Source organism: Chlorocebus sabaeus, chromosome X (assembly GCF_047675955.1).
Source record: "Chlorocebus sabaeus isolate Y175 chromosome X, mChlSab1.0.hap1, whole genome shotgun sequence".
NCBI lineage: Eukaryota > Metazoa > Chordata > Mammalia > Primates > Cercopithecidae > Chlorocebus > Chlorocebus sabaeus.
This window is the reverse complement of record NC_132933.1, coordinates 100807981-101065631: the sequence shown is the minus strand read 5'-3', so window position 1 is coordinate 101065631 and position 257651 is coordinate 100807981. Positions and strand designations below refer to the sequence as shown.

Sequence of the window (257651 nt, the reverse complement as noted above, 5' to 3'; positions counted from 1 at the left end):
GAGACGATCTGCAGTGGGTGAACCGCTGGCCTGGTTGGACTCTAGGGATGGATAGGACAATTCATAGTTTATATTTATAGCAGTGTGAGTACAGTGGACTCCACATGCTCCTTTTATATGAGGCCCCTCGTTATATCATTTGACCTGCATAGTAGAGTCACAAATTCAGGCTTGTATAGCTCCAAAGCCTGTTATTTATTTTTCTTTTCTGTTCTTTCCTTTATCACAGATTAAGAAATGGAATAGGTGATATATGCACACCTGATGTAAAATTCCAAAGTTTCTAAACTATGTGCAGGCAACGGGTCTTCTCACCTCCATTGCTGAACCATCCAGAGCTATTTCTTAAAGGTCCCTCCTCTTTTGGACCAGGCTTTTAGATGCCCTTCTGGAGGAACATCACTGGGATTCAGGCATACACATCATGCAAACTCCTCTTTCTATATACTAAGGCAAGTACCAAATGGTGTGTGGACCTGGCGTTTGTTTCCATCTCAGAATGGATCCTGGGACAGAGCACGGTGGCTCACGCCTGTAACCCCAGCACTTTGGGAGGCCGAGGTGGGTGGATCACCTGAGGTCGGGAGTTCGAGAGCAGCCTTTAGTAGAGTGGAGAAACCTCATCTCTACTAAAAATACAAAATTAGCCGGGTGTGGTGGCACACACCTGTAATCCCACCTTCTCGGGAGACTGAGGCAGGAGAATCGCTTGAACCCGGGAGGGGGAGGTTGCAGTGACCTGAGATCCCGCCACTGCACTCCAGCCCGGGCAACAAGAGCAAAAATCCGTCTAAATAATGATAATAATGTATCCTGGAGTACATTCTGTGCTTAATACAGCCAAAAGTTATTGCATGCTTGCTATGCCATTGTTGTAAATGCTTCAAATCAATTAAGCTCATCCTCACCATAACCTAGGGAAGTAGGTGCTTTCCTCATTTTGTGCATGAGGAGTGAAGAACACGTGCAATTGACATAACTTGCCATAGGTAATACTTCTAAACGAGGGAAGAACCAGGATTTGCACTCATGCAGTGTAGCTCCAGACAGGTGAAAGCATTCTGCTCTTTGTCATGCCTGCATGGTATCCTTTGACGCGGATATATCCTTTGCTTTATTTAGCCGGTGCCCTGTTGACACAGGGGTTTGCCCGGGCTTAGGCTATTACAGACAACACCGCATTGAGTAAACTAACATGTAATGTCATTCCATACAAGTGCAAGTACATCCAAAGGACCAATTCATAGCAACAGGATTTCTGGAGGAGGGGGGTAAAGCACACGCCATGTGGACAGATATTGCTAAATTGCCTTCTCTAGGTGTTACATCAAGTTACACTCATACTAACAATGCAGGATGTGACTCTTCCCATATCCTCGCCAAATCAATCTGTTTCAAACATTTGCATATCTGTCCATAGGATGATAGATCATGGACAGTATTTTACTGTGCTTCAGATACCCGTTTCTCTCATCAGGAGTGAGGCTAGGAAGTTTTACATTCATTTGGGAGCTTTTTGTGTTTTTCTTTTTGTGGACTGTTCAGGCCCACATATACAGAGATGACTAGCTGTCCTCCAGATCTGTTTCCTTTTCCTCCTGGGGTTTCCCAGCATCCTGGCTGGTAACTGTGGCTGGTGGACTGAGGCCTGGGCAATGGGTGGTGGGCCCGAGTGGCAACTCTCCCAAGCATGATTCATAAAAACCTCCTATAGGATCCTCCTACTCTTTCTTCCCCATCTGCTAGAAAGATGTTGACACCCAGAGCGACCCATGAAGCCAGGTGTTGAGGATAGCAGAGCTTCTGTCAACTGGTCCTAGATTATTTTCAAAAAGAAGAGCCAACCCTCTCCAGTTCTGTTTCCTTTTGGAAAAATGTAGGCAAGAAAAATGTTCATAGTGTTAGGCCACTAAGAAGTTGGAGTTCATCTGTTACAGCAGCTAGCGTTATCAATGACAATAGAGTAAGCTTAGTTCTTTTTTTCAAAAAATGAATCCACTGAGGGTATCTACTTATTAGGGAAATCAACCCTTTGCGATATGGTTGGTAAGCACTTTTAAACTTTGCTTCTTGAATTTTAACTTTACTTTAGGTGAATTTTGCTTGCAGAATCTTCTTTTAGTCTTCATGCACTTAAACTTATTACCTTTTCCTAGTAGGAATTCTGGTGCTGTGACATATCTCCAAAGACTGTCAACTCCAAAATTGCATCTGAAACTCTCTTGGAGAGGCTCATAGATTCCGACTTTTCCACAGGTTGTTTCATCATGAATGAATGATGACTTTTACCAAATTATTTTCCTGTATCTATTGAGGTGATCACATTTAGTTTTCTTCTTCCCTTTAATCTGTTCAAGTGGTGAATTATATTGATTTCTTTTCTGATGTTAAACCAACCTTGCTTTGCTGGAATAAATACAACTTGGTCATAGTATAGCGTATTAGTCTGTTCTCACACTGCTATAAAGAAATATCTGAGACCGGGTAATTTATAAAAGAAAGAGGTTTAATTGGCTCATGGTTTTACAGGCTGTGCAAGAAGCGTAGGGGCTTCTTCTTCTGGGGATGTCTCAGAGAACTTACAACCATCCCTGAAGGCCAAGAGGAAGCAGGCACCTCTTACATGGCCAGAGCAGGAGGAAGACAGATTGGGGGAGGTGCTGCACACTTAAAGGACCAGGTCTCCCGATAACTCACTATCAGGAGAAAAGCACTACGGGGATGGTGCTACACCATTTATGAGAACTCTGTCCCCATGATCCAGTCACCTCCCACCAGGCCCCACCTTCACATTGTCAATTACAATTGAACATGAGATTTGGATGGGGACATACATCCAAACCATATCATATACTATCTTTTTAAAAATGTATATATTTTTAGCTTTTATAGTATCTTTTTAAAAGATATTGCTAGCCTTTTTAACAAGTATGTTGCATGTGATATATTCATGTATTTTTATGAGACAAATTGCTTTGAAATTTGCCATTCTCAAATTATCTTTGTCTAGTTTCCATGTCAAGGTTCGCTTAGTAAAACACAAGGGCTAGTGTACTCGCTACCTATGTTCTCTGAAAAAGTTGTGCAGTACTGGAGTGATCTCTCACATAAACATTGACAGAACTCATTTATGATCTATCTGGGACTAGAGATTTTTTGTCAAAATTATTTAATTACTGATTGCATGTATTTTACATTTACAGATCAAATCATGTTTTTACATCTTCTCTCAGGTTTCAGTATTTTAAGTATTTTACCATTTGTCCAATTCCTCTAAATTTTCAATTTATTGGCATGATGGTCTCTAATAGTGTGCCTCCCAGTTTTGATTCCTGATATTACCAATTTGTGTGTTTACTTCTTTTATCTTCACAAGTCTCACCCGTGGTTTATGAGTTTTACAGACTTTTTGTTTTTTGCGTTTTGCTTTTGAGACAGAGTCTTGCTCTGTTGTCCAGGCTGGAGAGCAGTGGCATGATCTCAGCTCGCTGCAACATTCGCTTCTGGAGTACAAGCGATTTTCCTGTCTTACCCTCCCATGTAGCTGGGACAACAGGCAGGTACCACCATACCTGGCTAATTTTTGTATTTTTGGTAGAGATGGGGTTTCACCAGGTTGACCAGAGACGGGGTTTCACCATGTTGAACTGTGCTCAAGTGATCCGCCTGCCTCAGCCTCCCAAAGAACTGGGATTACAGGAGTGAGCCACTGCACCCAGCCGAGGTTTTACAGACTTTTAAGAACTGGTGAAGCCCTTTGTTAAAACTCTCTATTGAGTATTTGGTTTCTTTCTCATTTATTTCTTTTTTCAATGATTCTTTGTATTTATTTGTGTTTATTTTGTTGTTATTTTGTAATTTCTCTAGATGGATGCGTAAGTAATGTTCAGCTGTTCTTCCTTTTCAATTATATGCCTTTAAGGATATACGTTTCCACCTAGGTTAGCTGTATTCCCTAGCTTTCTCTGTGATATTTGCATCGCCATCCAGTTTAATGTATTTTATAATTTGCACCCAGGTGATGCAAAGTCAGGCTACAAGTGACAGCTGATTTACTTATGGTTTCTTCCTCCTGACTCAGAAAGTGATGGCCATTGGGGTCTCACCTAAAAGTGAGGAGGTGATTTACCAACATCACCACCTTTGGTCAGCTCTGAGATATGGCTTTCATATCTCAGAGTGTGTGTCACCAAAGAGTGTGTGACATCTCTAGCGGTGTCACCAAAGCATAGCTTAGTTTTACAGCTGTTTCTTTTCAGGTAGCCATTCTGAGTAAAAGCAGTTTGAAGTCCTAGGTTTAATCTGCAGGTCCTGCCTTCCCTTAAGAGATCCTCACTGTCCTCTGAGTACTGTATTTGTTTTTTAATTTTTTTTTTTTTTTTTTTGAGCCTGTTGCCCAGGCTGGAGTGCAGTGGCACAATCTCAGCTCACTGTAACCTCCACCTCCCGGGTTCAAGCAATTCTCTGCCTCAGCCTCCTGAGTAGCTGGGATTATAGGTGCCTGCCACCACGCTCAGCTAATTTTCCTATTTTTAGTAGAGATGGGTTTCACCATCTTGGCTAGGCTGGTCTTGAACTCCTGACCTCGTGATCCACCGCCTGGGCCTCCCAAAGTGCTGGGATTACAGGTGTGAGCCACTGCGCCCTGCCTGTTTTTGAATTTTTAAACATGATTTCACCCAGGCTTTGTTCGGTTACTATTGCAGGAACATTGGCCCTTATGACCTACTTCCCATTTATGAGAGTTAAAGCCTGAGATCTTGGTGCAGGTGCAGATTACAATATGGAGCAGTCAGAACTATCTTATTTGTTATTTATGTAGTTCTATGTTCTTATTAATTGCGTCCCTTTGATCTGAGAGAGCCTATTTAAAATCCTGTATTGCTAATTTGTGTCTGTTTTTCCTTGAGTCTTCTGTATCTTTTTCTTTAGGAATGTTGGTGACATATTGCTGGTGCACAATAATCATAAGTGTTATATCTCCCTTGGAAATTGCACTCTTTTGCAATAATATGTGCCCTTTTTTGTCTGTTTTATTGCATTCTAATCGTAATTCATTCTGGTTAGATTTTAAGACTGTGAATCGCTTTTAAAAAATGATCTGCACTTGGCCGGGCGCGGTGGCTCCTGCCTGTAATCCCAGCACTTTGGGAGGCCGAGGCAGGTGGATCACGAGGTCAGGAGTTCAAGACAAGCCTGGCCAAGATGGTGAAACCCCATCTCTACTAAAAAAAAAAAAAAAAAAAAAAAAAAAAATTAGCCGGGTGTGGTGGTGGGCGCCTGTAGTTCCAGCTACTCAGGAGGCTGAGGCAGGAGAATGGCATGAACCCGGGAGGCAGAGCTTGCAGTGAGCTGGGATCGCGCCACTGCCCTCCAGCCTGGGCGATGGAGCGAGAGTCTCAAAAAAAAAAAAAAAAAAAAAAAAACAAACAAAAAACTTCTGCACTTGTCTGGAATACCAGCCAGGCGAGGCTAGGTTTCCTATGGTAAGAAACTAGCCCAATATAATTTTCCTTCATGGTTGTCTGTGGCTATGCTCCGCCCCAGTTTCATTCGAGGATCATGCTTTCTTTTAGCTTGATCTTAAAGCTAGGCTTTAAGATCTTATATGGCTAGCTCTTAAAGCCTTTGCTTGGACACAGAAGAAAGAATAGCATAATGTTATTTGAAAGACCTAGGAGCAAATGTGTCTGATGTATCAGTAAATGTGAATGGCACAATGTGACCTACTTTTAAAAACTTTTATTTTGGATTACATGTGCTATAGACTAAGGTACGTCATAGGGACATGCTTGAGTTCAATATATAAATGCAATTCTCCCGCTGCTGAGAGTCACTCCGGAGATTGGCACTTAATATTTTGAAAATAATGCAATCTATAATATTTAGTATACTTTGTCTTTTTAAATTAACATTTTTGACTCATTTGCTATAGGTAGGCTTTGGGAATTCAGTCTACAGTTGTTTTGCTTTCTAATCCAATCAGAAAATAGTACAATCAATTGCGGAGAAGTGGAGTGTTGAAATCTTACTCCTGTCAGCTCTAGCAGTTTTTGTTTCATGTAGTGTGAGGCTTTGCTTTTTGCTGCAAGCACGTTTAGTGTTGCTATGACTTCCAGGTGGATTTATCCCTATACCGTTATGTAACATCCTACCTGTGTCTATTAATTTTATTGCTCCAGAGAATACATTCTCTAATACTGATATAACCAATCCTGCTTTTAAAAAGTTAATTTTAGCATGATACAATTTTTCCATCAACCTACTTATAATCTACCAATGCAATTGTGTTTGATGTGCATTTTCTTGTAGATGGCATATATTTGGGTTACTTTTTAAAATTAATTCTGCCAAACTTATGGAAGCAAAGAGTAGAATGGTGGTTACCAGAGGCTGGGTATTGGGAGGATTGGCAGATGTTGGTCAAAGAGTAGACAGTTTCCGCTACACAGGAGAAATCAATGTTTTGATATCTATTGCGGAGCATGGTGACTGCAGTTAACAATAGTGTATTGTATATTTCAAATTTGCTAAGACAGTAACCTTCAAACGTTTTCACCACGGAAAAAGATTAATATTTGAAGTGATGGAGATGTTAATTTGCTTGATTTGAACTTTCCACATGGTATGTGTAGCCTATAATATCATTGTATACCCCATAAATATATACGATTATGATTTTTCAATTTACAATTTTAAAAACTAAAAAGTTACAAAAATTAGCAAAAACCTCTGTCAATCTCTATCATTAATTGGTGTATTTAGACAATTTACATTTATTTTATTCATTTATTATTTTAGACTGTGATTAATGTTTTATTAATGATAACCTACATTCACACTGTGCATTTCTAAAATTTACATTCAAAGAGTATATTGCATTTACATGCAACGGACACTCCAAGATAACAAATTCAAACCATGACTGCATTAAGAGTATGGTTTGTTTTAAATTAAAATGAATACATAATACTATTACTACGCCCTTTCATCATGTACAGTAAGAATCTACTCTTCCTCCTTTTAAGAAATATAAAATTGCATTAACAACTGCACTGATTAGCAACACTTACATTTGAAACATATAAAACCTGAGAGATAAACCCAAATATATTTAAGCGCTAACATGTCTACATTTGAATTCACATGTGAACGCTATAGTAGTACAGATTACTCCGTGGTCAATAATGACCTGATCAATAGTGCATGATCTCGCTGGCTCTGCTCTAGACTGACACAGGCTGCTGGCTTTTGATGGGAAGCTACACTTGCCCTGGGCAGAGGGAATTATGTTTCCCCAGTCTGCTTGACTCATACACCACAGAAGATCAAGGGGTTTTGTTGTTGTCATTGTTGTTTGCTTTTTTTTTTGTCTTTTGTTTTCATGTATTCTTGTTTTAAGGAGGAAAAAAAATCTTTGATTCATTTAGATGAGGTTTTTACATTACAAAATATACATACATAACACATGCATGTGCTCTTTAGCAAGCATCTTCCTTCTACTCCAATAGTTCCACCCTCCCTTTCGTACTATGGGAGTGCAGAACACTGAAGGAGGAAAGCCCAACTAGAACAAAGTAGTCACAAAAATAAATACATGATTTTTAAAAACGAACAGCTAAGCTTGTCATGACAGCCCAGAGGCAGTGGGAATTTCATTCCATGATACTTCATTTTTACATTAAATACTGAAGATGACTGAGTGTATGAATGCTTTGTGGTCAATCAGATGCTTTCAACAAAGGCACTCCTATCTGAAGGATAGGCTGTGTTGACATAGCACCGCACTTACGACACTTCGGCTGGTCACCAAGATGTCCCAGCATACTGTCTCCGTTACCGCCCAGCTCCTCTGGGCAGGACAGTGAGTCTTCTCCCTCACCAGGTAGGACAAAAAGACAATCACACCGGTATTATGGAGCTGCACTCTCCTTACCATGGTGGGGTTGCCCTTCCCTTTCTCAAGTGCCCTTTCTTGTTCAGTGGCTAACGTTCTGCTCCCCTTGTTCTCAGTTTGGGCAAGGAGTAATCCTGAGTCACATATTATATGTCATTCCACGTTGTATACATATATCGTAATATCACTTTGTACCCCCTAAATATATACAATTATAGTTAGTGAATTTACAATTTTAAAACTAAGAAAAGTCCAGGCACCATGGCTTGTGCCTGTAATCCCAGCACTTTGGGAGGCCAAGGTGCACAGATACTTGAGCTCAGGTGTTTGAGACCAGCCTGGGCAACACAACGAAACCCTGTCTCCACTAAAACATACAAAAAATTAGCCAGGCATGGTGGCACACGCCTGTGGTCCCAGCTACTTAGGAAGCTGAGGTGGGAGGATCGCTTAAGCCCAGGAGGCAGAGGTTGCAGTGAGCTGAGATAATGCCACTGCACTCCAGTCTGGGAGACAGAGGGAGACCCTGTCTCAAAAAATTAATTAATTGACCAGCAGTGGTGGTTCATGACTGTAATCCCAGCACTTTGGGAGGCTGAGGTGGGTGGATCATGAGGTTAGGAGAGCGAGACCATCCTGGCCAACATGGTGAAACCCCGGCTCTACCAAGAAATACTAAAATTATGGCTGGGCATGGTGGCTCATGCCTGTAATCCCAGCACTTTGGGAGGCCAAGGCGGGCAGATCACCTGAGGTCAGGAGTTCGAGACCAGCCTGACCAACATGGAGAAACCCTGTCTCTACTAAAAATACAAAATTAGTCAGGCATGGTGCTGCATGCCTGTAATCCCAACTACTAGGGAGGCTGAGGCAGGAGAATCGCTTGAACCCGGGGACAGAGTTTGCAGTGAGCCTAGATTGCACCATTGCACTCCAGCCTGGTCAAGAAGAGCGAAACTCCATCTCAATAAATAAATAAAGAAATAAATAAGCCAGGTGTAGTGGCGTGCACCTGTAGTCCCAGCTACTCAGAAGGCTGAGGCAGGAGAATCACTTGAGGCCAGGAGGTGGAGGTTGCAGTGAGCCAAGATCACACCACTGCACTCCAGCTTGGGCAACAGGGTGAGACTCCATCTCCAAAAAAAAAAAAAGTAATCAATTAATTAATTAACTCTGCCAATCTCTGCCTTTAATTGGTGTATTTAGGCAATTTACATTTAAAGTAAATATTGATACGGTACAGCCTCAGTCTGCCATTTTATTATTTGTTTTCTATTTCCTGTGTTTCTCATTCCTGTGTTTGTTTGTTTGCATTTGTTTGGTCTAGTTGAATATGTTTTAAAATTCAATTTCCACTCTTCTGCAATACTTTTGAGCATATCGACTTGAGTATATTTTTTTGAACACACTTGTTCTTACATTTTTGTGGATACATAGTAGGTGTATTTATTTATGGGTTACATGAGATATTTTGATTCAGGCATGCAAAACATAGTAATCACATCAAGGTTAATGGGATATCCATCACATCAAGCATTTATCCTTTATGTTACAAGCAATTCAATTATACTGTTTTACTGATTTTTAAATGTACAATTAAATTGTTTTTGGCTGTGTCACCCTGTTATGCTCACCTTGTACCTTTTTTTAGTGATTGCTCTAGGTATTACAATATACATATGTAACCACCATCTTTGTTATTTAATGGTTTGGCATGAAGTGTTTGCATAACCTTACTTATGAAGCTTGCATAATCTTACTTACGTTAATATGGTTAGGAGTTAGGCTTTGTTTAAAGTTTGCTGTAGCACTAGGATTCAAAGTCTACAATTTCCTCCATTGTAGTTTTTGTATCCTGTTTTCACTATGGGCTTCTCTAAGTATTCCTTCTCTGAGAAAGTTTTCTATGTTGCAGTTCTTTCAGCTACGATTTAATATTATTTTACTGATGCCTTGTGTTGGAAGGATGTGGGGGAAAGAAGGCATTCTGTAATAACCCATTTAAATCTCAGTGGCTTTAGTGAGCCTATTTCTCTGACTTCTGACCTTCACAAACATGTGTTTTTCTGTTTCCTTTTCTTTTCTTTTCTTTTCTTTTCTTTTCTTTTCTTTTCTTTTCTTTTCTTTTCTTCTTTTTTGAGATAGTGTCTCATTCTGTCATCCAGGCTGGAGTGCAGTGGCGCAATCACAGTTCACTGCAGCCTCAACCTCCCGGACCGAAGTGATCCTCCCACCTCAGCTTCCCAAGGAGAGTAGCTGAGACTACAGGTGTGTGCCATCATGCCCAGCTAATTCTTTTGTATTTTTTGTAGAGACAGGCTTTTGCTATGTTGCCCAGGCTGGTCTCAAACTCCTGGCCTTAAGTGATCCTCTTGCCTCAGCCTCCCAAAGTGCTAGGATTACAGGCATGAGCCACCACACCTGGCCCACAAGTGTCTTCTGGTATATCTTCATTCACTCCTTAGGTGAGAATGTAAAACTAGAGGCCGTTTAAGTAAGAATATCCTCCCCCATTGCTCTGGACAAGGCTCTGTAAAGTGTCCCCCATGAACACTTGGTCTTTATTATGGAGAAGGTGTTACTGGAAAGGGATCCCAATCAAGACCACAAGAGAGGGTTCTTGTATCTGATGCAAGAAAGAATTAGGGAACAGTCCATATAGTAAAGTGAAAGCAAGTTTATTTAAAAAGTAAAGAAGTCTGGGCACAGTGGCTCACACCTGTAATCTCAGCACTTTGGAAGGCTGAGGTGGGCAGATCACCTGAGGTCGGGAGTTCAAGACCAGCCTGGCCAACATGGTGAAACCCCATCTCCATTAAAAATACAAAAAAAAATTAGCCAGGCATGGTGGCAGGCGCTTGTAATCCCAGCTATTTGAGAGGCTGACACAGGAGAATCGCTTGAACTCGGGAGGCAAGGGTTGCAGTGAGCTGAGATCATGCCATTGCACTGCAGTGTGGGCGACAGAATTAGACTCTCTCTCAAAACAAACAAACAAACCAACCGTAAAGAAATAAAAGAATTGCTACTCCAAAGAGAGCAGCCCCAAGGGCAGCAGGTTGCCACATTTTATGGTTATTTCTTGATTACATGCTAAACAAGGGGTGGATTATTCATGACTCCCCCTTTTAGACCATATAGGGTAACTTCCTGACATTGTAAACTGTTACGGCACTGGTGGGAGTGTAGCAGTGAGGACGACCAGAGGTCACTGTCATCACTATCTTGGTTTTGGTGATGGCTGGCTTCTTTACTGCAACCTGTTTTATCAGCAAGGTCTTTATGACCTGTATCTTGTGCCAACCTCTATCTCATCCTGTGACTAAGAATGCCTTAACTTACTGGGAATGCAGCCCAGTAGGTCTCAGCCTTTTTTTACCCAGCCCTTATTCAACCAAAATTGCTTTGTTTCAAATGCCTAGGATAAAGGCTCTGGGCATATTCCAGAATGACTATACTTTCCTGTCAAAACCATAAAGGAATCATTCTGAAACCACTGTCAGAACCTGGTGGAATTCCCAGTGGTAAGACCATGAAAGTGTGGATCCTGCATCTCCAAGAATGCAGTTCTCCAAAGTTATTCACTCTCATACTAATCCATACTGAACTTCAAGCTATTTGTCAAAATTACAGTTTAAATTTTCTACCAGCTATGGTTCAACCAGTTTCTGTCCCTATTAAGTAGATCTTAGCTGTGATCTACTTAGCTGAGATCTACTTAGCTGTGACTCTGGATTCACTTGCTTCTCAAATTTCAGGATGGTGGTTTGTCCTGATAACTCAGTTGTCTGCTGGGACCTAGAAAAGTTATTGATTTTTAATTTTGTCCAATTTTATTCTGTTTGAAGGATGAGTGTGACAAATTCCTAGCACATTACTTGTCAGAACAGCTCCCTGGTTCCTCAGCAGTACTTGAGTATTGTCTTTAGCTCCCAAATACTTATTCTTTCTTTCTGAAGCTCTGGTGATTCAAATGTTATAACTTTTGTTTTAATCCCTCAGTTCTGTTCATTTTTGTTTACTTGTTTTTCCCTGTTTTCAAATTGAGTATATCCTATTAATCTGTACTAATGTACAAATTAATGTACAGATTAATATACATGAGTACAGTATGCTACATTACTGTACATGAGTACAGTACTTATATACAGATTAATAGGATATACTCAGTCTAAAAATAGGGAAAAACAAGATATAATCAGGTTCACTGATTATACAAAATATAAAACAGGGAAATATAGATATAATCAGGTTCACTGATTATATCTTCCATCATTTCCATGCTACTGCAGAGCCTACCCAGCAAGTTTTTAATTTTGTTTATCATATTTTTTAGTTTTATCATTTCTATTTGGTCTTTTTGTATAATTTCAATAACTTGCCAGGGATTTTCTTGTTTTCATTTACTTCACAGTAATCCATAATTACTTCTTCAAGTAATTTTACATGGGCTACTTTAAAAATCTTTGCGTGATACTCCCAAAATCTGACTCATTTCTGTTGGTGTCAGTTGACTGACTTTTCTCATTTGAGTTGTGATTTCCCAGTTCTAGGTATGATGAACGATTTTTTTTATTGTGTCCTGCATGTTGCAAAGAGACCCTTAATCCTTTCATAGCTTCTACTTTTGCATGAAGTTGCTCTATTAAGGTTTGACCTGTTGGTTCTGGCATATTTTCATGGACTGTAGTTCCAATGGCATTTAGTTTAATGAGCCTTTTCAATGCATTTCTGGACTGCATTGTTTTAATAGCCCCACTTGAGTTTCCGATGAATTGCTGTGGGAGCTGCCTATAGGGGCAGAAGGTGCTTTCCTGGACCATCCAGTGTCATTACGTAGGAGGTGTGGGATTCAGGATCCATAGAATATAGAATATTTCCCTGGTCTCTTTTTCAGTCATCTAGTACCACTGGCCTTCCTAATCAATATCGACCAGTTTCCCCAGGAGAGGGAAGTATGTACCTGGGTCATCTGCTGCTGGTGGTTGGAGGGCCAGGAGCTACAGACCTGGCTCTCTTCTACTGGGGGAAGCATCAGATATCTCTCTTCCACTGGGGGAAACGTCGGAAGATTCTGCAACGGGTTAACCTTCTGTTGCAGAATAGATGTCTGGAAAATGCCAGGCCTAGTTGCTTTCTGCTACTGGGTGGAAGGACCACAGATACCTGGCCTGGATCTTCTGCTGCTAAGTGGGATGCCATGAGCCACTATTGATACAGATAGGAGGCAGAGAAATACTGGGTAGAAGATGGTGGTTCCCCAGCATAGGCCCCACCCTCAAGCCTGGAAACCGCAGACCTAAATGAGAACAGTTATCCCTGCTTTCCCGCCCAAAAGTTGCTTTTTCCAAAACCACCCTTGCTCGCCATGCCCCCCATCCTGTACCCATTAAAACCCAAACTCCACTGGTAGAAGAGCAGAGCAGTGCAGCAGAGAAGGAGAGAAGAGAACAAGCGGCCGAATGTCTAGAGGAGAAGAAGCAACTGAGCATCAGAGACTACAACAGATGTGGCTTGACTTCAGATGGCAGGACTTTGAGGAGGAGCCTGGCCAGAGATGACCAGGCTTCAGGGAAGATCACCTCCTTCCTGCACCATCCCCCTTCCAGCTCCCTTTCAGGTGAGAGTCACTTCCACTGCTTAATAAAGTCTCCATGTTCACCTTCCTTGAAGTCCTTGTGACCTAATTCTTCCTGGACACTGTAGAAAAACCCGGGTACCAAGAGGGCAGGGTGTAACAGGCTGTCACCCTGACTCTCCACTGAGCTGGTTAACATTTAGCTATCCACAGACGGCAACTGCTAAAAGAGCATTAATTGTAACACACCCCTAGTCACTGCCATGGGGCCAGAGTTCAAAAGTGCTCACCCCAGCCTGGCACCCACTTGCCTCTGTGCTCTCCTCCTACCACAAGGGGTTTGAGCTTGGAGGCAGAGCAAAATGAGCCACCCCACCCCCACACTCCATCACAAGGCTCAGAAGGAGGTCAGGAGGGAACTGTCCAGACTCACTATGTCTAGATGGTTCTTTTCCCTTGGATGAAGAATAGGGAGACAATGGCCTTGGATTACTTTCTGCCACTGAATGGAGGGCCCAGAGGAAATGAGGCCTGTTGGCACCACCTGTGCATGTGGAACCACCCACCTGTAATCAGCCTGTGAAGGTCACTGGGTGTGTTGGCCCTCTGGGGATTAGCTGTAGCTGCAGGGAAATAAGACGTGCTGTTTCCTTCATGTTGGGATGCAGAATAGGTTATCCTACCCACCAGGCCATGAATACCTGTTGCAACTGCTGCTGTTTGGTTGATTGACTGAATATTTATTTTTTTGAAAAAGAAAAATTTATGTGTGGGCCATTTTCACATCTAACCACGACTGTGATGAAATAACTTGCTACAATCCTACTCACCACAGGGAAAAAGTAAAAAAGCTGGATGAAAGAAAAAAACGGGCCAGGTGTGGTGGCTCACGCCTGTAATCCCAGCACTTTGGGAGGCCAAGGCGAGAGATCATTTGAGGTCAGGAGTTCGAGACCAGCCTGGCCAACATGGTGAAACCCTGTCTCTACTAAAAATACAAAAAATTAGCCGGGCATGGTGGCAGGCACGTGTAATCCCAGCTACTCTGGAGACTGAGACAGGAGAATCACTTGAACCCAGGAGGTGGAATTTGCAGTGAGCTTAGATGGCACCACTGCACTCCAGCCTGGATGGCAGAACGAGGCTCTGTCTCTAAAAAAATAAAAAGAAAAGAAAAGAAAATGCTACTTGAAGGCATCAGAGAACTTATTTTGTGTACAGGACATCAGAGTAGAAGAATCTGGAGGTTAGGGAAACTTGCAGAGGGGAATTCAACAATCTTGTGCTGCTTTTTCCCTCAGATAATTTGCTGAATCCCAAACTGCCTGTGTGAGAGGACATCATTCTATACGCAAAACATTCGCAAAGAGGTAGAGAAGACATCAGCTCTTCAGGAAACTCACGGGGTTATGGAAACAAAACTTAGAGTTCAGACAACCAAACTTGTGAATATTTGAGAAGTCAAGATCTCAGGAAAAAGAAAAGCAGACAAAAGTGAGACCAATATGGGGTGGTTTTCTTCCTAGAAGCATTTGTCCACACTTAAGCTACAGAAAATATGTGACTAAGAAGTTCAGCAGACGGCACTTAAAAGTCTCAACAGATTTCTCAGAAGTCCCCAGGCATCAGAGAACTTATTTTGTGTCCAGGACATCCCCTTTGACCTTCCCCATGATATGACACAGTATAAAAGCCCTCACCAGAAGCCAAGCAGATTCCAGCACCATGCCCCTTGAGCTTCCCAGCCTGCAGAACCATGAGCTAAGTAAGCCTCTTTTCTTTATAAATTACCCAGTCTCAGATATTCTGCTATACAGAATGGAATAAGACATTAATCAAATGGATACACTGAAAAATAGAGAAATGAAAATTTTAAACCTGAAACTAAGAACTCAATATTTGAGTTTAACTGAGTATTGGAAACAGAAGAATAGAAGGAGAGGGAAAGGCCAAACAAATCACACATGTGTGTAAAGTCTGTTCCTGAGACATCATAGATACGCCACCGGCATAGAAGGGGCAAGGACAAATAATGGTGAACATGGTAGCTAATACCTATGGCAACTAATACCAATACCAGCACTGTGTGATGGACACTGTCTGGACTCTACAATCCTTATCCAGAGACAGAATATAGGTGTCGCATATGTTCAAATCATTACATGAAATATGCTTTACACTGTGCTGAGCAAACAATAGACCTCTTTCCCTTTCTCTGTTGATGTGTCCCGTGGTGATTTGGGGAACCTTCGGAAGTGGTTATGACCAGTGGCACAGGGTAAAAGTAATGCCCCATGAAGTCACCAATCAGAATGCTGGGTAAACCACATGGCCCCTCCTATTTGAGCTGCTAGTCCCTCATACATAACATGGATATAATGCTAAATTCTTGCTTTGCAGAACTGTTGTGAATACAGAACAATACAGCAGGTTAAAAAAGAAAAGTTGCCTGAACACAGTATGTGGCTCAATTACTGTGAGTTTATTCCTTTCAGTCCATATTCAATCCTTGCCCCGACTGTGTTTTTGATTCTAGAGTTCTACTCCACTCTCACTGGCTTTGTTGATTGCTGACCCAATAGCCTTTCCCACCAATATCAGGTGGTAAAACACTGATTTTGTTAAAGGAAGCAATGTGTTCAATCCTGGGGGGGCCCCCTCAAGATTCTTCTAATCATGGATATCACAGTCCCCTTTGTCCAATGATGGTTTTCAACCTGCCTTGCAGCTAGTAGTGGACATGGGACCCAGTTCTACCCAGTGAGGTGTACAGGGAATGTCTGGGAGGCTTCTGTAGAAAAAGACTGTTTCTTAAAAAGGACAGGTGTGAAAGAAGAGAATGGTGATACTTGGAATGTAACAGAGATGTCTGGAGCCATGCTATGACAAGGATGAAATCATAGAGTCAACTTGTTGAAAACAGTGAAGCAGTATGGAAGCCTTGATGTTTTTGTGGGTCTCTGAGCAGCTGTATCAGGACCCGTGTACTTTCAGCCTTCTTATCATAGAAATTAAAAGAATGAGGTCCTGTTGATCACTGGTTTTCAACTTTAGTTTAAACTCATTTGAAGGTAGTTTTAGAGATACTAATGCTCTGGCCCCATATCCAGAAACTCCGATTTCAGCAGTCTATATTGTGATGGCTTTGGACATTTAAAAAAACACATTCTGTTTTAAACACTGTCAAGCAGATACATGACAAGCTATTATGTGATAAAGAACCTACATGTAGATCACACTCCACTTCAACAGTCATAAACTCTTGGTCAATCTTCTTCATCTATACCCAGAAACTTCCCCCACCCCTCCAGCTTAGCTTCAGGGAAATTCCAGACATCATATCAGTTAACCCATATATACTGCTGAATATGTCTGTCAGAGAAAAAGACAACTTAAAAACACTACTTAAAAATATAATGTATGCCATTATCATGCCTAAACAATAATGAAGAAGTGCCAAACATCTTCAATATTCATTCACAGATATTTCCCTTATTGTATCATAAATGCTCATTTTCCCCTTTGAGTTTTTCAACTCCAGACCCCACTTAGTCTCACGCGTTGTAATTGGTTGTTATTTCTGTAAAATCCACTCCCTCCGTCTCTTTCTTTTGAGAAATGAGTCCTTTATACTATAATGTCTCCTACATGCTGGATTTTGCTGATGTCTTTTCATTGACATTGTTTAATACATTCCTGTTTCCTGCCTTTCCAGTAAATTCAGAGTTAGACCTAGAGTCTCCATCATATTTGGCTTGATATTTTACCAAAAGTACCTCAGAGGCAGAGTTGCATAAATCCATCAGGGGACACATACTGAATGGTTGTCTGTCCTTTGCAATGGGAGCAAATACTGGTGGTCATTGCCTAGATCACTTGTGTCATTTGAGGCTTACTATGAAGATTCTTTTCCTCTGTCTATCCTTCTTCATTGTTAGACAGAAATCTTCTCTGATAAGAAACTTCTCTCCTCCCCTACTTGGTAATCAAGTATTATATGCCAAACACAGTTAATTGTTCCATTTTTGCCTCCGTTTACCCACTTTCAAAATAATGAATTTATCCCCAGCGTCTAATATTTTTTAGATATTTTTCTTTATTTTTAATTGCCTAATAAAAATTGCATTGTGTACAACATATTGTTTTAATTATGTATTCATTGTGGAATGGTTAATTGGGCTAATTAACATATTAATTACCTCACTACTTACCATTTTTTTGTGGTGAGAATACTTACAATCTATCGTCTCTTATTTATTTATTTATTTATTTTGAGATGGAGTCTTGCTCTGTCACCCAGGCTGGAGTGCAGTGGCACGATCTCGGCTCACTGCAACCTCTGCCTCCTGGGTTCAAGTGTTTCTCCTACCTCAGCCTCCTGAGTAGCTGGGATTACAGGCGCACGCTGCCACGCCACTTAATGTTTGTATTTTTAGTAGACACGGGGTTTCAGTATGTTAGCCAGGCTTGTCTTGAACTCCTGACCTCGTCATCCGCCCACCTCGACTTCCCAAAGTGTTGGGATTACAGTCATGAGCCACCACGCCCAGCCATAATCTATTCTCTTAGCGATTTTCAAGACCTAGAATTTTATGATGGAGGAAATGATATTTTTCTTTAGAGTTAACTATGCATTCAAAATGTAATTGTATTTGAATGCATGTCAGTTATTATTTTTATTGACACTAAAATTTTCCCCACATGATGCAAACTTCCCATCTGAATCTGCCTATTAGAACACAGGGGCAGTCACAAAGCAGGTGCTTAGTAAATGTGTGCTCAAGGTACATCAAATGACTTAGTGAGGTATGTTGACGTCATACCTGATTGTTTTATTATAACATTACTGTTCTGGTCCTTCCACCAGATGTTTAAAACTGACATTACCACTTTGCTGTCTTTGGCATTATTCAAATATTACTGCATTTGGAGACAGAAAAACTAAGACTCACTCTCCTTTACTGGATCTTCTTACTTATTAGGGAACAAGTGACCTCCACTAGGTTCATAGATTTGATTATCTTTTGGCTTGCAAAATTCATTTCTTCACATTACCATTAATTATCCTTCACGCTGTTTGCTCTATGCTAGCCTATGCAGTCATATGCTATTACTCTACTTCCCAGAGACCTGTACAGCTCAAATTAGCTTGTTCCCTAACATACTTCCTCTTTACTGTAGTACCAGAGCTCCTATGGTTGTAGCTTGTCAATAAGTCACCAAGTTCCTCTTCTTTGCTTCTTAATCTCTACGTTTTTTATTTTCCATTATGGGTGTGCATTTTGAGGACTAATGAGTGTTTGGACCTTGGCCACGTCAAAGAATGTTTTGTGACCAGCCTTTTTTTCCCTCAAACTTCAATTTTCTGATTCCTAACATGGATCTAGGAGCTTGTTCTCCTGTGTTATTGTATGCAAATGCAGGGATGTATAAGACATATATGCACATGTTTACTTGGTGACTTAATCCATTAGTACTACTATAACAAAATACCTGAGACCACATAATTTATAAAGAACAAAAATTTGTTTTTCACAGTTCTGGAAGCTGGAAGTCCAAGATCAAGGTGTGGGCATTGCAAGAATTGGGGACTGCCTCAGAATGGATAATATGGTTTGACTCTCTGTCCCCACCCAAATCGCATCTTGAATTGTAATAATCCCCATGTGTCATGGGAGGGACCCAGTAGGAGGTAATTGAATCATGGCAGTGGGATTTTCCCATGCTGTTCTCGTGACGGTGAATAAATCTCACGAGATCTGGTGGTTTTTTAAAGGGCGAATGCTGTTTCTCTTGCCTGCCACCATGTAAGACGTATCTTGCTTTCCCTTCACCTTCTGCCATAATTGTGAGGCCTCCCTAGCCATGTAGAACTGAGAGTCAGTTAAACTTCTTTCCTTTATAAATTACCCAGTTTTGGGCTTGTCTTTATTAGCAGCGTGAGAACAGAGTAATACGAGGGAGATACATTTTTCCATTTTAACCTCAAACTTTTTTTTTTTTTTTTTTTGAGACGAAGTCTCGCTGTGTCGCCCAGGCTGGAGTGCAGTGGCGCGATCTCGGCTCGTGCAAGCTCCGCCTCCAGGGTTCACGCCATTCTCCTGCCTCAGCCTCCCGAGTAGCTGGGACTACAGGCGCCCGCCGCCACGCCCAGCTAATTTTTTTTTTTTTTGCATTTTTAGTAGAGACGGGGTTTCACTGTGTTAGCCAGGATGGTCTCGATCGCCTGACCTTGTGATCCACCCGCCTCGGCCTCCCAAAGTGCTGGGATTACAGGCGTGAGCCACCGCGCCCGGCCGTTAACCTCAAACTTGAGCTGTATTTGGGTAAGGTAGTCTCATGCTTGGATATCAGACATTTCAGCCCTAGCTAAGATTTCTGTCCCATACTTTCCTGTGGTAGTGGTAGGTACTGGTATTTGAAAATGATAAAGTTTCTTAAGTGACATAAAACTCCCATCTCTGTGGTTCTTTGTAGCCTCCACACATCCTTGCATCTAGCACCCCAGGGCCACACCTATGAATGTGGGTTCACCTCGTAGACCAGAAAGTTGAGGCAGATAGTGGTTAAGAAAATTAAACAAAAGACAAGATTAGACATGGTAAGTCTTGCATTTGAACCCCAGTCATGTGACACTTGTACAAGTCAGTGTTTGGTTGATGTTAACAGGATGTACTCTGTTAATTAGCACAGGGACTAACATGGGGAGTTAGGGGTTTATAAACACTGTACTTCTAGGGCTTGGAGAAACAGGTTTTTTTCCCCCCCGCCTCTCAGAATAATTAGCAGAATCATACAGCACAATTGACTGCCAAGGAGGGCTGCCGCCTCTTTCACAGTTGGAGAGTTGGGGAATCAGGAGGCTTCCACTGCAACTGCAGGTTCTTGGCATAGAGTACCTTAGTTGATGTCCTGGAAACAGGAAACTCCACCAGAACTGTTGGCCCAATGGAGATATTTTTCCCAGCTAGGTCTATATCTCCAAGTTATGCTTGCCTTAACCCACATTTCTCTACACTTAGATTGGCTTTAAGTGGAATCCGTCTAGGGTGCATCAGATTGACAGAAGGTAAAACACATTTGGAATCCCAGCAGCAAAACTCTAGGAAATGGAGGCTTAAGCTTTCTAGCCTTTTCAGTACAGAGAAGCTTATTTGTGAATGGGGCTGGAACATACGCCAAGAGAACCAATATAAGGCACAGTGTTCTTAACTCTATGTTCACTAGCTCCTCAATATTTTTCTGTTCTCCTCCTTTCAGCCTACCATACACCACTGTTACCTAAACCTGGATGAAACTTAAGACTCTGCTTGTGCCCCAAGTTGCCCAATGATGCTAGATATAACATGAGGAAAGAGAGGAATCACAAAACCTAAAGATATTATGTTCTCCAGTCTAGTGCTGTTTTTGTTTACCTAAATTCTTTAAAAAGCAATTTTATTACTCCCAAATCAGCCACATCCCCCATACCATAAAGGTCCATTGTAAATCTTCCCCTATTCATCATTTTTCTTATTTCAGTCTTCCTTCACAATTTCCAATCTCCTACTTCAGGAAAGAAACACAAATCCTCATGAAAGAACTACACTGAATTATCCTTTCTCTCTTAAATTTATTTTATTTCCATTCTTTCCAGATAATCTAAGATTTTACCTTCTTCCTCTATTTGTGATTTAACCCTGACAAATTTCCCTATTCCTTTCTTTATATATATGTAGTAGATGATACAAGCCAGTGTGGTCGTAGAATCATATTGTCTGTGTTTAAACTCCAAGTCCACTATTTACTAGCTATGTGATGTTGAGTAATCCCTGGCCTCTCTGAATGTTATTTTCTTATCTGTAAAACAGAGTGATAAGATTACCTTCTTCAAAGGATGATAGGGAAAATTAAATGAGAGAATCCATATAAAATAATTGAAATATGATCTATGCTTAGGAAGCACTCAATAAAAGTGACTATCAGATAGATGCAATTCAACTATGAAATACAGGCTGAGAATAAAGCAAGCATTTATGCAAAGAAAAAATTGTTTATTTTAAATCATATTGATGGTGGTAGTACTGAGACTACTATATGTGTAGGTGGGATAAAGCAAATGACTAATTATTTTATTTTCTGAATTCTATCTATCTTTCCACGTTATCATTGAGAACCAGTATTCCTGGTTTGGCAAACATTTGTATAATTAGACTGGTACATCTTGTCAAACCATATAATAAATAAACCATCAAGGACTACTAGCATAGTCTCAAAAGTGTTCAGAACTCAACCTGAAGAGGCACTGGCAAATGATCATTAATAAATATAGTAAGTAAAATTTATCAAAATGCCTCAAATATATGTAAATCCAGTAATTCACAATTATCCCTTTTAAAATCTTTATTTGTCACGAGTGTAGGATTCTAGGGAACTAACTCATTATTTTTGAAAACTGCTAAATAACACGAAAGAATCAAGCACTTTTCCTGCATTTCCTTTACACTCTGTATCTCAAAGTAACAAAATTGTTGAAGGTAAATTTTTTGGAACAGCACTGTAGTTAATAAAAAAAAGAAATGACAGAAGTACAATATCACAATTTTGCAACCTCTAATGATATGTTTCTATACAAGTATCAATAATTGTGGCTAACTGTAAAAAGAGTCACAACCCGACCTCATGTGCCTCTTGATGGAAATAATCAAAATTCCCTCGAAGTATTCTTGTTAAAAAATTGCACCTGAATCTGATCAAGCTCATAGATTTAATTATTGATAAACAGGAAATACAGAGAACAAAGGAATATTCCAAACTCTGTCATATACAGTCAGCAAAGCTGAGAATGTAAAAAACAAACAAACAAACAAAACAAAAAACAAACAAAAAAACCCTCTACCAGTCACATCATCCACTTTCCTCAATAAATAAATGACATGAAAAAGGGGAAGATAGGTTGGGTAGCAATAGATTAAAAAAGACTTAAAAGAAATGTCAAAAAAGCAGGCCAAATTGAACTGTAGTGTCTGAGTGTACATATTTGTGTAATAAAACTATACAGAAAATCGTATAGGTTATTACCATAAATGTCACAATAGGAGTTACATTGAGAGGTAGAGGAAGTCGTTTGTGATTGCACAGGGCATAAGGAAGCCTTCTGGGTTGGCTAGCAAATTTCTCTTGACTTGGATGGTTGTTACAAGTGTGCTTCCTTTCTCATAAGTCAAAAACCTATAATTTTTAATGTGACTTTCTGTGTTTGTGCTATATTTTACAATAAAAAAGATTTTTAAAGGAGGAAAAAGATTGAATTAAGCAATGGTTGGATATCACCTACACTCTTTTTAAATTTTCCTCTTTGGTGAGGCAAATTCTCTCATTTACTGATGAACTCTTAGGCAGAAAGACTAGAGACAAGCATCCGATCACACAAATCAAAAGATTTTTGTCCAAGGCCTAGCTCTCTGGATACAATCTAGTCAGTGCTTCTCTCTTTTGCATTGACCTGCCTCCCCTTGAACCTCAGGAATGGTGGATTATGAGGACATTCACAGACGATTTCTGATTTCTCCTTTATGGTTCTAACAGTGAAGTATCCGATTTTCTCTGAGATATCACTAAGTAGTAGTCATGCCAATATGCTCATGACCAATGCATTTGACCCAGGTGAAGGAAAAATCCCAGACGTCTTCTGCTTCCTTGGATGAATTACCTCATGTGAACACGGCTGCCAAAACTTTGACAAGTTCTCCCAGAAATGCCCATTCTAGGTTCACACAATGTCCAAGAAGGCTCCAGCACTTGTGTGGAGGGTCTCTCTGCACATTCTGCCTCTCAGTTCTTCCTGTTTATTGTGAATAGGTGTGCACACTCTCTTTATGTCACTGTAAATAATTAATCCATAACCGAGGCAAAAAGAATGAAGGTGTTTGATATCTAAAGGTTTGGAAACAGTACAGAGCTAGTATAACTGTGGCAACCCCAGAGTGAAAACATCAAGGGTCCATGTCTGTCTTTTTTTCCTACCCCTAAAGTCTGGAGAACACAATTCTCAAGTTATAAATCAGGTACTTGGTTTTACAATATTTTGCTTTATTGTTGGATTTATTTAATATCCAACTCTGAGGCCGGATGTGGTGGCTCATGCCTGTAATCCCAGCACTTTGGGAGGCCGAGGCAGGTGGATCACCTGAGGTCAGGAGTTCAAGACCAGCTTGGCCAACACGGTGAAACCCTGTCTCTACTATATATATATAAAAATTAGCTGGGCGTGGTGGCGGACGCCTGTAATCCCGGCTACTCGGGAGGCTGAGGCAGGAGAATTGCTTGAACCCGGGAGGTGGAGGTTGCAGTGAGCTGAGATCATGCCACTGCACTCCAGCCTGGGCAACAAAAGTGAAACTTTGTCTCAGAAAAAAAAAAAATTCCAACTATGTGACACCATCTTGTACTAAGCAGGTTGTTTGGACTGAGTAGTCTTTCTAGGTATGTCACAAAACCTGAATTCATAAAAGGAAAAGGTGACAGATTTGAGTACATGAAGACTGAAAACAGATTCAGAGGAATAAGTTTGTATTTTCTATGTCAGTTTGCACTAAATTAACTTACAAACAAGGTCGCTGAGGCTTTGGCTCAACTGTTAACACTTTCTGAGAGTGAGATTCTTTTGATTAGGGTCTTAAGGTCTTTGTTCATCTCAGAAGTCCTAATTGGTTTAATTAGGCTGACACCTACAGTCTTGTCTCATTACCATAAACTGTAGAGGAGTTCAGCATGACACTGATTGTTTCTTAGAGCAAAGCCAGTGCAGTGAGTAGGATTCCAGGCCCCCCGGAATAAGGCAGGAAAACTCGAGGCCTGTGGACACAGGATGTACTAGGGAGGTGCTGGTGAGTAGTGCAGATAAACCCAGAATACAGTTGGTTGGTAAAACAAGAGTGATCTGAGTCCCGTGCTTGTCTACGTGATCCACCATTGAATGGCAGGCCAGCCATTGTGCAGGCATCTGCATATGAAGTGACTAGAAGCTTCACTGGAACAAGGATCTCCTTGGAAATTCTCTCCCCTCAGACAGCCAGGGTGCTTAACATGAAAATAAGTTGAAACCCTATCTTTAAACTATAGAAGCCATCAGCAGAAGTTACAGGCTTATGGGGGCCCACTGGAAAGGGAAAATCAAAAGACCTCTGAATTTCAAATTAATGAGTGATCTTAAGTTTCATTTCCTAAGTTCGGCTACAGACTCATATATTTCATTAGTCCCTCCCTACTCATTCCTTGCCTCTCCCTTCAGTTTCTGTGTTTCTGAATTTCTGTATAGTTAACCCTTACCCTGCCTCCCATTTGTTCAATAGGAATGTTCACTTTTACTTGAATCTTTTAGTAGAATTGTATATCATGTGTTCCTGTCTAGATTTAATCATCAGATTGTGGTCAAATCGCTCTCCCATATCGTGTGAACAAAAAAGTGAATGGAAATTTTCGTTTTAAAAAACAGTACTTTTGGACTTAGTCCTGGCTTGAGAAGTAAGGAAGCCAAGCGTACGGATGGCAGCGAGGGGTCAATCCACGCCCGGCGTTGGGTCGGGGGTGGAGGAGTCGGAAGTGGTTGGGGTTTGGGGGAGGAGATCCGCTCACACACAAGAGGAGAGTGTTGAGCCGCCATATCTGCTGCTGCCGCCGCAGTTGCGAATGCAGCATCGGCGCTTAGCTGCCTCCGCGGTGCCGCTAAGGTTCGTGTCGCTACCCCTTGGCTCTTCGCTCTTGCTGCCTTAACCCCGCCGGCGGAGCCCGCTCTTTCTGGTCTGTTGAGCCCGCTCCCTCACTGCCACACAGCAAGTTCTGAGACCATGGATTCAGGCAGCAGCAGCAGCGACTCGGCGCCCGATTGCTGGGACCAGGTGGACATGGAAGCCCCGGGGTCGGCCCCGAGCGGGGATGGAGTCTCCTCTGCGGTGGCCGAGGCCCAGCGCGAGCCCCTCAGCTCGGCCTTCAGCCGTCAGCTCAACGTCAACGCCAAGCCCTTCGTGCCTAACGTACATGCCGCGGAGTTCGTGCCGTCCTTCCTGCGGGGCCCGACTCAGCCGCCCACCCTCCCGGCCGGCTCCGGCAGCAACGATGAAACCTGCACCGGCGCGGGATATCCTCAAGGTAAAAGGATGGGACGGGGGGCACCTGTGGAACCTTCCCGAGAGGAACCGTTAGTGTCGCTTGAAGGTTCCAATTCAGCCGTTACCATGGAACTTTCAGAACCTGTTGTAGAAAATGGAGAGGTGGAAATGGCCCTAGAAGAATCATGGGAGCACAGTAAAGAAGTAAGTGAAGCTGAGCCTGGGGGTGGTTCCTCGGGAGATTCGGGGCCCCCAGAAGAAAGTGGCCAGGAAATGATGGAGGAAAAAGAGGAAATAAGAAAATCCAAATATATGATTGTACCCTCAGGTGCTCCTAAGAAAGAACACGTAAATGTAGTATTCATTGGCCATGTAGACGCTGGCAAGTCAACCATCGGAGGACAGATAATGTTTTTGACTGGAATGGTTGACAAAAGAACACTGGAGAAATATGAAAGAGAAGCTAAGGAGAAAAACAGAGAAACATGGTATTTGTCCTGGGCCTTAGATACAAATCAGGAAGAACGAGACAAGGGTAAAACAGTCGAAGTGGGTCGTGCTTATTTTGAAACAGAAAGGAAACATTTCACAATTTTAGATGCCCCTGGCCACAAGAGTTTTGTCCCAAATATGATTGGTGGTGCTTCTCAAGCTGATTTGGCTGTGCTGGTCATCTCTGCCAGGAAAGGAGAGTTTGAAACTGGATTTGAAAAAGGTGGACAGACAAGAGAACATGCGATGTTGGCAAAAACGGCAGGGGTAAAACATTTAATAGTGCTTATTAATAAGATGGATGATCCCACAGTAAATTGGAGCATCGAGAGATATGAAGAATGTAAAGAAAAACTGGTACCCTTTTTGAAAAAAGTCGGCTTCAGTCCAAAAAAGGACATTCACTTTATGCCCTGCTCAGGACTGACCGGAGCAAATATTAAAGAGCAATCAGATTTCTGCCCTTGGTACACTGGATTACCATTTATTCCGTATTTGGATAACTTGCCAAACTTCAACAGATCAATTGATGGACCCATAAGACTGCCAATTGTGGATAAGTACAAGGATATGGGCACTGTGGTCCTGGGAAAGCTGGAATCTGGGTCCATTTTTAAAGGCCAGCAGCTTGTGATGATGCCAAACAAGCACAATGTAGAAGTTCTTGGAATACTTTCTGATGATACTGAAACTGATTTTGTAGCCCCAGGTGAAAACCTCAAAATCAGACTGAAGGGAATTGAAGAAGAAGAGATTCTTCCAGGATTCATACTTTGTGATCCTAGTAACCTCTGCCATTCTGGACGCACGTTTGATGTTCAGATAGTGATTATTGAGCACAAATCCATCATCTGCCCAGGTTATAATGCGGTGCTGCACATTCATACTTGCATTGAGGAAGTTGAGATAACAGCCTTAATCTCCTTGGTAGACAAAAAATCAGGAGAAAAAAGTAAGACACGACCCCGCTTCGTGAAACAAGATCAAGTATGCATTGCTCGTTTAAGGACAGCAGGAACCATCTGCCTCGAGACGTTCAAAGATTTTCCTCAGATGGGTCGTTTTACTTTAAGAGATGAGGGTAAGACCATTGCAATTGGAAAAGTTCTGAAACTGGTCCCAGAGAAGGACTAAGCAATTTTCTTGATGCCTCTGCAAGATACTGTGAGAAGAATTGACAGCAGAAGTTCACCACCTACTCTTATTTACTGCCCATTGACTGACTTTTCTTCATATTTTGCAAAGAGAAATTTCACAGCAAAAATTCATGTTTTGTCAGCTTTCTCATGTTGAGATCTCAGTTATGTCACTGATGAATTTACCCTGAAGTTTCCTTCCTCTGTACCACTCTGCTTCCTTGGACAATATCAGTAATAGCTTTGTAAGTGATGTGGACGTAATTGCCTATAATAATGAAAAATTAATGTACTTTAATTTTTCATTTTCTTTTAGGATATTTAGACCACCCTTGTTCCACGCAGACCAGAGTGTGTCAGTGTTTGTGTATATGTTAAAATGATAACTAACATATGAATAAAATACTCCATTTGAAACTCTTCGGTTATTTGAAATGCTTTTGAATGATGTTTAAATTTCATTATATAATGCTATTCAATTAGCTTTATTACTTTCTCAAATAGTTGAATATGTTCTATCACTCTTAAAAACTTAAAAACTCTTCACCACTTACTGTTTTAAGTGAGGAATTTACAAGCAATGCATAAGTGTGTATTAAAGAAATAATTTTAATTATGAGAAAAAAACTTATGTCAAGGCTCTTCCCAGTGGGCTTTGTTTTCTCTGTCCCAGTCCAGTCAATAAAGGAGCTCTTCTGCTTCCCCACTTGTGATTTGAAAATGAAAGGCTCAGGCCGTCTTTATTTGTATAGCAATAGTTCACTTAACATTATCCATAGGTTCTTGAAGACTACAACATTAAGTAAAACAATGTACAGCAGGTGTACATTGTACAACAATGTACAAACAATGTACAACATTGTTCAATGTTGTTTAGTTACGACATTGTTTCATGTTGTTTGGTTACATTGTTCAATGTTGTTTAGTTACAACACTGATAAGGGGAAAAATTCATTTTGTTAGATGTTATTTCACTTGAAGTCACAATTTCCAAGAACCAGTGGACAATGTTGAGTGAGGACTTACTGTATTCCATCAGGTCCCATCATGTTAAGTATGGCCACATTATAAATACACCTGGGGATTCAGACCATAGGTTGACAAGACTATTTATTTGTTTATTTTTAAGACAGAGCCTCCCTCTGTCACCCAGGCTGGAGTGCAGTGGTGCAGTCATGGCTCACTGCAGCCTCAACCTCCCAGGCTCAAGCATTCCTCCCATATCAGCCTCCCAGGGTGGTGGGATTACAGACGTGAGCCACTGTGCCCAGCCTTGGCTAGACTCTTTTCTGTACTCCATCATCTTAACAAACACAGCTCTTGGTTTTGTTCACCATGAAACTTGTGATATGGGACACAACCCAATAAGGGGTATGGCTATTGAGAAGATAAATGCTTACAATAGGGTCATTGGTCATTGAGTAAAAACTAAGAATTAGTGACTCCTGGGCTGGGAAATGAGATGATGTCACCTTTGTCTGTTTCATGCTTGGTTTGATAGGAAAGATGGGAAGTAATTTTTATATTCAGATCATGACCTACACTTGGGATCAGAGGCACTGGATATTTCTCTGAACAACTTGAGGAAAACACCAATTATGGATTCTGAGGAGGCTACATTTATTGGCAAGAGAGTGGCCTTATAACCTGCATATGACTGTCAATAACTAAAGAACCTTCTGTCTTGTTAAGTGGGTAGTGCCTTAGGCACAGCAGTATACCTGGAGTGAGAGACAGTTTTGAGCTTTGCTGTCAAACATACTCATGATCTAGTTGAATAGGTGTGGATACTGCTGGCACAACACCCTGGGCTCATTCATGCTCAGGTAAAGGCAATGTATCCTTCTACATTGTCCCTTTGTGTGCACATGTACCTCCAGGGTGTCTAACCTGTCAGAGATAGCCACACTGGTCTTGCTGGAGCATCAATATCTTGGCTGTACTGTGAATCATCCATCATAGGTCTTCAGGGCACCCATTTGGGAAATGAGGATTTTTATTTTGTCATACATAAGCTAACCTAATCCACACGGATATGCTTCATACGTCTTGGACTCAGTTTTTTAATCATTAGAATGTCAATGGCAAGAGTTTTATTTTTATCATAAGAGCTCTATGCACTGAACGTCATACAAAATACAAACCAATCCAGTATTTGGTAAGTTTTGTCCTGGAAACCACTTTATAAACAATTATTTTTGCTGCTGCATCAATCTCATTGTTTTGTAATTGTAGTGATTTACCAATAGTATTTTGTGGCTGTCTTCCACTGATAGGCCAAAACCACAAGCCAGGACAGAACTCTTTTGTCTCCATCCAATTTGGATGATTTCCCATCAAAAACTGGCTCCTAAATGTCTTTCTCATTAGCCAATTGTTTAGCAATTTCCCTACCAGACATTCTCAACTGTTTATATATAAATATAAAAACCTTCAGAGAAAAAGACAATTTTTGGAAATAGATTTTTAGAAACCAATTCTTTGCATTTCAGTGAGAAGCAGATCATCCAGGTGCTTGGAGATACTGGACTGTCTCTTTAACAAAGTAGATACAAACTCATGGTAACATTTCTTTCTAACTTCCTGGATACATTTCTTTATAGTTGTTAATATCTGATGGTGTTCTCCAATACTCCAAATTGGGGCCATTTACAGAGTACTAGTTTCCCTAGGGCATCCAACTATTTATAAAAACCATGTTCAGGGCAGTTTCCCTTCAGAGATCCCCTACTTCCTCTAATTCAGGTCAGTTTGATTTAACTGTCCTTAGAGTTTCATCTCCAATTCCTAGCAGCCAAGATAATATGGAATCTTCTCAAATCTGGTTGCATACTGTAAGTACTTTATGAGCTTCCTACTTCAGGCTTTCTCAGTGTCTACCCATTTGTTCTTGGCAATTTTTCTCCCAATTTTCCTTCTTTATTCCTCTGGTCATTATGGGACAAGTCTGAGGAGATTTAAGGAAAGGGGCCAACTTATTCTGTACTTCAGCAAAGACCTGAAAAGGGAAAAAAGGGGGAATGTTTGGGCTGGATAGAAGGTAGTAGACCTCCACATTGCTCACTTTGAGCATCTTTCCCTAGTACCTAGGAAAACCAGCCAGTGCTTTTACTATCCACTAAGGCCTCTGTTCCTGTCCTCAAAAGACAAATCCTCTCTCAAAATAGACCCTCCTTTCACAATATCATGATTTCAATTCATTGCAGTGCAAGAACTTGCCTTTTTTATCATTTACTTATAAACATTTTGCAGTATACATACTCATTTTAGCAAAATGGGACCGTAAACAAACTATCCAACAACCACAGAAATTCTGTCAAAACGTGAGCATTTGAGTTGCTCCAGTGCCTGTTTTCATTTCCACTATTACTCTTTCTATATTTTCTGTTAAGATAATTGCCATGTTTTTTTTATTTTTCTAGTTTTCAGTTACAGTATCTACTCATTGGCCATTGAGGGGAAGGAGAATTTGAACCAAGGCTTCTCCCCAAGGACACCACTGGTTACTTCCACAGAATGGGGAAAGTGAACTTACCTTAGAATTTGGGAGAAGCTTTTTCAAAGCACCTCTGTGTGTGTGTGTGTGTGTTCAGCAAATAACCAAAATCAGCAAGGGAAAGGGAAAAGAAAAGACGAATCTGCTGAATGAACATGCCATGTATCAGAACAAACAGAAGGGAACATGTATCTTACATACAGAAGACACAGCTTACAACTCTACACTACAGATCCTGTAAAATATTGAATATTGACCCCCCCACACAGTTCAATCCTGCACTAGACTATGCCAGATTGTTTTAGAGAAACTTTATCTAAATTCTAGAGAGATTCTCTTTTCCCACACTTAGCCTTTAAAAATTATAGTATTTCTTTTTATAAATCAGTGTTGATAAAAGCTTCAGGCTGTTAAGACTCAGACATCAAACAAAAGGGATTTCTGCAAAGCCCCTTGTTTTCTACTTAGATTAATATTAAACACTAATATTAAATTTGCATAAACATAAGTTGCAGACATTTCTCAGCCCTCTGAAGACGATGCTTCTCTCTTTGATTGCTGAACTTTTTCCAAAGTCCATGCAGATAATATTGAAACTTGGCCTTGGTTTTGGCATACAAGTACAGGAAAAGATTTGTTCATAGGCTGCTGTACACAATCATGTCGTTACGTCTCTCACCTGGTAGGATATATATACAAAATATATGCAATTATAGCCCTTCTTTCACATTTGGGTCATTGAGTAAAGGGCCTCTTCAATTCTCTAACAGAAACTTAGATGAATTATCTCCTCCTGAGACTGCTTTTACTTGTTCTATGGCAGTGTAACAGTGACCTTTTGCCAAACCAATAAATACACAAAAGAAGGACACTTTGTCTCATGGCAAGTGACCAAAAAAATATCCCAAATAGCTTCTGCAGGTTTAGCTGGCAGTTCCTCAATTCAATATTAGTGTTTGATCTCCACCCTTGAATCCCTTTTTTCTCTCTTCTTTAATTGATGCTTCTATCACTTTCTAAACTGTCTTAATTTATTTTGCCAGTTTGGTAGTGTATAAACGAATGGTGAAATCAAACGTATCAGTACTTTTTTTTTTTTTTTTTTGGAGACAGAGTTTGGCTCTTGTTACCCAGGCTGGAGTGCAATGGCACAATCTCAGCTCACTGCAACCTCCACCTTCCAGATTCAAGCGATTCTCATGCCTCAGCCCCGCAAGTAGCTGGGATTACAGGCGTGTGCCACCATGCTAGGCTAATTTTGTATTTCGAGTAGAGATGGGTTTTCGCCATGTTGATCAGGCTGGTCTCGAACACCTACCTCAGCCTCCCAATCACTACTTTTTTTAAACATCCAAAGACTTAGATCCTGAGTGATGTTGATGACAGAATGCTCCATCCCCAACCACATTCTTCAGTGCATGCTAAATTAAAAAGAACTCTTGTCTGAGAGGGTAGGTGATCCACAAGCATAAATTTGATACATTTAAGAAGTGAGTGAGAGTTTGAAGGTCAGGAGATGTATTTGAGGAAGCCCTAACCTTAAAGGATGATGATTGCGGCCAGACGAAATGTGGCTTCACAAGATCTTCGTGGTGAGTAAAACGTCATAGTGACCAAATGTTATGAAGAACTGTTTGCCTCCATGGATGGCACACTATTCAAGGCCTGGAGGAAAACTAAGGGCATGAGAAAAATAATACTGATTTTCTAGCAGAATCTGAGCTGAACTTGGAGGTGGCTAGGGAATGAATGTATATCAGATTCATTCCATAAGACAAAGAAGTCAAAGCTGCTGGCAATACAGACAGCATGGCAGCCAACTCCGAGGGTGATGAGATTGCCAAGCCTCACAGACTTCCAAGGATGAGTGTTAGACCCCACATATCTATCAACGCCTGACTAAGTTAGTGGCACGCAAGATACCACATATGACCTGTATGCAGCCTGTCAGTAGCTACAATGAAGGGCAAGGTCTTCTCTGGGCCACCCTTGGGCCCTCAACTCTGCCAACAGTTCCCACCATCAGACTGGGGGACTGGGGGCCAAAATCAAAATACATTCTCCTCCCAACATGAAATATGCCTAGCATTGTGCTGAGCAAACAATTGACCCTTTCCCTTTCCCTGCTGATATTTCTCATGGTGAACTTGGTATCCACAAAAGTGGCTATGATCCATGGCAGAGAGAAAAAGTAATGAATGCCCCGTGGAACCACCAATTAGAATTCTGAGCAAAGCATCTGGCCCCTCTCCTATGAGCCTCTTGTCCCTCCTGCATAACAGGGAGATAATGCCAGTTACTTGATTTATAGAACTGTTGTGAGGACCGAACAAGGTAACAAATACAAAAATTGCCTGGATGCAGTATGTGGCTCAATTGCTTTGAGTTTATTCCCTTCAGTCCATATTCAGTCCTTACTCATGACTGTATTTTTGACTCTCAGAACTCTGCTTCTCCTTTCTCACTAGATTTGCTAATTGCTTACCCAACAGCCTTTCCTACCAATGCCCAGTGATAACAAAAACTGATTTTGTTCAAAGAAGGAATATGTTCAGTTGCAGGGCAAGGGTGGGGAGGCTCGGAAATTCTCCAATCCAAGCATGGCTATTCTATTCTCCTTGGTTATATGATGGTTTTTCCAGCCTCCCCTACAGCTAGGGGTGAACTGGTGACCCAGTTCTGCCCAATGAGGTGTACAGGGAATACTCTGGGACTTCTGTAAAAGAAGCTGTTTCTTAATAAGAAGGACAGATGTGAGAGAATGGTGGTACATGGAATGTGATAGAGATGCCTGGAGCTGTTGCAGCCACATTGTAACAAACATGAGGTCCCAGAGTAAACTTTATGAAAATAGTCAAGCTGAAATATGGAAGCTGTGGTGTCCTTCAGGCATATTTGAGCAACTGAACCAATGCAAGCATACTTCCAGACTTCTTATGGGGAGGGGAAAAAATTAAGGTCCTGTTTGTTTATACCATTTGCTCTAAACTTTAGCTGCACAGTAAATTTATTTGAAGATAACATTTAGAAGTGCTAATGCCTTAGCCCCTTATCTAGAAATTCTGATTTCATTAGTCTATATTGTGACTCTGTACACTTTTTAAAACTTTCTGTTATAAATAGTGTGAGATACATGACAAGATATAATATTACAAAGAATGCATGTAGATCTTACACAACTTCATTAGTTAATAACTCTTGGTCAATATGATTTTATCTAAACCCTCACCAACTTCTCTCCACCCAAAGATTAGTTTGAAGCTAATCTTAAACATCATATCACTTAATAAAAGATTATTTCAGTATGTATCTGTAAAAGATGTAGACACTTTTAAAAATATAAACAGAATAATATTATCACATGTAAAAACTTAATTACAGGTTGGGTGTGGTGTCTCATGCCTGTAATCCCAGCACTTGGGGAGGATGAGGCAGGTGGATCACTTGAGCTCAGGAGTTCAAGACCAGCCTGGCCAACATGATGGAACCTCGTGTCTACAAAAAATACAAAAAGTAGCTGGGTATGGTGGCATGTGCCTGTAGTCCCAGCAACTTGGGAAGCTGAGTGGGGAGGACGGCTTGAGCCCAGAAGGTGGAGGTTGCAGTGAGCTGAGATTGTACCACTGCACTCCAGCCTGGGCAATAGAGCCAGACCCTGTCTAAAAAATATTAATTATAATTCCTAAATATTTTCACATACTCATTCCTAGTTCAAATTGTCCAATTGCTTATAAATATTTAATTTTTGAAATTTGATTTTCAACTCAGGATTCAATTTGCTCTCATGCATTATAATTTGTTGATATGCTTGTTGAATCTCTTTTAATCTATAAGTTGTGCTTTCTCTTTTTTTTTTCCTTGCAATTTATTTGTTGAAGAATTTGGGTCATTTATTCTCTAGAGTTTCTTACAGTCTGGCTTTTGCTGACATCCTTCCTTTGTTAATATTTAACATGTCCCTCTGTGTCCTGTCTTCTCTATAAATTGGTTGCTAGAGCTAGAGACTTCACTAGATTCAAGTTTGCTTTTCTTCTTTTTTCTTTTTTTTTTTTTTTTTAGCAAGAATATGTACTTCCATCTGTCCATCTGGAAAGAGATAGAAATACATAACACTACCTGGGAAGTGTCTGGTTATCTCCTTTTTTAGCAGTCATTGATGATTATTGGCTAGATCCAATATTTCATTACAGATTGTAGAATGAAGATGTTCCATTTATCTTTCTACATTCATTAGCTAAGATATTTCTTTAAGAAGAATCTTCCCCATTTACTATTTGGTGACACAGTAAATAGTATATATGCAAATAGAAAGCTAATTATTTCTTTCCTTTTATTTACTAGTTTTCAAATAATGAATTTATTCCCTAGCACTTTTAGAGATGACCACAAAGTATATTTTAGAGTCATTATGAACCCAATATTTAAGCACACTTAATGTGTTTAAATCTATTTAACTGTTATTCTTATATATGCTCAAACTATTCCATTTTTAGGCATTCAGGCTCGTCAGGTTGGCTCTTGAATTCTTTTTACATGACCCCAGTAGTCTTTGATAGTTTCCTGTTTTCTTGTACATCAGGTTGTTCAAGTCTCACCTTATACATTTCCCAAAATCAGTTCATTCATTATGCACTGATTTTTTTTTTTTTTTTTTTTTGGTGAGAAATGCTTTTTTAGAGAGTAAAATCATGGTGCTTAACTGCATGCCATTGGGTTCATCATGGTTTCTGGTGCCTTGTAGAGTACTGAACTAAGAAATACATATTTAAACAAAATACATCATGAGTTTATACTCATACTTCCCATTCAAATTTAGGGCTCCAGCATATGTACTTTATGTCATTAATTTTACTTTGGTATATCCTTTCTATGAAGCCACACGTACTGACTCCCAATGATGCCAACAAATTTACTCATTAGTATTATCCCCCAATTTACACCTGACAGTATCCGAAAAACATGCCAACACTACCATTAAAAATGCTAATTCTGAAAACAGTTTAAATATTTTGTGTGGTTCTTTTGGTCCTCAGGTTGTATCTCACTAGGAATAGAATGTACAGAACAAATGACTATGTTTATAAATCATTCGAAATAGTTTCTCTCTGTATGATAATGCCACCAACTAAATGTACAATAAAATCAATTTTTCTTTTCATTGATAGGAATTATTTATATTATTTAATTAGTTTTTATAAATATGTGGAACGTTTACGTAGTACCAAAGTCAAACCTACAAAACAACATATTTGAGCAAAGTCCTCCTTGTATTCTTGTCCCTCTCACTCTGAACCTTCTTTCCCCCAGGTACGTTTTTTTCTAGTTTGTTGATTATAATTCAGTATATGGATTTACTCATCATTTTTGCTAAATAATAATACACTATGCAGTTTTCTCCAACTTGATTTTTTTTTGTGTACCAATATATCCTGGAGAGTGTTCCAAATCAACATATAGAAATAGTTTTTTTTATAGTTGCATAATATTCAATCATTTTATTTTTCAAGTCTTCTGTTAATGGTTATTTAATCATCCCAATTTTCTCCATAACACATATTTCCATAATCAGCAACATTTTCATATTTCCCCAGTGTTTCTTTGATTTTGAGAATTGGGATTTATAGGCCAACATGTATTCATATATGCTAGATCTTGCCAAATTCACCTCCATAAGAATTTTGCCATTTTGTAGAGAATTAGTCTTTTTAAAGAGTTTCTCAGGTGATTTTGTGGTTCTTTAAAGGGTTGGGAACCACTGCTTTAAGTCATTGTTGCTGGGTTTTTGTCATTTGTTTTGTTGTTGATGCTAAACACATAATAACCTAATGTAAACTACATAATTGGAATCTTCCTACTAGATCCAATACTAGTAGAGATCAGGGACTGTGCTGTGTTCTTCTCAATACCTACGGTGGCTAGCACAGAGACTAGAACAAAGCTTATTAAATGTATGTTTAGTGTTAAATGAGGCAGTGAAGTGTAGTGACATCACCGTTAATCTATTTCTTGTAAAAAATACATTACTGTGCCTGCCCTTACATCAGATGTTTCATTCTCTGAAGGCAGGAAGTGGGTATTATTGATACATTAATGTAGCAAACATTTATTTAGAGTATACCATGTGACAGTAGTATTCTAGATGATGTACATAGAATAAAAACAAAACAGGCAAAAATCTATGCCCCTGTGGAGTATTACATTTTAGCAGAATTTGAAGAACTTAAGAATTGAATATAAGCAGAATAGTATGTAGTATGTAGTGTTAATAAGAAAATTATAACAGTGTGACCATGAGACTGACAGAGATTCTAAGCTGTGGCTAGACCTGCCCATACCTTTTAAGCAGAAACCTGAATTAAGTGAAAGATGGCTTGGCATAGAGGGCATCTTTGAATATTCATTGAATAAATGAATATGATTGCCAAGAGAATCTTCTGCCTCTGGCTATGTACCAGTCACCAGATTAGGGCATCTCTTCCTATTCCTGTATGCTAAGTTCCTCCCTTTCCATCCCCTAAAATGTCCTATAAGAAATCCACCTGGGACAAACTGGACCTCTGGATCCTGAGTGATAAGCTGGGATTACGGGCATGAGCCACCGTGCCTGGCCGTAATTGACTTAGATTTAAATTAAATATTTTTACTTCCACTTATTAACTATGCAACAGATAATTTTTTTCTTGCTCTCCTTTTCCCGGTTCCTTTTTCTTCTCCTTTAATTCTCTCTCTCTCTTTCAAAATCTATAACGTTTTCATATTCTTTTACCCTAGTCCCCAAACTTTGTTTTAGTCTTTGTAAATGCTGAAAGCCACAATTCCCAATGAAGACGAAACAGTTATGAATATTAATGCACAAGATAACACATACATATTTTCGTAAAGCACAAATTATAGGAGATGCAGGGAGGAATATACAGGAACACGTCAATAACAGATTATAACACAACTGTCCAAGACAGGCCAAATGGACAAAAAATAAGCAAAGCTATAGAAGACCTATTTCACATAATCAATAAGGTAGATCTTCTGGATATATATCAAACTTCACAACTAGATAATTGAAAAACACTTTCTCAAGCACCCAAGGAATATTGATAAAACTTTACCATATTTCAGGTCACAAAGAATACTGTATCGTTAAAAAAATAAAAGTCTTTCCCAGGGTGAATTTTAAAACTCTCTACTTAAAGCAAAATAAAATAAAAACTCCTGAGTGAAAGGGGAAATACAAACCAAAATTGCAGTATTAAAAAACAAAACAATCATAATTGAAAGTCTACATAGCATAATATGTGTGATACATATTTCAACCCTAAAGTTAAGCAAAGATCAACAAAGTAAACCAAAAGAAAACACAAGGAAGCAATAATAAAGATAAAAGGAAGCACTAATGTGACAAGAAATGGAAGAGCAATAGAACTAAATTAATCAAAATTCTCTTTCCTTAAAATAAATTGACATCATGCTTAATACCTAATATATTACTTAATATAATAAACCACTATTACTACTTAATATAATAAAAAACCACTACTTAATATAATAAAAAAGAGAAAACAGAGATACACAAAATAAGAAATGAAAAGGAATAACCATTGAAACAGAAAAATATTTTTAAAATAATAATAAAAGACTGTTTTTTCACAATAAATTGAAAACCCAAAGGATAAGTACAGTTTCCTAGGAAAAAAATAACTCATCAAAATTGACACCAATAGTGATGAAACTCTTAAGGACCAATTTTAATGGAAGAATTCGAGAGATTTATTAAAGTACTTCCTCAAAAACAAGCATCAGGCTTTAGTATTTCCACAGGGTGATTTTACCAAAATTTAAGCACCAACTAATCATAACGCTACATATGTTATTACTCTCAATGCTACACAATATTTTCCAAAGCATAGAAAATAAAGAAAAATTCAAATTACTATTATAAAACAAATATAACATTGATACCAAAATCATTGATACCTGATGAAGACAGTATAATAAAAGGAGTTACAGATCAATTTCAATTTTGAATATTGATACAAATCTTCTAAATTAAATATCAGTGGACAGAATCTAACACCACATTAAGAAAATAATATATCATGAACAAGTAGGATTTATTCCAGGTAATCAGGGGTGATTCAATACTTAAGAAATCAATTAATATAATTCGTTTTGTGATAGGTCTAAGGAGCAAAAGCATATGAAAATTTCCAGAAATCCTTATAAAGCATTCAGTGAAATTAAATGTTCATTCCAACAAACCAGACCAATGCAAAACAAAATGAAAAAATACTCAATAAAATGATGTATGCTTCATATATGTGTGTATGTATATAACAAGTATATGATATATACACACATGCACATAAAGAAGTACCCACCATATATCTGAATCACTACAAATGTAAATACTAAAATTTCTAATGGAAAACACAAGAGGCATTCCTGCTAAGGTTAAAAGCAGGGAAAGAGTTGCCCAGTCTCTCAGCTATTCAAATTCGTTGTGGCGATATTAGCCAACACAATTAAAAAACAAACCCTACAAAAACAATTATAGGCATAAGAATTACAAATATATTGTAATTCTATTTGTAGATTATGTGGTATTTTACTTGGTCATCTTCAGAAGTGTAAAGATTAAACTAACACAAACAATAAAAGATTCGATAAATTTAGGAGGATATAAATTAATATACAAATTCAACGACTTTACATACATATAAACAATAACAAGAAACAAAATTAATGAAAGAAAAAATCTCTGTAATAGCAATAAAGAAGATAACAATCTTAGGAATAACTGTGACAAATAATGTGAAAAACCTGTATGAGGAAAGATTTAAAGACTCCTGAATGCTCTAATTCTTATTAAGGAAGGTTAACATTATTAAGATGTCAGCTAGTTTATAAACTTAATGAAATCTTAATTAAAAATATGCCAGCAAGTTTTCTTTTCTCTAGAGAAAGACAAATTGATTCTAAAGTTCCTCTTGAGGGGGGAGGGAAACACCATGCAGGAACAGCTACAACAATCTCTGAAAAAATAATAGCAATGAGGAAAGACACTAACCCAACCAGGAGTAAAACATGCTATTAAGTCTCAATAATTAAAATTGTATGGTACTGGCACTCTAAAGAACAGAACAGAAATGTATGAAATACACCCATGCACATATGGATAATTCATATATAATAAATATGACAACATATAACTAGGGAAAAGAAAAACATTTTTAATAAATGCTGTTATGCCAATTGGGTAGCCATTAGGTAAAAGATAAAATTTGATCCATAACTTGTAGAAAGAATAATCTCCATGTGGTTTAGAGATCTGTATGTAAAAAAATGAAGCTCTTTAATACTAGAAGGGAATACAGATAGGTTCTGTAATAACCTGGGAGTGTGGAAAGGACTTCTATCAAGGAATCCAAATCCAGACACAATCAAAGAAAAAATTGATAAATAGCCCCTCCAGAATAAAGAAGAAGACACATTTTGGCCTAGCAAAAAATAAAAACAAAAACAGAGAAACAAGCAAATAAAAAATAATAAAGTTGGAGAAAATATTTTCAAAATATACTTTTTAAAAAGCTAATATCCTCAATAAACATAAAGCACTCTTTAAAATCAAATAAAAGAAAGAAAGGTCATAAACCCATTACATAAATTGGCAAAAGACCTAAACAAATAGTTTACAAAAAAAGCCCACACAAATGGCCCTGAACTATATGAAAAAATGGTCAAATTTACTCATAATTACAGAAATGTGAATTAAAGCTACTTTGAAATACCATTTCTCACCTATCAGGTTGTCTGTTCTCTGTTTGTCTGTTGCAATTCAAGCACCGTTATTTCAAACATTTATTATTTTAGGTTTATTATACAGTACACTGAATAATAAGCTACTGCTAATCAAGCTACCTATAAAGAACAAGGAGTAGAATCTACTAGATAGAAAGTGCTCAAATAAGCACTAGCTATCTTTATTTCAGTTCATCCCAGTCATGAATAATATATCACCTGGGTGCTCCTCCAACAGTTTGGGAAACAATTGTTGTCCTCCATCCAGTACACCCCCATTATGCAAACACTCCACATGTGCACACACCTGCTAACAATAATAAAATTTCCAGATTTGCATAATCATTTCCCAATTATGGAGCCAAATAACTTATAAGGTAGTGAATATCTTTGGGAAAAGAATTTTGTTGGCTGTATTTCCTCACTGAGCTGACAAAGAAGAGGATGCTGGCAGCTCAGGAAAAGCTGCCTTTGGTGTGTCAAGTCTGAATGAGACTGGGTCAAGTGTATGAGTTACCATGACAACGACACGATCAAGATGCATCATCTCCCATAGCAACTGCATTGAGGGGGCCTAGTGTCTCAGTCAAAGCTTTCTCTCAGCATCAGACCTTATTTGAATCCACATCTAAAGCTACACCCTGGGGTGCTAGTTAAAAGGATACATGGAGAATATAAAGAACCACAGAGGCTAGAATTATATAACTGATTTCAGCAGCTTCATCATTTTAAACCCGTCACTACTACAGTAAACCCACCACTACTATAGTAAAGTGTGGGACAGCAGTCTAAATGAGGGCTGAAATTCCTGAAATAGCCAAGCATGGGAATATCCCACCCAGTAACTAGTCCAGTTTTGAGATTAAAAGCAAAAAAAAAAAAAAAAAAAGCATCTCCATTGAAGGCAGTCTCCATTGCCTGCAATGTCCACACCACACTCATCTAATGCCTCCAATCCTAGGTGACAATGGTACTACAAAATCAAAGCTGACTCTATAATCCCTGCTGTTTTCAGACTAATTCACACACAATTAACGTGGAGAGTATGAAAAATTCCCCCAAGTGGGATTATTAGTCATGCAACCCTTTTCAATTTCTACCAGTACCCAAAACTCCTACAATAAAATTGAGTGAAACACCCTCAAGAACAGAATTGCCTGAAAGCCAAATGCTGGACTAGTCCTCCAGAAAGTAGTCTACTTTTGGAGTTAAAAGGTGGAAAGAGTATCTTTATAGGTTAACATGATGGCAAGTCAATCCTTGCATTATATCCTGGCAAACCCTGAAGAAAGTATTGTTTTGTTTCCTCAGAGTAACAGGGTAAATTCAAGGGATTGTGTAATTCCCCTACATTTAATCCAGTACTTCTTATGTGACAACCTATATCCAAAGCAGTCATGGGTACAGATGTCTTACATATCTCATAAATTGCATGCTTCATAATGTGCTCACATCTTTTGTAGAGCTCATTTCACAATGACACAGAAGAGTAAGCTCCTAGCCTCATTTCAAAAATCGGAAAATTGAAGTTTGGGAAAAAAGAGGTTGATCACCAAAGGGTCTTTGATATGACCAACACCCAAACACTCATTAGTTCTCAAAATGCACACCCATAATTGGGGGAAGATATCACTGAAAAGCAGAGAAGAGACACTTGGTGATTTACTGACAAACTACAGTAGTACCTCCATAACCATGGGGAAATGATTCCAGGATTCCCTCCACGAATACCAAAATTCTCAGATGTTCAAGTCCCTGATATAAAGTGCATGGTATTTGCGTATAATCTACACACATCCTCCCCTACACTTGAAAGCATCTTCCTACTGCATATAATACCTAATACATGCTAAAACATCACTCATTCACGTGGATTCAACATAGTATTCAGCATGTAGCAAATTCAAGTTTTTTTTTTAACTTTGTAGAATTTTTTTTTTTCAAGTGCAGTTGGTTGAGTCCACAAATGCATGCGTAACCCACGGATACTGAGGGCTGACTGTACTTCCATAAGAACACTGGTTCTATGGTAAGAAGGAAATGTACTAGGGAATGAGGAAATTTGAGTTATGCAAGGCTCAGCAATAGTAGATGACTGCGCAGACTAGCATAGAGCAAACAGCGTGAATGAGAATTAATGGTAATGTGAGAAAATGAATTTTGCAAGCCAAAAGATAATCAAACCCATGAGTGTAGTTGAGGTCACTTGTTCCGTATTAAGCAGAAAGATCCAGTAAAGGAAAGTGAGCCTTATGCAGTCTCCAAATGCAGTAATACTTTAATAACACCAAAGACAGCAAAGTGGTGATGTCAGTTTTAAACATGTGGTGGAGGACAGGCACAGTAATGTAATGTTATAATAAAACAATTAAATATGATGCCAATACATCTCACTAAGTCCTGTGACACACTTCGAGTACACATTTACTAACCACCTGCTTTGTGATTGCCCTTGTGTTCTAGTAGGCAGATTCAGATGTGAAGTTTGCATCATGTGGGGAAAATTTTAGTGTCAATAAGAATAATAACTGACATGCATTCAGACGCATCAAATATGATTACATCTTTAGTCCATAGTAACTCTAAAGGAGCAATGACCTCATGTCTACCATTATAAAATGCTAGAGAATGAATTCACTATGCCAAATTGGGTAAAGAGAGGCAAATAAGGAAACAATTATCCTGTGTTTGGCGTATGAATTGTATCTCTTGGTTACCAAATATTAGATGAAGTTAGTTCTCATTATTGACGAATTCCAGCTAATTAAAAAAAAACAGATAAAATTAAAACATCTCATTTTTAAGTCTCAAATGACACGAATGATATAGGCAAAGATGGCCAATATGTGCTCTCATTACAAAAAGCGGGACAATCATACAGCTTGTGCCTCCTGAAAGGCTAATGTGACAGTGTCTCTGAAGTGTTCAGGCCAAATTATGAAGCCAATAGATATAACTTCCAATTTACAAGAAAGGCAGGGGACAAAAGAGAGTGTTAAACATCAATGAAAAGAAATTAGCAAAATCCAGCATGTGGGAGACTGTAGAAAAAAGGATTCATTTCTCACAAGGATTAACAGGCATATCAACCAATTGCAGCACATGAGACCAGATGGGATCTGGAGTTTTAAAAAAACTAAGTGAAAACATTAATGATACAATACAGGAAATATTATCTGTGAATGAATATTGAAGAATTAAGCAACTACTCCTTATTGTTTAGGCATGATAAAGATATGTATCATATTTTAAAGTAGTATTTTTTAAATGTCTTTTCCTTTGAGAGAGATACTCTGCAGTATATATAGATTAACTAATATGTCTGGAATTTTCCTGAAGCTATGCTGGAGTGGTGGGGGACGTTAGTGGGTGTAAAAGAAATAAAATTGGCAGGCCGGTTGTGGTGGCTCATGCCTGTAATCCTGGCACTTTGGGACGCCAAGGTGAGTGGATCACAAGTTCAGGAGTTTGAGACCAGCCTGGCCAATATGGTGAAATCCTATCTCTACTAAAAAAAAAAAAAATACAAAAACTAGCTGAGTGTGGTGGTGCACACCTGTAGTCCCAGCTACTTGGGAGGCTGAGGGAGGAGGATTGCTTGAACCCAGGAGGCGGATGTTACAGTGAGCAGAGATTGTGCCATTGCACTCCAATCTGGGCAATAGAGAGAGACTCCATCTCAAAAAAAAGATTTAGAAAGAATTTATGGTTGTTGAGGTAAGGTGCAATCTACATGTGGGTTCTTTATTTATTTTTTGTTTTTTGAGATGGAGTCTCGCTCTGTCACCAGGCTAGAGTGCAGTGGTGTGATCTCGCCTCAGTGCAATCTCTGCCTCCCAGGTTCAAGCAATTCTTCTGCATCAGCCTCCCGACTAGCTGGGATTACAGGTGTGCGCCACCACACCCAGATAAATTTGGTATTTTTAGTAGAGACAGGGTTTCACCTTGTTAGCCATGATGCTGTCTATCTCCTGACCTTGTGATCCACCCGCCTCAGCCTCCCAAAGTCCTAAGATTACAGGCGTAAGCCACTGCGTGCGGCAGTGGGTTCTTTATCATATAATAGCTTGTCATGTATCTGCTTGACAGAATTTATAACAAAATGTTTTTTTTTTTTTTTTTTAAATGTCCAAAGCCATCACAAAATAGACTACTGAAATCAAAATTTCTGGATATGGGCCAGGGTTTTAGTACTTCTAAAAGTTACCTTCAAATGGGTTTAGAGCCGATGATCAACAAGGCCGGCCAGGCGCTGTGGCTCAAGCCTGTAATCCCAGCACTTTGGGAGGCCGAGAGGGGCGGATCACGAGGTCAGGAGATCGAGACCATCCTGGCTAACACGGTGAAACCTCGTCTCTACTAAAAAATACAAAAAACTAGCCGGGCGAGGTGGCGGACACCTGTAGTCCCAGCTACTCGGGAGGCTGAGGCAGGAGAATGGTGTAAACCCGGAAAGAGGAGCTTGCAGTGAGCTGAGATCCGGCCACTGCACTCCAGCCTGGGCGACAGAGTGAGACTCCATCTCAAAAACAAACAAACAAACAAACAAAAAAAAAAACAAAAAAAAAACAAGGCCTCATTTTTTTTTCTTGTAATAAGAATCAGAGATTAAAATACAAGGAGATACACCAGGGGCATACATTCACAGAGGGACAACCCTGTGACGAGGCAGCAGAGGGGAATCATTTGCAAGCTAAGGAGAGATGCCTCAGAGGAAACCAACCATGCTGGCACCTTGATCTTGGCTTCCAGCCTCCAGAACTGTGAGAAAATAAACTGTTTTTAAGCCAGTCAGTCTGTGGATTCTATTATGGCAGCCCAAGCAAACTAATACACTTCCCCATACTATCACCGCTGCCCATTCTGTAGAGCCGATTCACACATGGTAAGTAGGATCGAAGGAACTCAGTTGTGCACTGACACAGGAGCTGAAGGCCTAACACTCTTCCTGGGAGGCTGTGAGGCTTGATGATTTTACCATACTCAGAGGTGCTGCCATGCTGGTCATGTTGCCAGCAGGTCTGGCCATAGTCTCAAGGAACGAATCTGACAAGCATTTGGTTCCATGAGCTCCAGCAGAGCCCAGCTTACTCCCTGCCAGAACATCAAAGAAAGTTCCTAGAAGACCTTTCTTATGCTCCACAACTTCCCTTCACGCCAACAAGAGACTGCCATCACAGATGCAAATCGCTGTTATTTATTATGTTGATCCCTTACCCTGTATTTTATTTTCACTTATTTTTTTGAGACAGGGCCTCACTCTGTTGACTAGGCTAGAGTGCAGTGGCACGATCTTGGCTCACTGCAACCTCTGCCCCCCAGGTTTAAGCAATTATCCTGCCTCAGCCTCCCGAGTAGCTGGGATTCTAGGCGTGTGCCACCATACCCGGCAAATTTTTGTTATTTTTAGTAGAGACGGGGCTTCACCATGTTGGCCAGGCTGATCTCAAACTCCTAGCCTCAAATCATCTGCCCGCCTCGGCCTCCCAGAGTGCTGGGATTACAGGCGTGAGCCACCGTGCCTAGCCCCACTACCATGTATTTTAAAATGCCAAAATCTTGTGACCCAGTTCTCCTCTGTCCTTCATCATCATCCTTTAAGACTTGAGTCTCCTGATATGTGGATCCTGCCAATAGAACCTTCTTTATCCCCTTGTTAAAGAGATACATGTGGCTCGCCAGCATTTGTAGACTGAACAATTCTGTGTGTGTGTGTGTGTGTGTGTGTATGTGTGTATTCTGAAGAACATGGACAGGAAGGGAATTCCCATCATTAAAACAACTTGTGATTAAGCCTGTGGGAGTTTTACATATATACTACTACTTTTTTTTTTTTTTTTTTGTGATGGAGTCTCACTTGCTCTGTCACCTAGGCTGGAGTACAATGGCACGATCTTAGCTCATTGCAACTTCTGCTTACTGGGTTAAAGTGATTCTCCTGCCTCAGTTTCCCAAGTAGCTGGAATTACAGGTGTACACCACCATGCCCGGGTAAATTTTGTCTTTTTAGTAGAGATGGGATTTCACCATGTTGGCCAGGCTGGTCTCAAACTCCTGACCTCAAGTGATCCTGGGCCTCCCAAAGTGCTGGGATTACAGGCGTGAGCCACCGCACCTGGCCTACCATTACATTTTAATCAATTTTTTCACATGCCATGTAAACACTGATTGAGGCACTATAATCTTGTAAACCTGGCAGTTGACATGTGACCCTTTGCTTCCCCTGAAACCTACTGTAGACTTACTAACCTTTCTATGTAGGAAATCAAAGCACAGCAAGATGAAAACATTTCTGTTCACAGTAGACAACGTAGGTAAGAGCAAAGGAAGCAGAATGGATCATAGGATGTCCCTTGTTTATTAATTTTATTATATCTTGTCAATATTTACATGCTTGCCTATTAGTTATAAAATCTGTTTAGCAATAGATGAAGTGAACCACTCAGATCTGAAAATGAGAAAAGAAAACTAGTGGATTGTCAATCATCTTGGCGTGTAAATAAGAAAGGTGTTGGCCGGGCTCGGTGATTCACGCCTGTAATCCCAGCACTTTGGGAGGCCGAGGGAGGTGGATTGCCTGAGGTCAGGAGTTTGAGACCAGTCTGGCCAACATGGTGAAACCGTGTCTCTACTAAAAATACAAAAAAAAATTAGCTGGGCATTATGGCGTGCGCCTGCAATCCCAGCTACTTGAGAGGCTGAGGCAGGGGAATTGCTTGAACCAGGGAGGTGGAGGTTGCAGTGAGCCGAGATCGCGCCACTGCACTCAAGCCTGTGTGACAGAGGGAGACTCCATCTCAAAAAAAAAGAAAAAGAAAAAAATAAAAGTGTCACCTAAAGGAATAGAAACAGTGAACAGGTTGTGTCCACAGGGTTTGACCTTGGGGCAAACCTCTTTTTTGCTCTGCCCCATCTAAGGTGACTGAGCTTCCCTGGAAATTGTTGGGGGGGTGTACAACATCTCTCCTCTCATCTTGAAATAATTCATCCACTAAGGAGAGAAATTTACCACCAAAGGCCCGAGAAATTAGTGTAGATAATATATTATTTCATTTAATTTAATCTTTGGTAGAAAATAAATGATCTATGATGAAAAACCCTCTTAACTCTTTTCTGTCTGGTAGAATTCAGAACATCTCACTCCCTCATTTATTGAAACACCACATCTATTATTTGGCAGGCTTGTCAGTGGGAGAAGAATCTTACTTAGTCTTTGCCTCAACACTCTAAAATACCCAAGATGTGACTGAAAATGCATACAATAAATTATGCACATGCCTATAGTGGGCCACTAAAGGTTGGTTCTAAATTATTCATACCAACTCAAATGAAAATGGAAAACTAGTTATTTCTATCCTTTCAAATATCTTTAGGGAAGAAAGAGTGTGAATGTGATTAATGCCACTGAATTATACTCTTAAAAATGGTTAAAATGGCAAAATTTTATATATATATGTAAACATCATAAAAACTCTTTTAAAAATCTTTAAGATTTTTAACCAGGAGCCAGAAACGTCTGAAAAGTCCTAAGGCCAGATGCACTCATCTCTAAGGTGACACTTACGTTCTGTCTCTTGATAATGATTACAGAGTCCAGATGAGTGTCCAGCACCCAGTGAGGGCTCCAAAGGTACTAGCTGCCACTTTATCATCTGTCCTTGCCCATTCTAACAGATGGTGTATCTGCGATATCTGAGGGACAAACTTTACATACCCATAAACTTTTCTGCTTAGTCTTTCCCTCCCGCTCTCTTCTGCTGTTTCCAATATTCTGTTAAATTCAAATACGTGAATTCTTTGTTTCAGGGTTTGAAATTTTCAGTTCTCCATTTTTCAGTGTATGATCAATATGACTGATTTTTAAATTCCATTATTCTGTTGAAATTTAAATTTTGTCATCCATATTTGAACATACCAATTATAATTACTTCATTGTCCGTGTCTGATAACTCCAATATTGAAGGGTTGTGGGTATTTTTCTTTGTCTTTTTATTCTCTTGATCTGTTCTGATACGGACAGGAGTCAAGGAAATACCGAGTAGAAGAAGGCAGTTCCCCAGCAAAGGCCCCACCCTCAAATCTGGAAACCCATAGCCTTAAATAGAACATGCATTCCTGTTTTGGTGCCCAAATGTTGCCTTTTCCAAGAGGACTCTGGCCTGCCACGCCCCTATCCTGCACCTATGTAAACCCCAAACCCCAGGCTCCACAAGCAGAAGAGTGGAAGAGCAGAAGAGCAGCAGAATGACACAGCAGAGAAGGAGAGGCCATCCCACAGCCGATCTCCTCTCCAACCATCCCCAGAGGAGTTCGGCTGGGAATGGTTGGAGAGCAGATCAGCTGTGGGATGGCCGAACTCCAGGGAAAGATCATCTTCCCACTCCATCCCCTTTCCAGCTCCCCATCCATTCAGCTGAGAGCCACCTCCATCACTCAATAAAACAATCGCATTCACCACCCTTCAAGCCCGTGTGTGACCTGATTCTTCCTGGACCTCAAACAAGGACCCGGGTACCAAGACTGCAGAGCGTAAAAGGCTGTCGCCCTGACTCTCCACTGAAATGGTTTAACACTTTAAGCTGTTAAACTATTTAAACTGTTTGTTAAACTGTTAAACTGGTTAAACTGTTTGTTAAACTGTTAAACTAGTTAAACTGTTAGACTGTTAAACAACTGTTAAACTGTTAAACTGGTTTAATAGTTGCTGGCAACTGCTAAAAGAGTATTAATTGTAACACACCCTTAGACACTACCCTGGGGATGAAGCCAAAAAGCACTTGCCTCGGCTCCTGCACTTGCCTGTCTGTGGGCTTCCCTTCCTGAAAGGGGTTTCAGCACTCCGAGGCTAAGCCAAGACTCCCTCACAAGTCCCATGACAGGAACAAGGAACTCTCCCGTTTCATTTATTGATAAGTCAGGTAATTGAATTAAATGTCAGGCATTGTTATTGAAAAAGTTTATGGGCTCTGCATGATGTTATCTCCCTCCTAGAAGATTCATCCTGTCTTCTGGCAGGCTGCTAGTATAGGGACAATCACATTCATCCAATCAGAGACTTAGCTGACACAGGGACGCTTCAGACTTTATAAAGCTTCATCTATCTCTGATTTTTTTTCCTCCCAAGCTGCAGCTCTCCAGGACCCCCAACTGTGAATCTGGGGTGTTTTTTGAGGGTCCCATTTTGGGTGACTTCTGAATTCAGTATTTTGCCATGCAATGCCATGAGATGGCAGATAAATCCGTTGAGACTTAAGTGCTATCTGCTGAGGTTCTTAGTGGCATGTCCTCTGTAGATTCAGTGTGAACAAATGCCTCCAGAAAGAAAACCACTCCATGTGGATCTCACTTCTGTCTCTCCTTCTTCTTCCTAAGATCTTTACTTCTTAGGCACTAACTGATTTGGAAGTCTGAGTTCCAAATATTGTTTCCCTAGTCCCATGAAATTTTCTGAAGAGCTGATGTCTTCTCTGATTCTTAGCGGGTGTTTTGCATATAAAATTATGTCCTCTCACCAGAGAAGTTTAGGATTCAGCATATTCCCTGAGGGCAAAAGCAGCACAAGATTATAGAATTTTAACCCCATAACCTTTGGCAAGTTATTTAAATTGTGTGTGCTCTAGTTCCCTTATACATAAAATAAAGATAAAACCTACTTCATTGTATTATGATGAGGATTAACTCAATGCGTTTAAAGCCCTTAAAACAATGGCAGGGCAATTACTGTACAACTTTTGCCCTTATTAAGCACAGAAAGTACTCCAAGACACATTCTGAGATGAAAAAATTCTGGGTTCACACACCATTTGGTACTCACCATTGATATACAAAGAGGAGTGTGGAATGATGTATATGCTTGAATACCAGTGATATACCTCTGGAAATGTCTCCAAGAGCCCAATGGAAAAGAAAGGTGGCCTTTGGGGTAGAGTTCTGGATAGTTCAGCAAGGTGGTAAGAAGAATCCATTGCCTGCATAGTTTTGAAACTTTGGAATTTTATACCAAGTGTGTATGTATCATCTATTCCTTTTAAAAATCTTTGTTGTAGGAAAGAACAGAAAAGAAAAAGAAATAGCAGGCTTTGGAGCAGTGCAGTCCTGAATTTGTGACCCTTCTCTACCATGTAGGTAAAGCAATGTAATGAGGGACCTCCTGAAAAAGGAATACGTAGGGTCCTTTATTAGAAAAGAGCAAAAGCTGACTTTCCTTTGTTATTCAGTCTCCCTTTTGACCTCTCACAATTTTTGTAGTTGCAATTTAATGTGGTGCCCCCTCAGTTAAGGGGACATGCATAGGATGAGTGAAGATCCTTTCAGGTATGCAGAGCCCTACCCTGTGGCTTGGCATTCTCACCCTGCCCCTCCCTGTGCCCACACCGAGGCCCTCTCCTGAGGGCGAAGTGCAGCAGCAGTCACTGGGGTGGCAGAGGGAAGGGGAGTCTAAGAGGGTGGGTGGGTGATTGGGCAGCAGAAAACCTGTCCCAGTGAGGCCAGGAGGTGGTGGGAGCTGGACCACATGACAGCTGAGGCTCAAGGACCTCAGCAAACACTGCATTGTTTCATCAGACCTCACCTACCAAGCACAAATTCAAGGGAAAAAAAAAAAAAAAAAAAACAGTTAAGAATTTCAAGATAGCCACACTAAACCTCAAGCCTAGGGACCCATTCTGAGCATGGAGCCCTGTGGGACTATCTTGGTTGCAGTCCCATGAAGCTGGCCCTGGTACCACATCCTACCTGTGTGCCATAATTTACTTCTCTGTGGCCTCAGTTTCCTCATGAGTAATGTGGATATTGAAAAAACAAAACAAAAAACAAAACAAAAAAAATAAACAAAAAGCACCTCACACTTTTTTTCTAAGACTTAAATAAGATATTGAGAGTTATAAGGGGAAGCCAAATGCCTAGGCAGATAGGGGTGGGTTCCCAGTGAAAACCCACCTTCAAGCCAAACACATCCTGAAGGCTGAAAGATCGGACTGCTGGTCCCAGATGAAACCTGCAACCAGAGAGAGAACTTCTGTTCCTGTTCACTGGCCTTTCCCAATTGATTGTTTCTGAATTATGCCTTTTAACCAATTGAATGTTGCCTTTTCCAATACTACCCCATCTGAGTCCATAAAAGCCCTGGACTCAGCCATATTAAGGGGACTTTCCTGCCTTTTGATAGGGGGATCACTCCTGCGTAGCCTCTCTGCTGAAAGCTGTTACATCACCCAGTAAGACTCCCCACCTTTCTCACTCTTCAACTGTCAGCACATCCTCATTCTTCTTGGGCACTAGACAAGAGCTCAGGAACTAATGCACAAGCCAGACTTGGCCTGGGTGGGCCAAGTGGGTGGGTCATCTCCTGCCACAGGTAGCCTGGCTGAGCTAGGCCCAGGTCAGGTGTCACTGGCCGAAGACACCCAGCTTGCAAAGTGACTGAGAAGAAAATCTTGTGTCAATATTAATGCTAAGTACTTAACAAAGTATCTGGCATGGTGCAAGTCTTTACATGTTAAGTAAAATTATTATAAACCAAAAATAAAATTCTAAGCACCCCCCACCAAACTATCTGAATGGACTTCCTCCTAAGCCAGAGCACTCTTAAAATTTAACTTGAAAGACTAGTTCAGGCCATGACAGGAAGTGGGGTTCAGACATGCTTCATTATACCTCCCTGGCATTCACATCAACACAGACCTTAAGTCTGATAAGAAATATTTACAATCTGTTCTCTCCGAAGTCTGCTACCTGAAGCCTTCCTCTGCACAATAAGAACTTTGGTATCCACAATTCTTTATCTTAACCCAGACATTTCCTTTCTACTGATCCCAGATCTTTAGATAAACTCAACCAATTGTCAACCAGAAAATGTTAAAATCTACCTGTAACCTGGAAGCCCCCTCCCCCTACTTTGAATTATCCCACCTTTCTGGGCCTAACCAATGTATTTCTTAAATGTATTTGACTGAAGTGTCATGTCTCTCTAAAACGTGTGAAACCAAGCTGCATCCTGACTACCTTGGGCACATGTTCTTAGGACCTCTTGAGCTCTTGAGGGCTCTTTCATGGGCCATGGTCACTCATATTTGGCTCAGAATAAATCTCTTCAAACATTTTACAGAGTCTGACTCTTTTTGTCAACAATAATTTGGTGCCTGAACCCGTGAGGCCTCAGAGAAGCCTCAGGATCCCAAAATAGTTGTTGCCCAAACTCAGAGCTAAGGTACCAGCAAGGGCCCATTGAAAGCCTCCCAGACTTCGAGCTTCCCTTCAGATGGAACTGGTAAGTCCTTCTGAGCCTTGGACCTCCCTTTGGTTGATGGTCCTTGATTTATTCTAAGCTGGATTTTTTTCTCCTAGGAAGTTGGTTGTTTAGAACCCAAATTCTTGTTTGGAGGTTTATCCTAAATGGTCTTCTCCATTGCTTGTATCTCCCCAAATTAACCTTGATTTGACTTGTGTGCACATTTGCAACAGGAACTGAGCTGCCATTTTCATAAATGAGAGATTGAGTTTTCTCAGTTCTGAAGAGAATGGGCATTTTGTTCCTCCAAGCCAAAGGTGCCCCTGGGTGACTGGGGGCCAACTGGGAGTGTCTGGGGTGTTGAACCCCTGGCCCCACATGCAGCAGCCCTATGGGGAGCTCTCAACAAAATTAGCTTTAAAAGGCTCCTCCAGGAAGCACCTATAGGAGCTGGTCTTTGCTGTGCTTTGAGCCCTCCCAGAGGTGCTAGGCCTCCAGAGAGGGAAACTGAGACACATAAGAGGCTGGAAATGACTCAGTGACGACACACTGTGTGGCGTCCCACTTGCAACCAGCACACTTTGATCCACTCCACTAAAACCTGAGGCCATGGCTCAGTTCCTCCTTTTTTTTTTGGAGACAGAGTCTCACTCTGTTGCCCAGGCTGGAGGGCAGTGGCATGATCTTGACTCACTGCAACTTCTGCCTCCTGGGATCAAGTGATTCTCCTGCCTCAGCCTCCCGAGTAGCTGGGATTGCAAGTGCACGCCACCACATCCAACTAATTTTTGTATTTTTAGTAGAGACGGAGTTTCACTGTGTTGGCCAGGCTGGTCTTGAACTCCTGAACTCAGGCAAAATCCACCTCCCTCAGCCTCCTAAAGTGCTGGGATTACAGGCATGAGCCGCATCTCCCAGCCAGTTCCTCCTTTTAAAGAAAAAAAGGTGGGGAATAACCCTCTTTCAGGCACTCCATTGGTTTTATGGTGCCTCTACTTGTGAGAGTTTGTGTAAAATGGAAATATTTTTCTTTTTGTGAACAATTACATCAAAGAAAAACAGCACTAAGATTGACCTTCAAACTAGAGTTCCTAACTTCTCTTTTTCTCTATTTTCTTTTCTGCCTGCTTTAAATCTGCTGTTGCTTTTCTACTGAGATAAGAAACACTGTTTGTCTCCAGCTGGGTTTGTGTGTGTGTGTTTTGTTTGTTTGTTTTGCAAGCCAGTAATTTTGTATTAATAGCTAGAATTCTGAAGTAAAAGCTATAGGATCTTTGTGTGTGTGTGTGTGTGTGTACATATATATGTATTTAAAAGGCCTTTATGTTTTTTATTTGTTTTCTTTCCTATGACTTTGTTCTTCTTGAGAGAGTTTTTCTTAATTTCTAACAACCTGGAATCCTTTAAAGGAACTAGAGAAGGCATCAGACTCCTTTTTGGGGAGAAACCTCTGTTTTTCCTTATGAAATCCCAGGAGTATAAACAGACAAGTTTCCCTTCAGATATTAAACTGCTTGTTTGTATTGTGTTACCTTTTTTCAACTAAAATAATTATCAAAACAGAGGCTACTCTTGGATGCTTAAAATAAGAAAGAGTGTAGTTTACACACTTAGAGAAATGTCTTTGTTTAAAAAAAAAAAAAAAAAGGTGCACTGTGAAAGCACAGACTAGCCTCATGATAATTCTCTTTTAGGAGTCCCGGGATACAGTGTGGACTTTCCCCAGAGCTCGGAGGTCCAATTAAAAGATGGAGAATAAAATTAGAACTACCTATCTAAAATTCCTCTCTTTACACAATCCTATGATAGATTTCTATACTTTTATGCTTAACTTGGCAATTAAATTTGTTTTATTTCCCTCTAGCATACCAGGCTTTTTCTCTCTGTGCTTTCAGATGTCAATTTTGCTATCTGATTTTTCACCTAAGAGCTGTTTCTTTTAATATGCAAATTTAGGGCTATTCAGTTGACAACTGCTTAGGGTAAGGACACAGGTTATCAAGAATTTAGGTCAGGCGTGGTGGCTAATGCCTCACCTCCCAAGACTTTGGGAGGCTGAGGCAGGCAGATCACCTGAAGTCAGAAGTTTGGGACCAGCCTGGCCAGCATGATGATACTCCATCTCTACTGAAAATACAAAAATTAGCCGCGTGTGTTGGTCCACACGTGCCTGTAATCTTATCTCCTTGGGAGGCTGAGGCACGATAATTGCTTGAAGTCAGGTGGTGGACATTGCAGTGAACTGAGATGGCACCACTGCACTCCAGCCTGGGCCACAGAGCAAGATTCTGTCTCAAAAAAAAAAAAAGACTTCCAAAGTCTTATAAAATGTACTTCTATTGGCATGCCTAATATGTCTATGTATTTGTGTTGTGCGTATATTTCACTACTAAAAATATATGAAAGTGCTCTAATTAATTGGCTTAAACATTTTTTAATCAGAAATTTTTTATAAGAAAAAATAGAGATTTTAAGTGAAATGCTTTTCCCTTTTCTTTCTTTCTTTTTTTTTTTTTTTTGAGACGAGTCGAGAATTCCTTGCACCCGGGAGGCAGAGTGACAGAGCAAGTCACTCCGCCTCCCGGGTGCAAGCAATTCTCTGCCTCAGCCTCCCGAGTGGCTGGGATTACAGGCGCCCACGACCACACCCGGCTAATTTTTTTGTATTTTTAGTAGAGACGGTTTCACCATCTCGGCCAGGCTGGTCTTGAACTCCTGACCTTGTGATCCACCCGCCTCGGCCTCCCAAAGTGCTAAGACTACAGGCATGAGCCACCGCGCCTTGCCCAGTCAAATGCTTTTTCACGCTCACATGACTTAATAAATAAGCTGGCTTTAAAATTATTGGTAAAATAATATTTAAAATGTCTTAAGAATTGTTAGCATTTTTGTTTGCATGTATTAATCAAATGGTTTCATATTTATTCCTACAGAATACCTAAAGTGTCAAGATTTGCCATAAGGGTTATAAAACTATAAACCCAGCCCAAAACAGAAGGATCTTACTTGTGTAATTTTTGATAAATAAGGCATGTAATATAGTCGGTTTAATGAAAACAGCTAAATCCTGAGTTAATTGGTTTAAAAAAGTGCCCTTATATTTAACCATAAGTTTCCTTATTTTTAGGTAAACACATGAAATTCATAGGTTATAAAATGGTTAACAAAGAATTCACTTTAAATAATGACTATCAACAGTTTTCATAAATAATCTAGGTAAACTATTAATCAGGTAAATGTAATGGAATAAATGCTTGTAAACAAACTTGTCATATAATTTAGAATCTAAGGTTATATTGTAGTAGATATTAGTTAAATGTCTAAGTAATTTCCATTTTAAAAATTGTCAGAAAATATTTTTTAAATGTATTCTTATTAAAAGGTGAATCGTTTTACCTAATTCAAAGTTACTTAAAGCTTAAGTATAAAACAAAGTGAAAGGAATCAGTAAATTAGAACTGTAAATTATAGCTATAAAGAGGTATTTTGGGTAAGAAAGTCAAAAAAGGAAAATAATTTTATATGAGAAATAATCTTGTATGGTGAAATTTTGTCCTAAAATAAAATGACTGGGTTTTTCAAGGAAGAGGGACATTTAGGACAAAATGAAAAGTTCAAACATGTCTTGAATGGTCTAAGTCATAATAGAGTCATTAAAAAAAAGAATTTATAAAAATGTTAGGTGATTAATTGGCTTTAATTAAAGAAAATTATAATAAAGTTTTTCTAAAATTAAACTTTGATATTAAACATACACTAATACAAAACTAAATAATTGGTTAAAACAAGATTTTATTTAAAATGTTGACTTATTCTTAAAGCAAAAAATGTTTAATTTTTGAATTCTATAATCTGAAATTTTTCAGATTGATATCTCAGAAGCTCACCTCTTTCTTTTAAAAAGGCCTTGGATGATAACTTTCCTTCACCTTTTATTGGCACCTATAAAATTTAAAATCTAAAGTAAGGGAGAGTTTTTCTAATAGGCAAATTAAATATATTTTGGATCTGCCTTTTTAAATTCTGTATGCCTGCTATATCTCTATCTTTATATGTGTCATGTGAAAGTGATACTTCACTACCAAACTCTATGAAAGAGCTCTAATCAAGTAACTTTAAAAAAAACTAAGTACTCACTAGACTGGTAGAAGCTAGCTCAGATGCCTTTTAATTCACATCACTTTGATAATCTTTGGTAAAATTAATTTGGTAAATTTAATTTCAAAACTCTCCAGTAATTTAAAATCTTAAAGTTATGTCGTGTTAAATTAAGTAATCTAAGGGGTTTTTTTTTTTTTGTCCTTAACTGAGAGTTCAGGTTACTAGAAGTTAAAATTGTAGGATCATAAAAATGTTTTTGGTGAAATTTACAAACCACAAGGATATGGATTTTGCTAAAGAAAGTGTAGGTCGGTGGCTGACACCTGTAATCCTAGCACTTTGGGAGGCTGAGATGGGCGGATCACGAGGTCAAGAGGTCGAGACCATCCTGGCCAACATGGTGAAACCCCGTCTCTACTAAGAATACAAAAATTAGCTGGGTGTGGTGGCCCACACCTGTAGTCCCAGCTACTCGGGAGGCTGAGGCAGGAGAATCGCTTGAACCCGGGAGGCAGAGGTTGCAGTGAGCCGAGATTGTGCCACTGCACTCCAGCCTGGCACAAAGTGAGACTCCCTCTCAAAAAAATAAAAATAAAAATAAATTTAAAAATAAAATGTAGGGTTTTTTTTCTAATTAAGAAACTATTTAAGAATTGCTTTAAAATACAGGAAAAATTATACAGATAAAACTAAATGGATAAAAGGAAAAATTAAGCCGGAGCAACAAAAGTTAATTCTCAGAACTTTGATTACCAAAATAATAGTCAATGTGGGGGAAGGGCAAAACCAAGTAACTACACTAGAGGGTATAATGTAAAACCAGAGGGTATAATGTAAAGGAATTGTTCCATGTCTTATGAAAATAAATATTGTAGGCCGGGCGCGGTGGCTCAAACCTGTAATCCCAGCACTTTGGGAGGCCGAGACGGGCAGATCACGAGGTCAGCAGATCGAGACCATCCTGGCTAACACGGTGAAACCCTGTCTCTACTAAAAAAAAAAATACAAAAAACTAGCTGGGCGAGGTGGCGGGCGCCTGTAGTCCTAGCTACTCGGGAGGCTGAGGCAGGAGAATGGCGTAAACCCGGGAGGCGGAGCTTGCAGTGAGCTGAGATGGGGCCACTGCACTCCAGCCTGGGCGACAGAGCGAGACTCCGTCTCAAAAAAAAAAAAAAGAAAAGAAAAGAAAATAAGTATTGTATCTAATTGGGGGTTATTTCCCCTATCTAGTACTATAAAACTGAAGGCATGTACATCTGCTCTTTGAGAACTGTTAATTGGACTCACTAAATGAAAACTAGTAAGATTGCTTGAGCCCACAAAATAGGCTAAAGGGTGGAGTGCTAGTTGAGACAAATCCCCTACTTCACAGCCCTTTGTGAAGTATTTATTGGGGCTTAATACAAAAAGGCTGTACCTTCCAATGACAAAGACTGGACTAGAGAATTTCCACTTGAGGAACATTTACTGCCTTGCGATGAAATGTTAACTGAAGCTACCCCTATGCTGAATGAAAATAATGGTGCCCAAAAGAGTAAAATAAAAATGGTTTACATGGAATCTTGCTACCTGGGGATACAAGGAGGAGATACTTATAAGCAGAGAGCTTCTTTTTTCCTTAGGACTAATTCTCTCTATGTGAGGATCTGCTAGATTCTACAGTGCCCGATAGACAGCTCTCATGAGTTATTTGGCTTGCGAATGGCATTTCCAAGGTGAACAAACATCTTGTTTGAAAGCTGCTGCTCTGGTTAAAGAAGGGTCAAAAAAAAAAAATCTTTTTCTTTTGAGTTATTTGGGTGAAGTATGTTTTTGTAAGCAAATTTACCTTTCTCTCTGAGTTCTCCAAAATTCGGGTTGTGATTTTCTGACAATATAGTTATTTGCATAAATTTAGTAATAGTCTTTTAAAATGAAACAACTGGAGACACTGGTTATTTTACCAAGACTTTAACTAAAATAACATATTTTAGGTAAAAAGTTCCAACAAAGCCAACTTAAAAGGAGCTTATATGGCCAATGAATTCTTGTTACATTTTAAGCAAATAATCAGGCCAAGTATAATAAGCCTAAAACTTATTTTGGACACAAATTGGTCTCACTATAATTTCTCTTTAATAGAAAAGGAGGGCTAGAGTAAAAGAAATTGTTTCCAAGGAAAAGCGTAACACTTGATACTAGATTTCAGCCCTAACTTTTCTTTTTTTAAGTGCAGATTGAATCATGAATTATTTCTTGGCTACAATAATCCTGTACAGAGTACTAGATTATAATTTTTTTTCATATCTTTAGTTCATGCCCTAATGGAATAGGTTCCTTTTTCTGTTCAAACACACAAAAATTCTTTGATTGTCAATACATTAATGTTGTTATCTCTCCTTGTTTTACTTCCAAGGAAACCCAAATCATGGTATTCTGAAGAACAGAGATGCAAATCTCTCTCATTTGGCCTCTCACTGAGTCTGATCTGTTTTTCACTGCAAATGCCCTGCTGCTAAAACTATGCAAGCACCATCCCCCCAGGCCCAGGGATTGTCTCAGAAGAGGTGGGTGTGAGAGATAGTAAGGGCTGGTTTTGAGGAATAAAATTAGGTCAAGGTCAGACCTTCCAAAGCAAGAATAGATACAAAGATGCCTAAAGAGCTGGTAAAACAAGGGACTTTGTCTTCTAAGCTATTATGTGTCACTTTTGCATCCACCCCAACCATAAAGCATTTTTTGCTTCCTATAGAATTAAAAGAAAATATTTGTGACAGAAGAAAGATACCTTGTGATAATGCTTCCTGGATATAATACTCCCAGTTATGAGTTGAGAAGATAAATATATTAAAACAAATTTTATTCAGAGCAATGCTTATGATTTGTATAGCTAATTGCTATAAATCTGTAACTAAATCCAAACTTACAGTACGTCAACGCATAAAAGTTACAGTCAGTTTTGTAACCTTGCCTTTGGTTTTTGTTTGCTGACTTTTTACCTAAAATAATAATAATTTTAAGAGATAATAAATACCTGTCCACGTTCATCTTATCTGGCCTATAACAATTAATTGGCTGTAAGTCTTTTTACTCTTAAGGCCCTTGGCCATAGGGACTCCCACCGAAGGACAGGATGGACGCAGGGAGGGCAGCCCTGCCACCCCAGCAATGCTATAAGAGAAAATAAAACTTTACTGGCTATTGATGTTGCCTCTGGCAAATCTTGTCAAGAAGGAGGAGAATGTAAACCAAAAATAAAATTCTAAGCACCACCCCCAAACATCTGAATGGACTTCCTCCTAGGCCAGGGCACACTTAAAATTTAATCTGAGGGACTGGTTCAGGCCATGATGGGAAGTGGGGTTCAGACATGCCTCATCGTACCTCTCTGGCATTCACATCAACACAGACCTTAAGTCTGATGAGAAACATTTACGATTTTTTCTCTCTGAAACCTTCCTCTGCACAATAAGAACTTTGCTCTCCACAGTTCTTTATTTTAACCCAGACATTTCCTTTCTATTGATCCTAGGTCTTTAGATAAACTCAACCAATTGTCAACCAGAAAATTTTTAAATCTACCTGTAACCTGGAAGCCCCCTCCCCCTATGTCAAATTGTCCCACCTTTCTGGACCGAACCAATGTATTTCTTAAATGTATTTGACTGAAGTGTCATGTCTCCCTAAAATGTACAAAACCAAGCTGCACCCCGACCATCTTGGGCACATGTTCTTAGGACCTCCTGAGGGCTGTGTCATGGGCTATGGTCACTCATATTTGGCTCAGAATAAATCTCTCCAAATATTTTACAGAGTCTGCCTCTCTTCATTGACACTATTAAATTATTAATGAGACTATGATTGGTATTACTTGATCAATTAACAACTTGTGAATGCTACATATGAAATATAAACTATGAAATACATTGTGAAATAGTGTAAAGTTGGTATCATGAACACATGCCAACATCACAAGAGACAGAATCATGGAACACCAGATTAAACAGGGCTATTCTTCCTTTAGTAGGAGAGGAATTGTCTCATCCATCCATAAAGTCCAACTAGGCCACCCACGTGCAGATCATCTCAGTTAGTTCACAACAAAGTATCTGCCTGTTATGGATCCAACTGGGAAGAAGTTGGTCCCAGTGAGGTACCTGTGGTTCCCAGAAGCGGGGTCAAGGACCTGAGTCCCAAAGGCAACCAACATATCAAGGAGATCTGTCTCCCTTAGGAAAAGGAGGGTGAGACTTTCGCTAAGGGTCAGGCTTGGAAGTTGGTGGGAAGAGTTGGTGCCTATCTTCTGGGTATTGTCCGATTTGCACCAGAAACACATCCTGTCTTCAAACTAAGAACACCTATTGGTGTGCCATTTTCATGCTTCCATGGGACAGGAGTGGTCATAGGTTTAGCCTTCTTTCCTGTCCTCAACCCAGAACACCATCCTCTTTGCCTCTGCCTGCTCTACCTTCCTTATGGGTTTGAGTAGCTCTTCTTTTCATTCACCACAGTGCCATCATCCCTGTCCATGCTCTGCTAATCCGAGATACTCCAGGGTATGTTCCCTTCCTTGCATTCCATTTATAGGGTGGTGGGGTGGGGTGGTAGCCAGAGGGGGATGTGGAGGTTAACAGGGGAGAGATCATAACATGTTTGTGGAGTGATAGGGATGATTCATATATGGTGCAGGCCAGTCATTCAGTGTCAGTTTTCTCCATGGTACTGAGCCAGTTCTCCAAATGTTAACATTTTAAAGACACAGTGTTGGGAGAGGAAATCTGCTGGGAGCCCTGAGCATTCCTTTATGCTTTTGCTGAGTACACCAATAATTCAAAGTCCCCCCACTCTTTACCTGGGAGATTTCTCAGAGTTCTCTTTTAGTGAGCAACAAACAGGGATGCTTGAGAGATGAGGTAACACCCCCACAGAGAGCATGATTGCTCCCACTCCCAAGAAAGGCATAGGATCTCCCAAGCTCAGTGTTCCTCTCTTGTAACACGACTCTCAGCAAGTGTAAGCATCCATGCAAGTCCATCGTCATCGCCCCTGTGGGGCTTAGAGGGCATATAGAGCCAGTGCAAACAGGAGGCTCTGGCAACTACTTTTGTTGAAAGGAATAAAGTCCTTTGCCTCTGACTCAGAGGGTTTCTGTCTTCTGCCAGCATGTCAATCTGTGGCGAATTAACTTGTAAACTTGCAAGTAGGATAAAATCATAGGCCCTCTACCATTTCTGACACGTAGATTTAATCTTATCAGTACTAAACCTCATCAGAGTGCACCAGTTCTCTGCTTCCCTTTGCAATTTGCATCAAAGTCAACTCCACTAATACGGTCTTCATGGTCTTCCAGGCCCTGCATAGCCTGGCCCTGCCCACCTCTCCAGGATCTTGTGCCAATTGTGTCCAAATCTCTCTGCTTTTGAGTTATATGGGGAAAAATTTTTCCCTGACATCTGGGCACTGGTATGACACTTACAAGTAAGCTTCCGTGTTGCTAGTAGTATGGCCTCTTGCTGATGGCTAGACCATGTTGTTCTCCAGATGGACATAAATACCAGAATCACCCAATCAAATCCCAAATCCCATAACAGGTTCTTTCTATCATGAACTTTCTGAAACACCATTGTTCTTCCTGACATACTTTGTCCTTTATTGCCATGAATAGTAAACCCAACTTATTTTGGTATGATAGTCAAGGTCTCTCTGAAAAGTTAATATATGACCTGTGGAAAAATAGAAAATACTGTCATTGATCATGTGAGCCTCTGATGTTCACTGTAGTAAGTTTTTTATCTGAGCAAGGTGGAGAGCCATTGGAAATTGTTGAGCAAAGTAGGAAATTAACTTACATTTGAACAGGATTTTTCTGGCTGTTGTGAGGAGTACTGACTCAAGAGTGGGAGGTGAGGGACTACAGTGATAGGGAAATTAGGTAAAAGGCTACTCAATTACTCAAATGAGAAATGATGGTGGCTTAGATCATGATGCTGCAGCACATATGGAGATGCACTTCTAGAATCCTTCTTTAAAGTGGAACTTGCCATCCAACTGAGAAAAGTGTGGTTAGCTGACAATTTCCACTTGTTAGCTACTTCAGGATCTTCAAATACTTCGAATTTTGAAATTTTGGATGTGTGCAGTGTCTCATGCCTGTAATTCTAACACTTTGGGAGGCAGAGTTAGGAGGATAGCTTGGTTTAGCAGTTCAAGACCAGCTTGGGCAACATAGCAGGAACTCGTCTCTACAAAAAAAATTTTTTTTTAATTAGTCAGGCATGATGACATGAACCTGTGGTCCCAGCTGCTCAGGAGGCTGAGATGGAAGGATCACTTGGGGCCAGGAAGTTGGGGCTGCAGTGAGCCACGATCATGCCACTGCATTCCAGCTGGGTGACAGCGAAACCCTATCTCAAAATTGAACTTTTATCTTTTCCTGGGCTAGTGATATGCAGTATGATACTCTCCCATGTTGCTGGGCAGTGGCAGTGAGCCACAGCTCCCAACCAGCCATATAATCCCAATGGTAAACAAATAATACTATACAGTGTAATGTATTCAACAAACTTATATGAAATATCCACCACCTTATTATAGAATATGTATTATGCTAGATTATTTTGGCCAACTTTAGGCTAATGTAAGTGTTCTGAGTACACTTAAGGTAGACTGGGCTAAGCTATAATGCTCAGTAGGTAAGTGTATTATATGCATTTTTTACTTATGATATTTTTTAATTACACTGAGTTTATCTAGACATAAACCCATGGTAAGTTGAGGAGTCTCTGTAATCTCTTTATATATCTCATATTGGTTCAATTTCTCTGAAAAACTCCGACTAATACATACAGTCCCAAATAAAATTTTGACACTCCTACTCTGTCTCATTATCTGTATCCCAATGAACCCAGTCTGTGACAGAGGTTAATAGAGGATAGGAGAAGTGTACAGATTCAGGATACATTTGAAGATAGAGCTGACAGAATGTGCTGATGAATCAGATATGCCATGGAAGACAAATATTTATTAAATGTTTCTTAAACAAATATGTGATAGATATTACCACTCCTCACCAATTTTGAATCTGGGAAATTCTGCACAAAAGGGAATGTCACATTTTCTTGTCCTCTTGAAGTTAGACATAGCAATGTTCTTTTCTCTGGTAAATGAAATATGAATGAAATTTTAAAAATGGTCACTTCCTTTTGGGAGCAATTAAGAATTGTTGAGTGTTTCCCCATGCTTTCTTCTCCCTACTGCTATAACTGGTAAAGTTCCGAGGGTATAGTCTCCATCATTATGTGTTCCTGAATGAGCTCAATGTGGATCACATACCCCTTCTGATTCATGATAAACAAGTACAGTGAACAAGAAACAAACATTGCTGTGTTAAGCTACTGACCAAGAAAATGTTATATTTTATTACAACAGCCTAATCTAGGCTAACCTGACTGAAATAGCTGTTGGGGCTGGAAGTGAAGTGCTACAGAGACAAAACCCATAAAAACCTAAATGGCATTGATTAAGCAGTTGGGTGGTGAGGAAAAAATTCATTGAGAATTCAGAGATATTAAGGACATTGTTTAAGTTCATACGTCTGATAAATGGGAGAGGTGAATTTGAATGCAACTCTACCTGACTCTAAAGTCTATGTCATTGGTCACTATTGCCTCTCAGTTTTGGCTTACCTGGTTAGGTTGTGGTAATCTGCCTTTAACTGATACATTTATTCTTTCAATAAATATTGATTATTTGTAGAAATATTGACTATGTTCTAGGCACTGTGCTAGACAGGCAGAGGAGCATATAAATCAGTAAGTCAATTTTTAGTCATGTTGAGTTTTACCTGACTTCGGGACTGCTGGATGGAGAGAATGGTCCAGTAAAAATTAATTAATTAATTAATGTGATGAATGTGTCAAGCATTTATACTGTTTGTGTTACTGCTGGGGCTGGAGTGGTAAGAAAATCCCTCTTAATCATGGTTTCTAATTATTTCTATACATCTCTGGATTCTATTTTTAATATTTTGTTGGGTTTTTTAAAATCATCTAGGTTCATTCAAAATAATGGTCTGGCTGGGCACAGTGGCTCACACCTGCAATCTCAGCACTCTGGGAGGCTGAAGCCGGAGGACTACTTGAGCCCAGGAGTTTGAGACTAGGCTGGTTAACATAGGAAAACCCTGTCTCACCAAAGATACAAAAAATTAGCCAGGCATTGCGGTGTGCACCTGTGGTTCCAGCTACTTGAGAGGCTAAGGCAGGAGGATCGGTCAAGCCTGGGAGATGGAAGCTGCAGTGAGCCGTGATTGTGCCACTGCAGTCCAGCCTGGGTGACAGAGTGAGACCCTGTCTCAAATAATAATAATAACAGCCTGTAGTTTTCCCCTTTTGTACTGCTTTTGTTTGGTTTTGGAATTAGGGTAATATTTAAATCATAAAATGATCAAGAAGTGTTGCTTCCTCTCTTATTTTCTGGAAAAGATTGTGTATATTGGTTTTAATTCTTTAAACGTTTGGTAGACTTCTCCAGTGAAACCATCTTCACATGGAGACTCCTTTTTCTGAAGTTTTTAAATTAAAAATTCAATATCTTTCATGGTTATAGGATTGTCAGATTATGTATTTTATCTTGGTTGAGTTTTGGTAAGTTGTGATTTTTTGAGGAATGTGTCTTTTTCTTCTATGCCGTCAAACGAATGAACATAAAGCTGTCCATACTGTTACTTATTATCTTTTTAATTATGTAAGCTCTACAGTGGTTTCTCATTTCATTCCCGATATTGGTGATTTGTGCTTTTTTATTTTGTTTTGCTATCAAGAGGTTTATTAACTGTACTGGTTTTTTTGTCATAGAACTTCCTTTTGGTGATGTTTGCAGTGTATATCTTTTTCCATGCTTTCACTTTAATCTACCTATGTCATTCAATTTGTATTGAGTTTCTTGTAAACAGTAGCCTATCTTCTCAAAAGTTCCTGAGACGGTTTTATTTGTTTTTGGCCTATTTCTATGTTCAGATTAGATAAATTCTATTGATAGGTCCTCACTTCACCAATTCTATCCTCTGTCTTCTCCACTAGAGCTTATCCAGGAAGTGTTTCTTAATTCGGATATTATATTATTTCTGACTGAGAGTTTCTAGTTTTTCATTTGCTTTGAGAGAATTTCAAATTTCTTGTTGAAGTATTTTTATGATGGCACCTTTAAAAATCCTTGTCTAGGGTGTCCCAGCCCTGGAAATGAATAGGCTTCTGGGTGAAGTTGCTTGTTGTGGTGGGAATATGCTGGATCCTGCTACACTGTTGCAGCCTATCTCTGGTGATAAAGGATAGCCCAACAAAGAAGAAAAGAAAGCACTCTCCCTGGCCCCTTACTGTCAGCGGATCCCCCTGGCCATTGCTATCAAGCTCTGTTGGTATTGATGATGGCATTTAAGTTCAATTCAGGGAAGAAATGAGCCTGCCTGGGCTTTCTGTTGTAGCTAGTTTGGTGTTTGGGAAATGTTGAGCCTGGGTTGCCTTATTCTGTTGAGCTGGGGGGAGTCATAAGACACCCTACTCCTACAGGTTGCTCCCACAGTCCTGGGATCCCTTACTAGTTTGCCTTCTTCTTTCTACCTTTCAGAGATCTTTTTTGATTGCTTCTTGTATTCATTACATAGTATGTAGTTGTACTTAGCAGGAAGGAACAGGGAAAAAAGTGAGTCCATGGACTGGATGTTCACTCATTTTTATCATTTTGTCATTTTGATTTATCTCTATTATTTTGGGGTGTATTTCTTTGTATAGACTTTTTAGTTGTTGCTTTAGGTATTACATTATATATTATAGATATTATTGCATTATACATACATTTCTTATTATAGTTTACCCATGTCCTCATTTCACCAGTTCAAGTGAAGTGTAGAAAACTTTCTAGGCTTTAATTCCCTTTGCCTCCCCTATTTATGATACAATCATCTTAAACATTAATATTTTTCTAAACATTTTATGAACCATACAAGACAATGCTATAACTTGTATTTTAATTGTCAAACATAATTTGGAAAACTAAAGAGAAGAAAAGTGGATTGTATTTACCCCTAACTTTGCTCTTTTCATTGTTCTTTCTTCCTTCCTGATGTTCCAAGATTCCTTCCTTTATCATTCTTTTCTGTTTATTTTCTCTAACCGTTCATTCAGGGCAGGTCTCTTCGTGACAAATTCTCTTAGTTTTCTTTAAATCTGAGACTATCTTGGTTTCCTCTTCTTTTCTGAAAGATGTTTTCACTGGATATAGATTTCCAGATTAATAGCTCATTTCTTGTAGCACTTGAAAAATGCTTTGTCACTTCCTTCTAGACATCATGGTTTCTGATGAGAAATCCACTGTCAACGTAATTGTTTCCTCTGTATAGATAATGCATCACTTGTCCGTTGCTGCTTTCAGGAATTTTCCCCCCAAATTTGAAAATTTTTCTACTGGTATTTCTTCGAATATGCTTCCAGTTTCACTCTCTTTCTTGCTTCCTATGAGGCTATGATGGCAGGAATATTAGGTCTCTGGTAATAGTCAATCAAGTACCTGAGGTTCTGTTCTTTTTTTCCCAGTATACTTTCTCTCTTTGCTCATATTAGGTAATTTTTATTATTCTATTTCAAGCTCACTGATTCAATCTTCTGTCTTCTCTATTCTGCTTTTGAGTTCATCCAGTGATTTTTAAAATTTTGGTTTTTACATTTTTAGTTCTAAAATGTATCTTTGAGTTTTCTTTATGTCTTCTATTTCTTTGTTGAGGCTTTCTATTTTTTATTTGTTTCAAGCGTGTTTGTAAATGCACATTGAAACCTTTATACGATGGCTGCTTTAAAGTACTTGTCTGATAATGCCAACATCTGTGTCATCTCAGCGTTTTTTTCTTTTTGGGACGGAGCCTTGCCCTGTTGCCCAAGCTGGAGTACAATGGCGTGATCTCAGCTCACCGCAACCTCCGCCTCCCTGGTTCAAGCAATTCTCCTGCCTCAGCCTTGCGAGTAGCTGGGATTACAGGTGGCTGCCACTATGCCCGGCTAATTTTTTGTATCTTTAGTAGAGGTAGGGTTTAACCATGTTGGCCAGGCTGGTCTTGAACTCTTGAGCTTATGATCCGCCTGCCTCGGGCTCCCAAAGTGCTGGGATTACAGGCGTGAGCCTCAGTGTTTTTTATGTTATGAGACTCTGGATATTATTTAAATCTTTTGTTTCAGCAGAACTTCTCTGACACTATATCAGTGGGGAAAGAAGGAGTGTTGCCCTATAACTGCTAGGTGAGTGTGGAAGTCCAGATTCCCCAGTCAGCCTCCCTTGATACCCAGAGAAGTAGGGGTTCCTCATCACTACTGGGAAAAGGGTAGGAATCCCAAGGCCAACACTGAATTACTGTCTCGGTGTTATAGCGGGTATCTCATTACTGTTTACAATATGGCCTCTACTGAAACCATGGGGGAATGCCTCCTTATTACCAGGTGGGGATGAATGTCACAGCCTCCCATTCATCTTCCTCTGAAACCACTCCAATGTGGGAGAAGTAGTGCCTTGTTATAGCCAGGTGAGGATGCAAGTCTAAGCTCCCCACTTGGTCTCTGTTAATCCAGAGGTGGAGTAAGGCCACATTCTTTGCCACGACATTTGGCTGGAGTAGGGTGGTTATTTTCTAAAGTTTTCCATATTGTTATGCTGATCCTTTCCTGATCCTTTGGCTAGAAAGACAAGGCTTTTCTTGGGCTTTTTTTTTTTTTTTTAAATCTGTGCCCTTAGCATTTCTGGGTTTCTAGATTCTGCAGTACCCAGACTTGGATATGTAAGGCAAAAGGAAAATCAACAGTCTCACTTCTGTGTTGTACCTCATGTTCTGAAGTTCCTAGTTGGTCAGGTTTCTTCTCTCTACCTTTCCAAACCTTCTTATATAGGTTTCATATACTATGTCAGCGTTTTTAGCTATATTTAGTGGGAAGAATAGGGAGAAGTGCATCTTCTCCATTTTGTTCTAGAACCAAAACCTGACTGGCAATTCTAAATGAGAATTTTAGTTTGCAAATGGACTAATGATTTGCATCTTTGCATTCACATGTTCTCTTCCTGTCTACATAGGAAAACAAATTTTATTAAGAAGCTTCCTTGGTGAACAAATAAGAGTCATAGCCAAGTGATTCTTAGTAGTCATGTCAAGGAGCCTAACATGCTTATCGCTGCTGCCAAAAGGAATTTAATGTTCAATTTTTATTTTCCTGCACCATTTTTCTGGGGTCTAATATAACAGCCCATTCCTCCTTTGCTTACTAGTTTTTCTTCAGTCTGTGTCCAATGTAGTTCATTAGGTTTCAAATTTCTTGGATTCTATCTTACCCCCCCTTTTCTTTCTTTTTTTTTTTTTTGAGACGGAGTCTCGCTGTGTCGCCGGGGCTGGAGTGCAGTGGCCGGATCTCAGCTCACTGCAAGCTCCGCCTCCCAGGTTCACGCCATTCTCCTGCCTCAGCCTCCCGAGTAGCTGGGACTACAGGCACCCACCACCTCGCCTGGCTAGTTTTTTGTATTTTTTTAGTAGAGACGGGGTTTCACCCGGTTAGCCAGGATGGTCTCGATCTCCTGACCTTGTGATCCGCCTGTCTCGGCCTCCCAAAGTGCTGGGATTACAGGCTTGAGCCACCGCGCCCAGCCTCTACCCTACCCCTTTGATGTTTCATTCTTGTCATTCATATAGACCTCGATATTGTTAAATTGCCTCAGATACAAATTTGCATATATCATGCACATGGTAGCCAATGGTATGTCACATAAGAGCATTCGGTATCTGAATAATCCTTGATAAAATTGTTAAAGTGAAGTTAACAGGTGTTATAAAGTGACTTGATACATTTAATAAGAGATAGGATTCAGTTATCTAACATTCTTGTGATCAGTAATATTAAAAATATTGTAGTACACTAAAGACGTAAAAAGGTATACAGAATGGTGCAATGCAGTCCCATGTACTCACCATCCAGCCTAAGAAATTAAAGTATATTAAACTATGTTAATACTTGTTTTTGTATTCTTTGAAATGTTATTATGGCTCTGCAAATTCTGTGGACAAAGTAAAGACTGTGGGGGTTGATGTCAGATCTAGGTTCTAGTCCAAAGTTTACTATTTATTAGTTAATTGACCTTAAGCAAGTCATTTAACCTTTTAGAAACTATGTTTCCTCATCTGTAAAAGAGTAGGGATAGTGTCTGTTTCACAAAGTAGTTGTGATAGTTAAATGAGATAATTTTGTTATTAAGGTGCCTTATCACAGTGCCTGGCACCCAATAAATGCAGTTTCTATTGTCATTTTGTGTCATCCTAAGCGTTGCAGGGGAAACAGAAGTAAGCCATTGTGCTTGTCTTCAAGGAGTTTGTCAAAAAGTAAGAAGGATAAAGTAGGTATACAAATAGCTACTATAAGATGTATAATAACATAAATTCCATTATCAAAATGCCGTGAGAGTTCAAAGGTTTGGAACATGGTAGCTGATGTCAGAATTTTGTATCTACTACATGTGTGATTTTGTTAATGCTGAGATCTGGAGATGTAGCTTTTTTGTTTTTGTTTTTGAGATGGAGTTTTTTGCTCTTGTTGCCCAGGCTAGAGTGCAATGGCTTGATCTCAGCTCATCGCAACCTCCGCCTCCCAGGTTCAAGCAATTCTCCTGCCTCAGCCTCCTGAGTAGCTGAGACTACAGGCATGCACCACCACGCCCGGCTAATTTTGTATTCTTAGTAGAGACAGGGTTTCCCCATATTGGTCGTTGCTGGTCTCGAACTCCCAACCTCAGGTGATCCGCCTGACTTGGCCTCCCAAAGTGCTGGGATTACAGGCGTGAGCCACTGCGCCCGACCGAGGTGTAGCATTAAAACTAGGAAAGCAAGTATATTGCCATACCCCTCCTATATCCATGGGCAGACACTACTTTTTGATCTCAGGTACGACCTCAATTTTTTTTCTCAACATATTAATTCAGGGAATCATAACTAATAAATTGGAATTGTCCTTGAAATACAGTATGTACCTAAAGTGTGACACTCCTGGGAGGACATGAAGAAGAAGGGGACACAGGCTAAGAGTGCCAAATAGCAGAAATAAAAGAGATAGAATGGTATCAAATTTTGAAGAAAGTCATCGCTGGTGAATTTTGAGAAACAAGTTATATTAAATTGAATGTATAGTAAAGGGCATAGGAGTTGTTGGGGTTGTGGGCATCAAGGAACTTTGAGACTAAATTTGGATGGATAATCCAAATAAATCTTGAGGTTATTTATGATAATGGCAGAAATTGCAGGGGGAAATAAGAACCAACTACATGCTGAGGAGCAATGACAAGAACATAGTATAGTATAACAAGGAAGAGGATTTGTGTACATGTTGACTCCCACTACTAGATTGTGGTACCTGAAAGTCAGGGAATCATACCTCATCTTCTTGGAATCCTAGCACCTAATACAGAGTACAAAGCATTGAATACACGGATGGATGAATTAGGGAATGTGTGGTGATCACCAAACTAGTGAGTGTAAACAATATATTTGAGAACAAGTTGAAAATATCACCCTAAAAGAGTTTATATTGGGGTTCAAAAGAAGTATCTAAAATTGAGTTTCCTTTGAGTAAATCATGCCCTCCTTTTCCTGAGATTAAATTGGTATTTACCTTATTGATCACTCATTGTTATCTCAGCCTATGTCAAAGTTTCTTATCCGTGGCTGCAAATTAGAAACACCTGAGTAGTTTAAAACATATCCCGATAACCTGGCTGCAGCCCAGGCCAAACCAGAATCTCCAGGGAAGTGACATAGTCATCAGTATTCTTAAAAGCTCCCCAGATGACTTGTGCTGCCAAGATTGACAACCACTGAGTGAGGACAAGATAAGACAGGGTAGAGGTGTGTTAACTTGTATAATTCCATAAAATTCAGTATTACAGCTAGAATTAATTCTAGCAGTCTTTTTTAAGAAATGAAATATTTCAAACTCAACGTCTGTCTCTAATTGTTTATTCAACAACTACCCGGTACTCAATATAGAGTTTGTTAACTGGAGGCCTATAAACAGGTTGAGTTTGGTTATCACAGTGCTGAAAGTTTTGCATCAGTTGCCAACATTTTATGGATAAAACTCAGTAGATTTCATGTAAAATTAGGAACTTCAAACTTCTCTTGAAAATCAGAAGATTTGGTAACTTGATATTCGCATTCCCTAGAGGCACCAATCAATCAAAACTGAGTAGTAGCTGCGAGCTGCTGCCACATTTAGAAGGAAATAGTCAATTTTGTGGAGTTTTTTTTCCTGTTTGTTTTGTTTTGTTTTTGTTTTTGTTTTTGTTTTTGAGACAGAGTGTTGCTCTGTTGCCCAGGCTGGAGTGCAGTGACATGATCTCGGCTCACTGCAACCTCCGCTTCCCGGGTTCAAGTGATTCTCTTGCCTCTGCCTCCTGAGTAACTGGGACTACAGGTGTGTGCCACCATGCCCAGCTAATTTTTTGTATTTTTTAGTAGAGACAAGGTTTCATCATGTTAGCCAGGATGGTCTCGATCTCCTGACCTGGTGATCCACTCACCTCGACCTCCCAAAGTGCTGGGATTACAGGCGTGAGCCACCGCCCCTGGCCTGTGGGTTTTTTTTTTGTCTTTCTTTCTTTTTGTTTTTTCCTGATCGCTCTCATTAGAGGTTTATCAATTTTACTGATCTTGTAGAACCAACTTTTGGTTTCGTTGATTTTCTCTGTTGTTTTTATCATTTCTCTTACATTAGTTTCCATTTTGATTCTTATTATTCCCTTTTTTCCTGCTTACTTTGGGATTTTCACTTTTTCTAGTTTCTAAGGATGAACATGAGGTCATTGATTTGAAATCTTTCTTCTTTTCTAATGTAGATATTCATTGCTATTAATTTCCTCCTAAGTACTTCTTTAACAGCATCCCACAAATTCTAATATAGTGCATTTTCATCTTCCATTAGGCTGAAAATACTTTTTTTTTTTTTTTTTTTTTCAGACCAGAGTCTTGCTCTGTCGCCAGGCTGGAGTGCAGTGGCATGATCTTGGCTCACTGCAACCTACACCTCCCTGGTTCAAGCAATTCCCCTGCCTCAGCCTTGCGAGTAGCTGGGACTATAGGCGCGTGCCACCATGCCCAGCTAATTTTTTGTATTTTAGTAGAAACGAGGTTTCACCATTTTGGCGAGGATGGTCTTGATCTCCTGACTTTGTGATCCGCCCACCTCGGCCTCCCAAAGTGCTGGGATTACAGGCGTGAGCTGCCGTGCCCAGCTTAAAAATACTTTTTAATTTCCCTTTTGATTTAATCCTATGATACATGAGTTATTTATACGTTTGTTATTTAGTTTCCAAATGTTTAGGGATTTTCCAGAGTCTTTGCATTATTGATTTCTTAGTTAATTCCATTGTCATCTAAAAATATACTTTGTATGGCTTGAATCCTTTAAAATTTACAGGGAGAGGCCGGGCGCGGTGGCTCAAGCCTGTAATCCCAGCACTTTGGGAGGCCGAGACGAGCGGATCACGAGGTCAGGAGATCGAGACCATCCTGGCTAACACGGTGAAACCCCGTCTCTACTAAAAAAACACAAAAAACTAGCGGGGCGTGGTGGCGGCGCCTGTAGTCCCAGCTACTCGGGAGGCTGAGGCAGGAGAATGGCGTAAACCCGGGAGGCGGAGCTTGCAGTGAGCTGAGATCCGGCCACTGCACTCCAGCCTGGGCGACAGAGCCAGACTCCGTCTCAAAAAAAAAAAAAAAAAAAAAAAAAAAAAAAAAAAAATTTACAGGGAGATGTTTTTTTCCACAGAATATGGTCTATATTGGTAAATGTTCCATATGTATTTGAGAAGAATGTACATTCTATTGTTGGTTAGAGTGTTCTATAAATGTCAGTAAGGTCTAGTTCGTTGATTGTGTTGTTCAAATATGCTTTATATCATTTTGACTTTTCTGCTTACATTGAGAGAAAAATACTAAAATCCCTTACTGTATTTGTGGATTTGAATATTTCTCTTTGCAATTCTATCAGGGTTTGCTCCATGTATCTCTTCTATTAAATACATAAACATGTATGATTTTTATGTCCGCTTATGTAATTGACTAAGGTATAACTTTTTTTTTTTGTTTTTTTGAGACCAAGTCTCGCTCTTGTCCCCCAGGCTGGAGTGCAATGGCGCGATCTCAGCTCACTGCAACTTCTGCCTCCCGGGTTCAAGCGATTCTCCTGCCTCAGCCTCCGGAGTAGCTGGGATTACAGGTACCTGCCACCATGCCCAGTTAATCTGTGTATTTTTAGTAGAGATAGGCTTCACCTTGTTGGCCCGGTGGGTCTCGAACTCCTGACCTCAGGTGATCCTCCCGCCTCGGCCTCCCAAAGTGCTGGGATTACAGGTGTGAGCCACTGCGCCCGGCCAGTTATAACTATAAAATATCCTTCTTTATCCATGGTGATATTTTTGACTCTAAAATCTACTTTTTCTCTTCCAAATTTAGCCTCTCTGGCTTTCTTTCCACTAAAGTTAACGTGGCATATCTTTGTCACATCTTTTAGTTTTATTTTATTTGTGCCTTTAAAACTAACATGCATTTTTTTAATAGATAGCATATAGTTGTGTCTTACATTTTTATTCAATCTGCCAATCTCTGATTTTAAATTGGTGTGTTCAGACCTGTTACATTTAATGTCATTATGATTATGACTTGGTTTGAGTCTAGTATTTTTTATTTGTCCCACCTGCTGTTTGTTTCCTTTTCCCTGTTTTCTGCCTTCTTTTGATTAATCAAGCATTTTTTTTTTTTTTTTTTTTCTGAGACAGAGTTTAGCTCTTGTTGCCCAGCCTGGAGTGCAAGGGCACCAACTTGACTTACCACAACCTCCGCTCCCAGGTTCAAGCGATTCTCCTGCCTCAGCCTCCCGAGTAGCTTGGATTACAGACATGTGCCACCACACCTGGCTAATTTTTGGTAGAGACAGGGTTTCACCTTGTTGGTCAGGCTGGTCTCGAACTTCTGACCTCATGATCCGCCTGCCTTGGCCTCCCAAAGTGCTAGGATTATAGGCATGAACCACTGTGCCCGGCCTAGTCAAGCATTTTTCTGATTCTATTTTATCTCCTTTGTCAGCTCATTACTTGTAACTTTTTGTTTTGTTATTGTAGTGATTAGTCAAATTTCATTTTAAGGGCTTTAAATAATGAGGATTTTTAAAAAGATATTTATCCTTTTCGCTACCATTTCTGGCCCTCTTAATTCCTTTCTATAGGTACATATTTCCACCTAGTATCATTTTCCTTCTGCATGAAAGACTTTAACATTTCTTATAGTATAGGTCTGCTAGTAATGGATTATTTCAACTTATCTATGTCTGGGAAATGTCTTTATTTTACCTTCGTTTTGAAAGATCCTCTATAGAATTTTAGTTTGACATTTTTTTCTTTCAGTATATTAAAGGTGTTTCTCCAGTCTTCTCGCTTGCATTATTTCCAATTAGAAATTCAATGTCGGCTGGGTGTGGTGGCTCATGTCTGTAAACCCAGCACTTTGGGAGGCCGAGGAGAGTGGATCCCCTGAGGTCAGGAGTTTGAGAACAGCCTGGTCAACATGATGAAATCCCATCTCTACTAAAAATACAACAATTAGCCAGGCGTGGTGGTGGGCGCCTGTAATCCTGTACATTGCTACGCCGTCATGTACACTACAATGTTCTTCTGCATATCTAATCTGCCGTTAATTTCCATTATCATAGTTTTCATCTTAAACATTTTAGTTTTCACTTCCAGAATATCTATTTTGGTCTTTTTCATATCTTCCATGTCTCTATGTAACTTTTTGAACGTATGGAACATAGTTATAATGTCTACTTAAATGTCCTTGTCTGCCAATTCTAACATCTCTATTAGCCGTGGCTCAATTTCAATTGTTTGTTTTTTCTCCTCAATATAGCTCATATTTCTATACTTTTTTTCGTTGTTCAAAATTTTTAATTGGATACTAGCTAGACATTGTAGAGTGTACCTTGTTTGGTGCTGACTGTTTCTGTAGTTATATAAATATTCTTAACATAGTTCTGAAACATAGTTAAGGTACTTAGTTTGACCCTTTCGGTTCATACTTTTAAGTTTTGTTACAGGACTGAAATGGTGTTCATTTTAGGCCTAATTATTTTCCACTACTGAAGCTGTCCTTCTGTGTATTCTACCCAATGCTCCATGAATTTTGAGGTTATCTAGTGTAGCTGGTGAGAACACCATTATTTTTGCCCCTTCATTCACTGCAGACACTGTTGGCTCTAATCTTTTTGTGTGATTCTTAACCTGGTCTTGGGTACTTTCCTCACATGCATGCTCTGATCAGTCCTCACTTGAATGTTGGAGGAAAATCTCTGTAGATATCTAGCTATCTACAGCTCTCTCCTCTTTGATCTTTCTCCTGCAAAGTCTATTCACCTCAGTCTTCCTGGATGCTCAGCTCCATTTTCTTGACGCACCATACTCCAGAAAATATTTCAAGGCAAAAATTGAGACAGTCTTTGGGCTCACCTCATTTCCCCCACCCCCATCATTCAGGGCTCACTATCCTTCCTTTCTGGATTTCTGGATCTCCAATGTCTTGGAAACTGTTTCCTATAGCTGAAACATATTTTGGTTATTTCAGTTATAAGGGTAAATCTGATACTTCTTATTCCATGTTGTCCATAACAGAACAATAAATAATTTTTTAATTGAGGTATTTTATGTGCAATAAAATGTACTACTCCTGTGTATAGCTCAGTTATTTCTGTATCTGTGCAATCACCATCTGGATCAAGATATTAACATTTTCAAGCACCCCTAGCAGGCTACCTCACTACTCTGTCTTATTGAAATCTATCTTATTCTTTTGTTTTCACCTTGAGGAAACTTATGCTAGAATCAGGATAAATCTGAGTAATTTTACTGCTGCCACCCCTACTGTCAATCTCCATCTTCCAGAAGTAATCCCATTTCAGAGATTCATTTTTTTTTCCCCAACAGATGGTCATTACAGAGTGAATATTTTTGTCCAAGAATATTGGGTCTAAGTATTTAGATGTTCCCAGTTTAACATTGAAACCCACCCTAATCTCACTGTTACCAGTTATTTATTATTCACATAGAATACCAATAGATGCTACAGAAAGTAAGTGATGCTAATGGAATTCTGATTATGACTCAGATCATGAAAAGTAGCATGGTGCTGTCGAAAAAGTAATGGCTTACTTCCTCTTTTCCCTCTTTCCTGCCTAGACAAGAAATCAAAAACTTTATTTTAAAATCAGCGTCATTTCTTCCTGAATTTCTGATAGAATTGTTACTCCTATATAGCTCTGTTCCCCCTTCCTGATTTTTGTAGTATTATTTGCATACATATCACATCCATATATGTTGCAAACCCAATAATACTTTATTATGATTATTACTGTACATACTCTCGGGCCTTGTAAAGAAGCTAAGAGATGAAAGGTGAGCAACTATGTATTTATGGTGTTTGCCACATTAACCTTTTAATTTGCCATTTCTGATTCCTATTTGTTAATGTGAATTTGAATTGCTATTTCTTTACTGCAATAAGCTTTGCTCCCGCCCACCTTCCATGCGATGTTATTGGAAATTATATTGTATTTATGAATGTTATAGTCCCAACAATAAAATTGTATGCATTTTTATATAATTGTAGTTAAATGAATTAAGAGAAGAACAGAGAAAAAATATAGATTTACATAGCCATTTTTATTATTTTATAGTTTCCTTTACCAGTATTTACTTTGTGAGTGTGTGGATTCTGTGTGCTCTGTGCTTTTAGACTGAAGAAGTTTCTTTATTACATGTATTGTTAGATTTATCTACTAGCAGTGTTTACAATTTTTAAATCTGTGAATGTATTTATTTTGCCTTCATGTAAGTTTTTTATTTTTAATCATTTTTTTTTTGAGGCAGGGTCTCACTCTGTCACCCAGGCCGTAGTGCAGTGGTGCAATCACAGCTCACTGCAGCCTTCACCTCCCAGGCTCAAACAATCCTCCTGTCTCAGCATCCTGAGTAACTGGGACCACAGGCATGTGCTACTAAATTACCCACTGGCTAATTTTTAAGTTCTTCATAGACATGGGGTCTCTCTATGTTGACCAGGCTGGTCTCAAACTCCTGGGCTTAAGCGGTCCTCCTGCCTTGGCCTCCCAAAATGTTAGGATTAAAGTCATGAACCACCATGCACAGCTGTCTTCATTTAAAGGATAGTTTTGCTAAATGTAGGATTCTATGCTGACATTTTTTTCTTTCAGCACTTTGAATACGTCATCCCACTATCTTGTGGCCTCCATTATTTTTAAAGAGAAGTCAGTTAGTAATATTAGTGGGGCTCCCTTACAGGTGATGAATTGTTTTTCTCTTCTTCCTTTCAATACTGTCTCTGTCTCTGGCTTTCAGCGTTTTTCTGTGTATGGTTCTTGTGTTTATCACACTTGAAGTTTACTGAACTTATTGGATATATAGATTAATTTTTAAAATCACATTTTGTAATTTTATCAGTCATTATTTCTTTGAATACTTTTTTCCTGCTCCCTTTTCTCTCCTCTGTCCTTATTGCACATCTGTTATGTGTATATTTGTGGGCTTAATGGTGTCCTGCCTTTCTCTGGGACTCTGTTCATTTTTCTTCATTTCTTCTTCTCTCTGTGCCTCAGACTGGTGAATCTTAATTGATTTATCTTCAAGTTTGTTGATTCTTTCTTCTGCCCACTCAGGTCTGTTATTGAGCTCCTCACATGGATTTTTCACTTACATTTTTCAACTCCAAAATTTTAATTTTTTTGTTTTATAATTTCTATATACTAATATTTTCTATTTGTCAACATACCTCCTTTCCTTCTTTAAGCGTAGTTTCCCATGGTTCTTTGTATGTATGCATAATGGTTGATTAAACATTTTTTTTCTGTTAAATCTGACATCTAGGCCATCTCACTGGCAATTTCTGTTGCCTCCTTCTAATTCCTGTGCATGGGTCAGACACTTCTGTTTGTTTGCATGTCTCATCATTTTTTTGTATAGCATATTGTTTTTTTTCATGATCTGTTACGCTGTCTGCCTCTGTTAGTATCATTCCCTGCTATTAGGCTCCACTAATTGCTGGCTGATTTGCTTTATTGTTTTGGATAACACCCTTGGGCATAAATTACTCAACAGTCTGATCCATTAAATTTGACCCCTTTGCAGGAATAGTTTTTGAAGCCAAACTGAAGTTCCTTCTGACTCTAGGAGGACTCTTGTTAGCTATCTCTTTCTCTGATCCTCCCTGGAAAACTAGCTGGCTTGTGGTTTATTTTGCTTCTCTCATGGATCTACCAGATTGTTCTCAATGCTTACCACTAAAAACTTCATTGTTTTTGAGATTGTGCTTGTGCTTGAACTTACCACACTCTCTTCCAAATAAATTCAGTTTTATTGCGGAGAGCTTTGAAGCTCTCTTCTTATGGCCAGTCTCCCTCCTGGGCAAAATTACTGCACCACTGCTCTGGGGCTTGGAGTGGAAACAGTGGACTGCTTCTCTCAGAGTGAAAGCCCTACTTTATGAGTTGAGCACTGGGTAGAGGCAGCACCCTCTGGTCTTCTTGGCTTGCCTCTGCCACTGTGGAACTTGCACTCTATGAGCAAACTTGAACGAGGGATATTAAAACCCCAGTATTTTTGGCTTGCCATGCCTGACATAGAGTTTCTGCCCTATAAATGGTGGCTATGTAGAGGAAGGGCGCCCTGGGCCTCTCAGTTGCACTCACTTTGAATTTAGACTCTGCAACATAAAGCTGGAGGGGATGAAAAATACTAATATTGGTGGCCTGCTCACCCCAGGGAGAAATAATAGTCCTTAACCAGGAGATTGGGGAAGAAGAGGCTATATTTTCTTGGCCATACCCACCCAAATGATAGCTTTAATCATGATGATTTTGATGGGGGAGGGATTGAGTAGGTCATGGCTCAAGTGCCACAGACTTTCACTGTTCTTACTGACATTTATATTTTTTTGAAAAAATGTTTCTTCATTTGTTCTATGCCTTTAGAGAAATTTTCTGAGCCTTTATATGGTTGTTTTAAAAATAATTTTTAGGAGTTATGGTTGTTTCCCTGTGCAGATGGTCTGTAGAACACCTGATACTTCCTTTCTGGAAGTCTGTGTTTTTATTCATACAAAAGCTGAGATTAATGGATATCTTCAAATTAAGTAGTGAAATCAGTAGAAGGGAAGGCAAAACAAAAAGCCGCAGAACAAATAAATTTAGGTTATTTGCATTAGCTGCTCATATCTGTAGGGAAAAAATAGATTCAGTCAAAATATGTTTTTGGAAAAAGAAAGTAAACCACCTGGAATAAAAAAATATAAAATGGGATTTTCCCTCATACCTCACCTAGAATAAATTCCTAATGGATCAAATATTTAAATTCAAACATTGATTCGTTAGAAGTAACAGGAGAGCTGTTCATAATCTTGGAGGAGAAAAAGGCTTTCTAAATATATTCACAAGAAATTCACATCTGTAGCCTAAAAGTGAAAAGATGGAAAGGTATACCATGAAAGCACTAATCAAAAGAAAGATAAGAGGGCCAGGTGCAGTGGCTCATGTCTGCAATCCCAGCACTTTAGGAGGCTGAGGAGGGTCAATGACTTGAGCCCAGGAGTTCGAGACCAGCCTGGGCAACATGCCAAAACCCTGTCTCTACAAAAAATACACAAATTAGCTGGGCATCCTGAGGCACACCTGTGGTCCCAGCTACTCAGGAAGCTGAGGCCGGAGGATTACTTGAGCCTGGGAGTTTGAGGCTGCAGTGAGCTGTGATTGCAACACTGCACACCAGTCTGGGCAACAAGTAAGACCCTGTCTTCAGAAGAAAAAAAAGAAAGAAAAGGAAGCTGGAGTGTTTATATTAATATCAGACAAATTATACTCCAGAGCAAAGGTAATTCCCAGGAATAAAGAAGGGCATTATATAGTAATAAAAAGGTTCCATTCACCAAGAAGACATAACCTTCCTACATGTGTATACACTAACAAAAGAGTTTCAAAATACGAGGGGACTTCAAAAAGTTTGTGGGAAAATATAATTAAAAGATAAAAATAAAAACTATAAACTTTATTTCTCAATATTAGCTCCATCAAGTTCAAAACACTTTTGTAAGCAATGATTCCAGCCGTTTCGTCCATATCTAAAGAACTGAAGGGCCTGGAAATTTAACCATGTTAACACAGGTTTTTTTCTTTACATTATTAATCAAAGAAAAACAAGCACCTTTTTAAGATTTTTTAAGATTAGGAAACAAAAAGAAGACTGAAAGAGCCAAATCAGGACTACATGGGGGTGCCTAATGATTTCCCATCAAAACTCTCTCAAAATTGCTTTTGTTTCATTAGAGGACTGAACAGGAGCACTGTTCACTTGAAGCTTTTCTGGGTGTTTTTCTGCTTAAGCTTTGGCTAACTTCCTCAGAACACTCTCATAACAAACAGATGTTATTTTTCTTTAGCCCTCCAGAAAGTAAACAAGCAAAATGCCTCAAGCATACCAAAAAACTGTTTCCTTGACCTTTGCTCTTGACCAGTCTACTTTTCCTTTGACTAGACCACTGCCACCTCTTTGTAGCCATTGCTGTGATTGTGCTTTGACTAGACCACTGCCACCTCTTTGTAGCCATTGCTGTGATTGTGCTTTGTCTTCAGGATCTTACTGGTAAAGTCACGTTTCATTTCCTGTTATAATTCTTCAAAGAAACACTTCAGAATCTTGACCCCACTTGTTTAAAATTTCCATTGAAAGCTCTCCTTTTTATCTGCTGCCGATCTGGGCACAACGGTTTTGGCACCCATTGAGTGGATAGCTTGCTCAACTTCATTTTTCAGTCAGAATTAAGTAAACTGAACCGGTTGAGATGTGTATGGTATTGGCTATTGTTTCTGCTATTAATCATCAGTTCTCTTCAATTAGGGCATTAACAAGTTGAATCTCTTCCTCACAAATTGATGTGGATAGTCTGCTGCTGTGAGCTTCATTTTCAACATTGTCTCATCTCTTCTTTTTTTGAGACAGGGTCTCACTCTGTCACCTGACACCCTGGCACCGAACAGGGTGGAGTGCAGTTTTTGTGATTATGGCTCACTGCAGCCTTGACCTCCCTGGCTCAAGTGATCCTCCCACCTCAGCCTCCTGTGTAGCTGGGCTTAGAGGTGCACACCAACACACCTGGCTAGTTTTAAAATTTTTTTGTAGAGGTGGCGTCTCGCTATGTTGCCTAGGCTAGTCTCAAACTTCTAGGCTCAAGCAATCTTCCCTCCTTGGCCTATCAAAGTGCTGGGATTATAGATGTGAGCCACCACACCAGGGCTTCATCCCTTCTTAAAACAGGTTATCCATTTGTAAACTGTTGATTTCTTTTTTTTTCTTTCTTTTGTTGTTGTTGTTGTTGTTGAGAGTCTTTCTCTGTTGCTCAGGCTGGAGTGCAGTGGCACAATCTTGGCTTACTGCACCTGTAATCCCAGCACTTTGGGAGGCCAAGTCGGGAAGATCACTTGAGGCTTGGGGTTTGAGAACAGCCTGGCCAATATGGTGAAACTTCATCTCTACTAAAACTACAAAAAATATATATAAATTGCTGATTTCTTTGGGCATTGTCTCTGTAAACCTTTCATAAAACATCAATGATTTCACCATGCATCCACTCAGCTTCACCATAAATATGATGTTTTTGTTTCAATTGTAGCAGAATTCATGTTGCTCTCACAGGGGCTCTGTTCAAACTGATGTCCTATCCTTCTTAACACTTCAAGCTAGATCCTGTTCAGACATGTTACAATGAATTAGTGAGCGTTTATTTTGGTGCACAAAATTTTTGAAATCCAGGCATAGCTTTTTTAATAATATGTATTTCCACCAACAGTTTGAAGACCCTCATATATAAAGCAAAAACTCAGAGGCTGAAAGAATAGACAAATTCACAAATATAATTAGGGATATCAACACTCCTCTCTCAATAATTAAGATAATATTTTACATAGCAGATAACCAAGGATACAGAATAACTGAATATTATCAATTATCTCTAGCTGAAGCTGATATTTATAGAGCATTTCACTCAACAACATGAGAATGCATTTTCACATTCTTTTCAAGTGTACATGGAACATTCACCAAATTGACCATATCTTCAGTCATAAGACAAAATTTAACAAATGTAAAAGAACTGAAATCATATACTGTAAGTTTGCTGAACATAATGGAATTAAAAAAACAATAGTGGAAAATAACAGGAAAATCTCCAAATACTTGGAAATTAAACATGCATTTCTAAAGAACCCATGGGTCAAAGAGGAAGTACAGGCTGGAGACAGTGGCTCATGCCTGTAATCCCAGCACTTTGGGAAGCTGAGGCAGGAGAATTGCTTGAGCCCAAGAGTTCAAGAACAGCTTAGGTAACAAAGCAAGACCCCGTCTCTACAAAAAATAAAAAAAGATTAGCTGGACATGGTGGTGTGCTTCTGTAGTCCAGCTACTCAAAAGACTGAGGCAGGAGGATCACTTGAGCTTAGGAGTTTGAGGTTATAGTGAACTATTATCATGCCACTGCACTCCAGCCTGGATAACAGAGTGAAATCCCGTCTAAAAAAAAAAAGGAACTACAAAGGTAAATTAGAGACCATTTTGAACTAAATTAGAATCAATATACAAAAATATCAAAATACAAAATATAAAGATTGGTGGGATGCAGGTAAAGCAGTGCTTAGTGGGAAACGTGAGTCAAATTGTTGAAATAAATTGTAAAAATATCAGCAAAACTAAGGACCTTACTGCTAGTTTCCTTCTTTGCTCTGACCACATTTTGGTCATTTATTCATTTAACAAGCATTGATAAACACATATTTTATGCCAGGCTCTTAAGTGTTTAAATGCCATCTTTAGCTCTAGGCTGTGGGAACCTAGTGTAATGTCTCTGGGTGTAGCATAGTATTTGGGACATGGTAGATGTTCAGTATATACTTGTGGAATGACTAAAAATAGCCACAAGAGATCGTCCCCTGTGGTGAGAATTGTGGTGAGATTTGGGGGCCAGGAGAACTTTCTGGAGGTAGTGGCAATAAATAATTCAATTCTAAACTTGTTCTGAAGGTATTTAACCAGAGTACGGATTTTTATTATTGAAACATTTTTTTCAGTTTTCATTTTCTTCTTTTTCTTGGGGAGTATGTAAAATAATGCAAGAGTGCTTTCTAAATAAGTCCACCTCTATTCTTTGGACATTGGAATATGGTATGTAACTCTGGATACGATTTCAAAGCAAAAATGATTTAGATTTAAGATTTTTAAAAAAAGCTTGAAATTGAAGTACACCGCTAATACAAATGAACTTTTTAAAAGTGGTGTGCCAGAAAACAGTAAATCAGTTTGGAAAATATGTAACTGTAGACGTCCAAGACAGAGAAAATGAGGCCTGAGTTAAGGGATTAAGATGAAGGGAGATATTCCTAAGGCGAATCAACAAGGAGAGGTGGCGAATTGTACATGAGGGATTTGGCAGAGATACTGCAGTTCCTGGCACGACTAGAATTAGGATTTGTAAAAAGTTAGTGATTCTGTCTCCCAGCCGGTTTACATCACAATGTATGTGTTCATCTATTGAGGGAGTCAATGAGATAGAGCATTGCAGAGCTTGCTAGAGAGGCACAGGAAGTTGCCTGAAGTGAAGGAGGGGGTGGCGGCTGCAGAAGCTAAAGCTTCCGCCAAACAAAAGAGGACAGCACTTCCGGTCACGCCATCGTCGCTGCCTTCTTCGTCAAGGTGAGTGTAAAGAAGGGGACTTGGTAATTCTCACAAATAAATCCCCATACACTCCAGGGAAACCTCCTTTTGTGCCTCAACGTGGGGTGGAAAGGAGAATTCATCCCCGCGAACGTTGTATGATGGATGCTTCTGGCGCCTGTGGTTCTGATCTGCTCACCATCTCCTCCCTTCTCCTCCGGAGATGGGGAGCCCGCTCCTGCCCCACCTCCTGACTCTTGTGGTCCTTTTATCCGCTTGACTCCCGGTCATGCTTCACCTCTCCTCTTTATCCCGGATCCTCTTCTCTGGTCTGAGCCAGGGCCATTCCCTCTACCACAGGTCACTCCTACCTCCTACCTCTCACCTCCGCCTTCTGCCCCCCATCCTTTTAACCTGCGACTCTTTGCAAGCCCCTTCCTACACTGTTTTACTCCCCCTGCTGGCCTTTGGTCTTTCCTATTCCCCTCCCGCAGAGACCAATAAATTACGTACTTTGCAACAGTAGGTGTGACTTCAAGGTCAAGGCTTTTTTTTTTTTTTTTTTTTTTTGGTTCGTTTAAAGTATAAGCAAAGAAGCAGAAACCTTAGAGCCCTAAGAGACATAGGTACTTGTCCAAATTATGTTTTTTTATTTTTTTAACTCTAAACAAAATTACACATCATTTAGATACTATTGCACAGATTTCAGTCTTCTACACATTGCATTTATTTTTTTCTGTTGCCATAGAATTGAATCCTCAAATTCTGGGGGGCAGACATAGTGGATTATACTTATAACCTGGTGTCAGTTTCAGCGTAAGCTTTCCCATCCCCTGTAAAACTTCTCTTAGTGGAGGAATCACAAATTTATTACTTTATATTAGAGTTGAGTTTATTATGCAGTTTCTTTTCTGGTCTCTGATAGCAACATTAAACAGCAAGCTGACATTTTTCAGACAAAGACTTTTTCTCAGAGCTTTGCAAGTATTACATAATCTATCTATTGCAATGTGAAATGTACTTTTACAGTTGTGACCATGTCAAATTTATCTTGTGAGAACATTAGTTATTAAATAATAATCACAACTTACTATTGCCTTTACCAAATGATCATTAAATTTATGGTGAGAATCAGTGTTTTCCAGGCTCTATCAGGATCTAACGAGGAATTTAACCAAAGTTCTCTTTGAACAAGCAGTTGACTCCTTCCTGTGTGTTATGCTTGCCAAAATAAGGGGTGATTATCTTTTCTAGGCCGTGTACAGTTTTTATTTAAGAATAAACAATGAGGCAGAGCTTTTGTGACACCAAAACACTTAGGAACTTTTCCAAAGAGTATTGCTGATGTCTCTTTATACTCTATTCAAATCATTATTACACAGCATTTAAATATTATCATACTTGTTTCAGCCCACTGTGCATCCATCCATTCATTCAATGATTTTTTATTCAATAATTTTTATTTGCCAGACAGTGTTCTCAGCACTAAGGATACAACAGTGGATAACAAAAACAAAGTCTTTTAAACTTTAGCTGGGGGACAGACAATAACTTAATATATAATCAATATATATTGGCAAGTGGCACTGGGGTTAAAATAAATGAACAAAACCAAAAGATATGAAGAAATAAAAAAGAAAAAAACAAAAAAAAAGATAAATATATAATAGGTTGTAATGTGGAGAGGCTCTGTTATTTTAGATAGGATGGGCAGGAAGGCTTCACTGGTAAGGTGATATTTGAGCAGGGACCTGAAGGAAGTGGGGGCACACACTATGCAGATATTAATGGGAAAAAAAAATTTATGTCATAGTCTCTGCATTTGTTCACTCTGTTTCCTAACCCGCCCCCACTTTCCCATTCCCCTAGTGGTCACTTTTCTGCATAGTATTAATTCAACGCTCTGCATACTCAGATAACTTGATCCATTCACATAAATTTCTCATATTCTCTTCCTTCTGGCTAGCTTCTTGCTACCATTTAGGCGACTTGTCAGCCTCTCTAGTAAGACATATCACTGTCTCCATACCCACCTCATCGTCAGTTTGTTGACTGCTAGCGCATTGTGTGCCAACCCATGGCATATATGATTATCTCTTTCGCTGCTCTTATCACTATGTGTTCATAATATGTTGTCCATAAATATTTGGTATGGTAAAGTGAAATGAACGCAGTGCTTGTTTATAACAGATAAAACTTTAAAATATGGTTTTCTCCCTAATGCTCAAAACCATTCTCTAAGGTCAGTATTATCATTGTCATTTTACTGATGCTAAAACCAAGACTAGGAGGTATGTAGTAACTTGCTAAACTGTGGTACAGTTTATGGAGTTAAGGTTTTTCAGACACTCAGTCCTGGTCTGGTTCTCTCTGTCTCTGTTTCTTAATGAGAAATAGGAAATATACAGAATATTTTATTATTTTATAAAACAATCTTGGTATAGAAGTTTTATTTTTTGTGCTTCTTTTACAACTTAGATCATATCAGGTGCTTGAATTACTCCCTAATTACAAATATTAAGCTCTGAGAGGCATGGATAATGCCTCTTTTTACCAGAATATTTTTAAATAAAAAATTAAGCAGAAGTTGAAAGAAGAGTACAATGAAAACTTTTATATTCTGGACCTAGATTCAACAACTGTTAACCTTTGCCATATTATCTCACTCTCTCTATTACTCATTCTCTTTCTCCATCCATCCATCCATCCATCCATCCATCCATTCATCCGTCCATCGATTTATCCATCCATCCATCTATTTCTTGATCTATTTTGGCTGAACCATTTGACACTTGCAGGCATTATTTTAAGTAAATGTAAATACATGCAGAAAAGTGCACATTATCATAAGTGTACAGCTCAAAGCGTTTTATTTACTTAGTTAATTTTTTGACGGAGTCTTGCTCTGTCGCCCAGGCTGGAGTGCAGTGGTGAAATCTTGGCTCACTGCAACCTCCGCCTCCTGGGTTCCAACGATTCTCCTGCCTCAGGCTCCTGAGTAGCTGGGATTACAGGCGCGTGCCACCACGCCTGGCTGGTTTTTTTACTTTTAGTAGAGACGGGGTTTCACCATGTTGGCCAAGCTGGTCTTGAACTCCTGACCTCGTGGTCCACCTGTCTTGGCCTCCCAGAGTGCTGGGATTACAGGCATGAGCCACTGCACCCGGCCAGCTCAAAGCATTTTCACAAAGTGAACTCAGCTGTGTAACCAGCATCAAGATCGGGAAATTTTGAAAGACCCTAAATGTATTCCCTATTTGTTACTATTCCAAATTAATCACAATCCTGGCCTCTGTCACTGTGTAGTAATAATTTTGTCTGTTTTTAAACTTTAAAAAGTAACACAGTTTGTGTTAATTTTTTGGCTTAAGGATTTGTTTTTGAGATTCATCCATGTCATTGAGTGTAGTAGTAATTACTCTATTTTCATTGCTATTCCATTGTATGAATGTACCACAGTGTAGTTACCCTTTTATTGTAGATGACATTTTTGTCGTTTCCATTTTCAGCTTGCAAATAGTATTGTGAACACTCTAGTACATGTCTTTTGGTGACATATTCACACATTTCTGTGGGACATATACCTAAGAGTAGAATAGCTGCATCACAGGTTATGTATATGATTAATTTTAGTAAATACTGCCAGCCAGCTTTCCAAGGTGATTGTACGAGAACACTCCAAACAGAATTTTTTTTTTTTTTTTTTTTTGAGACAAAGTCTTGCTCTGTCGCCCAGGTTGGAGTGCAGTGGCGTGATCTCAGCTCACTGCAACCTCCGCCTCCCGGGTTCAAGTGATTCTCCTGCCTCAGCCTCCCGAGTAGCTGGGATTACAGGTGACTGACACTATGCCCAGCTAATTTTTTTTTTTTTTGGTAGAGATGGGGTTTCACCATGTTGACCAGGCTGGTCTCGAACTCCTGACCTCGTGCTTCTCCAGCCTCTGCCTCCCAAAGTGCTGGGATTACAGGCGTGAGCCACTGCACCCGGCCAGAAATTTTTCAGAGTGTAAGTTGCTCTAGAATATTGCCAACACTTGTCTTTGTTTTGGTAGCTATTCTAATGGTTATGAATGGTATCTCACTGTGGTTTTATTTCACATTTCTCTGATGATGGACCTTTCCATAAGTTTGTTAGTGTTTTGGATTTTTTTTTTTTTTTTTTTTTTTGAGACGGAGTCTCGCTCTGTCGCCCAGGCTGGAGTGCAGTGGCGCAATCTCGGCTCACTGCAAGCTCCGCCTCCCGGGTTTACGCCATTCTCCTGCGTCAGCCTCCCGAGTAGCTGGGACTACAGGCGCCCGCCATCTCGCCCGGCTAGTTTTTCGTATTTTTTAGTAGAGACGGGGTTTCACCGTGTTAGCCAGGATGGTCTCGATCTCCTGACCTCGTGATCCAGCCATCTCGGCCTCCCAGAGTGCTGGGATTACAGGCTTGAGCCACCGTGCCCGGCCTTGGATAATTTTTATGAAGTGCCTGTTCAAATCTTTTGACTACTTTTTCTCCTGGGCTAACTTTTTAAAATTGATTTATAGGAGCTCTTTCTATATTAAGGATGTAAATGCTTTGTCAGATATATGTATTACAAATCTCAGTGGCTTGTATCTTCAGTCTCTTTATGGTGTCTTTTGATGAACTGAATATCTGAATTCTAATATCATTCCCTTCATTATTTTTTTTTCATTTATGGTTAGTGCTCCTTTGTACTGATTAGGAAATCTTTATATTTCCCAAGGTAATGAAGGTATTTTCCTAGGCTGTGTTATTGTTTAACCTTTCGTATTTATATTTATAATCTGCAATTGATTTTTGTGTATATTGTGAGTATGGGTATGTGTAAAGGCCCATTTTTTTGGTTGTTGAAGTGGACATTCAGTCAACCTCAAACCACTTATTGAAAAGATCATTCTTTCCCTTTTGTAGTGCCATCATTTTCATTAACTCAAATATATAAATCAATAATTTGATTTAGTTCTGAATTCTGTTCAGTTGGGTTTGTCTATCCTTGTATGAATACCACTGTCTTAATTAATGTAACTTTACAACATACCTTATGTATGGTTATGTGAGTCTTAACACTTTTGTTCTTTTTCTTCAATAATGCCTTGGTTATTCCTGGTCTTTTTCCAAATACGTTTTAGAGCTAGTCAATTTCCACAAACATTCTTCTTGGCATTTTGATTGAGATACCATCTAACAGATCAGTTTAGGGAGCAGATATCATGACACATCACCCTTAAATATCTCAGTGTTCATCTCCTAATATTAGCATTACTTTGTAGTAATTAATCACCATTATCTCACTAAGGAAAATTAATGATTCCCTAATATTAACGAATACCTAATCTTTTCAAATTTGTAAGCTGGTATTTAAAACTATCATCCAACCTAGATTAATGTATTGTTAAGTTTTTGGGGATTTTATTGGTGCTATATTCTCTCCTTTGTTGAACTTGTGAATATTTATATATTTAGTACTTTTCAATCCATTGCGGTCATTATTTCTTCTGTTTTTCCAACTGTCCAGTCATGGCAAGTGGGAGCCCATTCACATTCACATTGGCTTCTGGGTCTTTTCTCTTTTGTTACATACATTTTCAAATATATTCAAAGTAGAAAATAGTAAAATAGGCTGTGCACAGTGACTTACCCCTGTAATCCCAGCACTTTGGGAGGCCGAGGTGGGAGGACCACTTGAGCCCAGGAGTTTTAGACCAGCCTGGGCAACAAAGTGAGACCTCATCTCCACAAAAAATTTAAAATTTAGCTGGACATGGTGGCACGTGCCTGTAGTCCCAGCTACTTGGGAGGCTGAGGTGGGAGGATCACTTGAGCCAGAGAGTTTGAGGCTGAAGAGAGCTGTGATTGCACCAGTGCACTCCAGCCTGGGCGACAGAGTGAGACCCTGCCTTAGAAAAAAAAAAATGGTAAAGTAAACATGCATGTATCCATTCCCCAGCTTCAATAATTAACAACATTTTGCCAAAACTGGCAAGTTTTGTTTTATCTATTCTCACCCATTTTTTTCCACATCCCAGATATGTCATTACACAGGTAAATAACTCAGTATGTATCCCTAATTCATAGGTGCATTAAGTAACCACCGCGTCATTATTATACTTAGTAAGATAAACAGTAATTCCTTTTTTCTTTCTTTTTGAGGTGGAGTCTTGCTCTGTCACTCAGGCTGGAGTGCAATGGCGTGATCTTGGCTCACTGCAACCTCTGCCTCCCGGGTTCAAGTGATTCTCCTGCCTCAGCCTCCCAAGTAGCTGGGATTACAGGCGTGCACCACCATGCCTGGCTAATTTTGTATTTTTTGTAGAGACGGAGTTTCTCCATGTTAGTCAGGCTGGTCTCAAACTCCGGACTCAAGTGATCTGCCCACCAGATCCTCCCAAAGTACTGGGATTACAGGCCTGAGCCACCACGCCCAGCGTATTTTTTTTTTTTTTGAGACAGAGTCTTGCTCTGTCACCCAGGTTGGAGTGCAGTGGCGCGATCTTGGCTCACTGCAACCTGCGCCTCCCGGGTTCAAGCGATTCTCCTGCTTCAGCCTCCAGAGTAGCTGGGATTACAGGCGTGTGCCACAACGCCCATTTCATTTTTTTGTTATTTTTAGTAGAGACAGGGTTTCACCATGTTGGTCAGGCTGGTCTCAAACTTCTGACCTTTTGATCTGCCCGTCTTGGCCTCCCAAAGTGCTGGGATTACAGGTGTGAGTCACCGCCCCTGGCCCCTAAATTTTTTCTTTATAATTTTATAGAGAGATGGGCTCTCGAATATGTTGCCCATGCTGGTCTCTAACTCCTGGCCTTGAGGAGTCTTTCCGCTTCAGACTTCCAAAGTGCTGGGATTACAGGCATGAGCCACCGTGTCTGGTGAATTACCTTAAAGTTATAGTTATACAGTAGCTTTGTTAAGTCAGTATCCAAACAATGACCATTTATTGCCAATGGATGTTTTTCTCTTAAGTCTTATAAAGCCCTTGCATAGTCCCCTTTTTATTTTATTTTATTTTATTATTGTTTTTTTTTGAGACGGAGTCTAGCTCTGTCGCCCAGGCTAGAGTGCAGTGGCGCGATCTCTGCTCACTGCAAGCTCCGCCTCCCGGGTTCACGCCATTCTCCTGCCTCAGGCTCCTGAGTAGCTGGGACTACAGGTGCCTACCACCACTCCCGGCTAATTTTTTGTATTTTTGGTGGAGACGGGGTTTCACCGTGTTAGCCAGGATGGTCTTGATCTCCTGACCTTGTGATCTGCCTGCCTCGGCCTCCCAGAGTGCTGGGATTACAGGTGTGAGCCACCGCGCCCGGCCACTTGGTGTCGTTTTTAGAAGATCGTTGATTAATTCAAGAAACTACATCATTAGTTCTATAGACTGTCTCATTATCTGGATTTAGGTGATTGCTTCCTTGAGGTGGCATTTATTTTGTTTTTTCATCTTCGTGTTTCCTGTTTACTGGCATTTAGAGCTAGGGGCTTGATTAGATTCAATTTTGATTATTTTTTTAAGAGAAAGACTCATTTTAGGCAGTGCTGTTTACTTTCTATTGTATTTTATCATGTCTAATTTTTTAATTGATGCTGGGATTGATTTGTTATTTCAGGGTATTGTCAGGCTGATCTCTCCATTGGAGCTTTTCCTACCAACCTTTCTTCTATTGGTTTCAGCAGCCATTGGTGATAATTGCTTAGATTCATTATTTCTGTAGAGGTTGAAAAATGGTGATATTTAATTCTTTCAATCTTTCTGCATTATTAACTGGAATTACTTTATAAAGAAGACTTTTTCCTTATCAGCTATTTTTTGTCCTGAAGTATATTTCGTAATAATCAAGATACGTGCTGCTGCCGCTGCTGCTTTTTTCATTTATCAGTGTTTATAGTAATGAGTTGGTTTCTTAGCAACCACCACTGTTTTCTTTAATATCATTAGGAATTCATGGATTTTTATGTAGTTCAAGTGTATCCACCCATTGTGGTCATTTTTTTTAATGCTTAAACAGTGTCATCTTATAAATTAGGAACCCCTTCTGTTTAACTTCTATGTTTTTTTCACATTATCTCATTAGTTCCTTGTTGGCGTCCTTGCTTTTTGGCGTAAGCTATTTTAGGCTTATCATGTACACTCCCTGCCCCACCCTTGGAATTAGCAATTTTACAAGGAACCATGTAATTTTTCAGTGAACCTTGGTATTTAGAAACTAAGATGGGAATACTCAAGGGATTATTATTTTAAAAGTCATGCTACCTGATCTTTTGTTGTGCTCTTTTCCCTGCTATCGTGAATACATTTGAATGACTCTTGCAGCATTTTATTGAAAATTCGCTAAACATGGCTTTCATTTGTTTATGTAGTCATTCATCCAGCAAAAATTTATAGAATGCTGACTATCATGTATCTGGTCTTATGCTGGGCACAGGGAATATGAGGTTAAACTTGACTGGTCTCCTGTCCTTGAAGAAGACTCATTCTAGTGTGGATATGAGCAAATAGGCAGTGTCTAAAGAGCAGTGAACAATACTGTGTTCATACTCTTTAGACATTGAGTATACTCTGGGCATAGGCAAATGGGGTGACAGGCTGTAGGAGCACAGAGAAGACATCCCAAAATGCTTTGGAAAGGGGAGATAATGCTTGATACAGGATGAGTAAATGAGGTATGAAGGTAGAAGAGTAATGAAGAGTGTTCCAGTCAGCAAACTGGAAGAGGTAGGGGGGATCTTGATATAGTCAAGGAAAGGCATATATGTAGTTGATTACGATGGGAACATAATTGTGTAAGTTTTTCAGTTTTCAGAAGATTGACAAAATAGTCTGTTTACCGCAGACATGAAGATGTCAAATGTTGTATGTATGTGTTGTTGATTTTTATTTTAAATCTAATAATGAAACAATCCAAATTCTAATTAAAATTAGTATTTAATGTACTTCTTGGACCTGACCATATTTTTTTAGTTATTTCATTAATATTAAAGCATAGTTACAGTTAGGAGATGCCTATTTCATGTTTTAGTTCACTGCTTCTTTATTTTTTACTATAATTTTGCTTTATATGTGTTAAGAATCTGAATTTTCAAGATATGACATTAAAAATAGTGGCATATTTATTGTGGCTCTTCATCTCCCTTCACCCTTTGGCTGCTATTTGTGTCAACCTGTTTAATACCATAATTACAGCCCCTTACATACTCACAAGGCAAAGTTGTTCCAGAAAACATGTCATCTCTCTTTATTACAAATTGGACATTATACTATACCTGTTACATTTTACAGCATGTTGCACCTGAGGCTATCCATCTGGCAGATATTGCATGAATAGTATGTTAAACACAGGTTTATGATTTACTAGAGTGCTATGGTTTACCAGTTGGGAATTTTGGGACCGTGAGTGTGGGAGAATCACTAGGCTTAGGAGGGAACCACAACTCATATGTGGCCAGGAGGTGAGGCGGTGTTCTATAAATCATTGACGAATGTGGGGAAGCTTATTTTTTAAGAAGGGGGATTCTAGAGGTCACAAAGAAAAGATTCCAGGTGGCAAGGAGAGCAGTGAAACAGTAGATTAAAAGGGAAGTTGGAGTAGATTACTACTTTTCATTCTCTCTATTTGTTTTCTTTATGATGAGAATATGTTCCCAGAGTCCTGAAAGGCAAGAAGTGTGAGTGAACAAGCAGGGAGTCAGAGAAGGTGAGAAAGGAAAACATACACTGTCTGAGAATGTCAGATGTGATGGGAGAGCAGTGGGAGGAAGATAGATTGCAAGCCTTAGGATGGATTGATAAGTCTTAGAAAAGACAGGTAATTAATTAATCGGTCAATTAATTAAAAACATACTGATGACTAACTGGATAATGAGAGCACGTAATTGACTTAAACATGTTTTCAACTGAGTGCGGTAGACATAGACATTGCAACAGTACTGCTATGCTAGAGGAGAGACCAAGGTGTGGTGCTGGCAGTAGAGACATAGAGGAAGGTCCTCTAACCTATCTTAAGGGCTCAGAGAAGGCTTCCTAGAAGAGACCACGTTAAGAACTGAATTTTGACCAAAAAAAGCTGTAAGTGGAACCAGAGAGCAAGTGGCCATTGGTCATTTAGACCATGTAAAGTAGCTGACTGGGTATGCCATTTAGCCTTGAGCTTGAAAGTACCTAAAGTAATGGGCAATTTAGAGGTTACTCTGTGGTCTAGTAAAGCTAAGGAAAAGGGGCAAATAGAAAGGAATAGTTTTATAAATGGTTAAATTTATGCTATAATATGTATCACTTTAGTTAGCCCTCATAGAAGAGCAACCTCTTCCATTTTACCCAGTATGCCATGAAATGATTGTATATGTTGTGACATGAACAAATATAAGCATGTACTTGGATATTGAAGATGCATTGTGTTCCCTGTATCAAGGAGTTTTCATAAGTTATCTTGAATCGTGCCAACAACCCTGTGCGGGGTGGAAACTGACCGCAAGATGAAGTGACACATACAACAGTCTGTTAGAAGCTGAACTGAGATTAAAACTCAGGTTTACATGTCTTCGTAACCTATACTCTTGCACAGGTAACTCTATTCTTTTAAGTAAAGGTATAATTTAACATGACTTCCATCTTATCACTTTGCAGGACTGTTCAATTAATGAGTTTCAGCAGTCAGTATCCTGAATTTTGTAGTAGTCAGTATCCTGGCCATCATTTTGAAACATGACCATTTTCCAAATCCCCATCCTTTAAATTTGTTTTCTTCTAGTATGGGGCCAGGCATGTGAAATTATGTTCAGATCACAATCCTTTGCACCACCTTTCCAGAAAAAAAAAAAAAAAAAAAAAAAAAAATCACATCCTTTTTAGCCAAATCCCTCTTTCTTGTCAAAGAGATGTCCCTTAGTGTGCTTAGTGTTATCATAACAGAATACCTGAGGCTGGGTGGTTTATTTCAAAAAAGATGTTTATTTAGCTCATGGTTATGCAGACTGGGTTCTAGGGACATGGTGTTGGCATCTGCTCAGCTTCTGGTGAGGGCTTTTGTGCTGCATCATAACATGGGGAAGGTCAAAGGGGGACATGGACTTAGGCAAAGGGACAAAACCTGAGGGACATCCTGGTCTTATAACAACCCAGTCTCACAGAAACTAATTGCGCAAGAACTCATTCACTTTTGTGGGAATGGCACCAAGCCATTCATGAGGGATCCGCCACCATGACCCAAACACTTCCCACTAGGCCCCACCTCCAACACTGTCACATTGGGATTAAGTTTCAGCATGAGTTTTGGTGAAGACAACTGTATCCAAACAATAGCAGCCCTTTTCTTGCCTTTTGCCTACCTTCCTGGGGGGAAGATACAGAACATACTTAACTCTTGGAGAGTTTTGGGTTCCCACCCCAAATCCCCGCTTCCTTTCCATTTAGGATTTCCAGGCTTCAGATGGCTGTTATCTTCTAGTTGAGTCCTGAATATATAGACTGACTCTGAGATCTTTAGGAAACTAAGGAGATTTAGGGCTGCAGTTGCCTTAGTGATTATTTTGATTGACATCAGCTGTGCCCCAAACAAGATACTGGATATTTAGATGAGTCAGACAAAGACCTGCCCTCAAAGACCTCTCAGTTTAGTGTGAAGGAGGAACATGTAAACAACAGTTATACAGATAAATAGCATTATATTGTGGAAGCACAGAGGAGTGTGATCTAACTGCAGTGTGCAGGTAGTGGGAAGTCTTTTGGGTGGAGATAGCATCTGTGCGAGATATCAAAAGATGGTATGAGTTAATAGAAGAAGAAGGTGAAGAGTGGTAAGAGAGGTAGGCAGTGGGTAAGGTCATGGATGGTCTTTTTTATGCTAATAGGCTGGAACTCAATGGCAAGAGGGTTAAATGGGGGAATGTCATGATCTGGTTATCATTCTAGAAAGGTCACTGAATTAGAACTGAAAGTTCCGTTTCCATTGAGCAAGGTAACGTATTCTATATGTTTGAAAGTGCTGTGGTTTGCTGTTACTACAAATTGGCCCCCAGTTTTATTTTTACTATAGGCCGTGTTTAACACCATATTACATGCTTTGAGAATACTGTCTCTGGTTCTAACACAAGCACATAAATTAGGTAATACCGTTTCTGCTTCATAGATAAATAATTAGTATTCCAGGGAAATCAAGGGTGATATAATAAAGATAATTTTGAGTTAGGCATAGAGCTGTGATTTTCCAAATTTTGCTCCTCCAGCCTTTCCAGAAACAAGGGAAACAAAGTGGTCAGGTTTCTGGGTTCTCTGCTTGTGCCTCAACAAGAATTACTCTGTTATATAGCTTATTCAATGTGCCCTTGGATAAGGTTTTGTTTAGAAAAACAGGCACTGCATCTTTGAAAATTGATTCCAATGGAAAGATGCTATACTTCAAGGTATTGAGTATAAAGAAAAGACAGACAAAAATAATAGTAATTTGATTGAATGAGGAAGATGTAGATGGCTACATATGGAAGCAAAGGAGGAATTTAGGATGTTGCTATTTTTGTTTCTGGCTTGGGTGACTCAGAAGATATGGTGCCATTGAAGAAGGGACAGGGAGGTCATACCCACTTTCATGTGTTTGTGGGATAACCACACAGATGTGTCTGATTGACAGTTAGACATATTGTTTGGAGTTTAAGAGGGGGATCTGGGGCGAAGATAAACACTAGCTATTTAGTGACATAGAAAAGACAGTTGAAACTACAGGGGTGAATGAGATTGCTTAGAGCAGTATGGTCCTACAGAAATATAATGTAAGCCATATACGTAATTTTCTTTCTTTCTTTCTTTTTTTTTTTTTTGAGACGGAGTCTCCCTCTGTCGCCCAGGCTGGAGTGCAATAGCATGATCTGGCTCACTGCAACCTCCGCTTCCCAGGTTCAGGCAATTCTCTGCCTCATCCTCCTGAGTAGCTGCGATTACAGGCATCCGCCACCATGCCTGGCTAATTTTTGTATTTTTAGTAGAGATGGGGTTTCACCATCTTGGCCAGTCTGGTCTTGAACTCCGGACCTCGTTATCCAACTGCCTCGGCCTCCCAAAATGCTGGGATTACAGGTGTGAGCTACCGCACCCAGCCCACATACGTAATTTTTAAAATAAACTTTATTTTAGATTTACAATATTATTATTAAGATAGTGCAGATAGTTCCTCTATACTCCATATTCAGTTTCTGCTGTTATTGACATATTAAATTACTAATGTACATTTGTCACAACTAATGAACCAATATTTATATGTTGTTATCAATAAAAGTCCATACTTTATTCAGATTTCCTTATTTAAAAAATTTGGGGCCCTGCCCTCCTTAGCCATCCTGGGTGCCACATGGCTACTTAAGACTCAGGATGACTGGAGAAGACATGAGGGAGGGTACCTGTGTCATAGTTTCAAAATTCTTTTTCAGTAATTTAAAATCTTAAAGTCATGTTAATATTTAATTAAGTAATCATAAAATGCCCGAGTCATTTAAGATAAAATACTAAACATTAATTATTAAGCATATATTTATAAGTTGATATACTTTGGCACCTTATTTTTAAATGGTATAGAAAAGCTAAATGTATTTAGATTTGTTAATGAACAAAAATTTGAGGCCGGGAGCAGTGGCTCATACCTGTAATCCCAGCACTTTGGGAGGCCAAGGCAAAAGGATTGCTTGAGCCAGGAGTTTGAGCCCAGCTTGTGCAACATAGAGAGACCCTGTCTCTACAAAAAAGAAAAAGAATTAGCTGGGTATGGTGGCACACACCTGTGGTCTCAGCTACTCAGAAGACTGAGTTGTGAGAATCGCTTGAGCCTGGGAGGTCAAGGCTGCAGTGAGCCGTAATTGTGACACTGCCCTCCAGCCTGGGCAAGAGCAAGACCCTATCCCCCCCGCCGCAAAAAAAAAAAAAAAAAAAAATAGAAAAAGAAAAGCAAGATATGTTTTTTGTGAAGAAAGAAAGGCATAAAAATGTGTGTTTATTAAATAATTTGTCTAGTTTAAAAGTTGCTTAAAGACAGTTTCAAATTAAATGAATCAAAAGAGATGTAGATAAAACTAAATACAATATAAAAAAATTGAAAAGAAAATAAAAAAATTTCCAGGATATTACATTATATTTACATTTAGTCATCATATTTCCCTAGGATACCCTTGGTTATGCCAAGTTCTCAGGCTTTCCTTGTTTTTGATGACCTTCACAGTTCTGAGGAGTATTGGTCAGATTGTAGAATGTCCCTCAGTTTGAGTTTGTCTGATATTTTTATCATGATTAGACTAGCATATGGGTTTTTGTTTTGTTTTTTAAAGGGCACAGATATAAAGTACTATTCTTATTACATAACACTGAGGACATCCTGTGAACTTGACTTATCCATGATGAGATGAATCTTGAGCACTGGGCTGGGGTAGTGTTTGCCAAGTGATTCCACTGTAAAATCACTTTTTTTTCACCTTCCCATTCTGTACTCTTTGCAGGGAAGCCACTATGTGCAGTCCAAACTTAAGGGATGGGTATGATGCATCTCCTTTTGGGGGAGGAGGGCAGTAGCTAGATAAATTGTTTGGAATTTTTCTCTACATGGGATTTGACTTCTGTCCTCTATTTACATATCCAGTCATTTATCCATATCAATATTGACCCATGAATATTTATTTTGTACTTTGGGTTATAGTCCAGTACTACATTATTTATTTTGTTGCTCAAATTGTTCCAGCTTTGGGCAGGTCATGGTGGCTCACGCCTGTAGTCCCAACATTTTGGGAGGCCAAGGCAGGTGGATCAGTTGAAGTCAGGAGTTTGAGACTAACCTGGCCAACATGAAAATGTTGGCCGTCTCTACTAAAAATACAAAAAGTAGCCGGGTGTGGTGGCTCATGCCTATAATCCCAGCTACCCAGGTGTCTGAGGCAGGAGAATTGCTTGAACCCAGGAGGTGAAGGCGTCAATGAGTCAAGATCACGCCACTGCACTCCAGCCTGGGCTACAGAGCAAGACTCTGTCTCAAAGAAAGAAAAAAAAATTGCTCCAGCTTTGGTTATTGCGGCAATTTTAGATTCACTCTTGTGTCTCTTGACGTACCCCCATCGTTTTGTTTTTTGAGTACTTCCTTATTTTCTGGAACACAAGATACACCACGCTCCTATTGTATATTCCATACCCAGCCCTAGAATTAGCCATATCTCCAAGAGCCCTGATTTCTTTTATTAGAGTATGGTGTTACACACAAAGATTCAGGTGTTGGGTGTACTCATTGCTATCAGTGTGCCAGTGCTTCTAGGCCTCTCAGCAGACAGAGTTAGGAAATATGTGTACTAATCATGTATACACATATATTTATAAATGTATATGTATATTCCATCTTTATTTTAAGCTGAGACTCTGATTCTAATCCAGTACCATGAACATAGTTTATTCTAGCCTTCCTCACTTTCTTATCTGTAACCCTTCATTCCAGTGAGAAACCTTGCTCCCACCACTCACCATCCATTTACTTATTTGTTCAATCCCAGTATGCATGTATAGCAGTTTCAGAATTATTAATTAATACTCCATGAAAAACAACATTACCAACTATAGTGTAGCACTTGTGTAGTTTCTTTTGTCTTTATTCTTACAGTCTCTACTCATTTCCAAAGTTACCTAGTGTGGCATCTTTCCTTTCTACCATCTTTAGGGAGATTCTATCATACATCTGTAATTCAGTTAAAATTTTTGTCACCGTATGCATTCCAGCCCGTTATCCCATGCCCTCCTATTTGATGTTTGAAAAATTTACATATATTAAGGTTCACTCCTTGTGCTGTAAGGTTCTGTGGGTTTTGACAAACGGATAACATCACGTACCACTACAGTGTCATACAGAATAATTTCACCAACCTAAAAAGTATACTCTGTACTTCATCTGGACAACCCTACTTCCCTCACGAAATCTTTGGCAACTAGTGATCCTTTTGCTCTATGATTTTGTTTTTGAACAATGTTACATAAATGGAATCGTGCAGTATGTCTTCTTTTCAGACTATCTTTTTTACTTAAAATATACATTTAAGATTCACTGGTGGCTGGGTGTGGTGGCTCATGCCTGTGATCCCAGCACTTTGGGAGGCCAAGGCGGGCAGATCACGAGGTCAGGAGATCGAGACCATCTTGGCTAACACGGTGAAATCCCGTCTCTACTAAAAAATACAAAAACAAATTAGCCGGGTGTGGTGCCAGGCGCCTGTAGTCCCAGCTACTCGGGAGGCTGAGGCAGCCAAATGGTGTGAACCTGGGAGGCGGAGCTTGCAGTGAGCCGAGATGGTGCCACTGCTCTCCAGCCTGGGCAACAGAGCAAGACACTGTCTCAAAAGAAAAAAAAAAAGATTCACTCGTGTTGCTACATGGGTTAACAGCTCATTACATTTTAACACTCTTTTGTGTTGTATTAAATTTCTATATGTTTATGCCCAACGAATAATTTTATAGATATTGTTTTATGCCATTGACTTTTAAACATGTTAAGAGAAGTATTTGTTATTCTGTTATTATATTTATCTTCATAATTGCCCTTACCATTGCTACTTGTTTTTTGTGTGGATTCATAGCACATTCTGGACTCATTTCCTTTCAGTCTAAATAACTTCTTTTAGTATTTCTTGCAAGGCGGGTCTGGTAACAACAAATTCCTCCCATTTTTGTTTACCTGGTAGTATGTTTTTTTTTTTTTTTTTTTTTTTTTTTTTGAGACCGAGTCTCGCTCTATTGCCTAGGCTGGAGTGCAGTGGCGCAATCTCAGCTCACTGCAATCTCTGCTTCCCAGGTTCAACCAATTCTCCTGCCTCAGCCTCCCGAGTAGCTGAGATTACAGACACCCGCCACCATGCCCGACTAATTTTTGTATTTTTAGTAGAGATGGGATTTCACCATGTTGTTGGCCAGGCTGGTCTCGAACTCCTGACCTCAAATGATCTGCCCACCTCAGCCTCCCAAAGTGTTGGGATTACAGGTGTGAGCCACTGCACCTGGCCTATCTGGTAATATTTTTTTATTCTGCCGTGCTTTCTTCTTTTCTGTTAGTAATTCTACTTTTTAATTAATATATAATGCACAAAAAATAAAAATGGACATTTTAAGGTATAAAATTGAGTGATTTTAAAAGTATATTGGCCGGGCGCGGTGGCTCAAGCCTGTAATCCCAGCACTTTGGGAGGCCGAGACGGGCAGATCACAAGGTCAGGAGATCGAGACCATCCTGGCTAACACGGTGAAACCCCGTCTCTACTCTAGCCGGGCGAGGTGGCGGGCGCCTGTAGTCCCAGCTACTCGGGAGGCTGAGGCAGGAGAATGGCGTGAACCCGGGAGGCGGAGCTTGCAGTGAGCTGAGATCCGGCCACTGCACTCCAGTCTGGGAGACAGAGCGAGACTCCATCTCAAAAAAAAAAAAAAAAAAGTATATTTACAAGATTGTGCATCCATCACCACTATCTAATTCCTGAACATTTTCATCACCCCTAAAGGAAATCCCATACCCACTAGTAGTCACCCCCAGTCCCCATTCTCCCAGCCCATGGCAACCACTAATATACTCTCTGTCTCTCTGAATTTCCCTATTCTGAACATTTCATATAATTAGAGCCTTGCAATACATGGCCTTTTGTGTCTCGCTTCTTCCACTTAGCATGGTGTTATCAAAGTTTATCCGTATTGTAGCATGTCTCAGTATTTCCATTCCTTTTTATGGCTGAAAGATATTCCATTGTATGACTATACCACCTTTTATGTATTCATTCATCAGATTGTAGATGGACAGATGAGTTGTTTCTACTTTTTGGCTATTATGAATAATGCCGCTATGAATTTTGGTATACATTTTTGTGCAAACATACGTTCTCATTTCTCTGGGGTATATGCCTAGGAGTGAAATTGATAGTAACTCTATATTTAACTCTGAAGAACTGCCAAACTGTTTTCCAAAATGGCTCTACCACTTAAATTCCCACCAGGAAAGTATAAGGGTTCCAGTTTCTCCACATCCTTGCTAACACTTGCTCTTTTCCTCTTTTTAATTACAACCATCTCAGTGAGTATATATAATAAAGAATCTCACTTAATTTTTAAAATATTTAACTGCTGACATCTTTTTTTTTTTGAGACGGACTTTTGCTCTTGTTGCCCAGGCTGGAGCGCAATGGTGCTATCTCGGCTCACCACAGCCTCCACCTCCCGAGTTCAAGCGATTCTCCTGCCTTAGCCTCCTGAGTAGCTGGGATTACAGGCATGTGCCACCACGCCTGGCAAATTTTGTATTTTTAGTAGAGACGGGGTTTCTCCATGTTGGTCAGGCTGGTCTTGAACTCCCGACCTCAGGTGATCCACCCACCTCTGCCTCCCAAAGTGCAGGGATTACAGGTGTGAGCCACCACGTTCTGCCAACTGCTGACATCTTTTAAGCCTCACCTCTCCCTCTTCATTTTCTGCTCCACAACTGGGCAAGTTGATTAGAAAGTATGAGTGCTTCCTCCTTTGGAGCTAGCAAGAGATTCAAATCATTAAGTGTCTTCCTGAATGAAAGAACCCTCATTCCTGCCTCATCCTTTAACCACAGTAAAAACTCAAGTTAGTTTCCTTTCCTTGCTTTTTCTAACCTGCTTAGGAGACTTGCCTTGCTGTCCCCAGAAATGCATCATTTATGTAAGTAAGTAGTAAACATTTTCATACCCTCTTTGTGTGTGAGGTGTTATCAATCTGAATATTGGAATCAAAATTAGGGTGGGGTCCCTCCTTCTTCTGCAGCATGGCAAGAACAATTGGTGGCACAGTGAGCTTGGTGCTCAGATAATGACAGCCATCATGGGGGGATGGGAATATCTTTCCTTGATTACTGTGGCTCACTAACTGGTTCTGATGGCAAGCATAAACACTGAGCCTGCAAGGCTAGCTAGGTTTTTTAGTTGTGCTGTGCTGTGTTGTATTGTTGACTCCTTATAGATTTAGCTAACTTGGAAGTTTAAATAATTTAATTGACATTTAGGAACAGTATGGGATCCTTAAAGTAGCCCTGGATCATGTGTCTGATTCAGCCTAGACCTATTTGTGTGTCTTAATGTAAAGCTGTGACTGACGCTAGGCTCAGGAGGACAACCATGTCTATGACTAGTTGGTTTTGTGTCTCAGTGAGGCTCTGATCCTGACAGCTGACTGCCCATTGGGTGGTCGCTCTTGAGAGCAGTCATCAGGAAGTGAAAAAAAGAGAGAGAAAAGAGAAAAGAAATAGCTATTATGTGGCTTGCTGGGGTCTGGACTCCTAAGCACAAATGACTCACTAGGACCCTTAAATACCTCCGTTGTTATTGCTGTTGCTGCAGCTGCCGCCGCCGCCGCCGCCGCCGCTGCCACTGCCGCCACCACCACCTGTGCTTCTGTTGCAACAAAGATCCTGATTTTCAGGATTATAGGGAAAAACATCAGTGGCACCCCTGTAGCACGGAGAAAGGGGTAATTCAAACCCATAAAGCTCCTAGTCCTTTAATCTTACATGACCACCGTTGCCTTTGGGGAGGCCCCTTACAATGACAGTGCTGATTTGAGACTTTCTGCAGGAAGACATTTATAAATATGAGCAGGGTAGGGACCCCCCAGAAATATATCCAGTAACAACAGCAACAAAAAAAGGAAGTACAGTCATCTACAGCATTATGATGTTTTGGTCAACAACAGATCACATATGAGGATGGTGGTCTCATAAGACTATAACGGAGCCGAAAAATTCCTATCACCTAGTGATATCATAGCTGTTGTAACATTATAGTGCAACGCATTACTCACGTATTTATGGTGATGTTGCTGTAAAGAAGCCTGTAGTACCAGTCGTGTAAAACTAGAACAAGTACCATTATATATGGTACATAACACTTGATAATGATTAAAAAACAGCTAGGCGTGGTGGCTCACACCTGTAATCCCAGCACTTTGGGAGGCCAAGGTGGGCAGATCACTTGAGGTCAGGAGTTTGAGACCAGTCTGGCCAACAGAGTTAAAACCTCTCTCTTAAAAAAAAAAAAAAAAAAAATAGCTGGGCGTGGTGACACACGGCTATAGTCCCAGGTACTCTGGAGGCTGAGGCATGAGAATCGCTTGCATCTGGGGGGCAGAGCTTGCAGTGAGCCAAGATTGTGCCACTGCACCCCAGCCTGGGTGACAGAGCGAGACCCTGTCTCAAAAAAAAGATGAAAAACAACCATGTTTATGTATTTACTATACCATAATTTTTATCGGTATTTTAGAATGTAGTCTTTCTACTTATTAAAAAAACAGTTAACTGTAAAAGAGCCACAGGCAGGTCCTTCAGGAGGTATTCCAAAAGAAGGCATTGTTATGGAGATGACGGGTCCATGTGTGTTATTGCCCCTGAAGAACTTCTGGTGGGACAAGATGTGGAGGTGGAAGACAGTGATATTGGCGGTCCTGACTCTGTATAGGGCTAGGCTAATTTGTATGTATCTTAGTTTTTAAGAAACAAGTTTAATAAAAAGAAAAGTTTTAAAACAAGCTTATAGAATAATAATATAAAGAAAGAAAATATTTCTGTATAGCTGTACAGTTTTTTATTTTATTTTATTTTTTTAGATGGAGTTTCGCTTTTGTTGCCCAGGTTGGAGTGAAATGGTGCAATCTCGGCTCACTGCAACCTCCGCCTCCCGGGTTCAAGCGATTCTCCTGCCTCAGCTTCCGGAGTTCTGGGATTACAGGCGTGCGCCACCATGCTTGGCTAATTTTGTACTTTTAGTAGTGTTGGGGTTTCTCCATGTTGGTCAGGCTGGTCTTGAATTCCTGACCTCAGGTGATCCACGCATCTTGGCCTCCCAAAGTGCTGGGATTACAGATGTGAGCCACTGTGCCCGGCCATGTGTTTGTATTTTAAAAGCTAAGCTTTACTACAAAAGAGTCAAAAAGCTTTACAAAATTTTAAAAAGTTTATAAAGTAAAAAGTTATAGTAAGCTAAGTTTAATTTATTATTGAAAGAAATGTTTAAAAAATGATTTTAGTGTAGCCTAAGTGTACTAAAGTGTACATTAGTGTACAGTAATGTCCTAAGCCTTCACATTCACTCACCACTCATTCACTGACCCACGCAGAACAACTTCCAGTCCTGCAAGCTTTATTTAAGGTAAGTGCCTAATAACAAGTGTACCGTACTTCATCTTTTTTTTTTTGAGATGGAGTTTCACTCTTGTCGCCCAGGCTGGAATGCAATGGTGCGATCTTTGCTCACTGCAACCTCCTCCTCCTGGGTTCAAGTGATTTCTCCTGCCTCACCCTCCCGAGTAGCTGGGATTACAGATGCCTGCTACCATGCCTGGCTAATTTTTGTATTTTTAATAGAGTGAGGTTTCGCCATGTTGGCCAGGCTGGTCTCGAACACTTGCCCTCAAGTGATCTGCCCGCCTGGGCCTCCCAAAGTGCTGGGATTACAAGCGTGAGCCACCGCGCCTGGCCGTATTTTTGTCTTCTATACCATATTTTTACTGTACCTTTTCTATGTTTAGGTAGGTTTAGATACACAGATACAGAAATACACAGATACACAAATTGTGTTAAAATTGCCTATAGTATTCAGTACAGTAACATGCTGTACTGGTGTGTAGTCTAGGAGCAATAGTCCATACCATATAACACAGGTGTGTAGTAGTGTATACCATCTAGGTTTGTGTAAGTATACTCTGTGATGTTCACACAACGGTGATGAAATCACCTAATGACACATGGCATTTCTCAGAATGTATCTCCATTGCTAAGTGACACATGATTGTAAAAGAAAGAAAGAAAAAAAAAATAGCTATGAGAGGATGAGGAAACAGAAACGGAGATCCACAATTTGACGCAATTAGAATCCAGAATTTACGGAAAATTTTACTAAAAGAGCAAAAAGATAAAAGGGTGCTGATTGGTGTTGAAATGCAGTGGGTGGCAAAACTTCATGATCTTAATTAATACTGGGGCTTAACTTGGTTGTATGTCAGGATCCCACTATATTTAATCAAGGTGCCTCCTGTAATCTAAGGGGAGTTCCTGAACAGGAAAGAGATAAGCAAGTATACCTCACATTAACTATCAGAACTATTGCCTTGCCTGAATTCCTCACATTTGTACCATTCATTGCCTTAAAATATCCCATAGTGGGTATGAGCACTCTGATCCAATGATAAAATTTAAGTTAGAGATAAAATTTAATGATAAAATTAAGTATTTGGCACATGTGAATCCGTTTGACAACGTGAGATCCCTAGGACTATACCCCAGTTAAAATAGGTTAATACAGCCCACTATAAATTAGAATAAGTCTATAAATACGGAAACCCATGATACAAAGCCTATTTGGTAAAAGGGTGATTATCCCCATGTCTTCTCCATTAACAACCCAATTTGTCCTGTTCTTAAACTTCAAATGAATAGAACCCAATGGATTACCATAATGCTAATACTGTGGTCCCGCACATTAAGGTCCCCATAGCCAATATTGTTGACATTACTGATTCCATCCAGTCTGTGACTGGTAAATATTTTGCTATTATAGATTTGACTAATCTGTTCACTGCCTGTTTCAACAGCCTTTCAGTCTCAGTTTGCATTCATCTCTGAAGGGACACAATAAACGTTTACCTGACTACTCATGGGATACCTCCACAGCTTTGCCATTGTACACTATCTTTGCTGGCAAGATCTTAACTGTACCGAGCTTTTTCTAGGTGTACAGGTGTGACATTACATTGATGACGTCCTTCCCTGAGGAGATTCATTTGACACACTCATTCCGGAAATGCAGATACTCACAAAATTGCTCATAAAATGGGATGGCCATTGTGCCACACGTAGTGCAAGGTCCTACCACTTTTCAATATCTACACATTATTTGCTAAATTGAAGACCATTTTGTCTCTGACACTGTCAGAAAAGCAGCTATTGGCCCTGTTAGCACCCACAACTTCTTTTAGGCTCATTTGTGTTCTGGAGACAAAACATTCCTGTTTTATAAATTTTATTGAAGCCCATTTACGCTATTTCTTACGTATCAGTTCATCTTGAATGGGGATCCCCTCCAACAAAAGACTCTAGAACCTGTCAAAATTGCAACATGACACTAACGACAATTAAGTCACTAACGACAATATCATTAGTGACCCCAGATGCGCTTCACCATAGAGGTTTTAGCAACTTCCTCATTTCTCCTAGATTCTCTGGACCATCCATCATTCCCATAAGTTGCCAAGGGTTTCTGATGCAAGAAACTGTCATCCCTGGACTTGTTCTGTACACCATTAGAGTGACAATTGCTAGCTGCATAGTGGGCTGTCTTAGAAATAGAGACTATCACAATCCCTCAGCCTGTGACCCTCGATATCCAGCTGCCTATTGTGCCTTGCGTCATGGAAGCCATGGCACTGCAAGCTGGGCATGGCTACTGAGGCCTCTTTGCCACAAGATGGAGAAAAACCTGGGTCTTCTGTCATATACCACTTGGAGGAAGGGGTAGCCTCCCGTCTTTAGTTCCTTGCTAAATACCATGGTTTTGGGGGACCCGTCACCCCCTCCCAGACCCTGGGGCTACCTGCAGAGCCCCTTGAGATCAAATGGCGTGAAAAACAATGGTTTGTACAATTTATGGATGACACCACAAGCATTGTATACAATGGAGTTTGCTGGAGAGCTTATGCTTTTTATCCTTTAAGCAAGATGCTTCTGATAAGGACAGGAACACAGGGTTTATTCAGTACAGTTGGCCAAACTTCAGGCATTCACCTTAGCACTGTATGCCCTAGCCAACAGTTGGCCCCATCTGCACATTTTTACAGACTCTTGAGCCACTGCTTAAGAGTTGCCCCATTTGGGGAAAGAACTCTGAGAATCTCTAACCTCACAGATACCCAAAATGTAAATGAAGGTAACACATTTATTTTCACATAGTAAAGGTCAAACATAAGGTCTCACCAAGAGACTCCTTATTTTCCTTCAGAATTTGAGGCATCATTGATAGTGACGAAGGCACCCATTTTGTTTCTTAGAATATACAGTGCTGGGCTTAAGGAAGGAATTCAACAAAACATTTACTTTGCTTACAGACTTCATTCTGTAGGACTTAGCACCATACTGACTTCATTAAACAGATGTATATTTAATTAAATGAACATGGCACAGTTCAGTCATTAGACAAGCATCAGGGGTGAATTGTAAGATTCTGAGTCTATTTTTTGAAGTTTGCCGACATTTTTTTAAGCTTCACCTTCTTCCCCTCTGCCCCACATCGGGGCAAACTGGTAAGAAGCTCTGGTTGCTCCCTCCTTGGGGATCAGGAAAAGATTCAAACTATGGAAGCTCCTTCATGTGTATAGGAAGCCTTACACTGGGCCCTAACCGCAATGAAAACCCAAGCTTGTCTCCTTTCCTTGTTCTGTCAAGCCGTTTCTCACCTGCTTGGGAAGCCTGACCTTCTCTACCAGAAAATCTTCATTTAGGTAAGTATTAAACTTTCTTGTACCCTCTTGGTGTGTGTAACCAGTCTCAACGTCTAACCTAAGTTTGGGATGGGGGTCCCTTCTTCCTCTTCACAGTGTCAAGTAGTACCTGATCGAGGTTCTTATTTGCATTTCCCTAATGACTAATGATGTCAAACGTATTTCCATGTCCTTATTGGCCATTTGTATATCTTCTTTAGAGAAATATCTATTCAAGTCCCTTCTTCTTTTTAAATTACATTATTTATATTTTTAATTGTTTAGTTATATGACTTTTAATGTTTTGTGGGTATTAGGTCCCTAACAGATACATGATTTTCAATTGTTGTCTTCCATTTTTTTTTTTTTCTTTGAGACGGAGTCTGGATCTGTGGCCCAGGCTGGAGTGCAGTGGCGTGATCTCAGCTCACTGCAAGCTCCGCCTCCCAGGTTTATGCCATTCTCCTGCCTCAGCCTCCCGAGTAGCTGGGACTACAGGCGCCCGCCACCTCGCCCAGCTAGTTTTTTGTGTTTTTTAGTAGAGACGGAGTTTCACCGTGTTAGCCAGGATGGTGTCGATCTCCTGACCTCATGATCCGCCCATCTCGGCCTTCCAAAGTGCTGGGATTACAGGCTTGAGCCACTGCGCCCGGCCTGTTGTCTTCCATTTTATGGGTTGTCTTTTCACTTTATTGATAGTGTCTTTTGAGTACAAAAGTTTTTCATTTTAATGAAGTCCAAGCTATATAGTTTTTCTTTTATAGCTTGTGCTTTTGTGTCTTATTTAAAAATTGTTACCTAATCAAGTTCACAATGATTTGCACCTATGCTTTCTTCTGTGAGTTTTATAATTTTAGCTTCTACATGTAAGTCTTTGATCTCTTTTGAGTTTATTTTTTATTTTTATTTTTATTTTTTTTGAGATGGAATCCTGCTGTGTCGCCCAGGCTGGAGTGCAGTGGCGTGATCTCGGCTCACTGCAAGCTCTGCCTCCCGGGTTCACGCCATTCTCCTGCCTCAGCCTCCCTAGTAGCTGGGTCTACAGGCCCCCGCCACCACGCCCGGCTCTTTTTTTTTGGTATTTTTAGTAGAGACGGGGTTTCACCCTGTTAGCCAGGATGGTCTCGATCTCCTGACCTTGTGATCCGCCCGCCTCGGCCTCCCAGAGTGCTGGGATTACAGGCGTGAGCCACCGCGCCCGGTCTGAGTTTATTTTTGTATGTAGTGTGAGATAGGGGTCCAATTTCATTTGCATGTGGATATCCAGTAGTCCTGGCACCATTGTTTAAGAGACTATGCTTGGCACTCTTGTCAAAAATCAATTGACCATAAATATAAGGGTTTATGTCTACACTCTCAATTCTGTTCATCAGTTTGTATGTCTACAATTATTCTAGTACCATAGAATCTTAGTAACTGAAGCCTTGTAGTAAGTTTTGATATTGGGAAGTATGACTCCTCCAACTTTGTTCCACATTTTCAAAATTGTTTTGACCATTTTGAGTTACTTCCGTTTTAGTATTAATTTTAGGGTCAGCTTGTCTGTTTCTGCACAGAAGGTATTTAGAATTTTAATAGGAATTTCACTGAATCTATAGATCAGTTTGGAGAGTATTGCCATCTTAACAATATTAAATCTTACAATCAATGAAACCAAGTGTTTTCCCATTTTTAAAGGTCTTAAATTTCTTTCAGCAATGTTCTGTAGTTTTCAGTGTACAGGTTGTGGTCCCACACATTAAGGTCCCCATACACGATATGGTTGACAAGTCTTTCATCTCCTTGGCTAAATTTATTCACCTTTCACCTTCTTGGCTAAATTTATTCCTAAGTGTTGAATTTTTTTTTTATGCTACTGTAAATGGGCTTGTTTTCTAAGTTTTATTTTATGTTTAGTTGATACACAGTAATTCTATTTATTTATGGGGTACAGTGTGATGTTTCAATAGACATATACATTGTGCAGTGATCAAATCAGGGTATTTAGCATATTAATCACCTCAAACATTTATCATTTCCTTGTGGTAAGAACACTCAAAATCCTTCATCTAGTTATTTTGAAATGTATAACACAATATTGTTAATTATAGTCATTCTACTGTTCAGTAGAACAACAGAACTTATTTATCCTATTTAACTGTGATTTTGTACCCTTTAACTAGTCTTTCTGCCTCTCTTCCACCCCACTCTTTTCCCTCTACCCTCCTCAGCCTCTGGTAACCACTATTCTAATCTGTACTTGTATGAGATCAGCTTTTTTAAGATTCCACAAATGAATGAGATCATGTGCTATTTGTCTTTTTGTGCCTGGCTTATTTCACTTAAACTTGTTTTCATAATTTTATTTTTGTATTGTTCATTGCAAGGTAGAACTACAGTTGATTTTTGTTTATGATCTTATAACCTGCAACTGTGCTGAACTCATTTATAAGTTCTAGTAGTTTTTAGTGGATTCCTTAAAATTTTTACATTCAAGGTCATGCCATCCACAAATAGAGATAGTTGTACTGCTTCCTTTATAACTTCAGTGCCTTTCATTATGTTTTCTTTTAAAAGTGCCCTTGTTAGAATCTTCAGTACATTGTTGAAGTGGAGAGAGTAGACATCCTTGTCTTTCTCCTGATTTTAGGGGGAAAGCTTTTGATCATTAACTATTTATTGATATTATTATTAGAGACAGGGTCTCCCTCTGTCACCCAGGCTGGAGTACAGTGGCACAATCTCTGCTTACTGCAGCCTGGACCTGCTGGGTTCAAGTGATCCTCCTGCCTCAGCCCCCCAAGTAGCTGAGACTACAGGCACATGCCACCTTGCTGGATAGTTTTTGTATTTTTTGTAGAGACTGGGTTTCGCCATATTGCCTAGGCTGGTCTCGAACACCTGGACTCAAGCAACCCACCCACCTCGGCCTCCCAAAGTGCTGGGATTACAGGCGTGAGCCACTGTGCCAGGGCCTGATCTTTATGATTAAGTATGGTGTTTCTGTGAATTTTTCATAGATGCCATTATTGGGTTGAAGAAATTTCCTTCTGTTCCTAGTTTAAGAGTTTTTTAATGAAAAGTTGGTGGGCTTATTCAAAGCCTCTTTCTGTATCCATCGAGATGGTCATGTGGTTTTCATCTTTTATGCTGTTAATATAGTGTATTACACTGCTTTTCATGTATTTATCCAGCTTTTTATTTCTGGAATAGATCTCAGTCATGGTGTGGAGTTCTTTTTATATGTGTCTGAATTTGGTTTGCTAGTATTTTGTTGAGGATTATTGTGTTTATATTCATAAGGGATATTGGTCTGCAGGTTTCTTTTCTTGTAATGCCTCTGTTTGGTTTTGCTATCAGAATAATACTGACCTCACAGAATAAGTTAGGAGATGTTCCCTTGTCTTCCCTCCTTTCAAGGAGTTTGTGTAGCATTTAGCAGCGAAGCTGTCTTGGCCTTGGCTTTTATTTGTGGGTAGTGTTTTGATTACTAATACAATCTCTTCACTTGTTATAGGTCTCTTTATCTTATCTATTTCTTCCCAAGTCAGATTCAGTAGTTTTTGTTTTTCTAGGAGTTTGTTTTATTTAAGTTAATCTGATTTTTGTCATACACTTATTTATAGCATTTTTTTATAAGATTGGAAGTAATATTCCCTCTTTCATTTCTTATTCTAGTAATTTGAGTCTTCTGTCCTTTTTCTTGGCCATTCTGGTTAAAGGTTTATCAATTTTGTTGATCTTTTGGAAGTACCAATTTTTATTTTCATTGATGGCTCTCTATTATTTTTTGATTCTCTATGTCATTTATTTACTCCTTAGTATTTGCATTATTTCCTTCCTTCCTTCTGTTTGCTTTGGGTTTAGTTTTCTTTTTATAGTTTATTAAGATGAAAAGCTAGGTCTTTGTTTTAGATCTTTCTTGTTTTTCATATATTTATCCAACTTTTTATTTCTAGAATAGATCTCAGTCATGGTGTGGAGTTTATTATACATGTCTGAATTTGATTTGCTAGTATTTTGTTGAGGATTATTGTGTTTATATTCATAAGGGATATTGTAATATAGTTATTACAACTATAAATTTTCATCAATAAAGAATACTGCTTTCACTGCATGTCATATGTTTTGGTAGGTTGTGTTTAAGTTTTCATTAATCTCAAAGAACTCTCTCATTTCCTGTGTAGTTTCTTATTTGACCTTTGACTTTTTTAGAGATGTGCTGTTTAATTTCTATTTTTGAATTACTTTACAAAATATCTTCCTGTTACTGATTTCTAATTTAATTCTATTGTGGTTGGTGAAGATACTTTTTATTGTTTCAGTCCGTTTTATGGAGACTTGTTTTATGATCTAACATATGGTCTATCTTCCATGAGAATATTTCATATGCACTTGAGAAGAATGTGTGTTCATCTGTTACTGGGTTAAGTGTTACTATAGTGTCTATTAGGTGCAGTCTTCTTTTTCCTTGTTGATCTCCTGTCTGATTGTTTTTAATCTATTATTGAAAGTGGGATATTGAGGCAGCCAGAATATGTTATTGAATTGTTCGTTTCTCTGTTCGGTTCTGTCAGTTTTTGGAATCTGTTGGTAGATGAATGTAAGTTTATCATAGTGATATTTTTGTGATGGATTGGCAGCTTAAAGATTGCAAAATGTTATTCTTTGTCTGTTTTACCAATATTTGTTTTAAAGTATATTTTGTCTGCTATTAGGATAACCACTCCTACTGTTTTTTGGGTACTGTTTATATGGTATCTCTTTTTCCATTCTTTTACTTTAAACTTATTTGTGCCTTTGAATCTAAAATCATTCTCTTGAAGATAATGTGTAGTTGGGCCATACCTTTTTTTTTTGTCAATTTAACTAGTCTCTGTCTTTATTGGAGAGTTCAATCCGTTCACATTTAGTGCAGTTACTCTTCAGGTAGAATTTACATGTGTATTTTGTTATCTGTCTTCCCTATGTCTTATGTCACTTTTGTTTTTCTGTTCTTACATTACTGCTTTCATTTGTTTTAAGTCAATATTTTCCACTGTGCCATTTCAATTCCCTGTCGTTTCTTTTGCTATATATTTTGGTGTTTTTTTTTTAGTTCATTCTATGGAGATTACCATTAACATCTTAATTGATGAGAATCTAGTTCAGATTTATATGAACTTACTGTCGATAGAATACAAAAGCTTTGCTTCCTTAATAGCACTATAACCTTTATGTTGTTAGTGTTACAAATTATATCTTTTTGCACTGTGTGTCCATCAACATAGATTTATAATTATTGTGATAGTCATGTTTTAAGTCAGACTGGAAAACACAGGAATTGCAAATTTTTAAAAAGCAACAACTATATTTATACTGTTTTTAATATTTACCTATGTAGTTACTTTTACCATTAAACTTTATTTCATCTTATGATTTCATGTTACTTTCTAGTGTCCTTTCCTTTCAGACTGAAGGACTTCCTTTAGTATTGCTCATAGGGCAGCTGCCAGCTACTTGCTATCTCTTTCAGTTTTGTTTACCTGATAATGTCCCACTTGCTCCTTCACTTTTGAAAGATAGTTTTACTTTCTTTATTAGATACAGAATTGTTTATCGCAGTTTTTTTTCTTTCTGTAACTTGAGTATGTCTTCCCACTGCTTTTTGGCCATGGCTTCTGAGGAGACGTCAACTGTTAAACTTCTGTTTTCTTGTTTGTGAGAGTTGTTTTTCTCTTGTTACTCTTTGGGATTTTTCTCCTTGTTTTGGCTTTCAATATTTTTATTATGATGTGCCTGTGTGCATATACTTCTCATTTTTCCTACTTAGTGTTTGTTTGCTTTTTAGAATGTGTATGTAAACATTTTTTTCATCAAATTTGTGATACTTTCAGCTGTAATTTGTTCAAATATCTTCTTCCTCTTTTCTATTTTCTTCTCTGATTCCCATTATATGTATTTTGGTTGCTAGATGGTTTCTTACAAGTTTCTGAGGGTGTGTTTATATTCTGTCTCTCTGTGTCTGTGTGTGTATATATACATGTGCATGTATATATATATGTATATGTATATATACACACACACAGTCTCAGAAACGTATGTGTGTATGTGTGTAAAATTTCTGTTCCTCAGACTGGATAATTGGAATTGGACTATCTTCAACCTTGCTGATTATTTTTTTCTATCAGTGTAAATCTGCTCTTGAGCTCCTCTAATGAATTTTTCATATCAGTTGCTTTATATTTCTAGGGGGCTTGAGGGATTTAGGGGCTTGTCAAAGAAAGACATATGACTGTGAGGTGGCAGTATCACATACAAGTTTTATTGGAAGATGTGTTGACAGGCTTGCATGTTGGGGAAGTCTTTCACAATAGGAGCCTGTCCAGAGGCCCTAGCTTTGGAGTTGCTACTCTGAAGGGGAAGAGGCCATGGAATTTCCAGAGAGGGAGACTGTAGAGGGGACTTGACTTACATGTTTAGGTGATGGCTACTCAGCAGCACAGTGGGGAGTCTCTGGGTCAGAGAGAGCTCTAAAGGGCAACAATATGTCAAAAGACAAAATTACAACAAATTTAGTTTAAAGATCTCACTTGGCCGTATTTGTGATTCTAGAATCAGGCAACACTATTCCACAAAATAGAATACTTGTTCAAATGAGCTGAGAGCAGAAGAGATTGACTTTATAGAGGAGAAGGGCTGAGGAAGTAAAGAACAAAGTGTATTAGTTTATTGTGTGTGTAACCACTAAAGTATCTACTCAGTAGCTTAGCCATCATTGGATAAAGATTTCCTTAAATGCCTGGGACCAGTAAATTGCATAGTCTTTAACAAAGGGATCTGTATACATCTTGAGGCATGCAACACTTAGCCAGGCAGTTTACAACCGTACATTAGCCTTCACTTCCTGATTGCGGAGAGTGTAAAAGTCAGTTAGAAGTGAGAGTTTATGGCCTTCTTAGGTGTTTCCTGAGCATGCACACAGCCCTATACATGCAGATGGCCTTCTATATTCCCTGGAAAATATCAGAACTCTTCAAATCCCCTATTGATAGCTTATTCCTCAGCTTTTCCTTTCATTCTTTTTATTTAGTCTATTGTTTGCTGCAAGTGTTAGCATTTGTGGAGGGGCTTTTAGTATGGGTTTTGCACTGAATCAAACATAAACCTTTTAAGTAGTGTCTTCCAGGGAACCAACGGACAGGACAAATAATGACAGTTCTTTAGAACTGAAGCTTTGGGAGTTGATGCCACTGCTAAACAGCTGAGCCAGCTAATGTAGTTCTTTGACAGCATAGAAATGTAGGGAGAAATGAGCAGCCCCTGACTGAAATGCCGCCGACTCTCCTTGTTCTTACTTAGTTCTGTAGATTTTGTTGCTGTTGATCAGTTCCCAGAGAATTTAGGTGATTGACTTTGCTTGTTTTGACCAGTTTTATTAGATGTCTCTTTGGGGAGGAGATTTCACTGAGCTCCTCACATAGCCATTCCAGAATTCCCATACTTTTGGTGTTTTATATAAAACCTCATTGCTGAAGCCTAAGGTCATGCAAGTTCTCTGTTTTCTTCTAGAAGTTTTATAATTTTCTGTTTTACATTTAGATTTGTGATCCATTTTGAATTAATTTTCATGTGAAGTGTGAGGTTTGTGTCATAATTTTATTTTGCACATGGATTCCAGTTGTTTCAGCACCATTTTTTCTTTTTTGGCGAAGATTGTCCTTGTCCATTGAATTACCTTTATGCCTATGTAAAAAAAATTAGTTGACTAAAATGAAATAACCTGATTAAAAAATAGGCAAAAGTCCTGAACAAAGACACCTCACCAAAGAAAATATACAGATGATATATAAGCATGTGCAAAGATGCTCAACAGCATATGTTATTAGCAGATTGTAAGTTAAAAAAGATACCACTACACATTTATTAGAATGTTCCAAATCCAAAACACTAACAACATCAAATACTGGTGGAAAGATGAAGCAACAGGAGCTCTCATTCTTTCTTGGTGGGAATACAAAATGGTATAGCCACTTTGGAAAACAGTTTGACAGTTTCTTACAAAGCTAAATGTACTCTTACCATATGATCCAGCAATTGCGTTCCTTGGTATTTACTCAAATGGGTTGAAAACTTACGTCTACGCAAAACTCTGCACATAAATGTTTATAGTAGCTTTATTCATAATTGCCAAAATTTAGAAACAATCAAGATGTCCTTTAGTAGGTGAATGGATAAATTGTAGTGCATCCAGACAATGGAGTTTAGTGCCAAAAAAGGGCTATGAAAAACCTTTTCGAGCCATGAAAAGATATGGTGGAATCATACGTGCATATTACTGAGTTTTAAAATAAGCCAATCTGAAAAGGCTGCATGTCTCAGCTACTCGGAGGCTGAGGTGGGAGGATGGTTTTAGCCTGGGAGGCGGAGGTTGCAATGAGCTGAGTTTGCACAGCACCCCAGCCTGGACAACAGAGCGAGTCCCAGAAAGCAAGCAAGCAAGTAAGAAAGAAGGGAGGGAGGGAGGGAGGGAAGGAAGGAAAGAAGGGAGGAAGGAAGGAAGGAAGGAAGGAAGGAAGGAAGGAAGGAAGGAAGGAAGGAAGGAAGGAAGGAAGGGAAAGAAAAAGCTACATACTGTATGATTCCAAGTATTTGACATTCTGGAAAAGGCAAAACTATGCAGATGGTAAAAAGATGAGTAGCTTCCAGGGTTTGGGGGTTGAGAAGGGATGAACAGACGGAGCACATGGGATTTTTAGGGCAGTGAAACTACTCTGTATGGTACTATAATGGTGGATACATGTGTTTATACATTTGTGAAAACCTATAGAATGTACAACACTGAGAGTAAACCCCAATGTAAACTATGAACTTTAGGTGAGAATGATATGTCAATATAGGTTCATCAATTATAACAAATATACATACCCTTCTGGTGGGAGATTTTCATAGTGGGGATGGTTATGCGTATACGGGAGCAGAGAGTATGTGAAGAATCTCTACCTTGGACTCAGTTTTTATGTGAACCTAAAGCTTATTTAAAAAATAAAGTCAATTTTTAAAAAGTCAACTGAAAAAAAAATGCTGCTGTCTCCCACACCTTGCCCCAATCCTCTGGCAATAATAAATGGTTTTGCAGTATTAAAAAAAATCTGTGATTGTATTTGTGTGGATCTATTTATGGGCTCTGTGTTCTGTTCTATTGATCTATGTGTCATTTCTTTTGCTAATACTATGGCACCTTGATTACTATAGACTTATGTCGTGTCTTGAAATCAGATAATATGAGTCCTCTAACTTGGTTTTTCTTTTTCAGAGTTGTGATAGCTGTTAGGTCATTTGCCTTTTCATGTGTATTTTAGATTCAGTTTGGCTATGTCTACAAAATGCTTGCTAAAATTTTGATTGGAATTGTGTTTGTATGACCTTAATTGAGCATTTTATCTCCTCTCTTTGCATATCATTTATATTTCTTTTTCTTAACTTTTTAGCAGTTACCCTAGTTTTTACAATACACATTTTTAATCTAAGTCTTTCAAATACTGTTGTATTGCTTCCTGTATAGTGTGGGTACCTTATAAGAGTTATTCCCCGTTTCTGCCTCGCTTTCTTTTTGATATTACTGTCACCCCTTTCACTTACTTACATGCTACAGTCATTTCATACATTGTAGTGTTTTCACTTTATACACAGTTACCTCCTAGATTGATTAAGAATAAGAAAAATAAAAAGTTTTGTATTACCTATATTTGTTTTTCTCTGACTTTCTTTTTTTATGAAGATTCAAGTTTCTAACATATGTTATTTTTATTTTGTACCTGGAGAACTACTTTTGACATTTCTTGCAGGACATGTCAGCTTATGCTATCCAGCAGTTTCTCTACCATGTAAACAAATCATAAGTGCTAGATCTTCCTGTCTCTCCAAATGTTCAAGTGGTGATTTCCGTTGTGGCCTGAGTTCTCTGATGATTTCTTAAAAGTTATTGATTTTCATTTTGTCTAGCTTTTCTGTCTTGTAAGGGCAGGAGTGACATCTTCCCAGTTCTTTACAATTTGGAGCTACAATTAGAGGTGCTTACGTATGTATTTTTAAATTTTTCTTGTGGATGTGTTACCAAAACAGTAAAAAGAAACAGGTGAAATTAATTTTAATAAAGTATTTTATTTAACTCAAACATCAAAAATAACATTTTAACATGTAATCTGTATAAAAATACTTAAGAGCTATTCTACATCAAAAAAATACTCTTCTAAATATCATATGGATTTTTCTACTTGTATCACATCTCACTTTGAACTACCGCATTTCACGTGATCGGTAACCCAATGTGGTTTGTGGCTATTGCGTTAGGCAGCACAGGTCCAAAGAGAATATGTAGAAAGAGAAGGAAGGAGAGTTGAGGATGAACTTTTGGGGATACAGACAGTTAGGTGTTAAGCAGAGGAAGAGAGACCTAAAGACGGAAAGAAAAGTCAGAGAAAAATTGAAGAGAGCAAAAGAATAACTGAAACAAAGGGAAGAATATGTTTCAAGGAAAAATAAGTATTCAAATAGTGTCAAATGTGGCAAGGAGCTCAGGGTAGATATGGACTAGATACGGGAATTGAAAAATGGAAAAGAATAGAGAATATGGAAATAGACCGGTGTGTGTGTGTGTGTGTGTGTGTGTGTGTGTGTGTGCACGCGCGCACGCGCGTATATGTATATATGTGAAATTAGTAAGTGAAAGAGGTGTCAACATAAATTAATAGAGCAGAATGTATCATTCAATAAATGGTGATGGGACAATTGATTATCCATATAGAAAAAAATAAAATAAAATACCAACACCAAAAACAAACATTAATTTTTTATAGATTATACACCCAATTGTGAAAAGCAAAACTTTAATTTTTTTAATAAAAAAAATTAGGGGACTATTTTTATTATCTCAGGGAAGGGAAGGGTTGTTGAAACAGAATGTATAAAGAAAGTCTATAAATCAATTAAATGATAAGCCATCCAATCCGAAAAATGGGCAAAGTTATGAACAGGTAATTTATAAAAAAGGAAATACAGAAGTCCAATAAATACATTAAAATGTGGTCAATTGCACTAATAACCAAGGGACTGAAAATCAAAATACTGAACTGAAATGTCACTTTTAACATATCAGATAAAAATTTTATTGTTTGACAATACCTGGTATTGGCATGGTTGTAGGGAAACTGTAGTCTTCATATATGACTGATGTGGGTGGAAAGAAATACAGTCACATTCGAATGAAATTAATTGTGAAGGATCTAGTAAAATTGTAGATGGGCACTTCCTCTGTCGCAACATTTCCAATTCTAGGAGACATGTAAGATAACATTGCAGTATTACTTGATATTGTGAAAAACTGGAAATAAACTAAATTCTCCAACTGTTCCAAATTAATAGGGGAATGATCAATAACTCATCATCTATTCATACAGTGCAATTTAATATGGCAGTGAAAGTGAAGAAATCACATCAGTATGTGTCAGTGTGATCTTAAAAACATAAGGCTAATGGAGAAAAGTGAGTTACAGAACAATCACATAATATGATACCATTTATTTAAATTTAAAACATACAAAAATACCATATATTGCTTATAGATACAGATATGTTTGAAAATGTATATATAAAGAAGGAATTGAAATGATGCACATATCAAATTTGGTTGCCTCTGGGGAGGGGAAAGGATAATGACTAGGGGTGGCTTTACAGAGTACTTCATCCTTATCTAGAATGATTAGTTTGTTTCATAAAATAGATGAAGCAAATGTGACTACATTTTTAAAAATGTTAGCAATTGTTAATTCTGGGTGGATATTCTATATTTTTGAGATATTTCCAAAATAACACCAATACCAATTAAAGTTTATAAGAGATAAGGAAAGAGGAGGAAAAAAAAAAAAAAGGTAGTGCCTGGAGAAAGATGCAGAAATTTGGAGGAAAAATTACTTTCAAGGTGGTAAAAACTCAAATAGATTTAACTACTGGTGGGAAGGAGCCTGGGGAGACGGAGTGGTTCAAAGTATAGGTGTGAGGAGAGATGACTAAAGCGGTAAGGGCCCAAAGTGGTGACATCATCTTGACCTATTTATACTCTGATTATAGTACCAGTACCCAGCTTGTGAGGGGTGAAGCACAGCCATTTTTCCCAACTGATCTATCACGTATCTGTCACCTAAGGCAAAAAATGTATTTCTTAACTGATACAGCTATTTGTTTTTTTTTTAAATTTTTTTATTATTATACTTTAAGTTCTAGGGTACATGTGCATAACGTGCAGGTTTGTTACATATGTATACATGTGCCATGTTGGTGTGCTGTACCCATTAACTCGTCGTTTACATTAGGTATATCGCCTAATGCTATCCCTCCCGCCTTCCCCCTCCCCACAATAGGCCCCGGTGTGTGATGTTCCCCTTCCTGTGTCCAAGTGATCTCATTGTTCAGTTCTCACCTATGAGTGAGAACATGTGGTTTTCTGTTTTTTTTTTTTTCTTCTTTTCTGTTTTCTGTTCTTGCGATAGTTTGCTGAGAGTGATGGTTTCCAGCTGCATCCATGTCCCTACAAAGGACACAAACTCATCCTTTTTTAGGCTGCATAGTATTCCATGGTGTATATGTGCCACATTTTCTTAATCCAGTCTGTCACGGATGGACATTTGGGTTGATTCTAAGTCTTTGCTATTGTGAATAGTGCCGCAATAAACATACGTGTGCATGTGTCTTTATAGCAGCATGATTTATAATCCTTTGGGTATATCCCCAGTAATGGGATGGCTGGGTCATATGGTATTTCTAGTTCTAGATCCTTGAGGAATTGCCACACTGTCTTGTCTTCCACAATGGTTGAACCAGTTTACAGTCCCACCAACAGTGTAAAGGTGTTCCTATTTTTCCACATCCTCTCCAGCACCTGTTGTTTCCTGATTTTTTAACGATTGCCATTCTAACTGGTGTGAGATGGTATCTCATTGTGGTTTTGATTTGCATTTCCCTGATGGTGAGTGATGGTGAGCATTTTTTCTTGTGTCTGTTGGCTGTGATACAGCTATTTGTAATAATATTTCATATGCTGTCTCCTTTGTGTTTTATTTATTTATTTATTTTTTGAGACAGAGTCTCACTCTGTTACCAGGCTAGAGTGCAGTGGCAGGATCTTGGCTCACTACAACCTCTGCCTCCCTGGTTCAAGCGATTCTCCTGCCTTAGCTTCCCGAGTAGCTGGGACTAGAGGCGTGTGCCACCGCGCCCAGCTAATTTTTGTATTTTTAGTAGAGACGAGGTTTCACCATGTTGGCCAGGATGGTCTTCGATCTCTTGACCTCAAGATCTGCCCACCTCGGCCTCCCAAAGTGCTGGGATTACAGGTGTGAGTCACTGTGCCCGGCCTCCTTTGTGTTTTATATTTGATAACTACATATCAAACAACTGTTATTCCCAATCTTGACTTGGAAAAGTAACAAAATATTCCTAACAAAGTTACACTGAGATGCAAGTACAGTGTTTTCTGACATAGCTCTTGAAAAAAATATTGGCAATAAATGTATTTAAAAATAATTTTAGGCTGGGGGCAGTGGCTTAAGCCTATAATCCCAGCACTTTGGGAGGCCAAGGTGGGTGGATTACCTGAGCCCAGGAGTTCAAGACCAGCTTGGGCAACACAGGGAGAACCCATCTCTACAAAAAAATAAAAGAATTAGCCAGGCATGGTGGTGTGCACCTGTGGTCCTAGCTAGTCAGGAGGCTGAGATGGAAGGATCGCTTGATCCTAGGAAGTCAAGGCTGCAGTGAGCTGTGATCTCACCACTGGACTCCAGCCTGGGCAACAGAGTGAGTTCCTGCCTTAAAAATTAAATTAAATTAAATTAAAAATAAATAAATAAATAAAATAATTTTAATGATGAAGGAAATTTCAGAATTTATTAAGTTCCCAATGTTGTTTGGGCATTGGAAGCAATGTATTGTGAATCTTTAAATTTTCCAAATACAGAGTATCCAGTAGATAAATGGACATCCTCACTGGGCTCTATGGGTAACTTCCTTTTCATCTTCTCCCACTTTGCAAGGTAAACAGGCACTCTGCACTTCTTTCCTTTTTAAAGAAATTATTTTTATTTTTAATTATTATGGCTATATAATAGTTGTGTATATTTATGGCATACATGGGATATTTTGATACAAGCATATAATATGTAATGATGAAGTTAGGATAATTGGTGTTTCCATCACCTTAAGCGTTTATCATTTGTGTTAGGAACATTCCAATTCCACTCTGTTGGTTATTTTATTTTTATTTTATTATTATTATTTTTTTGAAAGAAGATCTCACTCTGTCACCCAGGCTGGAGTGCAGTGGTGTGATCTCGGTTCACTGCAGCTCCACCTTTCGGGCTCAGGTGATTCTTCCACCTCAGCCTCCTGAGTAGCTGGGACTATAGGCGCACACCACCACACCTGGCTAATTTTTGTATTTTTAGTAGGGATGGGGTTTCACCATGTTGCCCAAGCTGGTCTTGAACTCCTACGCTCAAGGGATCCACCCACCTTGGCCTCCCAAAGTCCTGGGATTACAGGCGTGAGCCACTGTGCTCAATCTCCTTTAGTTATTTTTAAATATGCTATAAATTATTGTTAACTATAGTCACCCTATTGTGCTATTGAATCTAGTATTATTCTAGTATCTTATTCGTTCTATCTAACTGTATTTTTGTACCCATTAACCACTCCCACTTTATCTCTCCCTCTCTGCTACTCTTAGCCTCTGGTAACCATCATTCTACTCTCTCCGTGAGTTCAGTTTTTTTTTTTTTTTTTAGCTTCCACATATGAGTGGGAGCATGTGATATTTGTCTTTTTGACTCCACTTCTCTTTTCTCATCCAGTCTCCATGGAGGGGAAAGAGAAGGGAAAAGGTAGACAAGAAAGATTGGTAACTTGGTCTTGACCCTGCTACTCACGAGACTTAATGTGTCTTCTTATCTTTTCTTTTCCTCACCTGCTAAAACCTCTGCAGCCCTACTTCTGCAAGCCTTCACTCTTCAGGAATTACTAGGAAGTTCTACCCATACTGGGAGCCAAATGGGATATCAGGGAGATGGGTAGGAGAATCAGCAGTACTACTAGGGATATAGCACTGGAAGATAGGTTCTTAGCGTCTCAGTGTTAGCCCTCTTTTGTTAATTTCTCATAAAAGCACATTGTTTTATTAGTGCTCTTTATAACAGTATTGGAAAATTTCAGCACCAACATAGGTCAAACAATCATATGTAGTCCAACGTAAGTACCTAATTACCATTTACGACATTTTCTTTTTTTAAATGGAAAACTGTTTTGGAATGTAATTTTCTTATAAATGGTAGTTTGGGGCTACATTTAATTCGTGAAAGTTAGTAAGAAAGTAGAAGAATAAAAGTTTGAGTTGACAAATCCCGTATGTGAATCCTTTGAGATGTTTATTAAACTAAAGTGTTATATTGTGGTTAGATTTCAGGAGGTAAAAAGTGGTAGAAATTACTTTATTTCGTTTTTTTTTTTTTCTTTTTTTCTTTTTTTTTTTTTTGAAACGGAGTCTCACTCTGTCGCTCAGGCTGGAGTGCAGTGGCCGGATCTCAGCTCACTGCAAGCTCCGCCTCCCGGGTTCACGCCATTCTCCTGCCTCAGCCTCCCGAGTAGCTGGGACTACAGGCGCACATCGCCCGGCTAGTTTTTTGTCGTTTTTTTTTTTTTTTTCTACAGGAATAAAATAGTGGAATTGTTCTCTGATACCATAAGTCAGTCAACCAATCTCTCCCACCCCACACACATACATTTAATTTTTTTCTATATTCCTCGAATGTGAGGTACCTTTAATTTCTTAAAAAATCTCAGTAAGTGTGCTGTTGCTGAATCAGTTTTTTTACATTAAGTACTACAGGGTTTCATCTGTCATTACTTTTTATGCTAACCATTTTGTAACTTTTATCTGACTAATTAAATACTTGTAACTAAATTATGTTTGAAGATTCTTAATCTATATAGGAGAAAACTTGTTTTATTAAATTTCATTTATTAGTGTTATTCATATTAGTAAAGTGTCTACTTTTTCTCTGTGGTTGTCAGAAGCTGGAGAACACTAAGTAATTTAAGATTTATTTGATTTGAGACTTTACCGTAGTCAGGATATTTAAAGATATTTAACTAGGGGCACTATATGTATTAAAAGCTGACTTCCACTTTATAAAATTACAAAATATTAAAACATGCAGAAAAGTGTAAATAATAAAACAATGAACACTTTTGCATTTATTGCGTAACTCAATACATTTAGAAAATCGCAATGCAATTGAAGTCCCCTCTATGAACCCCCAATCACATCCTACTCCTTTTTCTCTACATGTTGCCATTATCTTCAATTCAGTATTTATCATTCCTTTGCATTTCTTTTGATTTTCCTACTTATGTAAATATCACTTGAAATATATGAAATTATTTTGCTTTTTTGAACATTATTTATATGGCAGAAATGTTATGCATTCTTCTACAAACCTGCTTTTTTATTGTTCATCATGATATTTGTAAGGCTCATTAATGAATATAAAACTCATGCATCTATTTATAATCTCGTATAAAATCATAATTAAAAGTCTCACTCCATTTTTAATGTTTGACTGCTGACAGCTTTGAAGTCTTATCTCTCCCTGTTCTCCCTCTGTCCCACATCTGGGCAAGATAAGAAAGCCATGATGCAGTGTTCTTTACCACCAGTGTAAAGTTCAAACCACAGGTGAGAATCCTCACCCCAGCCCCACCCGCAACCACCATAAAAACCCAAGCTAGTGTTCTCTCCTTGCTTTATCAAGCCATGTTTGGATGTGTCTGAGAGCCACCCCTGCTCTCTGCAGAAAACCTCATTATGTGAGTAATAAGCTTTTTTATGAATGTTGGTGTGTGTTTGTTTGGTATCATTGGTGTTGACATTCAAACCAAATTTTGAACTGGTGTCCATCCTGTCTTTGTGGAGTATTCAAAAAATTATTTCAGTGTTCTTTTGTTAATGGATATTAGGTTGTTTCCTTTTTTTATAGTTGAAAACAATGGTTCTATGGATACTTTTTGTTTTTTCTTATTGATTTGTAGAAGTTACATTTATATTCTGGATATGGATTCCTTGTTAGTGTTGCAAATATCTGCTCTCAGTCCGTAGTCTTTTTACCTTAACGGTTTCTTTTGTAGTACAGAGGTGATGAATTTTGATATAAATTTTGATCAAATCTACCAGTCTTTTTATTTATGATTGATCTTTGTATCTTTAAGAAATATTTCTCTGATTTGGAGGTTATAAAAATGCTCTTCTAAATGTTCTAAAACCTTTAAAGTTGATTTTTCCCATTTAGGACTTTGATCTATTTATTTTTTGTTGTATAAGTTATTTCTTTTCTTGTAATGTCTTTGTCTGGTGTTTGTATCAGGATCATACTGGCTTCATAGAATGAGTTAGGAAGTATTTGCTATTCTTGAATTTTCTGGAGAAGTTTGTGTAGTACTGGTATTTCTTTTTAAAATGTTGGTAGAATTTGCTAGCGAAGTCATCTGACTCTTTAAAATTTCCTTGTGGGAAGGTTATACAGATGCTCCTTGATTTACAATGGGATTAAATCCCGATAAACCTGTTTAAGTTGAAAATACTGTAAGTTGAAAATGCATTTAATACACTTATCCTAGCAAACATTGTAGCTTAGCTTAGCCTACCTTAAACATGCTCAGAACACTTAATATTAGCCTACAGTTGGGCAAAATCATCTAACACGGAGCTTCTTTTATAATAAAATGTTGAATAGCTCATATAATTTATTGAATACTGTGCTGAAAGTGAAAAGCAGAATGGCTGTATTGGTGCTCAAAGTATATTTTTTATGGAATGTATATCGCTTTTGCACCATTGTAAAGTTGAAAGATCATAAGTTGAACCATCATAAGTTGGGGATTGTCTGTACTAATTTAGTTTATTTGTTTCTTTGTTATTAATGTGTCTTTTTGTTTTTCCTGCATTGTTTCCAGAGTTTTAAAAATAATCTCTTAATCAGATTGATTGTGATGAGCCTTGTAGTTTCCTTCATGTTTCTTTTGCACCAAATATGTTGATATTTTTTGATTTTGGGGTTAAAATTATCACTAAAATAATGGCAAAACCCACAATTAATAGTAACATATGAAGAAACAGTGGCTAAGAATTTTAGCTGCCTTCCTCTCCCGAGAATCATCTCCTTACCTCAGGGGATCTGCCGGGTGAAAAGTATTAATACTCCTCTCATCTTCTTTGGGGACTTTAATTACCTGTGTATTAAGTTGCTTGCCATTGTTCAACAACAGTCCATTGATATTCTTCATACTTCAAAAAAATTCTTTTCTGTCGGTTTCATTTTGGATGATTCTTATTTCCATTGTTTTCAAATTCTTTAATCTTTCCTTTTCCATAGTTTAATATGTCATTTATCCAATTTGGCGTATTTTTAAGCTCAGATATTATTATTTACATCTCTAAAATTTTAATTTGGGCGTCTTTGTTATAGTTTTCCATGCCTCTACTTAGCTTCGTAAATGAATAAATTATATCATAACTTTTTAAATGTCCGTGTCTGGTAACTCTAACATCTGCATCAATTCTTGGTTGGTTCAATTTATTGATTTTTTTTTTTTTTAAATAATTTCAAGCTTCTTTGCATTGCTGGTGATGTTTGTTTACATTCAAATCTTGTGGATTTTACCTTGTTGGATGCTAGATATTTTTATATAACTAAAAATTTCTTGAGCTTTATTCTGGAATATGATAAAACTACATGGAAACAGTTTGATCCTTTTATGTCTTGCTTTTAAGATTGATTAGGTGGAACCAGGGTGGTGCTCAGTCTATGGAAAATTATTCCTTGCTGGCTGTTGGTAACAGGTGCTGTTCCGGTCCCAGTGTAAGTGATGAAAAGTGTTCTTTCTAGTGATTTCAAATGGTTCTTTCCCCTGCCTTGGGTAGTTTCCTCTATATACACTAATGTATACTCTGTTGAATACTCAGTGGACCCTTTACAAATCTCAGGAGTTCTTTTTCTGCACTGTTTCCCTGTTCTGCTAACTATTACCTGCAGATTTTAGCTGCCTCCTTCTCACTGGACTCTGAGTGTTGTCTTCTTACCTCAGGGGATCTGCCAGGTTCTGTCTCAGTTATTACCCTTGCCTGTGGCATAATCTGAAAATTCTCTCAGGGAAGTATGCTGGGGCATTTGTAGGGTCACCTTGTTTCTTTACCATTTCTCAAGGATTATTGGCCCTCACTACCTGATAGCTATTGTTCTGAAAACAATTTACTTTTTAATTTTTCAACTAGTTGGGTAAATGGTCCCTGTCATTCCATCTTGCCCAGAAGTACAAGTTCAGCTGAGAGTTTAGAAAGTGTTAAGATTCTCATAAGTTTTTTATGTAGGGAATCTTATCAACTCTAAATATTAATAGTTTCCTTTATTCATTTCTAATCCTTACTCTCTTCTGCCTTCTCCTTTTCCTCCTTCCTCCTACTTCCTCCTGCACCTCTGGATAGGGCCTTCAGTATAATGAATGAAAGGGACGATAGCAGTGATTCCTGACTCCCATTATTAAAGGGGGAGCACATTTCTAATGTATTATTTGTTTTTTACAATGAAGACTTTGTGCTCTTCTTTCACATCAGTTTACAAGTGCTGTTTGACAAGAATTTCCTGTAAGCCCTTAAGATATTGAGTAACAGTTTAGTGCTTAAAAACTGTCAAGCAACATTTGTCGTATGCCATCTTTCAAAGTACTTACCTGTATTAATGCATGAGAGGCCCAAAACAAACATAAGAGGTAGGTACTGTTATTATCCCCACTTTACATATGAGAGACAATGAGGTTAAATACATTTCCTAAGGTTGCACATAATAAATGGTGAGGCTGAGATTCGAGTCTAAGAAACCTGGCACTTAGAGCCCAGGCTTCTTCTGCACTGTACTTCTCTGCTCGTAACGAGTATGAGAGTATTAAATGCAATTGTCAGTCGGTTCATTTAAATGACCACAAAGACATTTCTAGCACTTAGTGTTCACATTTCAATTATTTATGCTAGCTAAGTAACCATTATCAACAAAAGTTACAAACAGTAGATATTTCACTATAGGAAAAGATGGGATTAAAATTGTAGCCCTCTTAGCAGGTTGGTTTTGAGGAATTTAATTTACTAGATTAAAGTTACATGATTCCTGCTATCCCATGAGTTTTGTTGGCTGCAGGCCAGGGATTGGCTGTTTACTACTTTCTGCTGTCTCAGTGCTGTAATACCCCGGCCTAATGACTCTAATTAACTCCATATATTTGTTCCAGAAAGATGCAAAGGTTCTATATAGTTAAGAATCAATAAAATACAAACTGTTGCCCAGGAAACCCCATTTACTCTTAGTGTCGGTAATTAACTTTTTTTCTGGAGAAGTTTAAGAAACAGGCCCAAGCCATTCAATAGCCATTTGTGAAGCTGATATTTAAAGAAATGTAGATGCTGCATTAGAATCTTTAGGCATCTATACCAAGAATGCAGTGATTCCATCACAGAAATTTCTCTTTTTTCCTATTGACAGATTATAGGAATAAAGTATTTCTGATTTAACTAACTCAGGTACCAGGGAATATTTGGGCAAATTAATACATCTCTTGTTTTGTTTTTTAAATTTTTTTCATAAAATCCAGATCCTGCACAATAATGAATCTCTTAATTTATTAGTAGCTGCTTTTTAAAAATAATTTATGAACATAACTTTCTGCTTTACTGATAAAGAGCTGAAGCAGACTTAGGACTGATGAGAAGAATGTAAACTAAAAATCACGTCTATGAAAATAGAAATTTCTTCCTAAGATCTGGGTGATGTTTTTCAGTGGCATATATTGACCTCAGTGGTCAGGATACAAAACTGACACAGACGATAAAGCTGACAAAGTGGAGGAAATTGGCTTGCAAACACTTGGAGAAATCACTTCAGAGTAAAACCACTTTCAAATTGTTTTTTTTTTTTTTTTTTTTTTTTTTTTTTTCTGATTATGGAATAGTGTTTAGCATGTTTCAGCAAACGTCTGCACAACAATACACTAGTTATACATTTTAAAAGACAAATAGTATCACAGAGCAACACTCAGGGAGAGATCTATTTCTATGGAGTATAGGTGGCTTAAGAACCTAATGTGGATATTTTAAAACTTAAAAAAATCAAATCTCTTCCACTTTGGAGATTGTTTATGTGAAGATTTCATATGGCCATTCCTCTGCCAGAGCTCTCTTGGAGAGTAGAGTGTTTCTTAATTTTATTCCAGTCAGATTCACTGCTATTCGAACATTTATCCCAAATATTGATACTCTCAATACTTAAATTTATCTCAATCTATCAAGTCTCACTGCTTCTCCTTTTCTTTTTATTCTCCACATATTTAAAGTTACTAGTGTGTCCACATTAGCAGAATTCCCTGTATCCAGGAAGATGTGTCCTCTGTGTACTAAAAAGCAATATTCTCCTGTCCTATGTGTACAGAAATGGATCCAGGCAGAAACCTTTGAGTAGTCAACTGCATGAGCAGCTTCAGATCCATGACAAATCCTTCCCTTCCTGTTCCATACCTGCTCTTTTGTTCTAAGAGAAAACTGTTTTATAAGAAAATGTGTATGCTTCTTTCTCTATTATTACATAAAATTCAGGCTTCCTCCATTTCTGCCAGAAAAAAATATGTTCTTTAAACTTGCATTTTTTTCTATAATCTTAATAAAATTCTAGAACTTAGCCTTAAAAATTCAAGGCTCATAATTGACAAAATGAGTCTTCATGCCTATAGCTGCAAAGGGATACATGTCATCTTGTATTATAAAACCAATTCAAAGAATCTTATTTGATATAAAAATCAATATGTCTGCAAATATTTTTATCTGGTTTTCTTTTGCTACATGGAGATTTGTGTGAATATACAGAACTGTTACCAACCTGTAGTCTTCTTGGTTAATAGAAATCTGTCCTTCAAATTTTTCATGTCAACAAATGGAGTCCTGTAAGACAGTGGTTCTCAAAATGTGGTCCAGGGAGCCCTGGGTGTCCATGTGACCCTTTCAAGGCTTTTTCAAGATTGAAACTATTTTCAGTCATGCTAATATATTTGCTTTCTAAATTTCATTATCTTGCAGTGATACAGTGGATTTAAAAAAGAGACTGTATGATATGAGATATAACAGATTGGGTGAGGAATCAGATATGAGAATTCAGTTGTCAGCTATTAAGTCAGACATTAAAGAGATTTACAGAATTGTAAATCAGTGCCACTCTTCCCACTATTTGTTTTATTTTGGAAAACACAATTATTCTTCATAAGATAAGTTATTTATATTAACATGTAGTAAGTTTTCTTGTTATTTAAAATAAGTGAATAGATATTTAAATTTCTAATACACTAAATATGGATAGATAGAACCCACAGAAACCAAAGCCTTTTGGGTCCCTCAAAAAATTTTTTTGAGTATAAAAGGCTCTGGAAAACAAAAAGTTTAAGAACCACTGCTCAAGATTCCAAAGACTTTAGAAACTGTTGCCATGTCCTCTGAAAAAAGCTTCAGAAGAAAACCTATAGTTCTCATTGGTTGTCTTAATTGATGATTTGTTACCTTAGTAATAATGTTGTAATGAACTTACATGTATTCTCAAACAGTGCAGATACTTCTGGTGTTTTCTTCTCTACCTCATTCATGGAGGAACAAATAAAAACTTACAAGCCTGTTAGTTTTGTAATATATTTGAAGAGTCTTTGTTTATTTAGTTTAATACTGTACTGTGTGCTATATTAATAGAAGAGTTTCCGGTTTGTTGGTGAGATAGTCAGTTTTTAATAGTAGGAAAAGCTTTATTTTCAACATTGTGATTTGGGGACCTTGTTGTTTGAATGCTTTGGTTTGCTCCACTTTCTCATGTCTTCTTTCTCACCTTCTATGTGTAGTATACTTGCTATAGCTTTAAGTTCCAATTGTGTATCTTCTTTATGTAAAATGATATAATCTTGAGTACTGCTGAGTTAGGTGGGCCAAGCGAGAGAAGACAATGAGCAGAGGCCCCAAAATGTTAATGGTGTTCCTATGAGATGAGGTCAGGCTATCAGAAGGTCACACAGTTGTAGACACTTTAAAGATATCACTTCTCTTTATTCTTAGTGGAATTTATATTTTGAGTATGATTTGAGGTTCTTTTAACGTGCCAACAATATTAGATGCCACTTTATTAACTAATTATTTATAAGATGGGGTCTCACTCTGACACCCAGGCTGGAGTGCAGTGGAGTGGTCTTGGCTCACTGCATCCTCCGCCTCCCAGGCTCAAGCGATCCTCCCACCTCAAGTCCCTGAGTAGCTGGGACCACAAGTGCGCACCACCATGGTTGGCCAATTTTTTTTTTTTTTTTGTATGTTTGGTAGAAATGGGGTTTCACCATGTTGCCCAGGCTGGTCTCCTGAGCTCAAGTGATCCACCCGCCTCAGCCTCCCAGAGTGCTGAGATTATAGGCGTAAGCCACTACACCCAGCTAGATGCCACATTATTAAACATGCTTGAAGTAATAACTTCTGGCCTTATAAAGAGTTTTTATAAGTCTCCTTTTGAGGGCTTTATTTTCTTGGAGAAGGCTCTGTTGCCAATGTTTGTTGTCAGTTGAACACATTAACTATTGCTTCTCCTCTCTTAGGCACGAACCAGGATGTGACTTCTCATTCTGCCCCTTTCCAGGTTCCCAAATTGTTTCTGTGGTAAGCTCAATAATAGTCCCCTAAAGATGTTCACATTTTGAACCCCAGAACTTGTTAGTATGTTAATTTACATGTTACAGGGGACTTGCAGATATGATTAAGACTTTGAAATGAGAGGATTATCCTGGATTATTAGGATGGGCCCAATGTGATACAAGGGTCCTTACAAGATGGAGACGGAAATTAGAGTTATAAAAAGAAGATGTGAGACTGACAGATGGTCAGAGAGGAGAGAAGACGCTATCCTGCTGACTTTGAAGATGGAGGAAGCGACTGTGATCCCAGGAATGTAAACGGTCTTTAGAAAATGGAAAGCACCAGTAAATAGCATCTCACCTAGAGCCTCCAGAAGAAACGAACCTCACTAACACCTTAATTTTAAACCAGGGAAGTAAATTTTTAGACTTTTTACCTCCAGAATTATAAGATAATAAATTCATATTGTTTTAGCTACTAAGTTTGTGGTAATTTTTTTATAGCAGCAGTAAGAAACCAATACAGATTTTGGTACGTGGAAGTAGAGTGCTGCTGTACCAAGTACCTAAAAATGTGGAAGTGGCTTTAGAATTGGGTAATGGTTGAGAATGGAAAAATTTTGAGAATACATGGAAGAATTTTGAGAATGATTGAGGATGGAGAATTTTGAGACGTGTGATAGAAAAAGCCTAGATTTCTTTGAATTCTTTGAATTGTTAGTAGAAACATAGATGTTAAACATTCTAATAGTGAGGGCCCAGAAGGAAGTGAGGCACATGTCAGAGAAAACCTATATTATCCTAAAGAAAATCTGTATCAGCTTGTTAAAAATATGGATATTAAAAAAGCTTCATGTGAAGGCAGATATGTAGACTTTAAAGGTTTTGCTGGTGACAGCACAGAAGGAAATGAGGAACATTTCATTGTTCCTCTCTTAGATGTGAGCCAGCATGTGACTTCTCCCTCTGCCCCTTTCCAGGTTCCCAAATTGTTTCTGTGGTAAGCTGAATAATGGCCCCCTAAAGATGTTCACATTCTAATCCCCAGAACTGAAGAAAAGAAGATCCTTACTATATAGTGGCAGAAAGCTTAGCTGAATGTGGCTTACAGTTTTGTAGTAAGCAGACATTGTAGGCAATAACCCTGGATATTTAGCTGAGATTTCCAAGCAAAGTGTTAAAAGTATGGCTAGTTTCCTCTCGATGCTTGTTAAAATGTGACAAGAATGAGAGAAATTGAAGGAAGAACTATTAAGCAAAGATGAATTAGGACTTGATAGTTAGGGAAATTCTCAGCCTATCCAGACTGCAAATGATGTTAAAATTTGGAGATTCACGGTCAGGAAAGCTTGGAGAGAAATTCACTCACTATGGAGAGAAATTCATTCACTATGGAGAGAAAACCAAAGCAGGCAGTGTGGTATCTTCTCTTCTCTCTGATCTCTGCAGCATCTTCCTTTCTCTCTGATCTCAGTCACACACAAAGGTGTGACTGGACAGCCTTTTGCTACTGCCTTGGAAGGATCAAAAGGGTCAGAGTACTCAATCACACAGAGGGCTTTGTGAAGAGATTAGGCATGCATCTCATAAATCCTCTAAGCCAGGAATAGAGATGGGATTATCCAGGATAGATCTGTGGAGGAAGTCCTTGTCTCATGGAGTGAATACTGAGACATACACAGGAGACCCACAAGGCGTTTTAGAAGGTTATAGCAGCAGAAACACTACCAGCTTGAACTGAAAGGGACAGAGAGAGAATGGAATGAAAGAAGGCTGTTGGACTTCTAAAATTCTACAGGCAGAAGACAGGCTGATAAAAATATTTAGCAGTAGGCTGGTCGTGGTGGCACATGCCTGTAATCCCAGCACTTTGGGCGGTTGAGGTGGGCAGATCACGAGGTCAAGAGATCGAGACCATCCTGGCCAACACGATGAAACACTGTTCTACTAAAAATACAAAAATTAGATGGGCATGGTGGCGCATGCCTGCAGTCCCAGCTACTCAGGAGGCTGAGGCAGGAGAATCGCTTGAACGCAGGAGAATTGCTTGAACCCAGGAGGCGGAGGTTGCAGTGAGTCAAGATCTCGCCACTGCACTCCAGCCTGACGACAAAGTGAGACTCTGTCTCAAAAACAAACAAACAACAAAACAAAGCAAACAAACAAAAAATTTAGCTGTAAATACATGCTACCTTTTATGAAAAAGAATGACTCTGAAGGTGGAATGAGCCTGGGTCCAGAGGGTAGACCCTTGAGCCACAGAGGATATTCTCAGACCTTCAAGTCTAATGGAGTATGACTGGTTAGATTTTAAAATTGCTTGGGACTGGTAGCTCTTTTTTTCCCTTTCGTTTTTCTCCCTTTTTGGATGCGAATGCCTGAACTACCAAACTATGCCTGTTTCACCTTTGTATTTTGGGAACAGGTAATTAGTTTTGCAGTTTAACAGGTCCACAGATGGAGATGAATTTTGCCCCAGGATCCTTTATATCTAGAGCCTCACCCATACCTAAATGAGATGACCTATATGATGAGATTTGAGACTTTTGAGCTGATGAGACTTACATGAGATTTTGGACTTGATCCTGTAATGGGTTGAGACTTTTCAGATCTTGGTATGAAATGAATGTATTTTCTGTGTGGATCCGATGTGAATGTTTTGTTTTGTTTTGTTTTGGAGACAGGGTCTCACTCTGTCACCCAGGCTGGAGTGCAGTGGCATGATCATGGCTCACTGCAGCCTCTATCTCCCAAGTTCAGGTGATCCTCCCATCTCAGCCTCCCAAGTAGCTGGGACTATAGGTGCATACCACCACGCCTGGGTAATTTTTGTACTTTTTGTAGAGATGGGTTTTTGTCGTGTTGCCCAGGCTGGTCTTGAATTCCTGAGCTCAAGTGTTCCACACACCTCGGCCTCCCAAAGTGCTGGGATTACAGGCATGAGCCACCGTGCCCGGCCTGATGTGAATCTTTGGGGGCCAGAGAGTGGACTGTCGTATGCTGAATAATGGCCCCCAAAGATGTCCACATTCTAATCCCTGAAACTTGTGAATATATGACCTTACACGATGAAAAGAGACTTTGCAGATATGATTAAGGATAGATATTAAGGTGGGGAGATTATCCTGTGTTACCCAATGTAGTCACAAAGTTCCTTATAAGGGAGGCAGGAGATTTGGAGTCAGAAAGGGAAGGTACAAGGTTGGAAGCAGAGATCAGAAAGGAGAGAAGATGCTGCAGTGCCTGCTTTGAAGATGGAAGATGGAGCCATGAGCCAAGGAATGTAGGTAGACTGTAGAAGCTAGAAACTGCAGGAAACTGGATTTCCCCCAAAAGCCTCCAGAAGTAATGATCCATGTTGACACCTTAATTTTAGCCTAGTGAAACAGATTTTGCATTTCTGACTATATTAGTTTGTTCTCGCACTGGTATAGAGAAATGCCTGAGACTGGGTAATTTACAAAGAAAAGAGGTTTAATTGGCTCACAGTTCTGCAGGCTGTACAGGAAACATAGCAGCTTCTGCTTCTGGGGAGGCCTCAGAAAACTTACAATCATGGCAGAAGGCATGCCTTACATGGCTGGAGCAGGTGGAAGAGAGAGAGGGGGAAGGTACTATACACTTTTAAAACAATCAGATCTTGTGATAACTCATTCACTCATTATCACAAGAACAGCACCAAGTAGATGGTGCTAAACCGTTCATGAGAACTCCACTCTATGACCCAACCACCTCCCATCAGGCCCCACCTCCAACATTGGGATTATAATTGAACATGAGATTTGGGTGGGAACAGAGATGCAAACCGTATCAGTGACCTTCACAACTATAAGAAATTACATTTGTATTGTTTTAAGCAACTAAGTTTGTCATAATTTGTTATAGCGGCAACAGAATGATTACAACTTCTTAAACAAATATGTATCTGCTTAAAATGTTAATTATCAAATACATCAGACCTGTAGAAAAGAATCAGAAACAGATTAAAATAAAGGTAACATTTTACCACACTTTATTTCAATATCTTGTTAAAAAGAAATAAAGTGTACAAATACAACTTCAGCTCACTCTCATCCGATTTCCCTTGTTTCCTCTGTAAAAGTAACCATTATTCTGAGATTGGTATGTATCCTTTTGGGTCACTTTTTTGGACATATGCCCCTAAAATACATACAGTATTGTTTTCTACATTCTAAAATATTGTATAAATGCTATTATACTGTACCTATTATTTAACTCCTTACTTATTCATCAACATGTCTTTAGATTTATTGAGTTCATTTTTAACTGCTATATAGTATTGTTGCAGAATTTTGCTCCTTAGTTCCACTAGAACTGGGTTCTTGTCACAAGACCAGGATTAGGAACATGGATACATTGAAAGGTGAGGGGAATGGAATGTATTGGGTGAAAAGGAAAAAAAAAATCAGCAAGGGGCTCCTGCCAACAGCAGGCTCCCATCTCATAGATTGAATGCCAGGCCACCGCACAGGAACTGAAGATGAAGAGGCCAGGCTCCTCCCCACTGCAAAGCGTGAACTTCCCGTGGCTCCACCCCATTCTCCTAGTGGTTAAACTAGTCGGAGATTCTCTGGGTGACCCTCCCCCTTATCTCTTTCTCCTGCATTTATCAGTATTACATTTTGTGGTGTTTATCTTTCCATTCTTAATATGTCATATACCAAATATGGACATTTACTTGTTGCCAGTTTTTTTAATATTACAATGCTGAAGTGAGCATTCTTGTACAAATTTCCTGTGTACGTGTGCAAGATTTTCTCTAGAATAGGTATCTAGAAGAGGAATTATTGTATAGTAAGTTATGTACGTCTTCAGTTAGCTAGATGTTGAAAAATTGTGGCTGCGACCCTTTATTTCAATTTGTCTCCCTATATTTTCAGCACTTTTTATTGTTGGACTTTTAAATTTTTGTCAGTATTATGGGTGTGAAATGGTATCTAACTTTAATGTCTCAGATAAACTAGGGGGATTTGACATCTTTTCATATATTGACTGGCCATTCTTTTTTCCTATTCTATGATTTGCCACTTTACGTCCTCTTCCTATTGTTGTGTTGGGTCTTTTTAATATACCTGCAAGACTTGTTGTTACATATTTATATACAATGGATATTTATGTTGATTTTACAGTTTATAATATCCTGTAGTGTGCGGCCTGTCTTTTCCATCTGCTTATTGTGTATTTTAACCAAGACCACCCTCAGGCTTGATGATTTGCTAGAAGGATTCACAGAACTTACAAAAGCTGTTATACTCACAGTTACAATTTATTATGTGACGGTGCATGTAAAGTGTTGTCAGCCAGGGAAGCATACCTGAACCTTGGTGTCCCGGGCTTTTAAAATTGGGAATCAGTCACGCAAGAATGCAGCACTTGCATGACTAACCTTAGTTACTCAGACTACAGCCTCCCCCTCACCCATCAAGCACAAAAACAGGCACTTACCACGAATAAGCATTTGCACAAACTATCTGATCATAATGGTACAAGCATTTGCACAAACTATCTGATCATAATGGTAACGTATGGCCCAAGGCCTCAGGCATATGAAAACAATGTCAGGCAGAATATGCCAGTGGCTGAGAACTCATCTCCCAAGAATTGGGCAAGGGCCAGCCACTCCTGGAGATAGAACTTTCCTGAGAATTTGCAGGGTTTGGGGGTTTTTGAGTTAACCCTTTCCTGCACAGGAGGCATGTATTTTAATAGTCCCATTTATCTTCCTTTTCCTTCATGTTGTACTTTTTCTGTTTTTTATTACTTTTTTTTTCTCTTTTTTTTTTCCTTGCTTCCAGTGGGATTAAGATCTTTTCTGTTTTTTTTTTTTTTTTCCATCTCCTATAAGGAATTCTTCCTTACCTTGATGTCATAAAGACATTCCACTATAAATTCTCATGTAAAACTTTTATAGTTTCCTTTTCACAATTTAGCTCTGTGGTCCACTTGGAATTTCTTTTGGTAGAAAAGAAATTCTATTAGAAGAATGTAGGGATGTAAGGATCTTACTTAATTTCTTTCTGAATGATTAATGAGTGGTTCCAGGACTCTTAATTATTCTGTTCTTTCTCCACAGATTTATAATGTTATCTCAGTCATATACCAGTTTCCTATATACATGTATGTCTACTTCTAGGCTTTCTATTCTGTTCCATTGATTCATTTGTCTATTTCTGTAGCTTTATAATGCATCTTAATATTTGGTAGGGAAAGGCCTCTTTCTCATTCCTCTCCCTCAAAAATATGTTCTTTTCATATGAGTTTAAGGTCGGTTTACTTTAAATCTTAAGGTCTGTAAGAAACATTGAGATTTGATTAGAGCTGCATTTTATTTATAGATTAGAGACAGAACTGGCATCTTTACAAAAATGAAGGTGGTTCATCTCTCCCTTTATATAGGTATTTTTAATTATTTTGAGAAAAGTTTTATAAGTTTTTTTAATAAGTATCTAATTCATACTTTGCTGGATATATTTTTGTGTGCCTATTGCTCTCATGAATATTCTTAAATTACATTTTGTTATTGGTTGTGCCAGGTGTATAGAAATGCTTGATTCTGGTGTATTGTTGTTAAATCCATCCACCTTGCTGACCTCTCTCTCTACGTCCAATTATTTGTTTATATCTTTTGCTAGGGTTTTATATAAATATTATATAAAACATACTTACAAGTACATGAACCATAACTATAGAGCTAAATGAAATGTCACAAAGTGTTTTTGGTTTATTTATGTAATTTGTGAATAACTTTTTTTTCCTTTTACTCCTTATACCTCCAGAATTTGATGTCTTTCTATGTAAAATAAAATAGATTTTCTTTTCTGAAACAATTTCTTTTCTTTTCTTTTTTTTCTTTTTTTTTTTGAGACAGAGTCTTGCTCTGTCGCCCAGACTCTGTGGCGCAATCTCGGCTCACTGCAACCTCTCTGCCTCCCAGGTTCAAGCAATTCCCCTGCCTAGCTGGGACTGCAGGCGCGCAACACCACGTCTGGTTAATTTTTTGTATTTTTAGTTGAGATGGGGTTTTGCCATGTTGGCCAGGCTGGTCTCAAACTCCTGGCCTCAAGTGATCCGCCCACCTTGATCTCCCAATGTGCTGGGATTACAGAAGTGAGGCACTGCGACCGGTCTGAAACAATTTTAATTAAGCACCTGAGGGGGCTCATGCTCTAGTGAGCTGTGTTGGATGTGTCAGTGCTTTTGAACTTATCAAATAAAGGAAATTACCACTATTTGGAAATTCCAACAGAACTTGACAAAAGGGCCTACAGAGTGGTGATTTCAGTTAGTTGACCACAGTCCAGGATTTGATTCTGAGCATTTGTGAAATGTTGAAAAAAGACTTGGTGGTAAACAAATACAAATTAATTTACTGAGACTAATGTAGATACAGGTACAGAGAGAAAAACACACACATCTATACTAATGTATTATTTTCACTGATCAGTACACTCAGGCCTTGTATCCAGGGCGTGTCAGTTTCAGTACTGAGGTACATGGGAAGTCAAACTAAGAAAACAAAATGTTGGCTGGGCGCAGTGGTTCACACCTTTAATACCACCTTTTTGGGAGGCCGAGGCACGCACATCACCTGAGGTCAGGAGTTTGAGACCAGCCTGGCCAACATGGTGAAACCCAGTCCCTACTAAACATACAAAAAATTAGCCAGGCATGGTGGCAGGTGCCTGTAATCCCAGCTACTCGGGAGGCTGAGGTAGGAGAGTTGCTTGAACTGGGGAGGTGAAGGTTGCAGTGAGCTGAGATGGTGCCATTGCACTCTAGCTTGGGTGACAAGAGTGACACTCCATCTCAAAAACAAACAAACAAAAAAAAGAGAAAGCAAATTTCTGTTTACTGTGACCTAGCACTAAAGCAAAGGAAAGTAAGGAATCTTGTAAACATGGAATCCTTTGTATTAAGGAATATGTTCAGTTACTCTGCCTTCTCTTTGTCACACCCCAAGCAGTTTGAGAGGCAGCAAGATGCAGTGGAAAAGTACTGGGTTTGATAACTGATTGACAGGGATTTGAATCCTAGCTGTTTGTGGATGGACCTTAGCACTTAACTTCTCAGAGTTTCTGTTTTCTCACTGGTGAAATAGAAATCATGACATTGTTAATTTAAAAGAAATACAGCGTCTCAAAGTAATTATTATAGAGTAAATCCAGCAGAATCACAGGCTTGCATTTGCTTATCCAGGCCTGTGAGTAAAGAAGGAAGTGCCAGTAGATGATTATTTCTAATTTGCCGGAATAAATCATAGTACCAGTCTGTTTCCAAGTACAAGTAGTCCCCGCTTATCCTTCAGGGATACATTCTGAGACCTTCAGTTGATGCCTGAAACTGTTGACAGTACTGAACCCTATACACACACTGTTTTTTTCCTATACATAATGTACCTGTAAATTAGGCACAGTTAACAACAATAACTAATAATGAAATAGAAAGTTTATAACAATAGACTGTAATAACAGTTAAGTGAATGTGGTCTCTCTCTCTTTTCTCTCAAAATATCTTATTGCACCATACTCATCTTCTTCTTGTGATGATGAGAGATGATAACCCAGCCAGCTACTAGATGACTCATAGACAGGGAGCATCTATAGCACAGATACGCTAGACAAAAGGAGGTTTCATGACCCAGGTGGTACAGTCAGAGATTTCATCATGCTATTCAGGACAGTGTGCAATGTAAAATGTATGAATTGTTTATTTCTGGAATTTTCCATTTAATATTTTTGGACTGTAGTTTACTGCAGGTAACTGAAACTGCAGAAAGTGTAACCACAGGTAAGGGGGTACTGCTGTATAGAGATGGCAACTACAACTTTACCACCAGATGTATTAGTTTCCTATTACTGCTGTAGTAAATTATGACAAACATAGTAGTTTAAACCACACACTTTTAATGTTACAATTCTGGAGGTTAGTGGTCCTAAAATCAAGGTGTTGGCAGGACTACCCTTCCCCTAGGGACCCCTAGAAAAGAATCTGTCTTCTTGCTTTTTCCAGTTTCTAAAGGCCACCTACCTTCACTGGCTCCTGCTCCCTTTCTCCATCTTCAGATCCAACAGCAAAGCGTCTTCAGCTCTCTGACTCTGACCTGCTCCTGTTGCCATCTCTCCTCTGACTCTGATCCTCCTGCCTCCTTATAAGGATCCCAGTATTACATTGGGTTCACCAGGATAATCCAGGATAATCTCTTCATCTCAGAATCTTAACTCAGTCACATCTGCAAAGCCCATTTGCCATGTAAGGTAACATCTTAACAAGGCTTGGGATTTGAACATTTTGGAAGGACCATTATTCTGCCTACCACACCAGGTTAATAAATTACCAAGTAAAATACCTAATTAGAATTACACATTTCTTTTGTAGGTTATTTTCACTGAAACAGGCATTAATTTCTAAAGTTGTAGGAGTCTTATAAAATGGCTTTATTTAGACAATACTTCAAAGGAAAGATTTGTATTAACAGAGAATAGAACTAGTTGGTAACAGTTACAAATATTCTCAAATCACGATATTGCAAAGGGGAACAAGATTTACATTCTTGTTAAAGTTCTCAATTTTGGCTCAAGCCTGTAATCCCAGCACTTTGGGAGGCCGAGACGGGCGGATCACGAGGTCAGGAGAGCGAGACCATCCTGGCTAACACGGTGAAACCCTGTCTCTACTAAAAAAAATACAAAAAACTAGCCGGGCGAGGTGGCGGGCGCCTGTAGTCCCAGCTACTCGGGAGGCTGAGGCAGGAGAATGGCGTCAACCCGGGAGGCGGAGCTTACAGTGAGCTGAGATCCGGCCACTGCACTCCAGCCTCCGTCTCAAAAAAAAAAAAAAAAAAAAAAAAGTTCTCAATTTAACACCTTTTTAAATTCAGATTATTTGAAATTATTGTGCAGCAAAATGGTTTCCACTCCTCCACGGCAGCGGAGCGGGCGCAGAGCCTTCATATGTTTCTGAGTTTCCTTTTGTTAATTCTGAAGATTTGCATTTGTAAAGCTAGGCTCTGGAATTTCTTAGCTAGTTTTAAATAAAAAGCGTGTCTGGGGCCTAGTTATGCTGGCAGAAATGGAGAAAAAGCTGAAAGGATTTTATTACCAATGAAATTCTTTATTTTGTGCCTTGTAAAGTAGTTGTGAAGATTTAATGTGACCACTTACAAGCCCCGACTACTGCTTGATGAATGAGAGCAGTTTGAGTCTCTTACCTTCTTTTCTGTACTTTCCACCCTTTTGTATCTTCCTGCTGAGCTCAGATAATTTTGTCTTACCTGTCTTTAAATTGAAATTCTCTACTTAATCTGCGATTAAAGCTATCCTTTCAGTTTTTAATTTTGAGCACTGTATTTTTTTTTTCTAAATGTTTGATTAGGTTCAATTATGGTCTACCATTTGTTATGGCTTCCTGTTGCTTGGTAAGATCTTCAAGTTTATTATTTATCTCTATGCTTAGTAAACAGTTGTCTTATTGTTTGTGTTTGATAATCCTATTGTTTAAAGTCTTTTTGTGAACATTTCTGTTGTCAGCTGATCCTGCTGATTTGCTTCTTTATCTAATTCAAGGCTCAAGGTTCCCAGGGCAAGTCATGTGATCCAAATCTGAGCTGCAAAACTGGCCTGCTTCCCATTCACCCGGGGGGTAGCCCTTTGAGGTCCCAGCTTATTGTTGGGAGTGTCTCCTCTTAGTTTTCCCATGTAGTGTAGGTCTGGGTTTTAATTTCTTATCTCTTTTGCCTTTCAAGGCAGGCAAAATGAAAGTTGAAATTTTTGGGATATACAAATGCCCTTGGGGCAGAAATTGCTTCGCTGCTCTATTTACTTCTCGAGGTTCCTCATTTCCCAGGAAAGTTGCCCTAGTGTTTCCATACTGCCATTTTATTGTTTTTAAGTCGGTGTTACTACTTTTCTTTCATCAAGATTTTTAAAATTTGTTTTCAACCTGAGGATTGGTCCAAATAATGTGGCAGGCAAGCATCAGAACTAGGAACATTTGTTGTAACTCCTTGCTACATTTTTCTTTAAGATTAGATTTAGGCTCAGAACTTCATTATCTTTTGGGTTTTGTTTCTTCTGTTTTATAGAGGACACATGTGATGCTCAGAAAAGTGCAAATACTTGCTCAAGGTCACATAGCAAGTAAGTGGTAATGTTGAGCTTTGAACCTAGCTCTGTCCAACCCTGAAACCTACACTGTGTCAGTTTTTGTTCCTTCGTTCTGGGACTTCTTTCTTTTAGGAAGCAAGTAAATGACTCGTGATTTTCTTCGTTGAGTTTTATCTCTCAAGGTCAAGACCATCTCCCTGTCTCTGGGAAGCACACATAGTTCTATGCTTTTTTCACAAGGTCCTTGTCCTGTTTCCAAGACGTCCTGATAAATAAGTATCCCTTTCTGCCACCCACCCTGTACCTTTCAGAACTGGATTCAGGGACATTCAGTATCCAACTGTAACCATAAAGTTTCATTTCCTTTTCAACTACAGTATTTTCCTCAAAAGACCTAGGTGAATTCCCTGCTGAATTTGGAAAGAGCTAAGGACAAAGGGACCCAGGAAGCAATCCTTTTAGGAGAAAGGAGGAGGGAGAATGATACAAGTAGGGGTTAGAGAACTTACAGTTTAGTTGTATAGCGGTGGGATAGTTGAAGATTTTAGATTGGTGAATGCCCACAAGGCACCTTGTCATGGTGACAAATACAGGAGCTTTGGAGTCAGACCCACTTCAGCTGAATATCAATTCACCTACATATTAACTCTAAAATGTTGGGCAAGTCAGTTTCCCTCCCTTGACTATCAGTTTCTTCATCTACAAACTTGGAATAATAATAGCAAACTTTCAAGGTTTCCATGTGAAATACCAATAATGTATTTCAGTGAAGTGTTTGTGTTTGGTGCATGCTTACTAAATGATTGTGGTAGTTATTATTGTTGTCTCCCTCAAACTTTTCATCTGGTGGGTGCCCTAAGACCAAGCAGGAGAGAGTTTGTTTTTCCTTTGTGTGTATGCCCAGTTTCTCCTGTCTCCTCTGTTGCATCACCTTTTTCAGTCTCCTGAAGATCTCTTACCAACTACATTCTTCCCAATCCTTGCTTTCCTCTCCTAGTTCTACACAGTCAACACCTCCTTTGTTCAGATAATCTTCCCATTTCCCTACTCAATTTAATCTCTTTCATTGCTTCTGCGTTGCCCTCCAGATAAACCAGTCATCTTCATATTACTTTGTTTCTCCATGTCCCTCTCTCCCTGATTTGGGAGGCCACCCCAAAGTGAGACAAAGTGAGTCTCAGCAGGCCTTAATTTCTCAACTGATTCTCTGTCTTATTTTGTCAGCTTCTTTTCATCAAGTAGAAGTTATGTTTTTCTGTGGATTATTTTTTAAGCTGTTTGCTTATGGATATCTTCCTTCTTTTTACATATTTTACATTATAAAAGTAGAGACATGCTCAATTTGAAGATTTTAGAGAACAACCAAACTTTATCAGGAAGGAAATAAAAGTGACCCACTGTTTTATTAACAAGAGATAAATATTATTCAGTAATTGATATATTTCTTTTCAGTATATACAGTTTTGTATCATTTGCTAGGACTGTATACCACAGTCTGGGTGGCTTAAACAACAGAAATTTATTTTTTCACAATTCTGGAGGCTAGACGTCTGAGATCAAGGTGCTGGCAGGGTTGGTTTCTTCTCAGGCCTCTCTCCTTGGTGTGTAGATGGCCGTCTTCTCCTTCCTGTGTCCTCACATGGTTTTCCTTCTCTGTGTGTCTCTGTCTTTATCTCCTCTTCTTTTTATTTTTGCAATTCTCTTGCCTCAGTCTCCTGAGTAGCTGGGATTACAGGCGCCCACCACCATGCCCAGCTAATTTTTGTATTTTTAGTAGAGATGGGTTTTCACTATGTTGGCCAGTCTGGTCTCGAACTCCTGACCTCAAATGATCTGCCCACCTCAGCCTCCCAAAGTGTTGGGATTACAGGCGTGAGCCACCGCACCGGGCTTATCTCCTCTTCTTATAAAGACACCAGGCATGTTGGATTAGAGCTCTAATGTTGCCATTTTAATTTAACTACCTAACTAGATGCTAATGATGTCATTTTTAATTTAACTACCTTTTTAAAGATCTCGTCTCCAATGCAGTCATGTTCTGAGGTACTGGGGGTTGGGACTTCACCATATGAATTTTGAGGGGACACAATTTAGCCCATAACACCTACTTTCTTCTCTAAAAGTTATCTTTTAAGAATTCCCACTTGCCAGTAACAATTCTTTGACATTAGTTCTGATGACTACATAATATCCCATCATTAAAATATACCACAATTTATTTAATCAATTTCATATTCTTGGACATTTTGGGTGTTTTCATTTTTTTCACTAATATAAATGCTTCCGTAAGTAGTTGGATGTTTGCATATCTGACTATATCTGATATGCAAACATGGATGTTTGCATATCTATTTTCTTGGGATACATTGCTTGAAGAGTGATTATTGGGTCAAAAGGTATGACCGTTCTCTGGTTTTTAATTACATACTGCAAAATTGTTTTCCAGAAAGTTGTACTAATTTACATTCCTACCAGGAAGGAGAATAGTCAGTCAGGCATTCATATAAGCTGCTGGTGGGAATGAGAAAGGAAAAATAAACTCTCATGGTTGTTTCAATTTACATTAATTGATGATTAACAAAATGGAATATTTCATGTATTTATTATCTGTTTGCATTTCCTTTTTTGTGAACTGTTACTCATGTTCTTTGCCCATTTATGTGTGTGAGTCTATCGTTTTAGATGATAAGATTATGATTTAGAGTGAGTTCTACTCCAGAGAGGGAAATTTCAGAAAAAGTCAAATTCCAAAGAATGTTATGGATCCAGAATCCAAGGACTATTGGTCTGAGTCTCTTCTATGGAGAACACTTGGCATGTGATGACATCTAGGTAAAGGAATGGCTGCAGGAAAGCTTGGCAGGGAAGAGTTGAACATATTCCTTACGCAGGGAAATTTGTCACAGGCACAGTACTGCCACTTATAAGAATAATCCTACTGAAGAGAGAGGCTGTGAGTGAATTAACTGAGGAAAAGCAAGCTAGATGTGTATTACATATAGGAATCTTCTAGGAAAAAAAGCACAGAGATATGATTCACATAACCATAACTCTGGCAAAGGTTTTAGAATTTGTGAGACAGTGGGGAGGTTCTGATGGGGAAAAGTCTTATGTATGTGATTAATGTCAAAAAACCCTTTGTTAGTGTTCAAGGGAGGTACCTCAGAGTACTCATGGTAAAGAGAAACCCTATGAATGCTGTGAATGTAGTGAATATAAAGAAATTTTTAATCATGATGCCAGTCTTACTTGCCATCTGAGGACTCACACCTGAGAATTCATTGATTTGTTATGGCCATAAGAATGTGGAAAGGTCTTTAGGCAGTACATGATTCTCTTTCAACACCAGAAATTTCATAGAGTAGAAAAACTTTCCCAATGCTGGACAAATTGCAGTGGGTGATGAAGCTTTTTGAATCATGCAAAAGTTTATACTGGACAGAAACTTTTGAGTGTACTGACTGTGGGAAAGGCTTCAGGACAAACTCAGACTTTTTTTTTAACGTGAGAGAATTCATAGTGGAGAACAACCCTATGCTCATAATACATATGGAAAGACTTTCAGATCCAGCTCAGACTTTACTAAACATGAGAGAATTCACAGTGGAAAGTAACCTTATGCAATGATTAATGTAGGAAAGGGTATCTGGAGATATCAGACCTTCAAAAACATTAGAAAATTTATAGCGGAGATGGAAAGAGATCCTTTCAGTGTAACGAATATGGAAATGTTTTAAATCTAGAGCTCAAATTTTGTCATCAAAGAGAATCTTTTACAATGAATGTACAAAAATCTCCAAACAGAAATCAATCCTTGTTCATCATCTGCAGATTCATAGTGGAGAGACGCTCTGTACCTGTAATGAATAAGCCTTCAATTGGAGGCTAAGTCTTATTCATCATCAGAGGATTCATAAAGGCATCACCTTCTACGTATGTAAAAATTTATGGGTATGCTTTCAGCAGGATATCAGCCTTATTTGATACCAGCAAGTCCATAGTGAGTTCGCTTAAATTCAGTGAATGTGGAAAGGCCTTCAATCTGAAGTTTAATCTTACTCAGCATCAGAAAATGCAGAGTGGCAGGAATCTTATTAATGTAATGTGTGTGGGAAAGTCTTTATGAGAAAATCAGGTCTTGGTAAAAATGAAAAAAGATTATTTGTAAAAGTTAATTAAAATAGTTACCACATAATTACACGCCTACCAGTGTGCCAAGCACTACAAGAACTTTACAGAGTTTGTTTAATCATTTATTTTTTTACAATAATCATACAATGTAGAAACCTTCATTGTTGTTTACACACACATGAAGAAACCAAAGAAACAAGGTGGAAAAATTTCCCCAAGATCGCATACTTGTCACTGGAAGAACCAGGATTTGAGTCCTAGAGAGTTTAATTGTTCTGGGTTTTTAGTGGCAATATGTAAATCTTCAAGGATGTGTTAGTCTTTATTCATCATTAAGAAATTCCTTCAGAAATCAGGATTCACTCTTCAGTGAGTATTGGGAGCCTTCACTCAGTTTTGGAATTAGAGACTCTACATTAGGTTCTATCAAATTCAGTAAGGACTATAAAGACTTTATCATATTTATATTATCCCTTTGAATAGGAATTACTTCCAAACTTGAAAGATTTCATTAATAACAAAATTCTATTCTCATATGCTCGCCCTAACCACTTTTTGTGGTGTAGACAACGTGGAGTGGGATGTAAAGCACAGGCTCTGGGATTGGCCAGGATAGCTTCACCATCGGTAACAAGGTAGAGTTATCCAGTTCTTAAAATGATTGAGTAAGAATGGAGAGGACAGGTGTGGTGAGAGCTTCAGGAACACAGCCAGGTCATTCTAGGAATTACAATCAAATAAGCCAAAATAAAGTAGAATTCAGCTTATAAGGAAGTGGAGAAGCTAGGGTATGTGGCATGATTTTCTCCCCAGATGTGTTTAGCTATAAGTTGCTTGTGTATCATCCAGTATTCAGAGGAACTTGAATTTGAAATTGCTTCAGGAATATGCAGTACTCTAGCACTGAGTCAAAAATAAGTGTGACTTTCAGAAACTCAAGGTATAAGAAATATTAAGACATTGATTTTCTACCTTCTCACTTCAAGGAGGCAGTGTGCTACAGCAGAAAGTATTCAGGATCTACCTCCAGGTATAACTGGGTTTATTTGCCAGCTTAATCGCCTTCTAGCTGTGTGACTTCAGTTATATTAATAAATCTCTTTGAGTCTCACCTTGCTCATTTTTTTTTAGGTCAGGATGTAATACTGTACCAAGTTGTAAGGATTCTAGATAAAGAGTATAAAGTGTCTAGTATGGCACCTGGCATTTAGTACATACCTAATAAATATGTTATTGAAATATATTATTGTTGGTTCTGCAAGGATCTTAACACTCTATAATAGATCTCTCCCATCCCAGTTGGGGAATGAATGTGTTACACTTGTGTTGTGATAGTATTAATCACTTTAGATTATGGGGCTTCTGCTGGCTCATACGGTACCTTTGTGTGAATTGTAAAATAATACCTCTTCCTCAAAAGCCTTTCTTACTATTTGCTAGAAAATTGTCATAATAAACACAGACGTCTTTGATGGTCATAATGTGAATGCTGTTCTGCAGAATCACAAGGTCCACAATTTGCACAACCTGCAGTTGGTAGGCTGAATAATGGCCCCCCCAAAACTTGTCTGCATTTTAATCTCCAGAACCTGTGAATATATGTTACCTGAAATGGTAAAAGGGACTTCTGCAGATGTGATCAAATTAAGGATTTTGAGATGCAGGGATAATACTGGATTGTTAGGGTGGGCCCAATGTAATCACAAGGATCCTTATAAGAGAGAGGCAAGAGGGCCAGACTTACAGAGGGAGAATGTGAGGCCTAAAGGAGAGGTCAGAGAGGAAAGAAGATGCTATGCTGCTGGGTTTGAATTTGGAGAAAGGAGCCATGAACAAAGAACTGCCTGGGAGGCAGAGGTTGCAGTGAGCTGAGATCATGTCACTGCACTCCAACCTGGGCAACAGAGTGAGATTCTGTCTCAAAAAAGAAAGAAAGAAGGAAAGATCCTGTGGGTAGGAGTGTGATGGATAGCCGGGTGCATTGGCTCACGTCTGTAATCACAGCACTTTGAGAGGCCGAGGTGGGCAGATCATTTGAGGTCAGGAGTTCGAGACCATCCTGGCCAACACTGTGAAACCCTGTCTCTACTACAAATACAAAAATTAGCTAGGCATGGTGGTGCGCTTCTGTAGTCCCAGCTACTTGGGAGGCTGAGGCAGGAGAATCGCTTGAACCTGGGAGGGGGAGGTTGCAGTGAGCTGAGATCATGCCACTACACTCCATCCTGAGCAACAGAGTGAGACTCCATCTCAAAAAGAAAAGAAAAAAAGGAGTGTGATGGATAGATTGGAAAAGAGAACTGGGTGCAGGGAGACCAGTTAGAAAGCTATTTATAAAACAGATACTGAAATCTGGGTTAAGGCAGTGGAAATAAAACGAGAATACAAGAATGAAATGGGAATGCAAGAAATTTGGAACTTGGTCACTGACTAGATATGGGGGACTGATGGAGAAGAAGGAATCAAGGATGATGCCCAGTTTTCTTTCTGCCTTGGATGGTTAACAATATGTAAAAACCATACATGGAGAACTCAGAATAAGGAGCAGGTTTGTGGGGAAAGAATGACCTTTGCAGTGTGCAAGAGGAATTATTCAGTAGGTAGTCCAGAATTCATTCTGCTGCTGTGAAGCAAGTAGGCTTACAGATAGAAATCAGATAGAAATTTGGTAGTCATCAAGTATAGAAGTGGTGGTTTTAATTGAAGTATCAGTGAGATTGCCCTGGGAGAGGGTGGTGTGGAGTGAGAAAAAAACAAACCAAAAAACAAAACCCAAGGCAGAATTTCAGAAACCTAGGCATTTTAAGGGAGGACAAAGCTTAGAATCAGCAGAAGAAAGGTAGGAGGGGGACCAGAGGAGATACTGCATTCTTGTTCTGCCCTCTTGTGGCAGGCTGAGCGCGTCCCAGAATAAATTTCTCCTGTCTTCGGTCTTCCAGGTCTCTGACTCATAATTCCATTCCCACTCTACCTGGGAGAATGGAGCTGCCAGGTCCTCTCATGGTCATTTCTCAAATGTAAAGCTCCTCTTTGATTATTTCTACAACTGAAGAGCAATTTGGACCCCACTCCCATGTTGCAAAAGAATAAAAAGCAAACAGTGGGGCGGGGCTTCAGTTTCCACATTTATATGCGCCACCATCTTTTGATCTATTCTGTTGGCCTCATTAATTTTAGTACGTCTCAGCTCTCATCATATCCCTTAGCTCCCTTTATAATTAAAAGACATTTTAGTTTGAATTTTTAAATTATAGTAAATATACTATATATTATAGCCAGACCTATGTGTGGCTTAAAAAAGAACAAAAAATACCAGTATTAGCTTCACTTTTTTTCACCACCAGACTTGAACACTTGAAGGCTAGAATGCAAATTAGCCAACTTTGAAATCTACTTCTTTTGGTTTTTATCTAAATACCATTATTTCATGAGTTACTTATTTCAGATACTAGCTGTTGACTTCTCATTATGGTAGATGAAGATTTAACTCTCACTTTTTTCTCCATCAATTCCCTTCTCTGTTCTTTTAGTATAGTTATAACATACTTTTTGGTTAATGATGATGTTTATACTATTGTGATTGTGCAAACATTGTTCACTAAAGAGACAGGTAGTGAATTGTGTCTACGTTTCTGTTTTGAACACATTTGTATCATTTCTAGAGTTATAATTCCCTTTTATCTGTGTATTTTTATATATTTATATTTGAGGCAGAGTCTTGCCCTGTCGCCCAGGCTATAGTGCAATAGTGCAATCTTGGCTCACTGCAACCTCTGCCTTCCGGGTTCAAGCAATTCTCCTGCCTCAGCCTCCCAGGTAGCTGGGATTACAGGCACCTACTGTACCCGGCTAATTTTTTTGTATTTTTATTAGAGACGGGGTTTCACCATGTTGGCCAGGCTGGTTTCGAACTCCTGACCTCAAGTGATCCGCTCGCCTTGGCCTCCCAAAATATCCAATCCTTATTTTTTCTGTTAGCCCTATCATGTCTATTTTTGTGTAACTGCTAAAAAACGTCAGAATATTCAGAATATTTATTTCTAGAAGTCCCCTTTGTAGAGCCTTCTCTCTTGATCCAGTCTGGGCTGTTTTCAATCCTGAAAGCTTTTGGGATTTCCACTTTATCCCTGATATTCTAAAATTTCATGATGATGTGTGGATATTTGTATATCCGTTGTCCTAGATACCTGGTAGGTAGACTCTTTCAGCTTGTATGTTTTTGTACTTGGACTCTGGAAAGTTTTATTATTTCTTGGCTACTTTGTGAGCTCCATAAGGACACATTTTTATCTATTTTATTTATTTCTGTTTTTCCAGTGCCTAGAATAGTGCCTGATACATGATAGACATTTATTTGTTGAATTAATTAATATTTACATTTAAAATAATAAAAATGAAATAATGCCTCCAGACCCATCGACCAGGACAAGAAATAGAGCATTATCAGTACTTTAGTGCCCTTTCCAATCACACCTTCCTGTCCACCTCCACTTAGAGATAATACTACCCTGATTTTTGTATTAACAATTTCTTTGGTTTTCGTATATTTTTATCACTTGTTTATATGTTTTTAACATATTGTTTAGTTTTGAAAAAATGGAAAAGCAAACACAAATCTAGTTGTATGAGAAAAGGGTATGTTGCTCCTGTTAGATAGTCTCCCAGGAAAACAGATTCTGAGTCAAAAAACTGACTTTAGCTTCTCTGAGAACTGTAAAGCCATTTCTGGGATAATTAGTGAATGAGGTCATGAAATTTAGTGTTACTGATGAAAGTCCTGTCTGTCTAATTTAATTTTTCTACTGCAGGTGACACTTAAATTTTTCTACTGGAGGTGACGCTTTCTCTCTTTTCAGCTCTATTAGGGTCATAGTTGACAAAAATTATACATATCCAAGGTGTACAACATGATATTTTGATACAAATATACATTGGGAAATGATTTCTACAGTCAAGCTAATTAACATATCCATCAACTTATAGTTACCTTTTTTGTGGGAATACTTAAGATCTACTCTCTTAATGAATTTCAAGTTGTAATACATTATTACTAGCTATATTCACCATGCTGTACATCAGATCTCCAGAACTTATGCATCTTACAACCACAAGTTTGTATCCTTTGACCATCTCTCCATTTCCCCCACACACTGGCTGACCTTGGGTAACCACCCATCCACTCTCTGTTTCTATGAGTTCAACTTTTTAAAGATTCAACATATAAGTGAGATCATGCAGTATTTGTCTTTCTGTGTTTGGCTTATATCACTTAGCATAGTGTCCTCCAGGTTCATCTGTGTTGTTGCAAATGGCAGGATTTCCTTTATCAAGGGTGAACAATGTGCCATTGTGTGTGTGTGTGTGTGTGTGTGTGTATACACAATTTCTTCATGCATCTGTTGCAGACACTTAGATTGTTTTCTTATCATAACTATTGCTAAAAATGCAGCAATGAACAGGGGAGTTCAGATGCTTCTTTAAGATAGTGATTTTATCTCCTTTGGATATACACCCAGAAGTGGAATTGCTGGATATTATGGTAGTTCAATTCTTAATTTTGCGGGGGAGCCTCCATACTGTTTCTGCTAGTGACTGTACCACTTTACACTCTCACCAACAATTTATAAAGGTTCACTTTTGCCACTTTTTGCCAACTTTGCCAACACTTGTTATCATTTGACTTTTTGATAATAACTATCATAACAAGTGTGAGATGGCATCTCATTGTGGTTTTAATTTGCATTTCCTTGAAGATTAGAAATGTTTAACACTTTCCATATACCTGTTGGGCATTTGTATGTCTTCCTTGGAAAAAAATACCTATTCAGGTCCTTTGCCCATTTTTAAATTGGGTTATTTGTGTGGTTTTTTTTAAAACTACTGAGTTAACTATATGAGTTCCTTATATATTTTGTGTATTAACCCCTTATCAGATATATGGTTTGTGTATATTTTCTCCTAATCTGTGGGTTGCCTTTTCATTTTGTTGATTGTTTCCCTTGCTGTGCAGAAACTTTGTAGTTTGATGTAGTCCCACCTTTTTATGTTTGCTTTTGTGGCCTGCCTTTTTGGTGTAATAACAAAAAAAGTCATTGTCAAGTTCAATGTAAAGGACCTTTTCCCATGTTTTCTTCTAGAAGTTGTATGTTTTAGAACTTCCATTTAAATCTCTAATCCAATTTCCAGTTTGAGTTGAGGGGTGTGAGTGTGTGTGTGTGTAAGATAAGGATCCAATTTCATTTTTTTCTGCAATGGACATTCAGTTTTCCAACACCATTTGTTGAAGAAACTATCCTTTCCCCGTTATGTATTCTTGATACCTTTGTCAAAGATTAGTTGACTGTATACGCATGGATTTGTTTCTGGGCTATTTTATTTATTTGTCTATGTGTCTGTTTTTATGCCAGTACTATGTTGTTTTGATTACTATAGCTTTGTAACATAATTTGGAATCAGGAAGTATGATGCCTCTGACTTTGTTCTTATTCAAGATTGCTTTTAGTTATTAATAGGGGTTTTATTGAATCTGCAGATTGCTTTAGTTAGCATGGACATTTTGACAATATTAATTCTTCCAGTCCATGAACACAGAATACTTTTCAATTTATTTGTGTCTTTTTCAATTTCTTCTATTATTGTTTTGTGGTTTTCAGTGTACAGATCTTTTACTTCCTTGGTTAAATTTATTCCTAAGTGTTTTATTGGTTTTGATGTTATTATAAATAGGATTATTTTCTTAATATCCCTTTTGGATTATTTACTGTTATTACATAGAAATGCTATTGATTTTTCTATGCTGATAGTATATTATGTAACTTAATTCAGTTATTAGTTCTAACAGTTTGTTTTATGGAGTCCTTAGGTTTTTCTGTATATACAATCATGTATCTGCAAACAGATATAATTTCACTTCTTCCTTTCCAATTTGGATGCATTTTATTTCCTTTTCTTGACTAATTGCTCTGGTTAGGGCTTCCAATACTATGATGAATAGGAATGGTGAGAGTAGGCATCCTTGTGTTGTTCATAATCTTAGAGGAAAAGCTTACAACTTTTCACCATTGAGTATGTTGTTAGCCATGGGCTTGTGATATACAGCCTTTACTGCTTTTGGGTACATTCCTCTTATACCTAATTTGTTGAGAGTTTTTATCATTGAAAATTTCTGAATTTTGTTTCTCTTTCTCTTTAAGATTGTAATTTTTTTCTTGTTTCCTTGAATTCAAGAATTTAATCAGGGTGTGCTGAGTATATCTTAGAATGTAAGCTCCACAAAGACAGGGATTTTTGTCTGTTTTGTTCACTGATATACCCCAAGTGCCTGGAATAGTGCTGGCTGTGTAATAAGTCCTCATTAGATGAGTTGATTAAATTAATGTATGAAAACATAAATTAGTGAATGGATGGATGAACAGGCACTCAATCTTGTCTGGAATTCAGGTAGCCCTTTCTTTAGGTTAGAGAAATTTTCTTCTATCATTTAGTTAAGTATTGCCTCTCTTCCTTCTATTTCTTTTCTCCTTTAACTCCCCATCCATCTCCCATATTCACATTTTAGATTCATTGACACTATCCTCTAAATATCTTGTCTTGTATCTCATTGAATCTATTGCTTTATGGATTTTTTTGCTGAGTACCTTGATATAAATCTTGCACTTGATTTTCTAGTCAAGTAATTCAGGGCTCATCATTGACATCATTTTTCATTTTTTTGTTTAATTGGAATTTGATACAGTTTGGATTTGTGTCCCCACCCAAATCTCATGTTGAATTGTGGTACCTAATGTTGGAAGAGAGGCCTGGTGGGAGGTAATTGGTTCAAGAGGGCAGATTTCCCCTTTGCTATTCTCATGATAGTGAGTTCTCACGAGATCTGGTTATTTAAAAGTGTATAGCACCTCCGCCCTTCTCTCTCTTCCTCCTGCTCTAGCCATGTAAGATGTGCCTGCTTCCCCTTCACCTTCTGCCATGATTGTGAGTTTCCCGAGGCCTCCCCAGCCAAGCTTCCTGTACAGCCTGTGGAGACATGAACTAATTAAACCTCTTTTATTTGAAAATTATGCAGTCTCAGGAATTTCTTTATAGCAGTGTGAGAATGGACTAATATAGAATTTGTTTTTAAAGCTTTGAGCTCTAGAAAGTTTTTGTGTGTATGTGCTGCATTTTCCTCAGGTGTTCTTATTACTTTTTAGTCAGTTTTTACATATCTTGTCTAATAGCTTTGTTTTCTTTCTCTCTGACTGCTGAAACTTTTTAATGTTTGTTTTTATTAATTAATGATCACTTTGTGGGCCTTGATGTAGATTGGAATGTATTTGAGTCAGTACTGCTAGAATATCAACTATGTGCAGATATGAATGGTGTTACTATGCAAAAGAGGTCACATGTGAATTCTGATCTTCACAGTGCTTTATTTCCAGCGAAAAGTTGCCATTTCTTTACAACACTGATTGTCCCCGGATAAAACTGTGAAAATTTCAATATTTAGGCCTAGTCACCTTGGACACAAATTGCACTCTGAAATATTGTTCTTTCACTGAGAGCAGACAAGCACAGTATTTAAGTTTATATGCAAGGGCTCAAAAGCTAATACAAAGCTAGCTAGCAAAAAGAAAAAAGAAAGAGCAAAAATGACTGTTAGATGTAATTCTACATAACCTGTTTTTAACAAGAGCATTCTATAAGACTAAATTATAAAGTTTTTAATCAAAGAGTGTTTTCTACTCCTGATTAATTTTCACCTACTGTACCATGGTAACTCTACCCATTCAGAATTTGAATTCCTAGTTCAGGGAAAAGAGGAATCTGGGGTAGTGGCAATGCAATATCCTTGTTTAGACTTGATGTTAATTTGTATCAGTGTTTGCTGGTAATGCTAATCAAAAACAAACTCCACCTAGAAACCTGTTTGTGGTAAAACATGGATAACATGAGTAAAGAGAATTTATATGATTTCATTGATCCATTGTGTGGGAGTTGTGAGGGATCAATAAATAGCACTCATCTTCCCTGACTAGGTTCAGAAACAATCGAAATTGAAAGATGTAGGAATCAGGTAAATGGAACTCAAAACATCATCTTTATTACTGATAACACTTCAGAGAATATGGCTTTAATGTGGACTTCTTAATATTGGGCCCAGAATTAAGCAGATTTACCTAGACCACCATAAGCAATGCTGAAAAACCACAAGGCGCTGGGCCAAAAGGGGGCCACTTGATGCATGATATGTTATCTGTAAGCATGTAGACGAAGGGCAGAGAGCAAGAGCCCCAGCCAAGCTGTATTAGTCAGGGTTCTCTAGAGGGACAGAACTATATATACACATAAAAATAAAGGGGAGCTTATTAAGTATTAACTTACATGATCATAAGGTCTCACAATAGGCTATCTGCAAGCTGAGGAGCAAGAAGAGTCAATCCGAGTCCCAAAACTGAAGAACCTGGAGTTCAATGTTCAAGGGCAGGAAGCATCCAGCATGAGAGAAAGATATAGGCTGGGAGGCTAGGCCTGTCTCTCCTCACGTTTTTCTGCCTGCTTTATATTTGCTGGCAGCTGATTAGATTGTGCCCACCAGATGAAGGGTATATTTGCCTTCCCCAGCCCACTGACTCAAATGTTAATCTCTTTTGGCAACACCCTCACAGACACACCCAGGATCAATACTTTGTATCCTTCAATTCAATCAAGTTGATACTCAGTATTAACCATCACACAAGCATACTCAGATGTTTCTTCCAAACATACTAGTCATACAACTCATTCCTCCTTCTGTGGACCGAAAAGCAGGAGTGTTAGTCTGTATGAAGTTCTTCCACTTGGAAACATGAGAAGTAAAGATTAAGTGTTCCCTCTAACACAGCTCAGTGATATATTCAGTATTGCCATGTGCTTGAACTTGTCTATCTCTTCGGGACCAAAAATATCATAATTTTGCTGTGACACGAAAGGTATTAGGATATTTTAGGAAGACTGTAGTACAAATAGCTCAACTACAGAATATCATATTAATGACATATCAATAGAATATTTAAAAACCCCATCTAAATGCTATAACAAAACATGAAGAAATGCTTCTTAAAGGCAGATGTACCAAAAGGAATCCATTCACCACTCTCTACCAATGGAAACACCAAACATTGTACATTTAGAGCATGATATGTTTCTCCACTTAACACCTACTAGAACTCTGCAATGAGGCTTCAAGTGAGAAACTTCTCTATTATATCTGGATTGATGTAAGATCCACATATCAGGAAAGTAAGTGTGTGTGTGTGTGTGTGTGTGTTTGTGTATGAGAGAGTAAGATAGGAGTGGGGGAGAAGAAAGGAGAGGAGAGGAAAGAAAAGAGAGAAGGAAAATGAGATAGCAGGGAATGGGCACCACAGGTATAAAATCCTAAGTGATGTGGGTCATATGTTTGATGGAGAGATAGGGAGAGTATTGTGTGATAGTGAGGTAGTGGAGTTACGTGGCCGAAGTATGTGTGATAATGGTGTCAATGGGGACAGTGTGAGGATGGTATGAAATCATTGTGATCATGAAGACAGAAGCAATGTGAGTGACAGTGACAGTGACAGAAAGAGATCAGAATGCATGTGACAGTGGTAGTTATGGTCACAGTGTATGTGAAAGACAAGAATTGTGCATGTGTGTGCATATGGTTGTGCGAGAGAATGGGGAGGGAGAGGACGGGATGATGGGACACTGGGATCATTGTTTGTGTGAAAATGTGGATGGGACATGTTGAAGTAGAGGGAGGATGGAATGGGGCAAGTGTAATGTCATTATGGAAGATGGGTACATGATGGAGGTGAGAAGGTTAGTGTATGTCTGTGTGTCTGTGTGTGCTGGGGAAAATGAGAAGTGTGTCTCTGTGAGGACAGGTGGATACAGTGAGCATGGGTAATCACAGTCGATGAAAATGTGATAATTTGGAGTGGGGAAATCATGAGGGTCTGAATAGGGTTGTTGAATAAAGTATATGATGGGAAAATGCACGGAGTTTCTGAGTGTCAGTGAGGAATGGGGAATATATATGTGTGAGAGCAGAGCTGATGTGGTTATTGGTTGTGAGTATGTATGAAATGGAGGTGGTATGAGAATGTGTGGAAGGAGATTTGGAGGATGATACAAGTTTGTTAATGGAGACATGGACTGTGTGTATGATAGTGGGTGTGGCTAGTTACTGCTTAAGGGTGTAGTGTAGGGATTAATTGGGGTGTGACTATGTGAGTGATGGGGATGGTGTGTATGATAATGGGGATTGATTTAAGTTAGTTGTATTTGACAGTGGGTATCATGGGTACTGTATCTGTTCTGGTCTAAAGACATTTTATTTATGATAGTACAGGATAGGACAGAGTATGTGTGGAAATGGTAGTGATAGAGACAGTGTGCATGTTAGTGGGCATATTAATCCATTTTCACACTGCTATAAAGAGATATCTGAGACTGGATAATTTATTAAAAAGAAAGAGGGTTTAGGGTGCTGGGATTGCAGGCGTGAGCCACTGCTCCTGGCCTGGAAGATCTCCATTTTTATGATTTTTTAATTTTTAATTTTTTTTTTAAGAGACAGGGTATGTGCCAGGCGCGGTGGCTCATGCCTGTGATTCCAGCAGTTTGGGAGGCCGAGGCGGGCGGATCGCTTGAGCTCAGGAGTTCGAGATCGGCCTGGGCAACATGGCGAAACCCTGTCTCTACACACACACACACAAAAATACAAGAATTAGACCGGTGTGGTGGTGGGCACCTGTGGTCCCAGTGCTTGGGAGGCTGAGGTGGGAGAATCGCTTGAACCCAGGAGGCGGAGGTTGCAGTGAGCCGAGATTGTGCCACTGAACTCCAGCCTGGGTGACAGAGCAACACACTGTCTTAAAACAAAACAAAACAAAAAAAGAGATGGAGTCTTTCTCTGGCGCCCAGGCTGGGGTGCAGTGGCGCTATCATAGTTCACTGCAGCCTAAACTCCTGGGGTCAGGGGATCCTCCTGCCTCAGCCTCCTGAGTAGCTGAGACTAGGAGGGTGAGCCACCGTGCTGGGCTAAGATATCCATTTTTAGACGCTTTGTCTCAGTGTATTAAAAATATCGTCCTTGGACAAGTGTGGGTTGGTGATCTAGTCTACCATGAACTAAATACAGAACTTAGCCTAAGTGTTTGGGAACTTTTACTGCAATTTTAGAGTGATTTTATTTATGCTGAATCAATAATTTAAAGAGCGAGGCTTGTATTTTGTATTCTGTAATTTACTGTAATATCAGTTTTTCTAGAAACAAACTCTTATTTCACAAAAGTATTGATTGAAATGAATTAAAACGAACAAAAAAACAACTGGTTTTGCACAAGTAGTTTGAGATATATTGCTGTATCTTACTCAAAATTGATGTGTATGTGATTTCTTTTTCTATAATGTGGTGTGTGTGTGTGTGTGTGTGTGTGTGTGTGTTCTTTGGGGATCTTGTGCTCTATTCCTAAAATATTAATGTCATGTGGGATTCCAGAATTGTTTTGTTTTGTTCCAGATATTTGCCTTGCATATGTAAAGATGTGACCATTCTTTGCATGCTGTTTCCCCAGAGACACATGTAAATGGATTGTAATTTCCTGTTGGTAAACAGCAAATATTTAAATTTAGAATCAGGTGGTAAGTTTGATATGTGGAAGGGTAATACATTGGATTGCCTTCAAAGTGATACCTTTCCAGTTAACTGTTAACTCACCAGTTTACTGCTTTTCTTTTCTTTCTTTTTTATGCTTCATGAATTTGTGTGTCGTCTTTGTACAGGGGCCATGTGCTAATCTCTGCACCGTTCCAGTTTTAGCGTTTGTGCTGTCAAAGCAAGCATGACTTTTCTTAATCATATCAAATATTACATGGTATGTGAAAACAGTATAGGTCTGGCTTAAGGTATTTCACAGATGACAAATGGACCTCTTGTTATAGAGGAATGAAAGATATAAATTAATAAAACATGATCATGATAAGAATAAAACAAAACTAAATCTCTCCAGTGCTTGGCAGCACACTCCCGGAGAGGGTTCAAGCTGTGTGTCGCCCCCCAGCAGGTGCTCAGAGATGGCTTAATGGCCTTGGTGACAACGGGAGCCCAGACTGCATAAGATTCTGCCTCTGGAGATGCAGAACAGTAGGGGCCTGTGATGTGCTCGAACATCTGTTTTGGATCTCCATTTCTCCTCAAGAAGAGACTCCTTTTTAAAAATTATTTTTTGGAAGCTGGATTACTATGCTGATTTCCAGAGTCCTCTTACACCTGCCACTTCTCAAGGGAATATTTTGGGCATAATCTTTTAATCTTTTTGGAAAGCTAACAAAACATTACCTATGCCAGGCCTTCCACCAGGAACACCCCATTCTTTCCATCATAGTGCTTTCTAAAGGACTTTATCGTTTGTTCTCTGGGTTCATTTAACTCTTAACTTACACCGATTTAGCATCTTTGCTATATTTCCTTGCTATTTTCTTATTTCATTCTTTACATGTTATGTTACATTTCTGTTTGAGTCTTTACAGTATCTTCTTTCTTAACAACTTGTCTTTCTAGAATATTCTCACAATTAATGTTTTGGTTTGTTTTGAGGTAGGTGATTAGCAGGTCTTGTTTTCTGAGCACTGATCAGGACCCTGTCTATCTAAATCGTATGTAGCAAAGAAACTGGCCAAAGCTGGGTAGGACCAGCAATTATAATGCTCTTGCATAAGACACTTCTACCAGTACCATGACATTTTACAAATGCCATGACAATGACCTGGAAGTTATCTTATATAATTCTGGGAACTCTCTTCCCTTTTTCCATACTCCCGTTTGTGAATAACCCACCCCTTATTTAGCACATAATTAAGAATTGGTATAAATATAGGTAGCCAGCAATCCACAAGTGCTACTCTGGACCAATCTGCCTATGGGGTGGCCCTGCTCTGTCTATGGAACAGTCACTTGGCTGTACACTGTTGCTCAAATAAACTTGCTTTCTTTCATTGTCAAAAAATAAAAATACGTAAAAAGAAAGAGGGTTTAGTTGACTCAGTTCTGCATGGCTTGGGAGGGCTCAGAAAACTTACAATCATGGTGGAAGGGGAAGAGGCACGTCTTGCATGGCGGCAGGTGAGAGAGAGTGAGCAAGAGTAGGGAAAACTGCCTTATAAAACCATCAGATCTCATGAGAACTCACTCACTATCAGGAGAACAGCATAAGGGAAAGCGACTCCATGATCCAATCACCTCCCACCTGGTCCCTCCCTTGACATGTGGGGATTATGAGCATTACAATTTGAGATGGGGTATGGGTGGGGACACAGAGCCAAACCATATCAGCAGGATTGAAGGGTAAAGTGTGAATATGATAGTTTGGAGAACTGGGACAATATGTGGAGATCATACTTCATAAGTCATAGTCATGATCATGAGTCAGAGTCGTGTGAATGAGATAGTGTGTCAGACTGTGTGTGTGTGTGTGTGTGTGTGAGAGAGAGAGAGAGAGAGAGAAGTTGGGGTAGGGGCATCTCATGTTTTAGGATGGGTATTTGGAATATCCTTTGGATATGAGTAACAAAGACCTAAAAATGAGTTGCTTAAAATAAGGGATATCTTTTCTTCACCTGAAACAAGCCCAGGACCTTCAGAATTTTATCAGTGTCTCAGTCCCCTTATGTATTTTTTTTTGTTCCATGGTCCTTGGTGTATAGCTCTCATCTTCCAGGTGCCTTCTGGTTGAAGGATGCCTGCTGCAACTCTGGCCATCATTTCTATGTTCCAGGTAGAAAGAATGACGAAGAGGAGAGGGCAAAAATACCTTGTCAGTGGAATTAGTCTCCTTTTACAGAGCTTTCCCAAAAATCCTATCCAATGACTGCCAAATACATCCCATGGGAAAGAACTGTGACACATAGCCACCACTATCTGTAGCTGAGAGAACATGGTAAGAAAAAACAATTTCCTAGTAAGGAAAAGGGGATGTTGGTAGGATATAACCAGTAGAGAAGGAGAGGTTGAAGATTTGGGAGAGAGAGTATAATTAATAGATGAAAATCACAAAGGTGCTAGATACAGATGGGATATGACTGGCAGAATTTGAGATGCTGGAGGATATCATGGTAAGCAAAAATAGACATATTGTCTCTGCCCTCATAAAGCTACTGTCTTGTGAGGAAGATAGACAGTAATCGCAGACACAAATATTTGTGAAGTTGTCACTCTGGTAAGAGCTATGGAGGGGAAGTACATGGTTCTGTGGATAGGTTAAAAGGGGTCTTTACCTAATCAGGGAAGTAAAAGCAGGGAGGAGGTAATGATGGAGATGAAACCAGAAGACAGATTCAGAATTCATTGGTTGAAGGATCTGTGGGTTGGACGGGGTAAAAGTGTTTCCAGAAGAGGAAACAGCATGAACAAAGGGACTTATGCTCTGTTATCTTTTAAAATGTATTTTATTTCATTTAGAATCTTTTCTATTATGTCTTCAAGTTCACTAATCTTTAGTAATAAATATCATCTAGTATTTTTTCTTCTCAAATATAGTTTTTATATCTAGATGTATGACTTGGGCCTTAATAAATAGATCTCATGTTTTTACTTAACATGACCATTCTTTCCTCTAAGTTTTTGGACACATGGAATATAGTTATAATGGCTTTTAATGTGCTTACCTGCTAATTATAACATCTATTAAATATGTAAGTTCTGGGTAAGTTTGGATTGATTGATTTTTCTCCTCAAGATGGATCCTATTTTTCTGCTTCTTCGTATGCCTGTGTTTTTTGTTTGTTTGTTTGTTTAATTTGATGCCAGGCAATGTGAATTTTACCTTTTGGTAAAATTTTGTTGAAGTTTTGTCTTTTGGTGCTAGATATTTTTATATTCCTACAAAGCTACCTGAACTTTGTTCTGAAATGCACTTCTTTGGAAACAGATCTTTTTTAGTCTTGCTTTTATGATTTGTTAGGCAGGACCACAGCAGTTTTTTTTGCATAAAGCTAATTATCCCTGACTGATGAGGCAAGACCCATCTGAGTACCCCATGCCACATGAATTAGGAAGTTTTCCACTTTAGCTGGTGAGAACAGCATGGTCCCCAAACCTGTTCGAGCTTCTGGCACTTGTTCCCTTTAATCCTTTCAGGTGACTCTTTCCCCAGCCTCGGGCAATTTCCTTTTATGAATTCACTGATCAGTACTCTGCCTAATACTTAATGGCAATCCTTCAAAGATCTCCAGTGTTCTCCCTGTGTACCTCTCTCTTTTTGGGTACTCTGCTCTGTGAACTCTAGCTACCTTGGTCTTTCTGGTCTCTCATCTCTGTCACCCCAGAATTCAGGGAATCCCCAGGATTCTGACTACATTCTCCCTTGCTGCTCCACAAACTGGAACCTCTCAAGCAGTAAGTGCTCACTTCTTTTTTCCTCATCTCTCAGGGATTACTTTTCTTCATTGCCTAATGTTCAGTGTCTTGAAAGACCATTATTTCATATTTTCTGTCCATTCTTAAGTGTTTTTTGTCAGGTTGGAGGGCAAAATCCTGTCCCCAGCTTGCCTCTTAGGAAGTTATATGGCGGAGACCTGTTAGATAATTATTTTCTTTTCTTTTACAGTTGTTTGACCTTCTCATTACTGCCAAGTATCACAAATGAGTGACAGTTATAATTTTTTATCAAATGAGAAGAGCCTGAGAATAAGAAATGTATTCAAAATCAGGGATTTGAGGAACAATTTGGGTCACAGAGGAATGTGGCCATGTATTACAAGGATAACTCCTCATTACTCTAATCACAAGAAACTTCTGAGCATAAAGACAAGTTAGAAAAGGAGATTAACCTTCTTTTAAAGGATAGATGTTTAAGGCTTGGGGTAGATATTCACAGGATTGGTTCCCAGCCAGGGGGCTTCCAAGACATAGTAAGTGTTACAGTAATTGTGCTCTAATCTCAGACATCCTACGGGAGGATGAAAGCATACATAGGACAAGCCCACACTCACACCCATAGTGTGGGTCACATGACCATAGCTTCAGACTAATTTCAGAGATTATAAATCAGCAAGAAAAGGCCATGATGGTGAGAAAATGTGTGAAGAGCATTGAAGAGCCTTTGGCCAAGCTTCAGATCTTATTAACATCAGATAATTCATTAGCAGAGATAAACTCTATGAATGTAGTTTTCATGGATGGTCTTTCTTTTTTTTTTCTTTTCACATTCACTTGACTTTGTGGATGGTCTTTCAACTAGAGTTCAAATGTCATTCATTATTGTTAAATATATACTGAAGCCATAGGAATGCAGTCAGTGGAAAAAAAGCCTTTAGGAACAAATCAAACCTGAGTAATCATGAGAAATTTCAACCTGGAGAGAAACTGTTGAATATAAAAAATGTGATACTCCACTCTGTTCTTATCCCATGCAGACTCCCTCAGTCTGTGTAAGTGATTCCTTTGGATTCCTCCTCACACGACTTTGGTGAGGGAGTTGCATGCCCCTCTCCTTCCTCAAGAGAGAGGAAAACACTCTTTCCCAAGCCAAGGACTCACAACACTGTAAATTCTTATCTAATTCTTTCTAGCTTTCTGAGTACGTATGGGCTGAAAAGGAATGGAATGAATACCAGTAGCATGACTAGTGTGCTCTCCCCATGTGAGGCCTGTAGGATTGTGCTCAGATCTCCTGGGATGTTCTCTTTAGAATGTGGAGGTACTGGGTAACTTTTTCTTTTCTTTACTTTATTTTATTTTTTTTTTTTTTTAAAGGCTATATGGCTTTAACCAAAATTGTGAGGAAAGGGTGAAAGTTCAATTCAATAATCTGCTAAATCTGTATTATCTTTTCTCATTTAATATTACAATAGAAGCATGCTTCTGTCATTAAAAACATCTAAATCAGATTTTTTATCATTCCCAATTTAAAGCATAGTCTTCAAAGGTAAATTACTAAGAAAGTATAGATATATTTTAGGCTCTAAATATACATTTCTGAATTGTTTTCTAGTAAAAGGAATACTTATTTGGCTTTTCAATAGCAAAGGACATCCCTAGCATTTTTTTAAAAGGAGAAAATGATAGTGGAAAAGAAAGTCATAGATTGCATTTTTTCCTAGATCAGGAATTCATAAATAAGACTAAGAGGCAAGGCACCAAGCATTTGCAACAAGTGTGACAGATACAAGGTTAATAACCTTGATGTACAAGGAACTCTCATAGCAAAATACAAATGATTAAGAAACACTGAGAGTATCTTCCCATCATTAATAATAATAATAAATACAGTCTGAATCAATTAAACATCATTTTGTCTATCAAAAGGGCAAAGATTTTTAAAGCAAATGTTCAGCACTATTAAAGGTATGTGAGAACTTTTCTGCATTACTAGTGTTGACAAAAACCTTTCTGGAAAGCATTTTGGTATTATTGAATAACAGCCTTAAAATAGTTCATACCCCTTTGAACTAGTAATTCCATTTCTAATAATATACCATAGGGAAATAATTGGAGGTATGCACAGAGGTTTGTTGGGGGAAAATCACCACAATGATAATCTAGTGAACAAAAATAAATGGAAACAAGATTTTTGTTACTTGGTCAAGTTGGTAAGTTTATATGATGGGATATTACACGTTATCATAAAGAATTTTGCAAAGACTTTTCAATGTCATAGAAAATGTTATGCTAAGATAATTGTGATAAAACATTATATACAAAAAAGAGTCTCAGATGTAGTATATTAATTACAACTGTGCATGTATGTGTGTGATGTTAGACTTGGTGTGGACCATTTTCCCAACGTTTTTCAGATGATTTTTCTTTTATAAAATGAAATTAGGAAATGTCATACTGTGTAGCTGAACTCATGACTTTTCTGAGTCCAGCTACATATCTGTTTTAATTTGTTAATGTTCCATGATTTCCAAATTAAGTGGTTTATGAGGTTTATATTGATGCTGAACATTGAGGATGCATATGGCACTAAATCATATCCCAGGTGTCTGAGAGCATTCAGATATGTCTTGAAATTTTCCAGTGCAAATGAAAGAGGGACTCTATGTCACAAGATACCAAAAGCTCACATGGTAAGGTCATCTGATGCAGTACCAAACAAACATTCCCAAACTGTGCATTGGGGTTCTACTTGCAGGCTTCCTTCCCTTGTCTCTTCTGATAACCTTCTGCTTATTAATGGAATGTGAGTTGCTGTGGTGATGGGGGTGAGGAATTAACTGGAAGGGAATTGTGCAATATGAAGGAAGGTGTAACCTATTTAAGTCTATAAGAGATTACAAGTCACCAAGAAAGCCTCCGATGGTGAGAAAACATGTGAAGAACATTGAAGAGCCTTTAGCCAAGCTTCAGATCTTATTAACATCACAATTTGTTAGCAGCGAAGAACTCTATGAATGTAGTAATCATGGATGGTCGTTCCAGCAGAGTTAGAATGTCATTCATTATTGTTAAATACATACTGAAGCCATAGGAATGCATTTGATATAATCCTAAGATGTCACTTTGCCTGCTCTTATGATGCAAATTGGCACTAGAAATTCAGCCAACTTTCTTAAAGTTGTGGAAATCTGACTGGACTCAGATCCATTAATCCTTGAAAGCAGGTAATACATGTATTTTTGCTGTCATTATTTCTCCAGAACTTATCACAATGTGTAGTACTTTACTAGGCATACTTTTAAAATGTTTTAAAATTCTTATACATATATAAATAAAGAAGATAAAATCAAGTTGACTCAAGTCTAGAAAACATGGATGAGGGATTTAAGAATTCTGAAGTGTTTATTCTGAGGCACCATATAGCTTTATGTTTGGGCCTCAGTGTATATTATCAATGTAGAGGCTTCAAGAAGGACCCATTATTTCATATGGTTATTCTACCCTTTACTTAGGGGTGTTATAATCTCATGCTATGATTTTGTTTTTATTATATTTTGCTTTAAAGTACTATGATATTAATACATCATCTTTTTATTATTTGCATGTCATAACTTATTCCATCCTTTTATTTTCATGTTTGCTGTATCTTTATGTTTAAGATATTTCTCTTGTTAATTGCATGTAGCTGTCTTTATAATGGAAAGATACATAAATTTCCTTTAATTACAGCATCCTCAAATATTCTGTAATTGGAGATTTGATTTCCTCTTTGAAGGAAAGCTTCATTTATTCCTTCTCCAGTGCTCTCCCTTTCTTTATGTACTTCCAAGTTCTGCCCTATATCATTTTCTTTCTGCCTGAAGAAAATCTTCTAATATTTCTTGCAGAGCGGGACTATTGGTGATCAGTTCATTCCATTTTTGTTCATCTGAGAATGTCTTTACTTCTCCTTTACTTTTTTTTTTTCTTCTCCTTTACTTTTGAAAGATCTTTTTCTATATGTAAAAATCTAGGGTGGTAGTCATCTTTCTTTTAACACTTTAAATATTTCACTTTACTCTTATTGCTTGCATGGTTTCTGATGAAAGCTGCTATAATTATTATTCTTGTTCTATTATAAGTAAGATATTTGATGTTCTCTGAGCTTCCTGGATCTGTAATTTGGTGTCTGTCATTAATTTTGGAAAATTCTTAGCCATTATTACTTGATATTTCTTCTGCTCTATTCTCTTTCTCTTCTCCATCTGATGTTCCAGTTATGCATATGTGACTCCAGATTTGCCTATCCATCAAGATTTTAGGGTGATGATTTGCCCTGAAATTTCATTTCTATGACAGGTCCAAAAAAGTGGTTGATTTTTAGTTTGTCCAGTTTTTTTTTTTTCTGGTTGTTGGTGCCTCCAGCCTCACATTGATTCTGTGGTGGAAGAAAGGCATGGGGAAGCATAGAGTCAGTAGACATTGTGGGTTCCTTAAAAAGGAGGAACTGTAAGCCCCATATTCTAGGGATGGAAAGAAATGCCAGATAGGTTTGTAAGATCCTTAAGCAATGTGTTCTTGTGTCTCACCTTCTGGCTAAGGCCAGAGAGGACAAGATTACAAAACAGAATTGTCTGTGTGGTGTCTATAATTATTTGTAGCCTCTTCATGTGGTTTCCCTCAGCTGAGGGTATTATAGGAGTATATGTGAGACAAAGACAGCCTCACAGAGATTAACAGACCTCAGAATATCATAGGAACAGCAGAATGTTTTCCACGTATGTGAGTGATATATGATACCCAAAGAGAGAGAGTTGGACCCAAAGCAGCTTTACAGTAAAGAATGAAGCTCACTCAACAACTACCTGCTTGAACAGACATTGGTGAACAAATATGACATGTATGCCAGCATGGATACATGACACCCAACATATGTTCCCCATCCTGATGTTTTGACACTATTTAACATCGTAGAACTTAAATACAACCCCAAAGCAGAGAGTGAGAGGGGGACTCCATACTGCTGGAGATTAAGTTTCCACCACTCAGTGGAATGGGAACTTGACATAGATTTTATGTTGAGTTGCAGAGAAAATAACTTGCATATCCTGCATACCGGAGTTTGTCAGATAATACCCATACCTGCAGAACAATCACCAACAGAACGTGTGTGATAAACACTGGGTATCTCAAACAAATTTATCTACTCAAAACTTGGGGTATATGTCTCTTATAGTAAAAAACCACGGTGGTCTTACCTCAAGGCCAGAGTGAGATGTGAGAAATGACCTCTGGCATGTTGTGGGTACCAACATAAAGGGAACTGAGAATCTGAGAAGAAGAAAAGACAACTTCTCTGCAGAACGAAATCACCGTCATTGGTGAAGTGTGATTCTACTTCATTTCTTCTTCTTTCTGTCCCTGGCCCTCTTATTTCAAATACTTCTCTTTTCTCCCTGGTTATTTCCTCTACTCCCTCCTTCCTCTTTTTTACCCCTCTCCTTGTTTATTTTTCATCCCTCCTTATCTACTCCTTAACCTCTTGTCTTAGTCAGTTCGGGCTGCTATAACTGACTACCATAGACTGGGTGGCTTAAACAATAGAAATATACTTCCCACCATTCTGGAGGCTGGCAGATCTGCTGTCTGTTGAGGGCCCTCTTTTTCCTGGTTTGCAGATAGCCATCTTCTTCTTGTGTCCTCACAAGGTGGAGAGCAGACCGAGGAAGCAAGCTTTCTCCTTTTCCTTCTTATAAGGTCATTAATCTCATTATGAGGGCTCTACCCATATGACCTAATTACCTCCCAAAGGCCCCATCTCCAGTACAGTCACACTGAGAATTTAGGTTTCAACATCTGAATTTGGTGAGGCCACAAACATTCTGTCCATACCATCCCTCTATATACTCCCCACTCCCTCTCACGCTCTTCTACCTTACATCCTCTTCTCTTTCCTCTTGCTTTTTTCTTTTCTTTTTTTTTTTTTTTTTTGAGATGGAGTTTCGCTCTCGTTGCCCAGGCTGGAGTGCAATGGTGAGATCTTGGCTCACTGTAACCTCCGCCTCCTGAGTAGAAGCGATTTTCCTACCTCAGCCTCCCGAGTAGCTGGGATTACAGGCACTTGCCACCGCGCCCAGCTAATTTTTTGTATTTTCAGTAGAGACTGGGTTTCACCATGTTGGCCAGGCTGGTCTCGATCTCCTGACCTCTGGTGATCTACCTGCCTCAGCCTCCCAAAGTGCTGGGATTATAGGCATGAGCCACCGCACCCAGCCTCCTCTTGCTTTTTCTGCTCCAACTTAGTATCTGTTCTTTCTCCATTATCTTATTTTTCCTTATCTTCCTAATTCCATTTACTTCCAGCTGCTATTTTTATTAATCTTTTCTTATTCGTGTTATATTCTTTCTTCTTTTCTTCCTCCCTCTCTTCCTCTTCAGTCCCTTTCTTTCTTATTTGACCTTCTTTCTAATTTCTCCCACTCTTCATGCTCCCATCTAACAAGATGGTGGAAAAGAGAGAAAAAGATAATAGAATGGAATAAAAATGTACTTAAAATGGTAACAAGAATAGGTAATGGATTTGACTGGGGAATAAGGCAGAGAGAGGCATTATGAATAATCCAAAGTAAAATAGGGAGAGAAAGAAGCTATTAAATATGATTTTTAAAAAACTACTTATCAAAAGCCATAATTATTCTGATAGGCAAAATGGTAAAGTCACTTCAGGAAAAAGAAAGGGATGTTACTTATTTAGATTATTACCCAATATTGCTCTTGATGTTTTAACAACTCATATAAGAGACCACCACCAAATAAGTGCTATTCATATTGTAAAAGAGGTGATCAAATTATTTCTTTTTCCTATAATGTGATTGTACATTAAGAAATCACAATAGATTAAAAAAAAATACGAGAATTGAGAACTTCCAGAAAGAAGTAGTAGACAGGGTAGATGTATTTTTCCTATCCAACTCTGGAAAAAATATATAAACAAAACATAACAAGACCCACAAAGTTGAAACGAAGATGATGCATTCTCTAGGGAACATGGAACCAAGGAATCAACATGGAGGTAAGTTCCCTGTGTTTTCTTTTTGCTGTGTACATCCTAGACCAGATGCTAGAGAAACTGGTAAACTGGAAACACCAAAGGGCACAGACCAAAAAAAAAAAGCCTCAATATAAATCCACTCTTTCTTCACCTGAAGAACAGGCAGCCTAGTAAGAAAATTTTTTTTTTTTTTTAAGACAGAGTCTCACTCTTGTCATCCAGGCTGGAGTGCAGTGGCACGATCTTGGCTCACTGCAACCTCCGCCTTCCAGGTTCAAGCGATTCTCCTGCCTCAGCCTCCTGAGTAGCTGGAATTACAGGTGCGCGCCACCACGCCCGGCTAATTTTTGTATTTTTAGTAGAGACAGGGTTTTGCCATGTTGTCCAGGCTGGTCTTGAACTCGTGACCTCAGGTGATCCGACCGCCTCAGCCTCCCAAAGTGCTGGGATTACAGGTGTGAGCCACCACGCCTGGCTGACAAAATTTTTTAAACAATAACCTCTCTACTGTAGCCAGATGAGACTACAGCTCTACCCCTACTAGCAAAGGCCAACTAGAGAGACTTCCACCCTTGCCAGCCTGTAATAAGACCTCTAGTTCCCTGACAGAATGGTAAGATGAACGGGGAGTGGGAACATCCTAGTACCCTCAGTCAGTGGAGACCATGTGGGGAGCCTAGATTTCCACCCCAATGAGTGATAATGAGGTGCCTCTCCCCTAACAAATGGTGTGGTATCAAGAGGAAACCTAATGAAGAGTCAGGTTTTTATCACCACCCAACAGTAACAATGATACCTATCTATCAGTGGTCTCAATGGAGGACATTTGGAGAGAAGTAATTGGGCACCCAATCTCTTCCAGAGTGGTACTGGTAAAAGCTTAATGTGGAGCTAGAACTGTCACTTAGCCCATGGTGACAGCAAACTCCTCAACCCCAGGTATCAGTGGAATCTGAGTGTGGAACCTGGACTTCTACCTATATGTGGTAAAACAGAAGATTTAAATAAGACCCAGATCTTCATAACATAATATGCAAAATATCCAGGATTCAACTGAAAATCACTTGTCATAGTGAGAACTGTAATAAGCACAACTTGAGTGACAAAAGACAATCAACACACATCAAGATGGCACAGCTATTAGAATCATCTGACGAAGATTTTTAAACAGCCATCCTAAAAATGTTTCAGTGAGCAATTGTGAACATGCTTAGAACAAGTGAAAAAAAGGATGCCTTAGCAAAGAAATTGGAAATCTCTAAAAGAAATCAGAGATACAAAGAAAAATTAATAGGGAATTTTAAAACTGAAAATTTTAGTACATGGACTTTAAAAAAGACAAACCTCAGTAGATGAACTCAACAGCAAAATAAAGATAACAGAAGAATGAATCAGGGAACTTGAAGATAGAACAATAGAAATTATTCAGTCTGAATGACAGAGAAAAACGTACTGAAAAACAAAACAACAACAACAAAAAACAACCTTAGGCACTTGTTGGACTATTACAAAAGATTTAAATATGTGTCATTGTAATCACAGAAGAGAGAGAGAAGAGGGACTGAAAAAGTGTTGAGAGATACAATGGCTGAAAATGCCCCAAATTTGGGGGTGGGGGAGACAATCCCACAGATTCAGTGATTCAAGAAGCTGAGCAACCCCCCGAGAAGATATAGTCAAAGAAACCGTTTTCAAACTTCTGAAAGCTTAAGACAGAACAAAAAATCTTGAATCCCACCAGAGCAAAATGACACCTTACCTATAGAGAATACCAAAGCAATGACAGACAGAAGCTCTCCCATTAGATACCATAGAGGCCACAATATATTTCAAGCGCTGCAAGAAAAGACTCATCAACCTGGAATTAAATACCCAATGAAAATAAAATACCCTTTAGTCATGAAGAGTAAATCAAGACATTTCCAGAAGAAAGAAAACTAAGAATTTGTTTCTAGCCTACCTATCCTAAAATAATGGCCAAAGGAAGTTCTTATAAAAGAAATAAAGAATTCTAACAATTGTTCAAAGAAGGATGAACAGCATTTCTACACAATCTCATCCAGAAAATAAGAGGAAACAACTTCCATTAATTCTGTGAAGTCAGTCTTACCCTCATCCCGAAACCAAAGTACACGAAAGAAACTTACACATTAATATGTCTCATGAACATAGACGTAAAAGTCTTCAACAGAACGTTAGTAAATCAAATCCAGTGTTGTAGAAAATGTTATACACCATGACCAAGGGGAATTTATTCCATGTAGGTTCAGCGTTCATAAATCCAGCAATGTAATCCACTGTATCAACAGGCTAAAGAATAAAAGTCATGTCATACTAATTGACAAAGAAAAAGCATTTTAGAAAATCCAACAATTCATTTTTCCTAAAAATTGTCAGCAACTCACTAATAGAGAGTAACTTCCTCAAGGTTGATTTTTTAAGATATGCGCTAAACCTTCACCTAGCATCAGACTTAATGGTGAGAGACTGAATGATTTCTCCTTGCCATCAGGAACCAGGTAAGTATATCTGCATTCACCACTGCTATCAAAATAGTATTAGGTTGCTGGATCATATGACAGTTCTGTTTTTAGTTTTTTGAGGAACCTCTATATTGTTTCTAAAGTGGCTGTATTAATTTACATTCCCATAAAAAATGTATGAGTGTACCTCTTTCTCCACATCCTTGCCAACATCCTTTATTTTTGTCTTTTTGGTAATAGCCATTATTAACTGGAGTGAGATTATATCTCTTTGTGGTTTTGATTTGTATTTCTCTAATGACTAGTGATGGTGAGCATTTTGAAAATATATTCCCTTGTTCATTTGTATGCCTTTTGAGAATTATCTATTCAGGTCATTTGCCCATTTTTAAATTGGATTTTTGGGAGGTGTGTGTGTATGTTTGTGTTTTTCTATTGGGTTATTGGAGTTCCTTATATATTCTGGTTATTAAATCCCTTGTCAGTTGAATAGTTTGCAAATTATTTCTCCCATCCTGTAGGTTTTCTTTTCACTTTGCTGATTGTTTCCTCTGCTGTGCAGAAGCGTTTTAGCTTGATGTGATCCCATTTGATCATTTTTTCTTTGTTTGGGGTGCTTTTGAAGCCTTACTAAAAAAATATTTGCCCAAACCAATCCTGGGGCACTTCCCTAATGTTTTCTTCCAGTACTTTAATAGTTACAGGTCTTATATTTAAGTCTTTAACCCATTCTGATTTGATTTTTGTATATGGTGAGAGATAGGTCCAAAAGAAAGAAAAATCAGTATATCAAAGAGATAGCTGGATTCTCGTGTTTATTGTAGCACTATTCACAATGCCAAGATGTGGAATCAACCTAAGTGTCCATCAGTGGATGAATGGATAAAGAAAATATGGTATGTATGCACAATGAAATATTATTCAGCCATAAAAATAAGGAGATCCTGTCATTTGCAGCAACATGGATGGAACTGGAGGACATTATATTAGGTGAAATAAGCTAGACACAGAAAGACAAATATTACGTATTCTCACTTATATGTGGGAGCTAAAGAAAATTTGATTTCATGGAAGTAGAGAGTAGAGTGATGATTACCAGAGGCTGAGAAGTGTGGGAGGTGGGGAGCCTAAAGAGGGGTTTTTTAAGGGGTACAAAAATACAGTTAGATAGTAGGAATAACACCTAGTAGTCAGTAGCACAATACAGCAACTATAGTTAACAATAATTTATCGTATATTTCAAAATAACTAGGGGAGTAGATTTGGAATGTTCCCAATACAAAGAAATGATAAACGTTTGAGGTGATGGATATCTCAGTTACCCTGATGAGATTATACAAGATCATACCCTGATGAGATCATTATATATCATATACATGTATCAAAATATCACATGTAACCCATGAATATATACAACAAATATGTATCCATAAAAATTAAAGGTAAATCTAAGCATACTTGTTAAAAAACAAAACACAACAAAAAGCAAAATAATAATGGAAATTCTAACCAGCTCAGTAAAGAAAGAAAAGCAATACAGATCAGAAAGGAAGAAATAAAACTCACTATTTCCAGATGTCACGATAGTGTATGTAGAAATTCCCAAAAATCTACAAAAAAATGAAATGTCCTAGAACTAATAAGTGAGTTTAGCAGGTCACAGGGTACAAGATCAACTTACCAATATCAATTTTATTTCTATATCCTAGCAATGAGCATGTGGAAATTAAAAATAGAATACTGGGCTGGGCACAGTGGCTCACACTTGTAATCCCAGCACTTTGGGAGGCTGAGGCGGGTGCAATCACTTCAGCTCAGGAGTTCAAAACCAGCCTAGGCAACATAAGGGGACTACATCTCTACAAAAATTCAAATAATTAACTGGGCATGGTGTCACGCACCTATGGTCCCAGCTACTTGGGAAGCTGAAGTGGGAGGATTGCTTGAGCCCAAAAGTTGAAGGCTGCAGTGAGCCATGATCACACCATTGCACTTCAGCCTCAGCAACAGAACAAGGCCCTGTCAGAAAAACAAAGAAGAAGAAAAAAAGAAAAGAATACAATGACTCAAAAACAAACAAACAAACAAACAAACAAACAAAAAACCACAAGGTGAAATACATGCAAATTAACAAAACATATACAATATTTCTATACTAAAAACTAGAACATGTTAGTGAAGAAATTAAAGAAGAGCAAAATAAATGGAGAAGCGCATATCGTCACATTCATGGATTGTAAGAATCAACGTAAAAAAAGATATTAATTTTCCCTAAATTGATACACAGTTTAAGTGCCGTTCCTATCAAAATCCCCGCAGGATGTTTTCTAGATATAAATAAGATTATTCCAAAATATATGGAAAGACAAAAGAACCAGAATAATACATAAAATAATTTTGAGAAAGAAAGATAAAGTGGGAGAAATCATTCTATTCAATTTTAAGACTACTGACTATTATAATCAAGACCGTGGGATTTGGTAGATGAACAGACACAGAACAATGGACTAGAACAGAGAACTCAGAAATTGCCTCACAAATATGCCAGCTGATTTTCGACAAAGGTGCAAAAACAATTCAAAGGAAGAAGGATCACCCTTTAATTACCCTGCACTGGCCTGACTGGATATCCATAGCTCTGACACCTGCTCCCCCCGCCCCCTCCCCGCTGCCAAATGAACTTCAGCCTAAACCTCACACCTAATTAAAAGTTAAGCTCAAATGGATGACAGACATCAACGTAAAAATTAAAACCAAAAAACTTTTAGAAGATATTGTAGGAGAAAATCGTGAGGTATACTAGGGCTTGTTGAAGAGTTCTTAGAAATGACATAAAACCCACAATCCATAAAAGGAAAAAAAAACCCAATAAATTGAATTTCTTCAAAATTTCCCCTGCAAAAGTCTCTGCAAACTGGGAGAAAGTACTTGCAAACCATATATATGACAAAAGACTCGTACATAAAATATACGAACTCTCAATATTCAACAGTAAAAGAGAAAAGAAAGAAAACAATGCAATTAAGGGTAATGGGGGGCTGGAAAGGAGGTGGGGATGGTTAGTGGGTACAAAAGTACTTAGAAAGAACGGATAAGACCTACTACTTGATAGCACAATAGGATGACTATAGTTAATTGCACATTTTAAAGTAACTTATAGTGTAATTGAGTTGTTTGTAACTCAAAGGATAAATGCTTGAGGGGCTGGATTCTCAATGATGTGCTTATTTTACGTTGCATTCCTGTGTCAAAACATCTCATGTACCCCATGAATATATATACCTACTATGTACCCACAGGCTTTTTTAAATTAAAAAATAGGTAAAAGGCATGAAGAGGCATTTAATCAAAGAGGATATACGGATGGCAAATAAGCACATGTAAAGATGTTCAACATCATTAGCCATTAAGGAAATGCAAATTAAAACCACAGTAATATATTACTAAACACCTATGGCCAAAATATACTTACACCAGCAGATGCTGGCAAGGATTTGGAGAAACTGTATCCTTCACACATTGCTGGTGGGAATGTCAAATGGTATGATCACTCTAGGAAAGTTTGGTAATTTCTTGTAAAACTAACATGCACTTACTATATGACCCAACGATTGCACTCTTGGGTACTTATCCCAGAGAAATGGGAACTATACAGATACTTGTACACAAATGTGTATAGCAGCTTCATTCACAGTAGCCCCAAACTGGAAATGACCCAGATGTCTTTCAGTGGGTGAATGGTTAAACCAACTGTTGTAGCACCTCTATACCATGTAATAGTACTCAACAATAAAATGAGAAACTCTGATACACAAGACAACTGGGATGGATCTCACAGGCATTATGCTGAGTGTGAAAAAAGCCAATCTCAAAATGTGACACATTGTATGATTACATTTTCATGACTTCTTGAAATGATAAAATTATAGAGATGGTTAGGGATGGGGCTTGTGGAGGAGGGTTGGTTGTGACTATAATGGGGTAGTATATGGGAAATGTTTGTGGTGATGAAATAGTTCTGTGTCTTGATTGCTGTGGTGTTTGTAGAGACTTCCACATGTGATAAGGTGATAGAGAACTATATACACATTGTACCAATGTCAGTGTCTTGGTTTTGATTTTGTACTGCAGTTACATAGATGTAACCATTGGGGAAGCAGATAAAGAGTACATAGAACCTCACTGTACTATCCTCGCAATTCCCCGTGTATCTGTAATTATTTCAAAATAAAAAGTTTTAAAAGTTTTTTAAAAACAGAATTAATAAAATATTACCTAAAAGCAGTAGGGCACCAGTTATATTTCAAAAATCATGCCATAGGGCCGGGTGTGGTGGTGGCTCACACCTGTAATCCTAACACTTTGGGAGGCCGAGGTGGGTGGATCACCTGAGGTCAGGAGTTCGACACCAGCCTGGCCAACATGGTGAAACCCCATCTCTACTAAAAATAGAAAAATTATCCAGGTGCGGTGGTAGGTGCCTGTAATCCCAGCTACTCAGGAGGCTCTAGCAGGAGAATCACTTGAACCTGGGAGGCGGAGGTTGCAGTGAGCCAAGATCACGCTATTGCACTCCAGCCTGAGTGAAAGATTGAGACTCTGTCTCAAAAAAAAAAAAAAAAAAAAAAAAAATCATGCCATATGTATTAGCTGGTTGGATACCATTGCTGCTGCTACTGAACAGTGGACCCTGGATGTTAGCCCCGCTGCTAATGCTGCCCCTAGAAACTGGATTTTCTTGTGGCTGCTGCTCCCACCACCACAGCTATGGCAATGAATTCCATCACTGCATATTTGAATCACTCCTTTGAGACAAAGTGTTAGGTCTAAGTCATAACTGTGCAGTGAAAGGGTTGACTCAGCAGGTCTGCAATGTTTAAACCCTGTGCTTTCCAAAAAAAAGGTCTTTTGCAAAGAATGTTTTGGCTCTTGACCAGCTCTTGGGAGATAATCTGTAAGCCCTTGGAGTATCTTGCCTGATCAGAGTGTCTTTGTTTACTGTGACCTTGGCCCACACTGGATAGTTTATGCTAACAGTGTGAATTGTGGTGTGAGCCTTGGGCTGAGAGATACTAGTTTAACCTCTGCATGGGCTAGAGACTGAATAAGGTCAGCCACATAGGTGCTCCCGGCCTATCTGACTGAACCCCAAAAACAACTCTGGGCACCAAGGCTTGGGTAAACTTCCTTGGTTGACAGTATGTCATACATATTAAACGCATCATTGTTGGGGGAATTAAGCACTGGTCATACAACTCCATTGGGAGAGTACAACTGGAAAGTTGTGCCTGGTCTCTCCTGAATTTTTCCCTATGCACTTTTTACTTTTGCTGATTTGAATCTGTATCCTTTCACTGTAATAAACAATAGCCATAACACTTTCTCTTGAGTTATCCGAGTCCTTCTAGCAAATCATTGAATCTGAGGATGGCCTTCAGGAGCTTGCTACACTGGTAAATCCTAGATCACATTCTCTTAGCTGCCAACGGCATGTGAAGAAGTGAATATCTGGCCTTTGTGGCTTTTACAGTTGGAACTGTTATGCAAGAATATATATGACCTTACTAAAATGTTAAAAATCGAAATACGTCTGGCCCCAAGGGTTTTCAGTAAGGATCTATAAAGCTATATAAAGAACTCCTAAAAGTCAGTAAGACAGACAACCCAGATGAAAAGCAGGTAAAAGATATAAGCATATTACAAAATAAATCTAATATGTTCATTTATGCATAAAAATGTGTTCTACCACATTGCTTATCAGAAATATAAATTAAAACCATAAGGAGATACCAATAAATACACATAAGATTGGCAAAAAAAATGATAAAGTCTTGTAGCATATGTCTGTCTTACTCCTGGGCTTCTGGTGTCACGGAAATAAAGACAAACATTCATTATTACAGTATAAGAATATATGTACAAGTATTTTTATTGCAATGTTGTTGTATGTGCCATGCTCCCCACAAAAATCCTGAAACTAAAATGGATTCCATCCATGGGGGAATGGTTGAATACATTGTGGTACATTCTTACCATGAAATATTATGCAGTCATTTAAAAGAACAAATCAGAGGTAGACTGTTGTCAAATAAGATAATTCAGACACATAAAAGTTCATGTAATCTTAAATTTGTAAAAATAAAACACTTTTGAGTATGGAGGGATATCAAATGGTGTTAAAAACAAGTATTTGACAGGAGAAGGTAGAATTGAAAGAAAGTGGGAAGCAGTAAGGAAAAGAATGAAGTTTAAGGTCTGGCATATATAACACATCATTTATGTAACAATATATATGTGCGTAAAGTATGAAAAGGTAGCACCAAATCTAAGCAATTGTCCAAGGTGATGAGATTTAGAGTGATGTTTATTTAATTTCTAAAATATTTAGGCAGTGTTTGAATGATAGTGATTAATATGCATTATTTGTATAATGAGGAAAAATAAGTGAATTGATCACAGGAAAAATTGCCTCTCAGGTTTCTTGCTTTAGCAGTGGGATGGAGAGTGATTCATTCATTTAACAAATATTTATTGAGGATATAAAAATATGCCAGGCATGGTTCTAGGCGCTGGGGAAACAACAATGAATAAAACAAAAATCTATCTCCCTAAGAGGTTTACACTCTAAATGGGAGAGAAAAGCATAACTAGAGGAGAAACACTGTGTTGGTGGGAAGGAGGAGGTGTATGAAGGAATTGATTTGGGACCTGTTAATTTAGACAATACTGAGAGATATCCATTTGGAGAAGTGAGGTAGGTAGTTACTATGGATCTAGAATTCACAGGGCAAGTCATAACTGAAGATACAGATATGGAAACAGCATAGAAAATTGTGTTTCCGACCTCCTTTCCTGAGTCTGATCACGTCTCACTGCAGACACTTTACAGAGGAAGTGCTGAGGAAAAACAGGCAGCTGACAGAGGAGGTTGCTATGCAACAGATGAGGAAAGTCATCCAGCCAGGCAGAACTGGTGTTGGCCCTTGGGGACCAAATGCTGCAGTCCTTCCTAGCATTAGCTTCCTTTCATGTGCAGGCTTCTGGCATGAGTTGATGCCAGAACAAATGTGAACTGCACAAAGATCTGTCTTGAATTTTGGAAATGTACCAGTTTAATTTGAGTCACCTCACATCTGTATTTAATTTTCTGCCTTTTTGAGTTTCTCCAGTTATCCTGGAAGCATAGCAGCGTGTGTGTTCTTGGGTAGGACCCACTTGCTGTGCATTCCACTTTGCACATTGAGAAACCGGGCTCAGAGAATTGAGTGACCTGAGCGGGCTCACACAGCTGGAGATAGACAGGCTGGGCACTCCATCCCTGGAATTCTGAAGCCCAGCCCAGTTTCTCTCCGTAAGACCACAGCTGCCCCAGACCCCAGCCCTGAAAGGAACCAGGGCTTGCCATGGCTCAGACACACAGGTCTGATTGTCCTGGCTGCTCCAGTGGGCACCAGAAGGCCTCAGGGACAGTGTGATTGTATCCCTGATAAGGAAGAGGTCTGACGTTCTGAGCACAGAGTGGACCTCAAGGAGCAATTTCCACACCTGGATGGACCCACATAGGGCAGTGGGGAGGGTGGGGGCCTCTGCTTGTGTCCTCCTGAATGCAGAGCATGAGCTTGGGCCTCCTAGAACACAAACTTTGCTTGTTTAGGACAAATGGGGTGCCGTGGTCTGTTGCTCAAATGGAGGAGGGAGGGGTACCCTTAGTCCCCAGGGCAGCATGAGCAGAACGTGGGTTTTGGAGTCAGAAAGACCCAGACCCAAATTTTGCCTTTTGTTTCCTGGCTCTGTGGCCTTGTCTAGTTTATGCAATGTATATGTGCCTCATCTTCCTGATCTGTAAAATGAGGGTGCTGACATTCACCTCCCAGGGCTGCTGTGACGGGAAGACAAGCCCCAGCACAAATCCTGCTGTGATGTACAAGCTGTGCCCTTCCCTCCTTTCCTCCCCCAACACACACAAAATGAGTCCATCACCGGAGTTGCATAAAGAGCAGGGAAGAAACTAACGTTCTTTCTGCGTCTGGGAGCTTGTGGGGGCGGGCAGGGGGTGGGGGAGAAATCATGGAGTCACGTGGCAGCCACAGACTTACTACTACTACTTTGTTAGCTCCAATAGTGTATCCTCTCAGGCCATTCCGTTTCCTCAGCAGAGGTCTAACACTTGTTGCAATTAGAGACCCCACACAGAGACCTAAGCGTGCTGGGCAAGGGGGTGGAGATGCAAGCCGACCTGACAGGAGGGGCCTTGAGTAGGGGAGGGACGGAATAGAGACGCATTGCGGAAAAGGTAGGGGGCCGGTGTGTGGGGCAAGGGGTGTGACCAAGAGGCACAGCGCATCTGTTGGGGGAGGGGGCGTAGAGGAAGGGGAGGTGCTGTTGTATGGTGTCGACCTGGTTGGTGGTGGGGTGGTGTGTTGGCAAAGGGGGCGGGACCGCCTTCCAGCGCACATGCGCATCATGGTCTCCAGGACGAAGCTTTTGTTGGGAAAGCAGGCGGGACTGACTTTGGCTGTTCAGTGTTTGCGCATGCGCGTAACGTCCTGAGGCGGTGGGTGGTATATTAGGCGAAGAGGCGGGGTCGCCCAAGCTGCCGCGCTGGCATTTTCTCCTGGACAAGGAGAGAGTGCGGCTGCTGAGAGCCGAGCCCAGCAATCCCGATCCTCTGAGTCGTGAAGAAGGGAGGCAGCGAGGGGGTTGGGGTTGGGGCCTGAGGCAAGGTGAGAATTAGCCCCCAGACAGGGCATCTGCCCCCTGGTGCGGGCCCCCATTTTTGTTTTATCCCGATCCCTTCACCCTGGATTCTGAATCCCTTTCCACCCCCCAAGCCCCAATTCACATGCCCCTCCCGATCCTTCCTGATTCAAAACCCCTGTCCGATCCCTCCCATCGTTCGAAATCCTCAGATTCCTTGACCTCGATCTGTACTGTTAGATGATTCCTCCTGACTCAAAACCTCCATGCAACTTCCCAAATGCGAATCCCAACCCAACTGCACCCCTCCCCCGCGAATTCAGAACTCATCTGCTTCCCAAACCCCGATTTGAAGCATCTCCCTGTCAGTAGCTTCTCGGGGTTCAGAACCTGCATCTGGACGCCCATTCACTTTTCCCGCTCCGATCCGTCCCTCCTCACATTCACCTTATCCGCCCGCACAATCAGACCACAGTCATCCCCCTCCCAATTCAGTCCTTCGTATTTGCCCTCTGTAGTATAACGCCCTGCCCCTCTCCCACAGCCCCCAGGCTCCGCTCTTGCCAGAGGGACAGGAGCCATGGCTCAGAAAATGGACTGTGGTGCGGGCCTCCTCGGCTACCAGGTGAGATCTCCACTCCCCACCCCAGCATTTCCCCAGCCGACAGTCACCCCTCCCCGCGGGCCTCTTTGGTTTCCCAAACGCCGGGATCCGGTTTGGCCCTCTTTAGTGACTAGACTCCGTGGGCCTTTCGAATTCCCATCGTTTATCGAAGGGGGGGAGGGGCGCCTCTTTTCAGCCATCAGTCCCTGCTCAGAGAGAGGGGAGACCCTGTTAGTAGTCAGGGCAATCTGCCCAGAGAATGCGGGGTGGGTAAGGAACCATTTTTTTTTTCCAGAGTCCTGACGCTTGTAGAGCAGTCTGTCACCCCCTCCCCCAGCCTCCTGCCTCCACCCTCCCTCTCTGCATTCCCCACTCTGTGCGACCCCCCTTATTCTCAACTCCGCGATCCGCCTCCCGTCCTGAGCTGCTACTGCACGCCTCTCAGAGCGTCCCTGGCTCCTGTTCCTGCCCACTCTCTGCACACCTCCCCACCCCTCATTTTGCCCCTGCCCTACTCCATCCCTGCCACATGTTTAGTACCCGCCCCGCCCCCTATCACCCCTTGCGGGCCCCCTAGATCTCTGCCTCAGCCCCCTTGTTTTTGCACCCACCACCCGCCTGCAGCTCCCCTGTTGCGCTGCCACCCGGGCTCCCTATTCCCACCCCACCTCCTGCCTCAGAGGCCCAGAGATTTAATTTTTCCCCTCCTGTGTTTGCAGGCTGAGGCCTCTGTAGAAGACAGCGCCTTGCTTATGCAGACCTTGATGGAGGCCATCCAGATCTCAGAGGCTCCACCTACTAACCAGGCCACTGCAGCTGCTAGTCCCCAGAGTTCACAGCCCCCAACTGCCAATGAGATGGCTGACATTCAGGTTTCAGCAGCTGCCGCTAGGCCTAAGTCAGCCTTTAAAGTCCAGAATGCTACCACAAAAGGCCCAAATGGTGTCTATGATTTCTCTCAGGCTCATAATGCCAAGGACGTGCCCAACACGCAGCCCAAGGCAGCCCTTAAGTCCCAAAATGCCACCCCAAAGGGTCCAAATGCTGCCTATGATTTTTCCCAGGCAGCAACCACTGGTGAGTTAGCTGCTAACAAGTCTGAGATGGCCTTTAAGGCCCAGAATGCCACCACTAAAGTGGGCCCAAATGCCACCTACAATTTCTCTCAGTCTCTCAATGCCAATGACCTGGCCAACAGCAGGCCTAAGACCCCCTTCAAGGCTTGGAATGATACCACTAAGTCCCCGACAGCTGATACCCAGACCCAGAATGTAAATCAGGCCAAAATGGCCACTTCCCAGGCTGACATAGAGACCGACCCAGGTATCTCTGAATCTGACGGTGCAACTGCACAGACATCAGCAGATGGTTCCCAGGCTCAGAATCTGGAGTCCCGGACAATAATTCGGGGCAAGAGGACCCGCAAGGTGAGATCCCTGCTAGCTTCACTTTGCTTTGGGGCTCTCTCCTTTCTTCTCTGAGGGTGTTCGTTTGTTCTAAACAAAACAGTGTATGTAACTGTATTCAGCTAGGCTATAGGCCATTTGAAGAGAATGTTTATTCCTGTCCTCCGGGTGTTCACAGACTGATGGGGAGATAATACATGGGCACAAATAATATATACAACCTGTATGTAATTCAGTTTACATTCTGTTAGTAACCACCGTGTGTTAAGCCTTGAGCTAGGCACATTCACACAGGTTGTCTCATAAAATCTTAAAGGCACCTCCTACCAGGTAGGGATCATAGTCCCAATTTTACAGAGAAGGAAATTAAGTGGCAGAGAAGTGAAGTGACTTGAGTGATTTGTTCAGGGTGGTACAGACAGAGCCAGTGGTGGACATAGGAAGAGGAGAAGCCTCAGTCCCCATCTTTGGGTTGTTCCTGACCTGGTTCAGAGATGAAACTCCTGCCTGGAAGACAGTGAAAGACAAACCCAGGACTCAGGGTGACCAATGGCTAGTGGGTCAGGCTGTCACTACAGGTGAGGGTTTAGAGGGCATTCCTGGAATAGATAAGGTAAGGACACAGAACCCACTGGTGATTCTGAACTTTTCTTCTCTCTGATGATACAGATTAATAACTTGAATGTTGAAGAGAACAGCAGTGGGGATCAGAGGCGGGCCCCACTGGCTGCAGGGACCTGGAGGTCTGCACCAGTTCCAGTGACCACTCAGAACCCACCTGGCGCACCCCCCAACGTGCTCTGGCAGACGCCATTGGCTTGGCAGAACCCCTCAGGCTGGCAAAACCAGACAGCCAGGCAGACCCCACCAGCACGTCAGAGCCCTCCAGCTAGGCAGACCCCACCAGCCTGGCAGAACCCAGTTGCTTGGCAGAACCCAGTGATCTGGCCAAACCCAGTAATCTGGCAGAACCCAGTGATCTGGCCAAACCCCATTGTCTGGCCCGGCCCTGTTGTCTGGCCGAATCCACTGGCCTGGCAGAATCCACCTGGATGGCAGACCCCACCTGGATGGCAGACCCCACCAGGCTGGCAGGGTCCTCCAGACTGGCAAGGTCCTCCTGACTGGCCGCTACCACCCGACTGGCCACTGCCACCCGATTGGCCACTTCCCACTGACTGGCCACTACCACCTGACTGGATCCCCGCTGATTGGCCAATTCCACCTGATTGGCAGAACCTGCGCCCCTCGCCTAACCTGCGCCCTTCCCCCAATTCGCGTGCCTCACAGAACCCGGGTGCTGCACAGCCCCGAGATGTGGCCCTTCTTCAGGAAAGAGTAAGAGCTGTAACTCCCCAGTCACTTTTCCCCTCTCTTGCTCTTTTCTTTGTCACCCTCTCATCTATAATTCAACCAAGTTTTTTTTGTAAATATCTTATAAGTTTAATGATTTCCTTTTTCCCTCCCAGGCAAATAAGTTGGTCAAGTATTTGATGCTTAAGGACTACACAAAGGTGCCCATCAAGCGCTCAGGTAGGCATCCGGGTCCCCTCCCCAAGCTCTACCTTTCCCTTCACTCCATGCTCTGTTGGTGTTCTTCTGCTTGTATGACCCTTCCCCTTCTGTCCCCTCCTTTCCATGGTTGGCTCTTTTCACCCTTGAGGACCTTGACTGTGCTACCCACAGCAGGGCTGGCAAAGGGACTGCTGCTCTGTGGCCTCCGCTCGGCTCAGATGGCTCCCTCCTCTCTCCTACAGAAATGCTGAGAGATATCATCCGTGAATACACTGATGTTTATCCAGAAATCATTGAACGTGCATGCTTTGTCCTAGAGAAGGTGAGAAGGCAGCCCTGGGGGACAGGAATAATGGGGAAAGTTGATTTCAAAGATTCATGGGGTTCCTACTGGGAGTTTAGGGCAAGTCTCAGGGAGGTGAGTGTCTGCTTATGGGTAGCTTATACTAGATGTTGTAATTTCATGGTCTGTTTTCTTGTCCCTGTAGAAATTTGGGATTCAGCTGAAAGAAATTGACAAAGAAGAACACCTGTATATTCTCATCAGTACCCCCGAGTCCCTGGCTGGCATACTGGGAACGTAAGATGGGAAAGAAGGTGGAACATGGCCTTTCTCAGTGGTCCTTTTTTTCCAGGAGTTTCACATAGATCAGGGTCCAGGGCTCAGGGTCACATAGCAGGTCATGGGCAGAGCTGGGGTATAATTCTCCCCTAGCTGAGGAATATTGGGGAGGCTAGATGGGTAAGCTGGTTGGGGTCTCTCATGCAAATGGCTGCTGAAAATACATTCTTTCTATATTCCCTTAGGACCAAAGACACACCCAAACTCGGTCTCCTCTTGGTGATTCTGGGTGTCATCTTCATGAATGGCAACCGTGCCAGTGAGGGTGAGTGACTGGACCTGCAGCTGGGGGTTGGCCACAGCCTGATTTCCATGCTTATTTTCCGTCCCTTGTCTCCCCTTGCCTCCCATTGCAGCTGTCCTCTGGGAGGCACTACGCAAGATGGGACTGCGTCCTGGGTATGATTGGGCTCTCTCATCTCTTACCCATTTGTACCATCCTTTGGCAACAGTGGATGGTCCCAGGATTGCATTAACCTGGGGGTCTGGAGGGTTTGGTTTGGGGATGTTCAGAGCCCAAAGATGTAACCTGGGTGGATGGGGGAACAGTTCTGAACTCTCTGCCTCTTCTCATCTCTGACCTCTGTTCTGGAAAGCTCTTTGGGCATAGTAATAACCTCTGATTGTGGATTTCCTTTTTTTACCTTCAGGGTGAGACATCCCCTCCTTGGAGATCTAAGGAAACTTCTCACCTACGAGTTTGTAAAGCAAAAGTAAGTGATGCCTAAGGGGCTTTTCCTGCTCCCTATGATTGTGCCTGTGTGCTGGTCAGCTTTAGAAAGCCCTTCCTGGACAGGTACAATGGCTCACGCCTGTAATCCCAGCACTTTGGGAGGCTCAGGTGGGCAGATCACTTGAGCCCAGGAATTCAAGACCAGCCTGGGAAACATGACAAAACCCCATCTCTACAAAAAATACAAAAATTAGCCAGGCGTGGTGACATGCACCTGTAGTCCCAGCTACTTGGGAGGCTGAGGTAGGGGAGAATCATCTGAGCCCAGGAAGTTGAGGCTGCAGTGAGTTGTGATCATGCCAACTGCACTCCAACCTGGGCAACAGAGCGAGACCCTGTCTCAAAAAAAAAAAAAATAAAAGAAAGCCCTTCTCAAGCTCATTTCTTACACTGTACCTGTGCATATGTGTTTCTGTGCGTACAGAAACGTGTGTGTCCTCAGGAGTATTTATTGCATATACTCCTCATGGTTAGATTCTTTTCTTTTCTTTTCTTTTCTTTTCTTTTCTTTTCTTTTCTTTTCTTTTCTTTTCTTTTCTTTTCTTTTCTTTTCTTTTCCTCTTCTCTTCTCTTCTCTTCTCTTCTCTTCTCTTCTCTTCTCTTCTCTTCTCTTCTCTTCTCTTCTCTTCTCTTCTCTTCTCTTCTTTTCTTTTCTTCTTTTCTTCAAGACGGAGTTTCACTCTTGTTGCCCAGGCTGGAGTGCAATGGCATGATCTTGGCTCACTGCAACCTCTGCCTCCTGGGTTCAAGCGATTCTCCTGCTTCAGCCTCCCGAGTAGCTGGGATTACAGGCATGCACCACCACGCCCAGCTAATTTTGTCTTCTTAGTAGAGACGGAGTTTCTGCATGTTAGACTGGTCTCGTACTCCCGACCTCAGGTGATGCTGCTGCCTCGGCCTCCAAAAGTGCTGGGATTACAGGCGTGGGCCACCGTACCCGGCGAATTCTTTTGTTTGCTTTTTTCGAGACTGAGTCTCACTCTATTGCCCATGCTGGAGTGCAGTGGCACAATCTTGGCTCGCTTGAACTTCCACCTCCTAGGTTCAAGCAATTCTTGTGCCTCAGCCTCCTGAGTAACTGGGACTTCAGGTGCCTGCCACCATGCCCGGCTGTTTTTGTATTTTTAGTAGAGATGGGACTTCACCATGTTGGCCAGGCTGGTCTCAAACTCCTGACCTCAAGCAATTCACCCACCTCTGCCTCCCAAAGTGCTGGGATTACAGGTGTGAGCCACCATGTGCAGCCAGAATTCTTCTAATTTTTCTACTTTTCTAAGTAGTTGTCTTGCAAGTGAAGCCCACCCACCATCCCCACAGTAGACATTCCCAAGGCTGGGCCAGGCCGACACTTTTGCACTACATTGTAATCATTTCAATGGACCTCTGTGGCTCACTGACAAGATTACAAGAATCTGGAGCTAGAGCTGAGGCAGAAGGAGTGAAATGAAATGTTGTCCTTTCTGTGACCCTATACAAGCGAAGCGTCGCCTGCAGCTCTAAGTGAGTGCTTAGTGTTCTGGTGCAGGAATTCAAGGCTTGATGATTAAGGGGTAAATACCCTGATGGTGTTCAGGAATGAGCCTGAGGGGGAGTTGCTATTTGAAATCTGATGTTAAAAAATGTAGGATTGTTTTTCATTACTGGACTACCATTCTGCCCGGGTAGGTAGACACAAAGACTGTTTTGCTCTTTCAGATACCTGGACTACAGACGAGTGCCCAACAGCAACCCCCCAGAGTATGAGTTCCTCTGGGGCCTCCGTTCCTACCATGAGACTAGCAAGATGAAAGTGCTGAGATTCATTGCAGAGGTAATGGAGGAACTGTTCCAGCATTGATAGGTCAAGGGATGAAGTATCGCTGGCTGGGAAAGGTCCAGGGTAGGAATGAGATCCTAGGTATGGCACGTGGTAGGTGCTGCATTGCTGGTGGTATTTGTTGTTGTTGTTAGGTAAACTTAACATGTATTAGGTGCTAACATATGTTAATATATTAGCTAATACAATTATGAGTTTGTTTTTGTTTTTTGTTTTTTTTAGGTTTTTAAAGTATTTTTATTTTTTCCCAACTTTACTAAAGTATAATTGACAAAAATTGTATATATTTATGGTGTACAATGTAATTTTTAAGTATTTTGTTTTGTTTTATTTATTTATTTTTTCCTGAGATGGAGTTTTGCTGTGTTGCCCAGGCTAGAGTGCAGTGGCGCGATTTTGGCTCACTGAAACCTCTGCCTCCCGGGTTCAAGCGATTCTTGTGCCTCAGCCTGCCAAGTATCTGGGATTACAGGCACGTGCCACCACCATGCCTGGCTAAATTTTTATTTTTCTATTAGAGACAGGGTTTTGCCATGTTAGCCAGGCTGGTCTCGATCTCCTGACCTCAAGTGATCTGCCTGCCTCAGCCTCCCGAAGTGTTGGGATTACAGGCGTGAGCCACTGTACCCAGCACATTCATTTATTTTTAATTGACTAATAAAAAGTATATATATTTATGGGGTACAGTATGATGTTTTGATAATACATGTCATGTACATTGCAGAATGATTACATCAAGCTAGTTAACTCTCTGTAGCTTCATATACTTGACATTTTTTTTTGTGATGAGAACATTTAAAATGTACTCTTTTAGCAATTTTAAATGAACAACACATTATTATTAACTGTAGTCATCATGCTATATGGTCAATCTCCAGAACATACTCTTCCTATCTAACTGAAATTTTGTACCTTTTAACCAATATTTCCCCATCCCTCCTGACCCCAGGCCCTGGAAACTATCATTCTACTCTCTGTTTCTATGAGTTAGACCTTTTTAGATTCCATGTATAAGTGAAGTCATGCAGTGTTTGTCTTTCTGTGTCTGACTTACTTCACTTAGCATAATGTCATCCAGCATCATCCATGTTGTTGCAAATGGCAGAATTTCCTTCTTTTTAAAGGCTGAATAGTATTCCACTGTGTGTGTGTGTATCACATTTTCCTTATCCATTCATCCATTGATGGACACGTAGGTTGATTCCGTATCTTGGCTATTGTAAATAGATTTTGTTTTGTTTTCTATTCCTCATCTCAGGTTCAGAAAAGAGACCCTCGTGACTGGACTGCACAGTTCATGGAGGCTGCAGATGAGGCCTTGGATGCTCTGGATGCTGCTGCTGCTGAGGCCGAAGCCCGGGCTGAAGCAAGAACCCGCATGGGAATTGGAGATGAGGCTGTGTCTGGGCCCTGGAGCTGGGATGATATTGAGTTTGAGCTGCTGACCTGGGATGAGGAAGGAGATTTTGGAGATCCCTGGTCCAGAATTCCATTTACCTTCTGGGCCAGATACCACCAGAATGCCCGCTCCAGATTTCCTCAGACCTTTGCTGGTCCCATTATTGGTCCTGGTGGTACAGCCAGTGCCAACTTTGCTGCCAACTTTGGTGCCATTGGTTTCTTCTGGGTTGAGTGAGATGTTGGGTAGGTACATCACTTTGGATTGGGCAGTTAGGGTCTCTGGGGGATATAGGGTCCATGGGATTGTATTTATGTGCATGAGCTAGGAGTCTTAGGAAACTCATTGTAGGGAGGTGAGGAAAGTATGGGGCAGCACTCTTTGGTGTGTATATTCCTTATTATTTTATATATATCATTGATTTTTTTACTTTTTTTTTCTTATGTTCACAGATATTGCTATCAATCGCAATAGTCTTTCCCCTGTGTGAGGCTGAAGCCTCAGATTCCTTCTAAACACAGCTATCTAGAGAGCCACATCCTGTTGACTGAAAGTGGCATGCAAGATAAATTTATTTGCTGTTCCTTGTCTACTGCTTTTTTTCCCCTTGTGTGCTGTCAAGTTTTGGTATCAGAAATAAACATTGAAATTGCAAAGTGAATTAGATGTGCTCTCTGCTTCTTTTTTTCCCTATATTTGGGGAGCGAGCAACATGTTTATGTGGGAGAGACAGGACCTTGGCTCTAGTTTGAAGGGGGTAGATCAGCTTTCAGCAGGTGGAAATATGGGAAGATCCAGCTACTGGATTGGGATACAAAGACAGGATCAATGAACACGAGACCCAAGAACTTGTATAGTTTATTCAATAAATATCACTTAAGTGATTCTCATGTGACAGATATGCTGCTAGGTGTCCTGGAGTGACACTGCGAGAAGTTGCATAGTGAGACAGGGTATAGGTGCTCAGACAGTTGCACTTAAGAACACAGCGGAGGTGGAACTCCAGGTGATGATAAAGTCCAGAGAGTAGGTAGTTGAAGGGGACAGAAGGTGACTATTCTGGAGATAAGGGGTCCATGGCCTGTGATTCTAGGGTGTTGGTTATACAACCCATGTGGAAAGTGAAATAACTCCAGGAGGGCAGCAGAAGTAGGAGCAGAGAACACTGTGAGTTAGATGCCAGAGTCTCCTCTGTGAGAAGGAAGATATACCCCTAGTCACATTGCTCATAAAAGGATGGGCTCACGGGCATTCCTCCCCATCTCTGGAAGTGCTGCCCTGGAGCCTGTCCCTCTAGGAGACCCTCACAATCTTCCCGCTTGCACAGGACCGGGGCTGCCTCATCGAGACAGGATCATATGGACAGTGAAGGAGGCTTCACAATGCCCTCTTCTCTCCTGCAGGGAGAAAGAGAAGCCTTTGTTACCTCAAGAACAAGAATTACAAAGTAAGACAAAGCTCCATGGTCAGCCTTTGACTGTGACTATGAGCAGGAACTTGGCTTGAGCTGCCGAGTTCTATGCTGGAAGCTAGGCTCTCCCACTGAGGACAAAATTAGGCCTAGGCCATAACTTCCTTAGGTGCTTGGTGGTATCCGGACATGTGAACAAGGGCAGAGGCAGGAGGTCCTGGGGCAGAAAAAGGAGCAAAGGCAATTTGGCCTCCTGGGAAGGGTTTGGTAGTGGGTAGGGATGGTGTCCACTGCTTCCTTAAGTTCCTGAGTGATGTCCACATTCTGAGGAGAGAGCCCAGGATAAATAGGAAGGAGACAGCAGTGCAGGGCCCCAGTGCCTCCCCTGCCTCTTGTCCTCATTGCCAGGCTCCCCTCTTTCAGCCAGGCCTGGATCCTGACCCTCAGGTAGGCCTGGGGGAAATCTTAGCCTGAGGCCTTTTTGGCAGGGATTGCGCCAGCCCTGCATCTCCATGATGAGATCTGGGCTGTAGTTCCTGCATTTCTGGGTGGTGGTTTTTCCACCTTTTGATGCAAAACAGCCAGACTCGGTGGGGTTGGTGCAGCCTTTCTGTGAAGGTGCTTCCACCATGTGCTATGTCCACAGCCAGCTTGGGCAACAGAGTCCCCCACCTACCTCAGCCTTCTCCTGGTGTGTGTTTACAGCCTCCACATTCAGGTGGATGGACTCCACCTTGCAGCCTTGGAAAAGAACAATCCATCTGTCCATAAGCCCCCAAGGTAGGCACAGGTCTTCCATGAGGTATCACCTCCCCCCAATCACCACCCACACCCCTAGCTTCATACTATGTACAGATCATGACTTGCCTGGGGAATTTAGACAGCAGTGTGATGTGTGGGGAACACACCAGGCCTAAGAGGCAGCCAACAGGGCATCCTGTCACCTCTGCCCCTAACAGTCTTAGTTCTGTGAGCTTCAGTTGCTCATTTGTAAATGGGGATGGAGATGAGAGATGAACTCTGGCTGCCCACAGCTCTTGAGGTCCGCAGGACATCAGTCTCATCTGTGTAATATTGATGTAGCTCTGTGGATCCTCCAAGCCATGTTAGGTGCTGAAGAGGTGGAAGAGTCCTGGGGCCACTGCCTTGGGTGGTCAGTGCCAGGCAAAGTTTATCTGGAGGACAATGTGGTTGTGGCAACACCAGGAGTGTGGAAGGTCACGTGGGAGTTTTAGGGAACCTGAAGAAGGAGGAGGGTGCATCTTTGGGGTTTGGGGCTGCAACTTTGGCATCTGGGACTGACAGAGGATGCCTAATGCCTGTGGAAGCTCCCTTAGCTTTATCCCTATGGACTGCACCTTACTCCAGGCTTCAGTAGGCCATTCTGCTCTGTGTACACCCCAGAATAGGTTTGATTCTGTCCCTTCCCTGCTCATGAAATTCTTGTGTAATTTGCACAATTGGCAAAATCAGAACAAAGTATTTAGATTTAGATTAGACAGCAATATTATATTAATGTTAGTGGCCTTATTTTGCTTTTATTATTTTTTTCTGTAAGAGAGTGTCTTTGTAATTTAGTCTCCAAATATTTATGAAAGTGTGCGTGCGTGTTCACATACATAGAGAGAGAGAAGGATGGAGAGACGAAAGATATTGGACAGTTAGGGTCTCTGGGGGATATAGGGTTCATGGGGTTGTATTTATGTGCATGAGCTGGGAGTCTTAGGAAACTCACTGTAAGGAGGTGAGGAAAGTATGGGGCAGCACTCTTTGGCATGTATATTCCTTATTATTTGATATATATCATTGATTTTTTTACTTTTTCTTTCTTATGTTCACAGATATTGCTATCAATCTCTATAGTCTTTCCCCTGTGTGAGGCTGAAGCCTCAGATTCCCTCGAAACACACTGTCTAGAGAACAACATCCTACTGACTGAAAGTGGCATGCAAGATAAATTTATTTGCTGTTCCTTGTCTACCACTTTTTTTCCCCTTGTGTGCCCCCCAAATGTGATAAAATGTTAACATTGAAGAGTCTAGGTTAAGTGTAAACAGGAATTTTTTAAACTAGTTTTGCAACTTTTTTTTGTAAGTCTTCATATATCAGAATGAAAGTTTAAATTTAAAAAGTATTTTTATTTTTACAAATATTCACTGAAGTTCATCTGACTAGCATGTACTACACACACTTCTTTTTTTTATCACCAAATACTCACTTCCTTTTAATTATTATTATTATTTTAAATTAATTTCTATAGGAATTTTTTAAAATTACACTTTAAGTTCTAGGGTACATGTGCACGATGTGCAGGTTTCTTACATAGGTACACATGTGCCATGTTGGTTTGCTGCACCCATCAACTCGTCATTTACATTAGGTATTTCTCCTAATGCCCTCACTCCCCCAGCTCCCCAATCCCCGACAGGCCCCAGTGTGTGATGTTCCCTGCCCTGTGTCCATGTGTTCTCGTTTAACTCCTACCTATAAGTGAGAACATGCAATGTTTGGTTTTCTGTCCCTGTGATAGTTAGCTGAGAATGATGGTTTCCAGCTTCATCCATGCCCCTGTGAAGGACATGAACTCATCCTTTTTTATGGCTGCATAGTATTCCACGGTACTACACACACTTCTTGACTTTGCACTCTTTGGGAAAAGGTCACTGTGTAACATGATGCAGTTATTCTTCATACAGACAAAAGTGCATTCACTCCTTTCCAAAGAAAGAAAACCAAAAGTCTCATAAGTTGTTGCACGCAGATCCAAATCCAGGGATAATGGTTCATCCTAGTTTAGAAGGGATTTTGAATAAGGACATGTGGGAAAATATCCGAAAAAGAAGTCTAGGGAAGTGGTATGTGGACTTCTTGGGATTGATCTAAAGCATGAGACTTAGTGTTAAATGTGAATTCTCACCAATAAGCTCTTAGTAATCAGGTGAGCAGTATTACCTACTCATTGGAGGTCAGGAAGACTCTTTTCTCAGCTATTTCTGCACTTGTTAGATGAGCACCTATACAAAGTGATATGGTGGCGTGAACAGAGGCTATGTATGGCCTCAACAAAAGGCTCTCACAAAGGCTGATATGACTACCCCTACTGCTGAGTGCGCAACTTTCCAACACTATCCTGAGTTTCTGATATGTACCAATCCAAACAGGACCAGCCCAGTACCTGGCAGTAAATTTATTACATTGGGCCCATTACATCATGGAGGGGTTTGTTGACTTAATGATTTGTCAGCAATAAGTGAATATTCTAGGTATGGATTTGCCTTCCCTACACATAATATTTCTGTCTTATCACCACCTGTGATCCTACAGAATGCTTCATTCACTGTTGTGAAATTTCAGTGTCGGATGACATAAAAAAATATGTATATGTTAGCCAAATGAACTGTGGTGAATATTTGTCTTGTTGGTATCCTGATTGCACCCATTTTCCTTTTAGGATAATACAGTTTCCAATTGTAGTAAATAGGCTTTTAGGATGGCCCACAAGATCCCCACCCTCTGGTGTACATAGACTTTTTGGCAGTTATTCAGTAAAACACTAATCTAGATGCTGTTGTGAAAGGATTTTGTGCATGTAATTAACATCCAAAATCGGTTGACCTTAAAATCATGTGGGTCTGACCTACTCAAGTAAGACTTTCGAGGGTACTACACTCATCTTGGGAAGAGAGATTTGAAGTTTGAGAGGGATGGACATTCTCCATTCCTAGATTTGAAGATGGAGATGCTACATTCATACAAAGAATATGGGTGGCCTCTATGAGCTTGATGAGGCCTCCAGCTGATAGCCAGTAAAGAAATGAGGATCTCAGAACTATAGCTGCAAGTACAAGAGTTCTGCCAATAATCTGAATGAGAATGGAAGGCATCAGAAAGAAAGGCAGCCCTGCTGACATCTTGATTTCCATTTTGCCTGAACAGAGAACATAGCCAAGGCATGCCACATCTTCTGTCCTATAATAACTTGGAGATAATAAATGGGTGTTGTTTTAGCAACTCAGTCTGTGGTTGTTTGCTATGCATTAATAGAAAACCAATATGTAGTCTTTGTGGAATGACACGTCTAGATGTTTTCCTCCCCCTATTGACAAGGAGTAAATCAGATTATTTCTCTCTGGTTCCAATATTGCCAAGGGACAGGAATGCAACCTATTCTTAGTCAATCACATGCCCTCTCCTTGGACTTTGAAACTTAAGTGATTGACACAAGAGTGAAAAAAAAAAAAAAAAAAAAGGCTTATGTGATTTTTATCCCCAGAGTAGCATCCTTATCAGACCATTCCTGTCTGTGTTTCATGCTCCTATCCATTTCTCAAGTTGCTTTCTCCAGTCTCCCTCCAGTTCTGTGAGCCTCTAACATCTGTCTAACCAAATCCATTTTATTTACATTGGCAAGAAAAAATTCTTATTGATTGTGACCAATCATGTGGTGAAGCCAGTTTGTACCAGCTTGAGACAGTGTATTGTATGTAGCTCATCCCACCTTTGCCTTCAGTGAAATTGACCACGGTGGGATTATTAACTTTGTGAAAAATGGCAGACTACCAACTTGGAATTTTTAAAATCAGAGAATCAGTTATTAACCATTTACTAGCACATCATTGCTTGCAAACAAAATCTTAAGTAATGGAATATGTATGGATTACAAAGGGGCTGGACACTGTGAGCTCCAGAAGGGCAAAGGCAGCAGGGTATTGTAGAAAGAACTTGGATTTCACCATCAGAGAATCCTAGATTCTAATCCTACGTATCTCCAGTGATGTGACTTTGAGCAAGTATCTTTGCCTCTCTGAGTCTTAGTTTACTCATCTATGAAAGTAGGTGAGAAAATACACTATTTGGCAAAAACTGAATTTTCATGCACTCCCCTACATTTCCCAGCCAACTTTCTTGTGTTGGGGTTGTATGACTATTTCTGGCCAGTGTACGGAAGTGATATCTGCACTTCCAGGATAAGACACCTAAAAGCCCAAATATCTTCAAATTAATGTGTGCCCAGCAGAGTCCTGGGGTAGGTACCTGAATGGTTGGTTGGATATCCTGGTGGAGGCGAGACTGGTGCAGTAGGATGATAGGGAAGGACTGGGATGGCCTCTGAATCTGGAGCCTGGCATCAACCTTCCCTGTCTCTGATAGAGCAGTAAGATGCAAAAGGGCTCACATGTGGGAGTTGATTTTAATAAGTTTGATTCGGTGTGGAGAGTGGCAGGTGAATGATGTAGACAGACTGGACTAGCAGGCCCAGAGGGGACCAAAATAACAAGTGTAGGCTGAGGCCAGATTGAAGAAAAGCCTTAAAGACAAGCTTGGGCAGGTTACACTTTCTCCTGGGGCATTAGACACATACATAATGTCATTTTTTTTCATCAACTGGCTTTAGTATCCATTAATTATTCTTCCCTCATTTAATTAATACCGTGTTTATTGTGCAAAAATAACTTTCTATTTCCATCATTCTTTTTCAGGTTTATTGAGGTACAGTTGACAGAAATTGTATATATATACAGAGTACAGCATGATGTTTTGTTTTGTTTTTGAGATAAGTGTTTCGCTCTGTCATCCAAGCAGGAGTATAGTGGCACGATCACAGCCTCAACCTCCCAAGCTCAAGCGATATACCTCATATAAACAGAATTACATGATATATTTCATAAACAGAATTATACAGTATTTGTCTTTCTGTAACTTGTTTATTTTACTTAGCATAATGTTTTCAAGGTTCACTCATGTTGCAGCATGTGGCTAATAAAAGTCCATTATTTTTCAAATCTGAATAATAAAACATTTTGCTTATCCATTCATCTGTCAATAGATATTTTGAATTCTCCCACCTGTTAGCTATTGTGAGTAGTATTGCTATGAACATGGGTGTGCAAACATGTCTTTGAGACCCTGATTTCAATTCTTTTGGATGTATATCCAGAAGTAGAAATACTGAAACACATGGTAGTTCTATTTTTAAGTTTTTGAGGAACAACCATACTATTTTCCATAGTAGTTGCACCATTTACAGTCCTGCTAGCAGTGCACAAGGGTTCCAATTTCTTTGCATTCCCAGTGACACTTATTTTCTCTCTTTTGATAGCAGCCATCCTAATCGGTATGAGGTGATATCTAGTTGTGGTTTTGATTTACATTTGTCTGATGATCAGCAATGTTTAGCATCTTTCAATATGCTTGCTAGCCATTTGCATATAATCTTTGGGGAAACGTCTGCCTTTTATCCATTTTATAATTGGGTTACTTGTGTTTTTCTTTTAAGAAATAGGGTCTTGCTCTATCACCGAGGCTGGAGTGCAGTAGTGCAGTCGTAGCTCACTGCAGCCTCAACCTCCTGGGCTCCAGTGATATTCCCACCTCAGCCTCCTGAGCAGTGAGGACTACAGGTGAACACCACCAGGCCTGGCTAATTGATTTTTTTTTTTTTTTTTTAGAAACAGGTTCTCACTATTTTGCCCAGGCTGGTCTCGAACTCCTCACCTCAAGTAATCCTCCCGCCTCTGCTGAGCTGAGATAACAGGCATGAACCACTGTGCCCAGTCAGTTATTTAATTTTTTGCTGTGGAGCAGTATAATTTTTATATATATTCTGCTTATTAATCCCTTATTAGGTATATACTTTGCAAATATCTTCTCCCATTCTGTATGTTGCCTTTTCACTGTGTTGACTTTGTCCTTTGATACACAAACATATTTGTTTCATGTAGTCACATTTGTCTATTTTTTGCTTTTGGTGTCATAACCAGAAATTATTTGCCAAATCCAGTGTTATGAAGATTTTCTCCTATCTTTACTTCTAGGAGTTTTAAAATTTTAGGTCTTACATTTAAATCTTTAAACTATTTTTGTTAATTTTTATAGTGTAAAAGGTCTATTTTACTTTTTTGCAGATGGATGTCCAGTTTTCCCAGCACCATGTGTCGAAGATTGTCATTTCCCCATTGAATAATCTTGGCACCCTTGTCAAAGATCATTTAACTACATATATGAAGGTTCATTTCTTGACTCACTATTCTATTTCACTAGTCTATATGTCTATGTTTATGCCAGTACCATATATATATAATATATTATAATATTGTATTATATTATATATATGTTATAATACAATATATTGTATATAATGTATTATAATATATATATTATGGTTTTCGGTATATAAGTCTCTTTACTACCTTGGTTAGGTTTATTCCTAAGTATTTTATTCTTTTTAATTGTATTGAAAATGGAATTGTTTTCTTAATTTTCTTTTTGAATTGTTCATTGTTACTGTATAAAATGCAATTTTTTTGTGTGTGTTTTAAGTTTTGTATCCTACAAGTTTCCTGGATTTGTTTATTAGTGCCAACAGTTTTTGTGTGTGGAATCTTTAGAGTTTTCAGCATATAAGAAAGATCATGTCATCTGTAAACAGAGATAATTTTACTTCTTCGTTTGCAGTATGGATACCTTTTACTTTTTTTCTTTTCCTTTTCCTGATTATTCTGGATAGGACTTTAATACCATGTTGAATAGACATGGCTGCAGTGGTCATCTTTGTCTTATTCCTTAATTTAAAGGAAAATACTTGGTTCATTAAATTAGTTTGGAAGTATTTTCTATTCTTATATTATCTGTATCGTATATTGTGTGAAATCAATACTAACTGTATAAATATTTGGTTATATTCTCATGTGAAGCCGCCTGGACCTGTAGGTTTCTTTTTATGGAGCATTGAAATTACACACTATTGTATTTAATAGATACATACTTATTTCATCTCAATTGAATTTTGGTATCTTGTAGTATTTAAGAAATTTGTTCATTTCTTCTAAGTTGTAGCTTTTATAAGCATTAAGTTATTTGTCATGTTCCCTATTATCCTTTTAATGCTTGCAGAGTCTGTAGTGATAGTCTTATTTCATTCTTGATATTGGTCATTTATATATTTTCTGTTTTTATTTTTGTCAGCTTTACTGAAGTTTGATCATTTTGTTGATATTTTCAAGGAACCAGCTTTTGTTGCATTGACGTTCTGTATAATTTTCCTGTTTTCAATATTATTGTTTTCTATTCTCATCTTTATTATTTCTTTCCTTCTGCATGTTTTATGTTCACTTTGCTCTTCTTTTTCTAGTTTCTGGAATAGAAACTTAGATCATTGATTTTAGATCTTCCCTCTTTCTAATGTAAGCATGTAGTACTCTAAATTTCCATTTCATCTTTGCTTTATAGTATTCCACACATATCGATTTTTTAAATTCTCACTCAGTTCTATGTATTTTTTTTATTATTATACTTTAAGTTCTAGGGTACATGTGCACAACGTGCAGGTTTGTTACATATGTATACATGTGCCATGTTGGTGTGCTGCACCCATCAACTCGTCAGCACCCATCAACTCGTCATTTACATCAGGTATAACTCCCAGTGCCATCCCTCCCCCCTCCCCCATCCCCACAGTAGGATCCGGTGTGTGATGATCCCCTTCCTGTGTCCAAGTGATCTCATTGTTCAATTCCCACCTATGAATGAGAACATGCGGTGTTTGGTTTTCTGTTCTTGCAATAGTTTGCTGAGAATGATGGTTTCCAGCTGCATCCATGTCCCTACAAAGAATACAAACTCATCCTTTTTTAATGGCTGCATAATATTCCATGGTGTATCTGTGCCACATTTTCTTAATCCAGTCTGTCACTGATGGACATTTGGGTTGATTCCAAGTCTTTGCTATTGTGAATAGTGCTGCAATAAGCATACTTGTGCATGTGTCTTTATAGCAGCATGATTTATAATCCTTTGGGTATATACCCAGTAATGGGATGGCTGGGTCATATGGTACTTCTAGTTCTAGATCCTTGAGGAATCGCCACACTGTTTTCCACAATGGTTGAACTAGTTTACAGTCCCACCAACAGTGTAAAAGTGTTCCTATTTCTCCACATCCTCTCCAGCACCTGTTGTTTCCTGACTTTTTAATGATTGCCATTCTAACTGATGTGAGATGGTATCTCATTGTGGTTTTGATTTGCATTTCTCTGATGGCCAGTGATGATGAGCATTTTTTCATGTGTCTGTTGGCTGTATGAATGTCTTCTTTTGAGAAATGTCTGTTCACATCTTTTGCCCACTTTTTGATGGGGTTGTTTTTTTCTTGTAAATTTGTTTGAGTTCTTTGTAGATTCTGGATATTAGCCCTTTGTCAGATGAGTAGATTGCAAAAATTTTCTGCCATTCTGTAGGTTGCCTGTTCACTCTGATGGTAGTTTCTTTTGCTGTGCAGAAGCGCTTTAGTTTAATTATATCCCATTTGTCAATTTTGGCTTTTGTTGCCATTCCTTTTGGTGTTTTAGACATGAAGTCCTTGCCCATGCCTATGTCCTGAATGGTATTACCTAGGTTTTCTTCTAGGGTTATTATGGTATTAGGTCTAACATTTAAGTCTCTAATCCATCTTGAATTAATTTTCGTATAAGGAGTAAGGAAAGGATCCAGTTTCAGCTTTCTACTTATGGCTAGCCAATTTTCCCAGCACCATTTATTAAATACGGAATCCTTTCCCCCTTTCTTGTTTTTCTCAGGTTTGTCAAAGATCAGATGGTTGTAGCTGTGTGGTATTATTTCTGAGGACTCTGTTCTGTTCCATTGGTCTATATCTCTGTTTTGGTACCAGTACCATGCTGTTTTGGTTACTGTAGCCTTGTAGTTTGGAGTCAGGTAGCGTGATGCCTCCAGCTTTGTTCTTTTGACTTAGGATTGTCTTGGCAATGTGGGCTCTTTTTTGGTTCCATATGAACTTTAAAGCAGTTTTTTTCAATTCTGTGAAGAAACTCATTGGTACCTTGATGGGGATGGCATTGAATCTATAAATTACCTTGGGCAGTATGGCCATTTTCACGATATTGATTCTTCCTATCCATGAGCATGGTATGTTCTTCCATTTGTTTGTGTCCTCTTTTATTTCACTGAGCAGTGGTTTGTAATTCTCCTTGAAGAGGTCCTTTACATCCCTTGTAAGTTGGATTCCTAGGTATTTTATTGCCTTTGAAGCAATTGTGAATGGAAGTTCATTCCTGATTTGGCTCTCTGTTTGTCTGTTACTGGTGTATAAGAATGCTTGTGATTTTTGCACATTAATTTTGTATCCTGAGACTTTGCTGAAGTTGCTTATCAGCTTAAGGAGATTTTGGACTGAGACAATGGGGTTTTCTAAATATACAATCATGTCATCTGCAAACAGGGACAATTTGACTTCTTCTTTTCCTAACTGAATACCCTTGATTTCTTTCTCTTGCCTGATTGCCCTAGCCAGAACTTCCAACACTATGTTGAATAGGAGTGGCGAGAGAGGGCATCCCTGTCTTGTGCCAGTTTTCAAAGGGAATGGTTCCAATTTTTGCCCATTCAGTATGATATTGGCTGTGGGTTTGTCATAAATAGCTCTTATTGTTTTGAGATATGTTCCATCAATACCGAATTTATTCAGAGTTTTTAGCATGAAGGGCTGTTGAATTTTGTCAAAGGCCTTTTTTGCATCTATTGAGATAATCGTGTGGTTTTTGTCTTTGGTTCTGTTTATATGCTGGATTACGTTGATTGATTTGCGAATGTTGAACCAGCCTTGCATCCCAGGGATGAAGCCCACTTGATCGTGGTGGATAAGATTTTGATGTGCTGCTGGATTCGGTTTGCCAGTATTTTATTGAGGATTTTTGCATCAATGTTCATCAGGGATATTGGTCTAAAATTCTCTTTTTTTGTTGTGTCTCTGCCAGGCTTTGGTATCAGGATGATGTTGGCCTCATAAAATGAGTTAGGGAGGATTCCCTCTTTTTCTATTGATTGGAATAGTTTCAGAAGGAATGGTACCAGCTCCTCCTTGTACCTCTGGTAGAATTCAGCTGTGAATCCATCTGGTCCTGGACTTTTTTTGGTAGGTAGGCTATTAATTATTGTCTCAATTTCAGAGCCTGCTATTGGTCTATTCAGGGATTCAACTTCTTCCTGGTTTAGTCTTGGGAGAGTGTAAGTGTCCAGGAAATTATCCATTTCTTCTAGATTTTCTAGTTTATTTGCGTAGAGGAGTTTATAGTATTCTCTGATGGTAGTTTGTATTTCTGTGGGGTCGGTGGTCATATCCCCTTTATCATTTTTTATTGCATCTATTTGATTCTTCTCTCTTTTCTTCTTTATTAGTCTTGCTAGCAGTCTATCAATTTTGCTGATCTTTTCAAAAAACCAACTCCTGGATTCATTGATTTTTTGGAGGTTTTTTGTGTCTGTATCTCCTTCAGTTCTGCTCTGGTCTTGGTTATTTCTTGTCTTCTGCTAGCTTTTGAATGTGTTTGCTGTTGCTTCTCTAGTTCTTTTAATTGTGATGTTAGGGTGTCAATTTTAGATCCTTCCAGCTTTCTCTTGTGGGCATTTAGTGCTATAAATTTCCCTCTACACACTGCTTTAAATGTGTCCCAGAGATTCTGGTATGTTGTATCTTTGTTCTCATTGGTTTCAAAGAACATCTTTATTTCTGCCTTCATTTCGTTATGTACCCAGTAGTCATTCAGGAGCAGGTTGTTCAGTTTCCATGTAGTTGAACGGTTTTGATTGAGTTTCTTAGTCCTGAGTTCTAGTTTGATTGCACTGTGGTCTGAGAGACAGTTTGTTATAATTTCTGTTCTTTTACATTTGCTGAGGAGTGTTTTACTTCCAATTATGTGGTCAATTTTGGAATAAGTGCGATGTGGTGCTGAGAAAAATATATATTCCGTTGAATTGGGGTGGAGAGTTCTGTAGATGTCTATTAGGTCCGCTTGGTGCAGAGTTGAGTTCAATTCCTGGATATCCTTGTTAACTTTCTGTCTCGTTGATCTGTCTAATAGTTCTATGTATTTTAAAAATTTCCTTAGAAACTTCTTTGATTCATGAATTATGTAGAAATATGTTGTTTAATTCACAAGCATCTGTAGATTTTCTGTTGTTTTTCTGTTATTGATTACTAATTTCATTTCTTTATGGGTAGAAAACATACTCCGTATGACGTCAATTGTTTTAGTGTTGTTGAAGTTTTCCCCATAGTGTATCCTATTGAATGTTCCACTGGTGCTTGAAAAAATGTGTTTTCTGCTGTTGTTAATTGGAGTGCTCTTTTTATATATGTATCAGTTATATCATATTGGTTGATTGCATTGTTCATTTCTTTTATATCCTTGCGGATATACTGTTTAGTAGCTTTATCAGTTGCTGGGAGTGCACTGTTGAAGTCCCCTAGTATAAATTTAAATGTGTCTGTTTCTCCTTTCGTCTCTATCAGGTTTTCCTTCATTTATTTTGAGGCTCTTTTGTTTGATGCATACAAATTTAGGACTGTAGTTTCTTGTAAATCATTGTAAATCTCAGTGATTGACCTTTTATCATCATGTAGTGTCTCTCTGTCTCCAGTAATTTCCTTTGCTCTCAATTCTTCTTTATTTGATATTAATATCAATACTCCTGTTTTCATTTTTGTTTTGAGACGGAGTCTTATTCTGTCATCCATGCTGGAGTGCAGTGGCACGATCTCAGCTCATTGCAAACTCTACCTCTTGGGTTCAAGCGATTCTCTGGCCTCAGCCTCCCAAGTAGCTGGGATTACCATGATGCCTGGCTAATTTTTTTTTTCTTTTAATTTGAGTAGAAACGGGGTTTCTCCATGTTGGCCAGACTGCTCTTGAGCTCCTGATCTCAAGTGATCCGTTCGCCTTGGCCTCCCAAAGAGCTGGGATTACAGGCGTGAGCCATTGCTCCTGGCCCCTGCTTTCATTTTATTAATGTTTGCATTATACATCACTTTCCATCCTTCACTTCCATCCTACTATGTCTTTGTATTTTTAGTTCCTTTTAAATTGATACGTAATAGTTGTACATATTTTGGGGGTACATATGATATTTTGATACCTGTATACAATGTGTGATAATTAAATCAGAGTAATTGGGATATCTGTCACCAAACACTATGTTGTCTTTATGTTGGAAGCATTGCAATTCTTCTAGCTATTTTGAATTATACAATAAATTATTGTTAACTACAGTTTCTCTACAGTAGAGAATTCAATAACTATTGAATACTATAACTTATTCCTTCTATCTAACTGTATTTTTGTACCCCTAAAACAATTTCACGTCATTGCCCGCCTACCTTTTCTGGCCTCTGGTAATTACGGTTTTACTCTCTGCTTCCACGAGATTCACTTTTTAAGCTCCTATTAAATGGGAATGGGAACATGCAGTATTCACTCTTAATGAATGAGAACATGCAGCATTTGTCTTTCTGTTCCTGGCTTGTTTCACTTGAGGTAATGACCTCCAGTTCCATCTATGTTGCTGCAAATGATAGGATTTAATACTTTTTATGGCTAAATAATATTTCATTGTATACATGTACCACATTTTCTTTATCCATTTATCTGTTGATGGACACTGAAGTTTATTCCATGTCTTGGTTATTGTGAATTCTACCACGATAAACCTGGGAGTGCAGATATCTCTTAAATATACTTATTTCCTTTCTCTTGGATATATACCCTGCAGTAGAATTTCTGAGTCATACGGAAGTTCTATTTTTAGTTTTTTGAGGAACTTCCAAACTGTTTTCTATAGTGGCTGTACAAATTTACCTTCCCAGCAACACTGTACCAGTATTCCCCTTCCTCTGCATTCTTACCAGCATTTGTTATTTTTGTCTTTTTTATAGTAGGCATTTTAGCTGGAGCGAGATGATATCTCATTGTGTTTTGATTTGCATTTTCCTAGTGATTGGGTATTTTTTCTATATCCATTGGTCGTTTGTCTTCTTTTGAGAAATGTCTATTCAGATCTTTTATCCATTTTAAAATTGGATGATGATGATGATGATTATTATTTTGCTATGAGTTGTTTGAGTTACCCATTGTTTTAGTTCGTTTTCATGCTACTCATAAAAACATAACCAAAACTGGGAACAAAAAGAGGATTAATTGGATTTACAGTTCCACATGGCTGGGGAAGCCTCAGAATCATAGTGGGAGGTGAAAGGCACTTCTTACATGGTGGCAGCAAGAGAAAATGAGGAAGAAACAACCTTTGATAAACCCATCAGATCTCGTGAGACTTATTCACTATCATGAGAATAGCACCGGCTCCCATGATTCAATTACCTCTTCCTGGGTCCCTCCCATAACACGTGGGAATTCTGGGAGATGCAATTCAAATTGAGATTTGGGTGGGGACACAGCCAAACCATATCACCTATATATTCTGGTTATTAATCCCTTGTCAGATGAAGAGTTTCCAAATATTTTTTCCATTATTCAGGTTGTATCTTCACTTTGTGGATGGTTTCCTTTGCTGTGCAAAAGGTTTTTATATTGATGTAATCTTATTTGTCTATTTTTACTTTTGCTGCCTATGCTTTTGAGGTCTTAAAAAAATCTTTGACTAGACCAATAGTCTAAAATGTTCCCCCAATGTCTTCTTTTAGTAGTTTTATAGTTTTAGGTCTTAGATTTAAGTATTTAATCCATTTTGAGTTGGTTTGTGTATATGGTGAAAGATAGGGGTCTAGTTTTGTTCTTACACATAGACATATCAAATTTTCCCAACACCAATTATTGAAATGCCTGTCCTTTCTGCAATGTGTATTTTGCTGCCTTTGTCATTTAGGTCTTTTTACCTATTTTGAGCTGAGTTTTGTGTATGGTGTAAGATAACAGTCAAATTTCATTTTTTTCCTTGTGGAAACCCAGTTTTCCCAGCATCATTTGCTAAAGAGACTATCTTTTCCCCCATTGTGTTCTCTTGGTGCCTTTATCTACAATTAGTTGGCCATATATGTGTGGATTTATTTTTGGGCTCTCTATTTTGTTCCACTGTTTTCTATGTGTTTGTTTATGACAGTACCATACTGCTTTGATTACTATAGCTTTGTAATATATTTTTAAGTAAGGAAGTATGATCCCTCCAACTTTATTTTTCTTCCTTGGAATTCCTTTGGCTATTCAGTGTCTTTGTGATTCCATACAAATTTTAAGATTATTTTTCCTATTGCTGGGAGGAATGCCATTGGAATTTTGATAGAGAGTGTATTGAATTTTATATTGCTTTAGGTAGTATGGGCGTTTTAGCAACATTATCAGGTTAGTGCAAAACTATTTGTGGTTTTTACTGGAACCAAAATTAATGGCAAAACCCACAATTACTTTTGCACCAACCTAATAATTCTTCCATTTCATGAGAATGGACTATCATTCCATTTATTTGTATCTTCTTCAATTACTCTCCTCAATGTTTTATAGTTTTCCATGTGCAGGTCTTTCATCTCCTTGGTTAAATTTACTCTTTAATGTTTTTTAATGCTACCATAAATGGGATTGGTTTGTATCCTGCAACTTTCCTGAGTTGATTTATTAGTTCTAACAGTTTTTTTGTGTGTGGAATCTTTGAGGTTTTCTATATATAGGATTATGTCATTTGCAAATAGAGATAAGTTTACTTTTCTTCTTTCCAACTTGGATACCTTTTATTTCTTTTTTAGCAGAAGCAGGTAATAACGATTAGAACAGAAGTAAATTAAATAGAGAATAGAAAAACAATACGAAAACATCAATAAAACTGAGTGATTTTTTTTCAAAAGAAAAAGCTAGACTACCTAAGAAGAAAAGACAGAAGAGTAAAATCAATAAAATCAGAAATGAAAGGGGTCATAAGGGACTATTATGAACAATACACCAGCAGACTGGATAATTTAGAGAAAATGGATAAATTCCTCAAAAAGTACAACCTACCAACGTTGAATCAGGAAGAAACAGAAAGTCTGAACAGAACAATAACAAATAGATTGAAGTAGTGTAATAATTTAAAAGTTCCCAACAAAGAAAAGCCCGGGAATAGATGACTTTATTGCTGAATTCTGCAAAACATTCAAAGAAGAATTAATACAAATACTTCTTCAACTCTTCCAAAAACTAGAGCTAGAGGGACTATTTCCAAACATATTTTATGAGGCCAGCATCACCATGATACCTAAGCCAGACAAAGACACCATAAAAGAAGAAAACTTCAGACCAATATCTCTGATACAAACATTTATACAAAAATTTTCTATAAAATATTAGCAATCCCAAGTTCAACAACACATCAAAAAGATTATACATCATGACTGCTATGATTTGAATATCTCCTCCAAAACTCATGTTGAAACTCAATCCCCAGTGTGACAGTATTGAGAAGTAGAGCCTTTAAGAGGTGAATAGGTAATGAGGTCTCTGCCTTCATGAATGGATTAATCCATTTATAGATAATGGATTAATGAGTTAATGGGTTAATGGGTTATCATGGGAATGGAACTGGTGGCTTTACAAGAAGAGAAAGAGACTCGAGCATGCTCTGCCACCTCACCATGTAATGCCCTGAACAGCCTCGGGACTCTGCACAGTCCCCAGCAGCAAGAGGGTTCTTACCATACGTAGCCCCTTGGCCTTGGACTTCTCAGCATCCATAACTGTAAGAATAAATTCCTTTTTAAAATAAAGTACCCTCTTTTGGATATTCTGTTATAAGCAACAGAAAAGACTAAGAAAATGGCCAAGTGGAATTTATCCTTGGCATGCAAACCTGTTTTAAAGTATGCATATGAATCAATGTGATACATTAACAGAATGAAAGATAAAAAGCATACAAAAATCATCTCAATTTACACAGAAAAAGCATTTGATAAAGTTCAACATCCTTCCTTGATAAAAATGCTGAAGAGTTTAAGTGTAAAAGGAAAGTTTCTCAGCAAAATAAAGGTCGTTTATGAAAAACCCACAATTAACATCATAATCAATGGGGAAAAATGAAAAGCTTTTCCTCTGAGATCCAGTACCAGGTAAAGATTCTCACTCTCTCCACTTCTATTCAATATAGTATGGGAAGTACTATGATGTAAATTTCTTGTAGATAGTATACATTGGATTTTTTGAAAATTCATACTGCCAGTCTCTTCTTTTTCCAAATATTTAAAAAATTTTGTTTATAATTGACACATAATAATTATACATATTTATGGGGTACACTGTGATGTTTCAATACATGTATACATTGTATAATGGTAACACTACAGATTTTATCATTGTACAATGTATACATGTATTGAAACATGTATACATTGGGTATACATGTATACTTGTTTGGGTAATTCACAGATCCATCACCTTAAACATCTACCATTTCTTGGTGGTCCAATCTCTTTTTAATTGGTATATTTACACCATTTATATTTACAATAGTTGTCACTATTTTAAGGCTTAAGTATGCCATTTTGTTTTCTGTTCATCCCTCTGTTTTTTGTTTCTCTCTCTCTGTCTCTCTCTGCTTCCTATAGGTTATATGAACATTTGTTAGGATTCCACTTAGAGTGAAGTGTAGAAACATTACTTTTGATGTGTTTTTGATCCTGTGTTAACACTGGTTAATTCTTGGTGTTTCAATTTGCTATAATGTATTGCTTTTGCCTTTATATTTTCCTATAGTGCTTGATTTTTATAAAGCAATGAATATATAATAAATTTGTGAAGTCACTATCCTTCCTCCTATTATATTTGTAAATGTAGCTATATATTGTCAATGAAAAAAAGTGGCTGATTTATACTGCTATTAAAACTTGAAAATCCTAAGTATTTATAGTTTTTAGACTTGATGCACTTGAGATTTAAGCAGCAAAATCCTTTTTCACACATGACCTAATTTTTTCTATGATCATATCAGTTTCTACCCAACCATTAGTGATTTAGGTCACTCGGATAGGGCCAGGTTTCTCTTACAACTCATCTCCAGATCAAGAAAAGCCTCTTTCTCTCAAGCTTCTTCCTCACTACTCCCTTAGAGGAAGGAAGACCAATGTGATAAGTCAAATTCTGGAGCACTGTAAGAAGTACCAGTGTGCATTGCTAAGTGACACCCATACATGTAAGACACATCTAAACTCTTCTGTTTCTTATGATACTGAAGTGATGAGATAAGCTGGTGCTGACTGTGAAAGCTGGGCATAGACACATTGGCCTCTCTTTCTTCTCACTGGAGATTTTGGGCTCTGTCATTCCTGCCTACTAGGGATCAGCTGATGATAATATTTCTGTAGAATAAAATAGGCAAAGAGACCCTGCTTCATTCTTGTGCCTAAACCTGTGCTTCAATTCAACTTGAACTGAGACCCCTGCACTGAGGGGTCATGGGAACTGGCCCAGTGAATGATATTTCAGGTCCTTGTGTGCATGTCTTTTTCAAGGAAAGACCTAAGAGGGGGCAATAAAGCAGTGTAACATAGGAGTAGGGTATTTTTGTATCCTCTGAACAAATACTAATCCCACACTGTCAGATTCTTACCAGTAATGCCACATAATTGGATGTCTCTCGCTCTACTGCAGGTGGTGCAGATGGTGACCCAAATGTCATAATCCACATTGAAATGTCACACATGCCCATTCAAATAGACATGCCCTCAGGTGTTGCCATGTCCCCATCCAGATGTCAGCACTAGGTATTTGCAGATATGATTGGTGGACTTCATGTACGAAAAGACAAGGGTAACTTTCTGTAGTTCTTAGTGGTTTCAATCATTTGCAGAGTCATTATTCCCTCCCTGTTCTCCTTTTTGTTTCTTCCTCATTTATTCTTTAGGGTGTTCTACGCTACTTAGCCTTATTGGCACCTGCTTTCATTTCCTGAGTTCATATCAGAATGTCACCTGTACCCTGCCTTCTTAGAATTCATGGTGATGCAATACAGGCAACTTGAATAAAAAGATTGATGGGAGGCCTCTTGAACTCTATTGATCTCCCGACTCTACTTTTCTTTTTGTGTTTCATGCACCATCCTCAGGTGCTGTGAAGCCAGTTCCTGGTTTTTAATCTAGTCTCACAGTAAGCAGTTTGTCCTCATTTAGATACCATTTTACTTCTCAATAATTTAACTCTGACATTAAATTGTCTGAACTGACAAACATATCCTAGGTGAGCTTGCTGTTTTTTTGCCACTTCTCAACTGTCTTAATTACAGTTAGAATTGGACAATTAAGTTCATCTTTAGTAACTGCACACACATATTTAACTAATTGTTAGCTTTCCTTGCACATAATGTTATTCTATGTACCTCATATTATTCGATTTCCTTGAAAGAGAGAGCACATATCGCTCTTGCGTTTTCAAGAAGTAACTTTCAACTCTCAGTAAGTTATGTATTTGAAATTTTCTCCTGCAGCATTGCTACCACTTTCCAAAATACACTTTCTCTTGCACACAAACCTCACACAGGCTCATGTCAAATATTTATATAAGCATAGTCAAAATGGGGTGAATAAGTTTCTCTTTGGTGGTCAGTTTCCAATTACACCGTCACATGACAGGTAGAGCCTGCTTTAGAGTCTCTACAATCAATCCTCAACTGTCCGTTACACAACAGTTTCTCCACCACTGGGAAATCAATTCTCTGTTCCCACAGGCTTTGGTAGAGTTACATTCCTCTGCCATCTCAAAACAAATCCATTTGTGAGATCATACTCATATCACATGGTGCCATCCCACAAGTTGAGCCCTAGCAGAATGGTAATAAAGTAAGTATTCCTAATACATGCTCACAAAAGGGGACTGGAATTACCTAATGACAAAGCTAAGATTGGTGCAGTAAAGTGGTCTCAGCATGGGAGGCACTTTTCCATTTCAGTTTATCTAAATGCTGAAAGTCTTGACTAAAAGACTTTATCTGTTTGTATTAACAATACCAGCTGTTAATGGAATTAAAAAATTTAACATGAGGCCGGGCGCAGTGGCTCACGTCCGTAATCCCAGCACTTTGGGAGGCTGAGGAGGGTGGCTCACCTGAGGTCAGGAGTTTGAGACCAGCCTGGCCAACATGGTGAAATCCAATCTCTACTAAAAATACAAAAAATTAGCCGAGCATGATGGCAGGTGCCTGTAATCCCAGCTACTTGGGAAGCTGAGGCAGGAGGATTACTTGAACCTGGGAGGCAGAGGTTGCAGTGAACCAAGGTCACACCATTGCACTTCACCCTGGACAACAAGAGTGAAACTTTGTCAAAAAAAAAAAAAAAAAAAAAAAAAATTAACATGAGAAACCTGTAACACTATCTTGTAGCTTTGCACCAAGATTACCTTGTTTAATGGTCATAGTTGGTAATATTTATTTGCGTCAGGGGAATAACATTTTCATGGCTCCTGAATTTAAGTTTCCTATTTAGTAGGTTTATTTTTATCTAATGAATTTAAAATACCAGCAAGAGTATTTTGCTAAGAGAGAGGATTAGATAACACCCTAGTATCCCAGAAAAGGGTATGGATACCTCACCACAAAATATTCAAAATATTCCCAAGAGAAACTTTTTAGCAATGACAAATGCAGTAGTTTATGCTATTCACTATGTGAAAGAAGAGGCATCCGCCACTCTTGTTCATTCCCTAAAGTGCTGGTAGTATTTGCTTTGTAAAAACATACCCCTGTTAAAACTCTTTTAACTATCAGCTATAGGATAAATATAGAACTCCGTGTCATGTGTCTTTAAGATTTTCTATGTTTTGACGAAACTTCCTTTTAATTAATTAATTAATTAATTAATTTTTCTTTTTTATTTATTTATTTTTATTACACTTTAAGTTCTAGGGTACCTGTGCACAATGTGCAGGTTTGTTACATATGGGTACATGAGCCATGTTGGTGTGCTGCACCCATTAACTCGTCATTTACATTAGGTATATCTCCTAATGCTATCCCTCCCCTCTCCCCAGAATAGGACCTGGTGTGTGATGTTCCCCTTCCTGTGTCCAAGTGATCTCATTGTTCAATTCCCACCTATGAGTGAGAACATGAGGTATTTGGTTTTCTGTTCGTGCGATAGTTTGCTGAGAATGATGGTTTCCAGCTGCATCCATGTCCCTACAAAGGACATGAACTCATCCTTTCTTATGGCTGCATAGTATTCCATGGTGTATATGTGCCACATTTTCTTAATCCAGTCTGTCACTGATGGACATTTGGGTTGATTCCAAGTCTTTGCTATTGTGAATAGTGCCACAATAAACATATGTGTGCATGTGTCTTTATAGCAGCATGACTTATAATCCTTTGGGTATATCCCCAGTAATGGGATGGCTGGGTCAAATGGTATTTCTAGCTCTAGATCCTTGAGGAATTGCCACACTGTTTTTCACAATGGTTGAACTAGTTTACAATCCCATCAACAGTGTAAAAGTGTTCCTATTTCTCCACATCCTCTCTAGCACCTGTTGTTTCCTGATTTTATAATAATTGCCATTCTAACTGGTGTGAGATGGTATCTCATTGTGGTTTTGATTTGCATTTCTCTGATGGCCAGTGATGATGAGCATTTTTTCATGTGTCTGTTGACTGTATGAATATCTTCTTTTGAGAAGTGTCTGTTCATATCCTTTGCCCACATTTTGATGGGGTTGTTTTTTTCTTGTAAATTTGATTGAGTTCTTTATAGGTTCTGGATATTAGCCCTTTGTCAGATGAGTAGATTGCAAAAATTTTCTGCCATTCGGTAGGTTGCCTGTTCACTCTGATGGTAGTTTCTTCCTTAGCAGGCCCATTTTTCTCCCTGTTCTCCCAAGAGTCACCACCCACTCTTACCCAGCACCTTTATTAACACAGAGCTCTCTGTCCTTTTCTTTTTCTTTTTTCTTTTTTCATACTGTGCATGGGATTAACTAAAATCTTTATTAGATATGATTTTCCATGAACAAAAATGTGATAATTGGAATTATGAATTCAAAAAGCAGTGAAGTCCAAACATTTAAAAAGAAGACTAGGTATTAGCGAACAACAGGTAAAGGTAGATGAGACTGTTTCTTTAATACTATTTATTATCTCCCCTCTGTACACAGTGTTGTATATATACAACTACTTCATTTTTATTGACTTTATATAATAGTGAAATCCCCTTAAGCAACCTAGGGTATACAGTTGGGGTCCAACTTTCAAGGGGTGAGGGGGGAGTAGAAACACACTTGATTAACAGTTTTCACCCACACATTTTAGATAATTTTTTTCTTTTCTTGCCAAGATTTTAGTAGTAAGTTCATAAATATAGAAAATACTTTCACTTCTTCAGTGTTAAAATAGAAAACCAAGGAGTGTCGACAGTAGTGGCTTAATTATTGGTATACAAGAAAAACACAACACCAATGGGTTTTCTTAATTATGCATTTTAAGTATCAATATGTGCATTTGTTTTTACAGTTATAAATTTTCTCATCTGTTTTAGACAACAGCTTGTAATAGGTTTGAATCCATTAAGATGTTGCTTTCAATTTGAAATATTTTCTGTATACATGTATATAAAAAATAACCCAGTGCATGACTCATCTGACAGATGTTTACGATCAATAAAGGCTTATTTTTCAACGTGCAGTTAGGAAGAGAGGGAAGCAAGTCAACCTCTCTACACTGTCTCTTTGCTGACTTGTTTTTGTAGTGGTATCGATAGTGATTTTTGAAGGGAACCATGTGCCATCAGCCTATCTAGTTAAGATCAGATACCACAATCAACAAGAGGAGTAGAAGAGATGGGGAAGGGGCAGTAGGTAAGTGGTAGATACCAGCTTTTTTTAAGTGTGCATTTTGTACTCTTCCAGGTATGGGATTAAAAACAGGCCAGTGAGGAAAAAAATGTTTTAATTAGGAAAATACTGCAATCAAATCAAGACATAATAGCCGAATTAAGTTCTTTTAATAGACTGCTTATATAGATGTTTAGTCATACTGTTAGATCAACTTTTTAAGAGTAGAACTTTTTATCCAATTTACATGCTCTAGATACCACCTTTCTTATTTTTATAGTAAGGTCTGGTATTCAAATACCCACTTATACACTGACAGCTTTAAGAAAAACAGGACACAGAGGAAGTCGTCATTTTTAGCAGCAATGAAATACCACTAACCCCTTTTTACATACCAAATTCAAGTCACTATCAGAGGTGCGTGTCACACAAAGTCACCAGGTATAAAATTGCTAGTTCATTTTTAAATTAATAACTTGAAATTACCCGTGCCTCCCCACCCCATTACATCTTTTTATAAACAGAAAACATTTTGCTATTTTATATATAGGCTAGCAGCCTTGTGTTAATATGAAAGTGCTAATTCATTTACAGATTTGTATAATCAGTTATGTAGTGCTACAATAAGTGTCCAATAATCTACATAGGAACAATGATGAATGAAAATAATGAAGATTGAATAAGGCTATTAGATTACCTTATCTTATTTACATATAAAGAATAGATACCCAATGGTGAGGAACAGAGAGAAATTGGACAAATACCCATAGGTGTAAACATTACATCTACCTTTGAGCTTTATACCGTAAGTGAGACATTTTAAATGGTTCTGTAGCCCATGCCTATTTTTTCCTCAGAAAAAGAAAAGCTGCCTTCATGACATCCCCTCTTATTTCACATTTCCACAGTGTCACTTTGAAGCTTCAGAGTCAAGATCTTACTTTCTTCAAAAAATAAAGAAAATATGCCCCCTAAGGTACCTCCCCATCCCCCCATCCCCCAAATCCCACTGGTTTCTTTTCCAGTGCCAGGTTGCATGATCTGGTCCCATCTCCTGGGGTGGTTGGTGCTTTTTTTTTTTTTTTCCCCGTCTATTGATCATTAGTTTAGGATAGATAACATGAACCAGTTCTGGAACCACTACTAGGAGGAACACAAGCTCTTCACTGCAATCACACAGCAGGAAATAAAGAGATAGCTCAATTCATCCGTGGTGCTGGGTCTCCAAAATTCAAAAACTTGGCACAACTGGAGCACTGAATTTGTGTCCTCCATGCTTCTCAATCATTTTGGATTTCTTTGATCGGCCAGAGTTGCTATGTCTTGTAACTATTTTCTTGTTCTTCATTAAGACCATGTGACTCAGAGCCTGATACCACACAGGATTACAATTTTGAATAGTTTGAAAGATACTTTAAATATCTGATACTCATCAACAGGGTTATCTTCATCATCAATGATTGTGGAATAGCCTTCCAGAGCAGTCTCTTCAGCATCACCTTCCTCCCAATCTTCATCTCCATCTTCACCTGCCTGCTTAGCCAGAATCTTCAAATATTCTTGCTCATCTTCATCAATATCATCTTCATCACTCCCCAGTTCCTCGGTTTCATCATCATCTTCAGCTTCATCATCATCATCACTGTCATTCCCATGTTCTGCATATCAGGCATGTGCTTTTTGAAATCCATTAAATATACTGAACAAGAGCATAGAAGATCTCGAATATTTGTTTCTGGTTGAGAACAGACTGATCAGACTGGTCAGAAAGAAGCTATATAAAATGATCCTTTAGAACTGATAGAAAATGCTGCATTGCTGATACCAATGGACTCCACTCCTCTGGTTTTTTATACTCATAATTTTTCACAAGCTGATAAAGGCAAAGAAGAATTCCTAGCCTACAAGCACTGTTATCGGACTGAAGATAAAAGCCAATTTTGTCCAAAATGGCAGTCCAGCGGCTTGGATAATAGTGTTTGATGATGTGATGAATGCATGTAGTAAGCTGTACCCTGAGGAGCTCAGGAGAATGGATAATGGCTTCTACAATATTTTCTCAAACACAATGGCGATCTTCTTCTGGAATAGTATAAGGGGATATATACCCTAGTGCTATTTCTCGATCAGGCCAATACTGTGTTATCATATTTTTCAAATAGATAACACCTGCCTGTCTCACAGGTAAATTCAGCTGTTCCGACATAGTAATCTGGAGCAGTGTTGAGACAAAATTCAGAGACTTGTGTGTTGGGGTCCATTGCACCGCGGACTCGGTCAAACCCAGGCTTGGGCCAGGAATAGCGTTACTCACTGCACACATGGACCCGCAGCGCTCCGCAGCGGAAACCGGCGTGAAAGGCTTTATTTTATTTTATTATTTTTTTGAGATGCAGTTTCTCTCTTGTTTCCCAGGCTGGAGTGCAATGGCACGATCTTGGCTCACTGCGTCCTCTGCCTTCCGGGTTCAAGCGATTCTCCAGCCTCAGTCTCTTGGGTAGCTGGGATTACAGGCGCCCGCCACCACGCCCTGCTAATTTTTCTTCTTCTTCTTCTTCTTCTTCTTCTTCTTCTTCTTCTTCTTCTTCTTCTTTTTTAGTAGAGACGGGTTTGACCATGTTGGCCAAGCTGATCTCAAACTCCTGCCCTCAAGTGATCCGCCCGCCTTGGCCTCCCAAAGTGTTGAGGTTACAAGTGTGAGCCACTGTGGCCGGCCTCTGTCCTTTTCTAAGTCTCTGATGTATTCTCTAAAGGTCCTGGGCAGTGCCTTATTTTTGGTGATTCTTCTCTTGCGGCTGTTTCAGTTTGGTGTGTGCCTGTTCTAAATTGTCAGTGCTCCTTGAATATTCGTTCCCTCTGAAATCCATGAGGCATGATGGTGTTATGCTTGGGTCAGGAAGGAAAGGCTGACTTTCCAGAGCTGCTGACCAGTGCTGCTGGTGCTGACTAACCAGTGCTGCTCTGGGTAGGGTTGGAGGCTGAGCAATGGCACTTTCAGTTATTTCTCTGTGTGGTGTGAGGTCTCTCTTCAGAAGCATATCTGTGGCCTCTAAATATTCTCAAATTGGGAAAACTAGATGCATCTCAACACCCCTATCATGGAGAACTTTACCAAGGAACTTCCCAAGTTGAAAGCCTCCTGGTCGAGTCTGTCTGTTCTAGTGTGAATTTCTCTTGGTCCTGCAGGGTTGACACTGTGTTTCCATTTTTTTGGTATTTCCTTAGGGCTCCTCAACCCTCTGTGAAAGGTGTGGAGGTACAAAGAAATGTTAAGTCAAGTCGCCAGGCAGGTGATATCAGTTCTCTGCAGAACAATGTGTGTTGATAGCTGAGGGGTGAGTCCCCTTCCCCATCCCTTTCCCTCTCTGCAAGTGCCTCCTGGATAATCTAAGCTACTTTCTTATCACCTAATTGGATGACAACAGGGGGTCAGGGTTGCCTCAGGGATACTAGAGGCCCTTGGTTTTGGTGGCCTATTGCTGTGCATCTCGAAAGCACTAATGCTTAGGTTTTTAGTCCTAATACCAAGTCAGAAAAACATGAAAGAGGAGGAAGGGGGATTTAGATTTAGCAATCAAGAGCTAGAACAGGATTTTTACATTACTCCCAAAACAATACTGCTGCCTTACTTTTCTTCAATATATATAAAGTGCAAAATGAAAAAATTAACTGTTACACCAACATTTTATATCACATATATATTATATATGTACTTGAAAAATCAATGTGAAATACAAATCTTTTGTGAGAAGTGAAGACTAAGAGAGGTTGTTACCAGCAGAATAGTACTACAAATAATGCTAAATGAAGTTCTTTAGGTTGAAGGAAAATGAGATGCAATGGAAATTTTGATCTACAATGAGGAATAAAGAGCACCAGAATTGTTAACTATGTAGGTAAGCATAAAATATTATCCTTTATTTTCTCTTAATTATAAAAAAGAAAACTATTTAAAGCAAAAAAATTCTATGGTGGAGTCTATAATTAATGTAGAAATAAAATATATGTCCACAACTACACAATTGAGAGACGTGAATGAATTTTTACTATTGTAAATGTATTATGTTTTATGTGAAGTTGTAAATATTAACGCTAATAGGCTGTGATAAGTTACAGATGCATATGGTAACCCTTGAGCAATCCCTAAAATTAATACCAAAATTTTTTATTAAAAAGATAATAGAGGAAGAAACATGGCGATACCGACGTTGACTGCGAAATTGTACTTCCTGCTGTTCCTTAGGACTTCCACCTTCGCCCTCACCATCGCTGTGGGCCTGTTTTTCCATCAGGGCCGCGGACGTGATCTACCAGCACATCAGCGAGGGGAAGTTATGGAAACACATCAAGCAAAAGTATGAGAAAAAGTAGTTCCTTGGAGACCCCCATCCAGGCCAGAAGGACCAGGTCCACTCGCCAGCTGTTTGCCCAGAGCTGGGGCCTCAGCTTGAAGACGATGCTCAAGTTGCTTTTCATGTACCACTCTTCGCTGTTGGCAAGAAACGGTTTCACCTACAAAATAGACTCTTTACCTTCTGCCGTGTTTGAAGTATGTTTAGTCAGCATCATCAAGAAATAGATGTGAATTGCCCTTGGAAAAAAAAAGACAATAGAAGTACTGAAATAAAATACTAAAAATGTTTATCCCCAAATAAGTAAGGAATGTGAGATAGAGGAATAATAAACAAATGAGACAAAAAGAAAACAAATAGCAAATGACAGACTGAATGGCATCTATAATTACATTAAATAGAAATAAACTGAACACTTCAATAGAAAGGCAGAGACTATTAGATACGATAAGAAAGCAAGGCCCAACTATTTGTTAACAAAAAGAGATGCACTTACATATAAAAACTTAAATAGATTGAAAATAAAGTGAAGAAAAAGCAAAATACAAACCTAAGAATACTGTTTTGGCTACATAAATATCAGGTAAAGTAGACCAAGAAAAAGAATATCACATGAGATAGGGTGAGAAATTTTATAAAGATAGTGCATTAATAAATAGTAATGTTAAATATGTATGTGTCTAAAAACAGAGCCTCAAAATTTATGAGACAAATGCAGACAGATCTGAAGGGAGAAAGAGACATATCTAAAATCATAATTGATGATTTTTATCTCTCCTTTCTCGGTAATTAATGGAAGAACTAAAAAAAATCAGTAAAAATTTAAAATATTTCTATAATACTGTTATCCAAATTAATGTAATTGACATTTTATGGGACACTACTCCTAATTGCTGAAGAATTCCTATTATTTCCAAGGCCACATGGAATGCTCATCAAGGTAAATTATATTCTGTGCCATAAAATATATATCCATAAATATCAAAAGTTTGAAATCTTACAGAGTATGTTCTCTGATCACAACAAAATTTAATTAGAAATAAACATGAAGTATCTAGAAATATCTGTAAATGCCTGCAAATATTTATAAATGAAATAACATATTCCTAGATAAGATATTAATCATCCAGCACTTTGGGAGGCCAAGGCAGGTGGATCATCTGAGGTCAGGAGTTCGAGATTAGCCGGGCCAAGATGGCGAAATCCCCTTTCTACTAAAAATACAAAAATTAGCCAGGCATGGTGATGTACACCTGTAATCCCAGCTACTAGGGAGGCTGAGACAGGAGAATTGCTTGAACTCGGGAGAAGGAGGTTGCAGTGAGCTGAGATCGTGCCATTGCACTCCAGCCTGGGTGACAGAGCAAGAGTCCATCTCCAAAAATATATATATATATATGTATTTTATCAGAGATGAATACATATATATTTCATGAGATGAATATAAAAATGTATTTTATCAGAGATAATTTGAAAAGATTAATAAAAATTATAAATTCCTAGAGAGAATGTCCAAGGAACAAAGAAAGAGAAAACTCTCTAGTAACAGGAATAAAAGAGTGTACATCACTACAGACTTTATGGATATTAGAAGATTGATAACAGTATATTCTCTGGCCACAACAAAATTAAATTGGAAATCAATATTACTATAAAAATGAAGATTTCCTCAGAGAATGGCAGACACATTTTTTCCTCAGTTATATGTCTGATTAGCCTATGTACTTATTGATTTGATCCTATATTAGCTGAGTAGCGGAAAAGAAAATGGGGAAGATGACATTGTGGGAATTGCCTGGTAAAGAGGATTTATAGGACTGTCATAGCATTGATAACTGAGAGAAGATGCAATTGAGGGCCATGGTCTTTCTAGTACTGCCACAGTATGTGGGTGGATAGCTAAGAAGCACACATCATAGAGGGATGCTATATGAAAGCCATCAGTTGAAGGTCAGTGGGGAATGGTGACCAAATCTTGCAAGGGGTATTCAATGTTTAGGGAAGTTACATTGAGATGAGTCCCTCATCAATAAGGCATTAATATAATTCCAACCCATTCTCATTAAGCCCCAACTGTGGTCTAAGGAAGAAGTTACATCAATAAGAGAGTGGGACTGGAAAATTCATCCAGTTGAGTAAAGAGTTGCGTGTCCCTTTTTTTTGTCTTTCCATATCCCACAACACCATAGAGGGGAAAGTAAATTTCTAGAAGGGAGGACAACAAAGGGAGAGAATTTACAGTCCTTGACTTCTTCATCTCCTTTACACATTACGATGTTGAAGTCACAGCCTGGTCTAGAATGACTTGAGGTAGGCAAGGAGATCTGAGATTTAAATCAAGTTCAAAAATCCAATTGTAAAATAAATGTGACAATCTTACATGGCACATCTATTTACTTATATTTATAAGTAAAAAATTATATGAGATCATTCTAATAATATCACCACAAACTAATAGGATGTGGCCAATCTACACAAGTGTAAACGATATGTTTTCAACTTTCCTAGATGGAGAACAGTCACTGGAAAAAATAACATCATGTTTTATGTTTGCACTCTAATGAGTTGAGAATCCTTAATATATTCACTTACAGTTGAGGTTTGAATTCATCTGAACTATTATTTCTCTTCACATCCCTGTCCTTTTGCTTGCTCTTCAGCTTGCCCATTTCTCTTTTCTCTGTATTTATTCCTTCATCTCCTCTTCTCAATCTTTATTATCCTTCATAATCTCCCCTCTTCCTGCATCTTTCCACTCCTCCTACACTTAAAATTTTTTTACATCCTCCTGTCATCCCTCTTACTCCTCTCTTCTGCTTTTTTCTACTGCTTCTCTGCATGTATTGGACCTCTACTTAGAGTTAATCATATAATTTATCGACCAAGTGGTGTTACTTTTGAAAGTAAATGAGGGTGCTATTTGTAATTTTGCTAAGGCAACAGGTACAAACCAGTACTGTCCTAGGAAAACTGGGATATATGGTCACACTAGCTGTAGTAAAGCCCCAATTTAGGGTCAAGGTGGGTAGGGAAGGTCATTATGAGAAAATGATATTAAGTCAATTTCTGTAGGATGTGTAAGAGCCGGACGAAGAATGAGGAGAAGCATATTACTGGCAAAACAAACGAGAGTACAGAGGCACTGAGGTGAGAATGAAGGAAGTTCAAAGTAGCTGGAGAACGGAAAAAAATGGGAAAAGTGGCATAGGCTGAGGCTGCAGATGTGGGTAATAATGAGGAGCCAGATCAGGACAGGAACTGAAAAAGGGACTCCGGAATTCCTGTATGTGGGGCAAGGGAGCTTAGATGAGGCTTTCCGGTTGAAACGAGGGCAATAGATTACTTGCCAACAAAGTTGCATTTTTATAACAAGCATAAGAATTCTATATAGGATTGCATATTACAGGTCAATAAAAATATCACTGTTTTTAAAAGCTATTTGTGTTCACAAATTGCATGACCCAAGGAAGCAAGAATTCTTATTGAAGAATGTTATTAATATTTGACATGACGTGATAGTGAGGAATGGAGAGGAAGAAAACAGAAGGGAGAGAAGGTTAAAGCCCTGCCAAAGCCATTGCTTGGCCAGGATTAGGAATTTGACTTTTATTCTAATTGCAATGGGAAGGCAATAGGAGATACAGGCAGGGAAATGGCATGATTTGATTTACATTTTTTAAAATTTTACTTTAAGTTCTGGGATGCCTGTGCAGAAGGTGCAGGTTTGTTACATAGGTATACTCATGCCATGGTGGTTTGCTGCACCCATCAACCTGTCATCTAGGTTTTAAGCCCCACGTGCATCAGGTATTTGTCCTAATGCTCTCTCTCTCCTTGCCCCTGCCTTCCAACAGGCTCCAGTGTGTGATGTTCCCCTCCCTGTGTCCATGTATTCTCATTGTTCAACTCTCACTTGTGAGAACATGCGGTGTTTGGTTTTCTGTTTCTGTGACAGACAGTTTGCCAAGAATGATGGTTTTCACCTTCATCCATGTCCCTGCAAAGGACATTAACTCATTCTTCTTTATGGCTGCATAGTATTCTAGGGTGTATATGTGCCACATTTTTTTATCCAGTCTATCAGATGGGTATTTGAGTTGGTTCCAGGTCTTTGCTATTGTAAATAGTGCTGTAATAAACATATGTGTGCACATGTCATTATAGTAGAATGATTTATAATCTTTTGGGTATATACCCAGTAATGAGATCACTGAGTCAAACAGTATATCTGGTTCTAGACCCTTGAGGAATCACCACACTGTCTTTCACAGTGGTTGAAGTAATTTACACTCCCACCAACAATGTAAAAGTGTTTCTATTTCTCCACATCCTCTCCAGCACCTGTTTTTTCCCGACTTTTTAATGATCGCCATTCTGACTGGTGTGATATGGTATCTCATTGTGGTTTTGATTTCCATTTCTCTAATGACCAGTGATGATGAGCTTTTTAAAAATATGTTTGCTGGCCACATTGATGTCTTCTTTTGAAAAGTGTCTGTTCAAGTCCTTCACCCACTCTTTGAGGGGGTTGTTTTTTTCTTGTAAATTTGTTTAACTTCCATATAGATTCTGGATATTAGACCTTTGTCAGATGGATAGATTGCAAAAATTTTATCCCATTCTGTAGGTTGCCTGTTCACTTTGATGATAGTTTCTTTTGCTGTGCAGAAGCTCTTTAGTTTAATTAGATACCATTTGTCAATTTTGGCTTTTGTTGTCATGCTTTTGGTGTTTTAGTCATTAAATCTTTGCCCATGCCTATGTCCTGAATGGTATTGCCTAGGTTTTCTTCTAGGGTTTTTATGGTTTTAGGTTTTACATTTAAGTTTTTAATCCATTTTGACTTAATTTTTGTATAAAGTGTAAGAAAGGGGTCCAGTTTCAGTTTTCTGCATATGGCTAGCCAGTTTTCCCAGCACCATTTATTAAACAGGGAATCCTTTTCCCATTGCTTGTTTTTGTCAGATATGTTGAAGATCAGATGGTCGTAGATGTGTGGTGTTATTTCTGAGGCCTCTGTTCTGTTCCATTGGTCTATATATCTGTTTTGGTACCAGTACCATGCTGTTTTAGTTACTGTAGCCTTGTAGTATAGTTTGAAGTCAGGTAGCATGATGCCTCCAGCTTTGTTCTCTTTGCTTAGGATTGTCTTGGCAATGCCACCTCTTTTTTGGTTCCATATGAAATTTGAAGTAGTTTTTTCTAGTTCCGTGAAGAAAGTAAATGGTAGCTTGATGAGAATAGTATTGAATCTACAAGTTACTTTGGGCAGTATGGCCATTTTCACGATATTGATTCTTCCTATCCATGAGTATGGAATGTTTTTCCATTTGTTTGTGTCCTCTCTTATTTCACTGAGCAGTGGTTTGTAGTTCTCCCTGAAGAGGTCCTCCATGTCCCTTGTAAGTTGGATTCCTAGGTATTTTATTCCCTTTGTAGCAGTTGTGAATGAGAGTTCACTCATGATTTGGCTCTCTGCTTGTCTATTATTGGTGTATAGGAATGCTTGTGATTTTTGCACATTGATTTTGTATCCTGAGACTTTGCTGAAGTTGCTTATCAGCTTAAGGAATTTTGGGGCTGACACGATGGGGTTTTCTAAATATACAATCATGTCATCTGCAAACAGGGACAATTTGACTTCTTTTCCTAACTGAATACCCTTTATTTCTTTCTCTTGCCTGATTGCTCTGGCCAGAACTTCCAATACTATGTTGAATAGGAGTGATGAGAGAGGGCATCCTTGTCTTGTGCCAGTTGTCAAAAGCGTGCCAGCTTTTGCCCATTCAGTATGATATTGGCTGTGGGTTTGTCATAAATAGCTCTTATTATTTTGAGATATGTTCTATCAATACCTAGTTTGTTGAGAGTTTCTAATATGAAGGGATGTCGAATTTTGTCGAAGGCTTTTTGTGTCTATTGAGATAATCATATGATTTTTGTCATTGTTTCTGTTTATGTGATAGATTATGTTTATTGATTTGTGTGTGTTGAATCAGCCTTTCATCCCAGGGTTGAAGCCAACTTGATCGTGGTGGATAAACTTTTTGATGTGCTGCTGGATTCGGTTTGCCAGTATTTTATTGAGGATTTTCGCATCGAGGTTCATCAGGGATGTTGGCCTGAAAATTTCTTTTTGTTTTGTGTCTCTGCCAGGTTTTGGTATCAGGATGATGCTGTCCTCATAAAATGAGTTCACGATAAGTCCCTCTTTTTTTTACTGTTTGGAATAGTTTCAAAAGGAATGGTACCAACTCCTCTTTGTACCTTTCGTAGAATTCATCTGTGAATGTGCCTCGTCCTGGGCTTTTTTTTTGGTTGGTAGGCTATTAACTGCTACCTCAATTTCAGAACTTGTTATTGGTCTATTCAGGGATTCGACTTCTTCCTGGCTTAGTCTTGGGAGGGTGTATGTGTCCAGGAATTTATCCATTTCTTCTAGATTTTGTAGTTTATTTGCATAGAGGTGTTTGTAGTACTCTCTGATGGTAGTTTGTATTTTTGTGGGATCAGTGGTGATATCCTCTTTATCATTTTTGTTGTGTCTATTTGATTATTCTCTCTTTTCTTCTTTATTAGTCTGGCTAGCAGTCTATTTTGTTAATCTTTTCAAAAATACAGCTCCTGGATTCATTGATTTTTTTGGAGGGATTTTCATGTCTCTATCTTCTTCAGTTCTGCTCTGATCTTAGTTATTTCTTGTCTTCTGCTAGCTTTTGAATTTGTTTGCTCTTGCTTCTCTAGTTCTTTTAATTGTGATGTTAGGGTGTTGATTTTAGGTCTTTTCTGCTTTCTCTTGTGGGCATTTAGTGCTATAAATTTCTCTCTTAACACTGTTTTAGCTGCGTCCCAGAGATTCTGGTACGTTGTCTCTTTGTTCTCATTAGTTTCAAAGAACTTATTTATTTCTGCCTTAGTTTCGTTATTTACCCGGTAGTCATTTAGGAGCAGGTTGTTCAGTTTCCATGTAGTTGTGCAGTTTTGATTGAATTTCTTAATCCTGATTTCTAATTTGATTGCACTGTGGTCTGAGAGACTGTTTTGATTTCCATTCTTTTGCATTTGCTTATGTGGTCGATTTTAAAATAAATGCTGTATGGTGCTGAGAAGAATGTATATTCTGTTGATTTGGGGTGGAGAGTTCTGTAGATGTCTATTAGGTCTGCTTGGTCCAGAGCTGAATTTAAGTCCTGAATATCCTTGTTAATTTTCTGTCTTGTTGATCTGTCTAATATTGACAGTGGGGTGCTAAAGTCTCCCGCTGTTATTGCGTGCGAGTCTAGGTCTCTTTGTAGGTCTCTAAGAACTTGTTTTTATGAATCTGGGTGCTCCTGTATTGGGTGCATATATATTTAGGATAATCAGCTCTTCTTGTTGCATGGATCCCTTTACCATTACGTAATGCCCTTCTTTGTCTTTTTTGATCTTTGTTGGTTTAAAGTCTGTTTTATCAGAGACTCGGATTGCAACTCCTGTTTTTTTTGTTGTTGTTGTTTCCATTTGCTTGGTAAATATGATTTACATTTTAAAGCAATTGCTCTAGATACTCTGTGGAGAACTGATTGTAGAGGGGGAAAGATTTGAAGTAGGGAGGTCACTTAACAGACTCTTATGCCCATGGCCTCAACTATCATGATAGAGAAGTTGATATGTATTTCAGGTAGAATATTAAGGATTTTGTGGTATTTTTAATATGGGATAAGAGATCAGGTAAAGTAAGCAGTGATGGAAGGCTCATAAGTTTCTGGTTGGGGAATCTGAATATGTGTTGGTGATATTCATTGAATTGAAAAAGTCAATTGAAGGAATATGTAATGTTTGTGAGAAGGATATATTATAAGATATCAATTTGAGACATGTTAATTTTGAGTGTATTGAGAGATATCCAACTGTAGAATGGAGATAGGCAGTTGGATTATGGATCTAAAAATCATAGGCCAAGTTAATAGAGGAGATACAGATTTGGGAGCAGGAAACATAAAATGGTGTTTTAAACCTCCTTTCCTGAACCTGTTTACATTTCACTGTAGACACATTACAGAGGAAGTGCTGAGGAAAAGCATGCACCTGAAAGGGAGGTTGCTATGCAACAGATGAGGAAAGTCATTCAGCCAGGCAGAATTGAAGTTGGCCTTTGGGAACCAAATGCTGCAGTCCTTCCTAGCATTAGTTGCCTTTCATATGAAGGCTTCTGGCATGAATTAATGTCAGAACAAATGTGAACTGCACAAAGATCTATCTTGAATTTTAGAAAAGTATCAGTTTAATTTGAGTCACCTCACTTCTGTATTTAATTTTCTGCCTTTTTGAGTTTCTCCAGTTATCCTGGAAGCATAGCAGTGTGTGTGTCCTTGGGTAGGACCCAATTACTGTGCATTCCACTTTGCACATTGAGAAACCGGGCTCAGAAAATTGAGTGACCTGAGCGGGCTCACACATATTGAGACAGACAGGCTGGGCACTCCATCGCTGGAATTCTGAAGCCCAGTCCAGTTTCTCTCCATAAGACCACAGCTCCCCCAGACCCCAGCCCTGAAAGGAACCAGGGCTTGTCATGGCTTAGACACACAGGTCTGATTGTCCTGGCCGCTCCAGTGGGCACCAGGAAGGCCTCAGGGACATTGTGATTGTGTTCCTGATAAGGAAGAGGCCTGATGTTCTGAGTACAGAGTGGATGCCAAGGAGCAATTCTCATGCCTGGATGGACTCACACAGGGCAGAGAGAGGGTGGGGGCCTCTGCTTGTGTCCTCCCGAATGCAGAGCATGAGCTTGGACCTCCTAGAACACAAACGTTGCTTATTTGGACCAAATGTTGGGGTGGAGGATATCTGTCATTCAAATGGGAAGGGTGCCTCGTTCCCCGGGCCAGCATGAGCAGAATGTGAACTTTGGAGTTAGGACGACCCAGGCTCAAACTTCTTTTTATAATTTCAACTTTTATTTTTGATTCAGGAGGTAAATGTGCAAGTTTGTTACATGGGTATATTGTGTGATGCTGAGGCTTGGAATATGAATGATCCCATCACTCAGGTAATGAGCATAGTAGCCAATAGGTAACTTTTCTGTCCTTGCCCCACTTCATTTATCTATTCTCTAGTAGTCCACAGTGTGTATTGTTACCATCTTTTTTTTTTTTTTTTTTTTTTTTTTTTTAGGGTACATGTGCATAACGTGCAGGTTTGTTACATATGTATACTTGTGCCATGTTGCTGTGCTGCACCCATCAACTCGTCAGCACCCAACACCATAGAATACTACAGAGCCACAAAAAATAATGAAAACCAAATACCTCATGTTCTCACATATAAGTGGGAGCTAAGCAATGGGTACACATGGAGATGTTACCATCTTTATTTGGTTTTCTGTTCCTGTGTTAATGTGCTTAGGATAATGGCCTCCAGTTGCATCCATGTTCCTGAAAAGGACATGATTTCGTTATTTTTTGTGGCTCTGTAGTATTCTATGGTGTATATGTACCACATTTTCTTTATCCATTACACCACTGATGGGCACCCGGGTTGGTTCCATGTCTTTGCTGTTGTAAATAGCATGGTAATGAACATATGAGTGCATGTTTCTTTTTGGTATAATAATCTATTTTCTTTTGGGTATATATTTAGTGATGGGATTGCTGGGTCAAATTATAGCTCTGTTTTAAGTTCTTTGAGAAATGTCCAGCTCTGTTTTAAGTCCTTTGAGAAATATCTAGACTACTTTCCACAGTGGCTGGACTAATTTACATTCCCACCAATAGCATATAAGCATTCCTTTTTCTCTGCAGCCTTGCCAGCATCTGTTGTTTTTTAACTTTTAGTAACAGTCATTCTGAGTAGTGTTAGATGGTATCTCATTATGATTTTGATTAGCATTTCTCTAATGATAGTGATGTTGAGCATTTTTTTGTATGTTTTTTGGCCACTTGTATGTCTTCTTCTGAGAAGTGTCAGCCAGGTGTGTTGACACATGCTTGTAATCCAAGCACTTTGTGAGGCTGAAGAGGGCAGATTGCTTGAGTCTAGCAGTTCAAGGCTAGCCTAGGCAACATGGCGAAACCCTGTCTCTACAAAAAACAAAAAAGTTAACCGGCTGTGGTGATGCACACCTGTAGTTCCAGCTACTCAGGAGGCTGAGGTGGGAGGATCACTTGAGCCTAGGAGATCGAGGCTGCACTGAGCCATAATTTTGCCACTGCACTCCATCCTGGGTGACAGAGTGAGACTCTGTCTCAAATAAACAACAACAACAACAAAACACACACCAAAAAAACAGAAAAGTGTTCATGTCCTTTGCCCATCTTAAATTTTTTTTTGCTTGTTGAATTATATAAGTTCCTTGTAGATTCTGGATATTAGACATTTGTTGAATGCATAGTTTGAGAATACTTTCTCCTATTTTGTAGGCTATCTGTTTACTCTGTTGATAATTTCTTTTGCTGTGCAGAAGCTCTTTAGTTTAATTAGGTCCTACTTGTCAATTTTTGGTTTTGTTGCAATTTCTATTGAGGACTTTTAGCGAATAATTCTTCCCAAGATCAATGTCCAGAATGGTGTTTTAAAGGTTTTCTTCTAGGATTCCTATCGTTTAAGGTATTGTATTTAATTCTTTAGTCCATCTTTAGTTGATTTTTGTATATAGTGTAAGGAAGGGGTCCAGTTTCAATCTTCTGCTTATGGCTAGCCAGTTATCCCAACACCATTTATTGAATAGAGAGTTCTTTCCTCCTTGCTTATTTTTGTCAACTTTGTTGAAGATCAGATGGCTGGGGTGTGAAGCTTCATTTCTGGGTTCTTTATTCTCTTCCATTGGCTTATGTTTCTGTTTTTGTACCAGTACCATACTATTTTGGTTACTGTAGCCTTATAACATGGTTTGAAGTTGGGGAATGTGCTGCCCAGGACCAAATTTTAAATTTTGTTTACTAGCTCTGTGACTTTGTCTAGTTCATGCAATATGTATGTCTGTGCCTCAACTTCTTGATCTGTAAAATGAAGATGCTGACATCCACCTCCCAGGGCTGCTACGAGAGGAAGACAAGCCCCATAACAGATCCTGCTGTGATATCCAAGTCTGCCTTGCCCTTCTATCCTTCCCCAACACACACAAAATAAGTTCATTGCTGGGTTTACACAAAAGGCAGGGAAGATACAGGCAATTCATAAGTGAGGTACTCATGTGGAGGTACTTGGCCCCCATTTATGCATCTTCTCTCAGTCCTTGCTTTTCCTCAGCCCTAGAGCTGAGGAGTTGTTCAAGAGGTATTTGGTGTAGCACTTGTTTCAGTTAGAGGCCCTTATAGAGATCTCTTTTAGAGAAGCAACTGATGTCTTATACTGGCCACCTTGTGGAAAGTCCTGTGGTTCACAATATTTCAGGTTATTGACACTCAGCAAAGATCCTGCCCAAGGAGGCTGATCCATGGCAATTGGACTCACAGAAGTAATTATAGAACAGAAGCCAATTTATTAACATAAACTCATTTTGACTGCCTGGTGCTCACTCTTGTGCACCTTCTCTCCCAATAAAGGAAAACAGTCACAGGTAACTTGAGTGAGGGGAGTTGATGGTCATGTCAGTGGCTGGAATTCTTGAGTTAAAATTCTCCATTCACAGAAGCTTTTATATGGAATTTCTGGTTACAAATGTTGGTGGTCTGCAGACAAGTTAGTTTGCCTATATTCCAAGTTTGAAGCATTAAGAAACTGAAAAACCAAATAGACCAATAATAAGTAAAGACATTGAATCAATAAGAAAGTCTCCCAACAACAAAAAGGCCTGGGACCAAATAGCTTCATTTTTGAATTCTACCAAACTTTTAAAGAAATACTAATATCAATTTATCTCAAAATTTTCCCAAAAATTGAAGATGAGGGAACTCTCCCTAACTCATCCAATAAGTCCAGCACTACTCTGGGCCCATACCAAAATCAAAATCAGACAAGGCTCCCCCCAAAAATGAAAATACAGTACAATATTTCTGATGAGTATTGATGCAAAAATCCTCCACAAAATACTAGCACACTGAATCCAACAGCACATCAAACAGGTTATTCACTATGAACAAGCTAAATTTATTCTAGAGATGCAATAATGGTTCAACATGCACGTATCTATAAATGTGACACATAACATTAACAAATGAAGGATGAAAAGCATATTATTATCTCAATAGATGCAGAAAAGTCATTTGACAAAATTCAGCATCCTTACACAATAAAAAACTCTCAACAAATTAGGCATAAAAAGAGCATACCTCAAAAAAATGAAGGCCATATATGACAAACCCACCACTAACATTATACTGAATGGATAAAAATTGAAAGTCTTTCCTTTAAGATCTGGAACAAGACACGAATGCCCATGTACACCACTTTTGTTCAACATAGTATTGAAAGTCCTAGCTAGAGCAATTAGGCAAGAGAAAGAAATAAACGGCAACTATATTGGAAAAAAGAAGTCAAATTGTCCTTGTTTCCAGATGACATAATCTTATACTTAGAAAAACTTAACCCCACCAAAAAAACTTGAAACTGATAAATGAATTCAATAAAGAGGCAGGATACAAAATCAGGACTCACAAATCAGTAGCATTTATATATACCAACAGCAAACAATCTGAAAAAGGAATCATGACATCGATTCCATTTACAATGGCTACAAAAATGGAATACTTAAGAATTAATTAAACCAAAGAAGTCAAAGATCTCTGCAATGAAAACTATAAAACACTGATGAAGGATATTGAAGAGGACACAAAAAATGGAAATATATCTCATGTACATGGATTGGAAGAAATAATATTGTTAAACTGTCCATACTACCCAAAGCAATCTACAGATTCAATGTAATCCCTATCAAAATACCAATGTCATCCTTCACAGAAACAGAAAAAACAATTCTAAAATTTATATGGAACCACAAAAGACCTTGAATAGCCACAGTGATCCTGAGCAAAATGAAAAAAACTGGAGACATCACATTATCTGACTTCAAAATATACTCCACAGGTATAACTAAAACAGCATGGTATTGGCATAAAAACAGCCACATAGACCAACGTATCAGAATAAAAAACCCAGAAGTAAATCTATACATTTACAGCTAACTCATTTTTGACAAAGACATCGAGAACAAAGACGTAAATATAAAACCTGAAACTATGAAACTTCTAGAAAAAACACATTGGGGAAATGCTTCAGGACATTGGTCTTGGTAAAACTTTTGTGTAGGACCTCAAAAGCACAGGCACCTAAAGCAAAAATAGACAAATCGAATTATGTCAAGCTAAAAACCTTCTGAACAGCAAAAGACACAACAGAGTGAAGAGGCAACCTACAGAAAGGGAGAAAATATTTGCAAACTACTCATGTGACAAGGGATTATTAACTAGAATATATAAGAAACTAAAAAAAACTCAACAGTGAAAGAAAAAAATCTGATCTTAAAATAGGCAAATGATCTGAATAGACATTTCTCAAAAGAAGACATTCAAATGGCAAACAGATATATTAAAAGTACTCAATATCACTAATCATCAGGGAAATGAAAATCAAAACTATGAGGCATCATCTCATCCCAATAAATATTGTTATTATCAAAAAGACAAAAAATAACAGAACTGGCGAGACTGTAGAGAAAGGGAAACTTTTGTATATTGTTGGTGCAAATGTAAATTAGTACAGGCATTTTGGAAAACAGAATGTAGGTTTTTAAAAAATCTAAAAATAGAAATGCCATATGATCCAGCAATCCCATTGCTGGATGTAAATCCAAACAAAGAGAAATCATATCAGCATGCCCATGTTCATTGTAGCACTATTCACAGTAGCCAAGATATAAAATCAATCTAAATCCCTATGAATAGATGAATGGATAAAGAAAATGTGGTGTATTTATACACAATTGAATAATATTCAGCCATAAAAAGAATGAAATCCTGTCATTTGAAGCAACATAGGTGAGCCTGGAGGACACTGTGCAACAGATGAATGGAGAAACAAATGTGGTATATCCATACAATGGAATATTACTCAACCATAAACAGGAACAAAGTACGATTGAGTCTTGAACAATGGTGGGGGATGGGGCTAGTTGTGCCCATCCTCTACACAGTTGAAAACTCATGTCTAACTTTAGACTCCCCCAAAACTTAACCGCTAATAGCCTACTGTTGACTGGAAGACTTACTGGTAACATAAACAGTTGATTAAAACCTATTTGTATGTTATATGAATTATATACTCTATTCTTACAGTAAAATAAGATAGAGAAAAGAAAATGTAATAAGAAAATCATAAGAAAGGAAGATATACTTACTGTGTTTTACCACAATAAAAAATAAACTTAAAAAATATTTTAGTGTGCCTGTCAGCAGCCAGGTCATCCTCTCACAGCTAGACTGCCTCAGACAAAAGTACTACACATATTTTTTGCTGCTTGGACGTCCCCTTCACAGATTCCATACAGCCCACCTCCCTCCTTCCTACCCAATCCTTTCTTTATTTTTGAGTGTAATTATTAAGCTTTAATTAAGATATTTATCTAACTTTTTACTTTACAGATCATTTACTCTCTTTCCAGGCATCAAAGAACCATTTATAAAAATTGATTTTATACCAACTCACAAAGAAAACAAAGTTCCCAAAAGTAGAAAGTATAAAACAACCTTCTCTGTGACCACAATGCCAAATGCAACCTAGAGCAATACTGTTTAAAAGAACGTGTGTAATGATGGAAATAGTCCATACCTGCAGTGTCCAATGTGGTGATCACTAGCTACATGAGGCTATTGGGCACTTGAAATGTGGCTACTTTGTTGGAGGGACTGATTTTTAACTTTTAGTTAATTGTGGTTAATCTGAATGTAACTAGCCACACGTGGCCAGTGGCAACCATATTGGACAGGGCAAATCTAGGAAATTAGAACAAAAGTTAAAACAAACAGAAACCACACTTGGAAGTTAAAAAGCACTTGTACCCACAAACAAAACTCTGCATACACATATACATGCACACTCTCACACATGCACTTCAAAGTAACTATTGAATTAAAGAGAAGAGCAAATCCACAGGGCACTTAGAAAATGAAAAGATTGCATATATCAAAGCAAACAGGATGCATATAAAACTACATATTCATAGTATTAAATTTTTTCTTCCTTATTAAAGAAAAAAGAAGCAAAACAAATGAACTAGACACTACAATCCAGACATCAAAGATAAGCACAGAAACATTTTAATGAAAATCAGAAAACTAGAAATTATCATAAATCCAGGAGCTGATCATTTGGGAAAAAAAAAATAGATTTTTTTTTTTTTGTAAATCACTTGAAGAAAAAAGTGAAATTAAAATAAGAGATTATAATAGGATGTACACTTTTATATAAATATACAATGTGATATAAAACTATTCTAATAAACTTAAAATCTTGATACTAATCAAATTAGAATAAAATCAGAATATTAGCAAAAACTACTTGAGAAATACAAAGAAATTAAAAATTTTTGAAATTCTAATTTTTATTTTAGATACTGGAGTACATGCGATTTGTTATATGGGAATATTGCATGATGTTGAGGTTTGGAGTATTGATCCTGTCACCCAGGTAGTAGTGAACATAGTACCAAATAGTTTTTGTTTTACCTACCCTTCCTCCCTCCATCCTCTAGTATTCCACAGTGTCTATTGTTCCTATATTTATGTCCATGTATACTCAAAGATTATCTTCCACTTCTAAGTGAGAATATGCAGTATTTGGTTTTCCATTCCTGCATTAATTTGCTTAGGATTATGGCCTGTAGTTCCATCAATGTTTCTGAGAAGGACATGATTTTATTCCTATTTATGGCTGTGTAGTGTTCCATGGTGTATATGTATCACATTTTCTTTATCCAGTCTACCACTGATGAGCACCTAGTTTGATTCCATGTCTTTGCTATTGTGAATAGTGTGGTGATGAACATATGAATGGGTGCTTCTTTTTGATATAATAATTTATTTTTACCTGGCAGAGATACAACAAAAAAAGAAAACTTCAGGCCAATATCCTTGATGAACATTGATGCAAAAATCATCAACAAAATACTGGCAAACTGAAATGAGCAGCACATCAAAAAGCTTATTTACCACGATCAAGTAGGCTTCATCCCCAGGATGCAAGTCTGGTTCAACATATGCAAATAAAAAAATGTGATTCATCACATAAGCAAAACTGAAGACAAAAACCACATGATTATCTCAATAGATGCAGAAAAGGCCTTTGATAAAACTCAACATCCCTTCATGTTAAAAATTCTCAATAAACTAGGTATTGAAGTAACATACCTCAAAATAATAAGAGCCATCTATGACAAACCCACAGCCAATTTCTTAATGAATGGGCAAAAGCTGGAAGCATTTCCCTCAAAAACTGGCACAAGACAAGGTTGCCCTCTCTCACCACTCCTATTCAACATAGTATTGGAAGTTTTGGCCAGGTCAATCAGGCAAAAGAAAGAAACAAAGTGTATTCAAATAGGAAGAGAGGAAGTCAAACTATCTTTGTTTGCAGATGACATGATCCTATATCTAGAAAACCCCATGGTTTCAGCCCAAAGGCTTCCTAAGCTGATAAGCAACTTCAGTAAAGTCTCAGGATATAAAACCAATGTGCAAAAATTGCTAGCATTCCTATACACAAACAACAGGCAAGCTGAGGGCCAAATTATGATTGAACTCCCATTCACAATTGCCAAAAAAAGAACAAAATACCTAGGAATACAGCTAACAAAGTAAGCAAAGGACCTCTTCAAGGAGAACTACAAATCACAGCTCAAAGAATCAGAGATGACACAAACAAGTGGAAAATCATTCCATGCCGTAGATAGAAAGAATCAATATTGTGAAAATGGCCATACTGCCCAAAGCAATTTATACATTCAATGCTATGCCCATTACACTACCATTGACATTCTTCAGAGAATTAGAAAAAACTATTTTAAAATTCAAATGGAACCAAAAAAGAGCCCAAATAGCCAAGGCAATTCCTAAGCAAAAAGAACAAAGCTGGAGGCATCATGCTATTCAACTTCAAACTATATTACAGGGCGACAATAACCAAACCAGCATGGTACTACTACAAAAACAGACTAATGGAATACAATTGTAAACTCAGAAATTAGACCACACACCTACAGCCATCTGATCTTTGACAAACCTGACAAAAATGAGCAATGGGGAAATGATTGCCTATTTAATATAATGGTGCTGGGAGAACTGGCTAGCAATATGCAGAAAATTAAAACTGGACCCCTTCCTTACACCACATACAAAAATCAATTCAAAATGGATCCAAGACTTAGATGTAAAACTCAAAACTATAAAAACCCTAGAAGAAAACCTAGGCAGTACCATTCTGGACATAGGCATGTGCAAAGATTTCATGATGAACATGCCAAAAGCAATTGCAACAAAATCAGCAATTGACAAATGGGATGTGATTAAACTAAAGAGCTTCTGCACAGCAAAAGAAATTATCAACAGAGTAAACAGACAACCTACAGAATGGAAGAAAATTTTTGCAAACTATGCATCTGACAAAGGTCTAATATCCAACATCTATAAGGAACTTAAACAAATTTACAATAAAAAACAACCTCATTAAAAAGTGAAAAAAAGACATGAACAGATACTTCTCAAAAGAAGACATACATACATACAGGCAGCCAACAAATGTATGAAAACAAAATCTTCACTGGTCATTAGAGAAATGCAAATCAAAACCACAATGGGATACCATTTCATGCCAGTCAGAATGGCTCTTATTAAAAAGTTCAAAAGCAACAGATGCTGGTGAGGTTGCAGATAAAAAGGAATGCTTTACGCTGTTGGTGGGAGTGTAAATCAGTTCAACAATTATGGAAGGCAGTGTGGTGATTTCTCAGAGATGTAGAGGCAGAAATACCATTTGACCCAGCAATCTCATTATTTGGTATATACCTAATAATTACTAAGTATATATATTTCTATTATAAAGATATATGCACGTGTATGATCGTTGAGGCACTATTCACAATAGCAAAGGCATGGAATCTACCTAAATGCCCATCAATGACAGACTGGATAAAGAAAATGTCATATATACACCACGGAATACTGTGCAGCCATAAAAAGAAGTGAGATAATGTCCTTTGCAAGGACATGGATGGAGCTGGATGCCATTATCTTTGGCAAACTAATGCACGAACAGAAAACTAAATACGAAAAACCGTGCACTCACTTATAAGTGGGAGCTAAATGGTGAGAACACATGGACACATGGGGGAGGGAATAACACATTGGGGTCTTCGGAGGGTCGGGGTGGGGGAGGAGGGAGAGGATCAGGAAGAATAGCTAATGGATGCTGGGCTTAATACCTAGGTGATAGGTTCGTCTGTGCAGTAAACCACCATGGCACACATTTACCTATGTAACAAACCTGCACATCTTTCACATGTACTCCTGAACTTAAAATAAGAGTAGGAAATTAGAAAAAATAATTATCTATTTTCTTTTGGGTATTTGGTGGGATTGCTGGATCAAATGGTAGCTCTGTTTTAAGTTCTTTGGGAAATGACCAGACTGCTTTCCATGGAGGCTGGGCCAATTTACATTCCCACCAACAGTGTATAAATATTCCCTTTTCTCTGCAGCCTTGCCAGCATCTGTTATATTTTGACTTTTAAATAATAGCCATTCTGACTGGTGAGAGATGGTGTCTTGTTTTGGTTTTAATTTGCATTTCTCTGATGATTAGTGATGCTGACCATTTTTTTGTATGTTTATTGGCTGCTTGTATGTCTTATTTTGAAAAGTGCCTGTTCAAATAATTTGCTTATTTTTAATGGGGTTTGTTTTTGCCCCATGCAGTTTTTTTCTCATGCAAAACGCAGTGTCATTATATTAGGTATGAATATCAATATTGCTTTACCTCCTCCACTTGAGAATCTAGCCACTGGTGGGAGGAGTGTCCTCAGGCTTCCCACATCTACAAATGCTTTCTAGGATTAATCTTAAAAATAATTTTATTCCTTAAATTGTGGTTTTTCCTTACCCTTTCCTAATGCCATGAAAATATTATTTAAAAAGATGTGTTTTTTTTTTTTTTTTTGGTAAGAGCAGAAAAGTATGCTAACTGTGGATTTACATTCTTTTTAATATAATAAAAGAATTCCATATTGTTGGACATTCAGGTGTTTTCCAATTACAATTGCATATGAAACATGAATATTTTTGCTTTTAAATATTAAAGTAAATCTCTGATTGTTTCTTTGCAGTTAATTCCTAAAACTGGAATCATTGATATGTGACTATATGAACATTTCTAAAACTTTCATGAATACATTTCTCTCCAGAATAGCTTTACCAATTCATAATGCTACAGCTATGTGTGAATGCCAGTTCTACTGCATTATCACCAACACTGGCCACTATTCTCTAAATATTTGCCAACCTCATTTTTTTTTTTTTTTTTTTTTTGAGATAGAGTCTCACTCTGTTGCCCAGGCTGGAATGCAGTGGTTCAATCTGGGCTCACTGCAAACTCTGCCTCCTGGGTTCAAGCAATTCTTGTGCCTCAGCTTCCCAAGGAACTGGGATTACAGACGTGCACCACCACCATGCCTGGCTGATTTTTTGTATTTTTAGTAGAGACAGGATTTCACCATGTTGGCCAGGAGGGTCTCAAACTTCTGACCTCAAGTGATCCACCTGCCTTGGCCTCCCAAAGTGCTGGGATTACAGATGTGAGCCATCACAGCTGGCCGCCAACCTCATATTTGAAAAACAGGTGATTCAATATTGTTTTATTTAAAAAATATATTTACTCCCTTCTAATTATAGAAACCATTTATATTTATCTAGGAAACTGGAAAATATATAAGAGAATGAAGAACAAAATAAAGTCTATAATCTTACACTAATGTAACTGCTGTTATCATTTTAAATATTCTGTTTACATTTAGTTGTTTATTTAATTATCATTGACTCCTTCTTTCTCTTCACATTCCATATACAACCAATCTGGAAGGAAAATATTTTGGTTTTATCTTCAAAATATGTTTAAAATTTGGTCATTTATTACCAGTTCTATAGTTATCACTCTGGTTCCAACCACTGTCATTGCTCATGTGGACCATTATAATAGTATTTTCACTGGTGATATGGTTTGGTTCTGTGTCCCTACCCAAATCTCATCTTGAATGGTAATCCCCTCCTGTTGAGGGAAGGACCTGGTGGGAGGTGATTGGATCATGGGGGTGGTTTCCTCCATGCTGTTCTCATGATACTGAGTGAGTTGTCATGAGATCTAATGGTTTAAAAGTGCTTGGTAGTTCCCCCCTTGCTCGCTCTCGCTCCTGCAGCCATGTGAAGAAGGTCCTTGCTTCGCTTTCGCCTTCCACTATGATTGTAAGTTTCTTTAGGCATCCCCAGCCATGCAGAACTGTGAGTCAATTAAACGTTTTTTCTTCATAAATTACCCAGTTTTAGGTAGTTCTTTATAGCAGTATGAAAATGGACTAATACAACTGGTCTCCCTACTTTGACCCTGTCTCAGGCAGTCTCCTCTCCACACAGCATCTGGAGATATCCTGTGACATCTCATGTCACTTCTCTACTCAAAATCTTTCCATATTTCTTATCAAACTCAGAGGAAAATTAAAGTTGTTACAGTGGTTTATAAAGTCTAACTGGATTAATTTATCACCTCTATGATCTAATCGCCTCACCCTCTCAGCCACTCCACTGCAGTCGTATTGGCTTCCTTCCAGATCCTTAAATATACCAGGCTTGCTCTCCCACTTTAGGTATTTTTCTCAGCTGTTTTCATTGACAGAAATACTCTTCCATAATACAGCTGCATGGCTAATTCCCCCAGAGTGAAGCATTAGCTCAAGTGAGCACCCCAAGAATATTCTGATCCACTTTGCTATGCTCTATTTTTCTCTTCTACACAACTCTTATTTTGTAATGCACTATATGGTTATTTACAGAATATTTCTTCCACTAGAAAATAAGATTCAAAAGGGAAGAAATATTTGGGTGTTTTGTTTTATGTTTCTGAAGAACATTAAACAAGGACCTGGCACATAGAAGGCACTTAGTAAATATTTTCCATGGTCTACAGTGACCATAAAGTCATAACAAACCAATTGCTTATGAGAGATACAACTGTTCCTGCTAATGATACAATTCCTTTGTTTTGATGGCAAATAACATCCTTAATAACAGTGATTTGCTTATCAGTAAAACATGGATATTTGTACCAATCTAACTTACAAGTTTGTCATAAGAACTAAAATAGATAACATATTTAAAGAACTTACTGCTTGGCACGTAGTATACACTCAATAAATGTTAGCTACACTATTTTATAGTGCTTATGAGTGCTTTGCTCAGGAGTTAGACAGTCCTGGGTTTATCATCTCCTTCTTCCACTACTGGTTACATGGTTTTGGTCAACTTACTTAACAATGTATATATAAGGGGATATTATTCAGCCCTAGAAAAGAAGAAAATCCTGCCATCTGTGACAATATGGTTGAACCTGGTAGACATTATGCTAAGTGAATTAAGCTAGACACAGAAAGAAAATTACTGCATAATCTTATTTACATGTGGAATCTTAAAAAGTTGAATTCATAGAAGCAGAGAGTAGAATGTTAGTTACAGGAGAAGGGGAAGAATGAGAGATTTTAGTCAAAGTGTACAAAGTTTCAATGATGTAGAATGAATAATTTCTAGCGATCTAATGTACAGCATGGGGGCTGTAGTTAATACATATGTGGATATTTGAAATTTGCTAAAAGATTAGATCTTGAGTATTCTTACCATAAAAACGTAACTATGTGAAGAGATAGATATGTTAATTAGCTTAACTGTAATAATCAGTTTACCATTTATTTATATCAAAACATCAGAGTGTACATATTAAACACACACAATTTTAAGTTAAAAACATAAATATTATATGTTTTTACTACAATACAAAAAAAAATTTAAAAACAGGGGCAATTTTTTGTGTGCGAAATCCAGAGAAGGGACAGAGTTAATGAGTTCTCCTGTAGTTCTAGAAAGTATTGAAAAATTGAGAAGATACAAATCAAGATTATCTAAATGTCCAAAGTTCAAACATGTGGGGTACATATGATAATTGAATACATTCACATAATTTGTAAAGGTCAAGTCATTGTAATTGGGATATCCATCACCTTAAATATTTGTCATTATGCTGGAAAGATTTGATATATGCATATATATCTAAAAGATTCGAAAGCAGAGTCTTTCGAGAAGAGATATTTGCAGACTCATTATCATAGCAATGCTATTCACAATACCCAATGAGATTGGAAGTATTCTTCCAGCTATTTTGAAATATACAATAGATTGTATAGTTACCCTACTGATCTATCCAACACTCGGTCTTATTTCTTCTATCAAACTGTATATTTGTACCCTTTAATCAACCTGTCTTCATCCACCTCTCCCCCATATGCTCCCTGGCCTCTGGCCGCCACCAATGTACACTCTATCTTCTTACGTTTTCCTCTTTAAATTGGCTGCTAGAAAGCTTAGAGTCATATTGATGGTTCACCTAATGGTGTTCCTTCTGTGTTTTAACTTCTTAATATTGATTTTATTTTTTTCTACCCATTTCCTTTTTGTCTTAATTATTTTAAAATGTTAATTATATATTGTGTGAATCATATACATTCTCAGGGCAAATTTTAAAATACTTACAAAAGTATTAAATATAAAGTGCCTATAATTATATATGCACTTACATATAATCAAATAAATATTATTTAAGCCAAAACAATGAGATATTTTTCAGCTACCAAATTATCAATAGTTAAAACCTATTCAGCGTGAGCGGCCCCGTGCGGAGCCCCGACAGTGTGGTCGCAACGTGGCTGTGGTCCGTCATGCTGCGGCCAGTTTCTAGCCTGACACGCCCTTGACCTGAGGGTCATGAACCGCAGCTGCCAGGTGAGGTATGTGGCCTGGGTCCGCTGCGGCATGGCCAAAGAGACACCAGACAAGGTAGAGCTGAGTAAAGAAGAAGTAAAACGTCTCATTGCTGAGGCAAAGGAGAAATTGCAAGAAGAAGGTGGGTGGTGGCATTGATGAAGAGGAGACAGGCAGTCCTTCAGAAGATGGCATGCAGAGTGCACGCACCCAGGCACGCCCAAGAGAGCCCCTGGAGGATGGTGACCCAGAGGACGACAGGACGCTCATTGATGATGAGCTAAGTACGACTTATATAAATATGATGAGGAAGATGACCCAGATGCTGAGACTCTTGGTGAATCTCTCTTGGGTCTTACGGTCTACGGGAGTAATGATCAAGATCCTTACGTTACTCTGAAAGATACAGAACAATAGGAACTTGAAGATTTCTTGCTTAAGCCCAGTGATAATCTCATAGTTTGTGGCCGAGCTGAACAGGACCAGTGCAATTTAGAGGTGCATGTTTATAATCAAGAAGAAGACTCTTTTTGTGTACATCAGGATATACTCTTGTCTGCATATCCTCTGAGTGTGGAATGGCTGAATTTTGATCCTAGCCCAGATGATTCTACTGGAAATTACATTGCTGTAGGAAACATGACCCCTGTTATTGAAGTGTGGGACCTTGATATAGTGGACTCTTTAGAGCCAGTCTTCACACTCTAAAGTAAACTTTCAAAAAAGAAGAAAAAGAAAGGAAAGAAGAGTTTCTCAGCAGAAGGGCATACCGATGCTGTTCTTGACCTTTCATGGAATAAGCTAATCAGAAATGTTTTAGCAAGTGCGTCAGCGGACAACACTGTAATTGTGGGATATGTCCTTGGGGAAACCAGCAGCTAGCCTCACTATACACACAGACAAGGTCCAAACGCTGCAGTTTCATCCATTTGAAGCACAGACTCTGATTTCTGGCTTTGTATGACTGCCGAAGTCCAGATGAAAGCCATCGAATGTGGCGATTCAGTAGGCAGATAGAGTGACTTGGAATCACTTTTCACCTTGTCATTTTTTGGCCAGTACAGATGATGGCTTTGTGTATAATTTGGATGCAGGTTCAGATAAGCCAATTTTTACACTTAATGCGCACAATGATGAAATCTCTGGTCTTGATCTTAGCAGTCAAATCAAGGGCTGTCTCGTGACTGCTTCAGTTGACAAATATGTGAAGATCTGGGACATCTTAGGAGATAGGCCAAGTCTAGTTCATTCTAGGGACATGAAAATGGGAGTTCTCTTCTGTTCTTCATGTTGCCCTGATTTGCCATTTATTTATGCCTTTGGAGGTCAAAAAGAAGGGCTTTGGGTCTGGGATATAAGCACAGTCTCTTCGGTAAATGAAGCATTTGGAAGACGAGAGAGGCATGTTCTCAGGAGTGCAAGAAATTCATCTATTAGTGGCCCTTTTGGCAGCAGGAGCTCAGACACACCCATGGAGTCTTAATGAAGATAATCTAATTTCCCATTTACCTTAACTGGGAATTTTGAAAAGTTGGCCTAAAAATGTTCCATATGTGGCAGCAACCATGCAGAGTGACTGAAACACAATTCATTTCTGACTGCCTGATATTCCTTTCTGCAACTGTGGTGGCACCACAAACAGAGCTGGTCTTTGTGCTTGCTCTTCAAATGGATGGTTTGTAAGGCTCTTGTTGCATTTCTTAAAAGAGTAATAAAAAGGATTTAAAAAAAATAGTTCCTCAAACATACCATCTGTCACAGTTAATCTAGGTTTGCAAATATGTAGTAATTTATAGAATTTTTAAAGCATAAAATCCTGTAATATTAAAAGATGGGTAAACCTAGGCCTGGAAAGGTTGTTATTTGGCTAAGATTGCACAGGAGGCCACAAACAGAGGCAAGTGCCCCAGAGACTCCACTTTCCTTCCTAACTATTCTTAAATTAATGCTCGTGATTGAGAAGTATGCTCAATGCAACTCATAGAGTTTGGTAAGTAAAAGTTACATGCCCCTGTTTTCCTAGCATGATATTCACTGTTATCAAAGACAAGAGGCAGACCATTCATTCATTCTCAAAACACTGAATGCCATTCTGTGCCCAGTGCTATACAAGGCATGGAAGATTCAGTGTGAATAAGTCTTTGCTCTCCACCTAACAAGGGACAATTTTAATTGTAGATTGTCTTCCTATTAAGTATGAATTTTAGTAGGCATTAAAAATTAGTTTGATAATATGAGACCCAACCCTAACTTGCCAGAAGAATAATCAGTTCATGAACCTTTGATATTTCTTGTATAATTCATGAATGTGACTTCAATCTTTCTAGTGTTAATACTGTGGAATGTCATTGATGCAACAACTTGGGTTCACCAAAACACCTCTTTATACAAAGGACAGATGTGTGAATTAAAGAGATTAAAGGATGGAAAAAAAAAAAACTAATCAGCGTTATAATGAATACAGTGTATAGCACTATTATATGTTTTTAGTGAAAGGAATTTAGCAATATGTGTTAAATGTGGCCAAATATGCAAAAAGTTCAATGCTGCACTATTGAAATAAAATAAAAGGCAATAAAGAAATTGTTAGGATGCATATGATGATTCTCACCCTCCAGTATTGGGCAATCAATCATTAAATGGTGTTTACAAAGAAATTTAAATTGTAAAAGGGGAAGCCCTGATTATATAATGTGTAGCAAAGAAATATTTAGGATTTTGCTATAGTTTGGATGTTTGTCCCCTCAAACCTCATGTTGAAATTTGATCTCCAGCACTGAAGGTGGGGCTAATGAGAGGTGTTTGGGTCATTGCGGCAGGTCCCTCATGAATGGTTTGCTGCTGTCCTCACTGTAATAGGTGATTTCTCACCCTGATAGCTTCCAAGGGAGCTGGTTGTTAAAAAGGGCCTGGTACCTCCCTCTCCCTGCTTGCTTTCTCTCTTGCCATGTGATCTGTGCACACGTCAGCTTCGCTAACCTTCTGCCATGAATGGAAGCAGTCTGAGGCCCTCACCAGAAGCAGATGCTGGTGTCATGCTTCTTGTGCAGCCTGCAGAACCATGAACCAAATAAACCTCTCTTCTTTATAAATTAACAACCTCAGATATTCTTTTATAGCAACACTAAATGAACTAAAATAGATTCAATACTGGATGATATATGATCTTGTGTGCAAAATTTTTTCTTAAATGTTGAGAAGAGTATCCAAAAGATATTGAAATGGTTATCTATGGGTGGCTGGATTCTTTATGCTTTCCCTATATTCCAAAGTGTTTATATATGAAACAAATTTCCTTTACAGTCTGAGGCAAAAATAATTTACTGAATATATGTATATTACAAAACTCCTTAGAGGCTTTGTAAACTCTCACACGTGAACAGGATCAAGGAAGCAGTAGGCCGTCTCCACAGAGACAATGATGTAAAGTTGCTGGAGAACAGAGACAATAGAATTACTCTATGTGTATTTCACACAAATCTTCTCTGCAAAACTCAAATGTCTTTTATCTTGTAAGTGGTAGAACAAATTCTGGTAAGAGGACTCTATCACTCTATTCAAATCCTTCCTTCCTTCCTTCCTTCCTTCCTTCCTTCCTTCCTTCCTTCCTTCCTTCCTTCCTTCCTTCCTTCTTTCCTTCCTTCCTGCCTTCCTCCCTCCCTCCCTCCCTCCTTTTCTTTCTTCTTCTTTCTTCTTTCTTTTTTCTTTCTTTCTTTCTCTCTTTCTTTCTTTCCTTTTCTTTTTCTCTATATTTTTTTCACAGTTTATTGAGGTGTAAATGATATATGAAAAACTGGACATATTTAATATATACAATTTGATGGATTTGGAGATATGCATACATTTATAAGCCATCATCACAATCAAGGTAGTGAACACATCCATCACCTCCAAAACTTTCCTCCTGCCTCCTCTTTCTATATTCCAAACATTTCTTTATCATATGTGTTCCTTTGATACTAAAATAATCTTACTTGCACCTCCATAAAATAACCTTATGTGCACATTGGCTTCACCAATGTTATGGGCTGCTTTTTAAAAAATTTCCTTTGCAAATTTATTATTGTTTCATATCTCTAGATTCAGAAACTGTAGACACTTTGATAAATGGATTGAATTTTTTGTCTTTGGTCTTCTTCTCTTTTAAGGTGATATGTCTAGATATAATATGCGTGTGTGTGTGTGTGTGTGTGTAGTGCATGTTTGTGCATGTTTATCCTGTTTTTTGAGCTTCTTGAATGTGTAGTTTAGTATCTGTCATTAATTTGGAAAGTTCTTGTCCACTATGTCTTCAAATATTTCTTCTGTGACATTTGTTCTTTCTTCTCCTTACGGTATTACAGTTATGTTTTTTGTTTGTTTGTTTGTTTGTTTGTTTGTTTTAGATAGAGTCTCACTCTGTCACCTAGGTGCAGTGGTACGATCTCGGCTCACTGCAAGCTCCACCTCCCAGGTTCACGCCATTCTCCTGCCTCAGCCTCCCAAGTAGCTGGGACTACAGGCGCCCGCCACCACGCCTGGCTAATTTTTTGTATTTTTAGTAGAGACGGGGTTTCACTGTGTTAACCAGGATGATCTCGATTTCCTGACCTCATGATCCGCCCACCTCGGCCTCCAAAAGTGCTGGGATTACAGGCGTGAGCCACTGAGCCTGGCCCCACTTTTGTATATGTTATACTTCTTGCTATTGTTCCACAGTTCTTGTATGTTCTACTCTGGTTTTTTTTCTGTAATTCTTTTATCTCTTTGTATTTCAGTTTGGAAAGATTCTATTGGTCTATCATCAAGTTAACTGATTCTATTCATGTCTGTGTCCATTCTATTAACAAACTTGTCAAAGGCATTCTTCATTTCTGTTGTTGTATTTTTTATTTGTAGCATTTCCTTTTGATTCTTTTTAAAATTGCCACCTTTCTGGTCATGCATGTTGCCTACTTTTATGTTAAAGCCTAAATATATTAAGCATTCTCCCCATTTCATACCTGAGTCTGGTTCTGATGATTGACATGCCCCTTCAGAATATTTTCCTTCTTGCCTCTATGGTGTTTCTTTTCATTTTTATTGTTGTTGTTGTTGTTGTTGTTGTTAAAAGCTATGTATGTACTTCTAGTTTGTGGTTCTGCATGTAAGCAGCTTGGAAATCCATGCCCTCCTAACAACTACAAAACTGAATAGATTGAAAAAGTCAACAACTCTTACTGGATCTGTAAGATAGGGGAGGACACAGGGAAACTACTACTCCCAAGGTTGGAGAGACAGGTAAATACAGGGTCATGACTCATGAGCAGAAACTGCCAGAGGAACTGGTACTAGGGTAGGAAAATCTAAACTGTAATTAAATAATTGCTGAAGGTTCAGTGCAGACAAGTCTAAGAATTAAAAACTCCAGGAGGACCCAGTGATAGAAGGGTTTTTACAATATTATGAGATTTACCTCCAGGAGCTCAACCATGTTGCCATAGTAAATATTGGAGGAAAATCTTCTCACACTTTCAGGAGCGGGAAGGAAAAAGGAACCATTTTGAAATATACCAAAGAACTCAGAGTACATAAAGACTAAGACTTAATCATAGGCTCATAGAATGCTTCTTCTCCCCACCCCACTTTACCACCACATTATCAAAGGTCTATTTGCAGAAGTTCATTTTACATAGTACATCATGTCTCATTAAAAATTATAAGACATTAAAAATTACAAGGCATATCAAAAGGCAAGACATATCAAAAGGCAAAAAAAAAAAAAAAAAAAAAAAGATAAAAAAAAAAAGATAAAAAACTCCACAAGTTCAAAAGATAGGGTAAGCATCAGAACCAGATATGGCAGGGTGTTGAAATTATCAGACCAGGAATTTAAGAAACCTATGGTTAATATGCTGAGGGTTCTAAAGGATGAAGTAGGCAGTATGCAAGAAGAGATGGGCAATGTAAGCAGAGAAATGGAAATCCTAAGAGACAACCAGAAAGAAATGCTTGAGATAAAAAACACTGTAACAGAAATAAGGAATGCCTTTGTTGCATTTATTAGTAGACAGGATACAACTGAGTAAAGAATCTCTAAGCTTGAGGATATATCAATAGAAACTTCAAAAACTGAAAAACAAAGAGAACAAAAACTGAAATAAAACAACAGAACGGACTATCCAAAAACTATGGGAAAACTACAAGGGTATAACATGTGCATAATGGGAATACAAGAAGTAGAAGAAAGAGAAAGAAATAGAAGAAATATTGGAGTCAATAGTGACTGAGAATTTCCCTAAATAATGCCAGACACCAAACCACAGATTCAGGTGGTTTCGTGTCTGGCATTATTTGGGGAGAGTCTCAGTTCAGAGAACATCAGGCAGGATAAATGCCAAAAAAGGACACCTAAGCATATCATTTTCAAACTGCAGAAAATCGAAGAGAAAAAAATCCTGGAATAAGCCAAAGGTGTGTGGAGGGGAATTTTACCTATAGAGTAACAAAGATAAGAATTACATCCAACTCCTCAAAAACCATGCAAACAAGAAGAGAACGGAGCAAAATATTCAAAGTGTTGAGGGAAAAACCCACCAACCTAGAATTGCATATTTTGCAAAATTATCCTTCAAAAGTGAAGAATGAAGACTTTCTTAGAGAAACAAAAATTGAAGGAATTTATTGTCAGCAGACCAGTCTTGCAAGCAACGTTAGAAGTTCTTTAGAGAGAAGGGAAATGATAAAGGACAGAAACTCTGATCTACATGAAGAAAGTAAAACCATCAAAGAAGGAGTAAGTAAAGGTAAAATGAAAACTTTTATTTTACAATTCTTAATTGATCTAACAGATAACAGTTTGTTCAAAATAACAGCAGTAATATAACCAATTATGTAGGCGAATGTATATATCATATATAGCTTACGTATGCTTACATATAAGTGAAATGAATGGTATAATTGATACAAGGAATGGGAGGGAGAAATTAGGTTATTTTGTTATTATGAGGTATTCACACTGCCTGCAAAGCGGTACAGTGTCATTTGAAAATGGACTTGGATTAGTTGTAATTGTATGTCCAAAATAATTGAAAACAGGTATTAAAGAAAAAACCCTAAAAACTTGTACACCAATGTTCATAGCAGTACTAGTCATAATAGCCAAAGTAAGGAATCAATGAAATTTCAATCAAATGATGAACAGACAAACAATTGTGGTATATGCATACAATGAAATATTGAAGACTGGCCTCGATGGCTCATGCCTGTAATCCAAGCTCTTTAGGAGGCCAAGGTGGGCAGATGGTTTGAGCCCAGGAATTCAAGATCAGCCTGGGCAACATGGCAAAACACCATCTCTACCAAAAGTTCAAAAATTAGCCAGCCTCATAACTTGGTCTCAAAATAAATAAATAAATAGATAAAAATTGAAAAATAAAAACATTTAAAGAAATATTATTGAGCCATAAAAAGGAATACAGTACTAATGCATGATGCAACACAGATGAACCTCAAAAACATGCTAAATCAATGAAACCAGACACAAAATACCAAGTATTGTATGATTCCATTTGTATGAAATATCCAGAATAGTTAAATCCATACAGAGAGAAAGTGGTTAGTGGTTGTCAGGTACTGAAGGAGAAGGAAATGGCCAGCGACTCCTTAATGGGTTCAGGGTTTCCTTTTGTAGTGATGAAAATGTTTCAGAACCAGGTCAAGGTGCATGTTGTACAATGTTGTAAATATGGTAGATGACTCTAAGTTGTACACTTTAAAACGGTTATTGTATGTTATGTGAATTTTTCTTCAATAAAAAATTTGATGAAAAGCAATAGATTGCAAATTTAACGTGTGCAAAACCTAACTCCTGATTCCCTCACTGCCAAATCTGAAATCACACAGTCTTTCACACTCCAGTTGATTGCAAATCCATTCTTCTTTTTCCTCAGGCCAAAAACCTTGCAGTCATCTTTGACTCTCTCACACTCCACATCTAATCCATAGGAAACTATGAAAGGATTTACATTTCTAAATACATCCAGAATGTGACATCTCACCATTACCACTTCTATCATTCTCGTCTCAACTACTATAATCTCTTTCACTAGATTTTCGCAGTAGCCTCTTAACTGGCTTCGATCTTTTCCCCTCTTCAGTCCTTTTCAGTACAGCAGCCAGGGATCCTATTAAAGCATGTTATATAATATAACTTTTCTGTTCAAAACTCTCCAATGATTTTCTGTCTCTTTCAGAGTTAAAGCCAAAGTTCATACAATAGTCTGCAAGGTTCTAGATAATATGAACTACCATAAAATCTGTGACCTAATCTCCTATTCCTTTCCCCTTCATTCACATTGCCCCATCTGCACCACCCTTCTGACTGTTAGTAAAACTTCCAGGAAGACTATTTCTTCAGGAAACTGCAGTTGATGTCTCGTCTGCCTGAAATATCCACCACAACTGCCATCATCGTTACCATCACAGACAATATCCAAATGATTTTCTACCTTATCTCCCTCAGTTATTTACTCAGATATACCTTACACAGTGAGCCCATCTCTAACAACCCTACCTAATATTGTAACCCCCTCATCCTTCCCAGCTCACTTCCATGCCTTGCACTTCTCCTTAGTGCTTATCACCATTAAAATCCTATGCATTTTATTTATTTAGACTTTTATCTGTCTTCTTCAATTATAACATAAACTTCAGAAGTTCAGGTAATTTTACCTATCTCATTCACTACTATATTTTCAGCATCTAAAACAGTACTTGATAAACCATAGAAGATAAGTAAATATTTGTTGAGTGGGAGTGGATGAATGACATTGTAGGAAGAATCTCCTCATGGCCATCTCTCTGCACAACTTGGTTCCATAATTGCTGCAGGATCTCCTTGCAGGAAACCTGTCTGTCGATTCCTCGCTGAGCTCTAGTTTCTCACTTCTAGAGTAGTTGTGTTTCTACCTATTCAAGGAAAGATGAGGACACTACCTCACAGAAGTCTGGCTGGTATTTATTCTTCTGTGGTGAACACCTCTAAACAAAAAGAATTTTGAGTTGGTCTCTTGCCTATCCATAAATGGCTCAGAGACATGCATGGCATCAAGTCCAGGGGTTCAGAGAGAAAAGATAATGGGGAGCAGCACCAGATAAAAACCTAGGTCTGTTAGCATGTAAACATTATTAATTATGTGTATGTGTCTTGGGGGAAAAGTGCAAGAAGAGTTGGATAATAATTTTTATAAGAGCAGAATGATTCATATTTGTAGCTTAATAGAAGTCTGTAATATCTAAATATGTCTATAATGTCAAAGTTCAGAGCAAAGACAGAATAGAGATAAGGGAACAGGACAAAAGGTCATGTTTGGACAGAGAAGGGAGACTGATTTTTGGAGGGGCAGAGATGCATTTAACTGAAGTTAAATCTAGCTTATTTGTGATTTGGGAACAGCAAGAGGTTTAGGCCATAGTCAAAGCTATCTACATGTCTTACCTGTAAACTGGAATAAATCAAATGCAACTTGATCAACTGATCACTCTCTCTGGTATTCAGGATTTCACAATTCCAAATCTGTTACCCTCCAGAGCTGCCTCAAAACATCAAAGACTTACAGGTTTCAGAGATACTCTGAAAGTAGCTATACCACCTTTCAAATGAAAAGAGTTAGGTCTAAACAAATTGTTAACATAGTTCAAAGTGTAAAGAAAATGTGAAATATGAATATTGAAGGAAAAGCTATGTAATAATCTTTAAATAATAAGGACACCCCGAACACAATATGCATGTACTGTTTCTGTAATCTGGGTCCTACTTTCTTTTCAGCCTCATAGCATTCCCTCTTCACCACAGTGACCACAACTACTTTTACTCCAGTCAGACTGAGTCACTGTGCTCATCTGCTCAGAACTGCACACCTGTGAATGAGCTTCCATAATCTAACTCGTGTCTTAAGTTTCACTTGTTATTTTTGTCATGACTCAGATTCAACTTCAGTTTCCATAATAGCCTGTCTCAGTCGTTTGCCTTAACCTGTCACCACAAGAAGACAAAGACAATAGAGACATGTTTTCTCACCTGCCCCTGGCCTCTATTCACCAAGCTTCCTGCCTGACCTGAGCAATCCAGTGGGCATGAGAAGAAAAATGCTTATCAAAAAGTTGGATTCCAGCAACTTTTTGTAGCAGCTAGACCTTTTTCTTTTTCCTCTGCCTGTTGAGACTCTACACTTAGACAAAACAGACTTTAAGTTAAAAAATGTCACTATAAATGTAATTACAAAGGAGATTGTTACATAGTGATAAGAGGATCAATTCAACAGTAAAATATAAAAAATTATAAATATATAAGCACATATCATCAAAGCACCTAAATATATAAGGTAAATATTGTCAGATCTGAAGGGAGAAATACATAGCAATACAATGGAAGTAGGAGACTAAGACCCCACTTACAACTGTGGATAGATAATCCAGAGATAAGATCAATAAGGAAAAACTACAGACTGAGTAGACCTAACAAAAATCTTCAACAAAATATTACCAAATGAAATTCAACAGCACATTAAAAGAATTATATACCACGACCAAGTGTAAGTTAGCCCTGGGATACAAGGGTGGTTCAACATACTCAAATCAATCAATGTAATACACCACATTAGTGGAATGAAGGCTACAAATCACATGATCATATTAATAGATGCACAAAAAATATGTGATGAAATTCAAGACCCCTTCATGCTAAAAACTCATCAAACTAGGTATAAAAGGAACTTAATACAGACTATATATGAAAATCCCACTGCAAACATCGTATTCAATGATGAAAACCTGAAAACTTTTTCTGTAAGATACGGAGCAAGACAAAGATGCCTACTCCTACCACTTCTGTTTAATACAGTACTGGATGTCATAGCTAGAGGAATTAGGCAAGAGAAGGAAATGAAACACATCCAAATTGGGAAGGAAGAAGTAAAAATATCTGTTTGCAGGTGACATGATCTTATTAGACTTTTTCCTATAGAGCTGTTTGAATGCCTTATATTCTGGTTATTAATTCCTTGTCTGATGGGTGGTTTTCAAATATTTTTTCCCATTCTTTGGGCTCTTTCTTCACTTTGTTGCTTGCTTCTTTTGCTGTGCAGAAGCTTTCTAACTTCATGTGATCCAATTTGTACATATTTGCTTTGGTTTTCTGTGCTTGTGGGTATTGCTCAAGAAATCTTTGCCCAGACCAATGTCCTGGAGATTTTCACCAATGTTTTCTTGTAGTAGTTTCATAGTTTGAGGTCTTGCATTTAAAGCTTTAATCCATTTTGGTTTGATTTTTGTATATAGTGAGATACTGGGGTTCACTTTTATTCTTCTACATATAAACATCCAATTTTCCCAGCACCACGTACTGAAGAGATTGTCTTTTCTCTAGTGTATATTCTTGGCCCCTTTGAGTTCACTGCAGGTGTGTGCATTTGTTTCTGGGTCTTCTGTTCTGTACCATTGGTCTACCTGTCTTTTGGGGGTAGTACCATGCTGTTTTGGTTACTATAGCTCTGTAGTATAATTTGAAATCAGGTAATGTGATTCCTCCAGTTTTGTTCTTTTTGCTTAGGGTAGCTTTGGCTATTCTGGTCTCTTGTGGTTCCACATAAATTTTAAGGTTGTTTTTCTATTTCTGTGAAGAATGTCATTGCTATTTTGATAGGGATTGCACTAGATCTGTAGATTGCTTTGGGTAGTATGAACATTTTAACAATATTGATTCTTCCAATCTATATATAGTTTTATAGTTTTCATTGTAGAGATCTTTCACTTCTTTGGTTAAGTTGACTGGTAGGTATTTAATATTATTTGTGGCTACTGTAAATGATATTATGTTTTGATTTCTTTTTCAAATTATTCATTGTTGGCATGTAGAAAAGCTACTGGGTTTTGTATGTTGATTTTCTGTCCTGCAACATTACTGAATTAATTTAACAGTTCTAAAAGTTTTCTTGTGGCATCTTTAGGCTTTTCCCAAATACAAGATCATATCATCTCCAAACAAGGATAATTTGACGTCTTCCTTTTCAATTTGGATGTTCTTTATTTCTTTCTGTTGTCTAATTACTCTAGCTAGGGTTTCCAGTGCTATGTTAAATAACAGTGATGAAAATGGACATCAATGTCATATTCCAGATTTTAGAGAAAAGGCTTTCAGTACAATACTAGCTGTAGGACTGTTGTACATGGCTTTCATTATGTTGGGGTATTTTCCTTTTATGCTCAGTTTTTTGAGGATTTTTAGTATGAAGAGTTGTTACATTTTATCAAATGCTTTTTCAGTATCAGTTGAAATCATGATATAGTTTTTATCCTTCATTTTGTTGATAAGATGTATCACATTGATTGATTTGCATATGTTGAACCATCCTTGTATCCCAGGGATAAATCCCATTTGGTCATGGTATACGATTCTTTTACTGTACTTTGGTATTTGGTTTGATAGTAATTTTTTGAGACTTTTTGCATCTATGTTCATCAGGGATATTGGCCTGTAGTTTTGTTTTCTTCTTGTGTCTTTTCTTTCTTTCGAATTCATTTATTTCTGCTTTGATCTTTTCTTTTACTAATTTTGGGTTCAGTTTGCTCTAACTTTTCTCATTCTTTAAGATGCATCATTAGGTTATTTATGTGAAATATTTCTCCTTTTTTGATGTAGGCACGTAGCTATAAGGTTCTCTCTTAGTACTGCTTTTACTGTCTCCCATATGTTCTGGTATGTTGTGTTTCCATTATAATTTGTTTCAAGAATTTTAAAAATTGTCTTCTTAATTTCTTCATTGACCCACTGGTCATTCAGGAGCACATTGTTCAACTCCATGTGTTTATATAGTTTCACATTTTTTTCTTGTTATTAATTACTGATTTTATTCCGTTGTAGTCAGAAAAGATGCTTGATATTATCTTAATTTTTTTGAATGTTTTAAGACTCATGTTATGACCTAACATATGGTCTATCATTCAGAATGATTCTTGTATTAAAGAGAAGAATGTGTATTCTACAGCCATTGGATGAAATGTTCTGTAAATATCTATTATGTTCATTTGTTCTATAGTGCAGATTATGTCTGATATTTCTTTGAAGTCTTCAAGTATTATTGTATTGAGGTCTATCTCTCTCTTTAGCTCTAATAATGTTTGCTTCATGTATCTTGTTGCTCCACTGTTGTGTGCCCATGTATTTACAATTGTAGTATCCTTTTGTTGAATTGACCCCTTCATCATAGTATAATAATCTTCTTTGTCTCTTATTTTTATCTTGAAATCTATTTTGTTTGATATAACTATAGTTATTCCTTCTCTTTTTTGGTTTCCATTGGTATGGAATACTTTTTTCCATCCCTTTATTTTCAATCTATGTGTATCTTTATAGGTGAAGTGTGTTTCTTGTAGGCAACAGACCCTTGGGTCTTTTTTTTTTTTTTTTTTTTTTTTTTTTTGATGGAATCTTGTTCTGTCACCAGACTGGAGTGCAGGGGTGTGATCTCGGCTCACTGCAACCTCTGCCTCCGGGTTCTCCTGCCTCAGCCTCCTGAATAACTGGGACTATAGGAGCATGCCACCATGCCCAACTAATTTTTGTATTTTTAGTAGAGACAGGGTTTCACCATGTTGGCCATTATAGTCTCAATCTCTTGAGCTCATGATCCACCCACCTCAGCCTCCCAAAGTTCTGGGATTACAGGCATGAAGCACTGCACCCAGCCGGTGTCTTTTTTTTTTTTTTTTTTAATCTATTCAACCAGTCTATGTCTTGTAATTGGAGCATTTGTTCCATTCACACTCAATGTTATTATTGATAAGTTATGAACTTACTCCTGCCATTTTGTTATTTGTTTTCTAGATCTTTTCTAGTCTTCTCTCCCTTCTTTCTTTCCTTCTTGTCTTTCTTTTAGTAAAGGAGATTTTCTCTGGTAGTATGATTTAATTTCTTGCTTTTTGTCTTTTGTGTATCAATTGTATGTTTTTCAATTTGAGGTTACCATGAGGCTTTCAAATACTATCTTATAAACCACTATTTTATTTTATTTATTTATTTTTGTATTATTATACTTTAAGTTCTAGGGTACATGTGCACAACATGCAGGTTTGTTACATATGTATACTTGTGCCATGTTGGTGTGCAGCACCCATCAACTCATCAGCACCCATCAACTCATCATTTACATCAGGTATAACTCCCAATGCAATCCCTCCCCACCCCCATAATAGGCCCCGGTGTGTGATGTTCCCCTTCCCAAGTCCAAGTGATCTCATTGTTCAGTTCCCACCTATGAGTGAGAACATGTGGTGTTTGGTTTTCTGTTCTTGTGATACTTTGCTGAGAATGATGATTTCCAGCTGCATCCATGTCCCTACAAAGGACACAAACTCATCCTTTTTTATGGCTGCATAGTATTCCATGGTGTATATGTGCCACATTTTCTTAATCCAGTCTGTCACTGATGGACATTTGGGTTGATTCCAAGTCTTTGCTATTGTGAATAGTGCCGCAATGAACATACGTGTGCAAGTGTCTTTATAGCAGCATGATTTATAATGCTTTGGGTATATACCCAATAATGGGATGGCTGGGCCATATGGTACCTCTAGTTCTAGATCCTTGAGGAATCGCCACACTGTTTTCCACAATGGTTGAACTAGTTTACAACCCCACCAACAGTGTAAAAGTGTTCCCATTTCTCCACATCCTCTCCAGCACCTGTTGTTTCCTGACTTTTTAATGATTGCCATTCTAACTGGTGTGAGATGGTATCTCATTGTGGTTTTGATTTGCATTTCTCTGATGGCCAGTGATGATGAGCATTTTTTCATGTGTCTGTTGGCTATATGAATGTCTTCTTTTGAGAACTGTCTGTTCATATCCTTTGTCCACTTTTCAATGGGGTTGTTTGTTTTTTTCTTGTAAATTTGATTGAGTTCTTTATAGGTTCTAGATATTAGCCCTTTGTCAGATGAGTAGATTGCAAAAATTTTCTCCCATTCTGTAGGTTGCCTGTTCACTCTGATGGTAGTTTCTTTTGCTGTGCAGAAGCGCTTTAGTTTAATTATATCCCATTTGTCAATTTTGGCTTTTGTTGCCATTGCTTTTGGTGTTTTAGACATGAAGTCCTTGCCCATGCCTATGTCCTGAATAGTATTACCTAGGTTTTCTTCTAGGGTTTTTAAGGTATTAGGTCTACCATTTAAGTCTCTAATCCATCTTGAATTAATTTTCGTATAAGGAGTAAGGAAAGGATCCAGTTTCAGCTTTCTACTTATGGCTAACCAATTTTCCCAGCACCATTTATTAAATACGGAATCCTTTCCCCCTTTGTTGTTTTTCTCAGGTTTGTTAAAGATCAGATGGCTGTAGATGTGTGGTATTATTTCTGAGGACTGTTTTCTGTTCCATTCGTCTATATCTCTGTTTTGATACCAGTACCATGCTGCTTTGGTTACTGTAGCCTTGTCGTGTAGTTTGAAGTCAGGTAGCGTGATGCCTCCAGCTTTGTTCTTTTGACTTAGGATTGTCTCGGCAATGCACGCTCTTTTTTGGTTCCATATGAACT

General features: G+C 38.9%; 2 protein-coding genes, 1 non-coding gene and 3 pseudogenes across 4 annotated transcripts; 4 read left to right on the top strand and 2 right to left on the bottom strand.

The window, feature by feature from the left end:
* The first annotated feature begins 25085 nt into the window (after positions 1-25085).
* GSPT2 (G1 to S phase transition 2) lies at positions 25086-27614 on the top strand. The gene has a single exon (XM_007991741.3). The coding sequence runs from the start codon at positions 25304-25306 to the stop codon at positions 27188-27190; it is 1887 nt and encodes a 628-aa protein (XP_007989932.1). The 5' UTR covers positions 25086-25303; the 3' UTR covers positions 27191-27614.
* Positions 27615-84610: 56996 nt separating this feature from the next.
* On the top strand, positions 84611-191436 carry MAGED1 (MAGE family member D1). Of its 2 annotated transcripts, none has more exons than XM_007991744.3 (13): positions 84611-84656; positions 183225-183305; positions 184004-184711; positions 185360-186028; positions 186160-186223; positions 186448-186527; positions 186694-186785; positions 187013-187092; positions 187184-187226; positions 187478-187540; positions 189256-189370; positions 190635-191020; positions 191228-191436. In XM_007991744.3, exons 2-12 carry the CDS (start codon positions 183261-183263, stop codon positions 191010-191012), a joined length of 2337 nt encoding a protein of 778 aa, XP_007989935.3. In that variant the 5' UTR covers positions 84611-84656; positions 183225-183260; the 3' UTR covers positions 191013-191020; positions 191228-191436. The 2 variants fall into 2 exon arrangements, with proteins under 2 accessions (XP_007989935.3, XP_007989934.3); XM_007991743.3 differs by lacking the exon at positions 84611-84656 and adding an exon at positions 182559-182706.
* On the bottom strand, positions 160831-160932 carry LOC119622612 (U6 spliceosomal RNA). The gene has a single exon (XR_005239222.1). It is a non-coding gene; the product is annotated as a U6 spliceosomal RNA (small nuclear RNA).
* A 24451-nt stretch (positions 191437-215887) lies between the features above and the next one.
* LOC119622585 (importin-7 pseudogene) lies at positions 215888-217089 on the bottom strand (annotated as a pseudogene).
* Positions 217090-218959: 1870 nt separating this feature from the next.
* LOC103232000 (cytochrome b-c1 complex subunit 9 pseudogene) lies at positions 218960-219137 on the top strand (annotated as a pseudogene).
* A 22966-nt stretch (positions 219138-242103) lies between these two features.
* On the top strand, positions 242104-243803 carry LOC103232001 (periodic tryptophan protein 1 homolog pseudogene; annotated as a pseudogene).
* The last annotated feature ends 13848 nt before the right edge of the window (positions 243804-257651 follow it).

What these genes read in the sequence shown, in the direction of transcription:
- MAGED1 (XM_007991744.3), top strand. Translation starts at nt 183,261, where the DNA reads ATGGCTCAGAAAATGGACTGTGGTGCGGGCCTCCTCGGCTACCAG. An exon ending in TGGCCCTTCTTCAGGAAAGA is followed by an intron (nt 186,029 to 186,159) that starts GTAAGAGCTGTA and finishes TTTCCCTCCCAG; the next exon opens with GCAAATAAGTTGGTCAAGTA. An exon ending in CTGGCTGGCATACTGGGAAC is followed by an intron (nt 186,786 to 187,012) that starts GTAAGATGGGAA and finishes ATATTCCCTTAG; the next exon opens with GACCAAAGACACACCCAAAC.
- GSPT2 (XM_007991741.3), top strand. Translation starts at nt 25,304, where the DNA reads ATGGATTCAGGCAGCAGCAGCAGCGACTCGGCGCCCGATTGCTGGGAC.